This window comes from Pantherophis guttatus, chromosome 3, assembly GCF_059756535.1.
Source record: "Pantherophis guttatus breed Tessera chromosome 3, ASM5975653v1, whole genome shotgun sequence".
In the NCBI taxonomy this organism is placed as follows: Eukaryota; Metazoa; Chordata; class Lepidosauria; order Squamata; family Colubridae; genus Pantherophis; species Pantherophis guttatus.
Genome location: NC_142065.1, coordinates 192629468 through 192917825, shown reverse-complemented (window position 1 = coordinate 192917825; position 288358 = coordinate 192629468). Strand labels below are relative to the sequence as shown.

At 37.8% G+C, this 288358-nt stretch overlaps 1 protein-coding gene across 1 annotated transcript; it reads left to right on the top strand.

Annotated features, from left to right (window-relative positions):
* Positions 1-141608: 141608 nt before the first annotated feature.
* Positions 141609-287453, top strand: ANGPT1 (angiopoietin 1). Its single transcript, XM_034422183.3, has 9 exons — positions 141609-142419; positions 212571-212726; positions 218318-218439; positions 229159-229391; positions 238384-238511; positions 244566-244667; positions 259766-259935; positions 273641-273771; positions 284202-287453. Exons 1-9 carry the CDS (start codon positions 142123-142125, stop codon positions 284360-284362), a joined length of 1500 nt encoding a protein of 499 aa, XP_034278074.1. The 5' UTR covers positions 141609-142122; the 3' UTR covers positions 284363-287453.
* Positions 287454-288358: the final 905 nt, after the last annotated feature.

The following is a 288358-nucleotide window of genomic DNA, read 5'->3' as shown; positions in this document are numbered from 1 at the left end:
TCTGGATTGGATCTTTATACATTCACCTTTTTGTGTGTTCTAAAAATGTACCATAAACTATCAATCAAGAAAATGTTTCACCACCATGCAGAGAAAAGCAACAAAGATGATTAGGGAACTGGAGGCCATATGGGTAACAGTGACCAAGTTGGAAAGGACCTTGGAGGTCATCTAGTCCAATCCCCTGCTCATGCAGGAGTCCTGTACTAGGGATTCGAACCACTGAACTGCCGACCTATTTGATTGACAAGCTCAGTGTCTTAGCCACTGAACCACCTAGTCAGGCTAAAATATACAATGAATGATTGCTGGAATTGGGTATGTTTAGTTTAATAAAAAGAAGGATAGGGGTGACATGATAGCAGTGTTCCAATACCTTGGAAGGAGTTGCACAAAGAAGAAGTCAAGCTATTCTCCAAAGCACATGAGGGCAGGACCAGAAGCAACGGATGGAAACTAATCAAGGAGAGAAACAACTTAGAACTAAGGAGAAATTATTGACAGTTAGAACTATTAATCAGTGGGACTATTTGCCTCCAGAAGTTGTGGATGCTCCAACACTGAAAGTTTTTAAGAAGAGATTGGACAACAATTTGTCCGAAAAGGTGTAGGGTTTCCTGTCTAAGCAGAGGGTTGGACTAGAAGACCTCCAAGGTCCCTTCCAATTGTTATTTGATTCGATTTGATTTGATTTGATTTGATTTGATTTGATTTGATTCGATTCGATTCGATTCTACCCTACCCTACCCTACCCTACCCTACCCTACCCTACCCTACCCTACCCTACCCCACCCCACCCCACTCCACTCCACTCCATTCCATTATAAAACAAAGCAATGGATCATAGAAGAAAACAACTCAGAGTTCTCACTGGAGGTACAAATGATCAGGCTCAAATTACTTCAGACACATTATGGAAAGACCCAGCTATCTAAAAAGTAGGTTCTGATGCTGGGAAAAGTGGAAAGAAAAAGAAGAGAACAACCAGCAGCAATGAGCAATGGCGATGAGCGCATTGTTGGAAGACATGGAAGAGCAAGTTAAGAATAGATCATCAAGGAAAAAAATATGAAAATCTATGTAGTTGCTAAGAATTGAAAATGACGGTGCATCATCAATCAAAATATATAAAGTATGTATTAATATTTAAGATATTTAAGAGCTGAGGTGGCGCAATGGTTGGAGTGCAGTACTGCAGTTACTTCAGCTGACTGCTAGCTGCAGTTCAGCAGTTCGAATCTCACCAGGCTCAAGGTTGACTCAGCCTTCCATCCTTCCAAGGTGGGTAAAATGGGGACCCAGATTGTTGGGGGCAATAGGCTGACTCTGTAAACCACTTAGAGAAGATTGTAAAAGCACTGTGAAGCGGTGTTTAAGTCTAAGTGCTATTGCTATAACTTTTTGGGTGATATGACACACCAATTTTTGGAAAGTTTGATTGATTTCGGGTAATTTCTAGCTACCTTTAGGCAAAATTGGGACAAGTTACAGTACAACAGAGTTGAAAGGGACCTTGGAGGTCTTCTAGTCCAACCCTCTGATCAGGCAAGAGACCAAAATGGCTGCCCAATCTCTTCTTAATGACTATGATCCAGGGATAGACTGCATACATTCTTTGAGAAGATACCAAGCTACCTTGGCAACTTCAGTGAAAATAAATAGGAAGAAAATAATGCAAACAATTTTGCGAGGTCTCTTGGAAGAAAACAACAAGCCAATTCAGAGTATTAGTTTCTGGACTCTATACTGCCAGCAAATCTTGGAAATGATTATCCGTGGCAGTGTTTCTCAACATTGGCATGTTTAAAATACATGCTGGTTGGGGAATTCTGGGAGTTGAAGTCCAGGCATCTTAAATTTCCATGGTTTCAAGGTGGAATATTTTCCAGAAATACTAGGAATTGCACTGGTACAAAGCATATGTTCTTTCTGAGCCTTCCAGATCAGAATTGAAAATCTTAAACTGAGATGGACAAAAAGGCAAAAGGATATGTCAACTTCTTAAACTACAAAGGAAAAAGTCTATTTTGAAGCCACCTACAAAAACTGTTGCTATTTTTACAAGAGCAAAAAATATAATTTGTTGCTGTAGAAATAGCAGCCATTCCTGGGTTTTATCTGTAAGCTTGTTTTGCTTGCTGTTTTTTCTTGGGATTTTTCCCTCTTCTTAATTTGGTGGAATAAGATACCGGGCAGACATCACTTTTAATAAAAGTCTACAATGTGTTTGCATTCCTTAGATCTTCCTTCTTAATATAATATTGGCAGAGTCCTATCAAGACTCTGGGAATACATTGGCAAAGCGTCTGTTGGCATCAGCGTTAAAATAATATTGTTCAGAAAAGAGTTTTGTTTAGCAGGGGATTAACAGAGATTAACATAACTTTTTGCTGTAGTTTCTTCTCTTTTTGGCTACCAGTATTCTTTCTCCTCCTGTCCTCTTTAGACAGCAATGTATGTTATCAGAAATAAATTACATTGCATTCTATGGGGTATTCTCCCTGAGAAATGTTCCTAGAATTGAAGATTTTAAACCATATAAGTATGCTACAAAAATGTGTTACAACACTGCAATTTTTGTCTCTGCAAAAATTCTCCATGAGGCAATTCTCTGAAGTTAAACAAAGGCTATTCCTCAAGGATAAGGAGTCTAAGACTTTCCTGGAAATAGTTTAGCCCTTAAGGCCTTTAATACTGTGAAATTTGAAACGTAAAAAAAAAATAGCCCCACTTTCTTCACCATCAGTAACTGAGTAGACTCTAGTCTCAGATGCCAAGTTAAAAGACCTGAGACACAAGTGTTTGGGGGGGAAATTCAGATAACATATAAATTGATGAAAATATATCTGAAAATTATGACACTGACATTTTCTGTACCATCATTGCAGTGTTGGGTTTCAAATTTTTTTACTACCAGTTCTGTGGGTGTGGCTTGGTAGGTGTGGCATGGCTTGGTGGATGTAGCAGGGGGAAAATACTGTAAAATCTCCATTTCCTCCCAATCAGATGGGACTTGGGAGGCAGAGAATAAATGGGGGTGGGGCCTGTCAGAATTTTTACTACCGGTTCTCTGAACTACTCAAAATTTCCGCTACCGGTTCTCCAGAACTGGTCAGAACCTGCTGAAACCTTCTGCATCATTGTCAGCATCACCATTTTGGGGGGCCTGTTATTTTTTTTAACCTGTCATTTACTTCTTTCTCATGTATTTTAGCATATAGTATGTAGGCTAAAAGGTTTACCCTGCCTTTCAGAAGGACAAATTTTATGGATACCTTATTTTCCTATTGCAATCCAGTTCCAGAATTAAAGGTAGCAGATGGCCTCTGCAATTGTAGGATGTATTTCTATATTACAGAAACCATGTATGGTTGAAAAAGATGAAGGCAATCTGATATCTCATTCTGAGACTTCACTCAGAAGGAAAAGACCAACATAGTCTTCTAATATTTCTACAAGCAGGTGCACTTTCAGTGAGAAAGGTGGTTTGATGTCTTTGACGTTCCTGTTACAGAAATGTTTACTTATTTATTCATGCATATTATGAAACTATTGCAACATGAAGTAAAGATGAGTCAGGCATATCTCTGTATGCACAAGCAATTTAGTTCATTCATTCATTCATTCATTCATTCATTCATTCATTCATTCATTCACATTTCTACATCACCCATCTCTTTTAAGTGAGTCTGGGTGGCTTACAATAAAAGCTATTATATTCTTTTCCTGTAGGATGGAAGGATATTTTTTTCTCCCTCTCTCTAGAATTTACAGCATCTTTGGGAAGCACACAAAAATATTGCTTTTTTTTCAGGATTTCAGAGTCAGAAGGGAAGTCAAACGAGGATCATCTTCAAGTTGCTTTGTAACATTTAATATGTTATAAAAGCATATAAACATTTAAAATCAAGACAAACAGGAAATTTAAAATCAAAACGAACAAGGAAGGGCAAAATCATTTCCAAAAATATCCAATAATAATAAAGCTGAGGATACGGTAGTGCAGTGGTTTATTCACACCGGACCTGCCGGCCAGAAATAGTCTGCACTCCAGCAGTTTGAGCCTGGCTCTGTGAAATAGGGTGACCTCCCATAACTTGCTCCCAAGCTTCTGCCCATCTAGCAATTTGAAAGCATGCAATATCACAAATAGATAAATGGTTACTACTTGAGTGGAAAAAACCTAGCTGCATTTGTGTGTGCGGAGAGTGGAAACTTGTGCTGGACCTGGCTCAATGCAAGGCAATGCAACACAAGGCGAGGTGAGGTTTAGACTGGTGGAAGAGCCTGGAAGAGCTAGCAACATGCCAACTTCTGCCAACTTCAGAAAAAAGAAAGAGAGAGGTAAGCTGAGGTGGTAATGAACATATTGTGTGCTAGAAAGTATGGCTGGGCAAATCTTCATTTATTTGTCTTCAGATGAATAGATGACGGTATTTATTATTTATTTATTCAATTTATACACCACCCATCGCACTATCAAGTCACTCTGGGTTGTTTAAAAAACAGTACAAAACAATTAGAAGGTTTAAAACTTTAAAAACTTTGGACATTAAAATCCAAAACATTACAATTAACAACAAATAGGATAAAAAGTGCCAATATGTAAATAGGGTGGAGTGGGATCTTCTCCTAATCTACTAGCCACCTTCAGAGTGGAACCCTTCAGACCCCTGAGCCAGTTGGCAAAGCCAGATTTACAGGCCCTTTCAGAAGGCCAAGAGGGTGGAGCCAGATTTCACCTCAAGGGGCACAATATTCCAGAGGGTGGGAGCCATAGGAGAAAATTCCTTGACTGACAGGGTCTGCCGCATATCGGTTCTGTAGAGCAAGGGGGCGGCAACCAATGGTGGAATTAAGCCAGTTTGCACTGGTTCAGGTGAACCGGTTATTAAATTACCCACCCACCCCCGCTATCAAAGTAGATCCTGGGCGCTGCGCTGCAATGGAGAAATGGGAAATGGAGCCGCCGGCATGAGGGAAGGAGGAGACAGCTTTCCCTCTTTATTCTCCCTGCTCCTCCTCCTTCCCTCATGCCAGCGGCTCTATTTCCCATTTCTCCATTGCAGTGCAGCACCAGGCCCAAGATCCACTTTGGTAGCGGGGATGGGGTAATTTAACAACCGGTTCGCCCAGGGTCAGGTTGGCTGTCATGGGAGGCTTGTCCCACATGTGCAGCTGAGCTGGAGGAGGGGGATGGGCCATGCCTCCCACGACAGCCAACCTGACCCTGGGAGAACTGGTTGTTAAATTATTTGAATCCCACACTGAGGCCAGCCAATTCCACTGAGGTAAGATGATCCCTCAGATATCCCTATTGTGAACAGGCAATTTTCCTCAGCTCTATATGGCTTTCACATCATGAAAATAGTTACCACACACTTTCAGCGTCCCATTTTCCCATCCACTGGAAAAATTGTTTATCCTTGATGTAACAGATCTTCCTATATTGTCCTGTTGTAATGAGAAGTGGTTAAATGTTGCTCTGATACAGTCATGTTACTTAACCATGAGTCATTTGGTTGGCTGGCCAGTCTATTGCTTCAGCATCTGGTCCCTTCAATATAAAAGGTGTTTCCTCCCTACATTAATTCATATTTTTCCTCCCCAGTTGTTCTGTATGATATAAACTAATTTAAAATAAAGTACACAAAATTCACTGCAGGACAAGCCTGACAAGTTAAATTACAATAGAAGATTCCACTTGTGCCAAACTCTGTGTTCAGAGTTTGCCAAAATGTATTGCCAATACTTGGTCTTGTTAGAACTTAAATTAATGCCCAGTGGATCCACCTCTGACAGACTTAATTTTATTAATGCTCCAGATTGGTTCTTAGCTCTTCTTGTCTGCCAGGGAGAATTCATGGTTCACAGAGCAGAAAGTGGAACCGAAAGGAATATCTTCCATTATCTGTTATGATGTAACAGGATAAAAGAAGTGAAACGTAACAGCTGTATTTTTAGACTTCTTTTTTTGCAACATTTGCAAGGATTGGGAAAAATCATTTTGTTTCTCCTTCTTTATATAGTCATATTAAGAACCAACATCACAAGTCTTGGGGCCGTGGTGGCTCATGTGGTAAGATACTGGGCCTGCACATTGCGCACCACTGAGGTCGGCGGCTTGATTCCCGTGAGCAAATAAACCATGTAGGCCAGGGGTGAAATCCAGCAGGTTCTGACAGGTTCTAGAGAACTGGTAGCAGAAATTTTGAGTAGTTCAGAGAACCAGCAAATGCCACTTCTGGCTGGCCCCAGAGTGCGGAGGGAATGAAGATTTTTGCAGTATCCTTCCCCTACCATGCCCACCAAGCCACGCCCACCAAGCCACACCACGCCCACCAAGCCACGCCCACAGAACCGGTAGTAAAATAATTTGGATTTCACCACTGACGTAGGGACAAGAAAGGAGCCTGCCCCGATTGCCTACCGGCAACACTGCCCGAAAAAATTCCTTTCACAGAGGCAGCCAGCCACCTCGGTGATCCCTGGCTAACACATGCCATATGCTAAATAATTTTTTTTTAAAAAAAACTCAAGTCTTAAGCATGGTGAAAAGAAGAAACTTTTCTGTTCAGTCTTTCTGCTTCTATTACCTGCTTTGCCTCAAATTTCAAGCAAACCACTAAATTGCTACTGTCAGTTTGGCAAGTCCCTTCTATGTTACTTCTCTTGAATGAATGATTGATAGATTGATATTATGATTAGATATGTTGATCTGGATATTAATATTATTTTGAAGTTTAGAAGCTCATGATTATATTCACATAGCAATAACACTAAGGAGTTACATTGTTTTCCTGGTTTGTTTTTAATGTCCAATATTTTGTTGATATGCTGTTTACATAAGCAGTGATGACTAAATAAATAAACAAAAGGAGACTTTACTATCACTGGTAAAGTCTGCCAATTATGGAGAAGAATAACCATTTCTACCTTTCTTCCCTATATAACTTACATAATTTATACTTCACTATTGGGATTTCACCAGGGGTGAAATTCACTTACCTTCCCTACTGGTTCACAAATGCTCACTTGTGCCGTCATCCATGCATGCACAAAGCCTTCTGCGCTTGTGCAGAGGCTTAAAATCATCACAAAAGAGCGACATCATGAAGTCCGCATGGGTGGGCGGAGCCTCCTGCATGCCCCGCTACCAGATTGCTCAAACTGGATAGAACCGGCTGAATTTCACCCCTGGGTTTCACCTACCCTGAGACCAGTAATATTTCCCTTTTAAATCTCAGCTTGCAAAACACATGGGACATTATCAAAAGATCTTCACCAACAGAAGCAGGGTCCATCAATTTAATAACATATGAAAGCTATAATACAAAGAAGCATTGTCGTGGTGGCGCAGTGGTTAGAGCGCAGTACTGCAGGCTACTTCTGCTGACTGCCGGCTGCCTTGCAACTTGGCAGTTCAAATCTCACCAGGCTCAAGGTTAATTCAGCCTTCCATCCTTCCAAAGTGGGTAAAATGAGCACCCACATTGTTGGGGGCTATATGCTGACTCTGTAAACCGCTTAGAGAGAACTGTAAAAAGCATTGTGAAGCGGTATATAAATCTAAGTGCTATTGCTATTGCAATTTGAATTGATGGTACAAGAAGCTCAATTCAAAAGGCAAGAAATCTCTTTTTGTTTCTTATCTTCACTGTCAAGGAAGAAAAAAATTGACTTACAGGATGCCAGCCTGATAAGGCACTGATGTCTTTAGTTGATCAAACTTAAAAACAAAACAAAACCCACTACTGTGCCCTTAATTTTTGGGATAGGGGAAGAAAATGAGATGATCTGCTGAGTCCTTGTATCCCAAACAAGATACAGTATGCTCTAAGTGTTGAGCATATAGTGGTATGCTGAGCATTATTATTATTATGACTATTATTATTTAAGATAAACAAATCATAATACATTTTGAAAAGTTTATCATCATCTCTTTATTCGCATGGGCAAAAGTGAAGTAAAGACTTTCCTTGAGTTGAACACAACTGCTAGTCATTAGATGCACATGTCGTTTCCTTGGCAGCTTTACAGAAGGGGTTATTATTTTGTTTTTCCATTATGTTTTATACACCTTCCACTCCAGTCTATAAAATTAAGATTTGTTGATGGGCTCTCATCCAAATGAGTTGTTGCTTGGTTTTATTTTTTAAAGATCCGTCAAAGTCCTCTAAATGAGATCACCTTTCCTGCTTTGATGTCTTGTTTTGCAAGTCGTTAATGAGGTAATTATCTTTATATGGTATCATTTTCCCTTTGGGTCATATTAAAAGCTAAGATGTAGTAGTAACATTTGGAAGAGTTCTGGGGCTTACACCTTACACAAAGGTACAGATTGCAAACTTCTGCATCTAAGCTCTCTATCTTTTCACTAATAGGAAATTGATGCATGAGGAGTTTCCAGTGTTTCTTGATGTTAAGAAACGGAGCCAAAGACTTCTCAGTGAAGTACAGTCTGACTCCAGGCCAAACCCAGAATTGAAAAGATAAGATCAAAGCACCAAAAAGGGGACTAAATTTAAACCATTTTTTGCTAATCCCTTTGCATGCTTTAAGACTAAGGCAACCAATAAAAAGTCATTGGCGTGGAACAGCAAACATGTTCAATTCATGTAAACACATTACTGGCTTGGTTTCATTTGAAGGAATATCATTACAAAAGACACACAGTCTTGTACAAACAATAAACTCACTATAGAAGAGGAGCGCTTAGCCGCATACACTAGAATGAATAATACATAAAACAGTACATAATTCTCTTCCTGCTGTGCTCCGGAGGTGAACTTGCACCAAGAGTTAGGTATTGTTTCTTCCAGATTCAGATGAAAGACCTAAGCTGAATTGTTCCAATAAATGAGAGGGGGGGGGAGAGGGAGAGGGAGAGGGGGGTGAGTGAGAGGGAGAGAGAGAGGGGTGGGGGAGAGGGTCTTTATAAGTCTAAATACTAATGCCCTTAGGGATTTTGAGCTCAAAGCCAATGGATTATATGTAGCTCAGGATTGAATTGTGAAATCCTTAGTGCTCTCTGAGTTTGGTTGTTTGCTGGTCTATATGTCTCCTTCATAGCTTCTTAGTTGTCTCTTTTGAATGGTAATTATGGTTTAACCCTAGGTGTCTATTGATGGCTGAGTGCAAATCATTGGAACAATGATTACACAATGAAAAACTGGTCATTCAATCAAATTCCTGGCCACCTTACAATGAAATAAATGTAAAAATCCCACATTTCTCTTGTGTGAGAATTTTTAAAAACACTTTTCATTGGCCACTTGTTGTCATCTTCCAGCCAAATATATATATTGTCTTCATGAAGCCAAATCCAAGTTAGGACAACACTATAGCTAATGTATTGTGTTATCTGATTTTTTTTCTCCAAAAAAAGAAAAAGAAAAAGAAAGAAACATTATGATCAGGAACAATGAAAACAACTGTTGGCACTAGAAACAGAGACCAATACTTTACCATTATTCCTGATAGCAATGCTATGTTGGTTCAGGACTAAGTCAATGTACTCAAACTTATAAGCTTTTTGAAAAATTCTATATGCTTTTATTCATGTTTTATTAACAGTAATCTTTATACCATGCTGTATATTCAGCCAATTAGACGGTCCCAAGATTTTAAAGTAAAATAAAATGATTATACTATAAATGCATAAAATTAGGAGATGACATCTGTTGACTGGATTGGAACAAGCATGTTCAACATCTGAACAAGTGTTTTGTTCTGAATTAAAGAATGCTAGTGAAATAATCTTGTAAAATCAATGTTGCAGCGTATAGCATTTTAATGGCAAACATTTATTACAGAAGGAAAATAAAAGAGAACTAGGAATGGAAATCTTGGAGTGAGTGTTACTTGAGATAAGGCAGCTTCTATGACTTCAGCCAAATCTGTGCGAGATAGCAGAATTCACGCTCTAGATATGAGCCATGTGAAATTTCACATAAGCCTTAAATTAGCAAATTTAGTGATAAGTGTCTTTCCCAGAATTCATCCCTTGTATAATGGAAAAGCTCCCAGCTGATGGATAATTGTAATGTGGCATAGTACAATTGTTGTTAGTTCAATTACTAAGTAGGAAACAGCAAGGTTTTTTTAGATGCTGCGTAATCTATATCAGCATTCTTCACATTTGGCATCTCTACCCCCAGATGTTTTAGAAGTGCAAATCTGAAGAATTACCATCAGCCATGCAGACTGGAAATTCCTTGTATGACAGCTACAAAACATCTGGGATGCAGTAGGCTGAAGAAGCTAGATTGGCATGTTGGATATTGACAAGACCATGTACTTACTGTCTGTCTGTCTGTCTGTCTGTCTGCCTGCCTGCCTGCCTGCCTGCCTGCCTGCCTGCCTGCCTGCCTATCTATCTATCTATCTATCTATCTATCTATCTATCTATCTATCTATCTATCTATCTATCTATCTATCTTCCATCTGTCTGTCTGTCTATCTATATCTATCTATCTATCTATCTATCTATCTATCTATCTATCTATCTATCTATCATCTATCTATCTATCTTCCATCTGTCTGTCTATCTATATCTATCTATCTATCTATCTATCTATCTATCTATCTATCTATCTATCTATCTATCTATCTTCTGTCTGTCTATCTATCTATCTATCTATCTATCTATCTATCTATCTATCTATCTATCATCTTCCATCTGTCTGTCTATCTATATCTATCTATATCTATCTATCTATCTATCTATCTATCTATCTATCTATCTATCATCTATCTATCTATCTAGACTTCAGTACACACACACACACATACTGTACATATACACACACACAAATGCCTTTCATTTAAATGGCCTTTTAAATTTATTTTTTATTGGATTTGGTGTTCCGAAGACTCTGTGGCTGTTTCTAAGTTCTTTAAGTCCTTGAAATCAGCAATATATAACTTTTTGTATGTGTATAATGAATACAATCGATCAATATATGCATTGCTTGTTAAATTAAAGGGAGACCTTGCTCATAGGCACTCATGCCTTGGTCACCTCCTGTCTGGATTACTGCAGTGAGCTCTACATGGGGATATACTTGAAAACCATCTGGACACTTCAACAGGTCCAGAATGGGCAGTAAAGGGTGTCGGTAGGTTTGCCCATGTAACACCTCTGTTGCTACACTGGCTTCCAGTTTTTTTCCAGGTGCAATTCAAGGTGCTCTGTCATCACCTTTAAAGCTCTTTATGGCACAAGGTTGCTGTCCATGGCCATAAAGGACCATGTCCTTTCTCTAAGGACATCTATCTACAGTATCTGCCTTACCAGGTCAGATAGGGTAGGTATGTTCATAGCCCCTTCCCTTAAATATTATCATCTGATGGGAGCTAGGAAGTCTGTCTTTTCCATGGCAGTCCTGGCCCACTGGAACACTCTGCCCCCAGAATTCAGCAGTTTTCTATCCTTTCAGCCTTCCATGAGGCTTTGAAAACCTTATGGAAAACCTTCCCCACAAGCACTGGGAGAAGACTAGATGATTGCATATTAGAACCAACTTGGTGCCTACTTTGTTGTTTTTAATGTTTTAATTGATTCACTTTTATAGTTTTAATACAATTTTATATGTATTTTAATTTTGGATTGGGAGCTGCCCAGAATTAGTTGATAGATGGACAGCTAGATAAATGAAGTAAGTAAGTAAGTAAGTAAGTAAGTAAGTAAGTAAGTAAGTAAGTAAGTAAGTAAGTAAGTAATAAAATACAATGGGAAAATAGTTTCAGCATGTCTTCTAAAGATGTGCTTTGCAAAATAACAAAACTGCAGTAGGCATTAATAAGTGGCCATTAAAATGCCCCAAATTAAATATTCAAGGAAAGCGTTAGATTAAGAAAGTGAATATCTATATTAATCGATCAATCAAGCAAATCATTCTGGCTTCTATATATCAGATTTCTATAGTTTTCAAATTACAGTTAATTCAACAAAATATTGTTTTGTATTGACTGGAGACCAATGTATCTTTCTCAGAAGACTTTAGCAGCTTCAATTGGCTTTTGGAGGTGTGGTCCTCAAAATAAAATGTTAGTTCATAGCAGTGGTGAAATTCCATTTTTTTACTACCGGTTCTGTGGGCGTGGCTTGGTGGGCGTGGCATGGGTTGGTGGGCATGGCAAGGGAAGGATACTGCAAAATCTCCATTCCCACCCCACTCCAGGGGAAGAATACTGCAAAATCCCCATTCCCTCCCCATTCCTTGCGGAAGGATATTGCAAAATCTCCATTCCCACCCCACTCTGGGGCCAGCCAGAGGTGGCATTTGCCGGTTCTCCTTAACTACTCAAAATTTCCGCTACTGGTTCTCCAGAACCTGTCAGAACCTGCTAGATTTCACCCCTGGTTCATAATACATATTTATCTTGTTTAGACCATATTCTCAGTTATTCATTTTGATTTGGAAAACATGCTGGCTTTATAGTGGCTGATGAATAATATTTTTCAATATTAAATAATTGAACATTGAATAATACACTTACACTCTATAAACTAAGAGAAAGACAAAAGAAATGGGTAATTTTTAATAAATACAGTATTATTGATGAACCAAGGGTGGTAGAACCTCCATTCGCCTGCTTGTATAAATGATCTAAAGAATTAATCAATCTTTCTAAATTTAAGCTAGTATTTAACACTGAAAATTTCATTTGGAGGCATGTTTGGAAATCTGGAATATATATTCTACATCATGTGTGTAAATTCCAGGGGTGAAATCCAGCAGGTTCTGACAGGTTATAGAGAACCGGTAGCGGAAATTTTGAGTAGTTCAGAGAATCAGCAAATACGACCTCTGGCTGGTGGGAATGGAGATTTTGCAATATCCTTCCCCTGCCACACCCACCAAGCCATGCCCACAGAACCGGTTTTTGGATTTCACCACTGGTAAATTCCCATATTTTTCTTCATGCTAGTAAACTGACTTAAGCATGAGATAACAGAATTTTTTCCCTCTATTAAATACATTCAAATTCATCTGTGGGCTTTTTTTCTCCTAGCAATAACCAACTAATAAATAAAATGTGTACACACACACACACACACACATTATATATATATATATATATATATATATATATATATATATATATATATATATATATGTATGTATATATATGTATGTATATATATGTATATATATATGTATATATATATATATATATATATATATATATATATATATATGTATATATATATATGTATATATATATGTATATATATATATTTATATATATATTTATATATTTATATATATATATATAAATATATATAAATTTAATTAGATTCAGCCCTTTACCTCAACTCTTGTACTACAACACATTGCCTTCACTTGATGGAAAGCCTGACCCGCTTTGCATTCCAATCCAAAAAGCTTGGCAATGTAACAAGAGGGATTGTTTTTATTTAATTTATGATTTTACAGCTGGCTGTTTTTGATTTATGCTTGCTGAATTTTTACTCTTGTTTTTATCTTTATTATGAAAATGTTTGTATACAATTACTGTATGTTGGATGCTGTGGTGTGGTTTCTGGAAGTTTTTCAATGGGATCCCTATGTGTCAGGGTGTTGCAGCCATAGTAGATAGCCTGTAGTTAACAGTAGGTTGGACTAGATGATATCCAAAGTCTCTGCCAAGATCCAAGAAACTATCCAACATTTATCTTCCATGGTAATCCATGATGTAATAAAAGGAGAAATGTGGGAAAGCAACATTCTGTCGTACTCAGTAGTCAAAACAGATGTTAATCATGCCACTGGGATCTTTTGGATGATTCATTCCAAATTTGAGAGAAAAAATATCTATGATGTACTACCATAAAGTCTATGTCTACCAATAGAGTTGTGATAGAAAAGGATTCCACTGAGAAACACCCAGGAAGAATTAGATTTTGCTGCAGTTCAAAAGAGTAAGAAAACTAGATACCTGCTCTCAGCGTGAGAAGCAGATGCGCTGCGCAAAATCTGAAGTCTCATTCCAGGAAGGGATAGTGTGATACACACCACCTGCCTTGTCTCAAAAAGCATCTGAGGCTTCTGGAATGAATGAAAAAAAGGCAAACTGGGTCATAATTTGTTTGTAATGTTTGCCTTATTTATAACAACTCAAGCCTAATAAGAGGCTCACAGTTGCCAGCCCCCCCAAAAATAATAGGTTCTGTTGACCTTGTAAAATACCCTTCAAAACAGACTCTACAGCTTAAGTCAGTTCTAACTGACTTAAGTCAGTTCTTTCTCTCTCCTTCCTTCCTTCCTTCCTTCCTTCCTTCCTTCCTTCCTTCCTTCCTTCCTTCCTTCCTTCCATTGTGGGATTAAAATAAATTCAGTTCTGGTGCCCTAACAGTAGTAGGAAAAGGGTAGGGTGAAACATGTGAAGATGGCAGCTGTAACTGCACAATTGGAGCCCTGCCCATAAAAAAATTGCAACCACCATTTTTTTTTTTAAAAAAATCCCTCCATGGATATGCATATGTCCTGGGAATAATCATCAGAGAATCCATCATCCTGCCAGATGAATGTTAGTTGAATGTAGACCTGCAAGCAGTGGTGGGTTCCAACTGGTGTTACCACCGGCTCTCTTCGTGCACACGCTTTGTGTGCGATCGCCACGAGCATGCTCGCTTTACTCGCACATGGGCCGAACCTGCACTCTGCGCAAGCACATTAGGTTTCTGTCCAGCTGAGGTACGGCAATCCACTCTGCTGCGCCTATCAGCTTGGCTAAAAAATGAGAAATAAAGGTAGGAATAACGCGGGGGCAGGTGGGAGGGCCCAGCTCCCAATCAAAGAGACCGGTTTGGTGACGTCACATCATCACCACTACCGGCTTGCCCAAACCGGGCCGAACCAGAAGCAACTCACCACTGCCTGCAAGATAGCAATTGGAAATGGATGCTTTCCCCAAGTGCCATCTAGGGAGCCCATGTTATTTTGGAGAATGCCAGATGGAAGCCATTGGTGGGAAATTTTCCACCACCACTGAGCAGCTCACAAAGTCTCATGAGTATATTTTGTAACCTCTTGTATGCACACACAACACACACATAGATCTGCCTTCCTTACTGCCTGGAAATGCCCATCCAATACTGCCAGTGGTACTTGGGGCTGAGTGTCAGCGTTCCAGAAAAGACCCTAACTCCAAGTAAAGCAAGCATTTTTCAAAGTTCTATTTACTAGAATAGGTAAACTGGCACATCTGGGAAAACCCAAATCTGAGAGCTCCAGATTTTCCCTCAGTAAATCAAAAAACCCAGAACCATCCCCTCACTCCTCAGTCGATCACATGCTCCAATCAACCACCGTACCATCTCGAGACATCACTCTGACCACTCCTTCTCCAGATGCAGGATCGCCCTGAAGAATGCTATTAAGTCTACAGACAACCCCTCTAATAAATCCCCCCTCCTACTTTCCCACACATGAGAAGGTGGCAGCATGGAAGCTTCCGGCCTAATATGGCTTCCAAAGCTGACACTGAGGAAGCTCTGTCTAGTTGCCATTTAGGGAAACACTGATATTCCATTCCTTTATCCTGTTTGTCATTTTGTTACTACCTTCTTCGGTGCTTTTCCTTTCTGATAGTGAACTGGCTTTCCATCTCCTGCACCATTTCCTACTAGTATATTATATTCTGCCCCTTACCTTTCATTTCTCTCCATTAACATAAGATTGAGCCATATTTTGGGGAACGACAAGGACCACCAAGGCAGTTGGTCAGCAAGGGTTGACATGGTTCAGGACAAAGTTGGAAAAAAGCCTATGATTTACTGGATTTATTTATTTATTTTATCAAGCATGTATAAGAGAACAGATATAAGTATAAACATGATTATGAATACAGGAAATGAATACGGATAAATGGGGACAGTAGGACAGGGATGGTAGGCACGTTGGTGTGCTTATGCACACCCCTTACAGACCTCTTAGGAATCTTAGGTCAACAGTAGACCGTCTAAGGTTAAAGTTATGGAGGTTTTGGGATGAAACAGAGTCAGGTAGTGCATTCCAGGCATTGACCACTCTGTTGCTGAAGTTGTATTTTCTGCAATAGAGTTTGGAGTGGTTTACCTTAAGTTTGTATCTATTGTGTGCTCATGTATTGTTACGGTTGAAGCTGAAGTAGTCATTGACAGGTAGGACGTTGTAGCAGATAATTTTGTGTACTACATTTAGGTCAGACCGAAGGCGGCATAGTTCTATGTTGTCTAAGCCCAAAATTTCAAGCCTGGTGGCATAAGGTATTCTGTTGTGAGCAGAGGAGTGGAGGACTCTTCTCGTGAAATATCTCTGGAGTTGCTCAATTGTATTCATGTCCGATATGGAATGTGGGTTCCAGACAGATGAGCTGTATTCAAGAATTGGTCTAGCAAAGGTTTTGTATGCCCTAGTTTGCAGTACAATATTACCGGAGAAGAAGCTTCGCAAGATTAAGTTAACAACTCTTAATACTTTTTTGGCTATGCTGTTACAGTGACCTCTGGCACTTAGATCTGGATGATGATCTTTTCTACAATGTGAGAAGAAAAATGCTTTCTAAACATAGAACATTCAGGAAACCTGGATCTATTTTAAAAAATTCCAACTTGATATAATAAGAAAACACATCATTGTATTTTACACTTTTTCTTTCTAGTATAAAGATTTTGATGTAGAAGAGATAAGGGGACTTCCCCCCCTCAAATAGCAGGAAAAACAGAACAAAAAAGTGTTTATTTGAGATAATAATTTCCATGTCTGAGCAACACATAGCAAAATATTGCTAAGTGTTGACTCTTGTCATATTGACAACTGAAGGTTTATTCTATGACTGCTAATAATAATTTAAACATTTATATCGTGGCATTTTTTAGTAATAGACCTGTCAATTAATAGGATTCAATAGAAAACAGTACCACTGGTGTGGCATTCAGCCGCACGCATGTTTTCTTCAAAACCTATGTTTCCCCTTTACTGGGAAAGCAGATTTTTCAAATTAAATCTACAATGATATCAAGTCAGTACATGTAAGCTTACTCTATTGCTGGCTGTCCGACGTTTTCTGTCAACAAATAGGAAACTTTAGACTTTGAGCCTGTCAAAGCCTGTTCTTTGGGGAACAATAAATACACTTGGAAGGATACACGAAATCCCCATGGACAAACTGAGACAATGCTAGGAATGCTACCTCTCTCTTCTTAATAAAATAAAACCAATTTTCAAAATCAACTGGCAGTAGATTCCAAACTTGGATAAGTTTTGTTTGCAAATTGCGGATGTTTCATCACCCTCTCAAACCCACCAATTTTCTACAAAAATGAAGCAACAATTCTCTGAAAAAAAGAAATTGTAGCGTTTTATTAAACATAGCAAGTTTGGGACATGAGATATTCAGTAGAACGTTCCTTTCCCTGTTTTAAAAATGTAATCTCTTTGTAAATATCTGTCAGGGCATCAGTAAAAGGAATTTAAAATGGAGTCGTTTTCTAATACTGGTTTTATTGATTCTTTTTTCTTTCTCTTATCACTTTCCCTTTCTTCTTTTACGATTATGTGCATTTATTGTTGAAATATTATTGGAATTCTACAGAATTTTCTAGTTTTGTTTTTAAATGACATAAGCAAAGATGCAAGTAAACTGTCAATGTCACATATTTTAATGCCTCTCCTAAAAATCCCCTAAAAATACATTCCTAACTTTCTTTATTTAATCTTCCAAATCAAATTGCTAGATTCCAAAACAGCAGCATTTGAACGTTGCTCAGACTAGTTAACTTGAACAAATCAGATTTCAGCTACTGAATACATTTGCCAACCATACATTTCCTATACAAAGGAAAAAGAATGCTCTCCAATTCCTGACAAACCTCCATGTCAGACTGCCAGATAAATATTTACACTACACTCAAGAGTTAACTAAATGTATTTGACTTAAATCAAGAAAACTCTTTCCAGGCACAAGGGTCATGAAACATGCTATCAATATCCAGGACCAGCCTTCGGAATTGCATGGAAACTGAAGACCCACACAATTATACCATTCTGTTCAACCTCAGATCAACTTGTGTAAGCTTTGCATTGTATGAAGATCAGTGATGCTATCCAAGTGTTCAATACTCACTACAAAGAGATTAGTTTTGTGTCTATAAATTCTCTAGCTGGATATACAAAACTCGGAATGGCTAAGCAATTCTAGGGTTATGGCGATAAGCCTACTGACAAGGGAATCCTCATTTAATTATTGGGACTTAATAGTTAAATAAACTTGCCATGGAATTCATAGGGCCTATGATGGCTGGAGACTAACACGTGTCTCATATATGTGCACTCAGGGTCAGTAAGAGGCTTAAGCAGTGGTGGCATTCAAGTAATTTAACAACCAGTTCTCTGCCCTAATGATTTCTTTCAACAACCAGTTTGCCAAACTGCTCAAAAAATTAACAACCGGTTCTCCCGAAGTGGTGCGAACTGGCTGAATCCCACCACTAGGCTTAAGGTAGTAGTGCTAAAATGCACTATTAAAAGGCCTTAAATTCGGCAGAAATGGGAGCTTACAATGTAACACGTAAATTCTAATTCTAACTTCCTAATACTTCTGCGCAACTTCTTATCGGACAGAGCAAATGCTTCTTCCTCATGAGAAAGTTTTACTTAATATTTTGAATTGTAAGAGCCGAGCATGTGTGTCTTCCATTCAGAGAATTTTATAACTCAGTTAGCATGACAGAGGAGAACCTTCCAATGGTTAACACTTATTTTAATGTAGATTTAGAAGGGGTGGCAATAAAGGATTTCTTCTGTAGATTTTAATTAAAAAACAGTATTGGGAGGATGAAGATTACTTGGATGTAAAGTATCAAATATTCTAAGTGATTTCAGCATTATATCTTAAAACAAACTCAATGCACAAGACACTGCAATACATATGTAGGAAGTTAGCACCCACCTCTCTCCTAGAAGAATGAAATATTCTAGGAAATATTAAAAAGGCAGAATATTATACGTCCCTGGATGAGGAAAGGAGAAACATGCTCTTGGACAGCAGCCCCCACCTTTGTTAATAGCCCCAGAAAGACTGGGCTATCTTATCTACAAGACAAAAGACCTTCAGCTCCAGGGTGATAGGATTAGCCCTCACTCAAGGTCCAAACCAGGACAAAACCATTAAGCCATAACAGGAATTGCCCAACACCCTTTCAGAACACATGCCTCTTCATTACATCATCACCCAGCAAGATTCAACCAAGCCTGGGACACAGACAGCCTACAAGGTTAGCTGGACCGCCGCATAGCCCCCTGGGAGTCTGAAAACTGAAAAGGATACATTTCTTACAAGGCCCAAGAGAGGGTATAAATATATCTCGTTCTCCACTCCATGTGGTCTTCTACCCAGAATCACAGGTGCTTGGTGGTTCTGCTTCACCATTAAACCATCCTTCCAAGCAGCCTCCATGGTTCCAGTGTCTTTCTTCCCACTTGGAACTGAACTCAGATGGACATTTCTTCCAACACATATCCCTTCCAAAAAGTTACATAGTATATCTATGATAGGCATTCTTACTTGCAAAGTCCACTATTTGTACTGAAGAGGCATTCACTGTGGAAACAATACGTACAATTGTATGTGTGAAGGTTTCTTTACTATTCATTAATTAAAAAAAAAAACACCTTGTGAGAACATTTTTCACATGTTTTAACTAAGCTGAATAAGAAATGAAAGAAACCCTGAAGATCTTTTTCTGGCACCAATAAGGTACAGTAGTAGTCAAAATTGTGGAAACCTTTTGGGAAAAGTACATTTTTGAGGTTTGATGGCTAATAACACCACCTTTTTTTGGAGTTTCAAGATAATCATATTCCACTGCTGGAATGGCCTGGGAATAGCCCAGACCTTAACCAAATTGAAAATCTATGGAGCCGACTAAAGAAACTTGTGAGTCAGAAGCCATGAGCAATAAAACCCAATTAATAGAAGCAATCATTCAATCTTAGTTTCACATTATAACAGCTGCAGAACTAAAAGACTTGGTTCACTCCATGGGAAGACGTTGTAAGGCCATAATCCATGCTAAAGGTTACCCAACTAAGTATTAACTGATGTGATAATTTTTGTATATCTTGTTTTTTCTACGTGTTTCCCTTTTCTTCTTTATACTGTAACTGCTATTCTAATAGCAAATCCTTCATAAAATGTATTGCGTTACATTCTTGATTAAATTATCTTTCCATTGATATATAATTTTATGGTACTACTCCAAAAAAAGTGGTGTTATTAGCTAGTTTTAGAAAATACACTTTTCCCAAAAGGTTTCCACAATTTTGGCCGCTACCGTACCTTTAAGTTTTCTTGTCTTTCTATTACAGTTGTTTTGAGTATATATAGTAATAAGCCATTGATGGTTTTGGATATTCAGTTCTAATATATCTTCCACTTTCAACCCTGTCAAACTGGAGTCACACTCCTGGGTGATTCTATTTGTTTTCACACACACACACCCATACACACACACACACACACACACACACACACACAAATCTTCATTCCATCACAGTTCTATTTTTACTTGTAGTAGATGTGAACTGCTGGCAGAATGGAATGTGATAGTGTGAATTCCCAACACGGTCTCTTACAGGGAGATAATTGATGCAGCAGTAGCTTATCTCCTTGAAGTGTTTAACTGCAAAATGCAAGCTCCATTTTGTAGCAGCTTCATCTGGGTGGCCCAAACAGCTCGTTGAAAGCGTTAACAGCCAGATAGCAGCTCCTTTTGTAAAGCACAGAGACAAACCTGACGCAAATCCACAGCTTTATTATTTCAGTGAAGTTACAGAGCTATCGAGGAAATAGAACTAGAAGTTGACAATGTTTTGAACAGGGTTGACTTTTGGGAAGAAAAATGCAAGTTGGTAATAGAGAAAAAGACTCCAGTTAGAATAGGAACAATTTTGAAAGACAGAAAAAAAAAGCAAGGATAATGTAAATTATAGCTCCATCCTAGCCTTGTCTATTTAGAAGGCCTCCCCTGGGTTCAGCAAGGCTTCCCGTCAGATTTTTATCCTAGACCCAAGAATTTAAGAATAGCTCTTTCAGTTTTGAATTATTCCTGTGCATCCAAGATTTTGGAATATGCTTTTGTCTGGCTCCAGAAATGTTTATCAATTGCAAAGCTGAATGCATGCCTTTCATGGTAAAACCTGAATGAAATAAACTTTTTAATTTATTTTTGTCAAGTACATATTAGATAATACTGTATATACTGCTCAAAAAAATAAAGGGAACACAAGCAGAAGACATCCGAGATCTGAATGAATGAAATAGCCTTATTAAATACTTTGTTCTTTACCTACAGTAGTTTATACACTGTTCAAACAACTAAAGGGAACACAAAATTACTGTATGTAACGAACAAAGTATTTAATAAGGCTATTTCATTCATTCAGATCTCGGATATTTTCTGCTTGTGTTCCCTTTATTTTTTTGAGCAGTTTATGTAAGTATAAGCATGACTTGAATACATAAAATGAATACAATTAAAGGGAACCTTAGGACAGGGATGGTAGGCAGGCTGGTGCTCTTATGCATGCCCCTTACAGACCTCTTAGGAATGGGGTGAGGTCAACAGTAGACAGTTTTAGGTTAAAGTTTTGGGGGTTTTGAGATGAGACCACAGAGTCTGGTAGTGCATTCCAGGCATTAACAACTCTGTTACTGAAGTCATATTTTCTGCAATCGAGTTTGGAGTGGTTCACTTTAAGTTTGTATCTATTGTGTGCTTGTGTATTGTTGTGGTTGAAGCTGAAGTAGTCATTGATATAACTTATAAATTATATAAGTTATAATTATGACTTATAATCATTCAAGGAGTGGGCCATCGAAAGCTCTCCTCAAGAACACCTAAAGTTCACGGAACTGTCTCTGGAGCTATAATGGAGAAGCAACAGCTACGTCTTTTGTTGCACAAACCTAGTAGTATTATTAGACATCATGAATGACAAAAGAACTGGCAGCCCCACACTCTGCTATTTCTTGCTACAGCTGGATTTTGTATGGCTGTTAAGAATCATTCAGGTTTCTCTCCTACCCTCCACACCTTTTCAAATTCTCTGCTCCTGTCTTCATCCTTGGGAATCAGTTATGATTTTTAACAAGTCCATTCAGAATCTTTAGTGACAGCTGATCGAAGAAACAACCTTTGTTAGAAGCTTGTTATGTTAGACTATATGTTTGAGTCAGTTTTTTAACTCTTGGAAACTTGAAAATATTGTCAATGTTTTGCCATTGCCTCTTTTCTAGGCTTGAGAGAAAGTCATGGGTTCAAAATCATCCAGCTGCCTCAGTGCCTTAGCGGGACTAGAACTCACAGTCTTCTAGTTCTGAGCCTGGTGAATTAACCACTACATCAGTGATGAAATCCAATTTTTTTTACTACTCGTTCTGTGGGCGTGGCTTGGCGGGCATGGTGTGACTTGGTGGACGTGGCTTGATGGGCGTGGCAGGGGAAGAATACTGCAAAATCTCCATTCCCACCCCACTCCTGGAGGAAGGATATTGCAAAATCTCCATTCCCACCCCACTCTGGGGCCAGCCAGAGGTGGTATTTGCCGGTTCTCTGAACTGCTCAAAATTTCTGCTACCGGTTCTCCAGAACCTGTCAGAACCTGCTGGATTTCACCTCTGCACTACACCCAACTATCTATATTATTTTATCATGATCTAGTCATGGTTATTTAAAATTTCTTGTCATTTTAAGGTCTGCTTTGGTTTCTATGGTGAAGTGACTGTGCAATGTCACAGTGACTGTGTAATATATAACAATGTCACTTTTAGAAGAGCTAATTTTTACTTCTCCTGAATTCTAACAGTAGCAACAAAGCAATATAGGAGTGGAGACAGATGCATAATGGAAAAAAGATTTAGAACTGATTAATTTGGAGAGATGAGAGACAAGGTCCCTACTAGAGTTGTTATTCCAAATAGTTTACTTCTGAGATAAGTTCTTTTGATTTTGACGAAATTATCTTTTAGCTAACCATGCTTAGTGATTTCACCATTAGGCTATCTTAATTTCTAGTTTATGATAATGTGGTTTAATTTCCATTTGCTGAAAGGCACGTAAGTAAGAATGAAAGAAACATTGACACAAACAAACTTGAATAACAGCAATAATTCTTCTTAGTGGTTATAAAATAAAACTAATTTAATTTGCCCTGAAGAAACTGGCAACTTTCTTCCAGCACCTTATTTCCTTGCCCTGGGCTGCCATGTGTTTTTAGAACCTAGGGCAAACCTGTATAACATGGTGTTGACAGGAATTATGGCACACACATCTTTAGTGTAGGTTGCTACAACGCAAGTTATATTTATTATAACACGCTAGTTTTATGATACCAACTCTATGATATATTTCAACAGTCTTCTCAACTAGTCCCAAATTTGTATTTGGAACATCTTAGTGCTTTTAAGCCTTTACGCAATGTTGACAGAATGATAGATAGGTCTAAACCCCAGTGTGGCTTGTATAGAAATATTAGCAACTTTGTGGCCTTTGGGTGAACTTGGAGCCCCTCAGAATCCCACTGTTGACATTTAGCAGCAAACTACTGAATGAGTTCAACTAAGTACTAATAGGAGCACGACTTCATCCCAATTACATGGCAAATCGAAAACATGGCAACCATTCGTACATTATGCCTCTACAAGCTCAGAATGCTCATTTGCATTTTAGAAACTACCAAATGCAAAACAGGGCTGGAAATTCTGGCTTTGCCCTCCACTCCTTAATAATGTCAGTTTCTTTTACATGCCTGCACCCACAAGAAATCTTGGACAAGGAGAATATTATTTACAGAAATATTTAGCCCCTAATCCTATAAATATTCTTTTTTTTTTGGCTTATAGGAATTCAGAAGAGTAAAAATAACTTATTACCCTTTATGTACTTGTATTTTCCAGCCTCCCCCTCTTCCTCCTCCTCCTCCTCCTCCTCCTCCTCCTCCTCCTCCTCCTCCTCCTCCTCCTTCCTCTTCTTCTTCTTCTTTGCCTGTATTAACTATGAATCCATCCATCCATCCATCCATCCATCCATCCATCCATCCATCCATCCATCCATTGATTTAATTTGTATGGCTGACCATTTCAAGTTAATGATTCTGAGTTGCTAACAATGTTTTTTTTAAAAAAATATAACAAACAGAAAAACAAATAACTATACAGGTAAAACAGCAACCAGACTAAACAGACCCATCCATAGCAACTATATTATCTATGTGTGGTCTCAACCCCACCCAGACTTGTTGGCAGAGTTTACAAAAATCTACCGTATGATATTTGCTTATTAAATAAATGTATAGTAACCTTGGTAGTCACGTTTCAAATTTTGAGATATTGCTTGGATAATTCCTATTTCTTGGCTGGAATTTGAATTTCCCAAGAGCTCCAGTCAAAGACGTGATTCTTTTGTTTGTTCTTAGTAATGTGTTATTCTTTGATGAGTCAAATAATAACAGTCATAATAATACTTTTTCAAGCTACAGGTTTAAGTTGGCCTCTTGTCAGAACAGCTGTTGGCTTGAAGAATATGAGGAATATGCATAGTGCGGAAAGGCCCAAGAGTGACACTGGATTCTATTAAGCTGGAAATGGAGTGACTGATAGCAGTGTGAGAATTGAGATAGAGTATTCTAAGCAAGGAAGCAGAGGTGTTGGGGAATGTACTTGCAATAAGGGGACTGATTTCTTTTTTTGAACAGAAGAGAATACATGCTACATCCACCCACTCAAATTCTGGAGGTGTCCATATTCATCACTTTGTCACCATTAGATACGTGGGACTATCACACCTATCATTCCTATCCAGTTTGGCTACTGCGGTGATGGAGGTGGTATTCCAGTATCCCTAAAGTTTGCTAGGTTAGGAATATTGACAAATGTAATTTTTATTTATATGATTTTATATTATATATATATATAAATGTCTATTTGATTTATATTATAAAGAACCTAAACCTAACATCCTCTTCTGTGTTTTTTTTTTACAAGTAAGAAGTATATTTTCTTTTTTAATGGTGTTCTTTTAGTACCCTGAAACAGCTCTTATTTATTGTATTCAGCAGGGGTGGGTTGTACTTACCTTTACTACCGGTTCGCAACAGGATCACATGCGCAGAAGCTCCCTGATAACGTTGGGGTCAGTGGGCGGAGCCTCCTGCCAATTTTACTACCGGTTCCTGCAAACTGGGAGCAACCCACCACTGGTATATAGATACTCCTCGACTTACCACAACTGAGCCCAAAATTTCTGTTGCTAAAGTGAGATATTTGTTAAGTGAGTTTGCCCTGTTTTACAACCTGTCTTGCCACAGTTGTGAATCCCCGCAGCTGTTAAGTTACTAACATGGTTGCTAAGTGAATATGGCTTCCCGATTGACTTTGCTTGTCAGAAGGTTACAAAAGGTGATCGCATGACCCCCGGGACACTGCAAACATCATAAATATGAGTCAATTGCCAATATCTAAATTTTGATCACATAACCATTGAGATGCTTCAATGGTTCAGTGTAAAAAAACAGTCATAAGTTACTTCTTTTCAGTGCCATTGTTACTTTGAACGGTCACTAAATGAACTGTTGTAAGTTGAAGACTACCTGTATTAACAATAGTTACAGCATGAACTTTGTGGATAGAGAGTATATTGAATTGAATGCAGAAGTTTATTATTGTAATCATTATGATCATCAGAATCAGAATCATTCTGTGAATGAGATGGACATATTTGATGCATAAATATCCTCCTCCTCCTCCTCCTCCTCCTCCTCCTCCTCCTCCTCCTCCTCCTCCTCCTCCTCCTCCTCCTCCTCCTCTTCTTCTTCTTCTTCTTCTTCTTCTTCTTCTTCTTCTTCTTCTTCTTCTTCTTCTTCTTCTTCTTCTTCTTCTCCATCACCATCACCATCACCATCACCACCATCATCATCACCATCATGACGTTTTACAGGATTTAGTTGCCTTTTTACCCCATACTTTATTGCCTTCTTATCCCATTCTACTAACGGTAGAGCTTTGATTTACCAACTTTCTGAACAAAAAGAACTTTGGATGACCTCCTTTAAGGGTGGAGGCTGGGAAAACCTTCAGAGCGCTAGGAACTCTTAACTTTCAGATGATATGTTGAATATTCCCAGTGGAATGAGCTTCCTTGCCTTGCAGACGTTTCCGACATATAGAGAAAGGACCTTAAAGCTATATGGATCTGCAGAAACATATATTAGTTCCTGACAATTTAATAGAGGTAGCTGTTCTGAGAATAATAGAAGGTAAATAATGGCTCCATTAAAAAGTACTGCTGTCTTTACCACCGTGTTCCCTTTCTTCCCCATCTCTTTTTTAGCTTGGTGTGGTTATTTTCAGGCCGATGTTCTGATATATTGAGGGACGTCTTGTAATGGCGTAAAGCTGAAAGTAAAGAATGGCATTTAATAATATGTTAATATTAACTTGTACAACTGATTTGCTTGCAGTGTCAACCTATGATTATAAAGAATGAATTTCTTCTTTCAATTTGCGGTCCTAGTTGCCCTTTGGATTAAACTGGTTCAGCAAGTAAAAAAAAATGGAAATCCTTTCTTTTACTATGATTTTTTTTTGATACAAAGAATTAATTGCACTATATCTATATGTTTGTTGCTATTGAAATCCATCTGTGTTAATCTTTATATTGTATGTTATAGACTGATGACTTTTGATGGATGTATTTCAGGATTAGGCAACATGTTGTAGGCTATCCAGAATCACCTATGTGCTAGTTGGACAACCATATAAAGTAAACAAACAAACAAATAAATAAATGTGTTTAATCAATAAAATAAATGTGGGGCAGGTGAGCACATTGAGCATGTTATAAGTTCTTACAAAATGACTCTCAAATGCCAATTTCAAAGTCTCTGTTACTTAGGAGACAAGGTTGATTCCTACCACTACTTTTATAGTATGGTTTATAGCAGGGGTATCAAACTTGATTTCATCGAGGGCCGCATCAGGTTGTGTTTGACCTCGGGGGCTGGGGTGGGTGTGGCCAGGGTGGCCATGGCCATTTTGATGTCACTGGTGTTGGGGTATCTGTGGTGGCCCAAGTGCTATGCCAGCAAACATGGGCTCCAGAGATCCATTTTCAGCTGCGACGGCTTCCTGCCACCCTCTGCCAGCGAAAACGGGCTCCATAGCTCCATTTTCAGCTGCAATGGCCTCCTGCCACCCTCTGCCAGTGAAAACAGAGCTTGGTGGGGGGGGGGCACATGCTGGCAAGGGCACTGAGGCCCAGTCCTTTGCTGTTTCTAGGGTGGCCCAGCGGACCAATCTAAGCACCCCACGGGCTGGATCCTGCCCCTGGGGCCTTGAGTTTGACACCCCCCGTTTTATAGTTTGTTTTATTTCACAAAGATTTTCTTATGTTTTGCTTCTCCCAAGAAAATAAACAGAGCCTCAGCCACCTGTCATTTTTATTTTCTAAGAATTCCTTCAGAGCTAGGATGAGTCTGTTCAGAGGCATTCTTATAAATAAAGATAATGTTGGAGATTAGTGCTTTGCTTTGTAGAATACTACTTCTTGTTTATTTAAATGTAAAGATTAAGAGAGAGCAGAATGTTTGCTGCTCAACAAGTATGAGAGTAGAATGTTTGCTGCTCTCTTATTTATTCTTTATAAATAAATCTGGAGCTAGCCTCTTGATGGTTTAGAGCAGGGATGAAATCCAGCAGGTTTTGACAGGTTCTGGAGAACCGGTAGCAGAAATTTTGAGCAGTTCAGAGAACCAGTAGTGGAAATTTTGAGTACTTTGGAGAACCGGCAAATACCACCTCTGGGGTGGGAATGTAGATTTTGCAATATCCTTCCCCTGGAGTGGGGTGGGAATGGAGATTTTGCAGTATCCTTCCCCTGGAGTGTGGTGGGAATGGAGATTTTGCAGTATCCTTCCCCTGGAGTGGGGTGGGAATGGAGATTTTGCAGTATCCTTCCCCTGCCATGCCCTCCAAGCCACGCCCACCAAGCCACACCACACCATGCCCACCAAGCCACACCACACCCACCAAGCCACGCCCACAGAACTGGTAGTAAAAAAATTGGATTTCACCACTCGTTTGGAGGTTTGATGTGTTTTATTATAGAAGAAAAGAATTTGCTTTCAACTAGAACCTAGCTTCTGATGACTTTATGAATGTACTCACACAGTTTTCTTGTCATGATGTAGGGGTTGTCATTGTTTTGAGGGAAGAATCCATGATTTACACTCCATCAGCATTTCTCAGGTGGTCACCCAATCAAAATTTTCACCTATTTCACTTCTCTTTTGATAGCTGCCAAGATCTGCCATTTGTTGAGACCATCTTGCTTATTTTCCAAGAAAAAAAAGAGTATAAATATTAATGAATAAATGAATGATGTAGTTATTCTGGTATCTTAAAGCCACAACCTCAACCACAGCATACTCCATCACGTTCAAAGACCAACTCATTGATGGTCATTACCTAGGGGTATGGTCTTCGTGATATTCATGGTAAAGGTTGCTCATCTGAAGACTCTACATCGGTTTATTTCCACCCACATGAGATGACAATTTGGTCTCTATTTTGATAATCTTTAAAGGCACTGCTCTTTTTTTAAAAGTGATTTTAGTTGTTCAAAATAACATTTGGAGTTCTCCAGATTGTTTTCAATTGTTCCTGTTCTAAAGCTTATTGAGAAGCTGTTTTTAATTAGCCTGTTCAGCACTCTGTATTGTTTTTAACTGCTGTTAAAAACTGCTGTTTTTAACTGCTGTTAAAAACTGCTGTTTTTAACTGCTGTTGTCTCACTAGTTGAGTGATCAAATGCAGGAATGGACAATGTGCAATCGTCCATATGTTATTGAAATCCAATTCCTATCAAGCCTAGCCAGCACTGAAAATTGTAAGCAGTCACAACATCTGGAAGACTGCTAACTGACTACTGCCGATCACATATTTTAGTGTGAAATGAGCTTTCTGCATTACTTTAAGATCAATTAAAAGAGAGTCAGCCCTGAAAAATTGTGCTTTGCATGCAGATATTGAAACAATCACGCACCTAAATGAATGTGAGTCTCTAAAAATTGAATTCTATGTTGGATATGATTATTTTTCTTTTGAGAGCATTTTTTCGCCACAAAGTTGCTCTCATTCCTGTATTTTTTTTTTTATGACATCCCCGGTTCTTCTGGTGGATGGGGGTAAAATAATGGCCCTTATTTCTATGATATATCGGCATTTGAATTTTAGCAATGACCTACTGAATAGAATTGAAACCCAGCTATGTCCAGGACAAGAATCAAAACAGGGGGCTTCTTATAATATTGTACAGTTCTCCATATTTTGGGAGGTTCAACATAAATTAGGTTTTGCACATGATTCATTAGGCCCTGCAATTCTCCATAGGGGAAAAGAGCATACTTTATGAAAAGCGGCTCACATATTGTTTTAGCAGACTTAAGATTTGTACAGTCCGAGGATCATATGGGTTTTGGAGCAGTAGCAATTTTATAACATCAAAAATCTCAGAAATGTGGATTCAACCCTGGCTGATTTTTATGAGATTAATAGAAGCTCATAACTTTGTAATTCAACATCAAAAACATCATCAAAAAAGCACAACAAAGAATGTTCTTTCTGCACCAACTCAGAAAGCTCAAACTGCCTAAGGAGCTGCTGATACTATTCTACAGAGGAATTATTGAGTCTGTCATCTGCACCTCTATAACTGACTGGTTTGATTCTGTAACCCAACAAGACAGACACAGACTTCAGAGGATAATTAGAACTGCAGAAAAAACAATTGCTACCAACCTGCCTTCCACTGAGGACCTGTATACTGCACGAGTCAAAAAGAGGGCTGTGAAAATATTTACAGACTCCTCACATCCTGGACATAAACTGTTTCAACTCCTACCCTCAAAACGACGCTATAGAGCACTGCACAGCAGAACAACTAGACACAAGAACAGTTTTTCCCGAACGCCATCACTCTGCTAAACAAATAATTCCCTCTCGCTACTAAGTCTGCACTACTATTAATCTTGTCATCTTCTCATCGTTCTCATCACCCATCTCCTCCCACTTATGACTTTATTACTGCAACCTTGTTGCTGGTATCCTTACGATTTATATTGATATTGTTTCCTGATTGCTTATTTATACCCTATGACTATCATTAAGTGTTATACCTTATGATTCTTGATGAACGTATCTTTTCTTTTATGTACACTGAGAGCATATGCACCAAGACAAATTCCTTGTGTGTCCAATCACACTTGGCCAATAAAGAATTCTATTCTATTCTATAACTTTTTAAAATTGTGACAAAAAGATAGAAAAAAAAAGATCTGTCCTTAAGACTTTGTTCCCCAAATACGCGTAAAAATGATGCATTGTTTCCTACATCTAATATGGAAACTCATCATTGCTGAGTCATAGAAAAATGTTCCAATGGCAATTGTCCCAAGGTCCATGGTCATCCTAGGACAACCATGACCTGGATGACTGAGAATCTCCATAGACCTTCCAATGGCAAGAATCACTGGATTGTCTCCATTAGCTTGATTTCAGTGTTCAGAAGTGGTGCCAACTTTATTTAGGAATAACTATGTATGAGGCTTTTGAGAATTGTAACTGCTTTCCTCTCAATTCTGACTCACTGAAAGAAAATTACCTTGTAGGTACAGAAGTAATATCTAGTTTTTAGTATCTCTTTGGAAATCAGAGCAAATCCCATCTACTATCTAGAACTCAGGTGGTGCAGTAGTTAGATTGCAGTATTGCAGGCTAACTCTGCCTACTGCCAGCAGTTCGATCCCAACTGGCTCAAGGTTGACTCAGCCTTCCATCTTTCCAAGGTCAGTAAAATGAGGATCCAGATTGTTGGGGGCAATATGCTGATTCTGTAAAACACTATGAAGCAGTATATAAGTCTAAGTGCTGTTCCTATTACTATCTAGTCTGACTTTCTGTCTGCAATCTCAAATAAATCTCGGTTGTTCTTTTGTTTCTCTTTTTGTATACATAAAAAATTCGAAACGCCAAATTTGAGAATGTTTTCTAACACACTTTATTTTATTTTTTAAAATTTCTCAATTGGTTCTTTTATTCTGCCTTTATTACTGTATCAATAAATCAAGGTAGTGAACATACATAATACATATTCCCCCTCCTATTTTCCCCACAACAAAACACTATAAGATGGGTTGGGCTAGGAGAGTGATTGGCCCAAAGTCATCCAGCCAGCTTAAGGTGACACTTGAACTCACAGTCTCCTGGTTTCTAGACTAGCACCTCAACTACTACACCAAACTAGTTTAGTTTATGCTGAAATATCAGTATAAAATGTCAGAATATGGTGCATATTCTATAAATACTTGCATTTTTTCATTTGTAATTTTGTATATTTCAATTGGTTTTTACATTTTTATACATTAGGATTATGAATAAGGAAACTATACATATAGAGAAATAGTAATGTAGAGAGAGACAGAAAAAGACAGGGCAAACAGCATGGCAAAATGTCAAGAATTTTTGATTTGAAATGTTAACCAATAAATGATAAATGAAAAAAAAGTGGTATATATTTCTATTAAGAGGTGCACTAAATTTCTCTCCAGTTTTTAGCATTTCCTACAGCACTAGATGATCACTGTTATAAAAGTGCACATTGGAGACAATAGATGGCAGACTTCACCACTCAGAAACCTCAGTTGTAATACTCTAAGCTTCATTATTGTCTATATCCAATATAGATACGGCAAATTGCAGTGATATACTCTTACTACTACTCAGTTTCAAAGATAGATGATAGACAAATAGATGATAGAGACAAACAGACAGACAAACAGGCAGACAGAGATAGATAGATAGATAGATAGATAGATAGATAGATAGATAGATAGATAGATAATGGATGGACAGATGGATGCATATATAGATAGGTGATGGATGCATAGATAGATAGGTAATGGATGGATGGATGGATAGATAGATAGATAGATAGATAGATAGATAGATTCTAATTGTTACTTGCTGCAGTGGGATTTAGGCTAGGTGAAAAGTGAAGACAGAGCTTGGAATCCAGTCACATATGAAGCTGTCATTGGATAGACAGCTTGCCCTCAGTCTGAATGGCTGAAGAAAGAGAAGAGGTCACATTGCAATGTGGCTCTCAGGGATATTCCGAGCCTCCAAAATTTCCCTGATTAAAGACTTTCTAATAATGACATCAGTGGTGGGTTTCTACCGGTTTGCCCCACTTTGGACGAACCAGTAGTGGTGGCGGCGGGAGACCCACCAACCCGGACATCATCATGGACACTTTGCACATGCGCAGGCGCAGAAGCACCTCGCACGAGCAAAGCAAGCACGCACACACGCACGCTCACAGTTCCGAACCAGTAGCGAAGGTAAGTGGAACTCATTACTGGATGACATCCAAAATTGTTAGAATTATGGAGCTGATTCTACTGCCTACACGATTACATTGCCTATATTCTACACGATGGTATCTGGCTTCAGAGCAGAGCAAGCTATTATGTTTTTTTAGAAGATGAATTGTATGGTCAAAATAAAAACCTCACGATTTATGATTATTACATCTATTTGACTAATCCAGCCAATGGTTTCACTGAGGATGTTTTTCACTCCACTGTATCTCTAAGGCTAGTTTTTTGAGAAAGAGGCTGAACCATTGAAAAATGTATGTGCTTCAATTTACTCTATGTCCGTATATATGAATACATGTATATAAACAGTCACATTGTGCAAGAAGTAAGTTTGATCTCAGACTGTTTAAAGTTAAAATCTGTCACTTTGGCAAATGTCTATGGAGATGCTCAGTCATTCAGGTCATAGTTGTCCCAAAGGTGCTTTTTTTAAAATCAAGAGGCAACTGGACTTTCTAGTTTTTCTTTGAAGATGTTTCGCTTCTCATGAGAAGTGAAATGTCTTCAAACAAAAACCAGAAAGTTCAGTTGCCTCTTGAAAAAAAAAAAAGCACATTTGTATCTCTTTGTCATTTATTCTTCCTGCCTCAAACTCTGAAGACAGCATAAATTGCCCTGGTGCTACTCCCAGATGACATTTTCAGTTTATATAATGCTGTTGTTGTTAGTTGCGAAGTCATGTCCGACCCATTGCGACCCCATGGACAATGTTTCTCCAGGCCTTCCTGTCCTCTACAATCCCCTGGAGTCCATTTAAGCTCACGCCTACTGCTTCAGTGACTCCATCCAGCCACCTCATTCTCTGTTGTTCCCGTCTTCTTTTGCCCTCAATTGTTCCCAGCATTAGGCTCTTCTCCAGTGAGTCCTTCCTTCTCATTAGGTGGCCAAAATATTTGAGTTTCATCTTCAGGATCTGGCCTTCTAAAGAACAGTCAGGGTTGATCTCCTCTAGGACTGACTGGTTTATTTGCCTTGCAGTCCAAGGGACTCGCAGCAGTCTTCTCCAGCACCATAGTTCAAAGGCCTCAATTCTTTGGTGCTCAGCCTTCCTTATGGTCCAACTTTCACTTATATAATAGTAGGGAATAAATAGACTGAATAAATTCTCAGCAGACTTTTTATCGACCTCCAGGCTTAACTCAAGGAGCAAGATCTTCAGAACAGAGCTTGGCCAATGGGAGTTCTGGGAGTTGAAGTCCCTGCATCTTAAAGCTGCCAGGGTTGAGAAACACTACTTCGGAATGATGTCAGCTGTTCACTGCAATGTAAAGTTAACAGTGCTAGTCATGAGAGAAGCATCAACTAATGAGGTCAGCCAGAAAGAGGTAATGATGCATTGGAAGCAAAGATGTCTATATCTTATTGTATGGGCCAGCTTTGTGGTCATAGTATTTGAAGGTAGCCATACTTTTATAATTCAGGGCCTAATAGGGCATTCCTACATATGTGCAAGGGAAGCGGTGGCTCAGATGCTGAGCTTGTTGATCAGAAGGTTGGTAGTTCAGCGGTTCGAATTTCTAGTGCCATGTAATGGAGTGAGCTCCCGTTACTTGTCCCAGCTTCTCCCAACCTAGCAGTTTGAAAGCACATAAAAAATGCAAGTCGAAAAATTGGGACCACCTTTGGTCGGAAGGTAACAGTGGTCCATGCGCCATTGGCATTTAGTCATGCTGGCCACATGACCACAGAGATGTCTTCGGACAGTGCTGGCTCTTTGGCTTAGAAACGGAGATGAGCACCACCCCTAGCGAAACGACTAGCACGCATGTGTGGGGGAAACCTTTACCTTTACATATGTGCACTCAGAAGTAAGAGTCACTTACTTAGGCACTGACAGACTCAACACTAAGAAAATAACCAGTGGAACAGCTTGCCTTCAGAAGTTGTCACTGGAGGTTTTTAAGAAGAGACTGGACACCCACTTGTCTGAAATGTTTATAGGGTAGTGATGGCTAACCTTTTTGCCATCACGTGCCAAAAGTGGGGGAGGGAGGCGCGGTAGGGGTCGCGTACACGTGTGCCCACACCCATAATTCAATGTGCCCTGCCCTCCCACATGTGTGCATGTGACCCCCCCGCGCCCCCCTGCTTTTGGCAGGCAGTGGCACAGTGGGCCTGTAGGCCCATTTTTTGCCCTCCCCGGGCTCCAGAGACTTTCTTGGAGCCTGGGGAGGGCGAAAACAGCCTTCCCCAGCCCCTCCAGAGGCAGGAAATGGCCCGTTTGCCAATTTCCAGTGGCCCCAGAAGGCCTGAAAATCAGCTGGCCGGCTCATGCATGCGTGCCAGAGTTGAGCTAGGGCAATGCTCACGTGCCCACCGATATGGCTCAGAGTGCCACCTGTGGCACACGTGCCATAGGTTCACCATCATGGTTATAGGGTCTCCTGCTTGAGCAGGGGGTTGGACTAGAAGACCTCCAAGGTCCCTTCCAGCTCTATTCTGATTGAAAATGGGTACTATTTTCCTTTTAACTTTGTTGCTATTTTTAAAACCAAGCCTTTGGGTTGGGTTCCATTTATAGTGTAAAGTCCAATTCCGTTTCACTTGATTATTGCAACACCAAAAGAGAGGGATTGCTTCAAATCAAATGCCCATGATAAGGAACATCATGTCACTAAGTTACAGTGCCTGCAAGGCAAGACTTTGTTCTGCTTAACTTAATGCTTGATTGAGGGATAAAAATAGGAACGGAAAGTTTGTACTGAGCCTTTTTGAAAGATTTTTTTTCCCCCTAGCACAGTTACTTCTTTGAAAACAATAGAAAAACATCCCTGCCCCTATTTTATTGCTGCTGTTGCTATATGACTGCATAAGTGTAATATAAATAAAAGCACATCTAGAGTATCCCCAAAGCAAGATGAAAAGGTATGAAGAAGCTGCAGAGAAAACTAACTTAGACACAGAATGGAATGAAATAAATCTTTGCTTTAGCTCAAAAGGATCACGATAATCTCTTTCGTGCTAGAAGAGAGAATGGAGATTTTTCTTGGCCTGAAGCAGTGAATTTGGAAAAAGAGAGGGAAAAAATAGATAACTGACTACTATGGCATCCAACTTTGGTTCAAGCTATCAGACCATGGACTAGTACAGAGAAAATAGAAATAATTTCAATGACTCTATGTTTAGAGTATTCCCTGATAAAACCCTTAGGATTACCTCAGTTACACAAAAAACAAAAAGTAACTCTTTGTGGTTAGTAGAGAAAAATGATAACATTAATCCCTTCATCCTAATATAGGCCAAAATTTGATCTTGGATGGAAGGAAAATGAAAAGGAATTCATTTTCAAGAAAAAGGAAAGGCAAAAGAAAATTTGAAGAACAAATTCTTCATTTGTTGCCAAAGAAACTTCCACATCCTTCTCTCTTTGACTCTCAAGTCTTTTCATGTGAGTTTTTCATTTGCTTCTTTTATCCTCTTGGTTACGGATAAGGGAACTTTGCTTTTATATTTTGGTATTGTCATTGGCAATTATTTTTAGGTTTTTCAGAACCTAGTTTTCCACACACGCCATGCACAAATATATATTATGTTTGGGAAGACCCTAAGTATGATTATATATAACTGTTCACTGTGATGTTTCACATAAAACTCTTTCTTGGGCTAATTTTTGTTCGTTCTGCGATAAATGTAGACTTCGAACCTTCCATCTTTTTCTACCGTACTGTACTTCCTAATGAGATTCAGACTTTAGGGTTCACTGGTTAATACACTTTAAACCCTGGGACTTTCAAGACACAAAAGAACAACAGTTTGATGACTATAATACACTATAATGTAAAGTAAGAAGCAATGTGGATGTAAGAATTGATTTAAAAATGGGGAGGTGTGTCTCATGGATGTTGTTGGGATTTTCCATTTCCCCCCTCAGTGTTTTCTGAGAGATTAAGGAAGTATTGAGGCTATGTTAAAAGTTTTGTGTTATTTCCATTTGAAAATAGTTCATTGCACTGTCAAGTGGGGAGTTTTAAGTTCTTGTTCAGCAATCTTTAGACCAAACTGTTACAGACAAATAGGAGATAGGTGGAAGACTGCAATGTAGAATTCCATTAATATATATATATAATCCCTTATTTTTTCTATTGCCTTACAATTTCATCTTCATTTCATAGTTTTTATAGAGCAGTGTTGGCAAACCTTTTCAGCACTGGGTGCCGAAATGGGAGCGTGCCAGAGGTGGGTTTCAGCAGGTTCTGACCAGTTCTGGACAACAGGTAGCGGAAATTTTGAGTAGTTCGGAGAACCGGTAGTAAAAATTCTGACTGGCCCCGCCCCCCCATCTATTCTCGGCCTCCTAAATCCCAGCTGATCAGAAGGAAATGGGGATTTTGCAGTAACCTTCCCCTGGATTGGGGAGGGAATGGAGATTTTACAGTATACTTCCCTTGCCATGCCCAGTGAGCCATGCCACACCCACTAAGCCACACCGACAGAATCAGTAGTAAAAATTTTTTGAAACCCACCACTGGAGCGCGCATGTGCATGTGTGTGCCAGAAACCAGAAGAGCAGCTGCATGAGCGCCCCGGGTGGCTGCTCTTCCAATTTCTGGCATGGGTGTGTGCCCCAGCCACCTAGTCTTCCAGTTTCTAGTGCGTATGCACGTGCGAAGACCATCTGACCAGTGCGCATGCATGTGGTGGAAACCGGAAGAGCAGCCACCCAGGGTGCATGCTTCCAGTTTCTGGGTGGCTGCTCTTCCAGTTTCCGCACTCCCACACATGTGAAGACCAGCTGGACGGTGTGCTGGAATCCGGAAGAGCAATGGTTGATGGCTCACGTGCCTGGAGAGATGGCTCTGTGTGCCACTTCCGGCACATGTGCCATAGGTTCGCCATCACGGTTATAGAATATATATTGTGATAGTAGGTGGGAATGACCTTGGGGGATGGGGGAGGAGAAAGAGAGAAGAGAGAAGAGAGAAGAGAGAAGAGAGAAGAGAGAGAGAGAGAGAGAGAGAGAGAGAGAGGGAGAGAGAGAGAGAGATGCTGCCTAGGAAGTAGTCAGATAAGAGGTGGGAAGTCCATAGCAGCATAAGTTCAAAGAGAGAAACTCAGAAAGGATCTTCTCTGACTTATCAGGTTTTTAAACACTTTTTTTTTTTTTGCTGCTGCAGCAGCATGGAAGTAGTTTGCCTTAACCATGAATGATTTTTGATTTCTAAATCTTTTTTAAAAAAATTATTTATATTAAACAGTTTTTTTTAAAACAAACAAACAAACAAAAACAGATATTTACATCTTCTTCTTTTCAACATCTTCGCATCAGTAATCCATATTTATACATTTTCTTTCTTATCTTAATATATCTTTTATACATATATTTCTAGTACATCATATATATACCGTTATAATACATTCTCTTAATCTAAATATTTTATTTACATTTAACATAAACAGGTACCTGATTTCTTTTCCACAATTTATATCTTCTCATTTGTTTCAATATTTCTCCACCTAATTTAACCATTGTTTAGTTTTCTTTTGTCCACCCCTTTCCCCCCTTTCTCCTCCAACCATTTATACCATTTCTCCCAGACTAAGTAATATTCTGTTTCATCTTTTTCTTGTATCTCCTTTGTGAGCTTATCCATTTCCGCACACTCTATAATTTTTCTAATCACCTTGACTTCTGATGGTATGTCATTGTTTTTCCAGTTTTGGGCGAAAACTATTGGTGCTGCTGTAATTATATGAATAATTAAGTATCTCATTTCTTTTTCATATGACCCGATAATTATTCCCAGTAGGAAAGTTTCTGGCCTCATTTCTATTTGTTGATTTATAATTTCTTCTATTTATGCCTATTTATTGATTTCTAAATCTTTCACCTGGTAATTTTCTGAGTCCAAACAACTACTGTACCTATTGATACATCTATGGAGATTTTCAATCATCCAGATCATGGTTATCCCAAAGATGTTTTTCTGAAAGGTAATTGGACTTTCTTTTTTTTTCTTGAAAACGTTTCACTTCTCATCCAGAAAGTTTCTTCAGTTCTTCAGAACCAAAGCAAAACAAAACAACCCCCCCCAAAAAAAAACCAAAGAAAAAAAAAACCCACCCCAAACCAAGAAAGTCTAATTGTTTTTTGGACCACCTATCGGCACCAACTATTTCATTGTAGACCGCTTAAATATATTCAGCAAGAACAAAGATCTGAGTGTGAAGGAGACCAAATGAGTACCTTGAGAACTAAAGGTGGAAGTGTGTTTTTAAGAAGGATGGATATAATCACAAATTTATTTATTTATTTATTTATTTATTTATTTATTTATTTATTTATTTATTTATTTATTATTCAAACTTCTATACCGCCCTTCTCCTTTCGGACTCAGGGCGGTGAACAGCCAAAATAAAAACATTTATACATAACATTACAGTTAAAAATAGATTTAAAATAATTAAATAAATTTGGCCCGTAATTTAAAACTTGTCAATTTAAAATCCGTATCAAATTTTAAAACCTACCATAAAATCAAGACAGACCGGCTAACTGAAAAAAGTAAGTTTTTAGGGCCCGACGAAAAGTCCGGAGGTCGGAGATCATTCGTATCTCTGGGGGTAGATTGTTCCAAAGGGTAGGTGCCACCACAGAGAAGGCTCTCCTCCTGGGGGTTGCCAGCCGGCATTGTCTGGCCGACGGCACCCTGAGGAGGCCCTCTCTGTGGGAGCGAACCGGCCGGTGGGAGGCTATTGGTGGCAGAAGGCGGTCCTGTAAGTACCCCGGCCCTAAGCCATGGAGCGCTTTAAAGGTGATCACCAACACCTTGAAGCGCACCCGGAAATCCACTGGAAGCCAATGCAGCTCGTGCAGGAGAGGAGTCACATGGAAGCGCCCCGTCTCTCCCATAATCCCCCGCGCGGCCGCATTCTGCACCAGTTGGAGCCTCCGGGTGTACCCCAAGGGGAGCCCCATGTAGAGAGCGTTACAATAGTCCAGACGAGAGGTGACGAGTGTTTGAGTGACTGTGTGTAGGGAGTCCCGGTCCAGAAAGAGTGCAACTGGCATATCAGGCGAACCTGATAAAAAACACTCCTCGCCATGGCCGCCATATGCCCTTCTAAAGACAGCCGTGCATCCAGGAGGACACCCAAGTTGCGGGCCCTCTCCGTGGGGGCCAATGATTTGCCCCCAATAACCAGCGATGGCGTCAGCTGGCTATACTGGGACGCCGGCAGCCACAGCCACTCGGTCTTGGAAGGGTTGAGTCAAAGCCTGTTTCTCCCCATCGAGACCCACACGGCCTCCAGGCACTGGGACATCACTTCCAAGGCATCGTTGGGATGGTCTGGGGTGGAAATGTACAGCTGAGTATCATCAGCGTAGTGATGGAACTCCACCCCAAAACCACGGATGATTTCACCCAGCGGCTTCACATAAATGTTGAACAGGAGGGGTGAGAGGATCGACCCTTGTGGCACCCCACAAACAAGGCACCTTGGGGTTGACCGCTGCCCTCCTGTCAACACGGATTGCGACCGGTTGGAGAGATAGGAGGAGAACCACTACAAAGATTGTTGAAATGTTGTTGAAATGGGACAACTCTTCCTTTTAAAACAGTCCCAGTTTGGAAGTTGTGGGATTTTCCACCTTGGCTACAGAGGTGTGTTGCACAACTCTGTGTAGCTCCCTATAATCCAGAAATCTCTGAACATAAGATCACAACTGCCAGAATTCCTAACTGTGTTAGTATCTGTGGTCTCAACATATTTGAAAGTTGCTAGGTTGGGAGAAATTGGTTAATAGCAATAAATAACCACTTAACCAGAGAAACTTGACACTTATAGAATGGGAACAGATTATTAATGAGGACTGTTCTTCTTCCAGCAGTAGGGCACCCCAGCTGGTTCATGTTTGATTCATCTTTCTATACAATTAATCTCTTTTTGAGGTTAGCAGAAGACCCATTGGATTGGGTGAACATTCCTGAAAGCAATTGCTGACTTTTCTTGCTTGAGGTTGAACTGCTTTTCTGAAATAAATACATTATAAACTGTGACACTCCATATTAAATTGGGCTTGGGTTAGATATTTTCCCAAGACCTCCTAGAAATAAAAGTTTTAATGTCAGGGGATAGCTTATCATCAAACAGCTTCAAATATTGGAAATATATGGTACTTAATGACTGCATGCTTTGACATCTCACCATTACTATCTATCAGATGGCCTAGAAAAACTCTGGGATATTTTGCTGTGTAATGATCTATTCACCTCTAGAATAGAATAGAATGGAATGGAATGGAATGGAATGGAATGGAATGGAATAGAATAGAATAGAATAGAATAGAATAGAATAGAATAGAATAGAATAGAATAGAATAGAATAGAACAGAATTATTTATTGTGTGATTGGACACACAAGGAATTTGTCTTGGTGCATACATAAATTGGTGGGTACATAAAAGAAAAGATACTTTTGTTAAGAATCATAAGGTACAACACTTAATGATAGTCATAGGGTACAAATAAGCAATCAAATCATATTAGGAAACAGACAATATAAACCATAAGAATACCAGCAATAAGGTTACAGTCATACAGTCATAAGTGGGAGGAGGTGAGTGATGAGAAGATTAATAGTAATGCAGACTTAGTAAATAGCTTGACAGTGTTGAGGAAATTATTTGTTTAGCAGAGTGATGGCGTTCCAGAAAAAACTGTTCTTGTGTCTAGTTGTTCTGGTGTGCAGTGCTCTATAGCATCGTTTTGAGGGTAGGAGTTGAAACAGTTTATGTCCAGGATGCGAGAGGTCTGTAAATATCTTCACAGCCCTCTTTTTGACTCATGCAGTATACAGGTCCTCAATGGAAAGCAGGTTGGTAGCCATTGTTTTTTCTGCATTTCTAATTATCCTCCGAAGTCTGTGTCTGTTTTGTTGGGTTGCAGAACCAAACCAGACAGTTACAGAGGTGCAGATGACAGACTCAATAGTTCCTCTGTGGAACTCTATAAGCTGCAGTTACTTATAATAAATTCTGGAGAAGTCATTTCAGAATAGGGCCACTTTTTTAATTACTACAGTGTCTTAGAATTGAAATTTAAGGGTGAGGGAATTTTTTTTTCTAGCTTGGCCTGTGCCTTTGCTTTCCTGAAGCTATTTGATTTCTTCCAAACTGATAACTAAGGATGCCTTTTGAAGCACGTGGAAGACCTACTGTGGATTACCACATTTTGTGGTTTGTGAAGTATGTGGGAAAGTATGTTGTGAAAAGTACACTGTATGTCTTATAAAGATGGATCACGAAGGCATAGTCCTGCACACTGAAGGACTGATCAGATTTGAGGGCTGGGAAGATCTAACATCTGGTTTTAGGCAAGCTTTGCAGGACTCCCAAACTAGCCAAGAGATGAATGTAAAGCAATGATAAACATTTTGACAGATACAGAAGCTACAGGTAGTGCTTGCATACCATTATAACTTATCAAATCATAGCAGCTTCTTTGTTTGTATTATCTATTAGGAAGACTATGATATAGTCCAGTTCTCTAGAATTCAACCAGTTCTCCTTCCCCAAATTTGCTAATCGTGTTATTTTTAATACTTTTAATACCCCACTTTGTGGGGTAAAGAAATATTAATTCTGCACATGTTAACTTAATATTTTCATTGATATTTTTAAAAAGTTAAATAGTGCTTAAAATATTAAAGTCAATAAATGCAGGAAGCTCATATGTGCTAAAAGAGAAACCATTATCTACAGGCCTCATCCTATCAACTTCTGCTTCAAAGCATTGAGGACTGTAGCTTTGTTTGAACTATCTCTTTCTTTCCTTTTGTCTGTAAATTTAAGACATTATTTCAGAATCCTCAACAGCTACTATCGTTCTTGGTAGACATCTGTATTCTTTTGTGCATAGCCCATTGCACGCCCCCCCCTGCATTTAAGGATTGGCTAACGAGTGTCCTTGTAGATGTCCTTTCTCACCAGCTTGAGCTCATTAATCACATCTGATATCAAAATAAACAATCAATGTATTATGCTGGTGTTATGAAAACAGAATTACCGCACAAAGCCTTTTGATTTCTCCTCTCAGTCATTTTTTTTAGCAGCTCGTTCTTCAACTTTTCATAGAGGCTTCCTATTTTCCAGACCTTATTCATCGTCAGTTTCACACAGTTTCTCCTTTTCATGGGCTGCATTCCTGAAAGCTCCCTCACAGCCTCTATAAATCAAGGGTCGCACATGACATGCATTGTCCTAGTCACACTGAATTTCAGACCTGCATGAAGAATAATGAAGTTTACAAATGATGAGAATTGAACCAATAATGAATCTTACAAATGATGAGAATCTAACTTATCAGATCCATTATCTCCTTGGGAATGATGGAAACTAAAAAATGAAAACTATCTTCACTGAGTTTCATGTATGGAAGTTTTCATTTGCCTAAGAAGACTTACATTGGGATTTTGCTAATCCCTTTAGAAATGAAACCATCTCCTCCCGTTCTTTTAACTTGAAACTAATAATGGGATGAATCCACTATTACAGTTTTCATGTCTCAGAAAGTCTAAATTTCTGGAGTCTTCCTTTTAATTAGATGAAGCAGTTATTTCTCATCTGAGTTATCCTTTTCTCCTTTATTAAGAAAAACAAAACAAAAGAGAGATGGTTTACAATTGTAAAAACATAAAACTGGAAGGCACTGTTGAAGCAGGGAGTTGAATGAACTTTTATCCAAATTAAATCTGGGCACGTTATGAAGATAATTACCGTATTTTTCAGAGTATAAGACACACTTCCACCCCCCTAAAAGTGGGTGAAAATTTGGGTGCATCTTATACACCGAATGTAGTCCTGCCCACCCATTAGCCCCCACCCTTTGGCCTCTGCCTGCCAGCAATTTACCTCCTTGCAGCAAACAGCCCATTTCAGCTTCAGCACAGCCTGATTAGCACAAGCAGTTGATTGCCCATTGGATCGGCCTCCCGACCCTCAGCTGTTTCAGGCTACAGGGATTGCCATTGCCTATTGCCACGTTGGCCTCCGCTGTTTGCTGCAATGTCATATACTTTTCTTTGGGGGAATCATTATTTATCTATCTATCTATCTATCTATCTATCTATCTATCTATTTATTTATTTATTTATTTATTTATTTATTTATTGGTTCGATTTATATGCCACCCTTCTCCGGAGACTCAGGGTGGCTGAGCAATGTGTTAAGCAATAGCCTTCATACTTTTGTATATACCTGCTTAGTAAGGCTTTTGGCCCCCCCTAAGTGGTGTTCTTTTATATATATATATAAAGTCATAATGAAATAATAATATTCTTGGATATTCTGCAACCTAGTCTGAACCAACACAACTAGAGATAACAAATAAGCATGGATTCAATTAGACCCATCATAACAAAAATAGAACTTTTTCGGGTCTTCTACTTATGACCAGATGAAAAACCCTTCTACCTACAATGGATTCAGTAAGAACTGAACTTAAGGTGAATACTGAAGCAATTCTACATAGTGCAAGAATATAGAATTTTTCCTTTATCCATTCTATCCATTGGAAATTTCCTTATTGACTACCCTGCTGACATTATATCAAAAAGACTTACAGAGAAACAGGTAGTCCTAGTTTAGCAATTGTCTCAGTGACCGTTATGACAATTATGAAAAAGAGAGTATTCAACTACGATGCCTAGGGTAGGACAGGCTTCTAAACTAAAGTTCAATCATGTTGAACATATTTTTGTTTGGTCTTTGATAGTAAATAAAGACAATGTGTGTATCTTTGAAGTTGATGCTGCTTATAAGCATGTACCATCAACTTTTTTACCCAGGTATTTTAAGTTTATCATCCTGTCCACCATGCATACAATATTTACAAGAAAAGAGCTTTCCCTGTATAGATAAGCTATCCTCTAATCCCAGATGGTAAGATTCCATAAAACCACATCTGATAATAAAGCAAACAGAGTGATCAGATTTACCCTCTTCCATAGGTTGGCCAGGAAGAGCTTCTGAAACAAATTCCTGCAACAAGAAAACTATTATATTCTAGATAGATTGTGTCCCACATTCTTTTTTTTTTTTAACCATCAGAAGAAACCATATGTGTTGAGCCAATTCTCAAGATGACAGGCATAAAATAAAGCATTTGTGTATTTTAGCCTAAACCTTTTTACATTGTACATCATTCTGACTTTCTGCATCTCTTTTTGGTCACAATCACAATTCCATTCTGTAAGACTAGGAGGACAACTCTTTAAAAATGTTATTCAAGTTATATTTCTTCTGGCTGAGTTGAGTCTATATAGTAGTGGAAGTCAAAAGAGACTGGGGGGGGGGGGAGCTTGGGGCTAGAAGTGGGATGGGTCTTATTTGAATTACTGTATATCTGACTGCCATTTTACTCTTCCTGGCACTTTAATTTCTCTCTTCTGAATAGAGAGCAAAAACGTTTTCCAGTGTTGGGCTTAAAATTAAGTTGAGGATCACAAGAAATTAGCCTGAGGGCTACAAGAGGTTGAAGGGCTATAGATAGTTTCTTCTATAAAACACTAATTTCATCCTGATTGGTTATTTTTCATGAAATATAGTTTTTTAATTGTGTCTTTCCATGAGTTGCTGTTGAATTCCCTGCCGAGTGCTGCAGTCTCCCAAGAAGTAAGGACACACACAAATTATACAGGATCCTGGGATGTGTATATTCACCTTCATTCATGACACAAAAATTATGTGCGGTCTTCATTTGGAAATGAATTGACCTTTTCCTCCGATTAACACATGTCAAAAAAGAACTAACCACTGGCTTTTGTACATCTTATTGTAGCTCGTAACTTCAAAAACGGAACTAAGTTGCACATGCAATTAATTTGGGGGGGGGGGTTGTGGTGGTGATGAAATTGTGGCTTCAGAATGAAATGTGTGGAATAATTCTCAGTTCAAATGTTTAGAGAAATATGCCTGCGAATGGTGCACTTTTCGTGCTGTTTGAAAATAACCGTAGACTGATGTGGAGACAGGATTTATGAATGAACATGTGCAGAACAGAACTGGCTGAAACAGTTATTCCGTACAGTAAATCTTTATAAAATCCAAGAATGGAAAAGACAAAGCAGTCTAATGCTGCAAGGATAAGGATGTATTTGGCTTTACAGTCAGTCAGCTCCAAATCTACGGTATCCCAAAGACTCATGTTGTTAAGCAATCAAAAGATTTCCAGTTTATCCCTTAATCTTTTAATATTGTCTCAAAATTTAAACTTATTAAGCTTGAGGAAGTGATAACATACTGAAAGTCAAACACTTTTCAAACTAATTAGTTGATCAGATTGTGAAAGGTCTTATTCTTTCAAAGCCAACTTGCATTGGCCTATTGAAAGTTTAAAAAAAAAAAACTTTACAAGGTTCTCACTCATTACTTGCTGCTTAATACAGAGCATTGCCAAATTTATTTTAATTGTGCAATTCCCCTTTCCATACATTGTTGCTAGATCTTTTCCGACTCCCATCTTACTCTTACGTCCTCAGCTAGCTGCCCTTTCTGTAATTAATCACAGGGAACCGTATTCCCAGTCATTCCTCCTTGGGGGAATTCAAACGAGGTATTTTAATTGCTTTGCCAAAGAGAAGAAAGTCCTGTTTGAGTCCTTTTTCAAGCAAATTAGAAGATTTTCTTACATCCTTATGACTTGGAGTGCTGGGGATTGTGACCTACTATGAATGCCATTTTCTCAAACTATTGCATCAATCATGGAACAGAAAAATTTAGAACAAGATAACCTTCCCTATTATTATTTTGAGGCAAGCATGTCCTGTTTTTGCAGGGGAAAAGGAGTATTTATTCAATAGGAAGTAACAAAGACCCTAAAGGTAAAGCTAAAGGTTCCCCTCGCACATATGTGCTAGTCGTTCCCAACTCTAGGGGGCGGTGCTCATTTCTGTTTCAAACCCGAAGAGCCAGCGCTGTCCGAAGACATCTCCGTGGTCATTTGGCCGGCATGACTAAACGCCAAAGGCGCATGGAATGCTGTTACCTTCCCACTAAAGGTGGCCCCTATTTTTCTACTTGCATTTTTTATGTGCTTTTGAACTGCTAGGTTGGCAGAAGCTGGGACAAGTAATGGGAGCTCACCCCATTACGCGGCACTAGGGAACCGCTGAACTGCCAACCTTTTGATCGACAAGCTCAGCATCTTAGCCATTGAGCCACTGTGTCACTTAACAAAGACCCTAGTAATCACCATAATTGTGCATAAAAGGTCCTTTATTGCACCTATTTCCAATCACATAGATTCTTCATTTAAACGAGCATTTTCCTTCAACTGATAACAGAAATGGAATTCTCTGAAATGACTTCAGCTAATAGGGAGAAATAGATCAGGGTATACATTTTCTTCCGTAGTCAAACCTTCCTTCTGATGAGAGCTAGGATTTAGAGTTATTAGTGGTGGTGGGGATTCAATAAATTCGTGAAAAGCTCATACCATTGCTTTTTCTTAGCCATACAATGCCTGGGGTCTTAGAGGTCAAAAAAAGAGGTGGGCAAAGGTTGGTTACAGTCCAGAGACTGTGGATTATCCACCCGGGGCTACATCATTAGAACAGGAAGTGGAGAGCAGTGGGAATAGAGAGAACATAGTGATGGATTTGGGCTTCTCTGCACTTAGACTTTTAGCATGGTAAAGTATTCTCTGCAGCGCCAGTTTGTATTTGTGTATATATGGGGGTTTTCTTTTTAACTCAAGGTGAAATGATATAAACATAAGAGGATGCCTCTGGAGAACTGTCAAACTGACATTCGTTATCTGAATTCACTGTTATGGTTTCGCAATGCCCTTGTTATCCAGGGGTTCCCGCTTGGCAAATGAAATTACCCACGAGTTAGTTTAACTCAAAGAAAGTCTGACATATTAAATGCATTATAATGAAACCTGTGACTTGGCAATGCAAAACAATATGTTTGCTTTGTGCTTGAAATCTGGCACATTCCTACAATTAATAACATCTTAATTATTAACAAATGAATACAGAATAGTTGTGGAACTCGAACATCTTGTATGAATTAAATTTAAACTCATTGTTTAAGTAATAAAAATAAACATTGCAATTAAAAAGATTAAAAACTAATGCAAACTAAAAAAGAATAAAAAGGAAAAAATGGAAAGTGCAGAAAAGAAAAAAAAGTTTAAAAAATAAGAATATAGTAAAGTAAAAAAGAAATATATAAAGACATGACTTCCTCCTTCATCACAATAAGTTTAAACAATTTTTGTAATTTATCACCATCTCTTGATATACAATAAATAATCTCTTCTTCCCATACTTCATTTCTTATCTATAAATAAACTCTTAAAGTTTCATTGTTCAATTCTGATCAGAAAATGGCCTTTAAACGGTTACAAGAGATAACAAGATATCAACTTTGGTCAAATAAACCAACTTTATATTCCTTTTACCTTTAACATTCCTGAACTTTAATTCCTTCAAATAATCTCCTAGAATTTGATTTATTTTTATTTTTTCTTTGTCCCTTCGCACAAAATTCTTCCAATCTTTAATAAGATTTTTTTTGTAAATTCAATATAAAAAAGAAATTCAAGTCACTGTATTGAAATTTAATAAAGTTATATTAATTCCAAAATCTTATTTCAAATTTATCTGTGCTTTTAGTCCATTTGTAAATTTCCAAAAGCAATGTTCTAACCTCCCATTTGCTGTTATTTCCATTTTTTAAAGTCTTTAAACTTAAAAAAACTTAAACTTATTTTGTTAAGGAGTCAAGAAAACCTATCAAGTACTGTAATTCAAAGTACTAGTCCAAGTTTCAGTGCTTATTGAGCCAAAGATTCCTAATAACTGAAAAACAATTTACAATTTTATAAGTAATATCAATTTCTAAAAGGAGAAAAAGTAGTATTCTCTTTTAGTGGAATTTCTGTTTGCCATTTTTTCTACACACTTTCTGGACTATACCTTTATACTTCTCAGGAAATCTTAAGTTCACATCAATTTTCTTTTATTGCTTAATTGGTCTTGTGTTGATGACGATGTTCAGTTATCCAGGTAGAGTTGTCTGGAAGTTGAGTTAATTTGAAATGTTTTGCTGCTTTTTCAGAAGCTACCTGGACGAGCAGCAAAACATTTCAAGCCAAAAAAAGAAAAGAAGTCCAGTTGTCATGACTCAACTTCCACATTCTTTTTGGTCATCAACTGAAAAGCAGATATGGAATAAGACTTCGTTTGTTTGTTTTTAAGCAGAGTCTAGCTTTTCATGGTGACATTGTCCATAGCCACCATCTGATAGTTCACTTGGGTTTTGACCTAGGTAAGGCATTTTAGCATTACTGGGAGCCACCAGTGGGTGCTGTCCAAGGTCCTGTTCTTTGGGCTTTGGTAGGACCATGAATGTTCCTGGACCAACTAGAAGTAAGACTTTCTCTACTGCAACCCACTTTTAAATCATTCAGATAACTTACTCAAGAGTTTGGTGACTAAGATAATGTTCCTTTGATATTTTTGACTGGTAATGTTTCACCACACTGATGGTGCTGAAATTTAAATTTATGAACATGTTTTATGTGGCTTATGCATTTTATTGTGTGATGTTAATTTTAAAATGTCTTTAGATTGTTTATAGATAGGAATTACAGTGGTATTTAATGAATAGACATTTGATGAAAAACAGATGGCTATGTAAGAATTGATCAAAACTGTTACGGATAATTTTTGCAAGAATAGCATATGTAGTATATTGGTGGTTTTTTCCTGAATTCTGAAGACTTGTTCTAGCATATCCCATGGGGCTTCTAAAAAACAGTTTTATATTACATTACTTTATTTGCTAACATATGCAAAGATCATTCAGAGAAGTTAATAAGATGAGCTAAGAAAAATATGGCAAAACATTTCCTATTCAAGCCTGAAATTCCATTACGACCAGAGGAAAGACAACACTTTTAGGCAATGGACTAAGGGGAAAAAGATTAAAATATTCCATTAAAGTCATTTTGAAGTTAATATAAGACCAAATATAATTTAAATATGCCAATTGCACGATTTTTTCAGGAAAATTCCTAAAACTCTGGTATATACAATGTATTGAAATATATTCAGCTAATCAGATTTAAATTCCAAAGTGCATGAGCTGTTCCCTCAAGATGTTATTCCTAAATGTTCTCTTGAAATGTTGTTTACATTTTGTGAAAGAACATAAGATTGGACTTCAGCATACACATGTACACACACACACACACACACACACAAAATTATCATATGATTTTTTTTAAACTGAAGCAAAATTTCTGTCAAGGCTTGATTGAGCTAGGATAGAAAACTATCCATTAAAAAAAGAATGAGACATGGATTGAATCCTTCAGTGAGCAAACGCCAAGTTTGCCAAATGAGCAGAACAGAACATTGCTGGGAATGGAACTTTTGTGATTGCATTTCTATGATACATTCAGTTACAATTATGTGAGATCAATATCTGTGGAACAAAATTTCCCAACTAGATCATACAATTTCTTTCTGAGCCTTTTGGAACTCTTTGGAAATAGGACAATTTAGTTCCTGCTACCTTTTGCAATGAATTCCACTTGCTTTACACAAAGACAAGTGTCTTTGGATCACCTTGAAAAGATATCCTTGAAAATATGGGGGCCATGGTTGCCGAAGGTTAAAAAAAAAATTATCGGTCAGAATCATGTTCATCATTTATTGCTTTTCCACTGAAATGGCATGCAAGGCAAAAACAATAATAATTAGTAATAAAACGAGAAACCTTTAATGAACCACATAACATAACAACTGAGATAAAGAATAAAGAGTAATTTAACTTCTTGCAAACAAAATATAATTCAGCTTATTTAGCACCAGCTGTTCTATAGGTCTAGGTTGGTATATTTTACTGTTTGTGTGGCTTCCAAATCAGCCCGTGACAATTGTGGGAGAGGAAGGAGAGCTTTTCCTGAAGATGTTAAACCAGCTTTGATTTTAACTTTTATGGATAGGTTTTCCAGTCAGATGATAGAATTAACATTTTGGAGACCGTGGGATAAAAAAAAAAAAAAAACTTGCAACCATCTCCTGTAATAAAGAGTAGTGGCTTAGCAAAGTCTCTGTTTGTATGACATCGTTAAACAATGAATCAGTAAAATCTTAGACTGTCTTCTAAGCCCATGTAAAGTGACTCCACTGTATTCTGCTTTAAGGCATTACCTTAATCCAGACAATTAAGCAATGTAATTCAAGGATATTTACACCGAGATTAATACTAGTCCAACAATCAAGCAGTTAAACAATACTTCAATCAAGGAACTACCAACTCAGACAATCAAACAGTAAACAACAGTCTAATCAAGGAACCATCAAGAACACTCTTACCATATTGACAGGACAAGTCACTTGCATATAAACCAAGAGCAAACCCCACTCCCTTCTAACACTGATGATATTGCTTAGTTTGGTAATGAAACATTTGCAAGGAAACAACAACAAAGTTTAGAGAGCACCAAGGACCCAACAATTCAACCCTGAGCTACAAATATTCTCTTTGATTAGACTCTATTTGAAAGTTGCTCTTGATCTGGCAAATTGAATTAGTGTTCTTGATTACTTTAGATGAAGTACTGAAGTGAGCTGACCTGATCTTGTCAACCTACTTTGATCTGATAGAAAAGCAGAGAAGCCTTTTTAAAAAAAATATCTGGACATAGCAAGGAAACTGCTCTGATCCAGCAGTTTGGTGTGTGTGAGAGTATTGCTTCAATTTAAAAGGGGGAGTTTGCTTAAAAAGTTTCATTGAATCAAAGCATTTCTTCAAAGGTTTGCCCAGCTTACAATATTATGAATTGAGAACTGGACAATCCCCTTTAGACTGGATGGATCACAATAGCTGTGCTCTTTCTGCTTTGTAGCTGAATGATACTCTGCATTAACTAAGCAAGATTGGTGCAGAAAAGGTGACTGAACAGAGAATATTGGGTTGCATTATGTAGGCTAGATTGGCTCAAAATAATTAAGTGCTTTCTTCTTTTAGCACAGTCCCAACAGATAAGAATGCCTTTCAACTATAAGTTGTGCAATAGCGAGATGGGAGGCATATAAATTTACTAAATAAATCATACCAGAAAGTCAGAGATGTCCATGGTGAAAATGGTGACAAGTTTCTCATTGCTTAGTAATCTCAGATCCTGAAATGAAATTTGGATGGATTTCTGTATACAAGAAATGTGCTATGAGTACTCTTCATGTGGTTTTTTCTCCCAACTTAATACAAGGCTAGCAATAAGGAGGTAAGAGAGTGAGAATAAAAGAAAGTTCATTTTAATTATTTAAGCAGGGTTTTATAGGGGATGACCAGGCTGAGCCCAAGGGAGGGGTCAGACATGTCATAAATCACGAGTCCCTGTGCACCCACGAGAAATCTAAGTCCAGCCCAAATTGAATGCCTTCCTATTCTTGCTCATTTCCTTTGGCTCAGTTTAGCTCAGATTTTTGTAGAGAGTTTAAGCTTGCAATAAATCTTCAGACTCAATTGAACTGCCTGAATCTCCTGAATTCCCTAGCACTTGACAGTTTTGTATTTTTCCTCACATTTGAGGAAAAAAAACCCACTCATTTTTCTAAAACCATTATTCTAATTTAGATGTAGGATAACATTCTTTCAGGTACATCATTTCGAAAGGCCGTTTGAGTGCAAACTATTTCACTTCTCAATATGAAAGCAGGAAAGTATTTTGCCTGCAAATAATACCTGTTATGCTCACAATGCACACACACATAACTGAAAGTAGTGACATGACATTCCTGGAGAACTGAGGCCATGACATTTCTTATTGCCCTATCACAACAGTGGAAGCTTTCAACCAAATACTAGAAAAACACAACCTGAACTCTGAAGAAATGCGCTGGAGAGCCAAAACGGGCTCAACTTTCATGATGCCTGGAGTAAACAGTTCAGCTGAACTAAGGAAAAGAGTTGGATCTTCTTACTTCAAACCCTAAATCTGATAGCCTTTCACCTATGACATTAAAACAAACCCAAAAGGGAGAGGAGCGAAAGAGGAAGAAGAAAGGAAAAAAAAAATCATTTTCCTCTCTATACAAAAAAAAAAAAAAAAAGAGGGTACCTCAAATAACAGGAGAAATGCAATACCTTCCCCCAAATGGTATGCTTTTATAATTTCACGATCGACTCTCAAAACATTTGAAACACAACTATGAACTTTTTAACTACTAATGATCCTCTGTTGTACAGCAAAAGAAAACCAGGACCTGATTTATTCTTTGAGGCCTTTAATTTTTAATTGTCTTGCGACATTCTCTGCTGAAAGTACCCGATGTGAATTAATATTCAATGTTCACCAAACAATAATTGCATCAAATTGCTATAATCTAATTAGATGTTAATCCACGTCAGGTGGATTGCTCCAGGTTCCAAAAGCACGCAATTCTTTTTCGGAGTTCCAAAAAAGAGGGGGAAAAACATGTCTAGGGCAGGGGTGAAATCCAGCAGGTTCTGACAGGTCCTGGAGAACCGGTAGTGGAAAATTTGAACAGTTCGGAGAACTGGTAGTGGAAATTTTGAGTAGTTCAGAGAACTAGCAAATACCACCTCAGAGTGAGGTGGGAATGGAGATTTTGCAATATCCTTTCCCCAGGAGTGGGGAGGGAATGGGGATTTTGCAGTATCCTTCCCCTGCCATGCCCATCAAGCCACGCCCACCAAGCCACACCACGCCCACCAAGCTATGCCCACAGAACCGGTAGTAAAAAAAATTGAATTTCACCACTGGGCTAGATATAACCTCCTACCATCTATTGTCCCTTGTGTACCACAAGTCTTCCTTAGCAGGTTTGCAGTTATGGCAAGGCACATTTCCCAAGCATCTTCTCTCATATCCAGGAAAAAAGGACTGAGATTTCAGATCCCAAATGTAAAATATATCTATGAAGCTGTAGAGTTATTTTCCTGTAAAAAATACTATGGAGGTAGCCCTCGATTTACAATAGTTCATTTAGTGACTGTTCAAAGTTACAGCAGCGCTGAAAAAAAATGACTTATGACTGTTTTTCACACTTATGACCATTGCAGCACCCCCTTGGTCAGATGATCAAAATTCAGGTGCTTGGCAACTGGTTCATATTTATGATGGTTGCAATGTCCCAGGGTCATGTTATCCCCTTCTGTGACCTTCTGACAAGCAAAGTCAATGGGAAAGGTCATGAAATGGGGCAAACTCATTTAACGGCTGTCTTGCTTAGCAACAGAAAGTTTGGTTGTAAGCTGAGCACTACCTGAAGTCTTGGTTTTTTCCCCATAGGATTATGAACATCCAACACCACAATAGAAGAGAAGTCTGTTTTCAGGATTGAACCGTGGCATCTTTGGCTGTTTTCCTGCAGACATTTCATTACCCAACTAGATAACTTCATCTGTGTTAGAAACCCCACTATCTCTGGCACTGATGATGCTATCTAGGCAATGAAATGTCTGCAACAAAACAACTGAAGCTCAGAGAGAATCAAGGACTTCACACTTAATAATATGCTGTCACCATCATGTATTCTCCTCCAATGGGTAAGATTTGTTGATTATGGAATGGTAAAGAAAGCAGTGCGGGAATAATAGAAGTCAGGTCATTGTTGAATAAAATATCCTCATTTTGATTTCACTCATAAGGAGATGAACAGTGCTCTCAATTATTTTTTTTTTTTGACTTTGCTTAAACTAGCCCAGTTAAGATATGATTTCACTGGAACTTTCATTTTTATTTCCAGTCATGATGCACTGAGAATGAGCATTGAGTGAAATTCTCAGAAGTTTTATCAATATTTTACAGAGGCAGTAGTAGCTCTCAGGTCTTTTAGTCCTAAATGGAGAGAAGTTTGTTGTTGCTATATTCCAATCAGTAGATACCAGTTATTGAAATACTGTAATTCCCTGTTCAAGGCACTTATTAGTTTCCTGTTAGACCAGGGGTCGGTAACCTTAAACACTCAAAGAGCCGCAAAGGTCCGAACTGAAAGCCCCTGTTCAATTCTGGAGCCAACCAGAAGTCCGGTTCCCCCATCATAGTCTCCTCCTAGCATGGCGTCCTCTTTCCTCTGCCAACTGGAAGTCTGTTCCCCCACCATAGAGTCTCCTCCTAGTGCGGCATCCTTTTTCCTCTACCTGTCCTAACTGAAAGCCCTATCAATTGTGGAGCTGACCAGCAACAGGGAGCCGCAGCAGAGGGATGAAAGAGCCACATGAGGCTCCAGAGCCACAGGTTGCTGACCCCTATGCTAGATGTTTGTAGGTCTGTATGCACCACTGATTAGCAAGCCAAAATAGAAATAGCCAGAAACATTTGGAATAAGGTCTAGGGCCTATGGTCAACAGTCATATTTGGCCTGGCCCCATTCATAGCCAGTTGAGACAAGGACAATCCATGGGCATCTTGAAGTCAGACTATTATTTCATGATACTAAATTTGGTTTGCATTTAATTGAAACTCTGACATTTGGTTTTTAGTTTCATTTTGGATGTATCTCTCCATGATTTAAAGCTCATCAACCATAGTCTTGCTAAAACTGACATTTTAATTGCTGATCTGTTTGGCTGCCTATGGATGAGCCCTAACTGGAGGAATATGTTCTTCAAACTCATGAAAAAACCCTAGCTACGATTAAATAAATGCATGTCAGTTACTTACTAATTGTTTCCTGATTGCTTATTTGTACCCTATGGCTATCATTAAGTGTTGTACCTTATGATTCTTGACGAACGTATATTTTCTTTTATGTACACCGAGAGCGTATACACCAAGACAAATTCCTTGTGTGTCCAATCACACTTGGCCAATAAAAAATTCTATTCTATTCTATTCTATTCTATTCTATTCTATTCTATTCTATTCTATTCTACTCTATTCTATTCTATTCTATTCTATTCTATTCAAGTAATGTATCCCTCCACTTCAAATGCAGCACAACACTTGAAGAACATCAAATATCTTGTTGCAGTTGATATATATTTCATAGATATTCTCTCTCTAAAACATGTATATACATACATACAGATACACATACCTGCAATATTTGCTTACCTTTTACTGTACTCCTATTGGAAAGCAAAATAAGTCGTAAAATAAATCAGTCAGTCCTGAATCCTTCAAACTGAAACTTATACTTTAGGGGCTCTAATATTTCAAAAAGGTCCTGGAGCACAGTTTTGCATAGGTGTGCAAATTCCCCTTCTGTATATTAATTCACAATGGGCTTCTATAAAGGAAACGGAATTTAGTCCCATCATTCCTTGGGACATTTTATGGAGGTTGTGGAGTTAATCCTCTTAAATCCCACTGAAAATGTCTGGGTTATAAGCATCTGTCAAGACCATATAATGAGGAAATTTATATTGATTGATGACTCTCCAAAGGTTTGGGATTTGGGTGAGTTTTGAATAAGAATCTAAAAGTATAGATTCTTATCTCAGTACATAATATCTAAAGAGCTGTACTAGAAAACTTACAGGACTAGGCTTCTTCTGGGAAAATTCATAATTGTCAGGTCATACTGCAACCCTCTCCATTTCTCCCAAGTATTTTGGCTTCCAGTCCGTATTGCATCTGGAAAATAGGAGAGTAAATTGTTTATAATTTACTGGCTTTATAACAAAATCCATGCACCCTCATTTCCATACAAAGATAAAAAATATTGTTTCATCTACAGCATAAATAATGTTGAATCTGTTTTTATTCCTCCATTCCAAACTCTTGCATCTGGAAAATAGAAATTAAATGATTATGTTTATGGTATACAGAAAATATAAAGCAATTGATATAATATAGAAGGTCTGTTTTTCAAGGCTATAAATAAACATCTTAAAATATTGTTTATTCGTATTGCATTAGGCCTTCTAGAATGTTGCTTCCCTTATTGAGGCAGATTGTAGAAATAAATAAAGAAGCTGATATACCTATTTTCTTTTGTCTATGTGTGTTTTATTTATCTCCCTCCTGCATTATTTTTATAAATATCTTTTCCACCTTATTATAAATAAGGTGGAAAACATGCCTAGCACTCCTTCCTCCTCCTATTTTCCCCACAACAACAACCACCCTGTGAGGTGATTTGGCCCAACGTCACCCAACTGGCTTTCATTTCCAAGGGGGGACTAGAATTCACAGTCTGGTTCCTAGCATGCTGCCTTAATAACTAGACCAAAATGATATATTTGTTGCTTGTACTATGTTGGTGCTCCAGACATAGATTTATGAAATTTGCTGTCACAAAATATGTGTTTCATTACTGTCCAATTACAAAAACCCTAAGCCAGTGATGGCTAACCTTTGTGCCATCATGTGCCAAAAGCAGGGGTAGTGGGGGGGGCTTGCGCGCACGCATGCCCATACCCATAATTCAATGTACCCCGTCCCCCCATGCATGTGTGCGTGACACCCCACCCCGCTCCCCCACTTTTGGCATGTGATGGCACGGTGCCCTCCTCCTTATGCCCTCCTCAGACTCCAGAGCCTTTCTAGGAGCCTGGGGAGGGCGAAAACAGCCTTCCCCACTCCCCTGGAGGCCGTCCGGAGGCCCGGAAACAGCCTGTTTCCTGACTTCCGGTGGGTCTGGAAGGCCTGAAAATCAGTTGGCCAGCGTGCACATGCGTGCTAGACTGAAGTAGGGCAACGCTTTTGTGCCCACAGATATGGCTTCATGTGCCACCTGTGGCACCCTGCCATAGGTTCGCCATCACGGCCTTAAGCCGTTTACAGAATCACTAATACAAACTTAATAAAACTATTTTGAACCAAAAACCACATTTAAAGTACAATACATCTACTAGTTAAGGTGGAATGCAAGTATGCTCTTCTTCAAAAGCTTGTCTAATAAACCAAGTTTTAAATTTAGATAGTGAGCGTGGAACCATCTGGATCTTAGGAGGGAGCTAATTCCAAAGTTAATGATAGAAAAACATAGCTCACAGGTGCCAACCTCCTCACCCCCCATCTCCCACGTGCAATGCAGATGACTTTCACACTGACAACATTCTGGAGGGCTTGGAGATCTGGCACTTTCCCCAGTTTTTAGGCTGTGGATGGGGTGGATGGGGTGAGGTAGAGCCCTTTGTATGGTGTATGCATTTTGATGTTGACTGGATTTGCCATTATGTTCATTTTTAAAAAGTTGGATTGTATATTGATGTTTGTTTTTATTCTGTGAGCAACTTGAAGTCAATTGGAGTCAGGTTGTGTCCAGTTCAAATAAATAAGAAGAAGAACCAGGTCTCACAAGTCAACTCATGGGCTGGTACATTCTACACAAACTGCAGCTTCTGAGTATCTTCAAGAACCTCCCTGTGTAAACCAAATTGCAGTAAACCAATATAGAGGAAATGGGCATGTGTAATACACAGATCCTATTCCAAGAAAGGCAGTTGGTATACCAGATGCAGTTGGTCAAAGGCATTCCTGGGCATACCCTTCACCAGGTACCATATTTTTCGGAGTATAAGATGCTCCGATCTATAAGACGCACCTACCTTTTTGGGGGAGGAAAACAAGAAAAAAAAATCTGCCTCTGCCTCCCAGCAATTTGCCTCCTTGCAGCAAACAGCCTGCTTCAATTTCAGCTTCACCACAGCCTGATTAGCACAGGCTGATTAGTTGGTTGGATTGGCCTCCCAAAGATCAGCTGTTTCAGGCTGCAGGGATTGCCATAACCTATTGCCGCCTCCGCGCGCCCCATTTTCTGGGGGCCGGTGGGTGGGCGGGGCTACATTCGGTGTATAAGATGCACCCAAATTTTCACCCTCTTTTATGTGGGAAAAAAGTGCATCTTATACTCCAAAAAATATGGGCATATCTATGAGTCTAAGCGTGTTGAGCTCTTGATAGCTGACTCAACTGACAATAAGCTTTTTGCAGGGTTTTCTTTACAGGGATAACATTACAGAAATTTCAGCAACTGGATTACTTTTACTTGAGAACCTAATTTGTCTTTCAGTTCATTAAGGAGCTTTTCAGTTTCTTGGTAATGGCTTTTCTAGGAAATGAAAAGCTGACTTTACCGAAAATTAAGGAATTTGCTGGTGACTGTTGCTTTCCACACTCCCCCCACCCAACTATCTCTTGAATCTCTACCAGGCTGTGAACAGAATCATTATGAAAAGCTGTTCTGAGCTGTACTTTGATCCTTTTGGGAGACTGTTACTCCCTGCAGAACCAACCAAGGGATCACTAAATCATCATGCAGAGCTGGATGAACAGCTCTGCTGTCTTTTGGGGATTTAATTTCAACTTGTTTCATCCCATCCAATCTCACTCAGCTACAGAGCTCAGGTAAGGGCTGTCCTAGCAATCTATATTCAGCTTCAGATGAAGGATATAACTGGGTATCATTGATAATTGTCCACTCCCATGTCTTTACATAGAAATTAAATAACATGAAGTACAGACTCCTCTAAAACACTGAACAGAAGAAACCAGGGATTTCACTGCTTATTCCTCACCATTTTTGATTACCATTGGTCCCTCAGAAAGGGATATAGAATCATTCTAATAAGTGCTTCCAATTCTCAATGCTCATAGATGGTCCAAGAAGATGCTGTAGACCAGGGGTGTCAAACTCACGGCGTCATGTTTGTATCATGTGACATATTACAACTTTTTCCCCTTCGCTAAACCGGGGGTGGGCATGGCCAGTGTGTGATGCATCCAGCCTATGGGTCGTAAGTTTGACACCCCTGCTATATACAAAGATTTCAAAGCCCCTGGATGTTCTAAGGGCCAGAAGAGCCATGTTCCTATTGTCCAGGTCCTAGTGAAGAGAAGTCACAAGGGCTAATTGTGTTATTTCCATCCTGTGCCTGAATCTAAAATCTGCCTAGAAGGGATCTAGATACTGTAACATGCTTCCTCCAGAATAATTGTGGCTTGTGGTTGAAGTCCCACTGCCTTTTTAAAAGTCTTCTTTAAAAGGAAGGAATGGCATTTCTTAAACTGGAGGTTGATCTATCTTGCCTCAACATAAAGTCCTGGACAATATTCTATTGACAGAATATGATTCCACAATTGTCAGTTGTTTTTCCTCTATGTACTGTTAATGAGTTTTCTGAAGGCAGACTTGATCAATGTGGAAAACATGGTGGTGAAATCAGACAGACCTTTGATCTAACCCATTGGGGTCTTTCTATGTGTCTGGTGTAGTTTTTATTATTAGGCAATCATTACATTACAGTAATTTGAAATAATTACATAGCTTGCTATTGTCTTTGGAATTATAGAGATCAGAAGTTCCTTTGGCATCTATCATAACAAATCCTTTCTCATAAACTCTCAAAATCAGGAAAACAAAAACAAAAACAAATTATGGGCTATAGTTTACATCTCAGATTAAAAATCTACTATATTCAAAATATTTTCATTCCAAATTATGACATTTAGACAGGGGTGAAATCCAGCAGGTTCTGACAGGTTCTGGAGAACCGGTAGCGGAAATTTTGAGCAGTTCGGAGAACCGGTAGCGGAAATTTTGAGTAGTTCGGAGAACCAGCAAATACCACTTCTGGCTGGCCCCAGAGTGGGGTGAGAATGGAGATTTTGCAATATCCTTCTCCTGGTGTGGGGTGAGAATGGAGATTTTGTAGTATCCTTCCCCTGCCATGCCCACCAAGCCACGCCCACCAAGCCACACCACGCCCACCAAGCCACGCCCACAGGACTGGTAATAAAAAAAATTGGATTTCACCACTGCATTTAGATCGTTTAAATCAAAATGAACATCTCCATTTCTTCTTTGGGTGGGATTTTAATTTTAACAGAGTACCAAGAACAATGAAGCATTGAAGATAATTTCTCTTTCCCAACTTCCTCATCTCTAGACTATAGTCTTCCTTCTTTCCCATTTCTGTCAAATAATCTACAAACAATAATTCTGCACAAAACTTTGAATTAGCATTTTTGACTCCTAAAATTTGCTTCCCCACTCTTTCAAATTTCAACTTTCAACTTTCTTGCTCTTCTGCCTGGGTGATTTTTATGAGTTGATGTACCTGCTATAAAATATGTATCAACTACATATCCCATTCAAGAACTGTTAGTGGTTTTGTGTTTATTCTTCCCAAACCACTTCCTGTTCTGAAGTTTGCTGCACTTGGACAAACCAACAAAATGAAAGTTGTGAAAATGCATAAACTGCATTAATCTCAGATCTCAGGCTATAAGGTATCCTTCCTAAGGGAACATATGCAGTGCTTCATTGTTCTATGTTAAAGAGAAGCCCATTCAAAGGAAAACGCAGCTGACACAATGAAGCAAAAAGCAGATCTAAGATCTGAGAAAAGAGATTGCTTCCTATTCTAGTTGCTTTAAAGGAGAAGAGATTAAGAAGTATTTCTGGAATGGCTTACATATCTGGAATCAGGTGCCTTTTGCAAAAACATTTGTCATCCCACCCACAGAAATTACAGAAGGATTTATGAGTCTTACAGTGCAAAGAGCATCAAAGACAGCTGTGAGGCCTGATTCAAGCAAGACATTCTTCAGAGTATCATTCCATCTGTTGAAAGCTTTCTTGGCCAAGAACTCTCATCACCCCAAGGTGTTCTAAGAAAGAAACTCACTTTGACCTGGCAAACTATGATGAAACTTGTTAAGGATATTGTTGTTGTATTACCAACCAGCAGAGTGTAGAGCACAGAGAAATGTTGCTGAGAGCAATGAATAAGAGATGTGCAAACTGGTTTATCAAAAATTTACTTTATAGTGAAAAAACAATCTCATAGTCTTTAAATCAATCCAAGTCTTTGCCAGTTAAATCAGTCCAGTGATACAGAAACTCTTCTTACCACACAAGCAGTAGTTGGTTAGAATAACAAACTCACTCTGGTTCACAAACCACGATGGAAGCAGATCCATCCAATGATGATAGCACAATGGATAGCACACCTCACACAATGGTAGCTTATCATCAATTGAATAGGTTACAGTACCTTTCTTAAATACATTCACAACTAATTACAGCATGACTCAGCATTACAATGAATCAGCAGGAAAACTTTAAAGTCACACAATACATATTCATATTAAAGTTACAGAACACATATATCGCCTGGACAACTTGTTAGGCTCAAACCATATCCTAACAAAACTTGCGGACTCCGTATGCTCTTGGTTAAACCTGTTCAATAGTTCAGTGCAGTGGTGGAATTCAAAATTTTTGCTACTGGTTCTGTGGCCATGGCTTAGTGGCCGTGTGTGGCTTGGTGGGCGTGGCTTGGTGGGCATGGCAGGGGAAGGATACTGCAAAATATCCATACCCACTCCACTCCAGGGGAAGGATACTGCAAAATCCCCATTCCCACCTCACTGTAGGGGAAGGATACTGCAAAATCTCCATTCCCACCTCACTCCTGGGGGAAGGATACTGCAAAATCTCCATTCCCACCCCACTCTGGGGCCAGCCAGAGGTGTATTTGCCGGTTCTTCAAACTACTCAAAATTTCCGCTACCGGTTCTCCAGAACCTGTCAGAACCTGCTGGATTTCACCCCTGGTTCAATGGTTCTGCTGTTACTTCCCATTATGATTAGCTGGACAAATCAGTAAGTGCTACAATGAATGAATACACTTACCTATTGCTCTCCTCTCAGGTGGCCAAAAACAGAACAAATCAAATTATGGGCTATAGTTTGCACTTGACTGATTATCAGCGATAGCCAAAGGCAAAGCTACGGTTGAATTTAGACAGGAGGAAGCATTCCCATGACAGAGCAAAAGCTCTTTAGGATATGGGGACTCCTGAAATAACATTTCTCATGTAAGAGCAATTACTTATCAGGAACTTCCTGCTGCTGCCATATTGGCAGGATGAATTGTGCGGGCTACTTTGCACATCTGGAATCACCAACATTATTTTATTGCCTGATGGTGCTGGAACATGTGTTTTTGTTTTTTCTCTTTGAGGATGTTTCCAAGTCTGGCTGGAGAAAGGTCTAGGCAAAATGTGGATCCTTTTTCTAATCAGACCCTGATTGCAGAGGCATACAGATAGTCCTTGACTTATGATCACAACTGGGACTAAGCAAGCAATTTTTATGTGAGTCAAGCCCAATTTTACCATGGTTATTAAGTGAATCACTGTAATTGTTACATGAATGACATGGTCATTAAGTGGATTTGACTTCCTCCATTGACTTTCTTTGTCAGAAGCTGACTGAGAAGCTAACTAATGGTGATCATATGAGCCCAGGGTGCTGCAACCCGCGTAAATACTTTGCTAAGTATTTGCTAAGTGCCTAAATTTTGATCATGTAACTGGGATGCTGTGATAATTGTAAGTACCACGATTGTTGCAAATCATTTTTCAGTGTTGCTATAACTTTGAACTGTTTCTAAACAAATGATTTAGGTCAAGGACTACCTGTATGATTGGGCTACTCCTTCCATTGCTGTTAAAGCTTTTCCATAATGCTGTTGGCATTATGGGAAATTATGTGATACTGCTTTGCTACTGAGAAAGTGAGGTCATACAACTTTAGGTGACATTTATGGCTGCTTATTTTGTTTCTACTACTAGTAAAGAAATGAGTGAGAAGCCATCATTTTTATAATTATTCCTGAAGTGGTTTGTGTGTGTAAAAGGCAGCATTGATCGCTGATCATAACAGCACAAGAACAGACACTAAGCACCAGATCCATAGAAGCAGGAATTTACCACACTAGATAGAGTCCAAGGGGTAGATCAGTGTCTCTCAGCTGAAAGGTGTATGAACTTTAATTCCCAGAATTCTGCAGCTAGCCATTAAAGAGTTTCCACAGAAGATTGTGGAGAATAAATAATAGAGCTAAGAATCTGTGGGAGTTCCGGATCCAGAAGGGAAGGCAGACATTAGATAATCAACCAGACACTGTAGTAGTATACAAATTAATAGACAAAGACCAGAAGAGCTCGGGAAGCCAGGCAAGCGGGGTGAGGCAAGGCACCCCTTGACGTGAGTGATGTAGAGTTGGCATGCCCACTCACATGCCCACCCAGCCACGCCCACCAAGCCATGCCCACAGAACCGGTAGTAAAAAAAATTGAATCCCACCACTGTGGTACAGATAGTCCTTTACTTACAACAGTTCATTTTAGACCATTTGATGTTACAACAGCACTGAAAAAAGTATTTATGGCCATTTTTCATACTTACAATCATTGCAGCATCCTGCGGTCATGTGATCCAAATTCAAACATTTGGCAACTGACTCATATTTATGACGGTTGCAGTGTCCTTAAGTTATGTGGTCACCTTTTGTGAGTTTCTGACAAGTAAAGTCAATGGGGAAAGGTAGATTCACATAACAACCATGTTACTAGTTTAACCACTGCAGTGATTCACTTAACAACTATGGCAAGAAAGTGTCTCGCTTAGCAAGAGAGATTTTGGGCTCAATTGTGGTTGTAAATTGAGGACTACCTGTAAAAAAAAAGCTGGATGGGGGGGGGGGTTGAATTAAGGGACTGGAACTTGGGTAATAGTCCAAACATCTGAGATGTCAACATCAATTCTGCTCCTAGTTTGTAATTGTTTATTTGTTACTCTGCTGAGTCTCAATTATGAGAGATACACTGATTATTTGGATGAACTTTACTTATATAAATTCATACCACACAGAAGGATTATTCTGGAAATTAATTTTAGAGACCTTTAGCCTGTTTGATAAAAAAAAAAAACCAATAACTTTTAAAGAAGCAGATGTTCAATTTATGGATATAGGCAATGTTTTATCCAAGCAGAAGATCTGGGGTAACTAAAGGCTGTTTCAGATAAAGCACTTACTATAACTAAACCCTTCTTTAAAACAAGCTTGAGTCATACTGACTCAATTGTACAAAAGTCGTTTTTCATGGCCTTATTCCAGGATAAATTTTGGATTGTCAGTTTAGCCTGAAGCTCTGAAATTTCATATCAATCTTCCATGAAAGTGCTAACCACTTTTTCATGAAAGTGGAATTCAGAAGGACCAGTATTACACAGCAGAAAAAAGTACAGGTAGTTCTCCACATGACCACAATTGAACCCAAAATTTCTGTTGCTAAACAAGAATACGTCGCCACGATGTAAAAAAGAAGTGGAGACTCTAGAAAGAGTGCAGAGAAGAGCAACAAAGATGATTAGGGGACTGGAGGCTAAAACATATGAAGCACAGTTACAGGAACTGGGCATAGCTAGTCTGGTGAAGAGAAGGAACAGGGGAGACATAATAGCAGTATCCCAATATCTCAGAGGTTGCACAAAGAAGAGGGAGTCAAACTGTTCTCCAAAGCACCTGAGGACAGGACAAGAAGCAATGGGTGGAAACTAATCAAGGAGAGAAACAACTTAGAACTAAGGAGAAATTTCCTGACAGAACAATTAATCAGTGGAAAAACGTGCCTCCAGAAGCTGTGAATGCTCCAACACTGGAAGTTTTTAAGAAGAGGTTGGATAACCATTTGTCTGAAGTGGTGTAGGGTTTCCTGCCTAAGCAGGGAGTTGGACTAGAAGACCTCCAAGGTCCCTTCCAACTCTGTTATTCTATTCTAAGACAGTTGTTAAGTGAGTTTTGCCCCATTTTACAAACTTTCTTGCCACAGTTGCTAAGTGAACCATTGCAGTTGTTAAGTTAGTAATACGGTTGTACGTGAATCTGGCTTCCCCATTGACTTTGCTTGTCATAATGTTGCAAAAGATGATCACATGAATCTGGGACACTGCAACCATCATAAATACGAATCAGTTGCTAAATTTTGATAACGTGAGCATTGGGATGCTGCAATGGCCATAAGTGTGAAAAACGGTCATAAGTCACTTTTTTCAGTGCTGTTGTAAATTCAAAAGGTCACTAAACAAATGATTGTAAGTCAAGGACTATTTGTAATAAAGAAATGTAGACAAGAAAGTGTTCTTATCTATGATATGACAAAACATTCTTTCCTTATCAATAACTAATATAGAGATGACTATTGCTTTACTAACATTGGCAAAGTTGTGTATCCCATTTCAAATGGTGAGTTGCTGTGGCCTGTCAGTGGCCTGTGCAGCTAGTAGCTGATTCCGACAGTGAGGAGGCTGGTGTGGTGCTGCACCAGCAGCCTGTGCAGCTGGCACTCGAGTCAGACAATGAGGAGGCTGGAGAAGATATGGTGCCAGAGGTAGGGATTCAGCCAGGGCCTTCAGAACCTCCAGAAGCTCCCTTAAGTGAAGAGGAAGAAGAGGAGGAGCCTCTTCTCGATGTTTGACGTGCAGAGCTGCCAAAAGGCAGGAGTGGCTCCTCAGGAGGAGGTCTCCTCGAGAGTAAGGCTTGGGGCTAATTGGCCACTCCCCTAGCCTATTTAAGGAAGGACGACGACTGAGGCAATTTGCAGGAAACAACTTTGTTCACATTCCTTTGCGTCTTGATCTTGTTTCTCTTATCAATTTCCTGCAAATTGCTTCTGGGCATTCTGCCAACCACATTAAGATTATGGTTATTATTCTTTGGATTCTTGTCGGCTGTTAATGAAGTTAATTTAACAACCTTTGTTCGTAAAAGACTGATTTAAATTAGTAAACTAAGGTTTGTATGGACTTTGTGTGTGTTGTGTTCTTTGGGGTCCATAGCTGGGGCAGAACAGCAGTGAGTGCAAGGCACATATACCTCAAAGGGCTTAAATATTGAAAATCTCAACAAGAATCTCTGTATATAAAATATGTGGTGAGTTATTTAAATAGTAAGGGTTGTGTGTACAACTGTGTAGATTCAGTGGGATCTGCTGTTTCTTTCTTTGTTGCGGGTTCCTGCAGATGTTTTCTGCAGCTTCAGATGCCAGATAAATAGATTCCAGCCTCAGCAGGAATACATAGATTTAACAAATAAAGCAATTTGCCCGGCTGGGATAGTGACTTTGAAATTCAGAAGGGAGACAAGATTTCTATATTCTCATTTTGTCAAGAGAGAGGCAATTCATCTTTGTAAATGTCAAATTTGATTAAATGCATTAAAAATTGTTGAGGTCAGTGCAAAGATCAGCCCATTATAATTTTCTTAATGTTCATGATTTACAATTGCTTAGCAGCTTCATAATCTTGATTTTTTTTTTAAAAAAAGAATGATCTCAGAATTGCTGCAAAGCTCTTAGCCAGTTATCAATAAAAGTGTTGATGTTATTTTTTGCAAGTATTTTGGCGACAATAATGTACTGATTCTAGGCCTTTATATTAAATCAAATGCTTGTTCTCTCTTACTTGGTTACCTTATTAGTAATCATATTTCTTTTTCTTTAAATGTATTCATGGTGCTTAAATAATAAAAATATAGTTGTTGAATGATACTCTTTAAAACAAACCAATTAAGAAAGCTGTAAAAAAATGAAACTTTTAAGACTAAATGAAATATTAAATGGAATTGTTCATTCAGTGGTTACAAAATAAGAGAATAAGAACAATAAGAAATCATAATATTTGAAAGGCAAACACAGAGGATACTGTATATTAACTTAAGATCAATATTCTTTCAGAGTTGAGTTGATATCAAGTAACATTCTCAGGATGTCTCCTGCTAGGGGGGATACCATTGAAAAGCTCAGGTGTACAATTTCCACTCTTTTTGCTTGAAGTAGATTTTTAAAATGGAAAGATTGTACTAAAATTGACTTTTTATTTCTTAGAAAAAAAAACCCTTGTGAATTATGAGGTTAATTTATGGGATCTTATTAAATGTCAGCACCTGGCTGATCCTAACTGGGTTTGGAAACTAACAAGATTGAACCTGAGTAATTCTTGGATAGAGAACAATTAGGTTCTAGAATAGATTGGGAAATCACAATAATTCCTAGAATAACAATGGCAAATCACTTATGGGTAGCATCCTGCTACATCTTTTAATTACATACTCAGAGTTGCTCTGCAAATTAGCAATTTACTCAAGACTGAAGAGATAATTGCAGACAAGGAGAAGAATGTAAATCAAATCACAGTCTCTGAAAGAATAAAAGATTGCTTCAATGGTTTCACTTTCATCAGGAGCATGCAGAAGAATAGTCAAAATCCAGTCCAAAATTCAGAGAGCCAGTTCAGGTTTGTTAGTCAGTGGGTCAGAGTTTGATGAGCAGAATCCACAAGAACATCACTCCAGAGGTGGAGGTCAGACACTGTTCACTGTTTCCAGTGAAAGGATAAGGGTCAGGGCTGTTTCTTAAATCAGGCTGCAGTCAGTTGCCTTCAAATACAAAGACCTCTTACTCTGTTTGGCAAGTAGCCTCACTGAATATTGTTCTCGTCTCTTCATTCTACTTGCTGGGTATGAGGACTTGGAAATGACAGCCTAAAGCAGGGAGGTCAAACTTGTGGCCCGCAGGCCAGATGCGTCATCATGCGCTGACCACGCCCACACCCAGTTTAGTAAAAGAAAAAAGTCACAATGTGATGAACCGCAGGTTTGACACTCCTGGCCTAAAGTGTTGCTGCCAAATCACCTGCCTCTCCTTGAGGGCTAAGATGCTGAGCTTGTCGCTCAGAAAGGTTGGCAGTTCAGCGGTTCAAATCCCTAGTGTCGCGTAACGGCATGAGCAACCTAGCAGTTCGAAAGCACATAAAAAATGCAAGTAGAGAAATAGGGACGACCTTTGGTGGGAAGGTAAGAGTGTTTCATGTGCTTTTGGTGTTTAGTCATGCCAGCCACATGACCACAGAGACGTCTTCAGACAGCGCTGGCTCTTCAGCTTTGAAATGGAGATGAGCACCACCCCCTAGAGTCGGGAACAACTAGCACATATGTGTGAGGGGAACCTTTTTACCTTTTAAAGCTGCAGGAACAAGGCTTGGCTACTGCAGCCCGGACTATTCTGCATTTTTCACACAAGTGACATCTAGCCATAAATCTCTTTGTGCCTCTTTGGCCACAGGAATATTTGTGGAGAGTTGACTTAAAATATAATCAAGAAAAAAATAAGTGCTCGTACTTCGGAATACAACAGAAACAGAAGACAAGAAGAAAATAGGTTCCAATCAGGTTGGAAGTAGTAGTGAACCCTCATGGGCTGAGCAATAATAAACATATTATTTTGAATATCTGCCTAACCAAACTACAATTTGATGGCTCCATTTCCACTTTCTGTTTCTTGTCAGTATACTATGCCTCATATCCAAAGGGCAATGTACCGTACTTCATATATAGTCTTTCTTCATGCCATTCTTGTTTTTAATCCTTATGAAGGGTATCACTTTACCCAGCCCCTCGTCTCTAAGGTTTTGTGGAATAGTCTCTAGGGCTAACACAGCAATATTTCTCTGTAAGAAATGTTTATTACTGTTGTCATATAACATGTGCATGCCTGGTCCTGGTACTCCTGCTATTCTTTCCTTTTTTCACGGAAGGCTGCTTCTGTGAGTTGGTTCTGGCTTTATTGTTTACATGGACAAAACATGTGCCTGCTCTTTTTTTCCTTTCGTTAGTGAGTCCAATCGTGGAGCTTTTGGCAGGAAGAATTTTTCAGTCGTGTGGTTTTGCAGGTGCTGCATTGATAAATAACAGACAGTGAACACAATTCTAGTGTGACCTGTGATGTGGGATGAATAAACCCTCATGCATCGCCATTATCTTGCAGAACAGATTATGAAATTATTTGTGGGCTATTATTTGCTCCTTTTAAGATAAATATGATAGTCCTTGCATCTGAGATCAGTTTTGTTCAAGACAAATCATCAAACTGAAGGAAAATAATAATAATAATATGCCTTTACAAGAGGTCATTCTTCAAGAATTGCCCAAAATACCATTCCATTCCGATTTTTATACAAGGCTTTTTGGAAACACAAAAACAAGATCTCAGAAATGTATAATGTTATGCTTATTTTATATCTTGACAGTTACTTAGACACCATTCTTGTTTTTTACTGGATTTCTTCAACCTTACAACTTCACCCAGCCAATCAGAGACTGTCTTGTGAAAGTAACAAAGTCACCACATACTTAATCTTGTTCCATATCTGTACTGAGATTCTATCACTGAAGTCAAGCATAATGACAGCTCACGAGTGTCCTAAAAACCCCTTCCCCCACATAACAACAGTATTTTGATCTTTTGATCTAGAAACTTCTGTTATATTATTAATATTTTAGTTAAAGTGTACAGCTATGTTTTTCTCTCTTTTGCCTTCTGAAACTCATACTGAAAAATAGAATCTGTAAATAACCAACAAATGATTTGAGGGAAGACATCACAGGGCTCAGAAAACATAACTTTAAACTCTGTATAGAAGTATGAAAAATGGAAAGTACCAAATGACACATCAAGTACCAAATATTTCCTTTATCCCCATCTTGACATGCTCAGAATTTTATTATATTAGCGTAATCAGATTAGGTCCTGTAACTACATTAGTTTCCCTTTTTGATCCTGTTGAATGTTGACCACAATTTAGTGCTATTGACAGGGAAAGATTTCACAAAGATTCTTACATGTTTGTCTTTAGAATGCTTGCAAATGTCTATTCCTAAGGGGCATCCTGTCCTGTAGTTGTGAAATCAGATTAACGTTTTTGGAATGAAAGTTGTCTCAGAAATGTAGCAACAGATAAGTATCTTTCTTTTGTAACAGTCCCAAATCTTCATCATTTTTTTCAAATTTTGATAGTGCTCCTTAAGACATTTAATTCCCTTTTTATGATCCTGTCATCCCTTTATTCGAGGTAGAGTCAGGATGACTGGATGGAGCTGAACATTTACTGGCCAGATGCCCTTCCTGATGCCATGTGGAGTTTGCAGCAGATATTTTTTCTTTCTGCCTTAGGAGAGAAACATCTGCCACTACCTAGGATTGAACTCTCAACCTTCCAAGTGGGAGGGAAGTGTCTTCACCAATAGGCCACCACACCATTCCTGCTTAAGATATTTAAAGGTTATCTTTCTTTTCTTTTCTTTCTTTTCTTTTGTCTTTATTTGTCTCTTGTCTTGCCTTGCCTTGCCTTGCCTTGCCTTGCCTTCTCTTCTCTTCTCTTCTCTTCTCTTCTCTTCTCTTCTCTTCTCTTCTCTTCTCTTCTTTTGTCTTCTTTTATCTCTTGTCTTGCCTTGCCTTGCCTTGCCTTGCCTTGCCTTCTTTTCTTTTCTTTTCTTTTCTTTTCTTTTCTTTTCTTTTCTTTTCTTTTCTTTTCTTTTCTTTTCTTTTCAAATGCCCAGTGGAAATATTGCTGCAGCTTTCTGTAGAGTTCTTTCCAAAGGTAAGATAATGTTTCTATTTGCTCTCTCGTTTATAAATAATCTTTGCTAGAAATATGATTGCAGAACAACCTTAATAAGTATAGAAAAGTCTTATGTCTCTCCACCTTCGGAGCTAGGCTGAATGGAAATACAGAATTACATCATAATTCTAGAATTTCAGCAGATGACATAATGGAGACCTATCAAAAGACAGTTCATATTTTCTCCAAGAGACAAATATTTTTCTTTTCCTTTACTAAGGTTGGGGGAAAAATGGTGCAGGAATAGACCGATAGTATTTTTCTTTTCCCTGTTCCAATTTATAGTTCCCTCCAGTTGAATTTTAGGGACATTCAAGAATCAGGAGATTTGATCGCAGAGTTCTTTTTTAAAAAAATTGAGAATTTTATTAAATTTATCATAGTATAAAATTATCATAGTATAAAATACAAAATACGAAAATAAATATGATAGGAAAATTGGAAAGGGAAAGAGAAGAGAGGTGTAGGTACAGGGAAAAGAAAAAAAAAACATTGTCTTTCAAACTTTTTTCAGTGAAATAAAGTACAAAATGAAACTACAGCCTCAATTTTTTATTTTACCAACTTAACAAATACTAGCCATTTCCATAACAAAAAACTGTATTAATCAGCAATACCCAGCGTGAAAAGTTCTTTTTTTTTTCTGTCTCAAACACAAAGTCCAAAAGCAGTTTCCAAGTAGAAACAAAGTTGGCTATGTTCTTTTCTCTAATTAAAGCAGTCAATTTTGCCATTTCTGCTAGCTCCATCACTTTTCCCATCCATTCTTCTGTTGTGTGGATATTGATATATCTTTCGATTTCTGCGCACATAGAATTCTCACTGCAGATCAAAGTATACAAAAATAAACTTCAAAATCTTTTTCTCCCCAACTTCTTACCTAGTAATCCTAAAAGAAAAATGTCAGGTTTCAGTGTTACGTTAGTTGATCAGAAAGTTCTTACAGGGTAGCCTTATAAGACAGAAGCCAGAAAGTTGAAACTCTGCAAAATCAGACAGGTGAAGGACAACTTTTTGGCTCACCAAGCAGCTACTGAGACTCAGTCAAAATGACTACCTGGTGAGCTGAAACTATCCAAGCCAGCTTCACTGTCCCCTCCTACAGACTGTAAAATGTGTAAATCACGCCTCGACTTTAATTTACAATGTGACTACTATTTCATATGCTGTGTTTTAGAATGTTAGGCTATTTCTGAAGGGGTGCTAACTATACCTTGTCAGCAGCTGCTGTCATCCATGAACTCATGGTAAGAAACTTTAAATTTACAGAACCTTGGAGTATATGATCTTGAAACCCATGTTGACTGAATGGAACCACCATTTATATCGTGAATAACTGTGGCAATTGGTGTGAAAATATAAAGTAGGCATACGATAACATGTGTTAACTGCACCGTGTGTGCCGTTCCAAAATCTGTTGCGTCGTGAATTTCCCATTGTTTGATGAATCAACCTTTGATGCCAATTTGTTTTATTAACATTATGTGATAGGAACATTTTGCAGTGGGCTGAATAATTTACGATTTGTATTACTGGCTGAAAACCGTCAGGTTTCAGAAGCTGAACCAAGTCAGGTCTGTTTAATGCTTGGAGGGGATACTGCCTGGACTGTAAAACTGAATTGAGAAGGAAATATATATCACAAAATGCTGTTTTTAAGAAAACTGCTTAGTTAAGTCCTTTCAATCACAAATGTATGAAGCAGTAATGGGTTTCAATTTTTTTTACTACCAGTTCTGTGGGTGTGGCTTGGTGGGCGTGGCATGGCTTGCTGGGCATGGCAGGGGAAGGATACCATAAAATCTCCATTTCCTCCCCACTCCAGGGGAAGGTTACTGCAAAATCCCCTTTTCCTCCCGATCAGCTGGGACTCGGGAGGCAGAGAATAGATGGGGGCAGGGCTAGTCAGAGGTGGTATTTACCGGTTCTCCGAACTCCTCAAAATTTCCACTACCGGTTCTCCAGAACTGGTCAGAACCTGCTGAAACCCACCTCTGGTATGAAGGCTGGTAAATCCCATACTCGTAGAATACTGAACTGTGGTTTGCACAAAATAATATTTTCATGGTACAAAGAACTTTTCCATGAATGTTCCCAGTTTTGTTCATGATGAAATAGCAGACAACTATCAGGGGAGACAGATACATCACATCTTCTCTGTCCCAAGCAAAGAGGACTAGAAGCAATAGATGAATGAGTTGGGTGCAGATCAGTCAAAAAAAGGCTGTATATTGACCAGATGAACTTCATGAATTGGTGATTTCCAGATACAGGCACTAAATAAGTATTCTGCCTGGATGAAATTGGATTCTCATTGAAAAGGCAGCTTGAGAGCACTCTGAGATTCATTTTTGTGAATGGTTTGGGGTGAATTTGGCTTTGATTTATTATCTCTTTATGAGTATTCCTGGACAATGATGGCCAGACTCTAGTGATATTCTAAGTGAGCCAATTGGCTGTAGTGATTCAAGGCACCAGACTAGAAACTGAGGACCTGTGACTTCTAATCCTGCCTTAGCTATGAGGCTTGCTAAGTAACTTTGGGTCAATGGTTTTCTCTCAGTCCTAGGAAAAAGGCAATAGCAAACCACTTCTGAAAAGCCATGGATGGAAACTTATGAAGGGGAGAACCAACCTAGAACTAAGGAAGAGTTTCCTGATAGTTAGAACAATTAGTTAGTGGAACATCTTACCTCTAGAAGTTGTGGGTGCTGCAACACTGGAGATTTTCAAGAAGACACCGGGCAAGCATTTGTCTGAATTAGTGTAGGGTTTCCTGCCTAAGCAGGGGGTTGGACTAGAAGACCACAAGGGCCCTTCCAAATCTCTTATTCTGTTATAATGCATTGCTAAGAAAAGACATAGACTTGTCCAGGGAGTCATCAAAACAATGATTGATTCAAATGATGCATGTGTACACAACACACACACAAGATATCCTAACTGAATTATTCTCAGTCTCAGTTATTTAACTTACTGAGTTACCGCTTTGATTCATTATGGTTTTCATAAAGACGTCTGAATCTAGTACTATCAGTAGAAGGCTATTGATGGCTACTAATTGTGATGGATGCTTGTCCCTCCATACTCAGAGAAGATGTGGTTTAAATGCAAGCTTCTGGGGCCAAGGAAGTAGAAGGCTACTGTTTTTCTATCTGCATTTAGATTCAATGCATCTTGTTAACCACACTGTGGTCAAAATCCTAGACTAGTTGGGCCATAAGATCTAACCTGGACATTATGTACTTATAAATTATTAAATACACGTGGCATTGAGAATTAATGATTTTTTTTAAAAAAAGCAATGGCATTTAGTAAGGTCACAATGTTGTTTTAGTGAACTGCAATAAATTGATTCCTGCAAACATCATTGTAACATCTCATGGCAGCCCAGTGGCTCATTTTCTGATGAAATATAGTAAGAGTTGCAATGTATGGCTGTGAAAGTTGGACCATAAGTAAGGCTCAGCGCCAAAGAATGGACGCCTTTGAACTATGGTGCTGGAGAAGACTCCTGCGAGTCCCTTGGATTGAAAGGCAAACAAACAAGTCAGTCCTAGAGGAGATCAACCCTGACTGTTCCTTAGAAGGTCAGATCCTGAAGATGAAACTGAAATACTTTGGCCACAATGAAAAGGAAGGACTCACTGGAGAAGAGCCTAATGCTGGGAAAGATTAAGGGCATAAGAAGAAGGGGACGAAAGAGAATGAGGTGGCTGGATGGAGTCACTGAAGCAGTAGGCGTGAGCTTAAATGGACTCCAGAGGATGGTAGAGGACAGGAAGGCCTGGAGGAACGGTGTCCATAGGGTTGCAATGGGTCAGACATGACTTTGCAACTAACAGCAACAACAAAAAGAGAACATCATTTAAGGACTGATTGAAAAAGTCTGAAACTTGAGATGATTCATATTAATCCTGAATGAGAACTATTTCTTTGAAATAAACCTAAGGGGGAAAAATGCATTGCCTCCCCCGCCTTTCTCATTTGTGACATCATGTGACTTTTCAATATAATTGATTGCATTTATTGCAATAATTATTTACAGGCTGTATCAGAGTACACTAGCGAAGGGTTGTCATTTCATAAGTTGGGAAAATAACATACCACAGTTTATAGGAAGAGCTACAAATGTTCACGTGGGCAAAATTATGAATTGTTTTGTGGGCCACATGAAAGCAATAAAAAGCATATTAAAAAGAATGGCAATGTCCGTATTGCATTAATGGAAAACATTAAACTAAGCATTTTTTTGAGTACATACTTGGTGACACACAATCATATTTCTCTTGTTCTTAGGAAGTTTTGATTTGGAAGTTGTTGATGCTTCAGCTAGTGGTTTCCTGTTGTAATATAAAATATTTCTGTCTGGCCAAATATCTCCATTGTCTGAGTTTTCTTTATTTTTGTCACAACATGGTTACTCAAAATGAATAATTCCTACTACTTTTCTTCAGATGCTTCATCTTTATGGTTTATTCTTGAAAGTATAAGCAAAAGCTTACTGAAATTATCAAACAAATGAAAATTTTTCCTAGAGGGCTTCACAAAAAATAATTTCATAAGATATGCATTGTTATACCATTCCAACGATCATTTATACAAATCATTCTATGTCTCTTGCCATTCTGGATGTAACCCTATCAATCAGTGGTGAAATCCAATTTTTTTTTACTACCGGTTCTGTGGGTGTGGCTTGGTAGGTGTGGCAGGGGAAGAATATTGCAAAATCTCCATTCCCACCCGACTCCAGGAGAAGTACATTGCAAAATCTCCATTACCACCCCCCTCTGGGGCCAGCTAGAGGTGGTATTTGCCAGTTCTTCAAACTATTCAAAATTTCTGCTACCGGTTCTCCGAACTGCTCAAAATTTCCGCTACCGGTTCTCCAGAACCTGTCAGAACCTGCTGGATTTCACCCCTGCTATCAATCCTATCATCCTATAAAAAAGTATTTCAATAACCATTAATTGTTTGATATCCACCCACCCAACGTAAGAGATAGCTTCCCATCCTCTGAAGAGTCAAAACTTACTTTAAGTTAGAATAGAATAGAATAGAACAGAACAGAACAGAACAGAACAGAACAGAACAGAAAAGAAAAAGAAAAAGAAAAAGAAAAAGAAAAAGAACAGAACAGAACAAAATTCTTTATTGGCCAAGTGTGATTGGACACACAAGGAATTTGTCTTGGTGCATACGCTCTCAGTGTACATAAAAGAAAAGATACATTCATCAAGAATCATAAGGTACAATATTTAATGATTGTCATAGCGAACAGATAAGCTTTAGAAAAAGTAAAAAGTTTGGGAAGAAAATTTGTCTCATCCATCCGCAAGTCCACTTCTTTTATTCTCATTCATGCCAGAAGGAATTAATATATCTCCTTTTTGTTAATTTTGTTTGAATTGCTTTCTCAGCCTTTATGAATGGAGTGAGCTAACAGTGGAAAGTCTTCAGCAACCTTTCAGTCATAAAAATGATTGAATGAATCAATTATGATGGGTTGGAAATGCGTGGTAGAATAACCCACATGTGGCTCAAGCTGGAAGAGGAAAGTTCTGAGCAGCACAAAATCATAAGGAAGTAATGTTTCTTCTCTGGATAGACATTTAGAGGTATTTCATAACACACAAATAGGGTTTTGAAAGTCCAGATGGGTATCTCATTAATTTAACCACCAGCTATATGATGTATAGCTTCTCAGGATAGCAGAACAGTTTCCTTAAATTCTAAGTTTAGAGCAATATTAAGTTTTCTGTTCCTAGATGATATGTTTTGATGACTTTGAAACACTTTCTATGTGGATGGAAGTTGGGGACCGAGGGATTAGTGGTAGGTACAAGTAAACATAGGTGGACATTTTTCTTTTCCTAGGAATGTTTAAGGAATTTTAGGTTCTTGTTGTTGCTCATAAAAAAAAACCCCTCAATTGTTTCACAGTAGCTTAGTTCGATGGTTTCTGTGTTCAGAATGGCGGAAAACGACACACCATTTTGTAATAATTATGGTGAGACAGGATTCCCAGGGGTTTCAAATGGGCTATAGGATCTGCATGTGCCTTGGGGCCATAGCTTTCTGACTCCAATCTACTCTATCGTATCCTATGAATTTAGAATACTATCTTGCCCTTATTGATAGTCTTTTTTCTGATACCAATCTTTGATCAAGGCTATTAAGTAATTTATTATTTCAGGCATGAGAACCTGTAGTCATCCTAAACTTGGCCGATGACATTTCTTAGCTTCTCACACTTTCCTGATCCCGACTGAGATTACTGAGAGTTATAGTTCAGCAACATCTGGAAAGGGACAGGTTCCACATTTCTGAATTATTATTTGAGATTACTTTAAGCCCTTTTATTCTTTTGGGTCATTTCTCAGTTTTGCATTCATGAGGCATCCATATAATAACCTTGAAAATTTATGGTACTTAAGGAAAGTTGAGGGATTTGGAAAGTTTGCTCCTCCTGCTGGGTGCAAGAGTGGTTGAATGATTCCAGCTGTTGCCATTCAGGCAACTGTAGGATTCTTGGAAGACTCTCCTCAAACTGCTCTACTTGTAGCATGTTGCCAAACTGGCACTGTTGTCTTTGTGCTGAATGCCAGGCCCTAGTTATTTAGCTAAGACTATGTACTATATATAATTTTAAGCTGTTAGGAAGAATGTTTGTGGAAGATGTTACAGAGACCTACTACAAGCAGCATATGGAGTAGGCTTTTCATATCCGTTTTTGGACAAAATTTAAAATGCAAAATTTAAAGCATTTCTCCAATGAAGGTTTGTGAGAATTAGCTCTTTAATGAAAGTTTGTGTTAAGTATCTCTCTAGTGAAGACTTGAATAAGTTTCATAAAGCAACTGCTTTCTGCTATCATTTTCATATCACTTGTCTGGCATGTCCAGCCAAAAGAAGACACTTTTGCCCAGGTAGTTAAAGTCTCTTTTAATTCTTCCAATTCTTCCAGTAGGCTACTGGAAGTACCAGAAAAGGCTCTGATGTGAAACAAGTTGACTTGGTAAATCAAAATGTGTCAGCCCTGGAAGCAGTGATGGGTTGCCCCCAGTTCACATCGGTTCTATAGAACCGGTAGTAAAACCGGCGGGAAGCTCCGCCCACTGACTCCAACATCACCAAAACGCTTCTGCGCGCATGCGAGCAAAGCGCGCGCGCGCGCGCACGCAGCCCCACTACAAACCAGTAGTAAAGGTAAATAGAACCCACCCCTGCCTGGAAGCCTTCTTTTACTTTGGATCTTCAGGGCTGCCACATTTAGTGCTGTGGGAAACTGAGAAGTGGGATTGTATGGAGTTGGGGAGATATCTAGCCATAACAACATTCTTTTTTCTGAGAGTCAAGGACATTCTGCCCTACACCTGGAGTGGTATGACTGGGAGGCATCTCCAGTTGGGACAATGCATTGATTGGAGCATGTGATGGACATGTGTGTGCTGGGGCAGGGACTTGGACTTTCTTTTGGGTGGGGAAAACCTGGACGCTTTCAGATTCAGGTTTTCCCAGATGTGCCAATATGACATCTCTAATAAAATGAAACTTTGAGGAACTTCTACCCTTGGAGTCTTCTTTCATTGGGGGTGTTACTTGGAACCCTGACAAAATGTATTACACTTGGAGCTTAATGAACCTAATCACATTATGTTCATGATATGAAATACCTTGCAGCCTATGTGGTATTCTCAAACAAGAAAAAGATTTGTCCAAGTCTTGACAATACTGTGAAAAAAGAGATATCAAAACCACACCAAGGGAGATTCAGACTTATGTGAACAGCCTTACATTGCTACAAAGATGCAGGGCATATTAAGGTTAATGAACAGAAAAGAAATATGATCTCTCCCAGCAGAGGTGTCCATAGGAGAGAAAAGGAGGAATAAATGTTGAAAAAAGCATAATGTTATTGTGATATAAGCTCTGTATTTTCGTATGTTATTGTATCAAGAACACACAAGAAAAGAAGCACAGCTTGCACTATATTGTTGCAATGCTCATTTTGTCATTTTTTTCGTTGTTATGGAATTGTCAGATTCTGCAGATGTTTCCTAGAAACCTCAGTCTAAATATAAATGTTTTGATTATATTTTTTTGTACATTATAAATAAAAAAAAATACTTTGAAAAAAATTGTTGGACCAGAAACCTGATTCGTAAACTGAACATCTAAAAAGAGCCAGTTACATGGATCCCTCTTAGAACAATTAATGTTCTTATTTTTCTGACCCAATAAACAGGGTTTGAAAGTTATTCTCATTTACTTGTCCATATAGTCGATGAATCAACAGTTGTGATATGAACAAAAAGCTTGAAATGGCCATTATTATTTCCAGCCATTCTTCAAACTTAAATGGAAAGCAGAAGGGTTGACTAAAATCTTTGGTGAGCACAGAACCTTGTTATTGCTCATATCAGGAGATCTTTGGTCATGATACTACTTTAAAGGTTACTAGTTCAGAAAGATTCATGAGACAGAAGGTACTGCCTGAGATCACAGGAGGAAAGAAAGGAAGTTACCTTCCTCTCTTGCGTTCAGAATTTATGGGTGCTCCATCAGCCATTTCACAAGACTTTCCACAAGACTTTCACAAAGAGACTGGACAACTATTTGTCTGAAATGATATAGGGCCATGATGACGAACCTATGGCACACGTGCCAGAGGTGGCACGCAGTGCTCTCTCTGATGGCATGTGAGCCATCGCCTCAATTCTTCTCCGCTGCACATGCACGCATGCCTCCCGCCAGCCAGCTGGTCTTTGGGTCTCTGCCGCACACGTGTGGGGGTGGGTGGGGGTGGGGGTGGGGTGGAGCACGCATGCATGGAGGTGGGGGTCGCACGGGGTTGCATGCACATATTGTATGCAGGGGTCTCATGTGCGGGGGCAGGGCGCATGCACAGGGCCGTGCGTGCATTGCATTTTGGGAGTTTGGGCAGGCAGGCGCGCATGCATTTGTGTGCATGTGCACGTGCTTTGGGCACTCGGTCCAGAAAAGGTTAGCCATCACTGATGTAGGGTCTCCTGTTTGAGCAGGGGGTTGGACTAGAAGATCCCTGAGGTCCCTTCAACTCTATTATTCTATGTTCTGTCTTCCAGGGCTCTTGATGAAATCAGTTTAATCTGAATGTAACAGTTTTTACAGCCTATAGCAGTGTAGATCAACCGTGACAATTTTAAGATATGTGGACTTCATTTAGTGCTTGTCCAAGGGAACACAACAGTTGATAGTTCATTTCAGATACAATGCAGAGGGATGCTATTTATCTGAAAAGTCCTAAGTCACTTGGATCCAGAGCCCTGAGAATGCTACCTTTTCAAATATCATCCTACCTATTGTCTAAGATCTAGTGACACTGCAGCTTTCTCTGCTTTATCTGTGATGAAAACATGGTTTGCTGCAACAAACAACGTTTTCCTGTGACAACAATGGACTGTTATATTATATCATTAACTTCAGATTTCTGTTCTTCAACTATTTTCTTTTAATAATTAGCAAGATTTTGTGGTTGTTATTCTACCAGGATTATTATTCCCTGCTAGCAAGCTTTTTGTTCAGATGTTTGTTTTGTGTTTCTCCTTTGTATGTACTTGTTTGATAGGAAAGCTTTACAATAACATTGTGATTTGTAATTCTTACATGCCACCTTGAATGATGAATAGGATAGATAAGAAAGTAGGCATTCTTCCATAAATAGATAAATTATTAAATGAGGTTGACTTCTGAATAAATATGTATGCTGATGGGCTGAATGAGGTCTCCATCCAGAATGCTAATTTCATTGTGGGCAAATATATTTGTGCATAGTATATTGACAAGTTGCAAAAGCGTGCACTAGAATTACAATCTCATAGTTTTAGCAAGATCTGAAATACATGAGGAATTTATATTCAGATTCATCACCAAATAAGTCAATAGAATCTCCTGCATTTCCCCCCACTAAAATACATCCACAAATGTACACTTTCCACAGTAAATAAAATTAGGAGAACAAGAAAAAAAAAACTTTGAAGACAATCCAGTAATGGGTTTTGCTACTGTGTTTCCCTGAAAATAAGACCCTGTCTTATATTTTTTTGAACTCCGAAATAAGTGCTTGGTCTTATTTTAGGGGAGGTCTTATTATTTTGGGGTGCGTGGAGCAAGACGGGGCTCCTCTTGCCATCTTACCTGATTTCCAGCTCTGTCTCCCTAACCCTAACCAGAGGAAATGGCAGGGACTGGCTGTGCATGCATTTAAATATTTTCAGGGAGAGCTTATTTTCGGAGGGGGGGGGTATTTTAGTGCATGTGCTCAAAAGCCCGATTGGGCTTATTATCAGGGGATGTCTTATTTTAGGGGAAACAGGATATTATTGTCCAGTTGAATGAACTGGAAACATGGGTGATCAACTCTAGGCAAGAAAGAAATTCAGGAAGGAGATGAGACTGAAGGAAACATTACAGAATTGGGACTCAACCATTTTTAGCCTTGCTGATCTCTTCTGCACGAAGGTGATGTCAGACGATGAACCTTGAGGACTAGCAGAAGTAAAAACTGAAGGAAACCATATTTGATTTCTTCCAGGTAAAGACTAGACAGCTTTCTAGTCTTTACCTGGAAAGCTGTCTAGAAAGCAGAAGGAAGAGAAGGAAGAGAAGCAAAAAGGAAAATTAGATGTTTCCCTTATTTGTGCTTTGAATGGATTCACATTTATTCTAGGTTGGTTAGATGAGCAAGTTCTTTTGCTGTTAGATAGGCTTGAATTTGTAGAGAGAAGAGAACCTGTCTTTTCTACACATTGCTTTGAAGAGCTAATGTCTAGAAAGAATTCAAGGAGACATAATGATATAAAAGCATCAAATTGAGACAATCAGTCTCCTCCCCTTATGCTGAATGATGGGAGATAGTTAGGGCAGACCAAAGGAAATGAGTCACGCAGATGTTCATGCAAAGTATCTACAGCTGTAATAATGACCCACAAATTGAATGGATTTAATACATTCATACTTGATAAAACTATCAGTGGGCAGCACTATTGATGATAAGTTATGAAAGGTACCTCTGAATAATAGGTGTTGTGGGACAAAGGTGAGAGAGATCTACCGAATTTAAGAGATGTCTTGGGGCATCTCAGGCATAGCTGGTAGATCATTGGATGTGGATAAAGTAAATTTGTAGCAACTTCTACATTTGTCTAATGTAGCAGGTATATTCTTATGTTCTTAGATTTCAGTGAAAATTTTGTATTTGGAAACATTATTTGTTAGACTGCATGATAGTTCTACACATTTTTCATTTATGCTTTTTAATTTGGTATGTTTTTGCTTGTTTTTGTGCCTTTAAACAAATAGATTTATTTTTTTTAAGTGGAGTCATTGAGATATAATTTGGTAAAAAGGGAATGTAGTAATTCTCACATATTATAATATCACAGCCACCTGAACATGTACTATAAATATATGGAACAAAATGGATGTCAAAAAGGTACAGGTGAATGCAACACATCTGGCAAATACATTTTTACATTTATTTTTTACAGTCTCTGGGTCAGATATAAACACAATATCTAAGAATAGAAGTATTAAATCTTTCAATATATATGTGTAACAGAAAAACAATGACAGAAGAATCTAAAAATAATTAAGAACAACAATACTAAAATAAATAAAAAGAAAACATTATAAGAAATTCCAAATTTAGGTAACGATGCTGACTATTGTACAAATTGTACCATAAAATTGGATTACTTGGGAGGTTATTTTTAAGACTTTGTCTGAAAAAAGTAACATTAATTAAAAATCAGAATCCCTACCTGGACATTTCTTTAACACAGGATATACTGTATAGTATAAGGGTCTGTCTAGCATCCTTATATATGGGGAACAGTTGGTAAAGAGAAAAGCACTTAAGAATTAGCTTTATTTTGCATAGAACATAAACTATCAATAAATGATGAGAAAAGCAACATCTTACTTTTTGCCCAATATTATTTTAAAATTCACAAATGGCAAATAAATGGGATGCTAATGGAAAAGGTGCACACCTACCAATACTTTGGAGTGCAATTCCATGTGCTTCCTTACTTTGGAATGCTCGTTTTTCTTACTGAACAAGTGTGACACAGTTTAAGCCTATAGCAATTGTGAGATTTTATCATTCCAAGGTAGCCCATTATATTATTGCAGCCTGCAAAGTCTTCTAAACTAAGGTAGCCCCTCAGCTTCTTTATGGCTTCCAAATTGGCTCACTTGCAAAGCATAACATTACTGAAATAATCCAAAACAATTTTATCAGAGCCATATTGATAGTGTCAAAAATCGCATTTTATATGCTGAAGCATTTTCTTGGATGGTAGAGCATGATTTCTTCTTCTTACCCTCTGGTTAAAATTAATTCTTCTTCTTTTTTTTTTTAGGTTTGAGCCCATTAGTATTTAGAGATTTTTTAAAAAATCATCATGGATTTAAAAAGCCATAAATTAAATGCAATTGCTCAGTTTCTGTATGGAAAGCTTATGCTTGTTAGGTTCTGATAATACTAGAAAAAATAACTTTGAAATATATATCACCCAATAAGTGTAAGTAAGGTCTCACATCCCAATATTTATCAATTTCTTCCAAAAGGGTTCATTCCAGCATTTATCATCCCTTCCAAATCTGAAGTTTTGTAAAACTTTTAGCCAGGTTGGATGCTTTGTCTTCAGCAGTCCTTTTGGGATGTGTTAAGGATACTCCAATGCACGGTTATGTCCATGTGGCAATGAGTTAATAATAACACTAAGCCTTATGCTACCGTGTTTCCCTGAAAATAATACCCTGTCTTATATTTTTTTTTGAACCCTGAAATAAGCACTTGTCCTTATTGCCATCCGCTCAAAAGCCTGATTGGGCTTATTATCAGGGGATGTCTTATTTAGGGGGAAACAGGGTACCATTTGGCAAATTGAAGAAGTGATCTGTACCAGTGGTGAAATCCTTTGAGGTTTGCCACAGGTTTGCTGCGTATGCACAGTGCATGCCAAACGTGTGCTTCGTGTGGAAAAAGGAGGCTTAACAGGGTAAGTAGAACAGAGAGGGGGGGAACAGCTGTGCCACGCAATTTAAATTTGCTAGAAAGCAGGATTTCCTGCTTTCTAGCGAATATAAATCGTGTGGCACAGCTGATCGGCGGAAATATCGGCTTGGACGAATCTGTAGCATTTTTTACTACCGTTCACCCGAACTGGTAGCTTTTATTACTACCAGTTCGCCTGAATTGGTGCCATCTGTATCACCCCTGATCTGTATCATTAACTCTTAAAGCCAAGAAGAGATAGATAAACTGTAAATCCCAAAAGTGCTTTTTCAAGAGGCAACTGGAATTTCTTGTTTTTCTTTGAAGATATTTTCCTTCTCATCCAAGAAGCTTCTTCATCAATGAAAAGCCAGAGTTGAAGAAGCTTCTTGGATGAGAAGCAAAATGTCTTCAAATAAGGACAAGGAATTCCAGTTGCCTCTTGAAAAAGCACCTTTGGGACAACCAAGAGCTGGAGGACTGAGAATCTCCATAGACATAAACTGTAAGTGTTTAGCTCAAAAACACACAAGAGGACATCTATGGATGTCAAGAGTCCATCGTGGCTCCTGAACCATTGTCCATGCTTCTAATTAATAGTAATAAAAATGATAGTGATAATGATGTTGCTTAGGAGGTGATATGTAATATTTTCTGAGGTTTGGTGATCTCATGAGATAATTGGAGATGAGGTTCAAGGCACTGGGTAAGATATGATCTTGGGTCTATAACATTGTTGTCATTTTAGTTCATCAACACATGGAAGATCTTAGTCAAATTGAACAAGAAGAACATATAATACATTCCATAAAGGAGAAATGCATATCCTGAAGCTATTAGAAAATGTAATCTATTTTTCTCTGGTATGTTGTGCATTTTAAAATGCCAGTTTCTTTGTTTTTCTGGGTTGTTTTTTTTTTAACTGAATCCAAGGCTGTATAAACCTATCCGGAGACAACATTTAGAAGATGATCTTGTTGGTCCTAGTTGATTTAGAGTTTTGATCAGTGAAACTGGGTCCAGCTTTAGCTTAGTTGAAAAGAAGATACTTTAAACTTTGTTAAGCATTTATCAGTTGCAAGCCAGTAAGTAAGGATGATGAGTCAGGATGTCTGGAAGACAAAAAATAATTGTACTGGTACATTTATTTTCATGGGCATGTGCCCTGTACAATGACTTTTTGGCAGCCATGATGTCTCTGGATTGTGTTTCCACTGACTGATAATAACATTGGCCCACTGCAGTTTCAAGAGGCCTATGTCTAAGCGGATAATGGCTTTCCCACTCACCCCACACTTCACTGCTGCCAAGGAATGGCACAAACTCTCATGGCACGCACAGCCTTTAGAAGAGCTCTAGCGAGGGCACACCCATGTAGATATTCTACAAAGTCACTTCTTCTGCTTTTTGTTTTTGTAAACCTGCTTTTACATTTTCACAACCATTTTTGCTTAGACATCTGGTGAAATGCTCTTTCTAGGATGTTAAAGATTTTTTTTTTTTAAATTAGACTTACAGCACATTTATAATCACCACAGGTATTTGTGAATTTCCTGCTATTTGCGTGTGGTTTGGATGACTGAGTATTTCATTTAGGACACCCCCTCCTCCAAAGTGGAGAAATGTATTAGAGCAATAATGATAACTTTCACACTAATATTTGTTTAGAACTTTAACCATCTAACAAGTATCTTTTAGTCTCTTTCTCCCTTCCTCCGTCCCTTCCTCAATTTCTCTCTCTCTCTTTCACACACACACATACACAGCTCAAACACACAACCAATCATCACTACATTATTTGTTCTTTCAAAATCTGTAATATCCTTGGAATTTTCTACCCAAAATGTATTGTCTCTCAGTAGTACACCTGCTGTGCCTTAGTTATTGTAGAGAATATATTCAATATGACATGGATATTGCTGAAAGGAAACAAAATATGATGAATGTACGACTAAAAATACTTCACATGAAGGGGGAAAGGAAGCCTTGAATCAACTTTTGAAATCCCACTCTGGTTCTATATCAATGGCCAGGACAAATATTTTACATTTGCAATTGAGCCAAAGATCAGTTCTACCCTTGACTTTTGTGGCATTATTAATTTCCTATAAAAGTGTATGTATGGGACTCATTGGAAAAATGAGAAATGGGTAAATTTTAACCATTTTCATTGTCAAATGCTTGGCTTGGCTTTCTGCTCTTTTTTGGTCTTTCTTTATAATGTATAATGCGTTATAATGTGTTCTTTTCTTTTGGAAGACCACATGAAATACAGACTGTTATGAAGATCGCACATCATTAGAAAATAATATGCTAATGTGTAGGTGTACGCACATGTTGGGCAATTAAAATAAAATTATGTGACTCTGTGTGATATGGAACCTTGAAGAGAAATATCAAAGGCAGTAAATAGAAATCCAGATGACATAATATTTTTTTCCAAATTAGAATTCCTTGCTTGCCACTCTTGCTGGTTAATTCAACATCCTAAATTAAAATCTGTTTAGATGGTTGTTGTGGTCATAAAAAGCCTTTTCCATATTGCTATAGAATGAGAGAAACATTTTTCCAGGAGAATTCTGAGATAAAAATGGCAGCTTTTGGACAAAATTTACAGAGGTCTCCAAACTTGACAACTTTACGACTTGTGGACTTCAACTCCCAGAATTCTGGGCTGGTTGAAAAATTTTGGGAGTTGAAATCCACAAGTCATAAAGTGGCCAAATTTGGAGCCCTGGCCTAGATGAAGATGGATCAAGCATAGCTAGACCTAGAAACATATATTCCAGTCTTAGTTTTGGTTCTCAGCTTAGTTTTGACAATGTCTTCTGCCAAGAGTGGACAATATATTGCCCTGTTAAACTACAGCTCCCATTATGCGCCACCATTGTTTATGGCATCTTGAGCTGCAGTAAATATTTGGAAAGTCACAAAGTTCCAAGAGCTGCTTCAGACACTCTGCTCATAGGGCATGCAAAGAAGTCACTGCTATGTGTTTTTGTATTTTGAAACTTGTATTATTACATATTGAAACTTTAATATGAATCAGAACATTGATATTATCTCCTTTTCCTGCAAACTATGCACTACTGAAAAAGATGCAGAAAAATGTCAGCATCTTAAAGCACTGCCTGATTGCTTTTCTTAATCAATTGGCTACATTTTTCTTTTACAGAGAACATCTTTATATAATTCCACAGATGTTACCTTCTTCCTCAAACCTTCCACCCATTTTTAAAACTTTGTAAGCATTTGTCACATCCCACCAATTTGCTAACCCACTTGCACACATTTCTCTCTTTTAAATTATCCCTTTAAATATTCTTTCTTTTAACTCCTTCCAGCTTCTTATGTTTTTAATAATATGGTGTCCAGACTTGTATATAACATTTGTAATTCAGTCTTAGAAGAATGTAGATAAAACAGCCTGCTTCTTCCTAATTTAATACCTCACACATTTCCCATAACAGAAAGTCAAATATACAGTATATCTCTAACATTACAAACTTAGTAAACAAGACTGAAGAGTAGAAAAAATAGACGAATTCCCAAACTAGAGAAACAAACCAATAATGAAAGAAACATCTTCTTCCCAGTTATTATTGCACAGGTAGCTACACAGATATTTCCAATAATATACTTGGCAGTAACATGGAAGCAATTTGCCAGCTACAAGATGTTACTGGATAGTTTCATTTCATTTTTCACTTCCCAGCCATATAATATTTCTGAAGGTCTCCTATTTCAGTACTAATCAGATAAACCCTGTGTAGGTATTTCAAAATAGCCAAAATTGCCACTGGATTGCCACCTGCTACATAACTTGTACCAGAAAATTTGGCTTATGATGATCAACATCAATAATGTGAAAAGAAAATATTAAGGTTCTCCTCTTCAAAACCGGTTTACAGATGTGACTGAAAAGACACATGAACCAAAATAACATATCTCCCATGCTTTGTACTTGTCTGACATGATTGGAGAGAGTCAATGTACTTATGGTTAATTTAGTTGAGCAATACCACCTATTGAGATGCAGGAAACATGCCTATTTTGAAATGGTGTTTCCCCAAGATTCAGATAGCTTCCATCCTGATGATGGATACATAATAATAAGAGTTGGAAGGTACCTTGGAAGTCTTCTAGTCCAACACTCACTTCAAGCAGGAGACCTTAACCATTCCAGACAAATGGCTCTCTAATCTCTTCTTAAAAACCTTCAGAATGATTAAGCACTCACAACTTCCAGTGGTAAGTCATTCCACTTATTAATTGTTCTCATCAGGGAATTTCTCCTTAATTCTAGGTTAGATCACTATTTGATAATTTTTTGTCCATTACTTCTTATCATGTCCTCAGGTGGTATGGGGAATAGATTGACACCCTTACAGTATCTCTGGGACAGCCCCTCAAATATTGAAAGACTGCTAACAGGACATCCCTAGTCTTATTCTTTCATAGATTTCATAATCAGTTCCTACAATCGTTCTTCAAGCACTTTAGCTTGCACGTCTATAATCATTTTTATTGCTTTTCTTTGCACTCTTTCTAGACATCTTTTCTGTGTTGTGGTGAATAAAACTGAATTCAGCGTTCCAAGTCTGGTCTTATCAGTGCAGTAGAAAGTAATACCAACACTTCATGTGATTTTGGAACTATCCCATTGTTGAGGTTGCCTAGGACTGCATTGTTCTGGAAGTCTTTAAAAGCTTGACTAGAGTGTTTCTGGTACTCTGCTATGTTATCTATTTGGGCTTGTGTATCTGTTTACATGTATGGGATCCTTTTTTCCATGCTGTACCTTGTATTGTTTTCTATTTTTAGTATAAGTTTTTGAGCGTCACACACTAAATCTCATAAATAAGTATATGAATAGCACTTTTGAATATAGATCATAGATGATAAGAGTTGATAGAGATAGATGAAAGATAGAAGATAGATAGATAGATAGATAGATAGATAGATAGATAGATAGATAGATAGACAGACAGACAGACAGATAGATAGATAGATGGATGGATGATAGGTAGATATACAGGTAGGCAGGAAGGCAGGCAGGCAGGCAGGAAGGTAGACAAAGGAGGCATAGATTCAGCTAAGTAATGGGTAAAACAAATATTTTGTTGCTTACCATGTCCCAAAGAGATGATTAATGCTACTGAAGAACAATATAGAATTCCATCTCTTTGCTTTTAATGTGGAAAATTGAGCATATAATATGAATCTGTATGCAAGTTTCATATTGCTGTATCAGCACATGCCTGGTAGATCATCTGGCACACATATGTTGTTTGGCAAAAAAAAAAAAAGAGCTTTAAGACTGATTGCTTGGATAATAAAATTATTGTAAGCTTATTGGATATAGACAATTAAATTCATTTTAATTTTGCATATTATTGTTTTATTGTTTTGCACATTGACATTTTTATTGATTTGGTCTTTATGGAGAGGACTGAAAATTGGGGCAGGTTTTTTTTTTTTTCAAATAAAGAAGTTTAAAGGAATTTAACAAAAATAATACAGGCAAAAAAAATTCAGTTCCTTTTATTTTCAATTCTTTGTTTTCATGAGACAGGCAAGTCCAATTAGAAATGATTATATTGTTGATATGGGAAGCTTTGTCTATCAATAGCATTCAGCACAGAAGAATTTAACAGACTTTTTAAAACAGATTTCATATATTTTCAGCTTTAACAACTAAGATGGCTCATCTAACTGACTGCTGAAATTCTTTGTCTTTCAATTATTTTTGAAGCTAACATTTGTCTGGCTTGTCATCTACTGCATGCAATATGTCCCTTGACACTCATTGAAGAAAAAAAAAAATCTCTGACAAAGAACACTTTATGTAAGTTCACAACCAGAATATCTTTGCCAACACTTCAGAGCTATTTCGAGGTGATAGACTGTAATTATCTAACTCCGCCTAGATTTGATAACAGTGTATTAAACTAGAAAGGCCACGACTTAGCAACACCTGGCTTCTGGGAACATGATTAAGCCCATGCTGTTCTGGTTTTATACGCTGCAAAACGTTTGTGGGACACATCCACACTACACTGAGCTCCTCCAAACTGATAAACAGGAGTCCAACCCAAAGATAAAACAATTTACAATATTGTAGGTTTTTGCTCTCCCAGAAGAAGATACTCTGTCACCTATTACAGCGGAAACAAATTGCTTTAGAAACCGACATATATGTTTACAATATTGTAAATTGTTTTATCTTTGGGTTGGACTCCTGTTTATCAGTTTGGAGGAGCTCAGTGTAGTGTGGATGTGTCCCACAAATGTTTTGCAGCATATATGTAATATATGTTTACAGTTAGATACATAAGAAACCCATCATATATTTTCACTGGAGACGAACAGCACAGTCTGGTAACAGTAACAGAGTTGGAAGGGACCTTGGAGATCATCTACTCCAACCCCCTGATCATGCAGGAGATCTGTACTAGGGATTCGAACCGTGGAACTGCCGACCTTTCTGATCGACTATATATGCAGTCTTAGCCACTGAGCCACCTAGTCTGTCCAATGAGAGCATGAGCAGAACATGCAATTTGCCAGTTTTTTATCCACTGCTTAAAACCTTGCAGAATAACAAGAATGTATATGAGAAAGATGCTCTTTTAAAAAGCCCAATATGTTTAAGTGTACATTAGGATTGTTAGGATATGGTTTGAGCCTAACAAGTTGTCCAGGCAATATATGTGTCTGTGACTTTAATATGAATATGTATTGTGTGACTTTAAAGTTTTCCTGCTGATTCATTGTAATGCTGAGTTATGCTGTAATTAGTTGTGAACGTATTTAAGAAAGGTACTGTAACGTATTCAGTTGATGATAAGCTTCCATAGTGTGTGGAGTTGCTATCCATTGTGCTATCATCGTTGGATGGATCTGCTACCATCGTGGTTTGTGAACCAGGGTGAGTTTTTTATTCTAACCAACTACTGTTTGTGTGGTAAGAAGAGTTTCTGTATCACTGGACTGATTTAACTGGCAAAGACTTGGATTGATTTAAAGACTATGAGATTGTTTTTTCACTATAAAGTAAACTTTTGATAAACCAGTCTGCACATCTCTTACAACGTTTCTCTGTGCTCTACACTCTGCTGGTTAGTAACACAACAACAATATCCTTAACAAGGATCATTGTATTAAAAAATATATACTTTAGGAAACCAAGGTGGAGACCTATACCCTATGGGATTCTTGGCGCTCTCTGAGCTTGGTTGTTTTTTTGCAGACATTTCAATACCCAGCTAGGTGATATCTTCAGTGCTAGAAGGGAGTGGGGTTCACTCTCTGTTTGTATAGAAGTGGCTTGCCCTGACTGTGTTGGCGGTGTGTGTGGTTTTCTGCTTGATAGTTCCTTGATTCGAATGTTGTTTGCTCTTTGAGTTTGTAGATCCTTGAGGTGGTAGACCAATTCCCCTCCCATGATTTCTGTTATGATATAAATAGTTTATGCAAGAATGCAGAAAAAGAGTTAATCGGCAAAAGCAGCTTCAGATTTAAACTATGACAAAAGAAAAGAAAATGTAATTGAATCTGGTTTACTCCAAAGCTATTCCTTGTCCTACTGTCCCCATTTATTTGTATTCATTTCCTTCATTCATGTCCATCTTCATATTTATACCTGCTATCTTGTACATGTTTGACAAACTAATTAAACAAACAAACAAACAAACAAACAAACAAACAAACAAACAAACAAATAAAATATATCCTTGCAAGAAAGGATAGGATGAAAACTTAACTACAAATTACATTAATTAGGAAAACTGCCTATAACACCTCAAATATTAAAAGCAAGCATTGAGAATTAACTATGACTGGGATTGCTACATCTCATCCCCTTTTGGTTCTTACAATGATTACCGTGTTTCTCCAAAAATAAGACCCTGTCTTACATTTTTTTCAACTCTGAAATAAGTGCTTGGCCTTATTTTCAGGGAGGTCTTATTATTTTGGGTCACGTGGAGGAAACCAGAGGAAATGGTGGGGACTGGCTACGCATGCGTTTAAATATTTTCGGGGAGGGTTTATTTTCAGGGGGGGCTTATTTTAGTGCATGCACTCAAAAGCCCAATTGGGCTTATTATCAGGGGATGTCTTATTTTAGGGGAAACAGGGTAGTATATGACACTGTTTTAAATCATAACTAAAGACAGTCAAATACATGTTATAGAGTTCTTCAACAGATCTATTCTTGGGTTTCGTATTCAGATGGGACATTTTAAAAGGGAACTGTTATCAATTTGTCTTGTTTGGGCTGAGACTCACTTTGTCAGTTTATATTCAAAGCCTCACCAGGATTTGATACGGCGAAACGGCGATGGAATCATTGCATATTTTTAAAAGGGAGCTAATATTTGATGGTGAGGCGCATATTTTGAAAGATGAAACAGTCAGATCAAATAGCACCCAGTGGGATAGAATTTGGCTTTAAAAGCTGAAGATCTACTGCCAATCACAGTAAAAAAAGGGAAATACTATATTAGTGGACAAAAAGTCTGATCTGGTTCAAAGCAGGTTTCTGTGTTCTGCTGTGGCTGAGCCAGCAACATGTCCAAACAATTCAGGTTGATCAGCAAAAGGAGAAACAGAGAATCATATTATTTAATATGATTCAAGTCCAACTCCTTGTGTAGTGCAGAAACCCAGATTAAAGAACCTCAGACAGATATTTATCTCCTCTCTGCTTGAAAATGGGTCCTCCACCTCTCTCTTCATAATTTGTTCCACAGTTAAACTTTTCATTTTTGGAAGAGATAGGATTCTGCAAAAGCCCACAAGAAAATGGTTTTGGAGCTCAGAAGCATAACAATATCCTCCTAAGTAGGTAGATGCTGTAATCATTTCTAAAATTAGCTACCATCTCAAAAATAACACAACAGCATAAATCATCCCATTAAATTAACATTTTGCCAGTGAGAATTTGAGCACGCTGATTAACTACATAATTAAGAGGGTTGTTTTTTTTCTGGAAAAAGTCTAATGTTCTTAAACTTGGAGAACCAGCACTAGCATTTTTTCCCTATCACTGGGATATTTTTCCTTCTGTGCTACTGGTGCTTTCATGTAAAAAAACGAAACACCTCTGCTATGATCTTATATAGTATTATTTCATGTATCTCTTATGCATGGTATTTTAGGGATGCGGCCATGTTCTCCTTGTATAATTATCATCAAAATAATTATGGAATTGTTTCATTTGCGGTCTCTTTTTTTCTTGAGGTTTTTTCAGGGTACAAGTGCACACTGTGACATTAATTGATATTTCAGCTGCTTACTTTCCCATCTGATATTTGCTAAAGACATACCATAGTTTTGGTACTTTTTCAAGTCCAGCTGCCAAAAAGAGTGCAAAGCAATCAAATATTATTCTGCTGTCTTTATTTCTATTGCTTTTCTTTTATCTAACTGTATAACATTACTCTTTTGGCAACATTTGATTTGCAGTTTTGCCAGAACGCTTGTCAAAGAATAAAAATGCAGGCTAGTCTTTACCTGCTTCAGCATGATGGGCCTTGTGTGTTCTTTTCCCTTTATTTCTTAATATACTTTTTTTTCCAGTAAAAAAACATTAATGTCTTCATTGTATCTAAAAAAAAAAAATGCTCTGCATTTACAATATAAAGACTTTGAGGAGTGATATAGGCATCTGCCTGTCTTAAGATCTGGTTTGTCTCTACAGACTTTTTCAATCTGGTAGGAACAGAATCCTAAATCTCAGGATTAACATTCAAGGTTATGTAAATTAGGGAGTACCAATAGAAGAGGATACTGTACGTGTAGTTTAGGGTTGAACTGTGAGATCCATTGTACTCCCTGAGCCTGGTAGTTTTCTTGCAGACATTTCATTACAAAATAGAGGACATCATCAGTGCTAGCAAGAACTGATGATGTTACTTAGTTTGATAATTAAAGGTCTGCAAGAAAATACCAATCTCAGCACTAAGAATCCCAAAGTTAGTGAGTTATGGCTTCAATTAGGGACCCCCAACACAGAGCCTTTGTGGAAGGTTTCCTACAAACCTTAATGCTGGAGGAGCAAGAGAAGTTGGGACAGGAACTGGGTAGAGAGAGAGAGTGCTTTTTAGTTGAAATAGCCTTGATACTGATAAAATCACAATGCGAAATCTTGCTTGAGAGAATAGCCACTTCAACATTATGACTGACATGGAACTTTGGTTGCCCTTAAAATCCTTCATCCCAGAGGTGGAATGGAAAGCCAGTTTGGTGCAGTGGTTTTAAGGTATCAGGCTAGAATCGGGTAGACTCTGGGCTGTAGTCCTGCCTTAGATGTAAAGCAGATGACCTTGAACCAATCACTTTTTGTGCTCTCAGAAGCAAGCAATGAAAGACTATTTCTGAAAAACCTTGCCAGGAAAACTGCAGGGACTAGTCTAGGCAGTTGCCAGGAGTCAAAAACAGACTTGAAAGAGTATCCTACAAAAAGAAAATGGAATTGTGGGCGGATTTAGTACTCCCAGAACCTTAAATCCCAGGGAAGGAGTGATAGACATACTCATCTACGTAGTCTTCAGTTTCATGTCCTCTCATCATTTACCCGTTTTTGTTTATAGGGTTCTCACTTTTTCAGAGTCATTGCAGTTGTATACTATTTTATATTACCTTTTATCTGGAGACTATCAGATGCAGAAAGGCTGCTGTAATATCTCACTACAAACTTAGGTAAAAGGTAAAGGTTCCCCTCACACATACGTGCTAATCGTTCCCAACTCTAGAGGGCAATGCTCATCTCTGTTTCAAAGCCGAAGAGCCAGTGCTGTCCAAAGATGTCTCCCTGGTCATGTGGACAGCATGACTAAATGCCAAAGGCGCACAGAATGCTGTTACCTTCCCACCAAAGGTGGTCCCTATTTTTCTACTTTTATTTTTTACGTGCTTTCGAACTGCTAGGTTGGCAGAAGCTGTTACAAGTAAGGGAGCTCACCCCGTTAGTGATACTAGGGATTCGAATAGCTGAACTGCCAACCTTTCAATCGACAAGCTCAGCATCTTAGTCACTGAGCCATCGCGTCCCTACAAACTTACAAACTACAAACTTACAGGAGGTGTTTTCCATGGGAATATTGCTGAAAACAGCAATTTAGGATTCATGTGCTACAGGCAGAAATCAAATGAAAATATTTGGGGGGGAAGGCTCTCTCTTTGCAATAGGAAGTTCCACAGTCCTCATGAGAATATTTTCCCACAGGTAGCTGAAGTGTTATTATATACCAGGTCACATCTTTACCATTTCCAATATACAGACATGAAACTGTCCTTCGTTTGAAGTAGAACAGAACCTCCATCCAATATAAGGAGCTATTGAAGGAGGACTGAAAAATAAACATTAAATGCTGCACAATATTAAATCAGTGGGAGCTAAAGTCAGTTTGTGGTCCTTCAGCTTTTAAGGAGGCATGCAGGCAAATATCAATGTCTCCTGCTTATTCTGTCGTGAGATTGCCAGCATTTTTGGATAGTACCCAGAGACATGAGGTTGTATAAATCTGCCTCTTTGTTCCAAGTTGTGGTGGCGATAGGGAAACAGGGGTTATAAATAAAGCACTTTATTCTTGAGTAAGAATCTTTTACTATAGACAAAATTAGAATACAGTATATTCTCCATGGAAAATAGTTTAAAAGTACAGGGATTTTTTTTTTGTTTATATATTTTATCATGAACTGACATGCAAAAATTTAGGATGTCTCCCATTTTTGATTTAATGATGACTGGTTTTATTAAATGGCTCCATCCCATTCATTTTTCTTTGTTAGAATTGGGAGAAAGGCTTAGCTGATGAATGTGAATAGATTCAGTTTTCACAGCTGACATTTACATAGAACTAAGGTAGCCAGAGTTGTAGAAATTGGTTCAACAGAATTCCTTTGGTTATATGTGCCTTATCTATCTACTATCTACTGATTATAAAGAATGAATGGTGGTCCTAGAGAAAAATCTTTCAACATGGTAGCTAAGAGTCAAGACTGAGTTGAGGCACATAATCTATCAAAGCTAAATAGTATTACTGTCATCTGGTTATCCATATTAGATTTGTTTTTATAATAGCTGCAACAGAAAGGGAGTTCTAATCTGTTGCAATGTAACAGCCCCTTTGGGATGAGAAATTGTTTTTTGTCTGAATGAGCCTCCCCGAATTTCACCTTTTGCACCCTGGTGTCATACCAGCTAGGAAGAGTTGCAACTGTGCTTCCTTATGTTTGGAAAATTTCTATATACTATATTTCTGGGTTGTTGTTTTTTTGAAGTACTATATTAGATTATGCAACCAACACATCACATTTTCTAATCCTAATCCTGATCATTGGTATTTCTCATGGATGCACCCATCTTCCACAACATTGGCAAGTTGTTCAATTCAAAAGTTAAAAGCTATCAGCAGAGCTATAAATGTTACAGAAGATATTGTAGAGTATAATCCCTACATTTTCCAAATTTTGTACACTACAGATTTGTAAGAAAGATAACTCTTTTGTACAACCAGGAGTTGAAGTCTCTCCTTATGTGGAAATTAATGGATTGGGAAGGTCAACAACTTTGTTTCATGAAGGACTATTCATGAAGGTAAGTGGACTATTGGCATTCCAACAGGTTGAAGGATCTCAAAATCATTTATCTAATACAGAAAATGTATTTATAGAATAGAATAGAATAGAATAGAATAGAATAGAATAGAATAGAATAGAATAGAATAGAATTCTTTATTGGCCAAGTGTGACTGGACACATAAGGAACTTGTCTTGGTGCATATGCTTTCAGTGTACATAAAAGAAAAGATACGTTCATCAAGAATCATAAGGTACAACACTTAATGATAGTCATAGGGTACAAATAAGCAATCAAATCATATTAGGAAACAGTCAATATAAATCATAAGGATACCAGCAACAAGGTTACAATCATACAGTCATAAGTGGGAGGAGATGGGTGATAGGAACAATGAGAAGATTAATAGTAGTGCAGATTTAGTAAATAGTTTGACAGTGTTGAGGGAATTATTTGTTTAGCAGAGTGATGGTGTTTAGGGAAAAACTGTTCTTGTGTCTAGTTGTTCTGGTGTGCAATGCTCTATGAAAGAGTTGTTGCCATTTTAGCAGTTTGGAGAAGATTGTGTACTTTTCAAGACAGTGAACTAATTTTTGATATATCACTCTGAAGTATAATGTATCTTAAGTATGATGATAATAGATAGATAGATAGATAGATAGATAGATAGATAGATAGATAGATGATAGATGATAGATAGATAGATTATAGAGAGATAGAGAATGAGAAGTTGACTTCTACTAAATTATACTGTGATATAATGACATGATAAATATATTGCAATTAGCCTTTCTACAATGATCTAAGTGCTAAATATATTGGGGAAATCACTGTTTCCCATTATCTGGTAGTATTTGGATTATTATTGGCTATAAAATGGACAGTATCTTCAGATGTATAGCTTTACTTGGTTGTGTTTCAATTGATCTTTACAGATAACACATCGCTTCAATTATGGAACTAGCCCATGATGATAAATGGATTGAGATAAATGAGTCTTACATACAAAATATGAAATCTTAGTGTACTTCCTCCCCCCTCCCCCCAAAAAAAGACTTTGGAAACTATTATCAGACTACCAAGACAAGGTTCATTTATGGCTTGGTCCTTTGCTGGATTTTAATAGCATTCATTCATTCTCTCCCCATCTTGCTTCCTGCCTCTCTCTCTTTAACAAGCAAAGAGAATCACAAATATATCCTGTATCTAGCCATGCCACTTCTCCTTTTTACCTTCTAAGGAAAAAGAGTTTGAACAAGGGCAACAGATGAATACACAATTTTTTCGTAGGGACGTAGATTTAGGGAACCCTCCTAAAATGTAATTAGTCTGACAATGATTTCATTTTGAATGGACCATGGAAGGAGCTATTATCCCCAAGGGAGAAAAATGCAAAACATATGGCTTCCCTTAATTAAAAGCAAAGTTTGGTATACAAAGCAATACAAAGTGGTAGCTGTGCAAATTTTCAAAGTTGTTTATTTTATTTATTTATTTATTTATTGGCTTTGTCTACAAAACCACTCTAAGAAACAAGTTGCCCTAGTATGTCATCGCCAAACCCCAAATGCACATTAAAGAATAATAGGTGTTATATAATTTATATCCCAGTTTAATTAAATGAGCAAATTTTGCAATTTGGCCATAGTGCGCGCATTTAGTTTATTTCATATCAATGATAGGCAAATGTATCTAACTTAGTGCAGAATTAGCTTTGTATTTGTAAGTTTTCTTATAGATTAGCTAAAAAAAGCTAATCTGTTCTCTGAATGCCAGCTTCTGCATAGTAATAGTGGCCGGTTTTGAGTCCCATTCGATGAGAGTTTGAAAAGGAAGCTATGAAGCGTTCCTTTTCTCTTCACTGAAGGAGAACAAAAACATTCTGTTTTGATGCCATCAGCAGAAGAAGTGCAGCATTGCTGAAAGTGCTTGATTAATGATCCATTGGAGTGTTATTGAATTCGAGTGGTGGATTATAAGGATCTGTGGGGGATGCAGCACAGCCTTCTGGGAGTGTTGCTGTAGCCCTTTGGCCAAAAGAATGATATTAGAAGAATGAAAAGTTGGATCCTCAAGTGGCTGTCTAAAACAGTCCTTGGTTTTGTTTAGTCATTCTTCACTTGGCTCCAGAATATCTCAGAAGTTCCAATGTAGCCTTCAGATTTAGAAAGAGCTTAGGCAAAGCATCCTGAACAAGCAAGTAAGTTGCAGATTCTTCCTATAATGATTCTGTCTGTCTGTCTGTCTGCCTGTTTCTCTCTCTCTCTCTCTCTCTCTCTTTCTATTATCTATCTATCTATCTATCTATCTATCTATCATCATCATCTATATCTATCTATTTAATCTATCTATCTTTCTATCATCTATCTATCTATCTATCTATCTATCTATCTATCTATCTATCTATCTATCATTCCTCAATATTCCTCAGGGATAATCCTATACAGAGTGCATTGTTTTTGAGATTCCTCAGTTCATTCTACTACATAGATTGACTTAATACACCTGAAAAGAAGGAAGGTTAAAAAAAACTGAAATAAGTTTTAGAAAACTTTAAAGAGATACTAGATCCCCAATGCTTTAGAACAGAATTCTGCGCTCATCTTCAGTCATCAAGCACATTCTCCTATCGCTGTTTAAATAAGAGCTGTCCAATAACAGTAACAAGAAGGAAGGCACAGTAGAATGTGTCAACGTATATCAAAAGTTGAACCAATAGAATACCAGTTCTTTTGCTGTAAGTATTTTTTGGGGGGACAAATGTAGTGACCTTAACATTTATTAAACTTTTAATGCATTGTCACATTGTCTGAAACTGAGGTTGTCATCAGTGGATCATGGACTACAAAAAATATTCAATGGTGTTAGAGAAAATATACAGTAAAAAGTATGAACCGAATTGAACTTGACTCTGGGTGATAAATGGATGTATCATTGGATGTATATTTTTCTTGGCAAGAGTAGGGATATCAATTCTTTATTTTTGTCAAGGATCAGCATAAAAACAAGAACAAAAACAAAGCAAAACAAAAACAATATAACAATAGGACCATACAGAAAATGTCAGTTTGATTACTTTCTATGAATGGATGTGCCATACTATGGCTACTAAATTAAAGGGTCTATAAAGTAAGGGAATAATAACCTAAAAGCTGAGAATAAAATCATACCCTGTTTCCCCCAAAATAAGACATCCCCTGATAATAAGCCCAATCGGGCTTTTGAGCGCATGCCAGTAAGGCCAAGTACTTATTTCAGGGTTCAAAAAAAATATAAGACAGGGTCTTATTTTTGGGGAAACATGGTAGTATTGTTTAAAACAAAAACATAAATCAGAGATAAATTCCAGGTGTCTGAAAAAAGTAACACTTGGAAAATGTCAGCTCCTACCAAATTTAAAAACTTTATGGCAGAATGTAGCAAGATCCAAGACAGTAGAGTCTAAATAGGATGAGAGGAAAATATTCTTAAAATATTTGTAAAAATTCATAAAAAGAATCTGTATGCATGAGGTATTTTGCTTTAGAAATGTAAATTGCGGAATCATGATAGAAAGTGCAGTATATTAACACGTAACTAGTAGGACTATTCACACAAGGACTAATTCAAGTAGCACTGGATTTTTTTATACCTGCATTCTAGTACAATGGATAGCAGAACATTAAACTGAATGTTTATATTTTGTTAACTTCAGTTTGCAACTTAAATATACTCCATATCTGAATGAAGAGGATTAATTACTTAAGAAAACATCTTTGAGATTGGCCTAATTGTTGCTCTGGGTCCAGTATATGCTGTGACAATACCTGTTTTGGCCTGTTCATACTTAGGAATAGGGACACTTCCTTGGAGAATCCATCAGAGCTGGTTAAGTTTAAGTTTCCACATGAAAACTGCTTCTGAATTTCATGCTTGGTGTCGAAAAGAATGTAACTCTGATTTTGGGGTTTACAGATTAGACTGATAGATCTTTATAGAAACAACTTGTTCATACTATTATGGAAAAGTAAAAAGCTGCGATTTGATGTTAAGGCCTTATTTTACTGTAACAGAGAGAGTCGGAAGTCAATGCTTCTTTTCTTTCTCCCTTATCTTTCTTCACTTCACTTCCTCCTTTCCACTTTCCCCTCACTGTTTTTCTATTTACTTTTGTATTTTGTATTTTATAATAAAGGTAAAGGATAAAGGTTCCCTTTGCACATATGTGCTAGTCGTTCCCGACTCTAGGGGGGCCGTGCTCATCTCCATTTCAAAACCGAAGAGCCAGAGCTGTCTGAAGATTTCTCCATGGTCATGTGGCCGGCATGACTAAATGCCAAAGGTGCACCGAATGCTGTTACTTTCCCACCAAAGGTGGTCCCTATTTTTCTACTTGCATTTTTTACGTGCTTTCGAATGGCTAGGTTGGCAGAAGCTGGGACAAGTAAAGGGAGCTCACCCCATTATGTGGCACTAGGGATTCGAACCGCTGAACTGCATCTTAGCCACTGAGTCACCATGTCCCCGATTTTATAATACTCTATAACAATTTTTTAGAATGTAAAAAAAAAAGAGAGAATCCATCAAAGCTCAGCTTCTCAAGTAGCTATCCTTAGACTTCTCTATCTAGAATGAAAGCTATTTGCTAGGGTGATGTGAGTCAAGCTTAAGGGAAGACATTTTAATTTTATGCAGAAGGTAAAAAAGGTTAGACAATTTTTTTTAAAAAAATTACATTTTTTTAAAATATTTTTTTTTAAAAAAATCTTAATTGGATCACCCTCATGTGGAGGATGACACTTTAGACACACCATAGAACCTGAAAGATTCTTCAGAGCAGTGGTGAAATCTGAACCGGTTTACTACCGGCGCGCATGCATACTGCACACCAAATGTGAGGTGCACGCATGCATGCCAAAAGGAGGCATGGGATAAGTAGAACAGCGTGCGGGGGTGGGGTGATCAGCTGTGGTGCGCAATCATTTTTTTTACTTTTAAAAGCATTTTTTTACAAGCTATTCAGCTGAATAGGTCGTAAAAAATGCTTTTAAAGTTAAAAAAAGGCTCTGACGATCGCACGGCTCAGCTGTGATCGTCAGAGCTTCTTTTTTTACCTTTTAAAAGCATTTTTTATAAGAAGCAGCAAGCGGACGACCAGGCGATTGGGTGGGCATGGGTGGGGGGGCCAGGGATTTTTGCTACCGGTTCTCCGAACCACCCGCCGCCATCGGATCAGCCGATCCGGTCCGAACAGGGAGCATTTCACCCCTGCTTCAGAGACATTTAGGACTGAAATGTTTCTAATTCAGGGAGCCCAGCTTTGTACCAGGAGCTAATAGCATACCATGGTGGACAATAACTTTAAAGCAACATCTTTAAAAATCTGTTTTGTCTCTGTAAAGTTTTTAATGTTCACATTTCTATCACCAGGAATAGGAACATAATGCTCAAATGGATTGGCAGAATAATATGTGATAGACTTCTCCTAGGTGTTTAAAAATGTGTGTGATCTTGAATGCCACGTTCTGGGAAAATGAAACCGTATTCCAATTTCCTATGTTCTAAATTGTATTGATCATATGTATAAATGTAAAATCCAAAACGGACCTGAATTGCAACTTAATCCAAGGCTGTCAAACTCAAGGCCCGCAGGCTGGATGCATGCTGGCCACGCCCACGGCCAGTTTAGTGAAGGGAGAAAAAAGTTGCGATGTGTCACGTGATGCCACCATGATGACACGAGTTTGACACCTCTGATCTAATCCATTCCTGTCTGATGCAGGAATTAATTGGATGATGAATAAAATCTATTCATCATCCAATTCATCGTTCATAGGAAGTCCAGGGATTTGTATGTTTGTTTTTTCCCAGATAAGGTGGGTAGATATATTTTGCTAACGTATGTTAAGTCTATTCTAAGATTTCCATCACAGTTTTATTGTGTTTTTCTGTCTCTAAATGGAAAGTAACAATACCACAGATTATCAACAGTTAAAATCATATTTGAAACACAAAAAAAAGAGGTCCTGAGGGTTAAAACTAAATGTTAGAAAAATAAAATGCATCTATATTTAGAATAGTATTATTTAAAGGTGTGGAAAATTGCTGTGGCTGAAACATTAACATAACAATGGACATAACAACTCCTACAAATATTTGTAAATTTATTCAAATCTGCTCACAAATGCCTAGCTAAATTACTGTTTGTATGAATAGATGATTACATTCATTTTTAGGAACAACTGTTGTAATATTGAATATGGATGTAATATTAATTATATTACACACAAATATACACACAAACCCATCTCCCTCACTCCCATTTTTGAGTGTTTATTGCTATTTTAAATTGTTTTGTTTTGTTTTTCTCCTGGTGCTTTGTCTGGATTTCACATTTCCAGAATCACCATTTTCATTTAAGGAATTTTCTGGATATTATGTGGATATTGTGGAGACTATTATGAAGATTCATTCAGAAATTTAGCTCTTAAACTGCAAATGATCAGAATGGTCCTCCATGATTATTCTATGCTTATGGATTTTTACAAAAGCATTTATAAAGAGCTAAATCCAAAATTAAATTACTAAATATTAGGTAAGAAAATAAATTAGGAAAAGCATATATTCTTTTGCCATTTTTTAAAAAGTATATGTTAAGGGTACCCTTCGCCATCTAAAAAATAATTCATATAGAAGTGGCAGCAGGAGGTGGCTAAAACATCTACAGAAATATTACTTCAGTTAAATGCATAAAAATATTTCGTTTTGTCTGTGGACTGCTAAAATAAAAGATAGACAGATAATCTCTATATGCTGCCAGTTACCAAAGCTGAACGACATGAAGTTTTAGTTCAACCGCAAATTGTGGCTTCCGTAAATTTAAAAATGGTGACCAAAGAGTTCTCTTTCCAAATCTTTTGAGTCTGGAATAACAAATCCTCCTCTTTACTGAAATATCTAAGAAATATCCGATCTTGAAATATGAAATAGAACTATATGCAATGAATTTAATTGGTGAAATAAACTCCAAATGGGAAGGTAAGCACATTTTAAAAACAAACTTAGCTCATGAATGTGTAAATGTCTAATTAAGCTATTGGCATGTTTATTGATAGAAAGATGAGATGACTTTGTTCTAATTGGAGGGTCCTGCCATTTCTAAACACATTCCTTCCCTAGTGATGTATCAGGCCCAATTTATCTCATTGTCAGGCCTGGAAGCCATCTTTTGTATTAAGCCTTCAGATCCGCCATATTTACTACTGTGGGAAACTGGGAGGGGGAATTGTATGGAGTATGGGTTATAATCATAATAACATTCCTTTCTCAAGAAGTCAAGGACAACTTGCCCTACACCTGGGAGCCTGGACCTGGGAGGTATCTCCATTTGGGATGATGTCTGATTGGACCATGTGATTGTGATGGACTTGTGGATGTTGGGCAGGAACTTGAACTTTTCTTTGGGTGGGGAAAACCTGGAAACTTTCAGATTCGGGTTTTCCCAGATGTGCCAATACAAGACATCACATGATTGGATGTGAAGTTATGGATGTTTTTTTATGATGGTCAATAAGCAATGAATTCATGTTTGCCTAATAGATATTTATGCTGGAAACCAAAAGTAGATGATGGAAATCAGAAAAAAAACATTGCAAATTTTAGTCACGACTGTGGGATTCTGCAATGATTGTAAAGATGAATCTGTTGTCAGACATCCAAAATGTGATCAGATGACCATGTGTGTGCAGCTGTCATAACTCTAAAAATGGGTTGTACAGGTAAGTAGCTCTGAGGGGGTCTGTCATAACTTTGAACTGTCATTAAGTGACTGGTCCAAGTCACGGATTACCTGTAAGTCTTTTGCTGATGTCAATAGAAATAACCTTTGTATGTTGGCTCAAGACTCAATCTTCTAATTCAGTGATGGCAAACCTTTTAGAGACCGAGTGCCCAAACTGCAACCGAAAACCCACTTATTTATCGCAAAGTGATATGGCAGTACTGAGGTTTTACTATCTAAAATAGTAAAAGGACCCAGTTTGTGGGGGCAATAAGCTGACTTTGTATAAAAAAGAACACCGCTTAGGGGGGGCTGAAAGCCCTACTAAGCAGGTATATACAAAAGTATGAAGGCTATTGCTTAATGCATTGTAAGCCACCCTGAGTATCCAGAAAAGGGTGGCATATAAATCGAACCAATAAATAAATAAATAATAAATAAAATAATGATAAACAAGGCAGAGTTCAGCTAATTGTTCTAAGAAAAATGTTATAAATACACTTTTATGCCCATTTTTTTTCCTGCTTTTGAAATATTACGGTGATGGCTAGTCTCCTTTATAGTTTTTAAGGATTCCATGTATACAATCCTACAACATTCTGCACAGCAAAAGTTATATGGCATAGTTAACAGAGAAAGCAATGAGTCTTGTACTAAGTTGGAAAGTTGCTTAAAATCAGCAATTAGTAATGAGGTTCTATCTCCTTGTAACCTCATAGATAGTGTTTTGATTAATGGTTCATATTGGTCAAGGTTAAACAAGCAAATGCTTCTGAAGAGATTAGCTCAAACTGAATATTTACTCAGTGAGATGTAGATAGATCACCCACTCCCTATAATTAAGAATTATACCATCATCAATTCCATAAGGTGTCATAGAGTTCTTTCAGCTTGAGATGTGTGTTACTGACATTGTGCCACTTTTATTTTTCAGTAGTTAAATCTGCATAAATCCAAGATTAAAAAGAACATTGGCTTCAGGTCCAGATTTTAGCTTTGATAACTACAGTCCCAGGTCTTGATTTTGTGGGTCTTGGTACCATGAAATGGCGTTCCTTATATTCCCTCTTCACTTGATCAGAAGCAGTTTACAGTAACCTTGTAACATGCATTGCCAGCTCTACTACTGGATAAAATTAATGAGTTCCCGCTGTGTTTGGCCTGAGTATAGTTTTTGATTGATACACTCACCTTGGATATATATAGTCCCCAATTTACCTACTTCTGTCTGGGTCACAGTTCACTCTTCATAAATCTTTATAGCATTCTTTGTTTCCAACTTTGTGATTTAATCAGAGCTCCAAGACGAGGTTTTTTTCCCCTGTTCTCATTGAAATAACCTTGTTGCTTTTTATGACTAAATACATTTCTTCCTGATGTAGGCAATAATAAAACAAACAAACTTAAATGTTTTCAAGTAGTTAGAACTCTAAATAGGCAATGCCTCAAGAGAACACCAAATGTTACAAAGTTTTAGCATATTTGCTTGAACTTTCACAAGATTTCAAACCAAAAATTCGTGAACTGTTAGCATCCCCCCCCCAGTTTAATGTTAGAATACCACAGAGCCACCATCTTAGCACAGTTGATCCCCCTTTAACTCGTTGGTTCTTAAAAGATTCCTGTGATAATATAATTCGTATATATAGCAAAGTGTTGAGATTTGCTGTTCTAAAGTTGTGTCAGTCTTGCCAAATAAAACATCACACATCTTTTCAGCACAATTAGCTGCTTTCCTTGTTTATAATTCGGTAATGTAAAAACTAATGAGCCTCAAAATATAAATCAGGAGGCTATTGCAGATCTTTTTTTTTTTAAAGAAAGGTATTTCATTGATAGGGAAAGACTACCTATTCATCTGTGAGGGAGATGGGCTATTCAAGAATTGTGAAAAATAAAATAAATAAATCCTCTCTTGGATATAGCAATTTGCTCTTAAGCATTTTTTATAGTGACATTTTCAGATAAATAGAATAGCTGTAATAATATCACTGATTTCATATTTTTTTTTTAAAAAAATAAACCAAATGAATTAGTGCCTTGGGCATCTGTAGTTGGTGTAGAAGTTCATCTTCTCCCAGAAATTACAGTCAGTTAATGATGGCAAAAGTTTTTAGTTATTAATCGAACCCAACAACCCCCAAAAGTGTGTGGATTATGGGTGCATACTGTTCTTTTCAGCTAACTTATCCCACATGAACAAAAAGAAGAGAATGGAATTCCACTGCCTAAACATCTTTATGTATCATTAAACTCTGAATGGGATTCATACATCTAAGCAGCATAATTTTCATCCTCTTGTTTTAAAATATTTACTGACACGAGTGAGATATATGGGCATGCAACTGATGCGTAGCTAGCCTCTATAATCAGATTCCAGATTCTTACTGTTTTGTATGAGTACATAAGAATTTAATACAAAAATATATTGAATCAATCTTTGAAATTACCAAAACATAGCCAACTCTTATGTGATTTTAGCATTTTTGTACAATACAACACAATGAAATATTCTTTATTGGCCAAGTGTGATTGGACGCACAAGGAATTTGTCTCCAATGCCTAAGCTCTCAGTGTACATACAAACAACAAAAAACAAAGTAATAATAAGGTAAAGGTAAATGTTCCCCTCGCACATATGTGCTAGTCGTTCCTGACGCTAGGGGGCGGTGCTCATCTCCGTTTCAAAGCCAAAGAGCCAGTGCTGTCCGAAGACGTCTCCGTGGTCATGTGGCCGGCATGACTAAATGCCAAAGGCACACGGAACGCTGTTACCTTCCCACCAAAGGTGGTTCCTATTTTTCTACTTGCATTTTTTACATGCTTTTGAACTGCTAGGTTGGCAGAAGCTGGGACAAGTAATGGGAGCTCACCCTGTTACACAGCACTAGGGATTCGAACCGCTGAACAGCCAAACTTTCGATCGACAAGCTCAGCATCTTAGCCACTGAGCCACCGCATCCCTTCAAAATAATAATAGTAGAAAGTAATAGGAAAGATGAGAAGGATACTAGTAATACAGCCCTACTATGTGGGTAAATATCCTTAGCCATAAAACACTGCTGTGTTCAACAGACTGATGGCACGTGGGAAAAAAACTGTCTTTGTGTCTAGTTGTTTTGGAATGCAATGCCCTACAGAGGCCTCCAGGGGGAAGGAGTTGAAACAGTTTATATATGGGATGTGTAGATATTTTTTCAGCCTTCTTTCTGGTTAATGCAATATACAGTGGAAGGCAGGCTGGATGCAATTATATGAGATAACTCAAGATTTTTCAGTAAATCTCACGAGATTTCAGTGTTCATGTAGGACAGCGGTCTCCAATCCTTCCGGCTCAGTGGACTGGCACTTTGTTGGCAGTGTTGGCAGTCGGAGGGGTGGAGGGAGAGAGAAAGGGAATGGATTCGCTTACATATGCATGCTGCTTTCAGAAATACAGCTTCACATGTAGGTGCTCACCCACCATTTCTACGGCCCAATTCCAAACAGGCTGCGGCCCAGCACTAGGCCATGGACTTGATGTTGGGGACACCTGATGTAGGAGGTACTGCATTTAGCAATGAGAATGCAGGAACTTCACAGTACTTGACAATCTTATGTGGTTTGGGGCATTTTAAGAGGGACATGAATCCACATCAAGTCATCTGAATGGAACCAGTAAATGTTATTAATCAGTGCATGACATCATTAATGGGACTAATGTGAGGCAATGATATTTGGAAGAGGATTACATCTTTAAAAACTACATTTTTTTGCATATGGGCTACTGGTGGTAACCTAATATTTATATTTTGCATTTGTGTTTTTCATTGTGGCAAAGCATCTTTGGCTTAAGATATATTTTGCAATCAGTACAATCATATGGTACATAATTTTGGCATCTTTCCTCCTTCCAGATGGCACAGATGAATAAATATTGCGACATTTTCCTTTAAAACAGATTTGATTGTGGTTCTCTTATTTTTCCTCTTTGTTACATGTACATTTTAAAAGTCATGTCCTAAAAACAAAATACGGCTCCATATATATATGTATAATAACTGTTTTACAATTGCTAATTTAGCCAAAATGAAAACAATAGGAAAATCTTTGTAGGAATAGATGCTGGATTCTAAGCATACTAAGGCTACTAGTAGGTACAAACAATGATATCAAGATGTAATTGGAGTGAACAAGAACAAATTATTCAGCCATTGAGGTGAATGGAGAGATTTATAGGTAATCCTTGACCTTCGACTAAAGTTGTGATGGACTCAAAAAAGCTACTTATGGCCCACATTCAAAGTTTTAATGCTTCTCTTCTCGTGGTCATGTGACTGCATTTTGGGAGCTTGGCAACTGGCCCACATTTCTTACTCGTTGCAGCCTCCAATGGTCATATGACTGCAATTTGCAACATTTTTGTTAGAAACTGGTGCTCACGTCCACTTTCTGGCAAAAAAAAAAGTTCCATAACTAACCATGAGTTTGCTTAATGACTGTTGTATTTGTTTTATGACCGCAACATTTGTTTTACAACAATAAACACTGCAAACAAGTTCATAAAATTGGGCATCATCTTGTGATGAGCCACTTAACAACCATCATGACTTACAACCAAAATGGTATGCTCAATTTTGGTCCTAAATCAAGGACTACCTGTCAGGGGTATAAAAGGTGCTTGACCCAGAAGCTTTGAATTAGTTCTTAGATGCTATGAACAGGTTCTGTCTATATAGGAAGAATCATATAGTAACTGCATATTTCAAAAGATTAAGTTGAAACTTCAGCCATTGGTTTATCTCAGTGGTTCTCAATCTCAGTGGTCTGCGGACCCCTGGGAGGGCTGAAATGTCATCATAGGGGGTCCACAAAGGCTTGAGGGAATATTATGATTTAAATCATGTTAAGTCTTGACCATGGTCCGTGACCACAAAAGGTATTTATAGTGAAGGAAAGGTTGGGAACCACTGGTTTATCTCAAACGATCTAAGTCCCAGAGCTCACTGTAACAGCATTGCTGAAAACGCATTAAGAATTGTTAACCTAATCTTGAGAAGCTTCTTCTCTGGTAAATTGTACTGCTAACTAGGGCATACAAAACCTTTGCTAGACCAATTCTTGAATACAGCTCATCCACCTAGAATCCACACTGTATATCGGACACTAACAGATTGAGCGGGTCCAGAGGTATTTCATGAGAAGAGTCCTCCACTCCTCTACTCACAATAGAATCCCTTATGCCACCAGACTTGAAATTCTGGGCTTGGACAATCTGGAACTGCACTGCCTGATGTCCAATCTAAGCATAGTACATAAAATTATTTGCTACAATGTCTTACCTGTCGATGACTTCTTCAGCTTGAACCACAATAATACACAGGCAAACAATCGGTACAAACTCAAGGTAAACCGCTCCAAACTCGATTGCAGAAAATGCAACTTCAGTAACAGAGTGGTCAGTGCCTGGAATGCTCTACCCAACTCCATTGTTACAGCTTCAAACCCTCAGAGCTTCAACCTCAAACTGTCTACCAAAGACCTCACCCCATTCCTAAGAGGTCCATAAAGGGGGCGTACATAAGTGCACCAGTGCCTACCTTCCCTGTCCTACTGTTCCCATTTATCTGTACTTACTTCCTTTGTTTATGTTTATGTTTATACCTATACCTGCTATCTTGTACATGTTTGACAAACAAATATAAATAAATAAAGACTCCTGGCTCCCCCAAGACCCTCTCAGGTATCCATGAAATCCAAATCCAATATTTTCCAGCTATTGAAAATATTTGGAAAAAAAATTAAAATAATGTCAGACTTTTCATCATTTTTATTTGTTAATAAATGTATTCATTTATTCAAATATAGGTTTCAATGTAAAATATTTATCTTAATACTTAATGACTAATGAGTTTAATATTGATATTTGTGGAGCAGAACTGGGGCGATGGCTCGCGTGCCATCAGAGAGGGCGCTGTGTGCCACCTCTGGCATACGTACCATAGATTCGTCATCATGGACTTAGACTGTTCAGCCTTACCTCTCTGTGGTTTAGATAGGAGCCTTTTCAGTCCTATATATATATATGTTGCCTATTGGCTGTGAAGTAACAGCTCGGCTGGCGGGAAAAATGAGCGTGCGTGATTGGCCACCCGTTTGACAGCTGCTGTATAAATAGCAGTCGTGACAGAAATTGTTGCCTCGTTTGTTCGTTCCTACTGTAATGGGTGTTCGCTGTTGTTATGGCCTAAGGTCTTGCCTAATAAAGGGAATTGTTATTTAACGCCATCTCGCCTCTTCTCACCTCGCTTCAAACTAAGCAATATTCTTATATATGCTGGGCAGTGTTGCAATTTTCTATATGCAAAACGCACATTTGATAATTGAACTTGTCCATAAAGAGGGAGAGAAAATAATGAATTGAAAACATTTTTGTGGGTGGAAAGGAATTGGGCCTTCTCAGTGCTTCTATTTGTTCTCTAAATATTACATCATGTTTAGTTTAGTTTTAGCTATTTTATTGTATTTATTCTGTGCTCTGTCCTTTATTTTGTCTCCTGCCCTTTTTGGGGACAGTGGCAGTTCTTTGTTGAAATTGCTTTAACTCTTCCTGAGCTGCCAACTGGAACAGGCTTGACCAAAGCATAAATAACACTGCCATCCCATTGCATACTTTCCTGGGAGTAAACCCCACTAAACAAAATATAAATGATTTCTAAGTAAACAGACATAGATCATGTGGTAAAACATAAATATATGTTAGATCATTCCCTCATTAATTTTGGATTCTCAATACCAGGAAATGGATAACTGGCTATCTTATGGCTTTGTTGAACCTTTGATTTCATTTTAAAAATTCTTTGAAAAGGATTAGTTCAGAACTGTATCAAGATTATTTTGTTCCATTAGCTGTAGCTATATGGCTAATGAAAAGAGAGAGAGAGAGAGAGAGAGAATATGAGAAGAGAAAAGAAAAGAAAAGAAAAGGAGAGAGAGAGGGAAATATCAGAAAGTGACAGAATCTGAAACAGAAAAGAGATATATCCAAAAGGAATACGTAGGATCTTTAACATAAAAATTATTCTCCCCCATACTGTAAATAGATGATCTGTGATTCTGTGAATCCCACAATCTTCCTTTCCTTTTTCCTTGCAATTCAGAGCTTCCTCTGTCCATATCATAAAACACCAGGGATGGTTTCTCACTATTTTTTAATTAGAATTTGAGCCCTCAGTAAAATTGCATAGATAGACACACAAGTCACACACAGACACACTGTCATGTACATCTACATGTTTAGACTAAACTTATCTCAAAATGCTAAAGAAAACTTACAGATTGTACATGCGCACTAATACACAAACACATTTTGATGTGTAGATATGCAAGATATGCAAACAAAATGCCTAAATAATCCCCAAGATGGGGCTTCCAATTAAATGAAGTAATGAGACATGATTTTGCCAGTGGACCTTTTGGATCCCAGGGTAATATGGAGCCCATCCAGTGATTGCTTTGATTGTTGTCACGGAGTTGGGGTGGAGGTTGGCTTTTGTATTGGGCTTTTATTTCTGTAAATTGCCCAGAATCTCATAAATGAGTTAGACAGCCATATAAATGTTCTTTAAAAATAAAAAATCAAATCAAATCAAAAATAATAAATATGGAGTCTATCATATTATTGAGGAGAAAAATATATCTTTCCATCTGTGTAGTGTATATGTTTTCCAATTATTAGAGTATTCTGGTACCATATTTCTATGGTCCTCCTATTACTCTTTCCAAGACCACTAGATACTTCTTCAAGTTCATCTTGATGGTCCAGAACCATCCCTCCGGACTAACTCTTTCCAAGACCTTTTCTCACATGCTTTATTGTGACACATCCTTTCATGATCTGATCACATATTCTACTCAACCACCGGCAGCTCTTTTCTCTCTGCTTTTCGTGTGACATTTATATAGGATTCCTAAGACCATACTCCATCTTGAGTGTCCTTCCTTAACCACCAGAAATAGATGCGTGCCTCATTTTGTTGCAGTTCCAGAAAGAGGCTAAAATTTTTATTTCAACTTGCTTTTGGTTCTAACTGTCTGATTGTGGACACATCTTTTAGATTTGGGTTCTAACTTTGCTTTATTATTGTTATTTTTGTGATGATGATGATGATGATGATGATGATGATGATGATGATGATGGTGATGATGATAATGATAATGATAATGATAATGATAATGATAATAATGATGATTGGCTTATGGTTTGTTGATATTACACAGAGTCTAGAGTTGTTTGGAGTCAGAGCTGGTTAAAAATACCACAAAATAAGTAAACATAAATAATTAAAAATCACTTTAAAAGTCACTTTTACTGTGTCTGGATATAAATGTAATAAAGAATCAAAGATGAAATTAATAATAATCTAAGAAAACTAAAGAGTTTTATAGAACAACAGTGTTGAGTGGAATAAATAGGATAGTGTTGGAATCAAAAGCAGATCATCCTTCCGAGGTGGGTAAAATGAGGACCCAGATTGTTAGGGGGCAATATGCTATTTAGTATACTGTCTTTGGTGTAAGCTGCCCAGAGTCCTCGGAGAGTGGGTGGCATAGAAATATGACAAATAAATAAATAAATAAATAAATAAATAAATAAATAAATAAATAAATAAATAAATCATTCTATCATTCTATCTATAAATCAAATTAATAAAAAATATTTTGTGCTGGCAGTTTAAATTGTTCCTGCATAGTTAACAGTGGAAATACCTTTTTTTTTCTCTTCTATACATGAGTCCCACATTAATAAAAGTACTTGAGTGTGTCAGGCCATACTAACTACAGTAGCCAACCAGCTTGTAATAGGACCATGGGGATGCTCTTAACATTTTCAAAAGCATTAAAATATGCCCTAAGTAACAATGAAACAGCTCTGTTTTCAACCAATAAAAATTCTGTTAGTTTAGATCAGAATCTGTGCTCAAAAACCACCACCTAGGGCTTCTTAATTCATAAAAAAAATGTTTTGGTCATTTAAATAAAAGCTTTAAAAGCTTCCCAACTAATACAAGAACAAAAAAGCTACCCTTTTCAACATCCCTTTCAATTAAAACCTCTCCCAGCCCGAAGTCATGCAGATAAGTACAAATTATATTGCTTCCCTTCCTGTGCATTTTCCTTTGTTTACACGCATAAAAATACCCCTTTAATCATTTTGTAGGCACTCCCACCATATTCACTTAGTAGGATTAAGCAATATCTTTGGCATTCTTTGTTGTTTTGCTTCATTTCTGTTTTTACAGTCTACCTTGTCAGGCAATAAGTCTAACAAATGCACTGTTACAATGATTTTACTTGGGCGCAGGAGAAAAACGATTGACAAAAAGGATGTTAATACTGCTTAAATATGAGGCTTCCATTAAGATTACAACAAAATCTAAGAGCACACAAACAGCTCACATACACATTAAGCCTCCACAAGCTACTTTAAATCAATTATGGAGGCTGGCATTCAACATCTATTACATTATTAGCACACTTGTGGTTTGAATCCCTAGTGCTGCATAACGGGGTGAGCTCCCGTTACTTGTTCCAGATTCTGCCAACCTAGCAGTTCGAAAGCACGTAAAAAATTCAAGTAGAAAAATAGGGACCACCTTTGCTGGGAAGGTAACAATGTTCTGTGCGCCTTTGGTGTTTAGACATGCCGGCCACATGACCACAGAGACGTCTTCGGACAGCGCTGGCTCTTTGGCTTTGAAACGGAGATGAGCACTGCTCCCTAGAGTCAGGAACGACTAGCACATATATGCGAGGGGAACCTTTACCTTTATCTTTTTATATGAAGCACTGTTGTAGTTACACAAACACTTTTATATTGTCTGTCTGGAAGGGGAGTGTGTGAAAGCCACATATCCACCTATATGAACTTCCCTGTTGGGATTCCCCTACAGGAAAGAATAAAAACCAAACTAATCAGTATATAACCTAGTTAGCTATGTCTTTGGCCTTGGGCCTAAATGCATTTTCATTTCACCATTTTATTCCCACATTACTCTAAATCAATAGCAGAAGAAACATAACTTGCTTGAGGAAAAAAAAAAACTGGAAAAGCAAGCAAACAAACAATTGCAATCCAGAAAACACTTGTTCTATCATAGCATGTGACACAATCAGGAAGTTTCAGGTTAAGGCCATTCAAGGTAAGACAAAAGCCAAAAACTTTTGTTCCAAGCAAAGAATAAAACAGCACATTTTGTTTTGTGTTTGGAACAGTTGAAATGCCTGTTTTTGAGCAAAAACAAAAGAGATTGATTTTGAATTATTTTTCACATCCATTGTATTTTTGCCTAAAAGCACCCTCTTTAGTGTATTTGTGTAATTCCATGATGATTTTCAACTACAGGTAATTCTTGTTTAATAATGCTATTTGGGATCAGAGACTTCATTGTTAAGTTATGCAGTCATAAGTTGAAAAACACAGGACTATGCTGCTTAGTGATAGCAGTTCCAACAGTCCAAGTTGCTATTGTTAAGTGATGACATCGACTTTGCTTGTGGGAAGCCAGCAGGTATGGTTGCAAATTGCAATTAAGCAACTGTGGGATGTTGCAATGTCATCACTGTTTTCTGGGCACCAAGTATCCGGATCATGAACTCATGACTGCAACAATCACAAGTATGAGGTCTGATCATAAGTACCCATTCATTGGGTTCCATCATGGTTTTGAATGGTAATGACTGTGACAGGGACCACCTGTAAAATATTTTGAATAATTAGCTGAACCTACAAACTTCTTTTTGAAAGACCCTCATATGTTGTTGAATAGATGCACAATAATATTGTTTTTTTTTTTAAAAAAAAAATTAATGATAGTTTTAACATACACATACACATTCCAAATAGTTTTCGGTTCACAATTCTTTTGAATTGTGAAGGAGCATTTCTTTTACTTATTCTACATCTCCCATATTCTTCAATATATAATTTAGGGCAACCTAAGAGCTATTTCTAGATAGCTATTATAATTTTACTAGTTTGTAAAAAACATTTTAAATCCTTTCATGGTAAAGGATTTCTAAAGCACTTAGTCCTGTCAGTTTATTTCAAGATGTCAACAGACATTTTAATTTAAATGCCACATTATTTTTTTAGTATAAGATACTTCATGCCTCAAATCAGATCAAATCAAATCATTATATGTCAACATATGTCAAACAGGTTTTTTAAAAATAACAATTTAATCCTATTTAATCAATCTAAGACATATATATACAAGAGGCGACTGGACTTTCTGGTTTTTCTTTGAAGATGTTTTGCTTCTCATCCAAAAAGCTTCTTCAGTCCAGTTGCCTTTTGAAAAAGCACCTTTGGGACAACCATGTCCTGGATGACTGAGAATCTCCATAGATGACATATATTTTACTTTCCACACTCCAAATTCTCTAACAAAGGGATTATTTTGCTATTTTCAAATTTAGAGTTTCTCACAATGTAAGATTAAAATCAAAATTAGCATGCTAATACTCACTGTACCTCTCTAATATAGTAATGCAATGATGGCAAGGGGAACATCCGTATTTCCCAAGATGGGTTCAAACATTCTGCAATTTATTAGAAATACAAGATATGACAACCTTTACTATGGTTGGTGACAGGTATCAAAGAGGGAGGGAGAAGAAAGATACACAGAAAGAAAATGCAGCAAATATCCAGGCACATATAGATATGTGTAAGTAACATATCTATATGTTGTAAATAAATGTAAGTAATTATAAAATAACATAAAAATTATAGATATAAAACCTATTGAGTTGATCTACAGTGAGCAAAGATCATCTGAAATGTCTTTCCTCTCCCTGTCCTAAACCGCTTGAGAAGTCTCACATTTCTGAAATAAATTTGCTGCAAGAAATAGTTCTGCAGATGGATTCTCTGCTTTACAGTTCCTCAAAAATATGTTTTCTCTGCAAAATAAGCTTCTTGGTGCTTTAGCATTTCTTTCAGATTTGCTCCACCAAGCTTCTCCAGTTTACTTTGTGGTTGGAGATTGTGATTGCCTACAGAGGTGGCAGGCAGCCGGTTCAGACCAGTTCTGGCAAACCGGTATCTCCAACGATCAGTTGGCCCAGCCCACCTGCCCCCACCCTATTCTGTCCTTTATTTCCTGCTTTCTAGCTCATCTCAATCATGCGGCACAGCTGATCTCCCCCCCTCGCTATTCTACTTACCGTTGCTGACTTGGAAGATAAGCAGCTGAGATTCTAAATGCTCCATTTTCAGCGCAAAGCGCGCCCTCACCGGACCGGTTTTTAAACGGGCAGCATCCCACCACTGATTGCCTACTGTACTCTGCTACCTGTCTTTCCATCACTCTGAGCCTCCTTGGCAGCCCCACTTCCCAATTAAAAAACAACAACAAAACCCTTGGGTGAGGAGTTCCTTCCTAGAAAGAAGGTGGCAGATCACTCAAGAGATGACTATATAAATCTGACTTTTGGCTTTTCTGATTAGACAAATTTATTGTTAGAGAAATGGCTAGTACATATTAAGTATGCAAAGGAAAAAGTGAGCACTAGCACTAGTACTTAGATTTATATGCCACTTCATAATGCTTGATAGCCCTCTCTTTACAGAGCCAGCATATTGCCCCCAACAATCTGGGTCCTCATTTTACCCTCCTCGGAAGGCTGGAAGGCTGAGTCAACCTTGAAATGGTCAGGTTCAAACTCCTGTTCAGAGTGAGTTAGCCTGTGATACTGAATTCTAACCACTGTGCCACTATGAATCATTACAGTTGAGGCTGTAATGTTATAATTTTCATTGTACAGTACCAAAAAGAGTGGGAAGTTAATGGTTTTCTTTCTTTTTTCCTCTTTATCATACACTTCCGTCCCCTCCTTCTCTTTCCCCACTTCCCTTCTATCCCCATTCCCATTTGTATTTTACATTTTGATAAGTTTAAGAAAAAAGATTTTTTTTAAAAAAAAAGAGAGATAATTATATATATGAAAAGCAGGTTAAGCCAGTTTGGTGTAGTGTTTAAGGTGCAGGCCTAGAAACTGGGAGACCATGAGTTCTAGTTCTTCCTTAAGCAGGAAGGCCAGTTGTGTGACCTTGGCCCAGTCACTCTCTTTCAGCCCAGTTCATCTTACAGAGTTGTTATTGTGGGGAAAATAGACCCAGGAAGGAGCATTATGTATGTTCACAGCCTTGAGTTACCATCTAGAGTTAAAAGGGAAGGATAAAAACCTTAGAAATAAAAAAGATAAATCAATATCTACACATAACTCTTGACCACCTTGTAACAAAACAGGTACAAGAATATTCCTCTCTATCTGCCAAGGGAGATTCTCAGTCATCCAGGTCATGGTTCTCCCAAAGGTGCTGTTTTCAAAAGAGTGACCTTTGTCTTTTGAATGCAGATGGACCATTGAATCTTGTCCTGGTGTCTTTGTTCTCCTATGTTGTGCGATGCATTCGTGAAATGGTTGTTTGTTTCTCCAACATACAGATCTGCACATATCTCACTGCATTTGCACTGTGTATATTATGTCTTTTGTTCCAAGAAGGTTCCACACCCATTTGCGCTATCTGGGTGATTCTGAAGGCAATGCTAAACCTCCAAGTGGCCTCAACCACTCTCAGAGAGAGTGCTAATGACCAGATGACTGCAAGGAATAATAATCCTTCCATTCTCCACAGTCAGGACCGAAGAAGCTTCTTGGATGAGAAGTGAAACGTCTTCAAGAGAAAAAAAGAAAGAAGTCCAGTTGCTTTTTGAAAAAGCACCTTTGGGATTTCTCTCTACGCATGAGATGTTCACCAATATTCTGTTCTTGTTTCAAGTCAAAACTCTATTTCAATAAACAGAACAGCTAAGAACAATGCAGCAGAATATTTCTGCAGGATACTGTTAAACATACTTCCAGCAACTTTATTTATTTATTTAAATTTATACGCTACCCCTCATACTTTTAAATGAGGTTGCTACAAGAGAAACAATGTATTTCATGAGTGCTGAACCTAGAAAAGTCCACTTAGCATCCACATTATAGTCATCACTTAAAAAAAAAATCCTTTGAAGTAAACTTTCAAAGCTAGGTGGTTTTTTTCCCCATTCCATGAAATTGAATGAAAACAATGGGGGGGGGGGACCCTGAAGCGAAACTTTCAGCATTTCATTGTAGAGTTAGATAGGATGGAGGGAAAAGCTGGTTATTCTTTTTTGTAGATTTCCGGACAATGACAGCAGGGCCTGTTTAATATAGATTTCAGAGTGAGTTCCCCAGCCAATTTTTGCAATCAAGGCTACAGCATATTTGCCATGGGGAACAGATTTTCTAAAATACTGTGTTTCCCAGCTGGATGCTTCTGTAGCTCCTATAAACACTAGCTGAGCAATTTCATATGCTTCAACAAAGGCTGAGCCAAAGTCATTCTGCTACCACCCAGTTTTCCCAATTTATTTATTTCCTTCTTCGGGGATTTTTCTTAATTCACTCATCTCCGATAATAGCCATGGATTGCTGCTGGTCTCAATCACGAAACAGGTCCAATTCTACATGGCTTTTTTGAGTTTGACGTGTTCAGCTAGGTGTGACTACTACCTATTACATTTTTAAAATTTTTGGGAAAGTGCTTTGCAGTAGAGGGGTTACTGATAATCTGCTGATAGTCACATAAACTCCTAGGGTAGCTATAAAGAAGTGGTTGTTTTAATGTTTTCCATGCATACATTTTTACCTGAACACAAATTTAGCTTTTAAGTAATCAAAGGAGAACCAGCAAAGGAGTAATCTATGATGCAGAGTTCTCCAGTCTGGAAACTTCTAGTTGTTTTGGGAGCCTACTTACAACAGGGGTGGGGAACGATGGCTCTTTTATGACTTGTGGACTTCAACTCCCAGAATTCCTGAGCCAGTCATGCTGGCTCAGGAATTCTGGGAATGAAGTCCACAAGGCATAAATTAACCATCATTCCCAACTCCTGATCTACAAGATATGCGGTTGGAAAATACTTAGATTCAACATAAAACAGGTCAGCAACATTTTGAGATAAATCGTTCAATTTTGCAATTGTGTGCAATTCCACTGGGATAAAAATAAATTAAAAAGATTATTCACTAAATATTAAAGATGCCTGCTATTTTATATGAGAATTTCCAACTTGCCTGATTGAAAAATACTGAAATGTAGTTTTTAAAAAAACTACATTTAATTTAGAATTTCAGGGATGTCATGGCAATTATGGACATCATATGTCCAATCCCTGATTTGCCATAAATAACTCTTCAGCAATAGGTAGGGTGGGAAAAAATAAAATAAATTTCCCATACATAAATGTTTTCTATGATATGTATAAACACACATGCTCCCTTCCTAGATACAGGAATTAATTAATGCTTTTTCTAGAGCTTCTAAATATTTTAGAGCACAAAGCAACAAACGAAAAATAATTTGTTTAAAAAGATGAGAAACACATGTGAGGGTTTCACAAGAATATAAAATGAAACAGGTTTTAAGAAACCTTCCTTAAACTTATTATAAACCTGAATGAGAAATATAAACTTGCATATTATCAAAATCCATAGTGATATTTATTGAAAGAAACTCTTTTAACATTCTGTTTTGTATATTATTTGATTTTGATTACGAGCAATCAAGAAAATTCACTTTCCCTACAGTACCTTTTAATTTGTTTATTCCTGTTTATTTATATTGTGTACATTTCATGTATTATTGATTGCCAAGAAGTTGAAACAGGTGATCACAAAAATAATTTGAATACACGGATAAATAAATATTTTAAAACGGATAAATTTTCATCCAAAAATCTTCTAATGATATCCTTTTGGGTTCAAATAATACTTGATTAGAGATATGCCAACACTTCCTTTTGGTTTCCATTTGGAGGAAAAAAAATGGAATCAGAGACTGTCTTCCTGAATAAATACACTATAAATCATGGGAAGTAGAAACTGCAGTTCTTCAAACATTTGTTTTGTTCTTCTATTCACTCTGGCCAAGAAGTTTTCCTATCCAACATTGTTTGCCTAATTTCTTTTTCAAATAATGGGCAGACAGGAATTTGAATATATAATTTCACAGCATAGGCAAATTTTTGGAGAGCATATTCACTCTCATATAGGTTTCCTGTTTGTTTATAAATACCCCTAATACTTGTTTTTTTAAGACACCTTTTACCAAAATTTGTGCTTTCTCTTTGCATCTTTCTCCAATGTGGCTTTATTGAATTTCTGTAGCATAGGTTTTGTTTAATTTAATTTTCCTTTAAAATATCTATTTTATAACTTTCCCAAGCCTCAGTGTTTCTTAACAGAATATGTCAGATAGAAATAAAGTACAGCCATGGCTGCCATCTGTATATTGGCTGGGTTTACTTTGGCAGATCATGGAAAAGGGATTTAAAAGCAATTCATTGTGGCTTTCTTTGACATTCTTAGAGGGAAACACCAGTTTCCCAACTTAAATTGATTAACAGTGAATGATGCCATGCTTTGTGTATGATAGTCATCTTACCATGGGGATGATGATTTAAAGAATGGAAGAGTGAGACTTCCAATTCTGCTATTCTACTATTACCAACTACTTATCCTACACTGATCTTTGTCATATTCTAAAACTGAAACATATTGTTAAATACTTTGGAAATCAGGATACTTTGCTATGATTTAACCCAATTGAAATCAAAAGACTAAACCAGATTAAATTTAAAGCAACCTGGCTCAACCAGTTTACCGATTAAGGTTTGTTTTATTAGGATTTGGAGATTTATACCTCTATCCCAGGCCCCTTGAGTGATGCCATGGATGTCCTATCCCAGTGTCTAGGGCAGGGGTGAAATCTACTTACCTTCCAAACCAGTTTAGAAGTGCATGTGCCATGCCCACATGCTTTCTTTGCTCGCTCGCGTGGACACGGGTGTCACATGCACGCTTGGACCCTTTGCACATGCGCAAACCCTTCTACACATGTGCAGAGGGTAAAAAACAGGTTACTTCCGGGTTAAAACCAGGAAATAACAATGACTGGGCAGGTGGGTGGAGCCTCATGCCACCATCGTTACCGATTCTCCGAACCATGGCCGCCATTGCTACCGGTTTGACCGAAGTGGTCCAAACTGGGAGCATTTCACCCTTGGTCTAAGGGCTGTTGGGGAATGGATTGGGTGAAACAGACTCCAATTCAACACTTGCAAGGTGTAGTTGCTGTGAGTATTTGGACCCCTAAGCGGTGGTGGGTTGCTCCCAGTTCGGACCAGTTCACAAGAACCGGTAGTAAAACCGGTGGGAGGCCCCGCCCACCACCCCGGATGTCATCATCGGTGATCTGCGCATGCGTACACGCGATCCCATTGCGAACCGGTAGTAAAGGTAAGTAGAACCCACCCTTGCCCCTAGGAAACAAGGATTTTCCATCTTTGGTTCTGAATGGGGTGGCACTGCCCCAGACAGACCTGGTATGTAATCTGGGAGTCCTTAAGAAGTAGGTTGCAACTGTGGCCAGGAGAGCCTTTGTTTGCACATGTTCAAGTAGTATGCTAGTTGCATCCATACCTGGGCTGAGAGACCTGCTCACAGTAACTCATGCCCTTGTAATCTCCAGATTAGACTATTGTAACTCTACGTGGGGCTGCCTTGAAAGACGATTCACCAACTTTAACTAATGCAGAATGCAGCCATAACTAGTGCCAGATATAAGGTACACATAACACTACTCCTGCATGAGCTGCAGTGGTTACCAGTGTGTTTCTGGATGCAATTCAAGGTGCTGGTGCTTACCTATAAAGCCCTCCACAGCTTGGGGCCAGGAATTGCCTCCCCCTCCCAGAATTTCTACCCTTCCAATTTGTCTGTGAAGATTCTCAGTCAACCAGGTCATCGTTGCTCCAAAGGTACTTTTTCAAGAGGCAACTGCACTTTTGGTTTTTCTTTGAAGATGTTTCCAGGGCTGAAGAAGCTTATTGAATGAGAAATGAAATGTCTTCAAAGAAAAATCAGAAAGTCAGTTGCCTCTTGAAAAAGTACCTTTGGGATACCCTTCCCGTTAGATCAAATAGGATGGGTGTGTTGTAGATTCCATCAGCCAAAGAATGTTGGCTTTTTAATTGTAATATATGTTTTTCAATTGAGAGCTGCCCAGAAATGAAACAAACAAACAAACGTTTATTATTACATAGAGTATGGTAGGGTATGAATACATATATAACAGCTGCTTTTGTTAAATAACCTACAACTTCTCTCCAAGATCTTTTGGTGAGTACTTGTGGCTATTATTTTTACAGTAAAAAAATTGCAACAGTATATTAATTAAATCTATTTGTGTAAAATGTATAGGGATAGAATCAGAACAAGAGACTGGGTAGAATAATTCGGAATGGCTTTTCTCAGATGAAAGTGGTTAACTGGTTTAATATATTTTCTTTTTAAGCACCTGAAATGGAACTCCAGGAACATTGCATTGAAACTGAATACACAAGTAATGGGACTAGATAAATATAATTCTGTAGGACTAACTGATTCAGATGGCAGAAGATGTAACTTTATACACTGGGAAAAGGGGGGAAATATAACATATAATCCATCTGTCATGCCTGAATTTTCATATATTGTGGGTCTTTCTTAAGAGTAAGGAATAAAAGAATATTTGTACTATTTTTTCTTTAGAAAGGATATCAGATTTTTTCCCCTATTGTGTTGTTGTTATCTAATAGAATTCTGACCAAAAAAAAAATCAACATTGGCAGTGCTTGAAGAGGGCAGTAGTTCTTCTAGATTTCTGTTTTTCCAACTAATTCTCAAGATTCTTAAATATAGTTTTATTAATACTTTCTATTTCTACAGCTGTCCATTCATACAAGAGGTTGGATCAGTGGTGAAATCCAAATTTTTTACTACTGGTTCTGTGGGCATGGCTTGGTGGGTATGGTGGGTGTGGCTTGGTGGGTGTGGCAGGGGAAGGATACTGCAAAATCCCCATTCCCACCCCACTCCTGGGGGAAGGATATTGCAAAATCCCCATTCCCACCCCACTCTGGGGCCAGCCAGAGGTGGTATTTGCCAGTTCTCCAAACTACTCAAATTTTCTGCTACCGATTCTCCAAAGTGCTCAAAATTTCTGCTACCGATTCTCCAGAACCTGTCAGAACCTGCTGGATTTCACCCCTGCGTTGGATGTCGTATAAGGGTTAAAAACAGCAATATACAGTTTAAAACAACAAGTAAAATGGACATATTGGGGAATAAAGCTAGACCAATGTATAATAGACATTAATAACCTGGCCTACAGCTTGCAGAAAGAGATGGTTTCTCAGGGCTTCCTTGAAGGACAGCAGGGTTGCTCCTATGTGGATTGCAGGAAGGCAGTTGCAGCCAGAGAGAAGGCACTTGAAAATGTCATTAGACTTTCTCTTGGTGTTTTAGCTTGCTTGCTTGTTGGAAGTGAAATAGAATACTGTTGCTGTTGGCCTCATATATCCTCCCATTGCTCTAAAAATGTATTCCTTTTTCCAACACCAGAGATTACCTTACTAACTTTGGCTGATCCTTAATTAGTGCAGCTGATTGGATCAGGTTAGTTCTTAGATAGAACACCATCAGCAAATTCCAGTATGACAAACTAGTTGGAAAGTCAACAAAATATCCCATCAGAAGGAAATACAAAATCACATCAACAGTGCTGCTGGAAAAAAAAAAACTACGTGAAGGTATCAATGAAATCTCAATGAAAGGTTAAGTTTGTCCTTAAAAAAGACACATATAGTTCTTTGCCAGGTTAAAGTGTTAGAAATGGTACAGTGTTAAACTGATTTCTATGTAAGGAGGAACTGAAATCCAGAGAGAAAATGTGCATAACAGATGTTTCAATATATAAAGCCACTTACTTATTGGTAAATGACTAAGAGAATAAACAAGGGTATGAGTAACTATGCAGCTAATATGGTGGCAAATTTCATGGTTCCGTTTTTTCATGGTTTCTATTTCCTCCATTTGAAAACCTTCGGAATGAATTCTCTACTACTAAAATAAAACAAACAAAAAAGAACTTATCATTGTAAAACAAATGATTGAAACAATATTATTAATTACTATGAATCTCTGAGAGTTTGATCGATTCATGGCAACAGGTACAGAGATGGATAGATAAGTAACAGTGGATAATACACAAATTAGATTGCAAATTGTTAGATTATTAAAAGATTAGATTATTACAAACCAAATATTTGAAATTCAGCTCTTAAATCCAGTTCTTAAATCAGAGTTTTACTGAAGAAAGATAGAGCATATTACAAGGGGAAAAATCATCTGGGACATAATTTTAAAAAATGAGTATCTTCAAGAGCAAATAAAAATCATAAAAGCAAGAAGGAAGAAAAGGCAGGCAGGCAGGCAGGCAGGAAGGATATCAATGGACTTGGAAATATAAGATACCACAATTATTTGGCCTATTTATTGGAGACCATTACATGGGAATTTTGTTTAATTACAAGCAGGTGAAGGTTGAAGATTATGATCTTTGTTAAGGTTAAATGAGGTTACTTTGTTAACCTTATTTAAGATAGTAACATTATAACTGCAAGCCTAGTTAATTCCGGGCAATTTCCATGAAGACAACTAGGGAACAACAATCTTTTTTAGCAATATGTGACTTTGCATTGTCCAGGCAGCTTTTTTCAAGGCAAAATTTCAGGATTGTGGCAGAATTTGTGCTAACATAAATGTGACCTATGCCTACGCTTTCATGGTCTCGGTGTAGGAACTCAAAAAACATGCAGTCCCAAATATGCAGCACTAAATTACACTGCCTTCAGCACTTTAAAACTGGAGTCCTTTTTAGGTGGGTAGGCAGAAATCCATGGTTTTATTTAGCATTTTATTTAGCATATTATCTCAAGCTAGCTATAGTTAAAATTAATCTGCTGTGATGCCAATTGAAGCTGCCATAGGGACAGATTTGTCAATAATGGTATTTGCAGGGAGAACAATAGTGAGGGAAATCAAAACATCAGCAACCTGAGATATTGTGTTGCAAGCCTCACACCTTTTCTATATGTGTTATGATGTCACATGTGTGCTCCAAAGAGTTTGTCCTTCTCTAATGCATCATTCTAATAAAAGCAGCGAGTTCCAACGGACACATAGAACAGAGAATAATAGAGTTGGAAGGGATCTTGGAAGTCTTCTAGGCCAACGCCTTGCTCGAGCAGGAGGCCCTATACCATTTTAGACAAATGGTTGTCCAGTCTCTTTTTGAAAGCCTCCAGTGATAGACCACCCACAACTTCTGAAGGCAAGCCATTCCATTGGTTGATTGGTCTCAGTGTTAGGAAATTTCTCCTTAGTTCTCTCCTTGGTTGGTTTCCAACCATTGTTTCTTGTTTCCCAATTGTTGTATTTGTAATTTGTATTTGTAATTTGACATTGTAATTGTTGTAACAATTTGGAAACTGATTAGTTATATTGAAGACAAACCCTGGAAACTAAAATTATAACCTGAATGTACACATCAAAAATGTTCTTATTAACAAGCATCAGCTAAAGTTATTTGAAGATAGAATCCACTGGAGAATTGCATGTCTTTCAGTTTCCAACCTGCCAAATTCAGTATTAGCTTAGAACAAGAGTGGACATTTTAGAATTCAACAAAGAGTGGACACTTTAGATTCCAACAAAGCTCCAACTCCAATCTCAATTACAATATTTTATGCTTCCAAAGTCTTAGTGAAAATTGAAGGAACTGTAAGTGAGAAATGTCAGAAGAGGAGAATTGTAAAAGTCATGGTGGCACAATGGATAGAATGCAGTTGTGTAAGCTAATTCAGCTCGCTGCCAAGATTTAACATCCTTCCAAGGTTGGTAAATGAGGATCTAGATTGTTGGGTGCAATATAATGAACCCTATCACTCTGCTAAACAAATAATTCCCCCAACACTGTCAAACTATTTACTAAGTCTGTACTACTATTAATCTTCTCATCTTCTCATCGTTCCCATCACCCATCTCCTCCCACTTATGAGTGTATGACTGTAACCTTGTTGCTGGTATCCCTACGATTTATATTGATATTGTTTCCTGATTGCTTATTTGTAACCTATGACTATCATTAAGTGTTGTATCTTATGATTCTTGATGAATGTATCTTTTATTTTATGTACACTGAGAGCATATGCACCAAGACAAATTCCTTGTGTGTCCAATCACACTTGGCCAATAAAGAATTCTATTCTGTTCTGTTCTGTTCTGTTCTGTTCTGTTCTGTTCCGTTCCGTTCCGTTCCGTTCCGTTCCGTTCCATTCCATTCCATTCCATTCCATTTCACTTCACTCCATATTTTCTATTCTATTCTATTCTATTCTATTCTATTCTATTCTATTCTATTCTATTCTATTCTATTCTATTCTATTCTATTCTATTCTATATGCTGATTCTGTAAACCACTTAGAGAGTGCTCAAAACCACTATGAAGCAGTATGTAAGTCTAATTGCTATTGATATAACACACAATGTTATGAAATAAGCGCTCTAGAAAGATATGCAGTTTGCCAGATTAAACCAGTGGTGGCTGGGAAATTCTGGGAGTTGAAGTCTACACATCTTAAAGTTGTCGTTGTTGAAAAACACTGGATTAAACTGATCCATGAATACCTTTATGAATATATACATACTATTACTGCAATCTATTCCTATTTTAATACCAGTTTCTCATTGTCAGCAGATTGAGAGTGGTGATGAATTCCTTCCATCACTTTTATTTTAGCTGTGTGCCTTGGAATCTTTTGCCTATTTTTCCTAAACATAAAGATGCTTGGAATGTAGTTCTGGGACATCTCAGAAGGTGGCAGCATCTATCTGACCTTATCTGGGTTCATTAGCTAGAGTTAAGCCAGGACTGAATTTGGAGGGAATCCTTCCAGTGGATACCAGAAGTATAAACTGGTGCAGTGATGGGTTTCAAATATTTTTTTTTACTATCGGTTCAGTGGGTGTGGCTTGGTGGGTATGGCATGGCTTGGAGGGCATGGCAGGGGAAGGATACTGTAAAATCTCCATTCCCACCCCACTCCAAGGGAAGGATGCTGTAAAATCTCCATTCCCACCCCACTCCAGGGGAAGGTTACTGCAAAATCCCCATTTTCTTCTGATCAGCTGGGACTTGGGAGGCAGAGAATAGATGGGGGGGTGGGGCCAGTCAGAATTTTTACTACCGGTTCTCCGAACTACTCAAAATTTCTGCTACCGGTTCTCCAGAACTGGTCAGAACCTGCTGAAACTCACCTCTGGACTGGGGTATGCAACAAAAAGAAAAGCCTGAACTTCATGGAGGAAAGCAATGGGAAAACCACAATAGTGCTGCTGTCAAAAAAATTATGTGGATGTTGTCATGAAACCTCTACAGTTTGAACTCAGTTCAAAGAAGACATCATTTTATACAGTGGTGGGTTGCAACCAGTTTAACAACCAGTTCGGTGAGTGTGTGCTTTGCATGCGCAAGCGCCTAACACACTTGCACACAGCATTCAAAATACAGCAATTTGAAGCTCAGCTGCTTACCTTCTAAGGCAGCCACGGTAAGTAGAACAGCGGAGGCGTGGAAATCAGCTGTGCCACGCGAATCAGCTGAGCCAGAAAGAAGGAAATATAGGGGAGGATAGGGCAGGGCTGGGTGAGTGGGGCCAGCTGATTATCGGAACTACTGATTCACCCAAACCAGTCCGAACCGGCAGCAGCCCACCACTAATTTTATACAAGCATCATATAGAACTTGGAATAATACATTTGAAAAGGTCCTTGGAGGTCTTCTAATCCAACCTGCTCCTGCTCAAGCTGGAGACTTTATGCCATTCTGGACAAATGGCTGTCCAGCCTCTTCTTGAAAACCTCCAACTCTGCGAGGGAAGCTGTTCCAATGTTTAATTGTTCTCGCTGTCAGGAAATTCCTCCTTAGTTCCAGGTTGGAACTCTCTCTGATAAGCTTCCTCTCGACAGAGGATCAGGGAGAACTGACTCATAGAACATAGAATAATAGGGTTGGGAGGGACCTTGAAGGACTTCTATCTAACATCCTGCCTCAAGCAGGAGGCCCTATACCAGTGATGGCAAACCTTTCTGGCACCAAGTGCCCAAACCGGAACGTGCATGCGCTGGAGTGCCAGAAACCTGAAGACCAGCTGGCCAGTGTGCACGTGCTTGCCGGCCACCTGGTCTTCGGGTTTCTGATGCTCTAGCATGCACGAAGACCAACTGGCCAGCACGCATGCACGTGCTGAAAACCCAAAGACCAGGTGGTCGGTGTGCGCATGTACACTGGCCAGCTGGTCTTCAGGTTTCTGGCGCTCTGGCATGCATGAAAACCAGCTGGCTGGCGTGCATGCACATGCCAGAAACCCAAAGACCAGCTGGCTGGCGCACATGCACATGCCAGAAACCCAAAGACTAGGGTTTCCGGTGCTCCTGTGTGCACGTGAAGAACAGCTGTCTGGCGTGCGTGTTTGCACTGGAAACCAGAAGAGCAGCTGCCGACAGCAGACGTGCCCACAGAGAGGGCTCCACTTCTGGCACACGGGCCATAGGTTCACCATCACGGCCCTATACCATTCCGGACAAATGGCTGTCCATCCATTAAATGATGCTTTTGAATTGTAGTATTTTTTTTAACAGCAAAATTTATTGATTATGCATGTGCCAACTTACATAAATATTTGCTGCTAAATGATATCATGATTGTAAGACCCTTCCTCAACCCAAAACAAATAGGCAATGTTACATTTTTTGCCAATCAACAATGATTATAAACTGCTTGCTAACAAATTCCCATACTCTACTTCAGTCGGGCAATAGTATAGACACCATGAAGCTCATTTGGAGCAAGAGGCAAAAATGTGTTTTCAGTCTATTGTCATAAATTGAGAGTTTGGGACCACAAAAATGATAAAACTTGGATATATGAATTGTTGAATCTTGAAACCTTTTAATAACATTGATTCCCAACAATAAATGAACTTCAAGGCTCTTCGAAAACCATGTATTCCTCTTCAAATCACCTATAATTTTGCAAGATCACCAATGTGGGAATTTTTCTCTCAGTTCTCCAAAGATCCCAAGAAACATCATACTAAAATATTGCAAGATCTTGCACAAGATCTTGTCATTCATTTGACAGGTCTCTGAGATTTGGCTATTCTATAAACTGCTCCATTTTTTTAAAAAAAAAACCATTTGCCAATGTTTTTAAGTCAATTTCTTGTGGCTGCTATTAGTTTCTCTTCTGATGACAATTTCTCTAACACCTATATGGGTCTGTGATTTATAGAAACAAATATAGATGTTTAAGTCTAAATATATATTTTTATCTATTAATGCCTTCGCTTTAGCCAAGTGCTGAAAGTTTCATTTTTCCATTACATCTATATTCCCAGTGCATCAAAGCATGCAACTAAAGGCTAAGTGTAAAAATAAATAGAAAAATGGTGGCAAGCCAAGTAGTATATATAAAAAAGTGATCTTTCCTTAATAAGCCTCCTTGCTTAAATAAGACATAGTTGTAATACTTGAATCTGAATTTTGTCTGCCTTTTTGTCCTTTCTCTCTGTGTCTGCATGGTTGCTTACTTATCTTCTAATCCTGTGTAGCTGCCTTCTGTCTGAGGGTGCTCTTTCCACAATCCAAAATAATTAGCAGTTGAAACAAGAATAGAAGGAAAAGGGAAGCTTGGGGCAAAAGCGAGAGCCACATGCTTTGAAGTCAGATTGAATGTGATCTCCATAGTCCATATTCAAGTAAAGATTCTATTAAATTCTTCTTAGGTATTCAAATCAGAATGCATTGTGGTGGTGGTGAATTTCCCCCCAGATTATATAAAACTCTCTGTATAAAATTAAATTTGGATGAATCTATCAAGTTGGACTTTGCTTAGTTGCTCATTTTTTTCCAACCTTGAATTCATTTCTCTTGGCATAAAATTCTGGATAAATTTTTAAGGAATGTCTCCTATGTGATTTGCGAGTAATTCTTGCTCTAATTTCCTAAAGTTGTGCACAAAAGAGATAGAATCAAACTTTTAAAAAAAACTAAGATGAATAAAACAAAACTGGCTCAGCAGATTGATAGCATTGTGATTAACACCAGCTGTCTGCAATTACTGTAAGTTCGAATCTCACCAGGCTCAAGGTTGACTCAGCCTTCCATCCTTTCTAAGGTAAGTAAATTGAGGACCCAGTGTGTGGGGGCAATAAGCTGACTTTGTATAAATATACAAAAGTATGAAGGCTATTGCTTAACACATTGTAAGCCACCCTGAGTCTCCGGAGAAGGGCGGCATATAAATCAAATTAAAAAAAAAAGAAAAGAAAACTATGCAGTTGTTAAGCAAATTCATTGGAAAGGCAGTCTAGATGTTTTATGTATCACAATAAAGTAGGGCCGTTGTACAGTAACAATCAGAAAGCTGCCAAAATCAAAGCATGGCTGTAGTAAATTTCCAATAAAAAACAATAAGAATATATAAGTGCCTTCTCATTCAAAATTTTATCTCTGTGTTCCAGTGCCCTATATTGAGAAAATATGGTTTCTTATCTAAGACAGAACTATCAGATGTTGACTTCTAGTAATAAAGGAACTGAAGTCATTTTTCCTATTAAGTGTTCCCTTACTCTCCAGCTCTGGTCTTAGTCAGATAGCACACTTAGGAAGAACCTGAGAGTACAACATAAATTTGCTGAATAGTTCTATACATACTAAACCCCCATAAACAGATATGTAATACAGGTCACTTTGTTAAAACTATACTGATCCAGAGCAGGATGATATTCATGTTCTCTTCTTACAATTATAGGAAGAAGACATTCAGGCAATGTTCATTTGAATCACTCTACTTCTGTCAGAGTGTCAAAGGGTGCTTATTGTATATATCTAGCAATAATCTTATTAAAATTACATTTCTCCAACAACATATCTCTATAGAACATGAATAGATGAAGACTTACTACCCCAGGTTCATGTGATGATGTTCACAATTAAAAACAATAATCTATGTCAGTGATGGCTAACCTTTTTGTCATCGCGTGCCAAAAGCAGGTGGAGCACAGGAGGGTCACCCACACACGTGTCCACACCCTTAATTCAATGCACCCTGCCCCCATGCATGCAAACGTGGCCCCCCTGCGCTCCCCCTGCTTTTGGCACGCGATGACACTGTGGGCCCAGTAGGCCCTTTTTTTGCCCTCCCCAGGCTCCAGAGGCTTTTTTGGAGCCTGGGGAGGGCGAAAATGGCCTCTCCCCCCAGAGGCCCTCCGGAGGCCAGAAACAGACCATTTGCCGACTTCCAGCCTCCGGAGGCCTCTGGGGGTGGGGAAGACCCTTTTTGCCCTCCCCAGGCTCCTAGAAAGCCTCTAGAGCCTGGGGAGAGTGAAAAAAAGGCCTCCTCGCCCAGGCCCTCCGGAGGCTGGAAATAACTGTTTTCCAACTTCTGATGGGCCCAAAAGGCCCGAAAATCAGCTGGCTGGTGCTGAGCTACAGCAATGCTTGCGTGCCCACCGATATGGCTCCTTGTGCCACTTGTGTGCCACATGTGTCATAGGTTCGCCATCATGGATCTATGTGATTAGACTTGAAATCTTATCCTTCTGATAAACATAATCTATTGATCTCAATGGATACTGGAAAGTTCTGACTTTTCCACCGTGGAAACTTCTAGCATTCTATGAGAAAGAGGAAATACAGAAATACAGATATATTCTAAAGGAGCAAATTATGACAAAGATGAATATAGAATGAAAATAAATATTGAATAGAAGATAAAATTACATTCAGACAGATAGAATATGGCATATTTGATAAAATCCAAGTAGCATTAAAATGGAAACCTAAAAGATTGGAAGAGATGGAAAAGAATGGTGTATCATCAGCTGTAAGTATTGGTAATGTCTGAAATAAAAAAAACATCTTTGGTAAGATATTAAACTTGATTACAGAAATTCTACCCAATAGTGATAAATACAATTTATCCCATCTTTGTAAATCCTGTTTAATATCCCTCCAAAGAGGGACATAATTATTTTGAAACAGTTTTATATTTGTATTTGTTAATATAACCCCTAAGTATTTCACTTTTTTCTCAACCCTAAAACCCGACTTTTTATTCAATATATCACTACGCTGTGAAGACAAATTTTTGATCAGCATTGTTTTTTTCTGTTTACAGTATTTATTTTGAAACCTGCCAAAACCCCAAACTCATTCAGTTTCCTCATCAAGTATTCTACATTATTTTCAGGTCCCGTAAAAATATAACCAGATCATCAGCAAAGGCCCTCAATTTATAAATTTCTTTCTTAATATTTATATCCCTTATTTTATCATCTTGTCTAATATTTTTTATTCTTTTTCTCTTAACTTTCCTTACTTTCTTTCCCCTTTCCCACCCCATTGCTTTTCTATTTAGTTTCCATTTAGTATTTTATAATACTTTATAACTCAATAAAAATATTAAACAATCGAAAAGAATGGTGTATCAAATCTGCCCTCTAAACTCAGGGATGGATAAGGCCAACTGATGCTCTGAGCACAGGTTATCAATAGCGACCCTCATCTCATCCATTGCTTGACTTAAGACCCAATAAATCCTGAAAACTAAAGTTGAATATGGCACAGCAGTGAAGTGGTAAAGGCATGAGAGCTATGGGAAAGAAAATTCTGTTGGATCCCCACTTCCCTTGATACCTTAATCTTATTTTGCTTCATGGTTAATCTGGGTCTGTGAAAAGTCAATCATAGTATAAGCAACACAGGAATATGAGTGGGTTTATCATGAAGCTTGCACATTTTAATTCTCAGTTCTGTAAACTTTACAGCATCTAGCAAAGACTTTAAGATGGATTAAGGAACCTAATAAAAACAAAATCACAGAAATACATCAAACTGAACATCAACTGCAGAATATGTACTGTTTCAAATGGTAAGGCCAAAGTTAGGACAACCAAATGAACAGAGATCAGAAACAGGATCATAACTCTGATTTCTAAAAGGCAGTAATTTTCAGGAGGACATGGCTAGTAGTTTCTGTTTTATGTAATCCCACTAGGAGAGGCATCAAATCAAGGAAGAATTTGTCAGATATTTCTGTGCTGAAAGCTTTTCTGAAACCATTTCTTTCCTTCCAAAAGAAGCTGCTGCTTATTCAACTTCCTCCTATTGTGCTTGACAATTTATTTCCAATGTCTTTTGGCGTTGCATAGGGCCACCAGATCTGTAAATCAAAAGTGTAGTTACAAAAGAGATACAGTACGTAGATCTCTGATTCATCTCTGTTTTTATTTTGTGGTATGCTTGAATCAGTCTTGTCTTCTGGCAACTATCAGGGTGAGTTGTCCCAAAGGTGGTTTTTCAAGCGGCAATTGGACTTCCTTGTTTTTCATTGAAGACATTTCGCTTTTCATCCAAGGAGCTTCTTCAGCTCTAACTGGATGGTGGGGAATGGAAGTTAGAACTGAAGAAGCTGCTTGGATGATAAGAGAAACATCTTCAAAGAAAAACAAGAAAGTCCAGTTGCCTCTTGAAAATGCAATTGAAATTAAATATAAAGAAGACCAAACTAATGACAATAGGTAGAACTACCAGCCTTAGAATTGACAATGAAGTCCTCGTTGGAGTGGTAAATGGCTTCTTCTTTTAAGGATCAATCATCAACAGTAACAGTCAAGTAATCTGCTGCAAGGCTGATTAGAATAATTATGAAGGCTTTGGAAAAGATATTCAGATGCCATGTTGTGTCTATACCACAAAGATCAAATTAGTTCAAGTAATGGTATTCCCATTACTGATACTCTAGGAAACAAAAGTTGGACTTTAAAGCATCAGGATTGGAAGAGTACTTGTGAACTTTGGTTTAGAGAAGACCTGAGGATGCTGTGGACAACCAAGAAAACAAACAAATACACCCTCAAATCAACTTAGAGTTGGTCAGGAACGCTAATGACCAAGGAACAAATGACCAAGGAACAAATGACCAAGCTCAAATTATCAGCCATGGTGGCACAGTGGTTAGAATGAAGCATTGCAGGCTATTTCAGCTGACTGCTTCTTCAGCTCTAACTGGATGGTGGGGAATGGAAGTTAGAACTGAAGAAGCTGCTTGGATGATAAGAGAAACATCTTCAAAGAAAAACAAGTAAAATGGTAAAATGAGAACCCAGATTGTTGTTGGGGGCAATATGCTGACTCTGTAAACTGCTTAGAGAGGGATGTGAAGCACTGTAAAGCGGTATATAAATCTAAGTGCTATTGTTGTTGCTATCATACTTTGGACACATTATGCAAATACCTAGCTACCTAAAAAAAGTCTCTAGTGCTGGCAAAGGTGGAAAGAAAGAGAAAAAGAGGATGACTAGCAACAAAGTGGATAGACTTAAGTTACGTGGTAAATGGTAGATGGCCAGAAGACCTGAAAGACCAGATGGAGGCAGATTCATTTGGAGAAAATCTATCTATGGAGTCATTAACAGTTGACAATCACCTGATGTCATCTAATCATCAGTAGGAGCTCAGATTTTTCCAGCCCAACTATGGGAGCCTTTTTGATTTGGCTCTACTTCAAGGGGGGGTTGGTCTTGACTCAAAATTATACAGGGCAATTGGATTATTTCTTTGGTTTCCATTTGTTTGGAAATGAAAAATTGCATGCCTTGCTCCATTGCATCAATGTCACAAAGTGACATTATTCTTAACACAATGTAGGGTCTTCTGGTTTAATTTGGGAGAAATAATTTTAAAAGAGCATTGTCTGGATCCAGCAAATAACCAGAGGACTTTCCTGCTGCACACATTCTTCACATATAAGAGTTTCTATGTTATAATTTATTTAGTCCCTGAAGAAAGCTATTCCAAGACCTGCAGCTGAGGAAATCTATCATGGGAAAGCAAGAAACTCTGAGTTACTTGTCCATAAAGGGAATGAGAAGTCATTTCATCAAGATGCAGTAAATACAATCTTATCATTACCTCCAAGACATGCTGCCTGCAGCTCTTGGCACAAGCAAGTCCAATCTCTTCCACCCTTAAATCCCCAATTAGCAATCTTCCCTGCATTTCTGGAAAGGTGTGGCATTCAGGAGAATACTGTATGTTCAGAAAACTTTGGAGTAAATGGCCACCCAAACAGATTGAGTAGATCCTCGGTCACAATCTCATTAATCAGACCTGATTAGTCCCTCCAGACATTGCAAGAGAATACATTTACTCCACTTTACATGATCAAATTTCATTGCTACAAAAAAGAAAAGTGAGGAAAGACAGTTATTAGCTAAGACAGATGCAGGGTAGTTTGCTGATTGGTTTGGTACCAGCAAAGAAGTTACATTTTTCTCCTCATGCAATCTTCTATGCAATATTATTTATTTTTATTTGCTTTAAAAATGTGCACATCATCCTTCAAAGTAACATTTTCCCAGGCAGTTTATAACACATGTAAATCACAATAATTACCACACACATTTTGAGTAATATCTCAGATAGGCAATAAAATAAAGATAATCATTAAAATATGCAATGAAGGAGACAAAACAACAGCCAGAGAATTTTAAATGCTGCAATGAAGCATATAAATTCAACATTAACAGATTAATATGACTTGGAAGAATAATATTATCTTTGGTGCCCCAAAGTCAATAAAGTTGATACCTACTTAAATCCCCCTTCAGGTATTCTGAATTGTGTCTTTGAATAAGTGTAGAGGTACCTGAGAGAAGAAACTATAACACATCTGAGTAAAGTTACAAACCTGTGCAATGAGGAAATCATAGAGATAGGAACAACTAGAAACCTATTCAGTGGAAGAGGCATAAATAATTATTTTTCAGATCGTTTCATCAAATCTCAGAAGCTTTAAGCTGAATTCAAATAGAATAGAATAGAATAGATTTTTTTATTGGCCAAGTGTGATTGGACACACAAGGAATTTGTCTTTGGTGCATATGCTCTCAGTGTACATAAAAAGACGAGATGGGTTGAGAAAATCCATCCAATTTTTCGTTAGGGTTAGGGTTAACCTGGATGACTGAGAATCTCTACAGACCTGTTGCCTGTTGAAGAGGAACAGGGACCGAAAGTGCTTAGCCCCAAAATCCTGTCAAAGGCAGCGCTGAACATACGTTCAAAGGTGCCAGAAGAAGAATAGAATAGAATAGAATAGAATAGAATAGAATAGAATAGAATAGAATAGAATAGAATAGAATAGAATTCTTTATTTGCCAAGTGTGATTGGACACACAAGGAATTTGTTTTGGTGCGTATGCTCTCAGTGTACATAAAGGAAACATTCATCAAGAATCATAAGGTACAACACTTAATGATAGTCATAGGGTACAAATAAGCAATCAGGAAACAATATCAATATAAATCATAAGGATACAAGCCACAAAGTTACAGTCATACAGTCATAAGTGGAAGGAGATGGGTGGTGGGAACGATTCAAAATTCAAAACAATAAGCAATTAAAAAAATTAGGTACTTGTACAAGATCTCACAAAATAAACTGAGCAAGGTGGTGAGATCTGGAGCAACTTTTGCTTGACTTGAACCTCTGCACCATGATGAGATTGTCCAATGGCACCCAAGAACACAAGATTAGATGTCAAACCCTAGAATAAAAGTTTACTCAACATAATTTTATAAAAGGGGTGATGTCAGCTGGTGTGGAACTGTGTCTAGGAGACCTAAATGTTGTGGGTGAAAAAACTTTTTAAGCCAGAATTTCCTTTCCTTTTTTTTTTTTAAAAAAATAGTTGTTTTTGCTTATTTTTTATGAAACTAGAAAAGATATATATTGGTTATGTACCATTTATGTAATAGTTACAGTAGAAAAGCAGAAAGCAAAATTAAATAACGACATCCTTGATTGTTTACACAGTTCTACTGAAAATGTATACCAGTTCAGAGGCTGCATCAGCCACACTCCTTGGGAAGATTTGGGATTTTCCAATGTATAGTTTGAAAGCTGCTAAAAAATACACAAGCACGGAAAACTCTCTGATTGATAGTTGATCTAGTTGTGCAAAACAACTTTGCTATTTTGTAACATTGAAATAATGTTGAAGATTCCTCTATGCAAGTGAGAAATGTGTGCTTAGTCAATTTGTGGAGAATACAGAATAACAGAGTTAGAAGGGACCTTGTAGGTTATCGAGTCCAACCCCTGCTCAAGCAAGAGACCCTATACCATTTCTGACAAGTGGCTGCCCAGTCCCTTCTTGAAAGCCTCCAGTGATGAAGCACCCACAACTTCTGAAGGCAAGCTGCTCCAATGGTTAATTGTTGAATCTCTCCTTGATAAATTTCCATCCATTGTTCCTTGTCTGGCCTTTGGAGGGGGGGAGGGTTTGGAAAATAGATTGTCCCTCATCCTGGGAACCTTCTCATATGTTTCTACCCATCTACTTATTTATTTTTTTATTTTATTTTATTTAATTTATATACCACCCTTCTCCCGAAGGACTCAGGGCGGTGAACAGCCATAATAAAAACAATGTACAAAAATACAATTTAAGAGCAGATTAAAATAATTAAATCATAGGCCGAATTTAAAACTCTCATTTTAAAACCAATTTTAAAACCCCATTAAAACCAAATTAAAATCATTTATCCCATCAGAGCGGCTTGCTGGAATAACAGGGTCTTCACTGCACGACGGAAGGCGCGGGGGTCAGGGATCCTTCGTATGTCCGGGGGTAATGTATTCCAGAGGGCAGGGGCCCCCGCAGAGAAGGCTCTCCCCCTGGGGGTCACCAGTCTACATTGTTTGGCTGACGGCACCCTGAGGAGGCCCTCTCTGCATGAGCGTACCGGTCGGTGGGAGGCAATCTGTGGCAGAATGCGGTCTTGTAGATAGCCAGGTCCTAAGACATGGAGCGCTTTAAAGATGGTAACCAACACCTTGAAGCGCACCCGGAAGACCACCGGGAGCCAGTGCAGCTCGCACAAGAGTGGTGTTACATGGGAGCTACGGGTTGCCCCCATTACTACTTGCGCGGCCGCATTCTGGACCAATTGGAGCCTCCGGGTGCTCCTCAAGGGGAGCCCCATGTAGAGAGCATTACAATAGTCCAGACGGGAAATGACGAGTGCATGAGTGACTGTGCGCAAGGCATCCCGATCCAGAAAGGGGCGCAACTGGGAAATCAGGCGAACCTGATAAAAAGCTCCCCTGGCCACGGCCGTCATATGATCATCCAAAGACAGCCGTGAGTCCAGGAGGATGCCCAAGTTGCAAGCCCTCTCTGAGGGGGGCAAGATCTCATCCCCAATAGTCAGAGATGGTATAAGCTGGCTATATCGGGACGCTGGGAACCACAGCCACTCAGTCTTGGAGGGGTTGAGTCTGAGCCTGTTCCTCCCCATCCAGATCTGCACGGCCTCCAGGCAACGGGACATCATGTCAAGGGCATCATTGGGGTGGCCTGGGGTTGAAATGTACAACTGCATGTCATCGGCATACAGTTGACACTTCACCCCAAAGCCACGGATGATCTCGCACAGCGGCTTCACATAAATGTTAAACAGGAGGGGCGAGAGAACCGATCCCTGCGGCACCCCACAAGTGAGGAACCTCGAGGTCGACCTCTGCCCTCCCATCAACACAGACTGCATACGGTCAGAGAGGAAGGAGGAGAACCACCATAAAACGGTGCCCCCCACTCTCAAACCCTCTAGCCGAAGCAGCTATATATATGCATGGAAATCTTGACTATATATGCATGGAAATCTATTCACATAATTAGCTACACCGCTAACCCAGTGGCATAAAGAACCATACATTAATACTGTTTTTTTCATGCTTGAACAACTCCTTGAAATCAGCTGATTGAAAGCATATTTTAATCAAGCATATAAATAGAAGAGAACAGAACAGAGCTGAAAGGGACCTTGGAGGTCTTCTAGTCCAGTCCCCTGCTCAAGCAGGAGACCCTATACCATTTCAGACAAGTGGTGTCCAGTCTCGTCTTAAAAAGCTCCAGTGATGAAAGGCCCACGATTTCTGAAGGCAAGCTGTTCCATTGGTTAATTGTTCTCACTGTTAGAAAGTTTCTCCTTAATTTCAGGTTGCTTCTCTCCTTGATTAGTTTCCAACCAGGAATATTCATTCCATTCTCCCAGTATTGGAATATTGGGGGGAGTGGGGGAGGGGAATGAAATCTCTGTCCATATCATACTCCATTTTTCTCTCCCAAGAAGCACTTATTCCCCATAGTTATGTCATGAAACATACCCACATGTTCTGCCACACTGCTTTAATATACACAACTTTAATGCTGACATGAAAAGAACTTCTGTAGAAGGTGCCCCAAAGGTGTTTTTCAAGAGGCAATTGGACTTTCTTGGGTTTTTTTAAAGAATAGAATAGAATTCTTTCTTGGCCAAATGTGATTGGACACACAAGAAATTTGTCTTTGGTGCATGTTTTTTCTTTGAAGACTGAAGAAGCTTCTTGGATGAGAAGCAAAATGTCCAAAGGGGGGAAAAAAAAACAAGAAAGTCCAATTGCCTCTTGAAAAAGCATCTTTGAGATAACTATGAACTGGATGACTGAGAATCTCTATAGACATTCTGTAGAAGTTACTACTGGACATGACACCATGAAATTGGCTACATGATACTGGGATACTGATAAAAAGAAAGAAGTACTGGTGGCAGAAACATCATACCCTAATTCAAACCATAGGTTGGTAGCATTAGTTGTACACTCTACTGACAGCCAATGTGTTGTTGTGGTGAAGTTTTCTTTGCACTGGGAAGATCCAGATGTTTCTACCTCATCATGAAGTTCACTATGGGGTTTTGAGATGGTTATTGTCTCTCAGCCCAATGACTTACACAGGTTGTTCTAAGGGATAAAATTGGGAGATGCTTTCTACTCTGCCTTGGGGTCCCAACCTAGATATATAGAGAATAAATAAATCAAGGTATCAGACTATCCACATTCATAGTTTATAGCATTGTCCAGCCATCACAGTGTTAATATAATACTTTAGAAGCTGAAGTTATAGTATATTGTCACAGCAATGGTGGGATAATTCTTTAAATTGATGGGGTGGGAAACTCAGTATCTCTTGCTCGTAATCCTGTGCAATGCAGGAGATACTTGATTGCAAGTGGAATGAGGGGTCTGTCATTGTGGCTTTAGGCATCTCTCCTGTTTAAAAAGACACATACAAAAGAGTACGCAAGGGGAAATTGCTATCCCCAAAGCTTGAAGTATAGCTGTACTATTTATGCAGGTCCATAAAGTTCATGTTATCAATGTCTCAGTATTTGAAACCCAACAAGACAGACTCAGACTTCAGAGGAAAATTAGAACTGCAGAAAAAACAATTACTACCAACCTGCCTTCCATTGAGGACCTGTATACTGCGCAAGTCAAAAAGAGAGTTGTGAAAATATTTACAGACCCCTCACATCCTTGACATAAAGTGTCTCAAAATGAAGCTATAGAGCACTGCACACCAGAACAACTAGACACAAGAACAGTTTTTTCCCGAACACCATCACTCTGCTAAATAAATAATTCCCTCAATACTGTCAAACTAGTTACTAAGTCTGCATTACTATTAATCTTCTTATCATTCCTATCATACAGTCAAGGGACTGTATGACTGTAACCTTGTTGCTGGTATCCTTAAGATTTATATTCACTGTTTTCTAATAGGATTTGATTGCTTATTTGTTCCCTATGACTATCATTAAGTGTTGTACATTATGATTCTTGACGAATGTATCTTTTATTTTATGTACACCGAGAGAATATGCACCAAGCATAGTCTCAATAGGGACCTTGTATATTAAGAGTTATAAACTGCTATTATGTTTCCCAGTTTAAAATCTCCCATGTGCTGTGATATATAAATTCCTTGTGTGTCCAGTCACACTTGGCCAATAAAGAATTCTATTCTATTCTATTCTATTCTATTCTATTCTATTCTATTCTATTCTATTCTATTCTATTCTATTCTATTCTATTCTATTCTATTCTATTCTATGGAGGAAAAAAATCTCATCACTTGCATTTCCCACATTATCTATGCAAGCACGTTTTTAGTCTAGCAACATGCAAAGACATTACCTTGCAATGACTTTTTCCTAAGAATTGTTTCAACACCTTAGATGACCCATCTCTGATATAGCAAAGTTCCTGTGCCTTAAGTAAGAGAAAGAATCTTGCTGCACTGGCAATCTCACCCTTTTTTCCTTCATTTCTCAGTTCCTTGCCCAATTTAGCATTTCCGAAGAGAGTCACACACAGTCTCCTAACCCTTCCAGGATAGCAGCAGATATTTTCCATGTGCAGTGGTCTGTATGTTAATGTTTACTGGGGAGGGATTACAACAAGCTTGGTCCCTCTAAGTACATTTTAATAGTTCAGTCTCCAAGTAGGAAGTCTATTAAGGTGGACTGTCGGACTTGTTCAGCTTAGGCAAACGGTCTCAGTCAGCTTGTGTGCAGGAGGAGCTAAGCAGGCGTACATGTTGGAGGGCATGTTTCGAGCCAGCGTGTAAGATGATCCCTCTTTGCCAAATGCATCAGGCATCCCTGACACACTCACACACACATTCCTGTCAAGTCATCTTGTGAAAGGCTGCCAGCTTCCAACTTGGCTTGAATGTACAACCTTAATAAAACACGCTGAGGTCTCCGACAAAATAGCAGTTCAGCGGCAGCTAGAGTAGAAGAAAGACTCGGGGAGGCTATGCCTGGGCAGCTGAGTCCAGGAGACTGCATGCTGAAGTATAACAGAGAGGAAACGATAAATCTCTGCTACTATGCAATAAATTGCTCCTGCTTTAGCTAAGGAAGCATTGAGATTTAGATATAATCTTTTTTCTTTTTTTAAAGGAAAGCTCACTATTATTTTCTGAACCTTCTTCCCTTTTTCCTTATCTTTTTTATCCCCTAAAGAAATCCTTAAAGGCAAAGCAAACATTAAACAGAGGGAGGGGGAGGGAAAGGAAGGCAAAGGAGAGAAGAGGAGGTTTGGATCAAGGTGTCAAGAGCAGGACAGAAGAGGGCTAGTAACATGATCATTTTTGTTTGGTTTGTGTTCCTTGCTTCTCTTCTGAAGCACATCAACTGCACTAGTCCACGCCGGGCTCCGGAGTCCAATGGACGAAGGTATAATCGGATTCAGCATGGCCAGTGCACCTACACGTTCATACTTCCTGAACAGGATGGAAACTGTCGTGAAAGCTCTTCTGACCAATACAACACCAATGCGCTGCAAAGGGATGCCCCTCACATGGAGACAGATTTCCCCTCCCAGAAACTGCAGCGGCTGGAGCATGTCATGGAAAATTACACTCAGTGGCTACAAAAGGTAAGTTCTTCCATTTGGAGCTGCTCAAACACCTGTATTGATTCCTGCATGATGCATTCCGATGGAGATGTTACGTTTGCTGCCCTCATCAACTAGGAACACTCTGAAATTCAGTGAGAATAACTGGCAACAAAAGTTTGATGACTGATTGGCAGATGTTGGCTTGTTGGTTTTAAACTGATTTAAAGAAATCCAGGGGCATTCAGCCGAGGCAGCTAATGATCAATGGCCAGGTGAATAGCTTGATGTGCTGACTGTTAAAAGTAACATGTACATTCTACAAGGTGTTTTGGGAATGATTTCCATGTTATTTGAAATACCTGTGGTCAGTATTTTTTGTCTGTAGGCTCTTATTATAAAGATAATTTTTTAAAAAAAATATATTAAAAACAAAGCTACTTTCACGGGACAACAAACACCAAAGGTTAGCAGAAGCCATTATCACTGAAACAACCTTTGACACTGTGCTAGTTCAGAAATGAATGGTTGTAAGTAAAATTAACTGTTTAGTGCATTGCAGCACAGAGATAAACCGTAGGACTCCTCTTATAATTTTTGGATTCATTCAAGCAAAAACTTGCTGCATGTTAGCAATGTTAGATGTGTGCTTCAGTGGAAATGCTTGGCTGAAAGGAAACACTGTGCCTATCTACTATGTGTAGAAATATAGTAAAAACAGGAGCATTAAAAAAAAAAACCCAACTCAGGAGAACTGATAATTAATTCTAATTTTAAGAGCTGCTCATATTTTGAATCAGGCTTGTGGTGGCCCCTTCCTAAGTGGTTTGCAATCACTTTGGCAGTTCTAAGAAACTACATGAACATTGAGAGGCTTCCTCGGTGTTGTGCGTTCCACACACTCTTCATTAATTATCCCACTCCCCAAAGTGGTGCATCATGTGTTCTCTGAAACTTGAAATGAATGTTAAAAAAAATAAGCATGTGCAGCACTATATGTTCAGGATGCTTTCTCAGAAATGGGCTCCAAATGAGTTTTATAGGACTTACTCCTAGGATTTCATTCTTAGAAGGCAAACATGTAACTATTTACTTAATCTATCATAGAATACTAGCGTTGGAAGTGGGTTGGAAGCCATCCAGTCCAGGCCCACAGCTCATAGAAGGACCTCCCTGAAAAGAAGGCTCTCTAGTTCTGTTTGAAAGCCTCCAGCTGCCCAGGCAGTCTGGGTCCCCCTGTAAAATTTCTCGTTCCAAACTTTTAATCAAAATGTAGTCCTACCGATTTGCATTTGCTTCTTCTTGTTCCGCCGAGGGAAGTCACAGAGAGGAAGCCCCATTTCTCCTTTTTTTTTTTTTAATTTTGATTTATATGCCGCCTTTCTCCGGAGACTCAGGGCAGCTTACAATGTGCTCAGCAATAGCCTTCATCCTTTTGTATATTTATACAAAGTCAGCTTATTGCCCCCACAAACTGGGTCCTCAATTTACCTACCTTAGAAAGGATGGAAGGCTGAGTCAACCTTGAGCCTTGGCGAGATTTGAACCTGCAGTAATTGCAGGCAGCTGGTCTTAATAACCAGCTTAATAACAGGGTGCCTTAGACCACTGTACTACCAAGGCTCTTTTGCCGGTCAAACTTTCAAGCATTTGAAAAATGACAACATGTACTTTTGAGTCACATCAAGATAGGCTTGCCAAATATATATATATATTTGAAAGGGTGTCGGGTGGCCCTGGTTCATTTCCACATAGAGGTAGCAATTGGAAGAATTGCTCTGGTAGAAACCTCAAGTGTCTCATGCTTTGATGAGATGGGTTCTCCTAGGATGGACCGCATTCCCTCTCTCTCTTCATAAGAGGGAATTAGTCCCACAGAAGTTAACGAGAGTGACTCCTAATTCAACATGTATGGGATGCATCTTGAAACTGCACATCCAACTTTAGCAAGAGGAGGTTTTCATGCAAAGGGTGAGACCTTGAAATATGATGCAGTCTACTCCTTCATTCATTCACTGGCAGCTGTTTGCATAAACTTTTCTGCAAGGCAGAAGATTCTCCTTTTCCTTTCCTTTTTTTCCTTCTGAAAAGAACTGCCTTGCAAAATCACATCTAGGAAATGGTTTGTGTTCTACAGTTGACCACTAGGGACTGAACTAAGCTCACTCTTTTGCCTCTGAACTTTGCAAACAGAAAAATAAGTCTTCGGAGAGCAGTGGAATCCTTTGATTTGCAGCTGACCATCAGTTTTAAAAGAAAATAGGTGACGAAGAGGCACTTAACAGCAAAACCGTATCTCAAAGACTTGCATTCTTCAGTGGCTCTCCAAATTTAGAAAGTGGAGGAAAGGTTTCCCTTGAGTTGCCTTAAAAATGTTTAGCAGGTGGATAAACATCACATATCTTTCTGCAGTGTTATTCCATAGAATAAAGCATGAGTCATTCCTATCGGACTCTCTGAGTACTTTTTATAACAGTTTCTGCATAGTCCAGGGAAGATAAAATTTTGATGCCCAGGGTCTGACTTAACATTTTACAGATGTGATAGCTGCAGGGATTGGGAAATTAAGATATTTCTGATTGTTTTCCTTGGTTTGGGAGTTTAAATGGGGATGGACAGGGGTGAAATCCAGCAGATACTGACATGTTCTGGAGAACTGGTAGCAAAAATTTTGAGCAGTTCAAAGAACTGATAGCAGAAATTTTGAGTAGTTCGGAGAACCAGCAAATATCACTTCTGGCTGGCCCCAGAGTGGGGTGGGAATGGAGATTTTGCAGTATCCTTCCTCTGCCATACCCACCAAGCCATACCACGCCCACCAAGCCACGCCCACAGAACCGGTAGTAAAAAAATTTGGATTTCACCACTGGGAGGGGGTGTTCCTTTTATTTCAAATTAAGTTAAATCTCTTTTTGGCCATATACTCTGAGTTGGCATGAATGAAATCTTTCGGAAACTATGAAAATTGTTTGGGTGTTGCAGGTATCTCTGTGGCCTTCAGCTGTCAAATCTTGGTTTTTTTAGTTCATTTGGTTCATTGTTGCTGTCAATACAGTAATTTTAATAGCAAAGAATGTGTAATTGAAAATAAGAAACACATTGAAGTTCAGATTTATATTCCTGAATGACTTTTTAAAGCTGTCATTTCTAGTAATGTTTGAAAACACATTGCTGCAGATGAGTAAATTAGAAACACTGCAGCTACTGTGGCTGTGATCCAAGACATCATTTGATATATATCACACACATATGCAGCATTGTCCAGTACTTGCGTCTATCTGTGTTTTTGAGCTGTCGCTGTAATATATCACATTCATTAAAACTGTTTAGTATTAGAACATGAGATAAATATACAAACATACACGGACACACAAAACACAATCTTTACACTTTGGAAAGGGACTGAAACTGAAATACATTTAACTGGCAAACTGACATTGTAAGGGTCTTAGTTTAATCTAGAAGAAATGTATCTTAATCTTTTTTATTTTTAAAAGTTCCTATATTGGAAAAAGACAAATAAATATTTGAAAACTCTTCTTACACTGAATTGTCAATTCAAATCAAACTGAAAATTCCCGTGTCTGACTGTAAACAATTATGTATTAGTATTTATCCAATGAAATTTGCATATCCCATTATCAATGTTGATATGATTTGGCTGGAAGACCATTCAGTTTAGCAACAATCGACTCCTTTTGCCAAAACTACTACAAGATTCTTGGTAAACTTATTTACAGCTTTTCTTCAAAGTATTTATTTTAACAAGGATAACTTCCTTCACTGTTTAACCCTGGGTTTCATATCTGCCATGTTTGTTCTAACAGCATTAAACAGACCACATACTGGTTTTTTTTTTTAATTCCTTGCAATAACTGGCTGTTGTGCAGAATTGAAATGCTTAGGTTGTAATTTCAGTGTTTAAACTTTGTCAAAGAAGAACTGTCTGAAAATTTTTAGCTTGGCAATATTTCAGCATTTTTTTTTCCCATGCTGAACTAACCCAAATGTATGGTACCAATAGAACCACAAATAGCTTCACAACTGTGCAGATGTTTGTATGGTATCCATTTATCCTTTTCCTATCCTGGTGTCTTCCAGATGTGACAAATTTCAATTCCCATATGTCCTCTGCTGGATGGGATTTATAGGAGCTGAAATCCAACATATTTGGAAAGATCTGATTTGGCAGATGGTGTTTTAGATAGTGCATATAAAACCTAGATATTGATTGACTTATGCTAAAATGAAAAGTGGATAGTTTAAAATAAGGAAATGAGGAATATAAAAATCATAATTCTCTACAATTAGATAAGATACATAATTTCCTATGGAAGTTTTGGACTGCTTTCATATCGCCTGATTAATGTCTGTGTTGATTATAGCGAATGGGAGATGTGATCCAAAACATCTGGAGGGCAACAGGTTGTCTACCTCCCATCTGCACAAACCAGCAGTGGCTCTTCAGGGTTGCAGGCAGGAGTATTTCCCAGCACTATTTGAAGATGTTATATATTATTATTATTGAACTCTGACCCTTGGTTAATTTTTCTCCCCTCATTTTAAATTTGGTGACATCCCTGTGCAAAAGTACAAAAAACATATACACATAGTATCATATTCACTTGTGAATCTGCCCTTACATTGATTTTTTTTTTACTGAATTTGTTTCGGATGTTTAATAAGGAAGATGGTAGGTCAGTGCTGTTATGATTGTGGAGGAAAACACACTCCCATGTGAGTAATAGAATATAACTGACCTAACCTAGTCAGTTAAAGGTCTAGTGGTCCCATATATACTTAGCTTTAGCTTAGTTTTGTTTTCATATTCTTAGACTATGTGAAACTCATCGTAGAGCTAGTTTATAGCTCATTATAGTGCCGTGATGGCGAACCTATGGCACGGGTGCCCCAGGTGGCACATGGAGCCATATCAGTGGGCATGCAAACATTGCCATAGCTCAGCTCCAGCACGCATGCGTGCGCTGGCCAGATGATTTTTGGGCCTTCTGGTCCCATCGGAAGTTGGGAAATGGGCTGTGTCCAGCTTCCGGGGGGGTGGGGAAGGTCGTTTTTGCCCTTCCCAGGCTCCTAGAAAGCCTCTGGAGCCTGGGGAGGGTGAAAAACAGGCCTACCGGGCCCACCAGGCCATCATGTGTTAAAAGCGGGGGGGAGGGCATGCCCGCATGCACAGGGCACATTGAATTATGGGTGTGGGCATGCATGTGGGCGACCTCCCCGTGCTCCCCCCGCTTTTGGCACCTGATGGCAAAAAGGTTAGCCATCACTGTTATAGTGTATGGACACATAATTGGGTTCAGACTTTTAAGGCATTTAACCATGTTATGCAAAATGACAATGCTTTGTGACATGTATTGTGTGAACACAAAATTGGGTTTAGACTTTTAAGACATTTAACCATGTTATGCAAAGTTACAACATACTTTGTGACAACATGAATCCTGTGCAATCTAGTCTTTCTTTCACTGCCCAACCACTTATTTCCTATAGTACCACTCTGCCCTTAGAAGATCAGTACAGACATCTGAAGGAAATCATAATTTTTTCTTACATGTGGACATCCTTTTCTCACCACCCCTGACTATTTATCTTGCCTGTCTGTCTGTCCCTTTCATATGCTACTTTCAACTAAAGAGTTCAGGTTGCCATACAGTGAATCCCCTATTTTATCCTTTACATACCCCATTCCCACAACACATTAGTGGGTCAGTCTGTGGTAGGGACTTCAAAAATTGATTACTGACCCAATTACTTAAAGGAGTTAGATTTAGCTTAAGATGGGCCCAATCTTGGATAAACTAATCACCTCATAATTCCAACAATTCTCTCATTTTGCTTGAGAGTCCTCCAGGACAAAGAGCTGGAGAGAAAGAGTGGCAGCAAAGTCTCCATTACAGGAAAGTGGTTAAGGCTTGGGGACATGGAACACCCTTTGCACTGACCTACTACAGTGCCTATTTCAGTCTGACTGGCCAATGGGGAAGAGGATTATAATGTTCCCAAGTATTCCCAGGATGTTCCTGGTGTTCTAAGGTGCCAGCACAGTCCATAGAATGGTAACGTGAAGGACATAACAAAACATATTCATAATGCACATTGTAAAAGCAAATGTTTTGTTTTTGATCATGGGGCATGACACTGTGGCCTTCATTTTGTCATGTTGATGCTTATCCCTATGGATACTAGTCATTTCCCAGAATAAACTCTTCCTATTTTTTTAAGGCACTGGAGAACAATATTTTCTAATGATAAATATTTTACAGGCTTCATTTAATTTCTAATGATGCAGAGCATATTGTGAATCAGCCTCTTCACCTCCCACCCTATGAACTCCTGCCTTTCCTTCACTCTTCCTTTATTTTTATTTTTTTTGGTGACATGGTGGGCCAACCATGCATTTCTTAGTGTTCTTGGCACTGCCACAATGTGGACTTCTTAAGAAAAAGAAAAATTTGCTGCTATGTAGGGAAAGAAGTTAAAGTGGAAAGTTACGGTATGTTGTGTTTAGAGGGCAGTACTAGGAATCTCTAAGGATTATATTCCAAGTCAGGAAACTATGAAATTTAGCAATATCATTAATCTAACGTTAGTTTGTGGACAATAATTATGAATACAGCTAAAAGAACTGAACAAAGGTTGAATGAGTTAATATTTCACATAATAGATATACAATGGAGCTAACATTCCCATATGAATTATGTAAAGCTACTAGCTACAGAAATTTTCAGTAAACATCCCAGCCTAGTTCATCCATTCCTCTTAATTTTCTGTCAATGTGGCTTGATTAGCTGAGCCCCAGTTCAGATATGAAATCAGCATTATAACCTTTACATTCTTCTCTAATCCCAACCAAACAAATCTTCTCCAGCAATATCATTACTTTAAGATTTTGAGAGCTTTTTCCACCATGCTGTCTCTGTTACATCTCTGGTGGTATTAGCCTTTCTTCAGTATGACTGCTTTATCACCTGATTTTACTTCACATGCAACTCTACCGGAATAAGCATTTGCCATCCTGCTCTAGAATCAGAATGATTGTGTGTTCTAAAACAAGGTATCCTGAGCATCAAAAATTATTTGATTTAATAGGAAGGTAAGTAATAGGTTATTTTCCTAAATGATAGGTAATTCTTTCAAAAGTAATAGGAGCCTTAAGATAACCTTTACAAGGTTATTTTGTCTGGTGAGGCAATAGACTCTTTTTGGTATTTTTAAAAATAATGTCATTTGTTCCAAATGTGTGAGTAGAACAGCTGATACTTCAAATATAATGAGCAGTATCGTCCTTAAACACACACACACATTCATTCACTCTCACACACTTTATGCCATGTGTTATTTGTGTCTGTTACATTGCTGAGAAGAGCCTCTGTGTTTCTCAACCTTGGTAGCTTGAAGATGGGTGGACTTCAACTCCCAGCACTGCTGGCTGGGGGATTCTGGGAGTTGAAGTCCACCCATCTTCAAGCTTCCAAGGTTGAGAAACACTGCTCTATGCGTTACACACTGTACTACAATAACATAAAGAAGCTATGGCCAGCCCAGATCAACCTCTGATTAAAAATTTGAAAGATTGTGTAGGTCAGACAACTTTAATATTTTAATTCTAATTTTATATGGTGATATTATACTGTACACCATCCAGAATCCGTCCCTGAGGGAGATGAGCGGTCTAGAAACATGAAATGTAAACAAACAAACAAATTGGAAAGCTTGAATCTAGTTCAAGGTTCCACAACTACAAAAGAAAGGAAGATTGACTTGTTTTGTTAATTATATTTATGTGGCTGCCCATCTCGCCCTGGTGGCTCTGCACAGTTAACAACAGTTAAAAACACAACCAAGTGGAAATAAAATACATCTAGCCAGGGTTAAATAGCAATCAAACCACAATTAATATAATCATCCCTCAAGCTGAACCTGACAAGTCTGGGAACATAGCCATGTCTTCAGCCATGTTGGGGAAGGCCAATAGGATTGTAGCCAATCTCAACTACTGGAGGGGATGGTGTTCCACAGGGGAACTGCTATAAGAGAAAAGGTCTCTTCCAGGCTCCCATCAGATGATCTTCTTGAAATTGACAGGGCCTGTGACATGCTTTTTCTGCAGAATCTAATAAGTTGGAAGAGGAAGTCTGCAAATAACCTGGCTTTATTCCATAATGGACTTTATAGGCAACTTTAATTAAAGGGAACAATTAACAATTAAAGGGAACATTAGGAGAGGGATGGTAGGCACGCTGGTGCTCTTATCCACATCCCTTACAGACCTCTTAGGAATGGGGTGAGGTCAACAGTAGACAGTCTAAGGTTAAAGTTATGGGGGTTTAGGGATGAAACCATAGAGTCAGGTAGTGCATTCCAGGCATTGACCACTCTGTTGCTGAAGTCATATTTTCTGCAATCAAGTTTGGAGCAGTTTACCTTAAGTTTGTATCTATTGTGTGCTCGTGTATTGTTGTGGTTGAAGCTGAAGTAATCATTGACATTGTAGCAGATGATTTTATGAGGTATACTTAGATCATACTGAAGGCGGCGTAGTTCTAAATTTTCTAAGACCAAAATTTCAAGTCTGCTGGCATAAGGTATTTTGTTGCGAGTGGAGGACTCTTCTTGTGAAATATTTCTGGACATGTTCAATTGTATTAATGTCAGATATGCAGTGTGGGTTCCAGACAGATGAGCTGTATTCGAGAATTGATCTAGTAAATGTTTTGTATGCTCTGGTTAGTAGTGTAATATTTGCATAATAATTGCATTTGGAAGCATATTGGTAGCCCATGCAAGTTGCTAATGTGCACACAGCAAGAGTGCTCACTACTGCATTTTTAAGCAGTTGTAACTTGCTAATTCTCTTTAAAGGTAGCTCCACGTTGGATACATTGTAGTAGTACACTCAGGAGGTGACTAAAGTATGAGTGACTGTCAGCAGAATCTCCAAAGAGCTGCCATCTGTTCCTCAGATAGGAGCCATGAATCCAGAAGGACCCCAGATTTAGTTCTATATCCTGTACAAAAGAAAGAGTCACCAGAACCAGGGATTGAAACCTAGATCTACTAGGGCTGAGCTGAAGCAGGTTCTCCTCATTCAAATCCTCCAGACACAAAGGAGAGGAACTTTGGTAGGGAAGTTGCTATGCAGTAGGGAGGTTGATACAATAGCAATGGTTCCTATTGATTCCTACAACCAAATTTAACAGTGTCTTGCATTTATTTATCTATGGAGCAGTGTCTCTAATATAGCCATAGCTACTGCTGCATGGGAGCTTTTGCTGATGCCACATCAAAAACCCTCTTTGAAATGGGTTACACTTTTTTGGCACCCAAGAAAATTTCAGTGAAACACACTTGGTCAGCCTTCTCATCCGTGATAAGATGAGGCTGACCTGGCATTCACATCAGCAGCCAAAAACAGGGGCCACTGAAGGGCTAGTGAGTGAGAAATATGGTTGAGTAGAGAAAATAAATGGCGACATGGAGCTAATTAGATGATATCAGGCCGAGAGTCCAAGAGCAGACCCACACCTGATCCATGATAAGACGCCCACTTGATATGACCCACACCTGACCCATCACAAGACCCTCTCCTGACATGAGCCTCACCTGAAGTGACCTTCCCATCACAAGACACAGTGACCACATATAAGAAGCCCTTATAAACAGAAAAACACGGACATTCCCTAAATTTTGCTGAAGATGTTACCTAGCCTGATAATGAAACATTTGGAAACCAACCCACAAGCTCAGAGAATGAACTTCCACCCTCATCCTACACCTGAGTTACAGATATTCAACACTATTGCAAATCAAGATGGCCAAATGTGTGTGATTTGGGGGGGGGAAGCAAAAGAAGTACAGTAATCTCAGTTTATGTATTTATTTACCCAATTTATATAACCTCTCTTCTCACAAAACAAATGACTTGGGCAGCATCCAGTAAGCAACATAGATAGACATCAGGCAGAGTGATAGACAGTAAGGTAAATTCTCAACTGTCCATCTACATTCTAGTGGCCACATGTGGCCACTAGGTCATAATTGTTAAAGAGTTTGGGTCATTCGTTTTGGCCCTCCACTACTGATCAATTCTTTAGACTTTCTTGATTTAGTTCTAGGAATAAAGGCATATATCAATTTTGGTTACTTTCATAATCTGATCATAAACTTTTGATTTAGTCTTCTTCATATCAGTTTCAGTGTTTTGTTTGTTTGTTTAAAGGCAAAATTGGACACTGGCAGTGCGATGAATGTTTGTGCTTTATTCTCTGAGTCAGTTTGCATAGTATATTTTTCTTTTTGCAAGCAAGGCTTTCTAAAAAGCATTTTTACAAAATACTTTGATGTGTTATTTTTATGGCCATTTCTTTTTTCGCACAAATCCTTGCGTGCTACAAGTGTCCATGTGAATGATAACTGGAGCAAGTAAACTTTAAGAAAAACTAAATGTGAGGATATGCGTAATTATGACTTTTCCTCTCGTTCCTATTCTGTTTTCATGAGTGTACAGGAATATTTTACCCTACTGAAAGTATTGACCTATTTTCTCTATTACTAGATCTTTTGATTTATATTATCACTCCTAGATCTCTAATAAAGTCCTTCAATGTCAGTGGCTGGTGCTTAGTTTGAATTGAAGATGTTAGGAGTGGAACGGGATGTTTCTATACAAAAAGCACAAACTGTTCCACTGAGCTTTAAAAACAAGCAAAGCAAAGCATTATTGTCTTCTGGCTTAGAAAAAAAAAATTCCCCATGGTGCGACTGTCATTATGAAGGGGTAAGGAATTAAATTTCCCCCTAATGCCTTGGAATACTTGGCCAAGAAGAAAGTCAGGCTGTCAATGATTGCAATGACAGAATAAGCATTCCCCCACCCACCCCAAATCAATGAAGTTGGTCTTCCAAAATAAAATAGCTGGCTGCTTTTAACATTAAATGTTTTTTATTTCCATTCATGTGGTTGAAAGTTGTTAAAGGCTTTATTTCTTCGAATACCAGGAACCCACAGAGATAATTCAAAATGCCCACAATGATTCTTGGGGCGCCCAACATGGAAACTGTTGGTAAAGACCAACAGATTTGGCAGCAATTGAAACACATGGATGTATACGCAAGTGGTTATACGAAAAGGCTTTTTCATAAACAAAAAGCAAATCTCAAATGCTTTTAAATCCACAGTGTTCTTTAGTCTTTCCAAGTGTTTGCTAGGACTTGAAGAAGATCCATGTCATAACAGACCATCCACTTTTTCCTTTCTCGGTGCTTTGCTTGTACTGTATGTCTTTCTAGTGGCCCGTTACTGGCCTCAGAGACGTCTTTTGAACACCTCTATTAACATAAGGGACATGGTAGCTCAGTGGCTAAGATGCTGAGCTTGCCGATCGAAAGATCAGCAGTTCAGCGGTTTGAATCCTTAGAGCCACGTAATGGGGTGAGCTCCCATTACTTGTCCCAGCTTCTGCCAGCCTAGCAGTTCGAAAGCATGTAAAAATGCAAGTATATATAATATACTAATATAATATAATATAACGGAGTGAGTTAACGAGGCTAATTGAAGTGTGAGGGGGCGAAACTGTCAGGCAACGGAGCTGAGGCGATTTTGAGGAAGTGCAACGGAGAGGTGTGGATTGGAAATAAAACACATAGTTATAGATTTACCAGACAGAAATTGGGAAATAGACAAAGATTATTCATTTGGGGAAAGAAATACAGATCCAAGTGTTAGACTTATTTTAAAAAAAAAGAAGCTGGTGCGGAGACAATAAAGAAGAGACGAAGAAGAAACAGTATCTAGTTTCCGGAGTGACTGTGAGGGATTTAAAAACTTTGTAACGGTGGCAGAGCTTCAGTGAACAGATACTGTAACTATATTAGAGTATTAACTTGCAAATAAATAAAAAACATTGAGGCTCTGGAAGAGGTGTTTAAAATATTTTCAGAAGGCAAATTGAAGGACTTTGGAAACAATTACAAACTAGACAACTGAAAAGACACAAAACCAAGTGAGGATTGCAAAGACTTCAATTCTGGAACCTAATACAACGAAAGAAATTTATTTTATTGTTTGAAAGACTTAATTTATTTGAATTATTTTAATTGAATTATTTTAATAATATTTTAAGTACTTTTAAGTACTTTTATCTATTTGTTTGTTTATTTATGTAATACTTAATGTTTTAATATAGAATATAGTATATAATATTATAGCCCAAATAGCATAAGGTTTAGGATTACTTAAGTTTAAATGTTAAATATATACTTTTTAATATATTCTGGAACCTAATATAACGAAAGAAATTTATTTTATTGTTTGAAAGACTTAATTTATTTGAATTATTTTAATTGAATTATTTTAATAATATTTTAAGTACTTTTAAGTACTTTTATCTATTTATTTGTTTATTTATGTAATACTTAATGTTTTAATATAGAATATAGTATATAATATTATAGCCCAAATAGCATAAGGTTTAGGATCACTTAAGTTTAAATGTTAAATATATACTTTTTAATATATTCTGGAACCTAATATAACGAAAGAAATTTATTTTATTGTTTGAGAGACTTAATTTATTTGAATTATTTTAATTGAATTATTTTAATAATATTTTAAATACTTTTAAGTACTTTTATCTATTTATTTGTTTATTTATGTAATACTTAATGTTTTAATATAGAATATAGTATATAATATTATAGCCCAAATAGCATAAGGTTTAGGATTACTTAAGCTTAAATGTTAAATATATACTTTCTAATATAAGTAAGAAAAGTTGGAATATATAAGTTTTGAATAGATATAATAATATAACACATAGCATATCTGTTTTTTCTTATTTCTGTTTTATCTTGTTTTTCTATTCTAATAGTTTTTTTATGTGACACAATTTAATATTAATTTAAAAATTGATATGGTGTTAAAAGAATGAATTGAAAATTGATTATTAATATTGATATATATTGATTTAAATAAGAATAAATTTATTAAAATTGATAAAATTTATTAGAGATATAACTAAGGATTTAATAGAACTTATTAGAATTAATAATATATTTAAATAGAATATTTAGTTTAGAAACTGAAATATGACTTGCTGAGATATCATATTTTATCCCTGCTCCTTATTTAAATTTAATTAATCCCTCATATAATGATATTATAGTTTGAAATTTGACTGTATTTGAAAACTAAACAAGTGATATTGGCTTCTGTAATTATCAGAAGGAAAATCTTACTATATGCTATAGACAGTGCGTGAAAATTTGGGAATTATTAAATTAGAAAATTAAGACGACAACTACTGGCTTATTAATAATGACAAAACCAGGTAAAAAGGCAATAGCCAACCAAGCAATGTCTATTACGTCATCAACACAACAGAAAACAATAGACACAATGTTACTTTCAGAAAAAGAGAAATCTCCTCAATCAATTAACATCAAAAACATTCACTCAGTATTATCAATGATACAAGAGACTATGAACAAAACACAGGAATCAATTGCTGATAACCATCAAGAAAGTAGGAAAAACCATGAGGATTTGAAAATGGACATAGGTGAAATTAAAGATAATCTTAAAAAAATGGATAATAAGATAGAGAAAATTCAACAAAATATTGCTAAAAATGAACAAAGGATCCAAAATATTGAAGATAAGATGGGCAAAGTAGAAAAAAAGATAGAAGAGTCAGAATGTGCTCAAACAACAATAAACAAAGAACTGGAAGATTCAATTTCATTTTTAGAAATGGAAAAGGCGTTATTTTACCTAAGATTTCAAAATATAGTGGAAAACAGAGAGGAAGATTTGAGAGATGTAATGGTGGGAATTCTGGCTGAAGCAACGTTAAAGAATAAAGAAGAAATTAATAAGGAAATTGATGAAATTTATAGAGTATTCACAAATTACGCCCGAAGAAACAGGTTACCAAAAGAGGTTCATATTAGATTTGTAAGGAAGTTGGTAAAAGAGGAAATATACAAAAAAATGAGAGAAAAACCAATTATATATAAGGGAAAAGAAATAATTACATTAAAACAAATACCAAGAAGAATAAGAGAAACAAGGAAAAATTATAACTTTCTGACAACAGAATTACACAAACATAAAATAATGTTCCGGTGGTTAACGCCAGAGGGACTGCTTGTTTCATGGCAAGATAAAAAATATAAACTTGATACACTAGAGAAAGCACAGCAATTTTTTGATAGCAACTTTTTTCCTGAGGAAGAACAAGAATCTGAACCACAGCAAGAAATTGCAAATCAGGAGAACAAACCGAGAAAAATACAGCAAGAAGAAAGAAAAAGAGGGGAGAAAGAAAGAATGGAAAGAGAAGGAGCAAGGGATAAAATACAAATTACAGGAAAAAAAAGACACTAGGAAAATAAGAACATCAAGAAAATAGAAATTTGAAATGGAGAAAGATTTAAAATTGATATCGATTAACATAAATGGACTAAACATTCCATCAAAGAGATCACGTACTTTTAGAAATTTACAAAAATTGAAGATAGATATTATAACATTACAAGAAGTTCATATTAAAAAACAACAACGCAGTTTATTAGAGAACAAAAGATTAGGAAAACTTTATACGGCACTAACAGAACAAAAAAAGAGAGGTATAGCAATGTACATCCGGAATCATATACAATCAAAGCAATTATTTGCAGATGAGGAGGGTAGGATGCTGATGGTTGAAATTGAAACAGAAAAGAAGAAGATATTACTAGTATCACTTTATGCACCAAATGGAACCCAAATTGATTATTTTAAAAAGATGCACAACAAAATTAAGGAATTGGAATACCAAAACATATGCATAATTGGAGATTTTAATGCAATTGTAAACATAGAGAAGGACTATAGGAGTTGTAAACATAATAAATCCAGGAAAAAAACACTTCCAGAAACATTTTATGATATAGTAGAAGAATTTCAATTACAAGATGCTTGGAGGGAACTCAATTATGATAAACAACAATACACATTCTATTCAAATCCACATCAATCGTGGTCCAGAATTGACATGGCTTGGATGACAGCAGAGCTTATAGCAGACATTAAACAAATAGAAATTACAACAAACACATGGGCTGATCATAGCCCCATTGAAATAACATGGAAGGGACACCAAAAGCGTAAAAGATGGATGATGGATAGAGATATTATAAATGACAAACAATATGTGGATATGATCCAAAAAGAATTGAAAATATTTCTACAAATTAATGTGAAAGAGCACACCAGTCTACAAAATCTATGGGACACAACCAAGGCATATATCAGAGGCTTAACAATTGCCTATACTGCACAAAAAAATAAAAACAAACAACAAATAAAACAAAATTTACAGACAATATTACATCAATATGAATTAGATCTACAGAAACAGCCATATAATCAAGAAATTAAGGAGAAAATAAATTTAACAAGGCATAAATTAAATTTGATCACAACAACAGAAATAGCAAGAAAAATAAAAATCGCTAAACAAAACCAATTTGAACATGCAAACAAAACTGGACGGTGGTTAGCATATAAATTGAAAATAGAAAAACAGAGGAATATTATAATACAGTTAAAAGATGTAGATGGTTGTTTATACCAGAATATTGAAGACAAAAAACGAATTGCAAAGGAATTTTTCAAAAACTTATACGCAAAGGAAGAGATTAGAGAAGAAAATATCATAGAATATTTAAATAAAATAAAGATTCAAGAATTAGAAGAAGAACATATAGAATTATTGAACAGACCAATCTCAATGTTAGAATTAATAGAAGCGAGAAAGAAACAAAAAAATAACAAGACACCGGGAACAGACGGTATACCGGCAGAGTTTTATAAGACATTCCAACAACCATTAGATGATATATTAATACAAGTTTTCAATGATGCATTAATGGAAGCTGAAATTCCGAAGTCATGGAATGAAACAATAATCACATTAATACCAAAACAAGATTCGGATCCCACGGAAATTAAAAATTATAGACCAATTTCTCTTCTCAATGTAGATTATAAACTATTCACATCAATTATAACACAGAGATTGAAAAACCTAGTCAAATACTATATACATCCTGATCAAAATGGTTTTATTCCGGGAAGACAAATTCATAACAATACAAGAACAATTATTGACACTCTGGAATTCTATGAGCAAAGATCGGAAAACCAGTTAGCTTTAATTTTCCTAGATGCGCAAAAAGCATTTGATAATCTCAACTGGACATTTCTATTAGCACAATTAGAAAAAATGAAATTTGGAGAAAGATTTATAAAAATGATTAAAAAGATATACAACACCCAAACAGCAAAAATACAAATTAATGGCGATACAACTGAACAATTTGATATAAAGAAAGGAGTGAGACAAGGATGCCCATTATCTCCTATATTGTTTATATTAACATTGGAAATATTACTAGAAGAAATCAGGAAAGATACAGAAATAACTGGACTAAAAATAAAAAATCAAGAATATAAACTGCAAGCCTTTGCAGATGATATAGTATTCATTTTAGATAAACCCATACAATCTGGACCAAAATTAATGATAAAAGTACAACAATATGGAGAAGTAGCGGGATTGAAAATTAATAAACAAAAAACTAAAATTATAACAAAGAATCTTAACAAGTATCAAAAAGAAGAATTGGAAAATATATTAGGGATACAAATAGCAAAGAAAGTTAAATACTTAGGAATATGGATTACAAACAAAATATCAACTTTGAAGGAAGACAATTATATTAAATTAGCTAAACAAATAGAAAAGGATTTGGAAAAATGGGCAAAACTCCAATTGTCTCTTTTAGGCAAAATTGCTACCATTAAAATGAATATTCTGCCAAGAGTGTTATACTTATTTAGGGTAATACCAGTAAACCCAGGAAGAACATATTTTAAAGATTTAGACAGAATGATATTAAAATTTATTTGGCAGGGGAAAAAAGCAAGAATCAAATTAAAACATCTACAAGACAAAAGAGAGAGAGGGGGAATGGGACTCCCTGATTGGCAGAGTTATTACAAAGCCTCAGCGTTAATATGGATAAAAGATTGGATCGAACTCAAAAACATAAGAACATTAATATTGGAAGGTTTTGACTTAACAAGAGGTTGGCATGCATATCTTTGGGGAGAGAAAATTACAAAACAAGAACAATTTCGCAAACATATTGTAAGAGATAATTTGCTTAAAATATGGAATGAAATCAGAAAATATCACTATGATAGGATTCCTAGGTGGACTTCCATAATGGAAGCACATATTTATCCAAATACAATAGATACAAATAAATTAAAAACATATAAGGACATCTTAAATGAAGAAGGAAAACTAAAAACAAGAGAAGAATTGAGAATGCAAAATGTGGAAATAGAGTGGTGGTCATATTTGCAATTAAAATCCAGATATAAGTCTGATATGGAAAAAACTGGAATTCAAATGGAACCAAATCAGTTGGATAAAATTTTATTAGGCCCCAATGAGAAATTAATAACCAAAATTTATAATTTTCTATTGGAATATAAACTAGCAGAGGAAGTAGTTAAAGAGAATATGATCACATGGGCGACGAATTTTGGGTATGCAATAGAATTAAATAAGTGGGAAAATTTGTGGAAAAATATTAATAAATTAACATTATCTGTACCATACAAAGAAAATGCTTATAAATTGTTCTATAGATGGCATCTACCACCGGCGCGAATTTCTAAAATGTTTCCTGGCACATCTCCACTCTGTTGGAAATGTAAAGCGCATAAAGGGACATATTATCATATATGGTGGTCATGTTCCAAAGCTAAAAAATTCTGGAACAATATAAAAATGCAACTAGAACAAATAATAACTCAAAAGGTGCCATTAAAGCCAGAAACTTATTTATTAGGAATACCTACAAGCAAATATGAAAAAGAAATAATATATTTAATAACACACATTTTGACTGCAGCAAGAATTATATACGCACAAAATTGGAAACAAGAAGAGGTCCCGACTCAAGAGAAATTAATATCCAAAATTATGGAATGCGCTGAGATGGATAAACTTACCAAGGAGATCCAAGGAAAAGAAGAATCTGAATATTATCTAGTCTGGCAAAAATGGTATAAATGGTTAGAGGGAAGTGGAAAAAGAAGAGAAGAAGAAAGAAAGAAAAATTGAATAAAAGAAAAGATATCAATAGAGTAAAATAAAGTTTTAAATCAAATGAAATTTAAGAAAGAGACACGAGATATCAATAAAATAATATCATTATATAAGGTGAGAGAAATATTGTATATTGAAGAATATAGGATATTGATATTGTAACAATTCAGATATTATAGGTAGATGTTATAAAGATGATGTTTGTTGTAAATTGTTTTACTTGCATTTATAAATGTATTATGTGGTTTCTTAAATTAATAAAAATTAAATTAAAAAAAAAAAATGCAAGTAGAAAAATAGGGACCACCTTTGGTGGGAAGGTAACAGCATTCTGTGCGCCTTTGGCATTTAGTCATGCTGGCCACATGACCATGGAGATGTCTTCGGACAGTGCTGGCTCTTCGGCTTTGAAACGGAGATGAGCACTGCCCCCTAGAGTCAGGAACGACTAGCACATATGTGCGAGGGGAACCTTTACCTTTACCTATTAACATAGGGTCATCTGTATTTAAATTATTATGGACAAAAACCTGCTTGAGTCCGCAGTTTTAGATCCATACAAATCAGGAAACAGATTTAACAATATTTTAATCTAAGAAAATCTGCAGTTTATTTAGAATATGTCATCACTGTAAACATAGCAAGATGCCAAACAACAAAGAGTAGCTGGCTGGCATGAGTTTGTTTTTTTAGCAGTTGGAAAAAAATGGGTAAATGTATCATTTGGTTTTTGTTTAGAAATCAGCTGCAGTTGTATATGCATTTAGATTCTTGAAAGTCCCACTGGAATTAAGAGCATTGGAACACCTAACTTTTGGCTTCTTCTGGACCCAATGCTTGTAGCACACATGGAATTCTGTACAGCCAACTATTTTTTGTTCTCCACAACAAAAATACTTCTTTAAAAATTTCCATATTGTCTCTCCAATCTTAAGGAAATAGGGCAATCTGCCTCATTCAGAGGTCCATGGGGGCCAGATCAAGTTATGGATTATAATCTATAGCAACAACATATGTGTGTTACAAAAAATATTGCGACCAAGAGAATCCATATTTGCTCCAGATCCATTATGATGATTGATAATAATTGGTTGTCTGTTTTTACTATAATTAAGATTTCAAAATAGTTTTTGTTCATTTTTCTGTTAATAAACCTGTTTGTGGGGTCCTTGGTTCTCCCTGAGTTCAGTTGTTTTATTGCAGACATTTCATTACTTAGCATTGATGATGTTATCTATTTGGGTAATAAAATGTCTGCAAGACAATAACCACAGGGGTGAAATCCAGCAGGTTCTGACAGATTCTGGAGAATCGGTAATGGAAATTTTGAGCAGCTCGGAGAAGCAGTTGCGGAAATTTTGAGTAGTTTGGAGAACCGGCAAATACCACCTCTGGCTGGCCCCAGAGTGGAATGGGAATGGAGATTTTGCAATATCTTCCTCCAGGAGTGGGGAGGGAATGGGGATTTTGCAGTATCCTTCCCCTGCCACACCCACCAAGCCATGCCCAACAAGCCACCCCATGCCCAACAAGCCATGCCCAAGAACCGATAGTAAAAAAATTTGGATTTCACCACTGAATAACCAAGCTTTGAAAGTATCAAGGACCTCCACAGTTCAACCCTGAGTTACAAGTACTTTTTTCTACTGAAATCTATTGGCATTTTGCAGGCTATAAATTCAAAATTTTGCATTTCAGTTTCCAATTGAAATAAATATGTTAAACTATAAACCATGAATGTAAAAAATAAACTTTTTTTTCTGGAGAACATATTCAAATATGAAGCTACTGGGAAAGTGATCCTTTGAAATAGATTATATTCAGAATTAGAAAATATTGGGCTAATCAAAAATAAGTGACAAACTGATACACAACTAAAATTGAATCATATTTCAGTCTGATTAGATTATCAAAAAAAATGGAAGGATAAAATATTTTAAATTGCAGCTTCTAAGAGAAATGCAAAATTAATATTTCAATTTAAAAAGTATAGCCTTTCCTATGTTTTCCCATGACTTATATTTCCTCTTTGGCTTTTCCTTCCTTGATGTTTTTCATCTTAGGAAGGACATATAAATCTTTCAAAACTCCAACAGTTATACAGGAGTGGTTTTAAAGAGATACATTAAGAAGAATAAATAAACTATAACCAGCAATGTATGTTCTTAAAGATGTTTAAATTATTACATATTGATATCTTGCTAGGATTTCCATATCATATAAGATACTAGCTGGACGCCCGTGCTTTGCTACGAAACTATGTAATCGAGCATGATAAATGAACATTTAAACTCTGAAACTTAATATAGAATGTGTAACTCCGTAGCATCAGGGCGTGTTAATATAAGGCAACTGGGAGTTGGAACAGAGGGGGAGGGGAAGTAGAATGTCCCAGCTCGCATGCCGGTTGAGTCACGTGCTGGCCATGCCCATGCCCAGTTTAGTGAAGGGATAGCATCAGACCATGTTAATATAAGGCAACTGGCAGTTGGAACAGAGTTCCTTTCAGGTGAGGAGGAGGAGTAGAACGTCTAACTCGGTAGCATCAGAGCATAATACTGTACATGAAATACTAATGATCTGATGGTCATTTTGAAAAATCCTTTCTTAGTGAGCACCTAGAAGCCAAGAGGAACATACATGCCAAATTTCAAGTTTGTAGGCTTTACCATTCTGGAGATTTTGTGATGAGTGAGTGGTATTTGGCTTTTTTATATATAGAGATGATGGCAATCAGCATTGAGAAGTCATTTCTCACTAAAAATCTGTTCTTGAAACAACTAACAAGCAGGGCTGTCTTTTGTTTTGAGATTTTAAGAAGCTTATAAACATCTGTCCTTTGAAATATTTGATCTTTTTGGAAAATATTTTGTGCAGCTGTAAAAGTTCCAGGGATGTCTGCTCAAGCTATATTCCAAACAACATTCTATATTCTAAATAACTTTTCAGGTATCATCCTTCCAAGCCACAGAGAGAGAATTGGCCCCTTCAGTTGCCTTAAAATGTGTATTCAGAGTTGTCAGCCAATAGGAGACAATTATCTTCCTAATGATATATGCCAGGATTACATGGACAGCCTTGCTCAGGTCAAATCTAAGAAGCAGCTGTTTGAAGGATCATTTCTTACTATGCTGGTAAAAAAATTAAGAATGATCCTTTCAAGGGCAGATTTTAATGGGACGCAATATTGCAGAGGACATAAACTTTGCCTTAAAACAAACAAAGACAGTTTTTGTTTTAATCCTGATTAGTTTGGATTCTGGGTGGGTAAAAGAAAGCCATTGTTGCTAAAACATAGATTCCATCCTATAAAAAGCTGATACTTTACACAAAGATATTTTGGCACAAAGAACAAGACTAGTTTCACAACCATATCCTCTTGCTAATTTTATGGTCTGTATGGCTGCTGTAATCTAGATTTTGAAGTAGTGGCCACGAACATCATATACATACAGTATTAGTTTTGGGGAAAGTTGTTGAAAGAACAGTTTTTTTTCTAACTTGTAATTATGTCCTTTATATAATAACACATAACTATATAATAATAATAGTAATAACAACCTATATTTTTCATCATTAATAATATTATCAATAGCTCCTGTATATTTGATTATAGCCTTTAAGAAAATACATTCAGATCTTCATTTGAAGAAATAAATAAGTATATTTACAGAAGCCATTTGAATGTATCGATGTTCTTCCTAAACAGACAGAAATAACTTTTTGATTTGTGGGTAGGGATTAACATGCTGCCTAGGTCAGTGTCCCTGACTTTTGCAGCTTGGTGGCTTGGTGGGGGGGAAAGTAGGGGAACCGGGCCATGCGAGCAGTGGGCTGGTGCACACTCACATGTGTACACAGCTTGATTTGCTCAGTGTTGAGTTGTGTGCATGTGTGCACGCATGCTGACTTACAGCTCACACGGCCAGGTTCCAAATAGGCCATGGACTAATAGTGGGCCATGGCCTGGGGGATGGGGACCATTGGCCTAGATGGAAACTTGGTGAGAAGGAATTTCCACTAGTAATATTATCCTTTTAAAAGTATCTTAAGTGGTGCGCATTATGGTAAGCCTTTTTCCAGGATGATGAGGGGTGGGAACTTAGCATTACAGCTTTTGATCCTATATAGCAACTAAAAAAAAAAAAAAAAGTCAAAGAAAATACATTGAAGATTTCTCTGATATACATTAAGTAAAAAGGTAAAGGTTCCCCTCGCACATATGTGCTAGTCGTTCCCAACTCTAAGGGACGGTGCTCATTTCTGTTTCAAAGCCAAAGAACCAGCACTGTCCGAAGACATCTCTGTGGTCATGTGGCCGGCATGACTAAACACCAAAGGTGCATGGAACGCTGTTACCTTCCCACCAAAGGTGGTCCCTATTTTTCTACTTGCATTTTTACATGCTTTCAAACTGCTAGGTTGGGAGAAGCTGGGACAAGTAACGGGCGCTCACCCCATTATGTGGCAGTAGGGATTCGAACCGCTGAACTGCGACCTTTCGATCAACAAGCTCAGGGTCTTAGCCACTGAGCCATTGCATTCCATATATACTATAAGTAGAAAGTGAATTACTTCACACCGGTTATCAATAATTATTACCTTTGCATATCATAGAACTTTTGTGAGTGGATCTGCATTATTTCATGAAAATTGATTGTGAAAGGCTGAAATGTTTTTCCTCCCCCAATTCTCACATAGAGTGCAATAAAAAGATTGTGTTCAAAATATACAAATTGTTAACATATGACCCACCAGAGTCTGCTGGACTCCCATGTTCTATCAGTTCCAGACAGCTTTGTCACTGGTAAAGAAGGATAGAGTTGTAGACCAAAACTCTCAGAGAGGTCACGGCTCCCTTCCTCTGAAGAAAATTACATGAATTTGAGTAAAACCTCTTTACATTCTTGGTTCCCTAAGCAATACATTAATTTGATAGGATATTAAAAACTATCTGTAAACTGACCCTATTTTTATTCACAGTTAATTATAGGCTGAATTCTCTCAGCTTTGGAAATGCCTGGGTGGTTTTAAGTCTTGTCATATAACTCACTCCTGCTTTGGGAAGATCTCAGCAAATCTAGCACAATTCCTATTTTTGAGAGTTTTGGTGTGTGTGTGTGTTTGTGTGTGTGTGTGTGTTTATACTTAAGCATTTATACTTTAGTATGTAATGAACACTGCACAATAAATCAAAATAACTTTATCTGTTTTGTATGAAGCTTCGTTGACTTTAATTAGATTATTCCACCTCATAAAGCATGTTTCTTTTCCTAAACTTTGGGATTTAGATAAGAGGGACACAACAAGAGTTTAACTTGAACTAGTTCTGTCCAGTTAAAAATCCATTCACCTCATCATCCCTTGGGTACCTCAAGATTTTATTACAATGTGTTAGAGCCAGATCTAAAGATATTTAGAATTTGCCACGGAAGACAAATACCTTTAGACCATTTGTTTAACCTCCTGACCTATACACAAACTAGAATGATATTTTAGAATTTTGCAACTCAGTTATCTTAACATCAAAATGAAAATTCATATCTTAAGGAGAAGCATTCATGTAATATAAATAACATTAGGAAAAGAATGCAGGCCAAAAATGCAAACCAAGAAAAGTTTATAGAAAAATGCATGTATTATGAAAATATACATGGCAATATTCCTATAAAATTGTTTTGTAGAACCATTCTTAGGTTGCATTTGCCATCAAGTATGGAAACCATTTAAGATGAACTCATGATCAGGAAACTAAGAAACTGAGTGAAACAAACACTATCAGATTTGCTTATCTAGGCTTAGAATAAATTCATTAAAATTAAAGGAAGGTAAATTAATTATGATATTTTGACCTCTTGATTCTAGTGAATCTATTTTAAAATATCACAAAGTCTGGATATTGTTTAGTAACATGAACTGAAAGAAGCAAATCCTTGACTAAGTTTCTTTGCTTCAGTGAAGAATCAAATGAAGCATCATCTCAAAGTTTCTTTTGAAGTAATGTGGCCGATTCAGTTCTAAAGTGCACCTCCATGAAAATTTCTTCCTAATCTGGCAAGTTTTGGAAGAATATCAGGAGAAGTTAGGAGACACCACAGATCACCCCACTGAGACAGCTGTCCCTTAATATTTTGCTTATTACTTCACCTACTTGTAAACATTAGCACCTCCTCAATCTGGGACAATTGAGTCTCAGCCGAGGTTGGATTGCAAAACTGTGTAAGTGTGTAAAATAGTAGAAGAGATATCAATAGGATGAACTCCAGAAGTCATGAAAGCCAAGTCTCAGTTATTTCCTCAAACAAAGTCAGTTTTAAGCATGGTGGGACGTAATATTTCCAAATAATCACAGGCTAACAGGTTGCCTGCCCTTGTATTTAGTTCAAGCAGTCAGCACCTTGGTCAGCGCAATATGGATGTCTCAGGAAGATTTGGTTAGCCAGCAGGATATGGGTTAAGTAACCCATCATTGGAACACTCATCCTTCACTAGTCTACTATTTCAGTTTTCTGCATGTTGTTATGCTGTTCAGCTTCTGCTTCTGATTTGTTTTCTGTTTTCTGCTAACTGCTTTCATAATATGTTTGTTGTTCTCAATAGTACTTTAATTTTCCCTGCTCCCTTCTATGACTTGCCCTCCCCCAATAATATATGTTTGGAAAAGTTGGAGAATTCTATAGTGCACATTTGGTAGGTGCATATAGGATAGATAGTGGAAGACAATCAAGAAAAGTCCCGTGGCCCAGACAAAATTGCATAGCTGGGTGTAGCTTTTCATTTTAATTTATTGTAGGTTTTTGCGATATTCCCCAGGATCCTATTGAAGGTTTAGATAGATATATCTCCAAGATGAATACACAGACAAAGGGAATTTCCTTAAAATTGAATGAATAACTTTCTCAGCTTGCTTGGACAAGTTTAGGGACTACTGGTAGGTTCCTTCAGCTATATCATTTGTTGATTTAGAATCTTTATAGCTGACACTTACTATCATGTGAACTGTGACAAATATCTCTGCTCCCTCCTCTCCCTTTCATTAAACAGGCAGAATTCAAGTAGGAAATGTCAATTTTACCTGCCCAAACCAGGCATGGAATATAATTCTCTAATGTTGGAGGTCTAGAGATTCTTAAGGAATATCTGCAGTAAAAAAAAGGGCTAGCGTCAAAATATAATTTAACAAAATAGGATCTAAAGCCAGCAGTCTATTTTGAAGAGTTTGTTGCTTTTGTGAAGAAAGAAACATTTTTAAAAATCTGATACAGGAATTGATTTAAGGGTGGGGGTTTTTTTTTAGTTGCTTGTTGTATTTTTATATTTTGTATAAAATACAAAATTCCTATGTACTGTATGCCTACATGAATCTTTCCTAAGGATGTTCTCCAAGAACTTATTAAGACTACAGTGAAAGCCATGCTGGAACAACGCAATGGTCATTTTAGTCTAGGTTCGTATTTCCAACAACAATAACCTAAAGGTAAAGGTAAATATTCCCCTCGCACATATGTGCTAGTCGTTCCCGACTCTAGGGGGCAGTGCTCATCTCCGTTTCAAAGCCGAAGAGCCAGCGCTGTCCGAAGACATCTCCATGGTCATGTGGCCGGCATGACTAAACACCAAAGGCACACAGAACACTGTTACCTTCCCACCAAAGGTGGTCCCTATTTTTTCTACTTGCATTTTTTACGTGCTTTCGAACTGCTAGGTTGGCAGAAGCTGGGACAAATAACAGGAGCTCATCCCATTACGAAGAAGACTTAGTGACAGAAGAGCAGTGTTGTTCCTCCATCTGACATTTAGTGATGTAGTATCTCTGAGCCATTATACCCATGAAAATAATAGCTTGGATATGCAATCTTCATGAGTTTGTATTATTCTTTATTCTTATTAGGAACATTTCTTAATGATGAGAGAATAAAATTGGGTATGATCCTACCTTATATAGAATACCCAGCTGTGATGTGTTCTAAAATAAAAATTGGTGATTCATTTTTAAATTGATTTTAGTTACTTGCTGCAAACATATTCAGCATTTTATCTGAGAGCTCATGGACATGAGCAAATCCACTACTTTTAGTTCCACAATAACAACCTTGTGGGCCAGAATGGTTTAAAAGAGTGACTTGTTCAGACGTGTTCAATGAGCTCCATAGTCAAATGAAGGACTAAAACTTAGATCTTCTCAATCCAAGTCCAACATATTTGTTATTCTATTACACTCTTGATTTTGCCCACGAACATAGGTGAAGGGAGCATAAATCCTAATTTCAGTATTTTTTATTCACAAGAATATAATCATGGTTTGCTTTAACATTTTAACTGTAACTATTGCGCTATTATTGTTAATGAATTGGTCATTCAATTCAAAGATATCCCACTTCATAGACATGTTACATCGTTTACTGCTATTAATTTGTCCAGTAAGGAATTGATGTTTCCATTCCTTGAAAAGCAAGTATATATTATAATAAATGGAGGGGGGGAATGCAAGTTATCAAGTTGGGGTGGGAATTGTGGGAACAGAATAAAATTCCAACAGTAAACTGAGCCTCAACCCTGTGGAATTGGCTTTACAAAATTAATGGTTGAATTCACATCACATGCAAGATAATCCTGTAGGTATAGAAAACCTACTTAGAGTTAGAAAGCTGTGACGCATGAAACTCCAGAGTATATGTAACTTAACTTCAGGTAACTATATTTCAAGTTGGACATCATTTTTATGAAAGAGAAAAAAAAATAAAATGTGTTAAAAATAGGCTATATTACTTATAACTTTATCACTTGAGGGTCTTTAATTTTCCAATACCAGGCACCACACTCTTCCTGTGGTGGATCACGTGCGGCTAGTTGTATTTTGAGAAGACCTGAAATGCACTTTGCTTAAAATAGTAAACCAAATAAAAAAATACACTATTTTAGTGTAGGAAAGTGGTTTGCCTTTCTGTTTGATTTTTTCCACACCTGGGAAAAATTATGATGAGAAACAGGTGGTCCTTATTGCTACCTTGAAGAAGCAAAGAAGAAAGAAAGAAAAGCAGAGTTAATAAAACCCCAGGAGAGAAACTCAAACTATTGCTTTGTTTATACCAACTTCCATTTACCAAGTGCTAAACAAATCCCCAAATCCCAGATAAATGTAAAAAAAAAGTCCACAATGTAAAAGTTTAGGACTACCAGAGATTTAAAAACAAAAACAAAGGTGTATTTTATGGTAGTCAACATTTAAATTCACAACATTTAAATTCAATCTGTCTGAGACAAATATTTTCTGAATTTATCCAGGAAGCATATTAAGAAGTTCAGTAACTTCTATCTTTAGATGAAATAATAAACTGCAAGATTACAGGAGTAGATGTGTTATATGTATTTAAAAAAAGGAACTTTGCCCTCTTTCCATTCATTAAATTCACTTTGGAGGAATACTTCCTTCTAGAACTGATTGGAATCAACTTTTTTAATAGCCATATTAGGAAAATTTAAAAGACAGAAGAAGAATATGTTTTGTCACTTAAATTGCCATCTCAGAATCAATGGATGAAGAAAAAAAACTTTCCTGGAAATTAATATCTAAAAAATAGAGGATTAAAAGTATGTCTCCATTGTTCACTGTGTTCATATTAATGGTCCTAAAATACAAGACCATTTCATCTGTACCATATTCCTAATGAATCCTACTTCTAAACATATGTATGTATGTGTCTAGAACTTGTATCAGTGATTTGTGGTTTACGAGTCATCTTTCTATATCCACATTCTTCAATGCAGGATAGATCATTCTTTGTCCATTAATACTATTTTTAGCAAAAAAAAATTATTGTAACCAGAATATGCAGGCAGGAGAAGTTTTATGTTTGATCATGTAGTTATCTTCCTTGGATAGACACATCTGGGATAAGAATAAAGCAACTCCCAATCACAGGTTTTGTACATATGTATGTAGGTGTGTTTCTGCATGTAAGAACAAGACTTTGAGAACATATGTATGCGGGTTCTGAATGTATGTATAGTATACCCACATGTACTCCTTCTCTCATTAGCTATACAGGAAGGCAAAGAAATTCTAGGTGCTCACTGGTCTTCCATAATTATTGAAATGTTCTAGAATAATCTATGTTCATTCTAGATTTTGTCCAGTGGCAAACTTCTGAAGAACTGTGGTCCTTAGGAATGTTGTGAGGATTTTTATGTTGATTTTTATGGGGGCAGTCTTTATTTATGTTCTTGTAACTTGGTAATGCTTGTTATTGAGTGGAAGTGCTGACCCCTGGATGGAAGTTTGCTTAGGCAAGGATACTTTTAGTTGTATATATTATTTATATATGGTTGTATGTAGAATATATAATTTCTACATAATTGAAGCAGAAAAGGAAATATGCATATTGCAACAGCATCTATAATATGCTATAATCTTCAGCAAGTTTTTCAAGATGTCTAAAAAATAATGATACAAAGTCAAGTAATCCCTATTGTTAATTCAGTTCTTTCTAGCTTGACTGACAAACACACTGAAATCATAGATTGCTATTTTCTGGAATCTTTTAAGTAGATATGCCCAAAACGGAGTCCTTTCTTTATGTAAGAAATACGATTTGCTGAATAAAGCTATTGTGTGTTGTGCAATTTCCCCAAAACTCAAATATGATCTAGATGGATGCAAATTTGCGGCTATATTTTAGATTTTTTAAAAAAATTCACAGTACTTCAGAGTGAGATCAGAAAGCAAAGCCATTGATCTCTTCTCTTCTCTTCTCTTCTCTTCTCTTCTCTTCTCTTCTCTTCTCTTCTCTTCTCTTCTCTTCTCTTCTTTCCCTCCCCTAAAATAGAATGAAAAGATACATATCAGGCAATATGTATCTAGAGGTTGCAAACCATGTCACTTCACCACAAGAACACTGCTTTGGGATCTTGCTGAATGCCAAATTTGCCTGTTTCCAAGATTACAACTTTTAACTGTTGAATATTCCATTACCTCTTTGTCATAGATATAGCTGAAATATCAACAGTTTTAGAGGGAGCCCCGTGCCAAACTAGACATAACACAGGAAAGCTGTGATTAGGATCTCCCACTGTTTTTGTTAATTAGTCATCCTGTGGGAAGCTTTTGAAACCATAGGGATCTGGAAGGAGGGAGGTAACCCTTTCCTTGCTCTTATCTCTGGTGTCTTTCTCATTCCCCTTCTCCCTTTAAACTTCCAAAGAGTAATTTGGTGAGTCATATAGGGCAGAATCAGTTTTAAAAATCTGAATTGAGGAATCATTTTCCTTATCTCAGAATAAGTTTTATGAAGGAGCAAAACAAATCTGGCTTATATTTAGCTTGTTTGATTTCTCAAAGGCAAGTTACATTGGAAGGAAACTCTAGAAATGAACCATGTTTTGCTTACGAGAGAGTTCACATATTTTAGGATGAGCTTGACATGATGTCCCTGCACATATTACAAAGAAACATATAAATCACATTACCATCTCTGTATGAGCCTAAACCCCGTTTCAGTGTGAAAACTCTTGCATGTATAGAAGGGAAAAAATCAGACAAATAAATTATGTTTCATGCTAACTGAATTACTGATGAATGTGTATGAGTGTTACCAAATTGCAGGTTCTTGTATGCCACAAGGAGAATGTGATCAAATCAATGACTCAAAAGCAGTGGTATTAATTGTGAAATAATTTTTTTTTTAATTTTTATTTTAAATGTAAATGAAATCAAACTTTAGTCTGTCAACTAATATGTGGAGAGTACTTCCTGGTTTGCAATATAAAGCCCAGGTTGGGCTGGGCATTGGCTGCAAATAAGTGTTCATCCCTGGAAAATAGGAACTAATCTTAATGCTCTGCTATTGGAGGGTAAAGACCAGGGGTGAAATCCAGCAGGTTCTGACAGGTTCTGGAGAACCAGTAGCAGAAATTTTGAGCAGTTCAGAGAACCAGTAGCAGAAATTTTGAGCAGTTCAGAGAACCAGTAGCAGAAATTTTGAGTAGTTTGGAGAACTGGCAAGCACCACCTCTGGCTGGCCCCAGGAGTGGGAAGGGAATGGGATTTTGCAGTATCTGTCCCTGGAATGGGGTGGGAAAGGAAATTTTGCAGTATTCTTCCCTTGTCACGGCCACCAAGCCACGGCCACAGAACTGGTAGTAAAAAAATTTGGATTTCACCACTGGTAAAGACAGACCATAAGATAGTTGGGGTACAGATGCTTTTCCAGCAGAAGGTCTTAACTTCAATACCTGGTTCCTCTAAATCAAATATTTAGAAGTGCTGGAGACCTTTCATTAGAATCGCCCAATCATTGCAGGCTAATATTACATCCATCGTGACTTGGGTGATGTTATGAAGATAAAATGTTAATGGGGAAATGGCTCAAGTCAGAATAAGGCCTCCAAACTGTCCAAAGCTGGATGAACAAATACAGGTAGTCCTTGACTTACAAAGTTCTTTTAATGACTGTTCAAAGTTACAACAGCATTGAAAAAAATGACATGACTATTTTTCACATTTATGACCATTGCGGCATCTCCATGGTCATGTGATTTACATTCAGATGTCTGACAACTTGTTCATATTTGTCATGGTTGCATTGTCCCAGGGGGGATCATGTGATTCCCTTTTTGTGTGACTTTCCGACAGACAAAGTCAATGAGGAAGCCGGGTTCACTTAACAACCATGTTACTAATTTAACAATTCCAGCGATTCACTTAACAAATGTGGCAAGAAAATGGAGCAAAACTCACTTAACAAATTTCTCACTTAGCAACATAAATGTTGGGCTCAATTGTGGTCGTATGTCAAGGACTACCTGTACACTAGCCTGATATAAAACAAAACTTACAGTTCTACAGATCTGGTTGTATTGTGTGAAATAAACGTGTGAAATAAATATTGATTACAATGAGAACAATGGGAGAATCCACTAATACAGGTGAAGGGAAGCAAGGGAAAAATTTACTTCAGCGCATTGAATACCAGAGCTCGATTTAGAGGCACATTGGGTAGTAATATGACTTCATAATAATTTATAGACAGCCTTAGGGACAATAAATCATTTTTAACTTGTGACTTAGCAAGCCATGCTGACATCAGGCACAATTCAGCAACATTTCGTAGTTTTCTAGATATGTTCACCTTTGCTGTGATACCCATCTAGCTTGAATTCCACCTTTCTGAAGAATTTTTATTTCTTCATTAATTTTAGAATTAATGAGTAATTCTGCCCTGCAGGCAACTAGCACTTTACAGTTTTAATGCTTCTCTCCCCTAGGATCCATTGAGGGAACAAATTGCTCAGTTCAACCACATAAGTGTTCCATTGCATCATATTTACAACAGTTTGTGGAGTTCTCAGCACCTCTCAAATTATTTCACCTCCATTCCCTCTTGCTGATACTTCCAACATTCACTCTACACTTTGTAAACATATCTAAGGAGATAGACTTACAGTAGCTACAAAGAGGCTCCAGGAAGTTCTTGTAAAATGTTGACCTCTCTGGGCACTACTATAAATTTTCAGAGTTTTCAATGCTGTTTGATTTTGCCAGCATTCTTTGGACAGAATGGTGATGGTAGAGGTATCTTCTGGCAGCCATCGACAGCACTTTAGGGAATTGTGGTTTGCTACCCTAAACTCTAAAGTCAATAAAAATATAATAGGGAAAGTAATAGGAGGAAATTGTTGAACCACCAAGAAACAGATCTGGTGTCCAAAAGCAGATAATTATGCCATTTGAGTCAAAGAAGAAAACTTCATCTTGGAGCCCAGAAGTGTAAACCAAGAAGCAGAAGGTCACACTGGAAATAATCCAAAGGAGAACATAAACTCAACAAGCTAATCAGGTAGATGAAATATGGGCCAATCTTTAACATGCACTAAGTCAGCGGGGACCAAAACAAACAAAACAGCACACAAAATGAACAAATATTCCAAAAGTTTTACTTTAAAAGATGTTCCAGGTGGTACATATAAAATAGCCGCAGATGAATAGTCTGCTTGGCTGAAGAAATAAAACAGAAATAGGGGAACAGATCACGATTTTTATTTTATTATTAAAGGATGTCAATTGGTTGAAGCTTTTTTTCCTCCAAAACAAAGCATTTAGGCAGTTATTTGGTTTTAATCTGAAAAATTAAATGTAGAGGCTAGCTACATTTTGCCATTACAGATTCTTTCCCTGACTTGGGTAATGTCTTTTCCGGTATAAATTAAATTTCAAAATTCCTCATTGATTTGGGAGGCACAGGGGATTTTATTTATTTATCAGATTTAGACAGATATATCCTATCTAATAAAAAATGAGAAGCAAAAAATGAAAATGCAAGAAAAGAATTATATGTCGGAACACTGCCATTCTGGAAGGGAGAGGGGAGGCATCAAAAATAGTTTATGTGCTTTCGCTTTGCTGTACTGCTTGGGAGTTTGGGGGAGGAGAGGTTCACACCAGGGATGAAATCCAGCAGGTTCTGACAGGTTCAGAGAACCGGCAAATACCACCTCTGGCTGGCCCCAGAGTGGGGTGGGAATGGAGATTTTGCAATATCCTTTCCCCAGGAGTGGGGTGGGAATGGGGATTTTACACTATCCTTCCCCTGCCATGCCCACCAAGCCACGGCCACAGAACCGGTAGTAAAAAATGCTCTTCTAAAGACAGCTGTGAATCCAGGAGGACGCCCAAGTTGCGAGCCCTCTCCGTGGGGGCCAGCAATTCGCCCCCAATAGTCAGTGATGGCACCAACTGACTATATTGGGACATCGGAAACCACAGCCACTCGGTCTTGGATGGGTTGAGCCTGGGCCTGTTTCTCCCCATCCAGATCCGCACGGCCTCCAGGCACCAGGACATCACTTCAAGGGCATCGTTGGGGTGGTCCGGGGTGGTTCAGGGTGGTCCGGGGTAATATATCTTGTAATAGACATGTTAATAGAAATTATCCTTCTATATGAACATTTTTGTTTCTAAATAATCATTTTCCCATAAGGGAAAATGTACTTTTTAGGATTTAACAATCTTTCTTTTAAAACAACAATCTTTCAACACTTGCTCATTAAAATCTTAATGAATTTAAAGGAGATTCATGGATTTTCTGTGGGAAAATCCTTCCTATAATTGCATTTTTATGATCTTTGTCTGAACATTGATCATAATTCCGTTTCACATTTTCTTCATCAAGCACAGAAAACATTCCATAGATCAGATATATTCGACTTTAATATCTGTAAATATGCATCCATGATTATATTTTATTGATACCAAATTATTAGTGTAGACATGTTAACTGAGAAAATGACTTTTGGGACAGATCCAGCATTATTTTCAGGCTTTTTTTGTCTCCTTCAGCCAAGCCATCATGGTGCCTCTTGAACAGAGCAGAAAATCTTTTATGATCTTTGTCTAGGTTTTTGTCAGAAAAAGCCAAGAACATGTTTCATTAGCAAATGACCATTTTTGTTATAAACATCACAAAGAGGACTGGAAGTATGGCTTTAACTAAGCATGTAGAAAAGGTATTATCTGTTTAGCTTAATCAGATACCCTTTTAAAAATGTAAATAGAGATTGCAGTGCATGGCTATATAGTAAATAAATAATCAATCAATCCTGAATTGGAAATGTTCGAAGTGAGGCTTGAAGTACTCTTCATACTCTCTGAATTTGTTTCATTTTCTTTTTCTTTTTAAGTAAAATAAATGGAAAATTTGCATATATATATAAAGCAGTAATTTACAAAATTATATCTAGACAATAACTTAGCACCCCATGTAGTTACTAACTGAAAAATGACAGTTCTGGAAAGCTAAAATGAAATGTTCTACTGAAAATATTCCAGATCCCAGAAAAAGAAATCTAAAGGTAAGGATCCAGACTAGAGCATATAGTTGTGAAAACTTTATCCATTTGCTTTCTGGGAAATCAGTATTTTTTTAATATTAGTATTCTTAATAGACTTAATAGACTTAATATTCCTATTGTAGCAGTTGTGGTGTCCAAGGAGGGAGTGGTTAAATCAGCAAGATGGCTGATGAAATGTCACAGTGCAAGTCTCTCTTCTTTTGCATATGTTTTGAGGTCACACATATTTCAAAAGGGTAGATCTTGCACTGTGACATTGTGACACTTCACCGCCTTCTAGCTGACTTGAATCACTGCCACAGATATTCTGACTTAGCAGAGATTTTGTGAATAAACCAATCCCACAGGCAATCATTTTGTGAAAAGGCCCTTGTCCTCCCAGAGGTTCAGCGGTTCAATAAAATTTCCTGACCGGTTGCAGATCTCTTCCACTGGAATTGTCTGCCATATTAAGTCACGTGACAACAGTACAGGTTGTCCTTGTCTTACAATCATTCACTTAGCAACAGTTCAAAGTTCTAATGAAACTGATAAAGGTGATTTATGACCAATCCTTGCAATAAGCTATTATGACCATTGCGACATCCTTACCATTATATGATCAAAATTCAAGTGCTGGGCAATCAGTATGTATTTATGCAGCGTTTATCAGTCCAAGTAGTAAATTCAAATAGAATATAATCTCTCCAAGGGGATAGCATTTGTTTGATAATACAGGTGGTCGTCGAGTTATGAACACAACTGGGCCCAGTGAAACATTTGTTAAATGAGTTTGCCCCATTTTACAACTTTTCTTGCCGCAGTTGTGAAATGAACCATTGCATTTGTTAAGTTAATAACATGGTTGTTAAGGGAATCTGGCTTCCCCGTTGACTTGGCTTGTCAGAAGGTCGCAAAAGAGAGTTGCATGACCCCAGGACATTGCAATGGTCATAAATATGAACTAGTTGCCAAGCATCTGAATATTGATCATGTGACCATGGGGATTTTGCAACGGTTGCAAGTGTGAAAAATTGTCACAAGTTACTTTTTTCAGTGCTGTTATAACTTTGAATGCCCATTAAATGAACTGTTGTAAGTCTAGGACGGGGGTCTGCAACCTTAAACACTCAAAGAGCCATTTGGACCCATTTCCCAAAGAAAAGAAAACACCGGGAGCCACAAAACCCTTCCCATGCCTGACTATTTCCTGAATGGCCACAAAACTAGCATATGTAGTTGAATTAAACGTTCTGTTTTCTTCTGAAGCTTTTTTTCCCCTTAGATTTATCCATGGTTGGCCTACCAGGAGTCGAAAAGCTCAATAAATTGCGTGCAGGCGGGTGTCGCACATTGGCAGTTGTGACGCATATTTTGAGTGACAGGGAGCCGCAGCAGACGGGTGAAAGAGCCACATGCGGCTCTAGACCCCTGGTCTAGGACTATCTGTATATCAGGTAGCTTGAACTAATAGATAAGAAAAAGAAATAGCAAATTGGGTGGAATCAGGCCATGGCTGATTAACATAGCCCTAATTCCAGATATTTCTGCCCAATTTGCTTTCTGAGACAAGCACATAACAGAGTAACAAATACATAAACAAGACAGAGATTCCAACCTCCAATAATAAGAAACCTTTCTATTGCCTCTAGCATTTCAGCACAGATTGTTTTTTTCTTTTTCTTTTTTAAAAGGGAGATAAAAGATTTTCTGCCTTCTGCCAACTTCCATCACCCTTTGTTTCCCGTTTGTGATGACTGGCCGTCTCTGTGTTCCATCAATGAAAGATGCTTCACAGCACAGCACTTATTTTTCAGTGATAGTCTTCAGCGTGTTTTAATAGACTCTGGTTAAGTAAACATCCTCCCCCAAAGCAGCAAATGTACAGTCTGAAGTATAAATAGTGCTACTGTGCCAAGTTCCATAATTGCTTGCACATTTAGCACTTTACCCATGTCTTCGGCATGGCCCATCAAAACCAGATTCACATACTTACTGTAATTGTCTTGAAACCAAAACTTCTCAAACAATGCCATACTGTTTACATATTTGGGATATTTTCCCCCTAATTATATAAATCCAGCATGTTTTGAAGCTTACATCTCTGTGAATTAGTGAACACACTTGCCCCAATATTAGCAATAAAACGTTAATCCATCCTAGACTTTTATTAAACTCATTTAAAGAGAGTTAATGAATGCAGACACTTGGTGTCCTTTGAAATGCCTTATCTCATAGATCTTCCCACCTGGACTGAGTTTCCATTTCAGACATTATGTCAGCTGACTCATCCATTGGTCTCTCTTCCATTCCTTTCTCAGACTCCCAACAATCTCTCAGACTACTTTAGGCACTAAATTCTGCAGATGTTTCCAACCTCAAAATAGCGGAGAAACATGTTTTTGGCTTTCATACCTAGTACTGCCTCAAAGACCAAAGAAGTGTGTTTTGTAGAAAAGAGATTGTGTTAAATACAATGCACATTTTTAAAATAATGCAAAAAACAAACAAATAACAAGATAGAATAACTTGGTCCTATTTATTTCATGTTGTTATGTCTACCTGCAAACCCACAATCAACCACAAGATGGCCGGAAAGAGATTCTGTAGGTAATGTTCTTGCTGTCCGCTAGTGGTAGGCAAAAGGTTTGCAATAAAGATGTATTTGTTTTAGTATTTCATGCAGGTCATTTTATATTTTCATTCTTTGGCATCCAGAAAAGGAAGCGGTTCTTACGTTAGTGACATCTATCAAAAAGCACCATAAGGTAAAAGACTCTAATAAGACCAAAGATATTAGATTCTATTTATTTATTTATTTATTTATTTATTATATTTCTATACCGCCTTTCTCCCGTAGGACTCAAGGCGGTATACAGTCAAGAAAAATATAGACACACAAACATCATAAAATTGCTATAGAGTGGTAGGAGATAATCTCTTCAGTTGATATAATAGTATCAGTTAGATAACACTTGTAACTTGCTATTTCCAGCAAGTAGTTGAAATTACATTCAAACAATTTCCAGAAATAGCACAACAAATGGGAAGAGCAGAAATTGCACTACAAATCCAATGGAATGTGTACTGTGTTTTCCCGAAAATAAGACCCTGTTTTATATTTTTTTGAACCCCGAAATAAGTGCTCGGCCTTATTTTCGGGAATGTCTTATTATTTTGGGGCGCGTGGAGCAAGATGGGGCTCCTCTTGCCGTCTTACCTGATTTGCAGCTTTGTCTCCCTAACCCTAACTAGAGGAAATGGCGGGGACTGGCTGTGCATCCGTTTAAATATTTTTTGGGGGGGGGGGCTTATTTTATTGCATACGCTCAAAAGCTCGATTGAGCTTATTATCAGGGGATGTCTTATTTTAGGGGAAACAGGGTAGATTCAACTTAATTTTGGACAAAAAAAAATAATTTTAGACCTTGCTCTCTCACCTGTAGATCTGCCTCCAAATTGTAACATTTACTCATAGACCCTAAACTGATTCCACTCTGATACAGTTAGATCCTTTGTTTGAGTTAGTTTCTTTTTCCAGGCAAGTATTTTCTGTTTTGATATATTCATGTATCCTTTACTTTCATTTTGTCCCTGTTTGGATTTGTAAATATTACTTAGCATAAATAAGAATATGAACTATTATTTGTGTTCAGATATGCCCGCCATAACTGGGCTATAAAAATGCAGATAGCAACAGTGCTTAGACTTATATACCGCTCCATAGTTCTTTACAGCATTCTCTGAGTGATTTACAATGTCAACATATCGCCCCCAACAATTTGAGTCCTCATTTTACCAACCTTAGAAGGTTGGAAGGCTGAGTAAATTTTGAGCCCCATCAGGATCAAACTTCAGACTGTGGGTAGAGTTAACCTGTAATACTTCATTCTAATCACTGCATCACCAGGGTTCTTGATTTCTGAAGAAAGTAACTTGTAAGAGTTTTCTATATTTATTTGATGCATCTTGTGTTTTGGACTTTTGCAACAACATGTGTTCTTTTTTTAGTATTGTCTCTTACTATCTTCTTCATCCAACTGATTTTCTCAGTGATTCTCACAACTTCTTTAGTTCGTACACTTTGTCCTTTTTAAAGCAACAATTCTCCTTAAAAATACAGCTATTAAAAAAAAAACCTGTTCATGTTTCTACTGCTCAAAAAATATATTTAGCAAGCAATCCATCAATTAAATTCCAATCTTAGCCCTGATAGCAAGCATGTTTATTTTTTAACCGAAAAAACACTTTTTCCTATAAAATCCTACTCCTTATTTCAATGCTATAGTCTCGTTTATAATTCAAAGTATAGCCCAGATATTTATATTGCGGTTTCTGCATTTATTTTCCTAATGGTAAAACATCCAGTTGATATATTTGGTAGATATTACAATTCTGGAGATTTTTTTTTCTTGCTGTAATCATGGCAATTTAGGTACTCGAAAAATGCAAATAACAAGAAATAAATGTTTTATAGGGAGCAAAATATAAATATGTTTTCAAATCTTTTTGTGGATTCATTGTACTTCAAACTTACCTGCAATCTACTTTGTTGTTGTTAGTTGCGAATTCATGTCCGACCCATTGTGACCCCATGGGCAATGTTCCTCCAGGCCTTCCTGTCCTCTACCATCCTCTGAAGTCCATTTAAGCTCACGCCGACTGCTTCAGTGACTCCATCCAACCACCTTATTCTCTGTCATCCCCTTCTTCTTTTGTCCTCAATCTTTCCCACCATTAGGCTCTTCTCCAGTAAATCCTTCCTTCTCATTAGGTGGCCAAAGTATTTGAGTTTCATCTTCAGGATCTGGCCTTCTAAAGAGCAGTCAGGGATGATGTCTAGGACTGACTGGTTTGATCGCCTTGCAGTCCAAGGGACTCGCAAGAGTCTTCTCCAGCACCAGAGTTCAAAGGCCTCAATTCTTTGGCGCTCAGCTTTTCTTATGGTCCAAATTTCACAGCCATACATTGCAACTGGGAAAACCATAGCCTTGACTATACGCACTTTTGTTGGCAGGGTGATGTTTCTGCTTTTTAGATGCCTAGATTTACCATAGCTTTCCTCCCCAGGAGCAAGCGTCTTTTAATTTCTTTTAATCTGCTACATATGTAAATAAATGAGTTATTTGTGTGTCCACATATCAAATCTATCTCAGGCTTTTAGAGTCTCATGGTGAACATGGGCTGAACTTGCCACTGCGTTGTGATCTAACTCCATCAAAAGAATTCTCCTTTTATGGAATCCTTCTTTCTAACTTCCATTCAGTCATCCATGCTGCTTTTCTGAAACCGGGTAGTTTTTATTTTTCTATTCAGACATAAATTTGGGGCTCAATAGGCCCAATAGCCTCATGTGGCTAATTTGCTGCTAGTTTTTATGAAAATGTCTCATAGGACTTTTAGTAAAAGCTCACTCTTTGCTCAAAGAATGGTTCCTGGCCCTTAAGTTGGCTTTTGGTCATCTGAAGTGCTCTCCAAACCCAGCTCAACAGAAATTTAACTATATTTTGCCTCTCTGGAACAATAATAAAGACTAGCATTAGTTCTTTTCCATAATTGGCTTTTTGTGGAAATCAGTGCAGACATGTTATGAGCATTTGAGATTAGGATGAAGTACAGAATGAGTCTAGACTAAAATTAATTAAGACTCTGTAAAACATAATAGAACAGCAGTCCACGAAAATTTCCTTTTTGTGACTTCCTTATTTTTTTCCGAATGCTTGTTCTAAAAGATGCCCTGTATGGAACTCATTAAAATGTTACAAGTGGAATAAGTCCCTCTGCCAAAGGAAGGGGGGAGAGAGGGAGGGAGGGGGGAGATTTGAAAACTATTACAATTATAATGTTGACCAACTATTTCTCAGTGCAATGCTGCACTGTTGCAATGATACTTTAACTATATACTTACTGCATATATATGCATGCAGATAAAGTATTATAATCTGTTACCCATACATATCATAAACTTTCAGATTAGATGGTGTTTCCTCACATTTGAATGGCCTTTTGGGCACCAGGGACCAGTTCTCTCAAAAGAGGTTTTTCTGCAGACGGAAGGGGGCACGGTTTCGTTTGCTTCCTGCATCCCGCACATGGGACTTCCCTTGTTTGGGTGGCCTGGTTTCTGGCATGCTGTGGATTGATGCCAGTCCATGGACCAGGGGTTAGAACCCCTGCCTTAATGGCATGCTTTTATTGGAGCATCTATTTAGTTATTGTTGGAAACAAAGACTGGACAAAATGGCTAGCTTTGATGGGGCTTAACTATACAATAATCAAAATAATAACTTGAGTGTACTTTCTAAACTCTTTATTTCTTGTTTGTCATGAATATTTTTCCAAACAGGCTGAAAGAAATTACACAAATATCAAACCATAAAAAAAAAAAAAACCACAGATAAAGAAGGCTATAAAATGTATAAAAGGTAGATGTGACTCAGAGGAGCATCAAATGCTTCTCCTTCATTACCTGACAATTAGAGTAAAACTGTAGCCTAGTATCGAAGAATATGATCGACAAACTTATTGTATTCTCAGACTACATTTTATTAAATGGGAACAAATGATGTGGCTAGTGGTTTGCTTTTTTTCTGCAACTGGAAAACTACATGAGACAAGAACTTTGAAAGAACATTGGCCTTTCCTCCATTTTACCCAATGGATCACAGAAGCAGACCAAATAAAGCAATCATGGATTAGAATAACAGAGTTGGAATGGACCTTGGAGGTCTTCTAGTCCAACCCCCTGCTTAGCCCTGCTACACCACTTCAGACTAATGGTTATCCAACATTTTCTTTAAATGGAGCATTCACAACTTCTGCAGGCAAGTTGTTCTAACTGTCAGGAAATTTCTCCTTAGTTCTAAGTTGCTTCTCTCCTTGAGTTTCCACCCATTGCTTCTATCCAGGTGCTTTGGAGAATAGCTTGACTCCCTCTTCTTTGTGGCAACCCCTGAGATATTGGACCACTTCCCTAGTCCTTCTTTTCATTAAACTAGACATACCCAGACATACCTAGTTCCTGCAACCGTTCTTCATATGTTTTAGCTTCCAGTCCCCTTATCATTTTTGTTGCTCTTCTCTGCACTCTTTCTAGAATCTCCACATCTTTTTTACATTGTGGTGACCAAAACTGAATGCAGTATTCCAAGTGTGGCCTTACCAAGGCATTATAAAGTGGTATTAACACTTCACGTGATCTTGATTCTATCCTTCTGTTTATGCAACCAAGAACTATGTTGGCTTTTTTTGGCAGCTGCTGCACACTCCTAGCTCATATTTAAATGGTTGTCCACTAGGACTCCAAGATCCCTCTCACAGTTACTACTAGTGAGCAAGGTACCAAATATACTGTACCTATGCAGTTTGTTTTTCTTGCCTAAATGTAGAAGCTTACTTTTTTCACCATTGAATTTCACTTTGTTAGATAGTGCCCAATATTCAAGTCTGTCAAGATCCTTCTGTATCTTAAGCCTATCTACTGGACTGTTGGCTATTCCTGCCAGCTTGGTGTCATCACCACTTGGCACCACTTGGTGTCAAATTTGATGAGTTCCCCATCTATCCCCTCGTCCAAGTCATTGATGAAGATGTTGAAGAGTACTGGGCCTAAAACAGAGCTTGGGGTACTCCACTGCATACTTCTCTCCATATAGATGCAGTTCCATTGAGAACTACACATTGAGTGCGGTTGGTCAACCAGTTACAAATCCATCTGGTGGTGATGCTGTCTAACCCACATTTTTCTACTTTATCTAGTAGTAGGTTATGGTCTACTTTATCAAATGCCTTACTGAAGTCCAAGTAAATTATGGATGATAACCAATGGAGGCAATTCATAAAGGTTAACTTTCATTTGTGGTCTGAACCCAACGTTTTTGTACAAACCCCCAAACCTGACCTAATTTCCAAAAACACAATCCAACAAACTATGGATGAGTGTGTCATTGGAATACAACATGTGTTAGTAAATCTCCTTCTAGGCTCAGGAGACATACCAGAATGAAAATAAATAAACAACATCCCTAAACATACAAGAATAACACAGCAGGATTTAAAAAGGCAACTTTTCTTATTTTGGGCCTCTGGATTGAAGGAAGATTGGAAAATAAAACATAAACTTTCAGATTAGATAGTGCTTCCTCCCATATGAATGGCCAACTGGAGAGATTCAGAAAACACCCAGATAGAGTACAAAGTTGATAGTTACCTAGCAATTAGTTTTTAAAGGCATGATGGGGATAAATCTAATTATGAAGATTGGTGTATATTGATAGTGATAGTCCCTTGAAGGTCTTTACATGCAAAAGTTTCACACATGGTATACCTGGTTCCATGATCAGTCCAGGAAGTGCTCCCAAAGAACAATGACCTATGCCGATCCCACTACACTGCTGTGAATATGCTGTGAAAAGAAATTAAGAGCTCAGAACTCTGAGCCCATTTTTAAAAGTGCATTTTTTTTTTCTGGGAAAAGACAGCTGCTAGCCAAACTTTATTCCTGCCAAGGCCAGCAATCACCCCACCATGGAAATCCTGGAGACAAATGCCAAGCCTGCTCCCAGAAGAATCCATTATGAATTGTGAAAACCTCTTTTTTTTTTAGGGAGTGTATAGAGGATAGTATATATAATATGTAAAGGCAGTCACTGCTCCATGTTAGCTGTTCCAAAAATCCCAAGGACTATGTGATGAGGACTTTCACAAAGCATGAATCAGGCAAAAACAATTGACCTACGCTTTAGGAGTTTTAAAATGATTTTTATTTTGTTGCTTTTTGAATATGGCTCTTTCTGTATTGTTTGTTGTTTCTAAATTAAAAAGAGGAAATCGATACTTGCAGAAACCTTCTTTTTAGAAACTTAAAATCCTGTTTCACACTTCTCTCCGAGGCTGCACTTCAGTTTTATTTCGGTTTTGCCTGGATGGAAGCCTTTTTTATTCTGATCCCGGATGAAATGAATCCAAGGGGGTGCCTCATTAACAAAACAAGTCAAGAGGATTTTTCCCCCTCTACCCCTTCCCCTGTTTATATTATGCACAATACTGACAGACCCTTTTCTCATCCACGAGCCGTCATCTCTTGGTTTCTCAGCTGGTTGACAGGCAGGCCTTGTTTGAAATCAATTGCCAACCCTTTTTACCCAAGGACCAGCTTTTATCCTTGCTGGAAAATGGTGAATCAATGTGAGACTCGGCTGGAACGCTGCTTTGTCAATCTCATCTGACTTCTTAGTCCCTAGAAAAGCCAAAGAGAAATTTTTATTAGCTGGTGTGAGCTTTTATTTTGGTTTGAGGGCTCCTCTTGTCTTTCTTTTAAACTACTTACTTTTCTTACTTGGTTGGCGGCTGTCCATGCAAACAGTAACCAATACTACCCCACTGTTATTTTGACAAGTCCTGGGGCAGCAGGATCTCTTTTTCTTCTCATTCTTCATTACCAGCTGTTGGAAGAAATGTCCATCTGGGTTCAGTTCCAAGTGGGTAAAAAGACACTGGAAACATGGAGACTGCTTGGAAAGATGGTTTAATGGTGGACAAAAAAGGTGATCACATGCTTCAAGAGGTTGGGTGAAGAAAAAGTGAAAAGGGCCGAGATGCTGAGAGTCCCTTAGTTTTATACCCTCTCTTGGGTCCCACCTTAGTGTTTCCTGTTCCTGTATAAGAAATGTATCCTGATTGGCTGTCAGACTCCCAAGGGGCGGGGGTCTTAGCTAACTTTGTAGGTTGTCTCCCAAACTTGCTTGAGTCTGGCTCAGACCTTAATGGCCCATTGGCAAAGGTGGGGGGAATGAGTGAACTGGTTCCGGCATTGATGGCCCATTGACAAAGGTGGGGGGACAGGGAGCTGCAGGGAGCTGCTTTGTCTTTAAAACACGTTTTTCCATTTCTCATCCAAGGAAATATAATATTCTGCCTTTTTAATATTTCCCAAAAGATTTCATTCTTCTGGGAGCGGGATGGGTTTTAACTTCCTACACAGCAAAGTAACTCTCAGCTTCCCCCAATAAAATAAAAGGCTGCTGTGTTTACATTTCTGTATCATCTAGATCGGGTATCATGGCAGGATGGTACTTTGAAGAATGCCAAAGGCGAAAAGTAGGCAAGGTGACATTAGTGTTTTGCTCTATTGGAAACTGGGAGGGGAAAAAAATCCTATGGAAAAGATTAAGTCCTTTCAGGAACAATAAAGCATGCTGTACACAGGATGCATTTCTCTCTTCAACACACTCAATTTGAATCAGAATGGCAGGGTCTCAAAAGTTTTCAAAGGACTATGTAGCCTCCTTTATAAAAGGCACAATACCACAGCGTAGGTTGCAGGGATTTAGTGTCAACAGAGTTGCCCAAACCTTTGTACTAAAAGGATGACTTGGAAATGTACAAAAAGTTTGTGCTAATGAAATATTTTAAAATGGCCTTTCAGTACAATGGCTTTAAGCCTTGGCAGGGAAAATGTTCTCCTAAATTGGGGCGTAATTTATCTTGCAGGATTGACAAATAAACATTGTTATTGTCCCAAGACCTCCAGATCTTCTTTTTAGATTATCCTCTTGAGTAATGTAAGCGCATTTATTGTTGTGTAGTGGTGGTGACGAGCAATTAATCAACATTGATTGATGTTGTTACTTAATCCTAATCATATTTACATCAAGGGGAATCTCACTGTTGTCTAAAGAAACATCATCTTTATAAATGCAGATGATTTACTTGTAATTTTATTTACCTGTTACTTTATGTTAGTCTACTAGATTTGTTTAACCACATGAAATTATTTGGAGTGCTTCCAGACCTTCTTTCTTTCCTTCCTTCCTTCCTTCCTTCCTTCCTTCCTTCCTTCCTTCCTTCCTTCCTTCCTTCCTTAATTGGTTCGTAGTACAAAGTTGTATGATAGAAGTTTCTAGTTTTTCTAATAGCACAGCTGGCATTAGTCAGCCATGAATGGTGAAGATGGACTATCTGGGAATTATAAAATACTCCTTGAATGAACTGTTCTACCCATGATGTCATTCCATGCAACCTGGCATCTTGCTATTTGATGTTTTTAACACAAGCTCAAGGACTCTTTTAATGGCTGGGCAGTGGTGGGATTCTACTGGTTCGGACCAGTTCGGGAGAACTGTTTGCTCCGACTTTCAGCCATGAGCGAACTGGTTCTCTCTTTCTTTGAAGTGAGCCCTACCCACCCACCCACCCTGCATTATACTTACCTATATTTCTGCTTCTGAAGCCTGGCTGATCAGGGTGGCAGAGTGGATTGCCACTCCTCAGCTGTTTTTCTTGCTCACAGCAACACAGAAGTTCAATTTTCTTCAAAGTGTGCACATGCACACAGTGAACCTGTTGTTAAACCGGTAGGATCCCACCACTGTGGCTGGGTAACTTTCTACTGAGATCTCAAGGTAGTGTCAGAAATTATAGATATAGGAAATTAAATTTTATGCATGGCATTTGAAAGTATCCCCCCATCATGTTTAATATATTATGCTCCTTGGTAAGCATAGATAGAATTGTAGTCTAATATAACTCTTTCTTTGATGACCGATGATTGACATCCTGGTCATAATAAGCATATGACCTCTGAAACACAACTTCAGCAATATAGTAACATATTATTGTGTAAGAATTGCTTAAGCCTATTCACTTTCCTAATTCAATGATGACATGTCAACATTCGGAAGAGTGAGAATGTCAATGTGCAATAAAACAAAGCATGTTCCACTGTGATTGAGAAATGAGAAGTTTTGGCCTCTTGTTGGTTTAATTTTAGTACAGTACAGCAAATCCCTGTGTTTAGATATCTTCCTTTCAGCTTTTCAGATATTATACACATCAGAATTCATATAGCGGTCCGGGGGGATTACGAATCTTATTCAAAATAAGAAAAAGGAAAAAAAAAACAATTGGCTCACTCTAGCTTATGCAGGAACTTTTACTTTATCTCTGCTGTTTATGTTCTCAGCATGGTATGTAGGGATCACTATTATTTGAGGTATCGGTGGATGGTATTTATATCCATTGGAGTAAGGTGAAAACCCTGACATTTTTCATGGAAATCAGCAGCAACCTTTGCTCAATTTTACATTTGCTAAATGTTTTTATTTCTTAAATATTCGTCCAACTTTTTTTAGAAGTTCACGAAAGCCAAGAATGGAATTTCTTCCTAATGGATCCTTGAATTCAGCAAAAACTTTTCAGATGAGTTGCGCTGCTGCCTTGTCTCTTAAAACAGAGACTCATTTACTCAACAATAGGCCCTGAATAGGAATAGTGTATTAAGGACTGTTTCTCCATCTTCCAATTTTCCTGATGGTCACAATGGACTCATAATGTACAGATCTGATTCAAACTCCTTCTTCTGATTTATCTCCGCAAGTAATTTGTGAAGTAAGGGGAACTATGAAGCAGTGAATCACTCAGATCACCCCCTTGAGTTTTCTTGGCTGTGTGTGGACTTAAAGCTGGATTTCCTGCTCCTAGTCCCATGCCTTTACAATGATACATGGATTAATTATGTCTCTCATATCCCACCCAAACTCTATTTTGAAAAGACATCTCTTTTAAAAAGGTGCATTGTTTAAGAATTCTGTACACTAAAAAGAAATAGAGGATGGTGTTGGAAGTAGAAAATATAGTTAAAAGACTGTAGAGATTCTTGGTCATCGAGGTCATGGTTGTCCCAAAGGTGCTTTTTTAGGGAGCAACTGGACTTTCTTGTTTTTTCTTTTTTTCTTTGAGAACGTTTCACTTTTCATCCAAGAAGCTTCTTCAGCTCTTACCAGATAGTGGGGAATGGAATGATTTATATTCCTTGCAGACGGCTGGTCATATGCATCCATTTAGAGGGTCATATAGTTAAAAGAGCGAGAGGGCTGGATTTGATTAGTATCTGGATGGGAAACTACAGGTAGCCCTCACCTAACAGTAGTAATTTAGATCAGCAACTCAGTCACTAAGTGATGCAATTGTAAAGGCAGTTGTGGCATTCCAATTGCTGTTGTTAGGCAAATCCTGCACAGTTGCAGTATCTCTGCCATGATGGCACAGTAGTTATAATGCAGTATTGCAGGCTACTTCTGCTGACTGCTGGCCAGGGGTGAAATCCAGCAGGTTCTGACAGGTTCTGGAGAACCGGTAGCGGAAATTTTGAGCAGTTTGGAGAACTGGCAAATACCACCTCTGGCTGGCCCCAGAGTGGGATGGAAATGGAGATTTTGCACTACCCTTCCCCTGGAATGGGGTGAGAATGGAGATTTTGCAGTATCCTTTTCCTGCCATGCCCACTAAGCCACACCACACCCACCAAGCTACACCCACGGAACCGGTAGTAAAAAAAATTGGATTTCACCACTGCTGCCGGCTGACTGCAATTCAATCTCACCAGGCTCAATGTTGACGCAGCCTTCCATCCTTCCGAGGTTGGTAAAATGAGGACCCAGATTGATGGGAACAATACTGTATACTGACTCTGTAAACCGCTTAGATAGGGTTGTAAAGCCCTATGAAGCGGTATATAAGTCTAAGTGCTATTGCTATCCCATGGTCACATGATGACCATTTACAACTTCCTGCCAGCTTCCTCATTGACTTCAATTTTTGGAAACTGGTTTCAAAGGTTGCAAATGACAATTACCGTATTTTTCAGAGTATAAGACGCACCTTAGTTTTGGGGGAAGAAAATAAGAAAAAAGCTGATTGGCAGGTAGATCGGCCTCCTGGAATACCCCCAATCAGCTATTTCCAGAGGTGAATTTTAGCAACAGATTTGTTGGTTGTGAGCTCTGAACCTTGCTTTTTTTTTTGCTTTTTTTTTTCTGCCTCTGAAACTTCTGAAACTCAGTTTCAGAAAAAAACTTTTTTTCCTGCCTCTGAAAGCCTTCGAAACAGAGCTTCAAAAAAAAAAAAAAGCCTCTGAAACTCTGTTTGGGGGCTTCTTTTCTGAAGCTTTGTTTCTGATGCTTTTTTCAGCCTCTGAAACGTCCGTTTGAGAAGCTGGGCGGGGCTACATTTGGAGTATAAGACACACCCATATTTTCACCCTTTTTTGGGAGGGGGAAAGGTGCGTCTTATACTCCGAAAAATACAGCATGTGACTGTGGGACATTGCATTTGTTAAGTGAGTTTTCCCCCAATTTACGACTTTTCTTGCCACATTTTAAGGGAATCACTGCAGTTGTTAAATTAGTAACACGGTTATTAAGTGAATCTGGCTTTCCCCCGTGACTTTGCTTGTCAGAAGATGGAAAAAGGACCCTGGGCAGTGGTGGGATTTAGCCAGTTCGCACCACTTCGGGAGAACCGGTTGTTAACTTTCTGAACAGTTTGGTGAACTGGTTGCTGGAAGAAATCATTAGGGCAGAGAACCAGCTGTTAAATTATTTGAATCCCACCACTGACCCTGGAACACTGCAACGGTCATAATATGAGTCAGTTGCCAAGCATCCAAATGTAAATCATGTGACCATAGGGATGCTGCAATGGTCATAAGTGTGAAAAATGGTCTTAAGTCACTTTTTTCAGTGTCATTGTAATTTTGAACGGTAGTTTAAATGAACTGTTATAAGTCAAGGGCTATCTGTATCTGATTATTGTGGTGAGATTACTATATGCACAAAGATAGAAAGATTTGATTCTTCCCTGTAGAGAGGAAAGGTTGCTCAAAGGTTGACAAATTTGGCTGAAATGGATAAATGGGCTTATTTGATTAGAAGAAAAGTTGTAATCTGCATTTATTGGTGACTGAAAGCCTCTTTCAGATGTTTCAGTGTAAAAATGAAAAAAAAATGAGCTTCTTGTGATTTATGGTTTTGTTGATTATGCATAAAAGGTTAATAAGATGTAACTTTAGAGGGAAGGGTGTATTGTACTTATAACCAGTGGTGGGATTCAGCCAGTTCGCACCACTTCGGGAGAACCAGTTGTTAACTTTCTGAGCAGTTTGGTGAATTGGTTGTTGGAAGAAATCATTAGGGCAGAAAACTGGTTGTTAAATTACTTGAATCCCACCACTGCTTATAACTGCTTTGAAAGATATCAGAAGCCACTTTGAAGGATATCAGAAGCGGGTAGTGACGGGAGCAGCATGGCGCTCCCATGTAACACCGCTCCTGCGTGAGCTGCACTGGCTCCCAGTGGTCTTCCGGGTGCGCTTCAAGGTGTTGGTCATCACCTTTAAAGCGCTCCATGGCATAGGGCCTAGCTATCTTCGAGACCGCCTGCTGCTACCGACGACCTCCCATCGACCCGTGCGCTCCCACAGAGAGGGCCTCTTCGGGGTGCCATCAGCCTAACAATGTAGGCTGGTGACCCCCAGGGGGAGGGCCTTCTCTGTGGGGGCACCTACCCTCTGGAATCAGTTGCCCCCAGAGATAAGGAGAATCCAAGACCTCAGTGCCTTCCGCCGTGCCCTTAAAACCCATTTTTTCCAGCAAGCCGGGCTGGCTTAAGAAGAAATTTTTAAATGTTTTAATTGGTTGTGATTTTTAATTTTGGGGCCAAATTTATATATATATTAATTGTTTTTTAATATTTGTATTGCATGTTTTTAATTCTGGCTGTACACCGCCCTGAGTCCTCAGGGAGAAGGGCGGTATAGAGATTGGAAATAAAATAAAAAATAAATAAATAAAATTGCCCTGGGAATTTTTTTAAAAAACTGGAGAACAATGTGATTGTGTAATGGAGACATCAAGAGTTGAGATAAACCTGAGGAAGATTTTACTTTGTATGTCTTAGAATGACCACATTTGCTTGATTGAGGTGCAATATGCAATAAAATAGAGAAATAACCAATTTACGTTAAAGTCTCTTTCCCTTTCTTTCTTTCTTTCTCTCTTTCTCTCTTTCTCTTTCTTTCTTTCTCTCTCTCTCTTTTCCTTCCTTCCTTCCTTCCTTCCTTCCTTCCTTCCTTCCTTCCTTCCTTCCTTCCTTCCTTCCTTTCTTGTTTCCTCTCTTGCTCTGTCACTACCATAAAAGCAAATGATGTTATTTAGCCCTCAGATACAAAGGCATTATAGAAAGCATGTTTCGAGTTAACTCAAATTATATACTAAACAACCACAAACGACAACCGATAAGCTCTTAACACTGTGCTTCCTCTTGGATGCAGCAAATGCGAACTGTACTATTAGTCATGTAAATAAGGAGTGTGGTAGAGTCATAATGAAGCTAGATAGCCACGTGGCTGTCTGTTTTTATTATCGTAATTAGAAAATGCGTGAGTGATGCATCCCAGCCGTTCAGACATTATGAAGCCGGTCCAACAGACTGTGCAAACATACAATGCTCAGAGTTGTTTTACTTTTAATTAGCTTGTGTACTGTAAAAACAAAACTTTTTAAATGACATCTGTATCTTATGCAGCATAGTCCCATGCTATTAAAAGCCTTTTTCTCCCTTCTGTTTCTGGTAGCCTTTCAATAGCACATATCGTTTGAAAGCCAAATATAGTAGAATATAGGTTATTTTCTGTTGATCGATGAAAGATGCTATACTTTCTATTGATTGAACCTTTCATGATTAGGGCTCCAGGTGACAATAGCCATTTCTTACTTCCTTATTGCTAACAGTGGATTCAGGACCACTGTGAGAAATAGAGCTGTAGAATGCAATTCATTTGGGCATAGGCTGCATTTAGAGATCTGGTTTAGGCATGCTCAATAGAATGCTTGGCATTTCCCTTGTAAGGTTGACTTTTTAGAAAGACTAACTTGGAAGATACACAAGTATTGCATAATTAAGAGAGAAAAAAAACCCCACAAGTAGTATTTGGTGTGTGGAAATATTCCTGTAGTTGGAGTAATGAAAACATCAATTCAAATCTCACAGGAAGAAAAGAGCTGTGTAATAAGTTATGGTTAGAATTATTATTATTTTTTTCCTGAACTGGATATACAACATGCATCTTCCATCTATAGAAAGGCCTGGGAGTTTAGACAATGAAAGCTGTATGCTGCTGTTCTGTCATTTCTCACCAAAATGACCAAAATACTGTTTAAAAAGTGGGGAATGTAATGCTAAATTTTAATTTAACTCTCAGCATTGCTGACCGGCACCAGTACACAGCATATCAGGAACAGGGCCGTACAAATGACTGAAGCTCCATCTGTGCATGCATGGGATGCAGGCCATGCGAGAAATCACGCCCCCCCTCCGGTCCACGGGAAAACCTCTCTCTCCAGGGAACCGGTCCCTGGAGAGAGGTTGGGGGCGGTTGGGGGCCGCTGGCTTAGATAACATACTAATATATTATGTACAGAACAAAACAGAATTTTGGTGATAGTTATGTTAAAATAGGAAATTTGGGGATTTGGGGAAATTTTGGGAAATCAGTATCTTCTACTGAGGACTACCAATGGCTGTTTAAAAATCTGTAATCAAGGTAAATCCTCCACTTTGCAATTGCTGTTCAATGGTCTTTACAATCAGTAAATTCTTGTTAATTTAACTGTGGATTAAAATTGAATTAAAACCTAATACATTGTCAATGAAATATTTTTGTGTTGTGTTTTACTTGTTGACTTTTAAAGCAGCTGACATTTCCAATCCAATATGAGTTTTTTTACTTATTTTTATAGTTTCAAGATAACAAGATAAGATATTCCAAGATACCTTATAAATAATTACTACATGCCATCAATAAAAGTTCCATCGACTCTACGTTGCCAAATCTTATTTGTGTATATCAATACAAATGATAACTAAGCATCATAATCCCGTAACTTTAACATTCCATTTAAATGTTCTTTTCATTGGGAAGAACAGTCAATGGATTTATAAGTTGAAAGGAGCTATTAAGTTTTACAGATCCCAAGAGTCTTTCCATTTGTCAAGAACGGGTCTAAAAAGAAATTTTAGGATTGAATTTCTTACAAAGAATAAGGATGCTGATGGAAAGGCATTTATCGGCCTTTTGTGTGAAACACAACATTCTTTCTGAGGCCATACTCATTATTCAACACATTCTGTTAGAAAACTAAGCCTTGAAAATACAAGCTGCTGGTTTGGAAACCATCAGTAGGATATTTTTCTAATGGATTTCAGATTGTCTGCTGTACAATTTATTATTATCAGTCTATCCAGATATTACTTGTAGGCCAGTGTGAAGCAGCATTGCTTCACTTCATTGAGCTATCTCTACTCCAGGCACAGGAATGGTTCCTTTAATGGTGGCTGCATCACACTGTAGAGACAAAGTTCTATTGACCGTTATTTCCAATTGAAGAGTCAACAGTAGTCATCTTTTTATATAAGTCATCTTTCTTGCTAGTGCTGCTGGAAGTGTTTTTTGTGCATATGTGCCCAATTGCAAAATACCATTGAATAACATAATACAGGTAGTACTTTCAACAGTTCATTGAGTGACTGTTCAAAGTTACAATGGCATTGAAAAATGTGACTTATGACCATTTTTCACAGTTACAACCTTTGCAGCAACCCCATGATCATGAGGTCAAAATTCAGATGCATGGCAACTGGTTCATATTTATGACTGTTGCTGTGTCCCACAGTCAATGGGGAAGGCAGACTCACTTAACAAACAGGTCATTAGTTTATCAGCTGCAGGGATTCACTTAACAATTATGTCAAGAAAGCTTGTAAAATGGGACAAAAGTCACTTAACTTAATGTCTCACTCAACAACAGAAGTTTTGGACTCAATTGTGGTCTTAAGACGAGGACTACCTGTATGCAAAAGATCGCCAAATAACCAGATTCAGTTGAGTGAGGTTTCCACAAAGTATTAGATTATACTTACAATTGTAAGTATTACGGATAGTCCTTGATTTACAACAGTTACTTTAATGAGTGTTTCAAGTTACAACGGCACTGAAAACAGTGATTTATGATCATTTTTCATATTTATGACCATTGAAGCATCCTGATGGCCATGCGATGCTTGAAACTGACTCATATTTATGCTGATCATGTGATCACCTTTTGAGACCTTCTGACAAACAAAGTCAATGGGGAAGTCAGATTCACTTAACAACTGTGCTGCTAACTTAACAACTGCACTTAACAACGGTGGCAAGAAAGATCGTAAAATGGGGCAAATTCACTTAATCACTGTCTCATTTAGCAATAGAAATTTTGGGCTCCATTGTGGTCATAAGTCGAGGACTACTTGTAGAAATATTTTAAGAAACTCATACTTCAGCATCTCTTTTTTACTAGTGACTGCAGCCTAGAAATTAGATAAAAACTTATCTAATAAGTCTAAACTTATCTATAAGTCTAAACTGTATAATAGGGCCATCCCCTCACCAATACATTAAATACTATCAAGTGACATTCTGTTTCAGAAGCTGGAAGAATGGAGAGAAGTTGATGTTTATTCCATATTGAAAAGCTGTCAGGATTATTAGCATTCCTGCTGCTTTTCCTTTTATTGTCTTGCTTAAAATGGCTCTTGACTATGGCAATAGGGCCAATAGCAGACAGATGCTTCTTCACTGAATATGGTCAAATCAAGACTGAAAAATCACCAGTCATGAGTGCTTCGATGAGAATTCCTGTTCTGGATAATGTGATGGATCTCTAAGGTCCAAATTACATTTTACAACCCTGTAATTTTAATATGAAATGATAGCAAAGAAGACAAGATGGCCATCAATTGATATATCTGTCCCTTCACTTGATAGAAAATCTTGGGGGCAGTGCTCCGTAGGGGGAAGATCCCCAGTTTAATGAAGCTGAGCTTAAAGGAAATAGTTCAAGGAATCTTCAAGACATTATTTATATTATTCTTCCCATGTCACAGAATGAGTTGAATGATAAAGGCTTGCCTGAGATTTTAAATAAAAAAGAAACAATAAGAAATGCCAATCATATTAACATTTTCCAAGCTGGAAAGGCCCCAGTTCATTACATATTTTCTTTCCATCCTCTTCTTCTCCAAATCTAGTATTAAAGCATGGGGACTAGCCAAAAACATTAGATATATATGTGGTTATTTCTTGCAGTCCTGGAATAATCTCATCCAAATTCTCTGCATTTGGTAAATCAAGGGTATCCTTGAATTTAATCATACTTGATGTTCGCTGAAGATGAATTTCATTTTGGTTTTATTATTTATTTTTTTGTTATATTATAATGAAAATCAAACTCATCATCCTCTTAAAGAATGACTTTAATGTCATTTTTGGACCATATGGATTTTCCTATCCCCTTAAAATATGTGACTATATGAGAATATGTGAAAAAAATGTGATATTTTATTCAATTAAATAAGAACAGCACTGAGATACAGGCTGCTAGGCTATAATTGCAAAGCTTTCTTCTATTGATATTGAACTGGCATGAGGGAGTGCAAATTGCCCATTTAAGTAGTCTTAGTGGTCTCTCAACCTTATGCACACCAATAAAGCCCTAACAGCCAACTCAGGTCAACAAACAACATGTATCAGGAATCAGTCTTACATAACTATGCTGATATCCCCCACCACCATCACTGTTCAATTTCATGAAAAAAATTGCTTTGGAAATTTCTTCAAAGATGATAATTTCAGGAATATTTTCAAGTGTGGAATGTGATATTCTTGTACAATCATGGCTACAATGGCACAACTAAGTGTGTATGAATCATCTTTGTTTTACAATAATGTCTCCAGGGGTCTGCAACCTCCCTGGTTTTCCATGCTTCAATTACAATCCAATAGAAGACATAAAAATAAAATGCCCCATAGATTGTATATGTGTACTTCTGTATGTGTGCTTTCAGTGAAGTAGAAGAAATTAGGGAGGCTGTAGAATTATAGAATGTAATACCATCTAACACCTGGTACCAAGTTTGCTCTTTATTATTATTATTATTTTACAAAAATCTGCACTCTGACGACTTTTATTATAATTACTCTTATGTTGATTTGATCAGTTTTCATCTACTGCTCTTATCCTTTTTGAAGCACTTCTACAAACTTGTAGCTATATTTTAGCCAGGAACTTAAACTTGCTACAAGCATTATAAGTCATGATTGCAATTTTCTGTCCATTTTTGGGATGTCTCTTTGTCAAATCCAAATCTTTACAAACATATGTTTTGCAGAACACTGAAGAGTTCTCTCTCTCTCTTCTCTCTCTCTCTCTCTCTCTCTCTCTCTCTCTCTCTCTCTCTCTCTCTCTCTCTCTGAATTATAACAGTAAAAATGAATACAATTTATAAAAAGAGAAGAGAATGGAAAGATGGAATAAAAAGTGCAGGAAAAAAGAAAGAGAATATAATAAAGTTAAAGAAAAGAATTACATAAAGAAGTGACTTTCAATCTTTATCACAACTATAAACAAATAACTCTTCACTCCCTATAAGGTTACAGATATCTCTTCATCCCATATCCTATCCCTTGACTAGAAACAAATCCATAAAACATCAACTTTTCAATTCTGGTATCAGCAAAAATTACATAAAGGGTTGCCAAAACATTGTAAAAAAAAGTTTCATTTTAACCTTGATCAAATAAATCAACTTTATATTCCTTCCTTTTTTCCTAACAATCTTTAATTCAATCAAATATTGTCATAAGGTTTGATTTCTCTTCTTTTCTACTTTATACCATTGCTGAGAGTTCTTCAATGTTTTTAAAACCTCTTGTGTAGATCCAGTAGAGAAACATTTTTCAGCTTATTCTCTTGTTTTATCATTTATATAGGTTAACAGTATATTGCTGAACTGAGAACTGATGTCATTGGTTGATATGAAAATGCAAAGAATAATTAGGGAGTTGAAGGGCCAGGAAATATAGATGCCCTGAATAGCATCTGTAGGAAAAAGGGGAGAGCAACATAAAGCTTCATTGGACAAATAGAAATGCACTCAGTTACTAATGGTTATAGCCTTCAGTTTTATAGTGCATCACATGAAAAAGAATATTCTGGGATCATTTATCTTCATGGGTATTCATAAATGTAATGCATGGATTTTAGTAATATGATCCAGTGCAGCTAAAAAAAATATATATTTCCACTGTATCTGTCTCTCTCATCATCTCTAGTTCAGGATGTGATGGAAATATTTTATGCATCCTAACCTCTTGCAGCTCTTCACATGTGTTTCTTTCAACTGGAGATTCACCCAAGGAAGATAGCTTGTTTCAGATATAAAGAGAAACTCCAAGTTTTCTTTTTTTTATATCTAACTAAATGGGTGGGATTTTTTTTTTCTCAAAGGAAACAAGATTTAACTCCACTCCACTCCCAACATACATTTTATACTTGGATTTAAGAGTTGTTGGCTTTAGAAGAAATGCAATATTCTAGGAAAGTTTGCTGTAAACTTTCGGACATGCTAAGAAAGTTTTCAATAAAATAAATAAATAAAACCTGTTTCCAGATATAGCATGCAAAGCTATGCAGGGTAGGAATTGCCTAATATCTGGTTAGGAGTCAAATGTCTGTCTGCTACAAGAAGAATTATTGACATCTCCTTGGGGGCAGGAAACAGTTTGTCACTGACCTCCCTGTTTCATCCTTATACAGGGTCACTGGTTGCTTTCCAGCAGATAAATCTTTATGTGTCCTAACCTAAATCTGCCCTTAACAACTTCTTCTCACTGGGAAGATTTTAAAGAAAAACTTGAAGAGCAAAAGCATATTCCAGATGTCACTTATTGTGTCTTATGCATATGCCCCAACCTTGAACTTGGAAATTGAAATCTTTGATGGGAAAGGGGCAGCATTCAACAGACTTTCAAACCACCTTTTGAGGATAGCCTGCCAATGTTTGGGCTGCTTTCATCAAATAGTATCGCTATCGCTGATTCAGTGGACTGAATCACAAACACATATTATAAAATCTGCTGCTGATATATCTTTTCAGGGCTGGGATTATTTTAAGCCACATATTATGCATGCATGTTGTAACAGGCTAATGTTTGATTTCTGCAAACTAGTAGTGTTGGCTGCTATTAAAGAAATCTCTGGCTGTTTGATTTTTCACAAATTGAAGTTCTTTACCTTTTAAGAAACCAAAAGCAAAACAAATGAACAGTCTCATTATCTTGCTGTATTGGACTTTTCCTATACTTCTAATTAAAGTATAATGTATTTGTGATGCTCCTCCGACCAAAAGCTTTTAATTGGCAGAATAATATTCATTGGCATCCTTCAGTCTCAAAAGACTATGATATCATGCTCTGGAAAGAGGTCCTAAAACAGCATCCAGTGTGACTAAAAAGGCCAATTTGAGAGTGGCAATCCCTTCCACACTGAGGGCAGATACATTCTGTCCCCTGCCCAGCCCCCAGATTTTGCTGATTCCGGGACTGCCTCTTTGCCTCAGCCTGCTGAACAAGTGTCTCTTTGAATTGGAGAAGGCCATGCTGCATTTTTAGCCTCGGAGGCTGAACATTGGGAGGTCAAGGTTTCCCGGTTTTTAATGTCCATGCCCAGGGCCTTTAGATCCCTCTTGCAGATATCCTTATATCACAGCTGTGGTCTCCCTCTGAGGCGCTTTCCCTGCACTAATTCTCTATACAGGAGATCTTTCGGAATCTGACCATCAGCCATTCTCACGACATGCCCAAGCCAGTGTAGACATCATTGTTTCAATAGTGTATACATGCTGGAAATTCCAGCATGTTCCAAGACTGCGCTATTTGTAACTTTGTCCTGCCAGGTGATGCCAAGAATAATATTAGAATTATTATTATCCACTATCTAGGCTTGGATTTATCATAGAATAGAAATGAACTGCAGGAAGTTCCAGGAAAATAAAGCCAAGTACAAATATATTTTTTTATATATCACAGAAGAGAAACTAAACATAAATAGCAGCAAACAACAATGAATGCAGAGGTGTCTTAAAATTGAATGCATGGATGTAACTTTTTGTTTGCTTGACTAACCAAGTTACACCAGCAAAAATCCTTCAGTTTCTTCATTTCAACTTACAACATGATGTCTAAGTGCCATTAGAAAGGTTAATGAGTTTTATTGCCAAATTTAATTTATAAATATAGTTGAATTGTATGGCTCAAGAAATTGAAATGAAGCAGGAGACCTACTTATTAAATTTTGCCATTCCAGTGATTTCTTCATAGCTAACACAGTCTTCAAACAAACAAAACATCACCTCTTCGCCAGACATCACCAGACAGAGTTCATGGAAATCAAATTGACTCTATTATTAGTTAAAGTTATACCATCAAAGACATGCAGATGGTGGAGCAGATCATGAACTATTCATATGCAAGTTCCAAGTTAAGCTAAAGATAAAGAAGAAAGCCAACCAATCTGCACAATATGATCGCAATATGATTTCAAGGAGAACCTCAGACATTGCTTTGAAGTTCTGAACCTCATTGATTGAGAATCAGAGGAACCGTGAAATGAACTTAAAGAAGTTGTTAGGGATGAATGTGATAAAGAGGCTGCCAAGGATGAAGGAAAAGAAGAAAGCAAACTGTATGTCAGAACAAACTGTGGAAATTGCCAAGAAGATAAGAGAAGCCACAGCCCAGTTTTTTCTTTAAAAAAAAAAGTCTCAGAAAGAACTTAACAAATTTTTTTCAGAGAACTGTTAGAAGAGAAAAGAAGCAGTATGACAACATCTGTAAAAGCTACAGAACTCATGAAATACCCACTGTAGTATGATAAGTAAAAAAAGACGAATCAGTAAAGCTTCTCACCAAGCTACACCAGCAACTCTGAAAAATAACACAGTGGCTAACAGATAGGAAGAGGTCAATCTATGTTCCAAGAGACTTAACAGAGTGTGCAAACTATTATCCTTAATTTCACATACTAGAAAATAGCTTTAATTTCACATGCTAGAAAAATAACATCGAAGGAATACCCAATGCAGAATAGTTACATGAAAAAGAAGTGTAAAGCCAGCTTTAGAAAAACCCATGGAACATGAAACATTATTTCTGATGTAATTTATATAATTGTCCCAAAGCTGCTTTTTCAAGAGGCAACTGGACTTTCTGGTTTTTCTTTGAAGACGTTTCGCTTCTCATCCAAGAAGCTTCTTCAGCTCTCAGAAAAGGACGTTGTCAAAGAAAAACCAGAAAGTCCAGTTGCCTCTTGAAAAAGCACCTTCGGGACAACCATGATCTGGATGACTGAGAATTTATATAATTGTGAAAGCCAAAGAATACCCCAGAAAAGTCTGTTTGATGCTTCATTGATTGTGGAAAGTCCTTTGATTGTGTTGATAATGTCAAGCTTTGGAAAGTGTTTGGAAAAATTGGGAATCACAGAACATCTCATTGCCCTCATGAGATACTGGTCAGAAAATCACACTGCAAATAGAATATGGTGAAACAGACTGGCTCTAGGTTGGTAAAGAGTGGGACAAGGTTGTATATGCTCCCCTTATCTATTCAACATATCTCCTGAATATATATTAAGGGAAGTTGGAATGGAAGAAGATTATTGGCTTTAAAATTAGAATGAGAAACATCAATTATGTGCAGTGCGTTGATGATACTACCTTCATGGGTAAAAGTAATACGATGCACAAAATGTAATTTTAATATAATAGGCACAAACCAATTTGTTATTTTGTAGAATTAGGCTTACATCGAAACATTTTAAAAGCAACTTTTAATTGCATGACATTACGCTTTCTAAATTCTAAATAAATGCTTCAATAAATGCTATTGTTCACAATAAAAACAAAATACTGTTTTTTCTTTCTTTCTTTCTTTCTTTCTTTCTTTCTTTCTTTCTTTCTTTCTTTCTTTCTTTTTGGTTAGTTTGCTGACTTTTCATCTTGGTTAAAGGAAGATTAAACTTTTTCATCAAACATTTTTGTAACAAATGCTTGAAAAAATTTTTATGTATGAAGTATTATGAAAATATTTCATTAAAAACAACATTGAGGATGAATCCCTATAAAGATTAATGGAAGTATGCAGAGTTATGAGAATGGGAAGAAAAAGTATTGCAGTTTCCATTAAGCTTTTGTTGTTTTTATGGTACTGTGGGAAGCTGCAATTATTCCTTTACTGCCGTGCTTATTTTTGGAGTTGTACGGGTCACTGTACCTCTAAAATTATAAAGCCCTTCCAGCCATGATGTACCAATATATAATTTTTTAAAAATTCTTGTGGAGAAACTAAGGTAAATATTATCATCTGTATGGGACATTCATCACCAAACCACTTGGGCTATGCAGTTGTATTGTAAAAACTGAAGATCATAAATGCCTGATCTTTATAGGACACAACTGACTGCAGCTGTCCAATATTATTTAAGAGAAACCTTAACCAAAATGAGCGGTGACATCTAAATCTAACTCCAGAATTGTCTAAAATAGTTATCCTCTAAATTTTAATTGTTGATAGCATCCAATACCTCTGAAGGCCTTGAAATAATTTATTATTGGACTGGTGTAACTGAGTAGTAAATGTTGAGTAATGTTGCATTTCAATGGAGAAATCTTAAATTAATAACCGCTCAGCATACCTGCTATTTATTATGTCTTTATTATTTATTACAATGACTAATAGCTGCCTTTCAAGATAATAGTCATCCCAACTTGGCTTACAAGTGAAACAATTATAAAATAAAATAAAACAATAAATATTATTTTAAAAGGAGGAGAATACTAAACCTCTAGAAATTTCTCACAGGGCAGTTGGTGTAATGGCCCTATTGTGTGACACAGGGATTGGGGAAGAGAAGGAAGAGAACAAGGCTTCAAGAGCAGTTGTCTACCTACCTCACCTCTGATGTTGGGGAAAGAATAATCGTGGTTGATCCAGAATTAATCACATTTTGAGTTCACAAACTGTTATCATAAAACCTTTATTTTATTATATTTTATTTTCATTTTATGCATTAGATCAATCGTGATATAGAGCTGTCCAGTTGACATGTCTCAATGTGGGGTACACAATAAAAACAAGAGACAAGGCATTCTAAAGGGAAGAGAAAGTGACTGTATATGTTGATCATGACTAGTGCCTTAACTGATTTCAATGGGTTATTTTAAATATTCTCATCTTGTCACTTGTTGCATTAAAAAAAATCCTGCTTTGGCTCACAACTAAATCATCATTGGTAAAAGAAAAATAGTCATTTTAGATCTCTCTCCCTGCCCCACTCTGTTACAAACTATGGAACAAGGCAAACAGTGATATCTTGTATAAGTTGAATATCTTGTATAAGTTAAATGTCATTGTGCTATTTAACACAATGCTATTATAATTGATCAGGTAATGCACACGGGGCTGCAAAACAGCTGAGCAGATACAGATTAAATAACAGATTAACAGAGTTGGAAGGAACCTTATAGGTCATCTAGTCCAACCCTCTGCTCAAGCAGAAGACCCTATACCATTTCTGACAAATGGCAGTCCAATCTTTTCTTGAAAGTCTCAATTGATGAAGTTCCCACAACTTCCAAAGGCAAGCTGTTCCATTGGTTGATTGTTCACTGTCAGAAAGTTCCTCCTCATTTCTAGGTTGAATCTCTCCTTGGTCAGTTTCCATCCATTATTCCTTGTCTGGCCTTCAGGTGCTTTGGAAAATAGCTTGACCCCCTCCTCTCTGTGGCAGCCCCTCAAATATTGGAACACTACTATCATGTCTCCCCTGGTCCTGCTCTTCGCTAGACTAACTATGCCCAGTTCTTGCAACCATTCATCATATGTTGCCTCCGGTCCCCTAATCATCTTGGTTGCTCTTCTCTGTACTCTTTCTAGAGTCTCAACATCTTTTTTATAGCGTGGTGACCAAAATATGACTAATCATATTGCATTTTTTAAATTTAAAATTAGAACCAGGCTGAGAAATGTTTCTGTATTTTCATATAAATTGGTGAACGAATGTGGTATTATTTGCTTATATTCCGTTACAAGTTGTTCAAACTTTAGAATTTGGTAGAGTCTTCTGTCCAGTACTTTAGACTCTTTGGTTTTGTGCTTTTCAATTAAATCCCATGAAGAATCTTTTATCCCCCCCCCGAAAAAATGATGCTATTTATGCCACTGATAGACAATCATATTGGAGACAAGGAGATTAAGCAAAGTGACTCGCTCATTTTCTCTCTCCCAAACTTCACAACCAAATCGAAGCTTCCCATAGCTAGTTTAATTCACCTGACTCTGGGCTGTGAATATGAATGTAAAACAAGGAAACAGACTTCATCTTCATTTTCTCCTTCATTAAACAACAAAGAGTAAGGAAAAGAAACGTCTCTTTAGAATTTGAAGAGATACTGCAAGTTCAAGTAAATCCTGTCTGATACAGAGCAACGTTCTAGCTTCATCATTCAGTATAAAACATACTTACTAATTATGATGCAATAAAGAAAATAAAAGTATTTAGTTTGTCATGGTTCCAAGAATTCAGCAGCTGAACTAATGCACTTATCTCCACTGGCAAATCTCACTTTTTCCCCCCTATTTGATTGGTCAAATGTAATTTTCTAGAAAAGCAGTGTTGCCTTATGGTGAATCTTATTGAGCACAAGTATACGTGAACCATGGCAAGTTGTTTGAATAAGAAACATCTCAGTTGGAAATCATATAGTCCAACCCAGCTGTGTTTATTTCAACGCTTGCATATTCAAATAAACACTGTTTATTTGTGTGTATGATCCATATACATATGTGAACATTCAAATAAATGCTCTCAGAAGTTTATTGAAAATATGTCAGAGGTAAAAACGGAGCATGTGCGGTTGACTCTAGCTCTAAGCAATTTTGCTGGTTAAATCAGATGCTAATGTTAAATAATCCATCTTGGATGGATGCGATTTTTTTAAAAAGCAGATTAGATTGATTCAGCCAATGATTCAGCCTTTGTAAAATACAAGCGGATTTAATATAGGAGAACATACTCTTGGACTTGAGTATGAGAAAGAGATTCAGCCATGAAACTTGCTGGGTGGCATTGGATCCTTGGTCTAACCATCATATGCAGGACTTCTAAATTATATTGTATAACTAAGGTTCTCAGGGTTGTGTTTTGCTGACCACTTGGAAAAAAATTGATGGGTCTTGGCAGATCCTTCAAGAAATTTGGGTTTCATTTTGCTTTTCTCCAAATCAATGCATGAAGAAGCAATAAAGTTAAATGCTACAATGTTTTGCGGAACAGGTTATGTGAAAGTAAATTATGAAATTGCCATTATTTGTATTTGTGTTTGTACTTGTGTAGGCAGTCGTATGAAAACCATAAGATTTTATGCCAAGCAGTGGTGAAATCCATTTTTTTTACTATCGGTTCTGTGGGCGTGGCTTGGTGGACATGGTGTGGCTTGGTGGGTGTGGCTTGGTGGGCGTGGCAGGGGAAAGATACTGCAAAATCTCCATTCCCACCCCACTCCAGGAGAAGGATATTGCAAAATCTCCATTCCCACCCCACTCTGGGGCCAGCCAGAGGTGGTATTTGCCGGTTCTCTGATCTACTCAAAATTTCTGCTGTCGGTTCTCCAAACTGCTCAAAATCTCTGCTATGGGTTCTCCTGTCAAAACCTGCTGGATTTCACCCCTGATGCCAAGGCTTGCTTACATGCCCAACATTATGGCAAAGCAACCTTGATCTATGCTATTGGAAATAGTTGATAGATGATAGACAGATAGACATATAGAAAGATGGCTAGATAGATCGATAGATTGATAGACAGACAGGCAGGCATATACTGATAGATAGATTAGATAGATGATAGATGATAGATAGATAGATAGATAGATAGATAGATAGATAGATAGATAGATGATAAGTATATATATATATATATATATAGAGAGAGAGAGAGAGACAGAGAGAGAGAGACAGACAGACAGATTTTCTCCCTCTCTCTCTCTCTATATATATATATAGATAGATAGATAGATAGATAGATAGATAGATATAGATATAGATATAGATATAGATGATATAGATATAGATATAGATGATATAGATATAGATATAGATATAGATGATATAGATATAGATATAGATATATAGATATATAGATATATATAGATATAATTTATATGCCGCCCTTTTTTGATTTTGATTTATATGCTGCCCTTCTCTGGAGACTCAGGGCGGCTTACAAGGCGTTAAGCAATAGCCTTCATACTTTTGTATATTTTATACGAAGTCAGCTTATTGCCCCCACAAACCAGGTCCTCATTTTACCTACCTTAGAAAGGATGGAAGGCTGAGTCAACCTTGAGCCTGATGAGAATTGAAACTCGCAGTAATTGCAGGCAGCTGGAAGCTAAATACTACCTTTAACAGTAGCATTAATCTGCTGCGCCACTCAGGCTCCCATATATAACTCTATGGTACTATGGTACTTTGGTTAATAATGCTAGATCTTCAGATATACAAGCTACCTTAATGCTTTGAAAATAAGCTCCATTTTTATAATGGAGAAGGAATAAGACTGTTTAAAATCAAATTTAAAAAAGTAGCTTAACAAGAAGAGACATAAGACTTGCTTGTTGTTGCCATTCTTCAGAGGGTCATTTAAGCCACCAAACCTTATTCTCTGGGAGTCAGGATTTGGGCTCAGAGTTTCAATCCTAGCCACAGCACCCTGAGCATGAATGATTTCTACAAACGTGGTATGGTTTTAGGGCTATCCCCTGTAATAGTTCTTGCTTGCTTTACACTTCACCTCTTCCTGCATTCAGGAATGATGAAGCTATTTTGAGTGTTCATCTTACCTTGAGAATGTAATTTTTTTTTTCCCATGAAGGGGAAGCTGATCATTCTGAGAGAAAGCAACTCTTAATTTATTTATAGCCACATGCCAAGAGCCAGCAACATGCATATGTCTCATGTTTCTGTTTGCATTTTTATTCATGAGTATTTGGGTGGCTTCTATAAAGTTTTTTTAGTAAACACTGAAAGCATTAGTCAATTGCTCCTAATGTGCAATCTCATCGAATGTTTATTAAATAATAATATTGAGCTCTGTGACAGTTTTATTTCTGAGAATGCTGGGGCTTTATTGCAGGGCTGCTGAGTAATACCACATTGTGGAAAACACAGGATTGACAGTAAAGAACGATTAGAAAAAGCAGATGTCACTGAATTCTACTCTAGGGGAAAAACTTGCCAAAGTTATTGCTAACTTTGTAATTTTAATAGTAATATTTCAAAAGTTGGATCACGGTGAATTGCTTAATGAAAGAAACAGTATTAAATGATTTTCTTTTCCTGCAGAATTGACAAGCTTAATATTCAAACATATCCATTGAAAATCCCAAGCTTAAAAATACGACTAAGCAATCTACAACTCACAATAACTTCTCTTTCTCCTTCTTTCTCCTTCTCCTTCTCCTTCTTCTCCTTCTCCTTCTCTCTCCTTCTGCTTCTTTTACTTGCAAATCTTTTTGTCCTCAGGATTTCCTAAGTATGTAACTTCTGTCATCTGCAGAAGTAAGTAGATAAAAGATAAAATGGAGAATCAGAATAAATCCAATACTGCTTTTCTGCATTCTCTCGCAGTCCCTAAAACAAGGCATATCCGGCTCTTATCGTATTCTTCTTTTGCTGAAATAGTATATGCTTCATTGTAAATTATGACATTTGATATTAACGATTTTAAATCCCAGGCTGATATGGTATTTATTCTCAGCCCCAGTGAGATTAAAACCAAAATCTTACATTTCATTGCTTCAACTCCTAGTGAATCACATCCTGTATAGTTTCATTTGTGACTGGCAATTCCGGAGAAATATTATCACAACAGCAAAAACAGCTCCTTCATCTGCAAACACTCCAGTGATCATGGCGCCTAGTTGGCAGCATTTGTTTATGGAGGAGTTTCAGGCCATTTTATGCCTTTGTCTGTGCATGTGTCTCCATGAGTATATGAGTGTGTGCACACACACAAACATGCCTTTAAGTCAGTTTTGACTCCTGGCAACATCTTGGATGAATCTACAATTTTCTTGGCAAGATTTCAGAAGTGGCTTGCCATTGCCTCCTCCCTAGGGCTGAGCGGAAGTGACTGGCCCAAGGTCACCCATATGGCTCTGTGCCTAATGCAGAACTAGAACTCACAATTTCCCAGTTAAGTGAATCTGGTTTCCCCATTGATTTTGCTTGTCAGAAGGTCACAAAAGGTGATCACATGAGCCCAGGACACTGCAAGTGTCATAAATGTGAGTCAGTTGCCCAGCATCTGAATTTTGATCATGTGACCATGGGGATGCCATGATGGTCATAAGTGTGAAAAGTGGTCATAAGTCACTTTTTTGTAACTTTGAACAGTCACTAAATGAAGTGTTGAAAATTGAGAATTATTTTTATTGATTATCTGCAAGATGGTAACAAGAATAGCTTTTATGTAACTGATGTTTTTACAAGGGGAATCAAACTTTGTTTCTGAATACTAAAATCATACAGGTGTATAAAAGACTATATCACACTACTGACCAGACTCTTTCATACTAAACACTTCACATCCTGGATTTAAACTGTTTCAACTCCTACCCTCAAGACGACTCTATAGAGCATTGCCACCAGAACAACTAGACACAAGATCAGTTTTTTCCCAAACGCCATCACTTTGCTAAACAAATAATTCCCTCAACACTGTCAAACTAGTTACTAAGTCTGCACTACTATTAATCTTCTCATCTTCTCATTGTTCCCATCACCCATCTGCTCCCACTTATGACTGTATGACTGTAATTTTGTTGCTGATATCCTTACGATTTATATTCATAAGGATATTGTTTCTTGATTGCTTATTTGTTCCCTATGACTAGCATTAAGTGTTGTACCTTATGATTCTTGATGAACGTATCTTTTATTTTATGTACACTGAGAGCATGTGCACCAAGACAAATTCCTTGTGTGTCCAATCACACTTGGCCAATAAAAATTCTATTCTATTCTATTAACAATTGTGAAATAATACAATATAGAAAATCTGTATCCTTGAAGCGATTTCCCAAGTACAATTTGTGTATAATTTATAGTGTTTCTTACACATGTTTTATATTCTGGTATTGAGTAGAGATCACACTGTTTGCTTCCCTGTTCTTAGATATTTTGTCAGAGAACTAATGTGATGCAACTAAAGGTGTGGCCTAATTAAATCTTGACATACAATAAATTTAGTTGTTTTCATTTTTGAAATTGCTGTTTTTTGTCTTCTGAATTCTCTTATGTGTGGGGAAATCAGGTTTAAAACTTTACAAATCAATACATCTTCCTGGATCAGTTTTAATCAATTACTTTCTGTCATGCTAAGGTCTAGGCTATCTCACGAGATTGTAAACAAGATAACATGGGAGGAACCATATACATTACTCCAATGGTAGGATTCAAGTAATTTAACAACCGGTTCTCTGCCCTAATGATTTCTTCCAATAACCAGTTTGCCAAACTGCTCAGAAAATTAACAACTGGTTATCCCAAAGTGGTGCGAACTGGCTGAATCCCACTACTGCATTACTCCTTGGAGCAAAATATAATAGTGTCTGGAAAATATGTTCTAAATAATCTTACATTTCTAATTTATTTATTTATGAACTGGATTTATAAGGTTGTTCAACAGTAAGAATGCGACTCTGGGTGGTGTACAGCATGAAAATAAACAGTAAATCAAAAACAAACAACCTCCCCCCCCAAAAAAAATCCATATACGGGTATGGCTTAACAATTGTGTTGGAAAGATCCATTTGCCAATAATGGATCACTATCCATTATGACAATAATAAACAGTAATAAAAGGTTCATTTTCCAACCAATGGGATCATTTATGACAACAACGTAAGCCTTCAGTGTGAAACTGAATAAGGTCTGGTCAGTTTCAGGTAGCATTTGTGAGCTGGCTAGAGGGTTCTAATCAATTAAGTAAGGTCATGCAATTATCTTGCAATTTATCTTGCAATTAGTACTTTCTAGGGATCTTGATGATGATGTTTATATGTTAACACCTTGGACACCTAGAAAACACATTGTTCAACATAGAAATGGAATATGTGATATTAAACAATAAAAAATATTTAACGCCCCCCAAAAAGTACTTTCTAGGGATCTGCTGTGCTACAAAAAAAAATGTTGAGGAAGAAATGGATTGTTTAAGCAGTCTTCTCCCTGTAAGGGGCAAAAAAGAAAGAAAACAAACAGGTCAGGCACAGGACTGTATGGGAACACTTTCTCTGGATGAGACAATAGCAACTGCTGGTCTTTGCAGCATCTCTCTTTTTCTTAAGCACATGGTTTGCTTAGTTGACTGTTGCTTAGAGAGAATTTCGCTGGAATCATCTGCATTCATTCAATGAAGTCTACCTGTAACACTGAACTCCGTAAAAAAATAAATTTTTAATCCAAAATATAAAATGAAAACCATCACACATTGAACTAAGCCATAAAGGGATTTAATTGGGTTTAGCCAGAAGGTTCTGTCAGGTTCTGAAGAACTGGTAGCAGAAATTTTGAGCAGTTCAGAGAACCGATAGTGGAAAATTCTCTCTTACTTCATTTTCCTCATCTGATAACGTTCATAGGAAGCGCTGAGGTTTTTAATGGAAAAGAAAATGAAATTGAAACCAGATATATCATATCTTATGGACATGTTTCAAAACCATTGAATGAAACCACTAATAAGTCAGTCCTAACCTCTCCCCTCTACCTCAGCCAAGTCTATCTTCTGAGAATAAGTAAAAGGATGCTCAAGCTTTAGATGGAAACAATAAAAATGCTTTTCAACAGAGATAGAACTAAGACCAGAAATCTTCCTACTAGGCATAGTGAATGGACACTATGAAAAAGAAACAACATATTTAATTATATATATGATAACAGCAGCACGAATACTATATGCACAACACTGGAAGAGTAGTGATATACCAACACCAGATAAAGTAATCAATAAAACTATGGAATGTGCAGAATTAGATAGACTCACAAAGGAATTACAAAATAGGGAAGAACATGACTTTTACTTAGTATGGGAAAAGTGGTATAATTGCTTGAAAGATAGGAAAGAGATGAAGCAATAGGAAGTAAACAAAATGACCAAATATAGTATGATGGAAACAAAGAACAGACATAGGTCAACAAAGATCTATAGTAGATAGACAAAAGGGAATGACAAAATAAGGAAGAGTCAAAATACAAAGAGAAATGTATATTACAGTTGCGACAAACTGGACATGTATTGAAATGGGTGTTTATATGTTTTTATGTTTTGTATGTTTCATTGTTCTGTTTAGTTTGTACTTATAAATAAAAATTGAAACAAAAAAGAAATGCTTTTCAACAGAACTGCTTTTTGTAGCAGGAAAATCAATTGATATATTATGGAGCATTAATTCCTTAATTCGCCATTAATATCCCACTTTTAAAAAGTTATTTCAAGTAAGTTCAGCTGTAACTAATTTTTATAAAGAAATTATATTGGAGGAGGAGGAAGAGGAAGAAGAGGAGGAAAAGAATATCCACACAATCAAATAGCCCAAAATAAAAATATGGAGACACACACAGATATTAATCATAAAAAGTCTTGTAGAATAAAAACAATATAGACTTAAAACCTTAGCTCACTTTTTCAGGCACATTGCTTCCTGAAGAAATAGAAGAAGATATAGAGGAGATAATTTGGCTGATAGTTTCATCTTCCTTGCATCAGAAGAAAAGCCTGCTAGAAAACCCTACATTGCAACACAGTACTGACTGATTGGATTCTTTTGGATTCTTTTACTGGCCCAGTTGTGTGACTGTCAGTTTTCTGAGAATTTACAGCCAATTGCTTGGCCAACCCCTTGCCACCTCTGCACAGCCAGTCCTACAAAGAAGGAAGCCACAAGTGAAATCTGCTTTGACTTTACACTCTCTGGCAAAGAAGAGCAACAAAGATGATTATGAGGCCAGAGGCCAAGACAGTTGCAGGAATTGGGTATATCTAGTCTAGTGAAAAAAAGGATTAGGGTCAGGGGTGCTATTCAGCAGGTTCTGACAGGTTCTGGAGAACCGGTAGTGGAAATTTTGAGTAGTTCAGATAACTGGCAAATACCACCTCTGGCTGGCCCCAGAGTGTGGTGGGAATGGAGATTTTGCAATATCCTTCCCCTACCATGCCCACCAAGCCACGCCCACAGAACCAGTAGTAAAAAAAAAATTGGATTTCACCACTAGTTTAGCATATTGTGGGAACTCACTCAGCCATTGTGGTTTACTCAGCAAACATTGTTTAAATGAATCATGGCTTGAACCAAAACATTAAACAACACACTTTTCCATGGCCTTTTTTCTTTCTCTTGTTCTTTAGCTTGAGAACTACATTGTGGAAAACATGAAGTCAGAAATGGCCCAGCTGCAGCAAAACGCTGTCCAAAATCACACAGCCACCATGCTGGAAATAGGAACCAGCCTTCTCAGCCAGACAGCAGAACAGACAAGAAAGCTCACAGATGTTGAAACACAAGTAAGTAGTCACAATTCCTTTCACTAGAACATTTTGACTATGGTAAAATAATTTCCATTCCCTTTTCCTGAATAATCCTTTTTGTGACTGAAGTAGCCACAAGGAGGTGATCAGTTTGACTGTGAGCTACATGTATATTCTCTTATATAGGAAGGTAGTCAATTTTGGATTAAAACAAAAACTTTTTGAGCATTTACTGAAAAATAGTAATGTCAGAGTATTTATTTATTTATTTATTTATTTATTTAATTAATTAATTAATTAGTGTATGGCAAAATACATGGATTTATAGTTGTTCAAATGTTAATGTCAGAGTAAATAAAGTCCTAATGATTGTCCATATTTGATCTACCTAAGGCATTGACTCTATCCTAGCTGGGTAGATCTCCTTACTTTATATTTTTATAAGATTTCTGAGTCATCCTTGCAACTAATTCCATGGGTATATTCATTACATTGACCGGTGTTCAATATCTGGCCTGTATTTGCTTGAAGTCAACTGAGACGTTATTCTCACTGACGTTATCAACCTACTGATCAAAATTCTTTCCATTTTTTTTATGTGCTAGAAAAGCTAGCATTGACAGGAAAGTGCTAGAATCCTCCCTCGTAAGGATGAGGGGCTTTCTGTGGGTTCACTTACCTTCGCTACTGGTTCGCAAATGTGAGCGTATGCGCCACCTCCGCGCATGCGCAGAGCATCAAAAATGGGACATGATGACGTCCAGGCCAGTGGGCAGAAAACTGGTTTGTTTTCAGTCTGTTTTCAATTGGTCCATAATTCTGCTTTAACAGGAAAATGTCAAAAACTAATAGGCAAGTGGGTGGTGGAGAAGATATGTCTTACTTTCCAATGAATCATCTTTTTTAAAGGGCTTACTATGTTTTTAAGATAAGGAGCCATCAGAAGTGAACTTATAAATCAGATGGAAAGAAAGGACAGCACAAACAAAAAAAAATATACAGTATTCATAGATGTAGCACTACAATTTAAGGATGCAGAGGCTTTCCTCTGGATGCTGCTAAAGCAGGGACCAAAGTCTTGATGAACCAGCATTGTGATCACATCAAAATTGCCTATTTATTTATTTATTTATTTATTTATTTATTTATTTATTCATTCATTCATTCATTCATTCATTCATTCATTCATTCATTCATTCAATTTGTATGCGGCCCCTCTCCGAAGACTCAAGGCGGTTTTTGGCTATCATTTCTTAATAAAATATAAATGTGCACCAGAAACATCCCGCATGTGCAAAAATACTTACGAAGTCATAAATTCAAGCAAATTAAGATTATTTTGAAGCAGTTTTTGTTACGTTTTACAAATTCTGTGCTACTGCAGTGTGATAACAATACAAAAAAATGGAAGAAAAAATGAAAGCTGAAGCAAAGATATAAGACCAGTCCAGAGACACTGACGTCCAGGAATACTAAGGATAAATCACATGGAGGCTACCTAATTGAAGGTCATCTAAATCCTATATTCCAATATAGCCATTAGTCATCACCTACCGTGTTTCCCCGAAAATAAGACCATGTCTTATATTTTTTTGATTCCTGAAATAAGCGCTTGGCCTTATTGCCATCCGCTCAAAAGCCCGATTGTCTTATTTTGGGGGAAACAGGGTATATGTGGGTTGGCTGTAATATCAAAGAAGATAGCTCAACTTTGCTGCTTTTTCAGACTGTAATTGATTCACTGCTACATAAAAGGCTAGGAAGTCCAGACAACATCTGGTTAATTCCAGGGTGTGCTGGGAACCCATCAGAAACAGGACTAGTGTCAAAAGGGAAGAGACAGATAATTACTTAGTATCAGCATTTCAAATCCTGAAACAGTCCATTGGTCCAAACTCATTGGACATCCTTTCATTATTGTTTGTCCTTTGATTTTATCTATCAGTTCACAATTCATAATTCCTTACCCTTCTTTTCTCTTCTCTTTTATTTACAGTTTTGAGCACATGTTATCTAACAGTTGTTGTATTTTAGACTGCCTGTTTTAAACAAATACATTCATATCTGTGATCATTACATGGGCAATTACACATACCGAGTGTGTCAGATGGATACACACACAATCATTCTTCAACCTTGACCTATACATGAAATATCCTTTCCATAATTATTACTTAAAAGTATATCAACATATGGAATAACCAAGATCAGTTACACAAGGGGGAAAAAATCAGTCTAGCTAGAGATAGTGTACACATGGTGATGACAAGCCTTGTTTAAGCTCTCAGATTCTTTTGTTTTCCAGAGAAGGTCTAATAAAAAAGTTCATATGAAATAGACTTAACTTATAGGTAATGGGATATTAAAGCAGGAAATCTTTGGAACAAAAAACTTGCATTTTTGTATTTATAACCTAATGAAGAATAGAGACTACACATTATAGGTTTACACTGTATTAAAAGGAATCAAGCATATCGAAACCATTGTGGGTTGAGTCTATTCTATGTTTTAGATTAATTGACGGGGTATAGTTGCTAGTTTTCCTTTTGCAATCCCACAGGCTCAGTACGCATTGGGAAAGCAGAATTTTAGTTTAATGGCTTTCTACAGCACTTTCTCACCATTTGAAGAAAACATTGGACATGTTCAAGACATAAAACATAGATATTGCTCTCTTTAAGGTTCTTTTTTAAAGTAACACATGAAGACTAAATTGTGCAAGAGATAAAAACAAAATCATACTAGTGCTCCAATTTTTCATCTCAATGTTTTGTGTTGTGTGACAGGGTCTGAGAGTGAAGTGTAAAAAAAGGCTCAATCTGGGTTGAGGGCAAATCATAAATTGCAAAGATTGCTTGGAGGTGGGAAATACTTATAATGAAATCTACCATGGATTGCCTCTGTGACTGTGTAGGACAGACAGGGAAGAAGCTAACCATCAAATTGCAAGAACACAAGTGAGTGGTCAGACAAGGAGATCCAAACTCATTGGTAGCCTCACATTGCAATGAACAAGGAGATACATTCAATTTTGCAGCTACTAAGATTCCTGGCAAAGAGATGGGGAAGAAATAGAGGTAGTGACAGATTTTATTTTCCTGGGCTCCAAGATCACCGCAGATGGAGACTGCAGCCAAGAAATTAAAAGACGCTTGCTCCTGGGGAGGAAAGCTATGGCAAAGCTAGACAGCATACTAAAAAGCAGAGACATCACCCTGCCAACAAAAGTGTTTATAGTCAAGGTTATGTTTTTTTCAGTTGCAATGTATGGCTGTGAAAGTTGGACCATAAGAAAGGCTGAGCGCCAAAGAATTGAGGCCTTTGAACTCTGGTGCTGGAGAAGACTCCTGCGAGTCCCTTGGATTGCAAGGCAATCAAACCAGTCAGTCTTAGAGGAGATCAACCCTGACTGCTCTTTAGAAGGCCAGATCCTGAAGATGAAACTCAAATACTCGGGCCACCTAATGAGAAGGAAGGACTCACTGGAGAAGAGCCTAATGCTGGGAACGATTGAGGGCAAAAGAAGAAGGGGAAAACAGAGAATGAGGTGGCTGGATGGAGTCACTGAAGCAGTCGGCGTGAGCTTAAATGGACTCCAAAAGATGGTAGAGGACAGGAAGGCCTGGAGGAATGTTGTCCATGGGGTTGCGATGGGTTGGACATGACTTCGCAACTAACAACAACAAAGATTGTTGGCAATGCAGGCACAAAGATAGCCAGGGAAATGATTGAAACCTGTGAAATGGGCCCCTTGTCAATCAACAAGAATGCTGATTTACCATCAGTTTATCAGGTACTTAGGAGCCAAGGACATGGCAGCACAAGGAAACAACAGCCAATGACTTAATAGCCATCAGCACCTCAATCAACCAATAATAAACCACAATAAACCAGTCACCACATAAATATCATGCATAGAATATCCAAAAGAGGGTATACCCTCTGCTAGAGAGAAGTTCCTTGAGGATGAATTCCAGCACAAGTCTGAAAGCTCAGAAGACTAAACCTCTGGTCCCAGTGATCGACCCAGATTGAATCCTGCAAGATTATCTTGGGACATGTACTGTATATTTGCCTTCATTCGTGTATTAAAAGCTTTCCTGTGCAAATTGGACACGGTTGCAGGTTACATATTAAGCAATTTATGTTATAAGCAAAGACAAATATATCTTAGCACATTATATGGTCCAAGATAAAAAAGCTAGGACAAGCTAAAAATGAGGAAATAAAGTGTAAGGTATATTCATACAATTTAAATCACTATATAGTATAGCCTTCATTTCTTAAAAAAAACTAATATTGACTTACTTTGCTTCTGCTTTTCATTCATGTGTAGGTTGTGTAGGTACACTACGTGGCAGGGGTGGGTTCTACTTACCTTTAGTACCGGTTCACAATGGGGCCACTCGCGTGCATGCCCAGAAGTTTCTTGGGTTGTTGGAAAAGAGTGTTTGCTATGACCATCGTATTATTTTGACAGAATTCTATCAGCCTGTGCCCTGCTTCATTTTGTACTCCAAGGCCAAACTTGCCTGCTATTCTAGTTATCTTTTGGCTTCCTACTTCAGCATTCCAATCCCCCATAATGATGAGGACATCGTTTTTTGGTGTTAATTCTATAAAGTGCTGTAGGGCTTCATAGAACCAGTCAGTTTCACCCTCTTCAGCACCAGTGGTTGGGGCATAGACTTAGATTATTGTGATGTTGAATGGTTTGCCTTAGATTTGAACTGAGATCATTCTGTCATTTTGGGGATTGTATCCCAGTATTGCTTTTCCTACTTTTATTGACTATGAAAACTACTCCATTTCTTCTGAGGGATTCTTGCCCACAGTAGTATACCTGATGGCCATCTGAATTAAATTCACCCATTCCTGTCCATTTTAGTTTGCTGATTCCTAAGATGTCGATGTTCAGTCTTGTTATCTCTTGTTTGACCACGTCCAGCTTGCCTTGATTCACGGATCTTACATTCCAGGTTCCTGTAGAGAAAAAATCTTTACAGCATCAGACTTTCCTTGCACCAGCAGATGCATCCACAGCTGAGTGTCCTTTCGGCTTTGGCCCAGTCGCTTCACTCTTTCTGGCGCTACTAGTACTAGCCCTCTGCTCTTCCCCAGTAGCATACTGGACACCTTCCGACCTGAGGGGCTCATCTTCCAGCATCATAACTTTTTGCCTTTTGGTACTGTTCATGGGGTTTTCATGGCAAAGATACTGGAGTGGGTGCCATTTTCTTCTCCAGTGGATCACGTTTTGTCAGAACTATCTGCTATCACCTGCTTGTCTTGGATGTCCCTGCATGGCATAGCTCATAACTTCATTGAGCTACACAAGTCCCTTCACCATGACAAGGCAGTAATCCACGAAGGGGAAACGAATACTAGAAATCCTGTATTACTTTCTGCTGTTACTAAATAAGATATATCAATTAGGTATCTATATAAGGTGCATTGCATATTTTGATCAAGATGATAGTTATGAATCAGATTGCTTTTGATCTGGGTCTATCTTTAGTGAGGTCATTTTAACATTAATCTTCTTGTTCATACCTGTACCAATAAAGATTCATTGTGCAGCCTTAATTTATTGCAAGGTGTTTTTTTTGGTTGTTTGCCTTCTTCAGGTTCTTAATCAAACATCCCGGCTTGAAATCCAACTGCTGGAAAATTCCTTATCTACTTACAAGCTGGAGAAACAATTGCTCCAACAGACACATGAAATCTTGAAAATCCACGAGAAAAACAGGCGAGTATAAAACGAATGGTATGATCTTTCAACGTTTCATTCTTATAGTCTTCACTACAATCTCCAAAATGAGATTGTAGAACATGCTGGTTTTTCTCCAAAAATTTCTCCCATTATTTACATTATACTAGAACAAGTCAATCCAAATATTTCTGGAGTGCTTTGTGCATCTGCAGGGGTATCTCATCCAGAACAAGTAGTGTTATGGACATGTTCTACTTTGGACTACCACCAAAAGTTAAGAACGAAGAGAACATTTCCATGACCTTATAATTTTCTTTTTCTTTGGAATCTCTCTATTTGGAGAAGCATTTGGCTATGTTAATTGTCATCTAGGAGCCATCGCCAGAAAGCCATTTTGCATCCACTGAATGGCATTCTGAAAACTATTCAAAACCTGCTTGTTCTCCCAGGCTTTGAGATAGGATGATTGTTGGGTCCCTATGGCTTCTTTTAACTGTAGGATGCCCAGAGTCATTAAGGAGGTGGGCACCCTCCAAACTGAATGAATGAAGAATGAATGAATGAAATTTATCATGAGAAATGATGCAGTCCAGACAAAACTGTATTACTGTACTTTAATATGAGGTAGGGATACATATATATTCAAAAGGGCACTTTGTTTCTATCATGATTTGAACCGTCTCCAAAAAGGGTCAAAGTGTCCCATTTCTAAATTGGGTGTGTGACTTTAGGTAAGCAGAGCAAAATTCTGTGGTTATTTTGCAAAATAACTACAGAATTTTGCTCTGCTTACCTAAAGTAGATACACACACAGAACATGCACGGCTGCCTTGTGGAGGTGGGTTGACTTGCTCCAAGCAATATTTTCCATACCGAAACAGAATACGGTATCTCTGAAAAGTGAAGCATTTGGGTGGTGATTGTGTAATTCCCACAGTTTGTGTGAACATATAGAATGTTCTCCAGTAGCTGGAGCTACAAAAAAACCTTGGCTATGCAGGGAAAACCTGGCTAGAAGAAAAACACACATAAACCCTACGAAGAAGTAAGAAAATTGATACTGTGCCTTTACAGGGAGGATATGGGTGTGGCCTACTGATGACAGCTAACGAGCTAGAAATGGATCTATTTAGGTCTCCCACCTAGCAGTTAGAGCTTGCTAGGGTTAGAAAGGAAAAAAGCCCAGAACCGAGTAGATGTGATTCTACTGAGCTGGAGCTACAAAAAAACCTTGGCTACGTAGGGAAAACCTGGCTAGAAGAAAAACACACATAAACCCTACGAAGAAGTAAGAAAATTGATATATGTATATATATATGTATATATATATATATATATATATATATATATATATATATATATGTATGTATGTATGTATGTATGTATGTATATATGTATGTATGTATGTATGTATGTATGTATGTATGTATATGTATATGTATATATATATATATATATATATATATATATATATATATATATATATATATATATAATACATCCTTGTAAACTGCAAGTTGAAATCACTTAATTGATAATTCTAGATTAATATGGAGATTGCAAGAGAAATATGCTTCTATTTGTTACAGATCATGATTTTTAAATTCTTTGCAGCCCCTTATCTAAGAATGGCCATAGGAAGCATCCACAGTTTCTTTTGTATAACTAAATGCTGTGTTTGTGTGTGATCAGGGTGGTGTGAGCATATGACTTATCTCTATATTTGTGATACAGTTTATATGTACACTATGTGGAGAGTTTACTCAGGTGAGTGCTTGTATGTTGTATGTTGTCTGTTATATGTATGTATGTGTTTCTGCTAGCTCAAAGGGCACCTGGGGATATGTAGAGTTTAAGGTATTGAACTAGAACCAAGGAAGTCCAAGTTTAATCCTCCCTCAGACATGGAAACTAACTGAGTAATCTTTATGAAATTTAAACTCTCAGCCCAATATATTGACTAGGCTACACCATGGTGTATGTCAGAGTTCTGGGGAGAGATTGCAGGAGAAAATATCTGTATTCTGCATAGAAGTGCTGGAGGCTGGATATGTACATTTTAGGATAAAATCAGCTTTGTAATGTGTATTTTGTAATTACCATCATCATTTATAAACACCAAAATGCATGTATTTATATATACAGTAGTGGCCAAAATTATGGAAACCTTTTGGGAAAAGTGTATTTTCTAAAACTAGCTAATAACACCACTTTCTTTTGCAATAGTATCATAAAATTATATATCAATGGAAAGATAATTTAATCAAGAATGTAATGCAATAACTTTTATGAAGGATTTGCTATTAGAATAGCAGTTACAGTATAAAGAAGAAAAGTGAAACATGTAGAAAAAATGAGATATACAAAAATGATCACATCAGTTAATACTTAGTTGGGTAACCTTTAGCATGAATTATGGCCTTACAACGAATCAAGTCTTTTAGTTCTGCAGCTGTTATAATGTGAAACCAAGATTGAATGATTGCTTCTATTAACTGGGTTTTATTGCTGGGTTACTTCTGACTAACAAATTTCTTTAGTCGGCTCCATAAATTTTCAATTGGGTTAAGGTCTGGGCTATTCCCAGGTCATTCCAGCAGTGGAATATGATTATCTTGAAACTAAAAAAAGAAAAAAAGAAAAAAAAAGTGGTGTTATTAGCCATCAAATCTCAAAAATACACTTTTCCCAAAAGGTTTCCACAATTTTGGCCACTACTGTAAGTATGACCATTTCTTTCTTTTAAATATATATTTTATTTGAATTCTCCCTCCCTCATGGAGATGAGAATGGATTGGACCTACATATAACTCATCTGAAGTTGCCCTGACACTTTTCATATATCGGTTGCTGGCACAAGTCACAATTCAGAAGGTTTCCCCACTTCCCTCAGATTATTTTGGCCCTTTCCTTTTTCTGTCCTTCTCCAGTGAAAGGCAGTTGGCAAGCCCCTGTGCCATATCATGAAGATCTTTTGAAACTTATCTGAACTTAAAAAGTGAATTGCTTCATTCCACTGAGAATACTGTCGAATAGTCCTGAGGTACAAATGGATAGAGGGAGCTAACTTCTCAGTTTCTGGTCTTGTGGTTTCATGCATTTCAATAATTGAAAGGAGGAAAGACCTATCTTTGCAGAATGGTAATGAATATTAAGATAAACAACCAATGATTATAGTGTCCATACATTCCTGAAAAATGACAGGGTTAACTTGTGAGCTAGTAGTCTCCTGCTGTTTTGGATTATCTCTCCCACAGTTCTCAGTCACTGGCCATGTCATCTGAGGCTTAAGATGGTTGTAGGACATTTGTGTCTCCTGGGTAGGGCATGTTGTTAGTGTTGTGACCCAGGTCCAAGTAGGTATTATCAGACACAATCAGTTCGAAAACAAACAGACTTTATTAGAACAGCTGAGAATTAACTCATTCTCGCATAGTTCAAACTAATTCAAAACAAATTCTTTACAACACAATTCTTCAGCCTTATCACCAACCTTGGTCTAATTAGGCAACCTGCCAAAGGCTTTTCTTGGCAAAAGTTCAGAAGCAGAAGACACCAACAAGAAATAAAAGCAGCAAGACAAGAAATAAATCTATCAATGTTGTTTTCCGACAAAGAGCCCAAGAGCCGTTGCTGGTCTTTTAAACCCTATGGGAGGGGCCAATCATCTCTTGGCCTTATTCATGGGGCGTCCTTTTTGCTTTAACTGCTCTTGCCTTCTGGCAGCTCTTTTCATGCGTGCACTAGGAACAGGCTCCTCCTGTTCCTCTGACTCTCTGTTGTCAGCCTCTGGAGGCTCCAGAGTCCGCACATCACTCCCAGATGGCCCTGGCCCCATCTCTGCCTCTGATGCAGAGCCCTTATCCGGGCCTTCCCCAGCCTTCAGGACTGGCCTATGTTCTTCCTCAGCCTCCTTATTGTCTGACTCCGCGGCCAGCTCTGCAGGCTGCTGGCGGACCACAACAGTTAGTATCGCAAAACATTTAGCCAATGGAGAGATATCTAAGTAGCTTCGGCTAACATGGCCAAGATCCGACCAACTCAACCCTGTATATTGCCCCATTCCCTATTATCTGTGTATTTTTTTTTCTTTTGATGTATCCTTTTTAATTAGAATGGTTGAAAATTCTAATTTTTCAACCATTTTTCTTCCTATTTTTGAAGTGGTAATCCTTCAAAAGCCATAGTGTAAAACTTACAATATAGTTTAAAGTTTCCAAAAAGATGAAAATCTCAGTCTGGACTTCCTCTTTTTTTGCCTCACATTTTGAAACACTAGAGATCATCAAGATCATCACCATTTTTTTAAAAAAACTAAAATCTGATTTGGAAAGGTTATGCTTCATATAATTAGGATGAAAAAATGCTCAAGATAAAGGAAAAAAATGGTATTAAAAATTGGCAGAAGACATTTGAAACATGTAAGTATAATGTTCTGCCTCCTTCCTTAACATTTTTCATTTTAAAATATTGTGGAAAGTAGGAGGCATTATATGCTGGATGCTGTTTAAAAAGTAGACATCACTACCATTCACAAACTCTGCCATACTTCTTATATCAATACACAGTACATTGTAAAAAAAGACATTCTGTTGGAAAACTCCACAATGAATAAAATGCCATTTTTAAATAACTTAAATAACTGATTCGAACAACTTCCCACTATATCTTGTTCAGCTTTGTTTTAGCATGTGGTATGAACATATGCTAAATTGGCCCGTTAGACTTATAAGCTTCTGCTGTGCAGCCAGATTTGTATTTATCATAAAATATCTAGCCACTATTTGGACCTTTAAACCTGATCTTACAATTATGAAGGGAATGTAATGGAACAGAATGGAACAGAATGATGTCTTTGATCTTATTCATATAGCTAGTCAGTCCAGGATATTCATTGTTGAACAATCTAAGTTTAAGGATAAACCTATTGTCATATGACTGAATAAGGAGATATAAAAGTAATGATTTCATAGCTACTGTTAGGTATTACACCATGGTCTGGAGAACTACACTGGTGTCTGACGTGTGCATCTCTCTTTCAGTTTCTATGTGGTTTTCATTTTTCCAATAACATAGGAATCTATATTTCTGTAGAAAGCAGAATATTAAATATTAAATCTGTAAGATAAAGACACATTATAACTGTACAAAAGGGAGATCTAACCCCTTTCCCCTCATTATTACTATATCTTGGTGCTATATGAAGTTGACAGCTGTTAGTATATTCCTTTAGTAAGACCTTACAATCTGTATCCATTGAAGTGTTCAAAGTATTTTTTTAGAATCATTGTACCGTGTTTTCCCGAAAATAAGACCCTGTCTTATATTTTTTTTGAACCCTGAAATAAGTGCTTGGCCTTATTGCCATGCGCTCAAAAGCCCAATTGGGCTTACTATCAGGGGATGTCTTATTTTGGGGGAAACTGGGTGATATTTTTTTAAAAAAATTATCTCCAATATCGTTAGCAGATTTGTTGATTCAATGCTCTCTTTTGCTCTCTCTCTCTCTATACACACCTATAAGCTATAATACATGACACCAAAGGTCTATGATAGTAAATGAACAAACAACATGTGGATGTTATTATATCCCCAGACTCAGTTAAATGACCCATGTTTAAGGCATTTTGCCACAGAACTGTTCTCCAAAAGAAAAACAATAAGAGGACCCTTGAGATGTGTGTGAATAACACACATCTCAAGGCTCCTCTTATTGTTTTGTGGAGAATGAGGGGATCTAAAATTAAATCTTAAATAACACATAGATCTCTGGCTGGTTAGTGCATGGATATAACATTATTTTTGGCACACAGAAGCAAAAGAGTAGTCAGCAGATGAGAGATACTTACAACTTCCTAACCAGAACCAGGAAGATTTTACTACTTAAATCTCCAACCAGGGCCAAATGGAAAGTTGGCATGGGGAAGGTTTTTATGATCCCAAGTTTTTATACAGCTATTGGGCAACTGCTGGAAATGCATCCCCACAACCAATAGTGAAATCCTGGAGCCATATTATGAAGGCTCTTTTGTTCTCTGTCACCTCTGTGATGATGAGATCAGGTGACTAGAAATAGAGCTGATGCTTACTGGACTTAAGCCCAAATGCAAGATGAATCTCATAGCACTCATCTTAAAAGTACTATTCATAGAGCTATATTCTTCTCCAACTTATATGTTAAATCTGTACTGGACAAGAATTCCCAGTTTACTCATGGAGTGTATGAACTTTCCTTCCTAGTCTCCCAGCTGCAATTCCTTTTCCATTACTTGACTCCATAATGGTTCTCTTAACCACAGGAAGAAGGAAGACCTGACCTTTTAAACTTTTATTCAGTGAACAGGCAAGCAGGGCAGAAAAGAAACATGGATTTATACAGGAAAATGTATTTTTTGAGAGGAAGAAACATCTTTATTTTTATTTTATTTATTTATTTATTTATTTATTTATTTATTTATTTATTTATTTATTTGTCAAGCATGTATTAGATAACAGATACAAGTATAAACATGGTTATGATTACATGAAATGGATACGAATAAAAGGGGACATTAGGACAGGGACCGTAGGCACGTTGGTGCGCTTATGCACTCCCCTTACAGACCTCTTAGGAATGGGATGAGGTCAACAGTAGACAGTTTAAGGTTAAAGTTTTGGGGGTTTGGGGAAGAAACCACAGTGTCAGGTAGTGCATTCCAGGCATTGACCACTCTGTTACTGAAGTCGTATTTTCTGCAACCGAGTTTGGAGCGGTTTACCTTAAGTTTGTATCTATTGTGTGCTCATGTATTGTTGTGGTTGAAGCTGAAGTAGTCATTGACAGGTAGGACATTGTAGCAGATAATTTTGTGTACTACGCTTAGGTCAGACAGAAGCTGGCATACTTCTAAGTTGTCTAAGCCCAAAATTTCATGGCATAAGGTATTCTGTTGTGAGCAGAAGAGTGGAGGACTCTTCTTGTGAAATATCTCTGGACTCTCTCAATTGTATTAATGTCCAATATGCAGTGTGGGTTCCAGACAGATGAGCTGTATTCGAGAATTGGTCTAGCAAGTGTTTTGTATGAAGTTTCAGCTCCTAATTTGTAACTCAGCTGTATACTAACTAAAGTCTTGTCTCTCACCAATGTCCCAGGTTCCCTACCTTACCTGACATCAGTAGAAAAAAACAGACATTGCTCAAAGAGATATTTACTGGCTCTTGCTCCTTCTTGTCTCCCTTGCAAACTGCCAGACAAACATAAAGAATAAAGTATATGATAAATTAAAATGTTCAGTAAGCAAACAAAATCCCATAAAGAAGTTCAGGCATGAGTCATGGCTGACTGAAGATGTTTCCATGAAATATCAGACTGGTCCTATGAATTTCTCTGGAGAAAGAGAGATTGAAAGATCATCCACAAATTCTCTAAAAGTAGCTACTTGCAAGGAGACCATGGTGCCTTGCAAGGGTTGAGTAGATGACAACTTTACTCTCAACAGTGATGGACCAAAACTAGGGAAACTCATTTTGTAATCATTATTTTTGAATGATCAATTTAACCACTTAGTGGATATTAGAGACGTTCAAACAGCAAGCTTGATTTGATGCCTGGTGAGTTTTACCTTCTTGGGATTTAAGAAACCTCAAATAAAGTCTCAAAAATTTACAATTTAAATTTAATTACACAAGCAAGCATCCCATTCAAGGATAACAATGAAGAAGGGAGTGGATGTGGAGAAAAAGAAAATACTATGTTTCATCTTATATGTATAATAAAATAATATTCATTTTTGTGCATATTTTTCCCCACTGTTATTTATTAGATTTATATGTAATATTTCTCAAAACATGTGAACTTACTGCTAACAAAGAGCTGAAAACGATAAATCAGATTAAATCTTTCAGCATTCTATATCAAAGCGAAAGAAGGCAAAAGAATAAAATAAAACAAAATACAATAAATTGTAAAATTGAATTATACGAAGGACTACTTTGAGTTTTATTTTTAAAGGAAGTTCCTTTTTGGAAAATACATAAGCTAGCTTCATGGAAAGAATGCTGGCTGGGTGAAATATGATGTGGGTGTCACTTCTAATTTTCTCTTTGGAAGAACCTTTGTATATTTTACTTTGATTACCTCTTTCAAATCATTTTTCATTTCCATAGTCTCTGAAGACATTATGTACCTTATATAACCTTGCATTTGGAGAGCATGGAGGATGCTATCATTCTTCTGACATTATACAGAGAAACTAAATCGCTTTAGTGAAAGCAGTTTTTCTTAAGTTAAAATACCTTCAACCCCTAATACAGTGATGGCTAACCTTTTTGCCGTTGCGTGCCAAAAGCAGGGGGAGCATGGGGGGTCACGCGCACATGTGCCCACACCCATAATTCAATGTGCCCCACCCCCCACACATATGTGCATTACCCCTCCCACACTCCTCACGCTTTTGCCACGCGATGGCACGTGGGCCTGGTAGGCCTGTTTTTCACCCTCCCCAGGCTCCACAGGCTTTCTAGGAGCCTGGGGAGGGCAAAAACGGCCTCCCCCCAGAGGCCCTTTGGAGGCCAGAAACGGTCCGTTTGCCGACTTCTGGTGGGACCAGAAAGCCCAAAAGTCAGCTGACTGGTACGTGTATGCGCACTGGAGCTGAACTTGGGCAATGCTCACGTGCCCACCAATATGGCTCCGTGTGCCACTTGTGGCATGTGTGCCATAGGTTCGCCATCACGGCTCTAATACATATATGTGTATAGATAAAGAGAAAATATTCTCTAAAGGACTTGGCTATAGTCCTCATATATGAAGAGAAATGAAATCTTATATCATATGACCATATTTTCCATAGATTCCATAGAATTTGCGGTTTCATTTATAAATTGTCCTCTTAATAAAATGTGTTGTGCTTTGTTTTGTTTATGCTTTTAATTTTCCATGTGGTTATTGCCATTCTAGTCATCTTTATTCTCTGCCTGGATATTAGTTTTCAGTTGGGAAGTAATCCATATTGCACTGTTAAGTGTCAGGTTATAGCCAAAGCAGAACAGCCGAATGGAGCAGACAGTGGAGAATATCCAGAAATAGGTCTGGAGAGTGTTTGTTCACTGGATTTTTGGATGCTAGGGGTACCAGTGGGGAGGAGGCAGGTAAGAGGCAAGCCACTTTGTGTGTGTGTGTGTGTGTGTGATGCCTTGATATTTTTTGAACCCCCTGCCGACATTCTAACTTCAAATATTTTTCATTTGAAATTCCGTCCGTTTTTTTTTTTAAATGAGGCTCATACAAAAGTTTAATAAGTTTGGTTTGAGATACTTTAGTTTTTTTTAAAAAAAATACTAATCTGAGATATTATCATCCTACCTGTCAACGACTACTTCAGCTTCAACCACAATAATACACGGGCAAACAATAGATACAAACTCAAGGTAAACCGCTCTAAACTCGATTGTAGAAAATATGACTTCAGCAACAGAGTGGTCAACGCCTGGAATGCTCTACCCGACTCCATTGTTACAACCTCAAACCCCCACAGCTTCAACCTTAAACTGTCTACCGTGGACCTCATCCCATTCCTAAGAGGTCCGTAAAGGGGGCGTGCATAAGCGCACCAGCGTGCCTACCCTCTCTGTCCCACTGTCCCATTTATTTGTACTCATTACCTGTGCTCATATCCAGGTTTATACTTATACCTATTATCTCATACATGTTTGACAAACTAAATAAATAAATAAAATAAAATAAATAAATATCAAGTGGAATAAAACCATGAACAGGGTAACCAAAGTATATACGGATTGTTTCCTCCCCTCTTCTGTCAAAGCACTATAAACCTGGAATTGTCCACTGAAGGTGGTAGGGTACAGATTTAGAACCAAAGAAAGAAAAAACTTTAACTTTTATTAGACTTCTATACCGCCCTTCTCCCGAAGGACTCAGGGCGGTGTACAGCCATATTAAAACACATAAAATTTACAAAATTTAAAAACCATTAAAATCAAATATACAAAAATTTGGCCCACAAATTAAAAACTAATATACACCCATTAAAATTCAGAGAAGAAGAGACAAGAATGAAAACAAGTAGGGATCTGTGTTGCTATATTTGTAAATGTTTTGGATTGAAGTATCCTAGAGTTACCTCTGTTACTACAACTCTAGTAGCAGCTCCAGTACCTGCCAAAGCTATATTTTCTAAAATATAGGGGGAAAGGTTATTTTTAAATACCAGGTGTTTCCATTTGTGAACAGCTTAAAGTTGTTTCTCTGCTGTTGCTGAGTTTTGATTATTATTATGACTATGTATAGATGTATATGCCTTACAATTCCCAGTTACTTGGGGGAACTTTATCCCTTTAAGTTATATAGCATCTTTTATTTTGTTGAGGGTTTGTTTTATCTTTGAGCAATATTTGTGAGTGAATCATGATCTACATACACATAATTAAATAATTTTCTGCAGTGTGTTTCTTTCTCTTTCTCTCTCTCTCTCTCACACACGTGTGTGTGTGTGTTTTGTGTGTGGGAATAAGAATAGGTCTTTTGCAAAGCCAGATTTTTGAAGACGGGTGATAGGTCAGAATCAGCTGTATTTAACCAGTTTCCTAGGTTGAGAATATGTTTGGGTGGCAAACAGTTCAGGAAAGCTAGGTCCGACACAAAGAGATCTTGATCCATTCCACATGCATGATCTGCACTCTTCTCCAACTCCTGCAACCTATTCATACATGCTAAAACAAACATGTGACACTGAAATGTGTTTGTTTCCCCAGTCTATTGGAACACAAGATTCTTGAAATGGAAGAAAGGCATAAAGAGGAACTAGATACGTTAAAAGAGGAAAAAGGGAACCTGCAAGTTTTGGTGTCTCGTCAAAGCTACATTATCCAAGAACTTGAGAGGCAACTAACTAAAGCAACAACCAATAACAGCATTATGCAGAAGCAACAACTTGAACTCATGGACACAGTCCATAGCCTGGTCAGCATTTGTTCTAAAGATGGAGGTAAGATGGTATTAGTTTGAAAAATAAACAGGAATAGATTGGTTGAATGTCTTTAGTGCAATGGATGACTTTATTCATTCCAGTAAATAATTTCCCAAACTAGTTAGTTGAAAAAAAAGGAACAAAAACATGCCTTCTTCAGTATTTCCATTACTAATACCAATGGTCTGTGAGGATTGATATTGATGATTGTAGACCAGCAACATTGGAAGTAGGTATATAAGTTCCCCTTGAAAGTCTAAGAGCTAAAACATTTTATTTGTTTTCCTTAAGCATATAAAATCCTTTGATTTGACTACATTAAAGTGGTGCATTTTGGGGTGGAAGGAGAACAAGCCATTGCTAACGTGTTAATCAGGAACTAGTCTGTTAGTGTGAAATTAGAACATTGGATGTCGGGTTCCAAAACCAAGGAAGATATTGAGGTCTTCTTAAGCAGGTTTCTTTATTGTTCCTCATCTATAGAGAAAATTACCAAATTAAAGCAGACTAAAAAAGGTAAATGTAAAGGTTCCCCTCGCACATATCTGCTAATCGTTTTGACTCTAGGGGGCAATGCTCATCTCCATTTCAAAGCCGAAGAGCCAGCGCTGTCCAAAGACGTCTCTGTGGTCATGTGGCTGGCATGACTAAATGCCAACGGCGCACGGAACACTGTTATCTTCCCACCAAAGGTGGTCCCTATTTTTCTACTTGCATTTTTTACATGCTTTCGAACTGCTAGGTTGGCAGAAGCTGTGACAAGTAACGGGAGCTCACCCCGTTACGCAGCACTAGGGATTCGAGCTGCTGAACTGCCGACCTTTCGATTGACAAGCTCAGCATCTTAGCCACTGAGCCACTGCATCCCTTAAAGCAGACTAGTTTGCACCAAAAATATATACTATGAGAACTGTTAGAGAGGAGCAATCTTCTCCCTCTTTCTCTCACATAAACTATCTAAATTTGGTGGTTTCTTGCTGCTCTGGAATGTACTACCTTCCCTCCTGAGAACCCAGACAACTTTCTATCATATTGGATGAGGCTTGCTGGTTCTTGAGAAATTGTCTGTGAATGCTGATCATTTTCAGAGGATTTTTATATACGCCAAGCTTGGGTTGAACATTGAAGTTTGACTCTTGCCGTTTTACAGATTGTACAGATCAATTGGTCTTTAGTCTTTTGCTCATCTATATTCTTATTCTGGCAGTCATTTTGGCAAATCGATCCTGACTACTCAGACCAGTGTGGGCAACCAATGGATGTCCTGATGTTGTTGAAAGAAAAATGGCAGCAACTGTAGCTAACCTGGCTAACAGAGGTGGTATTCAGCTGGTTCGGATAGGTTCAGGCGAACTGGTAGCACCTCTGCCCTGGTGCTATGCTGTCCTATTTAGGTACATTTTTGAGACTGGACGCATGCACAGAAGGTGCATGCATGGCGAACTGGTGGTAACAAATATGAAACCAACTGCTGCTGGCCAATACTGAAGTGCCTCCATTTCCTAGCCTGATAAAAATACGGATCTCTTTTATTCAAGTACTGCACTCCTCCTGAGTCAATTGGGCCGAGTCTGTTGGTATCTCCCAGGCCTAGCTTCCACTTTTTGTTCTGCATTGTATTTTTAAACTGTGGTTAAGTTGAATTTTATCTAATTAGAATTTTAAAATAATATATTCTATAAACTTGATTATTCAACATTATTGTAATGGATGAAGGAGGCCTATACCATTCTGAAGTTGAGAAAATATCGGTCTTATCTTAATTTTCTTCAAAAGTATTTGAGGTGAGCCAGCAGTAATCTTATTTGTCTATATCTCATCACAAGTCTGTTTGATCAATGGTCAGAATAATAAAAGAAAAAGTGCATTATGGCAAGGTCGCATAGATTTTTTAAACTGTGAGTGAAAGTCTAATAGAATACTGTAAAACAAAATTCACCATGGGCATAAATATTTATTCTTTGTTACACAAATCTAAATTTGTAGTAATATATTTAGATACTTTAATAGCAACGACACTAAATTTAGCTTCATTAAATGTGATATTAGGCTTATGGTCTAACAAGAGAAAAGCAAGATAAACTTATCTGATTTTCGTATCTTGTATTACAAGGGAGAGATGAGAGATTACTTTGATAATACGAGCAGTGCACAAAATATGTTGGGTGGTTTTTTTTTTATCAAGTTTGAATTGTGGTGATAGATTTTTCTGAAAAAAGGAATTTTAGCTAATCTACCACTGAGAACTGCTGTAGGTAAAAGATCATGTCTGGTTCTAAAAAAGGATTGCTGCTGAGTAGGGGATATAAGTGTGGTTGAAAATCTACATGATTTCCATCTAGGGTATTTTAAATGAGCTTTGATAGTTGTAAACTAAATTCATTCTATTGTTTAGTATTAAATAATCTGGCTTTGTCCATTTGACAGGTTATTTTATATTCTAAAGACAATAGCAGGCTAAGAGAGAGGCTGAAAAGGGCACAGTTTTTGAGGACTAATAGATACCAAGACCTTTGAAAGTGATTTGTCAACATTAAAAGGATCTATCCTGCTGGGGGAAAATAGCATTTGAGCCAAAAATTAAATACGAGCAGCCATGCCTTTACCTCTACTTTCAGTTATTTTTCTTACCTGAGGAATGCATTTCATACACATTTTCATCCATGGAAAATTGATTGCATAAACCTAGAGTGGACCGTTTCTGGAGATTCATAATCAGAGAATTGGCCTAAGTGTCTTCCATAAAACATCTGGATTATAAACTTTGCCTCAAATAACTGAAATGCAGTAAGAATATGTTCCTGGCCTTGAAAGGACATGAAGGAAACACTAGGTAGCTCCTGAGCTCTTCAGGGCTAATTGTTTCATGTAATCTATATGATTTTTCCCAAAAACAATAGCAGGTAGGACCAGCGCTAAATATTTCAAACTCTTAAATTGTTCTATTTCACTTCTGAAATAGTCTGCTTCAGGAGTGAAATGCTCCCAGTTCGGACCGGATCGCCCAATCTGGTAGCGATGGCGGCGGATGGTTCAGAGAACCGGTAGCAAAAACCTCATGCCCAGCTGAGCCGCACAATCATCAGAGGCTTTTTTTATTATTTTCAAAAGCATTTTTTCTACAACCTCTTCCGATGAAAAAATGCTTTAGTTAAAAAAAAAAGCCTCTGATGATCGCGCAGCTCAGCTGGGATCGTCAGAGGCTTTTCAAAGCATTTTTTTCTGCAACTTCTTGGCCGAAGAGGTGGTAAAAAAAATGCTTTGAAAAGTCTCTGACGATCCCAGCTGAGTTGCCTGATCGGCAGAGGCATTTCAAAGCTGGTCTGCTTATGTTTTTTAGGCTTTTTAGCAAAGAAAATGAAGTAGTTTCATTCAATACTAATTAATTGGGTTTTTTAAAAAATAAATGCTGAGGTTGCTCTAAGTCTACTGATATCTCCTTTTGGTGTGCATGTAGTGCTTTTAGACTATATAAGATATGTGACCCATCTCTGAAGTCTGAAGTCCACAAATAAAGACACAGAGTCAAATTTTCTAAGAGCCATTGTTATGTTGATCTGTTTTATATTCCGAGTCATGCTCATTAGCTTCCATTGGTGGATGACAAGTTTTGAAATACTATTGGAAATAAATATCATATGACTAGATCTATATCCCTTATTCTTTGAAGACCCAGAATGTTCCTTCTATACTGTTACTGTATACCAGTATTTAGGTTTTTTGTTGACTTTAATTTGGGATTTCAGACAATCGGGAAACATATATCATTCAATAATAAATATGTTATCATCAGGTAGACAAAAGCATTTAACAATAATGCAATGGAGAATTGGAATCCTCATATTATAATTTTGAACAAGGGTGCTCCTGTTGATCATATTTAGCCAATCCACAATAGCCAATCCACATTTTATAACATGAATATAATTCAGTTCTTACTATATAGCACTGACTTGAGAAAAAACCTTTATAAATAACTTCACTGAATTTAAATTATCTAATAGACATTTAGTGCAGTGGTGGGTTTCAAATTTTTTACTACCGGTTCTGTGGGTGTGGCTTAGTGGGTGTGGCATGGCTTGGTGGGGAAGGTTACTATAAAATCTCCACTTCCTCCCAATCAGCTGGGACTTGGGAGGCAGAGAATAGATGGGGGCGGGGCCAGTCAGAATTTTTACTACCAGTTCTTCGAACAACTCAAAATTTCTGCTACCAGTTCTCCAGAACTGGTCAGAACCTGCTGAAACTCACCTCCGATTTAGTGAATATAAATGGGTGTATTCAGTGGTGGGATTCAAGTAATTTAACAACCAGTTCTCTGCCCTAATGATTTTTCCAACAACCAGTTTGCCAAACTGCTCAGAAAGTTAACAACCTGTTCTCCCGAAGTGGTGTGAACTGGCTGAATCCCACCACAGGGTGTATTACAGAGTAACACTAGACAAGATATATATGCAGAATGTTTTACAATGCAGAAAGGTTATCATGCAGTTTGTGGTAAGATCATATATTTTTTAACTAATTTATCAAATATTTTTCAATCCTTATTCTTATTTCAATTTATTTCAGTTTACTTTTCTGTTATCGTTTCTTGAATAAACTGTATCAAGTAATATATTTTCCCCAATTTTCATAAGTAATCCCCAATTTTCAGTTGGATAAACATTACCAATTCTTTAACGTAATATACTCAATAATCTTTGCAGGATTTTATTTCAGTGACCGCTAATATAACATCAATGTCTTGTCTCTTTAACTCGAATAGCTATCACAATTTTAGTGACAGCTGAATATTGTATTTGATATGCTATACCACATTGTTATATATACAACTTAGATGTAGGAGAAGGAGAGGCAGAGCCTTGGAGTAGACTTAAGAGAGGAATCAAACAGGAATCATTACAATTCCACAAGCAGTCCAAGTCCAGTTGCTCTTGAATTCTGTTAACACTTAAAAGTAAAGGTAAAAGTTCCCCTTGCACATATGTGCTAATCGTTCCCGATTCTAGGTGGTGGTGCTCATCTCCGTTTCAAAGCCGAAGAGCCAGCGCTGTCCGAAAACATCTCCTTGGTCATGTGGCAGGCATGACTAAACACCAAAGGCGCACGGAACACTGTTACCTTCCCACCAAAGGTGGTCTCTATTTTTCTACTTGCATTTTTTACGTGCTTTCGAACTGCTAGGTTGGCAGAAGCTGGGACAAGTAACGGGAACTCACCCTGTTACGCGGCACTAGGGATTCAAACCACTGAACTGCCGACCTTTCGATCGACAAGCTCAGCATCTTAGCCACTGAGCCACTGTGTCCCTTTCTGTTAACTCTGACCTAGTGCCAATTTAGTGCTGACTATTAGTTGAATAGATTCTTGTGTATAGGAATAAGCAAAAAATCAGTTTAACTGGAACTTAACACAAGGTCCTGATTTCTCCCACCTGACATTAGAAAACTTCATTCCAAGACGTTTCTTAGAATTTAATTGATGAGGTGATTCTAAGGAATAATTATAATAATCAGACTTGATCAGCTACATCACCAACCTATCTTCAATAAAAAATGGGAATCATCTGCAAAGTAATTAGTAGAATGGTTACTGAGATTATTCAAAAACACAAAGAGGCCAATTTATAAATAATTATTCAATTTCCAAATTGATTATCTTCTTCAGGTTAATTAACTTTCATTCAGCATTTAACAATCCCTATACAATAGTTTTGTTGACTTGGTGGCTTTCCAAATATGTTTAGACTCCAGCTTCCAAAATTACCAGCCAATTTCTCCAACTAAGAATGCTATTGTTCTAGTAAAAATGCATCTGATATTACACTGGAGAGAGCTGATATACTTATGCCTGTCTTTGTTTTCATAGCTCTTCTGATACCTTGTTTTAAAGACTCCAAATCATTATGAAATTAAATGGCTATGGAACAATTTTGGGCAAAGCATTATGCTGATTGTTATATTACTTTGAGTGTGTAGTTGGAATTTTCTATTTGATTATGGTCTACTAGGAAAACCAATATGTCCTAGGAACACCTTTTGAACCAGAATCATCTGTAGTGGAAGAAATTGAAATAGGGACCTGTCATTTTGTTTGAAGACTTTATGTCACTCTTGAAAAGCCAGAAGTTCCCAGCTGTGTGAAAAGCTTTTTGTGAAAACAAACTCAAAGCAAAATGCAAATGTTGTGTGCAATGGAGGCTAGGAAGGTGACTCTTCTGAGATGATTTATGCAGAAAATCTAAAGAAGTCACTAAGAACTATGCAGCCATTTCTTCTATTCAACCAGTAGTCCATCTAGCCCAGTAGATGCCTACAAGGAGGTATTTCCAGGCTTCAGAAAACTTTACCTTAGAGGCAGTTGTAAAATCCATTTTTTTTACTACCGGTTCTGTGGGCGTGGCTTGGTGGGCACGGTGTAGCTTGATGGGTGTGGCTTGGTGGGCATGGCAGGGGAAGGATACTGCAAAATCTCCATTCCCACCCCACTCCTGGGGAAGGATACTGCAAAATCTCCATTCCCACCCCACTCCAGGGGAAGGATACTGTAAAATCTCCATTCCCTCCCCACTCCTGGGGGAACGATATTGTAAAATATCCATTCCCAGCCCACTCTGGGGCCAGACAGAGGTGGTATTTGCAAGTTCTCCGAACTACTCAAAATTTCTGCTACCGGTTCTCCAGAACCTGTCAGAACCTGCTGGATTTCATCCCTGCTCAGAACCAGCTATGTTGGCTGGAGAATTCTTGGAGTTGAAATCCACAAGTCTTAAAGCTCCCAAGTTTGAAGACCTCTGCTTTACCTAGAGAGCCCTAGGCCTGAACTTAGGACCATAAGATTACAAAGCACATGCTTTCTCACTGAGATATGTTTTTCCTTCCTGAATGTCCAATTAATGACTACAGTTTTTTTCTCTCTCCACGAAAGGATATTCAGCATGGAGTCTAAGCTAAAGCTGCCTGTTGACCAGCAGACTTTTTCTTGGGAAATGCCTGCTGATGGGGGTGGCTGGTTAGGGCCCAGCTGTGGAGCATTTGGCAAGCGGCATTGTAGTTCAATCCAGGTGCAGTGGACTCTTGGCATAGGAAGCCCTTTGACTTGGTTGGAAAAAAAAAGAAGAAATGGCTCCATCCTGGAGTAATTACAGGTTGGCATTTTGCCAGCAAAGCAAACATCGTCCTTTGTTCACATGCTCATAGACCCAGAGTGTGAAGTGGAGAGAAAGAAAAAGCATCCGATTCCTTAAAGAACATCAATCGCTTGCAGCTCAGTTTCACGCCAGGTTTAAGGGAAGAAAAGGCACCTGTAAGAAAGCTTTTGTTCCACCACACCATGCTGAGAAACTCATTTGATATCAACACAAAAGGAACAGTGAGACCCTCATCAATCCTCCCCCACCCCCATGTAACTTTTCTTCATGGGGCTGTTGTTTAAAAATATCTAAAGAGGTAAGATTTGAGCAGATAAATGCTTTTTCAGCCCAGAGAAATATTAACTGTAAAAAAATTAACTGTAAAAATTTTGTGTGGGAAAAGAAATTGGCCAAAAGTCATACAAAAGAAGGCAGCTATTGTATGGGACTGGAGTATTCTTTCCTCAGGCTGCAGTCCCAGGTACATTCCATATTACCTGGCAGCATGAGAGAACATAGTGAATACTGGGTGATGGGTTTTAGCTTCTGGGAATGTATTATTTTATTTTTATTTGTTCAACTTGTATGCCGCCTTTCTCCGAAGACTCAAGATGGCTTACAATGCATTTTTAAAAACCATAAATAAAAACATTAAAAATTAAAACATTAAAAACAATTAAAACCCATTAACACCATTCATGGCCGGATCTCGCCAGATCGCAACAGTGACATCAACGGCCCCAGCCTGCCAGAAAAGCCAGGTCTTCACCGCTTTTTGGAAGGCCAATAGGGTGGGGATGGTCCGGATCTCAGGAGGTAACTGGTTCCAAAGAGCTGGGGCAGCCACAGAGAAGGCCCTCCCCCGCGACCCGCCAGCCGGCACTGTTTAGCTGACGGGACCCAGAGGATACCAACTCTGTAGGATCTTACCGGTCACTGGGAGCTATGCGGTAGAAGGCTTGTGTTGAAGGGGAAGGAAATTGCAAAATCTCCATTCCCACCCCACTCTGGGGCCAGCCAGAGGTGATATTTGCCAGTTCTCTGAACTACTCAAAATTTCCGCTACCAGTTCTCCAGAACTTGTCAGAACCTGCTGAATTTCACCTCTGTAATAAACTATAAAAAGCATTTTAGTAGAAAGTTGATTCAATTAAGTTGATTCATAATCAGTTAGAAGAAGGATATAATTGAATAAATACAAGGAGTTATGAGTTATACGAATTTCATCATTAGTATATATGTTTACTTAGAAGTAAGTTCACTGAATTAATTGCGATTCATTTTCAAGGTGTAGCTTTTTTGCCCATATCCCTCATGTGATGATTAGTCCAGTATCCTCAGCCTGAGATGATAGGGTCCACAGGTGACCTCCCACAAGTTTGGAAGTAGCCCCAGGGTTTTCTCCAAAGGTTGACTCCAACTTCTGCCACTGTAACATGCAATTTAATAGAAAATAGAAAATAGAAAATGTGAAGTGCATGTTAAATCATCAGATAAATTGTGTTCAGTATGCAGCTCATTAACTTTGAAGTATGGCCTCTAGTATTTCACTTGAAGGCCTCAAACCGTTCTCAGCTTAAAAAGCTTGTACACTCCAACTTTAGTTTAAGTTTAACTATAGCTTTAAGACAATTAACAGGCGAGTCACATTTTTGAGTTGCTCCCATTTCCATGCCTGTCATGTAGAAATGGAACGGAGACGCTTCTGTTCAGACTATGCTATTGATTTCTGCATCAAGTTGCTGTTGATGTCTAGAAGACTGCCAGGAAAAGTAAACTGGCTAACCTTGTCACTGGAAGAAATGCCACAATTGGTTGAAGATTTGCTGTGGGTTATTACTGCAGATGTCAATATCATATTCATTTTCTGTTTTGCAGTTTTGCTAAAGAATGCAAAAAAGGAAGAAGAGAAGCCATTCAGAGACTGCGCAGATGCATACCAAGCTGGTTTTAATAAAAGCGGTGTCTACACAATTTATGTTACTAACATATCAGAACCTAAAAAGGTAAAGAAAAGTATGTGTTTCTTTTTAAACATTTAATCCATTCAAATATATGTTGTGCAAAAGTCAGGCAACTAGAATTGGCCTTTGGTAAATATCACTCTGCTTTTCATTCCTGCTGCTGCAAGAAATACACAGAAATGACTTTCTCTGTAATTCCTTTTTTGCACCATGTCTTGGAAAACCTGGAAAAATTGCAGGGGTAGAATAGGTGGGTGGAACTGTATGGATCTTGTATCTCTCATGGAAAAAGACTTGAAGACAGTGGTGAAACCCTGCTGGTTCTGTCCGGCTTGTGTGAACTGGTAGTGGCGGTGGTGTATGGTTCAGTGAACCGGTAGTGGCGGCAGTGAAAGGCTCCACCCACCCGCCCAGACATCGTTACTTCCTGGTTTTAACCAAGAAGTAACCCATTTTTGACCCTTTGCGCATGAACAGAAGGCTTTGCACATGCACAGAGGGTCAAAAATTGGATATGATGATGGTGCACACGTAGTGCGCGCACTTCCGAACTGGTAGGGAAGGTAAGTAGATTTCACCCCTGCTTGAAGATGATTCAAAAGTCACATGTGTGGTTACTGCAGTATAGAAAAATTCAGACCACCATCAGCCTTTTTGCGGCACCTAAAAGTGGAAGACTAAGATCTGCATTTGGGAGTTTAAGAATCAAGACTTAAGAGTTAAGCTACAAAGTCCCAAAGATCCTAAAGGCACCTATTTTTTTTTTCTTAAACTCCCAGAATGTCATATGAGTTACAGAAGTACAGAGAGGCTGGGTTAAGAAAATTTAGCTTTTCACTCTGTCTCAAGTCTTTAGGATAAATTTGGCCTTGTATTCCATCTATTCATCTTTTTGGCGGCAAAGAATTCTCAAGTACATTTATGATAAGCTTTTTTACAACCTTGTTTATGTTAATCAAATGCTATATTGGAGGTGGAAAAAAAACTCCATGTTCAGGTTTTGCTATAAGGCTCTGCACATTAGAGTTCAGTTATGTACTTTGTTTCCTATACAGAAGAGTTTTCTATGTTAGAAAAAGCAAACAAACCATAAAGTGGACTAAAAGAAACTCTCTGGAGACTAAGATAAAGAATGATTTCTTCCAGACTTATTATTCTTTACTACTCCAGCAATCCAACCAAGAGTCATTGGACTGGAGTCTTACCATGATGTTAAGTGAAGCGTGTAGAGCAACCACTCATATAAAAACACTAAAACATTCAGTATAATTTGATCTTCAATAACACAAGAAGTTCTCTCTTTTAAAGGCCTCGTGCAAACTTCTCTATCAATTCAGGAAGTCACGATACATCAGAACCCCTTGGGTAGTAAAGGTTCAAGTTGTTCTCAGTGGGGCTTCCACTTCTTCACAAATGAAACTTCCAAGTCTTAGGTGAAGATGAGCAACCCATCTTATTACTATTCAATAAAACTTCCTTTTTCAGGTTTCTGGGCAGGGGTGTCAAACTTGTGGCGTCACGTTGTCATAATGTGATGTATCCAGTGGTGGGTTACTACCGGTTTGTCCCGGATTGGGTGAACTGGTAGCGGTGGTGGTGGTAGGCTCTGCCCACCTGCCCAGATGTCTCTGCGCATGCGCAGAAGCTTACGCATGCACGCATCCACGAGCAAACTGGTAGCGAACGAAATTGAAACCCACTACTGGACGTATCGCTACTTTCCCCCCTTCGCTAAACCGGGGGTGGGCAAGGCCAGCGTGTGATGCATCCGGCCCATGGGCCACGAGTTTGATACCCCTGTTTCTGGACAAATGTGGGTTTGTTTGTTTTTTGAAGGGGCACCTGAAACCTCACTTTTAGGGAATCAACTTCTTAATGCAGCTGCAACCTTTTCCCCTTCAAGTTGGCAGAGAAGTTTGAAAACAAGAGGAGCTGCTTTCATGAAAACCTGCTTCTTTTGAACATGCAGGCAGCTGTGATGCATAAACGAAAGGAGCAAGTTTCCATCCACCATCTTACCAATTTTGATCCCACCCTGTATATGTTCCTGGTCCTGTGACCTTCCTCCCACAGTGCCTGAAGTCCTTCCTCCACATCATTTTATAAGCATGCCCAGTTTAAAGAGTCAACCCATTGTCAAAACAGAAAAGCAGAACAATGTGAAATTCTGCCTGTTTCCTTATGTGTCTCGATGTGTGTGTTCAGATTTCAACCTCAAAACATGCTAAAAGGTGTTTAATGGCTGACTGCCTTGACCTTGTCTGGGACGGGAGCCAGTTAAGGACATTTGTTGGCTTGAATGATGGAAAGCTAATGTTTTTAATCGCCCTGCCACTCCTGTTACTGTGGCAGGTGTTGCTATCCAATCCATTGCTATGGAGATGAGCAGACCACACAATGAATAATTTAGTGGTGTAAATCTCACTGTCATTGTGCATTTTTCTTTCTTTCTTTGTAATACCTTTAGTACTCAAAATGCAAAAACTTTAAACTTATGTAGGAAAGGATTTTTTTTAAAATGTTAGTTCTGTACACCTTCTATTCTACTTTCCCATCCCAGTTTGTCATAAAAAAGACAAGTACGCAAAATGCAATGCATATTTCCCTTCTTGCATCATTGAAACATATACTTTTTACACAGAGTATAAAGATTTAATATTTGAAAAAAAAACATGTTTAAAAGACCGACCTTTGTGTTCTGTTGAAGCTTGATAATGCTTGAAAATTACTTGAAAATTGCCTGCTATAAATCCAAGACCAATGAAGCCCCAGGCAGTAGATAAATGTTTGAACTCAAATGCCATAATGGAAGGAAGCCCTGAGCCAAACTGTTTCTCCCCTTGGATTTTTGTCCTTTCTTTCTGAAATAAAGTTCACAGTTTTGGAGCACTGTTCAAAAGACAATCAGCAGTCTTTGGCTGTATGTGCAAGTATCAAAAACACACAATAGAATCAAAGTCATGTAATGGAAACAACCAAGCAACCGTGGTATGAACCATTCATCTTCAGGCAAAAGGCATCGGATGGATTCAGCAAAAGATATAATAGCTTGGTTTGAAGAAAACCATTCAAAGGAACTGGGTAATGGCAACACTTACACTAACAGCAAATGCATAAATTTGGTTCCTTTTTATGATCCTGCATGAGAATAGATAATACTGACTTTTAATGACTTGATATGAGCTTTTAAACCTATTGTTAGTCCAACAACAGAGTATAGTCACAGTCTTTTCTTACATGATCACAATGAGAGTGCTCTGGCACACCTCCGGCTCGATTATAAGCATTCAAATACATGCATTTGAAAGGAGCATTTACAATTTAACCGAACCATTTATTTGGAAAATACACAGCAGAAATTGAAGCTTCATAAAATAGCAGGAGGTTGGAGGTGTTGGCCATGGTAGTGATGGTACTTTATACATATTTTTATAGATTAATCAATGTACTCTAATGAATGCAACTTGGTCAGTTTTATATTTCGGAAGACCTATTGAATAAGGAATCACCATGAAGCAAACACTGTTGCCAAACCCGGTATTTTATAACTTAATAATCATCTTCTAAGGCAATCACACGGTAGAATGCTCTTATAATAAAACAATTGTGAAGGAAACAAAACATATATAACATAGCTAGAACCTTGCAATTAAGGAAGGGTCACAGAGCACCAATTAAAATGGGGAAAAAAATATGCCACAAATAAAACATAGAAGGGACATATCAAATCCATGCGATTTAATACGTTAGAGACAATCAAATTAGGTTACTATACAAAACACAAAGCACATTTATCTTTTTTTTTTCCTGTGCATGTTAAGCAGTTAAGTATTTTTGGTTATTTGCAAGGTTTTTGTGACACCACAGTGACAAGACTTTATATGGCTTCTAGAGATCACAAAGTATCATTAAAATAAAAAGATAAAGTAAATAAATAGTAATAAACCTGGCTAGTAATACATGGCAACAGCACCTTCCCCATGAATTATAATCCAAAAACTATCCAAAAGGATTGTTTCCTGAATGCTAACAGAGAAATGGACATACTTACATCAGTGGAACAAACGGAGCCAAAGAAGGTGAATTTTGGGGCCTTCCTCTGCCTTAGCTTCACGAGGAACAAGGATACACAATGTGGCTTCACACTGGAATGTATAGGATGGGTAGATCATACCTAGAACAAGATGTCTCAAAGATAGACTAGGATTCAAGCCATGAAGGACTTTACAATTAATAACCAGACCTTGGAAATGTATTCAAAACATATGGATAATGACTGCAGAAATACAAGAACAAATGTGACTGCTGAATTGACTAACTTGTCAGCAGATAGGCCATAGTATTCTGTATTAAATGAAGTTCTGAATATTCAAAGGCAGCCTCAGGTAGAGCACCATCAGAAATCCACCTTGAAATGGTAAGGATGTTTTGACCCAGCTCCCAAAACATGACAAACCCTCTGAAGTTAATTCAAAGATTCCTTTAATTAGGAGTGTCGGCAGCCCCAGAAAAAAGTTTCTCTCTCACCACAGGCAAACAAGTCCGTCCGTCCATCCGAAAGATGAATAGTTGTCTGCCACATCTATTCATATCTGCCCCCTGCCTTTTATCCCCAGAGCTAGTGTGGGACTTTGCTAGCAGCAGTGGCTCTTTCTTCCCCAAGATCAGCCCACAGATTTCCACACCTCTCCTCTCCTATGCTTTTGCACAACTGTGCATCAATCACTGGACCCAGCTGTTCCTCTTCTTCCTCATCAGCCACCTCCAGACCTGGGGGCTGTTGATTCTCCATCTGAGGGTTGACGGATAGCTCAGGCTCTGCCTCTCTCTCTCTCTCTCTCTCTCTCTCTCTCTCTCTCTCTCTCTCTCTCTCTCTCTCTCTCTCTCTCTCTCTCTCTCTCTCTCTCTCTCTCTCTCTCTGGCAGCTCCACTCCCTCTTCCACCTCAGAGCTCTCAGGTTGCCTTGATGCTGACCCTGACTCCCATGCTACCTCCTCCTCTGATGGAGGGGCCGGCAGCCAACAGGACACAACAAAGGCATTGAGAGAGTATCATTAGAGCATCTACCTAGTATTGTACATCAGTTACAGCTGGTCAATGTTTTCTATGATCCCTAGTTTTGGGGAAATAATTTCAGGATCCACTTTTTTGCCCTTCTATTTAACAACTACATGAGCCAACTATGTGAGGTTTGTAATCAAATATCATCTATTAGCAGATGATCCATTATCCATCAGGTATCATCCATATGCAGCTAATACCCAATATTATATCTTGACCCCAAACCAACCAGGGTTTAAGCTACTGAGGTTTTGTCCAAGTATCTGAAGACTGTGGGACCCTGAATTGGGAGAAAGAATTTCAAGCTCAGCTTTGACCAGGCCAAGTGATTTTGGGACTATGGACTTTTTTTTCCAGGATCAGAGTTTCTTATTTTCAGTTATGAATGAGGTTGCAGTTCTGCTTTTGGAGCTGGTGCACAATTTGGGAGTCTTCCTGGACCTTCAGTTCCTGCAAGTTCATGAAGCAAGTTACAGCTATGGCTAAGAAGGCATTGCAATGAATGCATCTTGCATAAAGATCTTCTTAGCCCTTACTTGAACCAGGGAACCCTTCAGACAGTCTCTCATTTAGTCACCTATAAAAGGGACTGGTGCAATTCACTGCCCTGGAAAATAATTCAGAATGCAGTGGCAGAGGAATTCCCCTCCCCAGCTCCAAATCAAAACAGTGACATGTTGATTTTATGAGCGCTGGTGGAAATCTGACTTTGGTGTTCATTGAAGTTAGATGCGATAGATTTTAAAATATTTAAATGGTTCAAGAATTAGCCTATGAATTTCATTACTGCATAAAGTTTGATGGCCTATAATAAAAACTAAGTGCATTATTCTGTTTTATCAAAAGATATAAGCTTGATGTCCAACTCTTTTTTTTAGTTGTGAACTGGGGGACAGGAGTTATACATTAGCATATTATTTATCTTAATAGTAACTGTTTCTAAGAAATGGCTATTATTGACAGGAGGAAAGTGAGCAGGCTGGCTCAAGACAAGTTAGCAGAGAGATGTTTATCCATTTATGTTCTTATGTCTAGGTTTTTTGCAATATGGAGACTGCAGGAGGAGGCTGGACAGTAATACAGCACCGAGAAGATGGGAGCCTAGATTTCCAAAAAAGTTGGAAAGAGTACAAAATGGTAAGATGGAGACATTGTTTTATCATTATTCTTAATTTGAAGCAAAGCTGAACACTGTGTCAATAGCTTGTGCTGGGAACATGGCCATTAAACAATAAACCAGAAGTAACCATGCGGTTCAAGCTTATTATAGCCATCAAGACTCCTTTCTTGATTTGTTTTAATATGAATCATACTTCAGAAAGTTGCTTCATTTAGAAACTTTCTTCCATTCTTCCCCTGTGGATTTAGAGATGTATCTATTGCCTTTGTCCATGGTTTCCATTCTTCTTTTCCAGAGCATGTGTCACACTGAGTAATAACAAAAATGTTAACATTGGTTGAGATCCAAATTCCCCTATGAGAAAATAGAAAGCCCTTCCACCCAGGAATTGCAGGCCTTTGTGCTTCACAGGAAGCCATCTACAGATCTCTTTGTCTCTGTGAGGAATTTTCAGAGGATGTGGGGAAAGACAATCATTTCCTTAAAATTTGTTATGAATAACTGAAATAAACTTCCATGCTATTTTGAATCCGGATGAATTGTGAAGTGATGACTGTACTTTGTGCACAGCTAAAATCGAATAGAGTTAGGACTAAAGGTAAATTAAATAAATTTATGTAAGATAAGGGCAAACTGGAATCCTCTGGGGGATACTATATTTATCTTAGTAATAGTAGTCAGGTAGAGCTGATACATATCTTCTGGAGATGCTATATGACTGTCACAGCCCAAGTGGAGTTCTGAAATTATTTAGGTTTAGGGCAAGGTTTAGGTTTAAAAAAAAAAAAGAAGAGTTGAGATTCAAACTAGCACCTTGGACAGTTCCAAATGGAACTCAAGGTGGAAACTCATAGGTAGGTCATAGCTGGCTTAACTGCAGATGTAAGCTTATTAGAGTTAATGTTTAACCATGGCTACTATTCCATTTTAGCTGGAAGTTGAAGGGATCTATTTTAGCAATCAATATCTCCAACAACATTGGAGGTATTTCTGCCATCAATTCTGCACTGAAATTCTCTGACACTCTTTAGCACCAATTTTTTTATGTAATCTCTTAGATCTCTTGTGGTATTTCTAGAAAATCTCTCCAGCAATATAAGAAGGAAATTATTGACCAGATGTAGTAAAAATAATCTTGTTTCTGCTTTATTTATTGCTTTATCATAGCTCCAGCTGTTCTTTGAAATCTGAATCCCAGCATAACATTAAAAAGCAATTTGTAGCTCTTAGGCTTTAAAAAAAAGTTCTATTCTGAAGATGGCAGCTGAAACATCTTAAATTCAGGTGATGGTGACCCAATAGACTTGTTATATCACCGTTTTATGTGAATTTGGGTTGGTGTTTGGGGTATTTCCATATCATCTTTCATTATTCTGAACCTATGGTTTGATCTATAGATATAATGAATAATATTATTTCTTTGTGTAACATGGGACAATATTTCATCTCTACTCTTGGGTCCAGATCAATGTAATGCAAAAATAGTGACCCTCAATTTCCCAGAGAGGTTGTTCCAGCAAATGAAGAGGGTATACCATGAAAGTTCACCATATCTCATCATAATCTTCAAGCTAAGAAGAGCTATGATGAGACAGAGCTATACTGTTGTCCTTGGGATCATTAGACTCACTGTCCCAGCTTAGGAGCTCCACTTCTGAGTGCTACCACCTGTCTTTACTTTCCACATTATCTTGAGTTGTTCCTTAATAGTATCAGACCGTGGTACTTCTCCACATTCTCATACTCCCCTTTTCGTGATGTTGTTGTTACTGTTACATCTATCATCCCCACTGTCTTCTGATCTTTGTCTACTATGACAATATCTGATTGATAGGCCAGTATCTGTCTGTCCATCTGAATCTGGAGTTGCATAGGATCTTAGCCCTGTTATTGCTCTCGTATCTGGACTTGGGAGTGTATAGCCCATAAACTATGCAAATGTTCCTGAACACAATGCCAGCTACTTGGTTGTACTGTTTAGTATATTCTGTTTCTGTCTGTATCTTATACCCTGCCAGTATGTGTTGGATTGTCTTCCTCTTTTCTATGTTAAATTGAGGGGTAACTAGCTATTCCCCAATTAGTGTGGATGCAGGTCTTCTGTTCATACATAATATCTCATTAGCATTCTAATCACTATGATATTCAGTCCTCTAGACATATCAAAAATCTGTCTGACAAATTTTGTGAGGTCTGGTCCTGTGAGGCACAGATATTGAACATCCAATCCAAGAAATAAATATGTAGGTAGTGCTCAATTTAGGACCAGAATTGAGCCCAGAATTATGGTTGTAAATTATTCTGGCCATTAAGCAGGTGTTCATGTAACCAACCTGACTATAATAATTTTTGTGGTTGTTGATAAGTGAATGCCATGATCATTAAGCAAACTATCTACAATGAAAGGGTTGTTTTTTTTTGTTTTTTTTTTGGCTGGGAACTGGTAAATGCAAGTCAATTGCCAAAACATTATTGTTTTAACATTTGGGGGGCTCGTACCTTGGAATCTGGGTCATAAGTACCTTTTGTGGAGGGTCTGTTGTTACTTTGGATGATCTTGTAAGTCAAGAACTACCTGTATGCATGTCACAGCAGGTGGAAGCCAGTCTTGCTTCATCCTAGAAAGTCTAAGCAGATTGGAGTGATCAGTATTTGGACATGAGACCACCAGGAAAATGGTCTCAGCTGGATAGATTAAAGCATAAAAAAACAAAATCCCTGCACATCAATGGCAAACTGCTTTCATATTGCTGCCAAGACAATGATATGGATATGTCTCTGTAATTGCCTATAGCTGAGCTCAAATCAAGTCAGTCTCTGTGTTTAACATCATCATGTAAGCTGAGATGCCTTCTGAAATCCTTCCCATATGTACATTTGATTGAAGTATCCTAGTATTTCCATAGCTGCATCAGAATCAACAACAGTTGAGAGCAGCTGCTAACCTGGGACTCTTATCTCTAATATGAACAAAGTAACTGGTCTCATTATATAGTAGCTAGGGTCACCTGTTCATCTATGTCACGATCAGAATTCAAGCAGGAATCCAATCACAAATAGGATGGGACACCAAGAGAAAATCTTACCGTTTGTTTACCGTTTATTAATCCAATTTATATAGCTGCCCATCTCACCCAGGGCAACTCTGGGTGGTGCACAATTATAGATAAAATGTGAGAATATAAAAATAGCAAATGCAAATAGAAAAGACCATAATAATATCCTTATTATGGATAAGGGTCCAACAAACAATATCCTCCACTTGTTTGTTGGACCCGTGCCCCTCCTGGCTGGTTTCAGCCAGCAGGGAGATGACACAAGGCTGGCTCCAGGCTTTAATTAATGCATCCTTGAGGGAGGGGTCCTTCCTGCAACCATTAAAGGAAGCGATTGTAAGGCCCTTCTCAAGAAGCCTTCCCTGGACCCAGCAGAATTAAAAAACTTTTGGCCAGTCTCCAACCTACCTTTTGTGGGAAAGGTTGTAGAGAAAGTGGTGGCACTTCAGCTCCTGCGTTCATTGGATGAAATGGATTATCTGGACCCTTTTCAGTCTGGCTTCAGGCCTGGCTACAGAATGGAAACTGCCTTGGTCACACTGATGGATGATTTCTGGCGAGCCCGAGATGGGGGTCATTCCTCTATTTTGATGCTACTTGACCTCTCAGCAGCTTTTGATACCATTGACCATGGTATCCTTCTGAGATGACTTTTAGTTGGGAGTTGGGAGTGGGAGGCACCGTGTTGCAATGGTTCTCCTCCTATCTCTCTGGTCAGTCACAGTCGGTGTTGGTAGGAGGACAGAGGTTGACCCCTAGGCCCCTCATTTGTGGGGTGCCTCAGGGCTCGGTCCTCTCTCCCCTCCTATTTAACATCTACATGCAACCGCTGGGTGAAATCATCCGATGATACGGGGTGGGATATCAGCAATATGCTTATGATACCCAGCTGTATATCTCCACCCCCCATCAGTTTAGTGAGGTGGTGGATGTGATGTGCCGGTGCCTGGAGGCTGTGAGGGCCTGGATGGGAGTCAACAGGCTCAGACTTAACCCAGACAAGACCGAATGGCTGTGGGTATTGCCTCCTAAAGACTATGTCGATTGTCCATCCTTGGTCCTGGGGGGGGGGGAGAAAGTGTCCCCCTCAGAATGGGCTCGCAATCTGGGTGTCATCCTAGACTCACAGATAAGATTGGAACAACATCTGACAGCTGTGGCTAGGGGGACCTTTGCACAGGTTCGTCTGGTGCACCAATTGCGACCCTACTTGGATCAGGAGGCTCTCCTCACAGTCACTTATGCCCTTGTCACCTCACAGTTGGATTATTACAATGCACTCTACATGGGGCTACCCTTGAACAGTCTTCGGAGACTACAGTTGGTCCAGAATGTAGCTGCGCGAGCTATTGTGGGTGCACCTAGATACTGTACACCCACATTACACCAATTCTCTGTGAGCTGCACTGGCTCCCTATCAATCTCCGGATGCAATTCAAGGTGTTGGTTATTACCTTTAAAGCCCTGACTCAGGGCCAGGCTATCTTTGAGACCGCCTTCTACCGCATAGCTCCCAGCGACTAGTAAGATCCCACAGAGTTGGTCTCCTCTGGGTCCCATCAGCTAAACAATGTTGGTTGGCAGGCCCGCGGGGGAGGGCCTTCTCTGTGGCTGCCCCGGCTCTCTGGAACCAATTACCTCCTGAGGTCTGGACCGCCCCCACCCCATTGGCCTTCCAGAAAGCGGTGAAGACCTGGCTTTTCTGGCAGGCCTGGGGCCGTTGATCTCGTTACGGCGATCTTGCGAGACCCAGCCATGAAATGGAGTGTATGGGTTTTTAATGTTTTCTTTTAAATATTTTTTACAGGATATTGTTTGCATTGGTTTTTTTGCTGTAAGCCACCCAGAGTCCCTAGGGAGTTGGGCGGCATAGAAATGCGACTAATAAATAATTTTTTTAAAAAATGGAAATCAAATTATTGAAGGAAATACAAATGGCTTGCTCAACAATGGAGGCATCTAGATAGGCCCCAAGTTCCATAATTTACACTGGAATTTTTAAAAAAATATACTCCAGAAAAATCAGTAGCAAACTGTTCCTGTATTGTCTTTTTTTCTTTGTGTCTCTATGTCTCTGTCTACTTGTCTTCCTGTTTATCTATCATCCATCCATCTATCTATCTATCTATCTATCTATCTATCTATCTATCTATCTATCTATCATCTCTCTCTCCCCCCTCCCTCTCATTTATATTGCCACCCATCTCACATGAATTGGGTAGTGTACAACAATTAAATCAACAAATACATTAAAAATAATTTAAAACAGTCACTATTAATAGCATTAGCACTTAGACTCATATACCGCTTCATAGTGCTTTACAGTCCTCTCTAAGCAGTTTATAGCATCAGTGTATTGCCCTAAACAATCTGACTCTTCCTTTACTGACTTCAGAAGGATGGAAGGCTGAATCTATTTACTGAGCCAGTGAGGAATTGGTATTATTTAGTTGGCTTTACCTTCATCATTCTCAATTCCCCATTTGTTATATGAGGGGAGAAGAACCATGCACAACTATAAAAATTACAGTTTTCATCTAGTTCATGCGGTGACCTGACTCGCTGCAGGGCAGCCTTCAGAGGGCTCGATCTAAAAGCTCTTCACGCTGGGATTATTGGAGACAGAGCAGTACGGTGGTGATATAGCTGCCACAGTCAAATACAATTTAAACAAAAATTCAAGAAATCCAGAAATAGATTGCGCTATGCAAAACACATGTCTGTCTTCAGCTAGGACTGAGACAAAAGCTGGAGACCATTGGTGTAGGCGTGTCCTCGCAGCTTTGACAGTCTCAGTCCTATTGGCTAGCAGATGAGGGCAACCCATTCCTGGATGCTGCCTCCACTGCAATGGAGAATGAAAAATTTCAGAAGTAGAAAGCTGGATAAAGTATTCCCACTATTGGCACTCAAAGCTGGAAGATGTTACTTTCCTTCCTGAATTAACTTAATTGTGAGGCTTTTAGACACTGAGTTTTCATTTAAGGAATGCAGAATTAATTATTTGGGTTTTGTGATCTTTTGTGGAGTTTCATGTAACTAACAAAGAATTATTGCAACACCCAGAAATAAACCATGTCTCAGAACATATAAAATGATAATTTAATCTGTTTAAGAAAGCACTTACGAGATCGCCTTCTGCCACTGATAGCCTCCCACCGGCCAATACGCTCCCACAGACAGGGACTCCTCAGGGTGCCGTCAGCCAAACAATGTTGACTGGAGACCCCCAGGGGGAGAGCCTTCTCTGTGGGGGCACCTGCCCTCTGGAATGAATTGCCCCCAGAGATATGTATGATCCCCGACCTACGTACCTTTCACCATGCCCTTAAGACTTTACTATTCCAAGATGCTGGGCTGGCTTAAATAATGAATTTTAATGGGTGTTTTAGTTTTTTAATATAAGGGCCAAATTATTTAATATGTTTTAAACTGTTTTTAAATTTTATGAAGATATGTTGTTTTATTGTGGCTGTGCACCGCCCTGAGTCCCTCGGGAGAAGGGCGGTATAAAAATTTAAATAATAAATAAATAAAAAATCTTTAGTTTTATTTGATGCATTTTATTTATTTAGTATTTTAGCCATTAGTATTATTTAATATGAGAACCAACCAGAGGTGGGTTTCAGCAGGTTCTGACCAGTTCTGGAGAACCAGTAGTGGAAATTTTGAGTAGTTCGGAGAACCGATAAATACCACCTCTGAGTGACCCTGCCCCCATCTATTCTTTGCCTCCCAAGTCCTAGCTGATCAGGAGGAAATGGGAATTTTGCAGTAACCTTCTCCTGGAGTGGGGCAGGAATGGAGATTTTACAATATCCTTCCGCTGCCACATCCACCAAGCTATGCCCACCAAGCCATGCCACACCCACCAAGCCACACCCACAGAACCAGTAGTAAAAAAATTTAAAACCCATCACTGGAACCAACCTCCTTGTCAGTCTTAGCTTCTCTTAGTCTTAACTTAGTTGCACTCTGCTACCCATATGCTTTCAGAGAGAAAACTTCAGCTTGCAAAATCCCATTTTCACTCACTGTGATTACCCACTCTTACCTGCTTTTACATTTTTGTGTCCATCAATTTATCAGGAAACTGAAAGGTTTTTTTCAACCATCCTATTTGAAATACTCACGTAGACACGGTTAGCATGAGAGCAGTATATGGAGATGTAGGTTTATCTTTCACTCTATGGAAAGCTAGAAAGAATGAACACTGGATGGAACCAAAGGAGGAGTTGACACCTAGGTCTGATGAAAGCTGGGAAGTATGGAAATTGTTGAATAGACTGCAGATGGGTACAACAAGATCCAGAGACACTCTGAACAAATGGGGCTATCCAGTGGCTTCTGCTCTTTGCGATTGTGGTGACATGCAGACAACAACATGTGTATACCTTCCCTTTATGTCCTGATCAGTATATACCGGTACTTGAGGACTTCATGGTAGCGCAACAGAACACAATTGATGTTGATATTTTCTGGGCAAGGTCAATAATCATCTCCAGTCCCAGGGATATTAGTGAAAGACAGACAGGAGAAATAGTAATAGTAATAGTAATAGTAATAGTAATAGTAATAGTGATCAACTGTTTGGAGAGACTAACAATATTCATCAGCCACAAAGCATCCATTTCCTCAATGTTCAGAACTGGAATGAATGGCCTTCATTCAATGGCCTCAGCAACAGCTGAGGTTTCTAAGATCAGAAACCATAATTCAGAGGTAGGGTGAGAATAGCTGTCACTCTGTCTTTTTTTCCCCAGTTTCCCCAGTTTTGTCCCACTTTTTCAATTTGTGATTTTTTAAAATGACATGAAAGAGAGGAGAGGGATCTTCTCAATAATTGTAATTTTCCATGCAATTTGCCCAGCATGTATAGTCCCAGCAAAGAGTTGTCTGTGTTACATTGCATATATTTGGTGTCATTTCCCCCAGCATGGGATTTTTCTGGCTGCTGTTCCCTCTTAAAGAGATGTTCATAGGATATCATCAAAAAAGTCAAGATGGAGGTCTCGGTGTTATATTTGAAGCTCTGACGGTTTTTAGATGTGTCTCACACACACACAATGAAATTTAAAAAGAGGCAGGCAGAACTTTGATTGGATATTGTGACCATTACCTTAATATTTTGGAAGTCATAGGTAAAGGTTAATATCAAATATCAGATTAATAGAGTTCGAAGGGCCTTTGCAGGTCCATCGAGCCCAAGCAGGAGACCTTACATCTGCCTCTACCTAGGATCAAACTCACAACCTCCTGATTGTGAGGCAACCGAGTCTTGTCAGTAAAGGTTCTCCTGCACTATGCTAGTCATTTCCAGCTCTAGGGGCGGTGCTCATTTCCGTTTCTAAGCTGAAAAGCCAGCACTATCCGAAGACATCTCCATGGTCATATGGCTGGCATGACTAAATGCCGAAGGCGCACATCACCTTCCCACCAAAGTGGTCCCTATTTTTCTACTTGCATTTTTCACGTGCTTTCGAACTGCTAGGTTGGGGCAATTAATGGGAGCTCACTTCATTACACGGCACTAGGGATTTGAACCGCTGAACTGCCGACCTTCTGATTGACAAGCTCTGTGTCATAGCCACTGAGCCACCATGTCCCTTGGACAATCATACACACATTCAATTATTTTCTTCTCATATAATGTGCTTTTTCTTTTGTTAGTTTGCATGCTCTACTGTACCACATACGTTTTTCAGGAGCAAATTGCATCTTAAAAGCTACAGATAAATGGCATTCATTTCTTTATTCTTTATTTTATTTCTGTGTAAGTTTGTATAACTTTTAAGTTTAATGCAAAGCTGCATTAAAATGCATACTGAACAAATCCTTTTCAGAAAGGATTTATCACAAATTTATCAGAGTGCTTACATTTCTGATAAGTTTACATTTATCAGAAATGTAAGCACTCTAGTTCCTTTCTGCCTATCTCTTACAGGGAACCTAAAGTCACCATGTACATTTGTGTTTAATTACTTTATAGTTTGCTTTCTGCTACTGCATTTATAGTTAAATACCCTTCCTTAGCCTGAGCTTGTTCTGCTTAGAGCACATAGTCCTATCTAGAATCATATTCTCCCTCTGTAAATGTTGCTGGATAACATCTGTTTTGGGAATTGCGTTGACATGTGGTTATATATCTTTTGATTGCCTGCCCTTCGGCATTTTAACTGGACCACAGAAATGTGTTTTAAATCGCCCCACATGATGGCCTGCCCTAATCAGAAAGGAGAAAAGAATTGTACTCTGCAAAAAAAAAAAAAAAAAAAAGTTAGCTGATTAATATAGTTATCCCTTTGCCATTACATTTGATACAAACTTTGTTGGATTACTGATGAAATGCAGGGATCAGCTTACTACATTTAACTAGATCCAGGTTACAAGGCACCCCAAATCAGCCTCAAATCTTTATATTCGTGTAAAGAACAAGAACAAATTTGTAGGTGTGTGTCATTCTTTATTACTGATGCAGATATTATACTGCCAGAAAAGCTGAGACGTCTAAGAATTTGATGGTTTATGAGGCATTTATCACTGTATTTAAATTCTATCGGACAATAATCCTGTTTCCAAGGATATCTGCAAGAGGGGTGAAGTAGGGCTGTCAAAAAATCAAAATGGTACCTTTAATAATGTTGCCAAAGCCCCGCCCCCTTTTCTTTATAAAATTATAATTTTTGTTCAAACTTTTAAAGATGACTTTTAAAAAATGACTGCAAACTAATAAGGACGAAAAATGAAAAATGAATCAGTTAAAAACAAAAAGTATAAGAAAAATTTGAAGAAAAATAGAAAAGAAAGAAAAAAAATATGTTCTTCATAGCAGTTGTTACCTACAAATATATGTTGTCTCTTTTTCTAAAGTTACATCATATTACTCTTCTTTCTGTAGTCTATTCTGTCTAATCATCACAAGTTCCCTTTTTTATGTTTATGCAAAAAGTCCAAAAGAGGCTTCCTCTTATCAATAAATGTAAGTAAAGCTCCACCCCTTTTTTACATGACACAAAAGAGGTGTGGATTTTCTGGATTATCGTAGCTGCCATCTTGAAATTTTTATTCTTACTTCCCACAAGGTAGATTGGATTGAAAGAGAGAGAATTATGGGCCCAAAGCTGGGGTGGGTTCTAAATTTTTTTACTACTGGTTCTGTGGGCGTGGCTTATTTTGTGGGCGTGGCTTGATGGTCATGTGACAATTCTTTAGGATTTAGCAGAGGTACTGGTCTACCAGGCTTTTAACTGCTTGCAGAGCTGTACTGATCTACCCATTTATTTTTGCAGCCACTGGTCTACCCATTTATTTTTGCAGCCACTGGTCTACCACCAAACTGCCTTTTACCACTGATCAGCTGTAGGGCGGCCCTTTGAAGCCCCGTGGCAAGAGTTTAAACAGTTTTTTTCCTTATAGCCCATCAGCTGGGACTCAGGAAGCAGCAATAGATTGGGGATGGGGCCAAATAAAAGGTAAGAATAATGCAGGAGGGGCAGAACCGGTACGGTGACATCATATCGTCACCGCTACCAGCTCGGCGGAACCGGGCAGAACCGGGAGTAACCCACCACTGGCCCAAAGTGAGCTCCAGGGTCAAGTGGGAAATTAGGCCTCCAAACTCCTTATACAGCACCCTGAAATTTACATCTCCTATTTAATATATAACAGAAGAAAAAAGTTACTGAATACATAGGAAGTTATGTTAATGTCAAATAACAGAATATAATATTAATTAAATACGTATGAGTTCAAATTGAGTTTGGGCTCTTGGCTTGTTTGTTTTGTCTGTGTCTTATCTACTTGTTTATCTTGGACCTGCTTACTTTGGGGAGTGTTGCTTTCAAAATGATAAATGTTGCCAAATCTCTGGATTATATGAATCCTTCTGCTTTTGACTGCTGAAAAAGAACAGAGCAGAATAACAGAATTGGAAGGCACCTTGGAGGTATACTAGGCCAACCCACTGCTCAAGCAGAAGATCCTATACCATTTTAGACAAATGGCTGTCCAGTTTCATCTTGAAAGTCTCCAGTGATGGAGCACCCACCACTTCTGAAATCAAGCTGTTCTGGTTGTTTTCAAAGTCAGCCAATTTCTCCTTAGTTCTAGGTTGTTTCTCTCTTTTTCTCCCATTACTTCTTCTCTTGCCTTCTGGTGCTTTGGAAAAGAAGTTGACCCCCACTTCTTTGTGGCAGCCCCTCAAATACTGGAATCCTGCTATCATGTCACCCCTAATCAGTGGTGGAATTCAAATTTTTTTACTACTGGTTCTGTGGGTGTGGTTTGGTGGGCCTGGCAGGAGAAAGATACTGCAAAATCTCCATGCCCACCAGTGGCGGGTTGCCCCTGGTTCGCACCGGTTCTATAGAACTGGTACTAAAACCGGCGGGAGGCTCTGCCCACCAACCCTGACATCATCAGAATGCTTCTGTGCATGTGCAGAAGCTTCTGCGTGTGCGAAGCGAGCTCGTATGCACAAAGCGAGCTCACGTGCGTGGGCCCATTGCGAACCAGTAGTAAAGGTAAGTAGAACCCACCCCTGATTCCCACCCCACTCCAGAGGAAGGATACTGCAAAATCTCCATTCCCACCCCACTCCAGGGGAAGGATACAGCAAAATCTCCATTCCCACCCTACTACTGGGAGAAGGATATTGCAAAATCTCCATTCCCACCCGGAATATTTGCCGGTTCTCCAAACTACTCAAAATTTCCGCTACCGGTTCTCCAAAACCTGTCAGAACCTGCTGAATAGCATCCCTGCCCCTAATCCTTTTTTTCACTAGACTAGATATACCCAATTCCTGCAACTGTCTTGGCCTCTGGCCTCATAATCATCTTTGTTGCTCTTCTTTGCCAGAATGTGTAAAGTCAAAGTAGATTTCACTTGTGGCTTCCTTCTTTGTAGGACTGGCTGTACAGAGGTGGCAAGGGGTTGGCCAAGCAATTAGCTGTAAGTTCTTGGAAAACTGACAGTCACACAACTGGGCCAATAAAAGAATCCAAAAATCAGTCAGTGCTATGTTGCAATGTAGGGTTTTCTAGCAAGCTTTTCTTCTGATGCAAGGAAGATGAAACTATCAGCCAAATTATCTCCTCTATCTCTTCTTCTATTTCTTCAGGAAGCAATGTGCCTGAAAAAGTGAGCTAAGGTTTTAAGTCTATATTGTTTTTATTCTACAAGACTTTTTATAATTAATATCTGTGTGTGTCTCCATATTTTTATTTTGGGCTATTTGATTGTGTGGATATTCTCCTCCTCCTCCTCCTCTATAATTTCTTTATAAAAATTAGTTACAGCTGGACTTGCTTGAAATAACCTTTTAAAAGTGGGATATTAATGGCGAATTAAGGAATTAAGGTGTCAGCGTTCCAGAAAAAACCCAACTCCAAGTAAAGACTCTGAAGCAAGCATTTTTCAAAGTTCTATTTACTAGAATAGGTAAACTGGCACATCTGGGAAAACCCAAATCTGAGAGGTCCGGGTTTTCCCTCAGTAAGTCAAAAACCCCAAAACCATCCCCTCACTCCTCAGTAGATCTATCGTTTCTATCATTTCCATCTAAAGCTCGAGCATCCTCTTACTTATTCTCAGAAGATAGACTTGGCTGAGGTAGTGGGGAGAGGCTAGGACTGACTTATTAGTGGTTTCATTCAAAGGTTTTTGAAACATGTCCATAAGATATGCTATATCTGGTTTCAATTTCATTTTCTTTTCCATTAAAAACCTCAGCGCTTCCTATGAACATTATCAGATGAGGAAAATGAAGTAAGAGAGAAAATTGTTTAATGATACTGGAGGACTGTGGTTCAAATAGGAAACCCTTATATATTTTGCCAGATTTAATAAAACAAGTTTATACCCTTCATAGAATTTTCCTTCCATTGTTAACATCAACTCTGCAAAATGTTAATGTTGACACTGCTGAAATAATGCTGGATTTTTTTCTAATTCATGACCCATGCCCCTAGTTTCCTTGCTGTTTGGGTTATTTTGATTCTGATTTTGTTAACAAGGAGATGCTTGATCGGCCCTAAATAATTCCTGCAAAGCAGCTGAATCAAAGAATAGCTTTTCAGTCTACTATCTGGTCCTTATTCCCTTTAGGTTGGAAGTTCTATTAAAACAATCGTGTTTATGAGATATTGTCAGATTTTGTACTAGCAAGACAAGTTTTTTTCTTCTTTATACGGTATATGAATATTAAATTTTCCTACACACTAATTCCTAAAAGCACATCCAATGAGATTTCTAGTATCTTTAAGACTTTTAGTATCTTTACCAGCTTTACAAGGTACAAGATATAAGTTGAAATGAAGGACGATATCGTTTACCATTGTATCCTACGTGTTCTTAAAGTCTTTAGAACTTTAGGGAACATTCTTTTTAATTAGCCCTTAATGGTACCATCATTTCCAACCATTGCTGGAAGACGAGGAATACCTGAGTCAAATCGTAAAGAAAACTCCTTGCCAGGTTTTATATTTTTCCTGAAAATCAGTGGAAGCTTAGATATTTCCAATTCAGGAATAAACTGTTCAGAAGAAACTAGTACTCAACAGAGCAATATTGCATTTTTCATTTGATAAAATGAAATTTGCTTATAAAACAGAAAAGAAAGAGAAAATCTCATGAAATGGCTGAGAAATTAATCCAAATATTCCAGTATTTGTAATCTTTTAAATCTTTTGAATATGTTGGAAAATATCAATTATCAGTTACATAGGAATATATATTTTATTTATGTATTTATTTATACATAATTTATATAGCTGCCCATTTCACAGAAGTGATTCTAGGTGGCATACAATAAAACATTATTTTAAAGCATTCATATTTAAAGATTATTTTCTTTTTAAGTCTCAGCCTATTAAATGAGTTAAACAGGACAATGCTTCTCTCATATTCCTAGGTATTGCTATCATTTATTTTTACATTTTTAAATAACATCCAGACCAAGGAGATAAGCTGCAAATTGCTCCTATTAAAATCAATGAGACATGTTAATTGTAATTGATTTCATCATTAATTTCTTAGGGACTAAAGCTAGAAAATGCACCCTGTATTACATGTATGATACATATCATATCATACGTATCATGTATCATATCCTTTATGATATCCTTTAATAATTGGGCAACAAATATATCTTTGAGAAAACATTTCAAAAGAAGATTAGTTAGGAAAAAGAATGTCTCCATCAGTAGCCCTTCTGCCTTGTTATTCATAGCAATTACTTACAAGGTCTGTATCTAACCAAGAGAGCAAAGAAAAACATAGTCATTGTCCTGATTTTCATGAAATGATTGAAACAGAATTGGTGTATATTATAAATCAATAATTAAAGACATCAAGAACATTGTGCACATTTGTCAAGAATTATTACATACTCATGAAAGTTGATTTTCTCAAAAGTGACAGTTACCATTGGTCTCTGTCCTGGCATTCTCAATTACTTTTCTGTGGCTGGAATGATGCAAGTTGTAATACATACAATAAGAACTACTGTATTTTTCGGAATATAAGACGCACCGGAGTATAAGACGCAGCTTAGTTTTTTGGGAGGAAAATAGGGGGGGGAAAATCTGCCTACCAGGTATTCATCTGGTTAGCATCCTTAGTCTGGTCAGCTTCTGCACATTAGTTTGCTGGTTTTTATCCCCTGCTTGGGGATAAAACTGATCTTTGAAGAGAGAAGCAATGAGAAGAGCAGGCAAACCACAGAGATCGCTTCACTCGCTAGCGCCTCATTAGGGCTGAAAAAAAGCTTCACAGCTGAGAGTCGGAGGGAGGCAGGCAAAGCAGGGAAGTGGAGATTGCGTCACTTGCTAGCACCTTGTTAGGGCTGAAAAAAAGCTTTGGAAAAGCTACATTCGGAGTATAAGATACACCCAAATTTTCAGACTCTTTTAGGAGGGAAAAAAGTGCATCTTATACTCTGAAAAATACGGTAAGCAGATTGAGGACATTTATTGTTGAATGAAAATTTCTGTGGTGTATGTTGCACAAATAAAAGCAAGAATGATGAAACTCACTTCTTCATTTGTTTTTTCCCGTAGGGTTTTGGTAGTCCCTCTGGTGAATATTGGCTGGGAAATGAATTCATCTTTGCAATAACCACCAGTCAAAAACATTACTCTCTAAGAATCGAACTAATGGATTGGGAAGGAAGCCGAGCTTATTCACAATATGATAGATTTTACATAGGAAATGAAAAACAGAATTACAGGTGAGTACAGATGTGACTTTACTTTTATGAGTGCCTTTTTAAATATGCATGCAACTGATCAGTTGGAAACCTACTGGAATCTCGAAAATAAAAGAATATTGAATGTTGGAGTATGAGATCATATATGAATCTCCCTAGCTTAATTCAGACTATTTAGTTTATTCTGATTGTCTTCATGTACATCTGGGTAGATAAATGAGATGCTCTTATAGACCTATTGGAAGCATATATCCATTTGCACACATTCCTTTAACAGCATATTCCCATTTTATGGCTGTAGCTTTCTAATTATATTTCTTACAGTTCAATTTGAATCATTTTTACTTTGCAATCAGTAAATGTTCAGTGTCCTATTTCTTAGACTACTGAGCATAAAATACACTTGTAATATTTTATTTGAATTAATTAAGAAATATGCAGGAAATCTTATACCATTTCAGACAAATGGTTGTCCAATCTTTTTAAAAAAAGTTCAGTATTGGACCACCCACAACTTCTGGAGGCAAGTCGTTCTACTGACTAATTGTTCTAATTTCCCAGAAATAAAGTTGAAGATCTTTAATATTATACTCCCTTCTTAACTTGAGGTATTCAATTCTTCTTGGGTTGATCTTAACTTTAATTTCTCAGTGTGTATTTAACTTTCTATTTGTCCAGTGTTTCTTCTCTCTCTCTTTTCTATCCTCCAACCTATCCTTTTCTCTTTTTCCATTGGTATTTGAAACAATTATTGCCAAAAGGCTAGCTAGTGAAATACATTTGTCAATGCTCCTGGCATCATCTTCTCGGTTATACAGCAATGGTTACTAATTAAAGGTGTAGGGGAGATGTGGATAGAGTTGGAGATAGCTGTTGTGATTCCAAAAACACCAAGAGCAGCACAAAATATACAGATTTGGCTTACAGTTGGGCTAAACTAGCTATTTGAACTTGGCTCAAAGTAATGCACGTTTTGCAAACACCAGGAAAATACTGTTGGGGGTTTTTGATCATGAAGAAACCTCTGCGCGTATTACATAAAACTCTGGAGACAAACATTTTCCCAAGATGGAAATAACAGATTGAGAGCATAAATAAAGGTTAAGTTATTATTTTTCATTTAAAAGATAGTGATCTAATAAAGATAGTCAGAGTTCTCAGTTCTTACTCTAGCCAAGTTCAGGATCTTATTGGACCACAGAGTTTAATAGTTCCTCATATTCTGGTTTATGTTTCTTTTCAGCCCAGTTATTATTTAATATAATTTCAAAGTTATGGATGACTTTCTCTCAGTGATAGGTGTGCCTCAAACAAAGATAGAAGTACTGCAGCCCTCAAGAGCAGACAAGATTGCTGTTCTTGTTACATTTTGTCATGATTAGGAGGAGGCAGGTCCAACGAAAGATTTATTCACAGCTTAACACTTAAACACATTATCTTACATAGAGAAGATTTCAAGTTCTATCACTGCCATCTTGAGTTCGAATACACAAGTCTTTGTGCATAGTAAGTGCAATTTACTATGGTTCCAATCCACACATACCTATCACACTAATTCAGGGTAAGCAACATTATGAATAATACAAAAAAAAGAAAGTAAAAACTAGTGGGTTAAAGTAATTAATACACAAGATAAAAATAAATGTCCCAAAGGTGCTTTTTCAAAAACTGGTAGTAAAACAGGCGGGAGGCCCCGCCCACCACCCCGGATGTTGCATGCATAGAAGCAAGGCGCGTGAGAGAGCAAAGCGAGCACTCGCGCGCAATCCCGTTGCAAAGGTGGTAAAGGTAAGTAGAACCCACCCCTGATCCATACATCTTGTTGTATCTCACTATCCTTAAGATTTATATTGACTGTTTCCCTATGATTATCATTAAGTGTTGTATCTTATGATTCTTGACGAATGTATCTTTTCTTTTATGTACACTGAGAGCATATGCACCAAGACAAATTCCTTGTGTGTCCAATCACACTTGGCCAATAAAAAAATCTATTCTATTCTATTCTATTCTATTCTATTCTATTCTATTCTATTCTATTCTATTCTATTCTATTCTATTATCTAGCATTCATTACAAATTATTTCAGTTATTTCAGTCAGAACTGAAGAAGCTTTTTGAATGAGATGCAAAATGTTTTCAAGGAAAAAAACAAAAAAGTCCAGTTGCCTTTTGAAAAAAAGCGTCCTTGGGACAACCAAAGTCTAGTTTTATTCCAAGCAAATACACACCATTCCCTGCAAGTGAAAATCTCTAATCTAAAGACTACCTTACAAGCCAACAAATCAGTTTAGCGTATATGTGTTCAGAATACACACATAATCAGGATGCAATCCTATCCATGTATTTATATATTCAAGTATGTACATAGCAGGAAGAGAAAAAGAGAGAGAGGAAATGCTTATGAATAATGACAACCTTTAGCAAGATGCAAGTTGATTTGCCCTGGGAAACTGACTTTTAGCCAGATAACTCTTTTCATTTTATTAATACACTAATGGTGGTTTTCAAGACACTACTAAAGGAAATGGTTACAGGCATACGAATAAGACTTCAATCCCTTTGCCAAGCACAAATGCTGTTGAAGAACTAAGGATAGAATTCCAATCCCATAGATGTTATTGCCTTAGATTTTACCAATGTTCGTTTCTCCTCTTTGCGTTCCATCAGTTTTCAGCTGTTTTATTCTGAATATCTCTCAGGAGGAATGGCCTATTTATGTGCAGTCACCCATCCAAATGAATGCGTTTTCCATGATGATGAAATGATTAATTACAACAATGATTCTGCATCTAATTTTCTGTTTTTTTAAAAGAAAAAGGCACAGCAAATGTAATTCAAACACCACCATTTCCATCAGGAACAAAAATAGCCAACCGAGCAACTGGTTTCCAAGTTGGTTTGGGCATTTGTTCAAAGAATACTAAAATAGAAAGATGAAAACAAAACAAAACAAAATAGGGTTGTGGGAGATATATCTTGAGTGCCTTTTTTTTTTTGTACTGGAGTCTCTTCACTGGATAAAAAATACCCCTCCAACATTTCATTACAATCACTGATGTAAGAATTCAGAGTCTCCAAACTAATCCACTGCATCTGAAAAAATATGGAAAATCATCTTTCATACTGTTCTTTAACACCCCATAGAAAGTTTGGACTCAGCCTGGATCAATCCCAACTGGTGACTTCAGAAGTGTTCTGTTTATTCTCTGTGGTGTTTGTATTTCTTTCTCTCTACTACGTTTTATTAGTCTAAGAATCTCTGATTTGGTACAGTAATGCTGAACACATGTACATTAAGAAATATCCTCACTTTTCAAAACCATACAATTATGTATGTTTTGGGGGGTTTTTTTGTCCTGGGAAGTCAAGATCCCAACTAAAGTATACAGAGTATCCAAGAGCTCACCAAAATGTTTGATAATATATGGCATTTGCTCAATTACATGGGGTGGATATTTGTATTGGATGGAGATAGTCTTTTACATTTCTTTCTGCTCAGGAAATATAGAGTATGATATGTCTTTGAATCTATACAAGTGAAGGCATTTGTGGTTTAAAGATTGATACAGTTTTAGATCATAGACAAATATACATTTGTTATTCCATTGGCCAGAATGAATCCTCAGATAGACTTATCAGGAAATCGAGGAAGTGGGAGGGAAGGATTTGTACAGACAAATTTGTTTCAGGAATGACTTGAGTTTAATTTTGATTTTTCTGATATGCTTGCCTCAGAATAGTTTGGCCAGAACAGTTCTTCACATTAGAGATGTCTCTGGCTTATTTGCCCCAGCTAAAATATAAAGTTCTCCATTGATTCTCCAAGCAAAAAGCATATGGATCACTCGTAAAATAGAGTGGTTGAGAAAAATATATAGGAAAGTGGCCAGAAAGAAGCAGTTCAGCCTATCCCAAAGGTGAAAGTCTGTAGAGATTCTCAATCATCCAGGTCACGGTTATCCCAAAGGTGCGTTTTCTGGAGGGAGCTGGACTTCCTTGTTTTTTCTTTGAAGATGTTTCACTTTTCATCCAAGAAGCTTCTTCAACTCTGACAAGCTAGTGGGGAATGTAAGGATTTATATTCATTGATTTCTAGCTATACAATTTGGGGTGAAAACCTTTTGAATGGGGTGGGAGTAGGAATGGATTTCCAGAGAAAAAAAATGCAGACTACAGGAACCAGGAACACTATTCAGGTGACCCTGAGGAGACAGATAAACCTCCAAGTGCTTCAACAACCCTCTAAAAGGATGCGGATGACCAGCTGTCTGCAAGGAATATAAATCCTTCCATTTCCCACTATCCTGTCAGAACCGAAGAAGTTTCTTGGATGAGAAGCGAAATGTCTTCAAAGAAAAAACAAGAAAATTTAGCTGCCTCCAGAAAAAGTATCTGAGTATCCCAAAGGTGCTTTTTTTTTCCCAAGAAGCAACTGGACTTTCTGGTTTTTCTTTGAAGACATTTCGCTTCTCATCCAAGAAGCTTCTTCAGCTGAATGGATGAGAAGCAAAAAAAAAAAAAACCCAGCAAGTCCAGTTGCCTCTTGAAAAAGTACCTTTGGGACAACCACGACCAGAATGACTAAGAATCTCCATAGACAGTTCAGCCTATGTGAAGCAGCTGCAGTGAGATTGCATCATAATGCTGCAGTACTATTTTCATCACTTCGACTAGAATGGTTGATCCTGAGGATGCCTTTGCTTTACGAATATTATGCAGCAATTTTGAAATGAATATACCTGATTATATTGATACTTTGTTTAGTCCAGTACTGTTCAGTCTGCTTGAGAATGCCTTCTGCCTGGGATTTTTTGGGGTTTGTGGAAAAGATGGGAGTTTTGTAGGCTATTGATCTGGCACTACCGATATCAGTATGGAGAGCTGATTAGCCTCTGCTGCCTGCTGCTTAAGATGTCTGGTTATTGAGGTTGACATGGTTACTTGATTGGTAACCCTGTCTCCTTTGACAAGGAGAAAAACTTTCATTCTGTTTATAGGGCTAGAGGCAAAGAAATCTCTGGACTGCATCTATCTATGAAGCTTTAAGGTTCCTTGCTCAGGTTGTCTGAGTTACATTTTCCTCTGTATGCATTTGTTTTGAAATCACATTTCTTATGCTGAAACAAGTTGATTCATTAAAGCAGTATATCTCCTTTGGAAGAAGATTCATCCCGTTTTAAGAGATGCTTTTGGGAGAGGCAATTGGAATTTAAGCGACCCAGATTAGATCCTGCAACATTATCCTGGGACATATATGCTTGCCTCAGTCAGAATTTAACCAACTCATATATTTTCAACAGAATAGCCAAATGAGGCTGTTGTGTTCTGAGATCAGAAGAAAATGATGCTTCATGCCCAGGCCTTGTGATAGAAATAGAAATAGAATAACAGAGTTGGAAGGGACCTTGGAGGTCTTCTAGTCCAACCCCCTGCCCAGGCAGGAAACCCTACACCACTTCAGACAAATGGTTATCCAACCTCTTCTTAGAAACTTCCAGTGTTGGAGCATTCACAACTTCTGTAGGCAAGTTGTTCCACTGATTGTTCTAACTGTCAAGAAATTTGTTCTTAGTTTTAAGTTGCTTCTCTCCTTGATTAGTTTCCACGCATTGCTTCTTCTCCTGCCCTCAGGTGCTTTGGAGAATAGCTTGATTCCCTCTTCTTTGTGGCAGCCCCTGAGATATCGGAACACTGCTATCATGTCTCTCCTAGTCCTTCTTTTCAGTAAACTAGACATACCCAGTTCCTGCAACCATTCTTCATATGTTTTAGCCTCCAGTCCCCTAATCATCTTTGTTGCTCTTCTCTGCATTCTTTCTACAGTCTCATGATTAAGAGAAATCCACAAACTGGACTGAGTCAAAGCATTATTTATTCCCTTTTCCAAAAAAAAAAAATTAAAAAAAAATCTCATCCTTAAAATTAACAGCAGCAACAATTCCTGCCTGCCTGTTTCTTAATTCTGTTGCAATTGATAGAACCGTAGTTCTGAACTGCAGGTTTTTATAGGTTTATTTCCCTGATTTCTTAAGGGAAGAAATAGCATTCTGGACTCAGGCTAAGCCCTTCTGACCCGGTCAGTGTGGCACCATCTAAGAGCCTAGAGTATAAATAGATGACAGTGAGTGAACCTTTCACTCATATCTGGCTCTGTCGGCCACAACTGACGCCATGGGAGCAGAAATATGTTTAACAGGCTGTTTGTGTTTTTTAACTGGGGTCTTAGTGTCACATAATTCATCCTGGCACTTTTTTCTTTTTTTTTTAAACCACAATGTCCTTAGAAAGCAGAAGGATTCCAAGGCAATATTTATTTGTTTCAAATAGCTATAAACATTTCCAGGAACAGTACATGTCTTGATTGTCCTGCCCTGATTAACTAAATCTTAGAAGTTCACTGCTGGTTAAGGAAATACGATCCTGGATTGAAAACAATGATAATTCCTTACATTTTTAAAAATCATATATGAATATCCTATAGCATGGTTAGGGTAACCAGATGTGTACCTTACATGTTTTGATGATCTTTGATCGTGTAAATTATGGTTTGCACAAATTGTGGCTTGATTCTGAAGCTAGAGCTGGATTCACACAACTTCTGTTTTTCACATGAACAAACATTGATTTATAAATAATCATGGATGGATACATATATAGATGGCATAGGGTCTGATTACTTGAGGGGCTGTTTGCAAAACATCTGGGTTCGTGTGTCCTGAATTCCTTAAATTAAATAAAATGATCTCTTATGACCTCATAGGTGACTGTTTCTGTAGCAATGTCTGCCCTCTGGAACAAGCTCCCCCCTCTCCCCCAGACCAAGATGACCTTCACCAGTGGTGGGATTCAAAGAATTTTACTACCGGTTCTGTGGGCACGGCTTGTTGGGCATGGCATGGCTTGTTGGGTGTGGCTTGGTGGGCGTGGCAGGGGAAGGATACTGTAAAATCTCCATTCCCTCTCCACTCCAGGGGAAGGTTACTGCAAAATCCCCATTTCCTCCCGATCAGCTGGGATTCGTGAGACAGAGAATAGATGGGGGCAGGGCCAATCAGAGGTGGTATTTACCAGTTCTCTGAACTACTCAAAATTTCCACTACCAGTTCTTCAGAACTGGTCAGAACATGCTGTATACCATCTCTGGCCTTCACTCTGCTGTTGTTTAATTGAAAAGTCCTCTCATTATATTAATATGTCCTGGGAAAATGTCTTTGCTTCAGAGTTGAAAAGAATATGTACTGCATAATTGTTAAATGTTTGATGATAAAATATGCATCAACATCTAATGAAGCTTATTCCATCTCTGAATAAAAAAAAGGAATGAAAACTGATAGAAAAGAATATTTGTAGCCAGGGTTGAACTGTGGGGTCCTTGGTTGCTCTCTGAGCTTGGTAGTTTTCTTGCAGATGTTTCATTACCAAACTAGGTAATGTTTACTGTTTAGTTGGACAGTGTGTATTTTTCCAAAATGTAACACTGTAAATATCTTAATTTGCCTTGCAGGGCAATGTGTCATACATAAGTAAGCCATTCCTTTGTGAATTTAGTTAGGTTTCCATTATGCAGTGAAAGATGATGAGTTTGTCAGCTGGAAAGCTGATAACCTGGGTTCGAGACCAAGTTCTGCACAGCAGGATGAATTCCATTACTTGCCCCAACTCCTCTCCACCTAGTAATTCGAAAGCATGCAAATGGGAGTAGATAAATAGGTACCACTATATGCTGATAATTTGGCCATTGCTGCATGTTCTCCAATTTTGCTCTCTCTAAAGCAGGGGTGTCAAACTCAATTTCATTGAGGGCCGCATCAGGGTTGTGTTTGACTTCAGGGGGGGCGTGGGCATGGTAGGCATGGCCAGCTTGATGTAACTCGTGTTGGGAGTGCTTGTGATGGCCTAGTACTCTGCCAGTGAAAATGGGCTCCCAAGCTCCATTTTTGGCTGTGATGGCTTCCTGCAACCCTCTGCCCAGCAAAAACGGAGCTCAGGAGGGTTTCACTGGCCAGTCCTTTGCTGTTTCCAGGGCAGCCCCATGGCCAGATCTAAGCACCCTGCAAGCTGGATCTGGCCCTTGAGTTTGACATCCCTGTTCTAAAGGAAGGACACAATTATTTTTGCCATTAAGGCATGGGTGAAATCCAGCAGATTCTGACAGGTTCTGGAGGACCAGTAGTGGAAATTTTGAGCAGTTCAGAGAACCGGTAGCAGAAATTTTGAGTAGTTTGGAGAACCGGCAAATACCACCTCTGGTTGGCCCCAGAGTGGGGTGGGAATGGAGATTATGCAATATCCTTCCCCTAGAGTAGGGTGGGAATGGAGATTTTGGAGTTTCCTTCCCCTGTCAGGCCCACCAAGCCACGCCCACCAAGCCACACCATGCCCACCAAGCCACAGCCACAGAACCGGTAGTAAAAAAATTGGATTTCACCACTGCATTAAGGGTCTATTTGGATTTCCTTATTTTATGTATTCACAGTTTACGTTCACCATTTCTGATAGCATATTTCAGATTGTCACGATGGAGTACATGACAGCTAATTTTTTAAAAAATCTAATCTACTAATTAGATCACATATACCATTGCATAAAGTAGGCAATGAAAATGTCAAAGGAGAACAAACAATAGTCCTGCTTTTCCTTTTGGGATGTTGGCACATACATATGCTAAGCCAGTTCTTGAAATAGATGCTGTCAAATCTTGAAATGCACAAGTAGCAAGCAACATGTTTTGTTTGTTTGTCATTTCACATTAAACTCATTTACTTCTTTCTTATACTTCATTCTGCCTGCTGGCAGCCATAATCTCAAAACGTTCCATCTGTGCTGCAGCCAATTTCTAAAGCATAATTTGAAAGAGGTTATTAAACCATTAACACTAGAGAAATCAAAACCAAAATGTGTGATGGTCCAGAGAGAACTTATTGTTAAAGCACATGATCTTCTTAGCATGGAAAATCTTGATAATATAAACAGGTATAAGAGAGGGTCACAATTTCTTTTAGCAATGCTTTTAAAACCCCATCTACCTATCTTGGTTGTATGTATAAAATATTAACGTATTGATCAGGTTTTAGTTATTTTTTAATAATAAAAGGGCTTAATGCACAGTTCATAAAATATTGCAGGCAATTGTTAAATGGAAGGCAAATATAATATTTTGGTAAATAATATTAGGGATGTGTGAATCTTAATATAGACAATTTGACTCCAAAGAATTGGGACTGATTTATCTCATAAACAAAATATTTGAATCGGTTTAATGCAAGGTATCAAATTGAGTCATGTGCTTTTTGGAAACATTCAAAGCCAATTCAGAGACTCACATGGACTTCGTAGATTTTGCAGAGCCTTCTAATATGTAATCTCAGATATAACATAGTCCATTTTAGAAACACACAGAGGTAGACTTATTTATGTGTAACATTAGCAGAATTGCAAAGAGAATTCTCATCTAGTTGCTAACGTATGTTCCATTCTCTGATAAAATCTAAGGGTTTGACTTCCATTTAAAGTTCAAAAATCCTCTGACCTTTTTCTCACCCAAAACTGATGTGGGGGTTTTGATTCTCAATGGTTCAATGGAATACAACATCATGAAAATAGAAGCCCCCTACTCAGTCACTTAAGGTCTTCACCCCAATAGATGTGTTTCAGAGTAGGTTTTCAAAACCTGTTGCATATGTAGTTGGGATTTTTTTCCCTCCCATTTTAAGCTGTAGCAGAAGAGAAGAATTGGCTTACTACTGTATGTATTAGTCTGCATATATTGCATCAGTGAGGATAGCATTTTAGTTTGTACTGTGCAAGACATAGAGATTCATACATGTTCTGAATACAAGTAAGAGAACAAAGATTAAATATGCGTTTTACATTTACTTCTAGTAAAAATGTAGCGGCTATAGCTATTTATACAAAATCATATTCATGATCTAGTTCAGCTTTGGTCCTGCTGACTGTATCAAACCTTCAGGGTCTCAACCAATGCTTTATTCCATCCCTTGTTTTTATTTTCAAGAAATCTTGATCATTTGTCACGGAATGTATTTTGTATTGTATCTCAGCATTCTTCATTACTCTCATTATTTTGGTTAGAAGAAGCCTAAAATGTGATGTTGGAGAGAACATTGATGTTGTATGAAATGGAGACAGAAGGGATTAGGTTGACAGAAGAATATTAGTTCACACACTAGGTGTAGGAGATGACCAGACTAAGCCCAAGTGAGGAGTCAAATGCAGCCTCAGTCATGAGTCCCTTCTCACCCACAAGAATCTAAGTCCAGGCTACCTTAAATTCCTTTGACTCTTACCTACCCCCAATTTGTTTTGGCCATTAGTAGTTCAGTTTCTTGCAGAGAGCTGAAGCTCACAAAAAAAAAAAAAAAAACCTTTGTACGCATTTGAACTGCCTGGATTTTCTAATTTCCCTGGGGCTTGACACTAACATTTGTTTTGTGCAAACAGAGTTTGTGAGAATATGAAACAATATAGAAAAAGGGATGTAAGTATACAATATGCATAGGAATATATTCCAAAAGTAGAAAGTAAAATAGATGAACTTTATGGGAATTTGCATGAACCACTATGTAGTCAAAAAGGGCTGAAGCATTTTTTAAAAAAAGTCCAGGTAACAAGATAACATGGATATGCAAATGCCTGCTTGATTCATTGGCATATAAGAAGGAGGAGGAATAAATAGTACAATCAGCCTTGCACAATTTTGTTATTACAGCCAAACTCAATAGAAGTTTTTTTAGCCCTCCTGTGGAGATGATTTCCTCATCTGCTCTAGATAGTGGAGCTGACACCAAGCAAAAATTCATCATTTTTAGTGGATTTTACATCCGAATTTTTGAACTTTGGTGTTGGAGAAGACTCCTGAGAATACCATGGGCAACCAAGAAAGCAAATAAATGGAACATTGAACAAATAAACTCAGAGTTCTCAGTCAAGGCACAATTTATCCTACTTTAGACACATTATGCAAAGACTTAGTGTCAGAGAAGCCTATAATGCTGGGAAAGAAAGAAAGAAAGAAAGAAAGAAAGAAAGAAAGAAAGAAAGAAAGAAAGAAAGAAAGAAAGAAAGAAAGAAAGAAAGAAAGCTTTTCATTAAGAAAGAGAAATACAATAGCCAACATTTGTAGTAACTGCAGCATAAATCTCACATATTGGTATAGTCTTCTCCTTTCAGAATTTGTATTATGAGGCTTTTCAAAGATTACTGTATTTTTCGGAGTATAAGATGTACCCCGCTGAGGGGGTTTCAGAGGCTGAAAAAACAGCCTCTGAAATGGAGGTTTCAGAGGCTGGGGGGAAAAAAAAGCAAAGCGAAGAGCTCACAACCAACGAACCTGTTGCTAAAGTTCACCTCTCGGAACAGCTGATTGGGGGTATTCTGGGAGGCCGATCTACCCGCCAATCAGCTTTTTCATATTTTCCTCCCCAAAAACTAAGGTGCGTCTTATACTCTGGTGCATCTTATAGTCCGAAAAATACGGTATATTACCTAAAAATAGGATGTGCAGCAGCATCTTTCCAAACATCTTTTGAAGTTGGTTTATTATTTTTTTTTAAAAAGAGCACCAATGTCAACATTGCAATATAAATACAAGATTGAGTATTTCAGGCCGTTTGCACCCAGTTTTCTATCTTTCCAAGAAATGATCTAAACTTTGTGTCCTTTGCATAAACATCAGATACTTGGCCTGCTGACATTACACAAAGAATGCAAACTCAGTTGTATGATAATGATATCAACTTACATGAGCTACTGAGCTACTCCCACAAACACTGATTACCCTACATTTCTGATGATCCTTATCATTATGACCATTCTCACCAATTTGGTTCTAACAATTGCCAAATTATTCAAGGAAGTTTCACATATCTCAATTTAAAATGTATATTAAAAAAACCCCCACCTACTAGCCTTTTATCTAATATCTTCATAGTGGCATATTCTATTCAAATTTGATTAACTGATGTCAAAAAGTCAGGTTCCATTCTTTTATGCTGACATCGGCTTCTGTAAGTCTAGCATGGGTGATGTACTGATGATCTGTGACAGTTTAAAATAAGCTTGGAGATACCATATCTCAAAGTCATTTTTCTCTCAGCACTATTCCATAGGCATTTATTTTCCTCTTTGGGTGGGTAGGGGGGAAACCAAGATAATTTACCAAAATGAGCCATCAATGTCCAAACCACTAAATCTAGAAAGCTTTAATCTCAATTTAGTTTGTTTATATTTAATTTAAAATGCATAAAGACAGGCAAAAAGCTTTAAAATATATTGCTTCCAAGCCTCATTTGTATATTGCCTTAGAAAACAGTATCTAATTGGCACTGCTAACTGTGCCTTATAAAGATGTTTTCATAACCAGTGTTTTTTCCAAGATATTTTATCTTTAGCCTACATTTGGAATTGCATTTATCACACAATTAGCTGATTGGCCACATTTTTTCTAACACACACACACACACACACACACACACACACCAGAAACAATGTTTAGCTCTTTAAAAAGACACATGTCAAAATATCATGGATCACGCCCTTAAGCATAAATAGGCAATATGTAACTTTCACTGCCATCTGACATATTTATCTGAAATGGGAATTCTCTAAATAATCTTCTTCTAGAGTAAATTGAGTAGAGGACTGAGATCTCACAATTTTTCAACAGAATCTACTGGAAAACGCTATTATAAAAAGCTATCCTGGAATTGCCATAGAATTAGACATTCTGATCTAATAGGATATCTTGAATGAAAGCAAAAGAACAATGCACCACAGCTGCTTCTTTATTGCTATATAAAGATGAAGTGGCTGGGCAGCTAGAGTTTGAGTGCAAATTTCAAGAAGGAAAGAAAAGGTGAACTGGAGATTGTTCATCTATATTCTATATGGGACAGGATGCAAGTATCTGTTGTTGCATGTTAGAAAACTCCTTTTCTCTGGGAAGCTGATCCAAGATATTTTCACTTAAGGTAAAGGTAAAGGTTCCCTTCGCACATATGTGTCAGTTGTTCCCAACTCTAGGGGGCAGTGTTCATCTCAGTTTCAAACCAAAGAGCAAGCGCTGTCCAAAGACGTCTCCGTGGTCATGTGGCTGGCATGACTAAACGCCAAAGACGCATGGAATGCTGTTACCTTCCCACCAAAGGTGGTCCTATTTTTTCTACTTACATTTTTTACGTGCTTTCGAACTGCTAGGTTGGCAGAAGCTGGGACAAGTAACAGGAGCTCACCCCCATTATGCGGCACTAGGGATTCGAACCCTGAATTGCCTACCTTTCAACTGACAAGCTTAGCATCTTAGCCACTGAGCCACCACATCCCTTTATTTTCAGTTACCTGGTAGAAAAAAGATTCCAACATCCAGTCTTGTTGATGTGGAGCACCATTTTTGAGGTTCTGTATATGTTGCTCTGTGTCTTCTTCTTACTCTTTTTAATGAATCTGCATTGTTCATATACTTCAACTAGCATAATTATTAATAAATCAGTTGTTGAGGTCTTGGCCTCAGTGCTAATTTCATCTGAGGGAAAGGAATCAGAGAAATAAATTCTTAGCAACATGCCAGAGAATCACTTTTCTGGTTCTCGGATTTCAGAAATTTCCTAGGTCTGTTTTCTTGAAGACCCAAGTTAAGGGCAAATTTTAAAGAACTGTACTTGATAATATCTCCCCTCTCTTAACACCTTCTCTTTTTCTCTCTCAGGCTGTATCTCAAGGGTCATTCTGGAACAGCAGGAAAACAAAGCAGCCTGATATTACATGGTGCTGACTTTAGTACCAAAGATGCTGACAATGACAATTGTATGTGCAAATGTGCTCTTATGCTAACAGGAGGTAAGCATCCAGTTACAGAATCATACATAATGTTTGGATGAAATGACAGAGAGGAAGAGAACATGATTACACTATTTCTGAATGACTTTTTTCATTCTTATTTTTTCAAGGGATTTCAGTAAAGTTTGAATATGGAAAACTTGTACCAGTGGTGGGTTTCAAATTTTTTTACTACTGGTTCTGTGAGCATGGCTTGGTGGGCGTGGCAGGGGAAGGATTGTAAAATCTCCATTCCCTCCCCACTCCAGGGGAAGGATACTGTAAAATCTCCATTTACTCCCGATCAGCTGGGACTTGTGAGGCAGAGAATAGATGGGGGCTTGGCCAGTCAGAATTTTTACTACCGGTTCTCCGAACTACTCAAAATTTCCACTACCGGTTCTCCAGAACTGGTCAGAACCTGCTGAAACCCACCTCTGGCTTGTACCCTTGGCTTTCTTTACTCCATAACTAAAAGCACACACTTAAGAAAGAGACAAGGGATCAAATGAAATAATAAGCATGATGAACTCATCTCTTTGGGCTTTTTCAGACTAGAAAGTCTGATCACCCGGGAAAATTCAGAATGATGAAAATTTATGCAACAGATAACACCAACATCAGTAGTTGTATACTTCACACCTCCCAGTGAAAAAGCTGAAAAACATACAAGGCAGCAAAAAGAAATTCTCAGTTACACTATGCTGAGAATAAGATTTTTAAAAATCCAAAAACTTCCTATTTTCAAGGCAAGATAGCTGTTGATAAATTGCAAAGCAAATGTTGTAATAGCATTAGTTTATCTTTTGGATCCCAAATGTGTAAATGTTCCTGGTTGGGTATTAATTGAGTTTGGTTGGGTTGTAAAAACTCTGAATAGATTAGTATTATGTTTATGTTTTTACCATATGCATCTTCCTACAAGATAGAAATTTAAACATTTCTCAATAATCAGACTTAGAAAGATGTATTGAAATAGCTTGGTCCCAAAACCAGTTGTGAATATAACTTAATAAAACAATTCATCTTAGAAATAATTGTATTCTGGACAGTAAAGTTCCTTATCAGACTTTCTGTTGGTCTTGGCGATCCATGTAGACAGCTCATTCATTATAAATTATATAAAATATACATGAGTTCTGTAGCTATCTTTGATAGACTGGGTGGAATTCTGTAGTTTCTCTGAGAAATGAAGAATATATGTGGCAAATAACAGCATATATGAACTGAGCTGCTGACTAAAATAATCAGGGTTAACAACAATACATATGCATTTCTTGTTTAATTTGACATAAAGCAGTTTCTTGTAGGGAAATTAAATCTTGTTTTGACTAGCATCTCATTTCATATGAAGTTCTGTCAGGGATAGAACTTCAAAGTGTTGTGTATTTCTCTCTCTTTCTGTGTGTGTGTGAGAGAGAGAGGGGGGGAGAGAGGGAGGGAGGGAGAGGGAGAGAGGGAGAGAATAACACATGAATCCAGTAGATACATCTTTTTCAGAAGTTTCTTGTAGGGAAATTAAATCTTATTTTGACTAACATCTTATTTCATATGAAGTTCTGTCAAGGATAGAACTTCAAAGCTTTGTGTATTTCTGTGTGTGTGTGTGTGTGAGAGAGAGAGAGAGAGAGAGAGAGAGGGAGACGGAGAGAGGGAGAGAAGAGGGGAGTATAATAACACATGAATCCAGTAGACACATCTTTTTCAGAAGTAAGTTACAGATCTTTATTGGGAAATGTTTTCCATTTACTGTATATAGACAAATATTCCCAGAATCCTTTGTGGGCACCTATTATACTTACATTTGAATAGAATTAATGAACAACAAGTTATTGAAGATCTGGGAAAAGATTCATATACATAAATAGACATCCTATTACTTATTTCCTTGAGTACATAAGCATTTATGCAATCATTTCTTGTGATGTTCATAAAGCATTTATGCAATCATTTCTTGTGATGTTCTGTACAGCACACCTGGAACAAAGATATTAAATCTACCACCCTCTACCACCCTAGCAACATTTTTATGCTTCTTTTTCACTAGTATATAAAATTACAATATACTCCTTGTTTAATAAGAATCAATGCCATCTATCATGGCCTTTGGAAATATTTTTCTAATTTTCATATAATACATTACTTTTTTTTTCTTCTTCAAGCAAGTAGATCAGATGCATATACTTGCTTTCAATTTAACCTAGCATAAATCCAAAGTATTTGATTGGATCTTATTTTTAGCTGTAGCAGTATTGGTACAACCTGAAATCAAGTTAGTTGTTTTTTCCTACTTATGAGTAACTAAACTACTATAGTTTATGGTATGAACAAATAAATACTAAAATCACTTTAGTGCTTGTGCTTGTAAACTAATGAAACCAAAACAGGAAATTTGTTAGTTGAATTGCTGTTACAAGTATATCCAATCAATTTCAAGACTTCATTTATTTATAGCAGGAAATTACATTATAAGATAAAATTATATTGTAAGTCAGGAGTGAAGCTATATACAGTCAGCAGTAATTACTAATTATAATTGTTAATTAGCTATATCTTGTTTGTGGCCATTAAATTTGTAAATTTTTGTCATGGTGTATTACTACCCTGTTCTATAAATAGGACTGAAGGAGAAAAAAAGTGTATTATTTGTATTACCTGTATTATCTGTCTTCAGTCATTGTTTATCATATAGTTAGGTATGTATTTCTTTATTTATTCATCAAATATATATGGCCATCAACCTCAGGGAGTCATACAAACAAAAATATAAAACAATAACAATATATAAAAAACAGACATTATTAAACAGACATTATTAAAAATCATAAAAGTTAGAAGAGTTTAGAAGTTAACAGCAACATGGAGTCATCTCAGGATCTCACAGTTCCCCTGGGACCTCCAAGCCTGATGACATAACAGGTCTTGAGGTACTTCCAGAAAATAAACAGGGAAAGAGCTAACCTCCATATAATAAAATAATAATATAATAGTGTAACATAGTGTAGCGTAGCATAGCATAAGGTAAAGTTAAAGGTTCCCCTCGCACATATGTGCTAGTTGTTCCTGACTTTAGGGGATGGTGCTCATTTCTGTTTCAAAGCCGAAGAGCCAGCGCTGTCCGAAGAAAATCTCTGTGGTCATGTAGCTGGCATGACTAAATACCAAAGGTGCATGGAACGCTGTTACTTTCCCACCAAAGGTGGTCCCTGTTTTTCTACGTGCTTTTGAACTGCTAGATTGGCAGAAGTTGGGACAAGTAAAAGGCGCTCACTCTGTTATGTGGCACTAGGGATTCGAACCACTGAACTGCCGACTTTCTGATCAACAAGCTCAGCGTCTTAGCCACTGAGCCACCATGTCCCTATAGTGTAGCATAGCATAGCATAGCATAGCATAGCATAGCATAGCATAGCATAGCATAGCATAGCATAGCATAATATAATAATAAATATATGCAATATACCAATTTCTTAGCACCAAAAAATCTAATACTGTGTGGACTTCTACTCTAAGCCAAATCAGGAATAAATTAGCTACTTAGCGCTGGTTCTAATTTTTGTCCACATTTTCCCTTAATCTTTTCCCTTGTTCACATAAGGGAAAAAACTCTGCATCTTCCCAGGAAAGTTACAATCTGAATGGGTGCTGCATTAGATTAAGATAGTATCTGATGGGATTAATCTGTGATGACTGATTCAAGCAAGCAGGTCATTACTTGTTACTGTTGACAAGAGAAAAACATTCATGTGTGTGAACTGGATCACTCAGATCAGAGATAATAAATGGCCTCTCAGATCTGACAAAAGGGAACCTACTTAATCAAAGTAGCCAGTCATGAGCTCTAAAATCTACAGTCTAGTAGATTATTCCTACAGGCATAATTTAGGTAGACTGTCATCCCATCCTGTGTTGGAATTCCTAGAGTTTAATTTGACTGGTTAAGAAAAATCCCACAAAATATTTCATGGTATGACTGATCCTGTAAAGTGGATTAGTAATAGATGCTACCTTCTAATCCATACTTTTGGCAGTGTAAATGGTTCCAAGAGCTGCTTGTGTTGACTTAACTCTGAAAAAGAAACAAACAAACAACAAACAAGAAAGAGGATTAGTTTCTTCTTTCTTGTTAAGCTTTGTCTTAAATTTCTACAAGATTATGTTCTTGTTTCAGTTTACCATCAGTTAATCTGCTTTTTTTGTTGGTTATTAGCCCCTAAAGTACAATTTTGTAACAAAATAAAGGTCAACTGATCAACATAGCAAAATGCAAGAATATATCTGGCACCAATTCTTCCCAAAAAGTTTGTTATGAAGTGTTACTTCAGGGGTGGAATTTTATAAATATGCAAAATATGCAAAACGGTGGTGAAATAATAATCCAGTGGATTTAAGCAGAAGATTATAACTCCCAAAGTTATGGGTTAATTATTGTTATTAATACTCCCGGTGTATAAAAACAATGGCTCTTTTCTTTCTGATACTGAAGAAGCCAAAAATATAAAAGCCATAGCAGAAATGAATTCAAGGCTTCTTCAATGAATTCGTCCATCATCTCCAAAGATTAGATAGGAAATTCAGAATTTAAGGTTTATATTTTAATCAGAAAAATAACAGTATCTAAGCATTTTAGTTTGGGGGGAAAATTGTTATTTGATAGAGCCAAAAAAATCTGATACTCTGACAGTATTCTGCTAATGATGTGCAAGGAACTTGATTATTATTTACCTGCTCTGCACTTAATTATATCCTGGTTTATGCAGTAACCTGGCATTAAAATTTAACAAAATCAGCACCTAACATCCTTCTCCTTTAAGGGGTAAGAAAATAAAATAATTCAACTTTAACGTCACCAAAAAATGAACCCTAAAATTTGGTCTCATAAATAGGATTTTTGATAGAATAGCAATAGCACTTAAACTTATATACCACTTCACAGTGCTTTATAGCCCTCTCTAAGCGGTTTACAAACTCAGTATACTGCCCCCAACAATCTGGGCCCTCCTTTACTGACCTTGAAAGGATGGAAGGCTGAGTCAACCTTGAGCCAGTCAGGATTGAATTCCTGGCAGTGAGATGAATTAGCCTGCAATACTGCATTTAACCACTCTGCCACTCTACGGTTCAAATGATTAAAATCATGTTGTCATACAGTAAGTTACTTTTCACTCAACGATTTCTGTCTCAATAGATCCATCAAACCAGATTTTGAAACATTTGAATTGAGAAGACAAAAAGAAGTCCATAGCCATGCTCTTTCTCTATTTTTTTAAAAAAAATCCAGACAAATTTCAGGTGCCAAATAATTGTGGAGGAATGGAATGGAAGTTGATTGTGTTTGTAGGCTACGCCTTAAACCTAAAATGCAAAGCTGATTTTATCTGCTTAGTGTAGTTATTAAACTACACCACCACCAAAACTGAAATTCAAAATTAATCTGGAAATTTTCAAAAGGAAATAATATAATACAATATTTATATTTATAAACCAATATAAATATAATATTTATCATCAGAGTTTCATACATCAATAATTTACTGAGAAGAAAGAATGGAGAAAATGGGAATAATGATGAAGTCGGGGAGGAAACTACATTTGTGAGCTTTAGTTCAATAAATTTCTATTATACATTCTTAATGACTATTGCAATGCCTACCTCAAAGTGGTATGGTTAGAGGTAAAAGAGGAAAGAAGAAAGGAAGAATGAATGAACAGAAAGAGAAATTGGGTGGGGGGGGGAGAGAAAAGAGTAAGACTGAATTGCATGCCTTAACTTCAAAGAGGTTATCAGTGGACATGTATAGTAAATAATGAATATGAAAACTTCTTGCAGGCAGTCTTCGGCATTGAACCATTGGTTTAGCGACAATTCAAAGATGCAATGGCATTGTAAAAAGAGATAGCTGTCACAGCATCCCCACAGTCACATGATCAAATTTTGGTTGCAGTGTCCCAGGGTCATGTGACCGCCATTTGCCACCATCCCAGCTAGCTTTTGACAAGCAAAGTCAATGAGGGAAGCTGGGTTCACTAACAACTGCAGTGATTTGCTGAACAATAATGGCAATAAAGGTCACAAAATCAGGTGTGACTTAACGACTTTGCTTACCAACAGAAATTCTGGTCCCAATTGTGATTGTAAGTTGAGGACTACCTGTATAATAGGGGGGATTTAAATGCTGGCATTTAAGGAAAAGGAGGGTCATTCCATTGTTAATTTGTGAGTTCAAAATGGTTTGACTTTATTTTTTATTTCCTATAATTGCATCAATTCACCAGTATAAAGTATTGGACAGAATCGAATAGTTTTATGTAAAAACCATAGGGCTTCTCCCCATCTCCCAGCATTAGAAGTGAAACAGTAAAGCTTAGAGAGCTAGAAACATTAAAAATGAAAACCAATACTTATGATTTTACCAAGCATGCATGTTCCCATAAGGTTCTGCCTTGCCCATTTGAGAATCTAACTAAGCTCTGCTGGTAAAACGATACACTGATTCTCTACAATCTAATTAAGACTGGTTTCGATTGTTTGAGTTCATTTCTCTTCAGTGCCATCTACAATGGAGGAGAATCTGGAAATGTTTGTTTCTCAGTGATTTATTTGGCCATGTTTACCTCTCAAAAGTTTGGCTACAAATATTTAAACAACAACAACAAAAAAAAACCTGCTGAGGACAGAATTTGAGCTCAGATGTCTGTATATTTTTAAGAAATAAATGGTGCGTCTTTCCAATTCCTTCCATGCTGACGAGCAATCATGCTTTCAAATTTGGGAGAGGAGGACACTTTTTAAGGCAATAATCCATGCAATTCGTCAGTACAGATCAGGTTTTTTGCATCTTGGTTCCTTTACCATAATTTAATAAAGGTGAACTAGAAGGCCATTTCTCTTCCCTTCACCTTAAGGAAGTGTCCTATATACATCATGACTTGTAGTATAATGTGGATTACATCATTTTGACAAAAACACCAGATAACAGGATAACAGAGTTGGAAGGGACCTTGGAAGTCTCTGGTCCAACCTCCTACTCAAGCAGGAAACCCTGTACCATTTCAGACAAATGGTTTCCAATCTTTTCTTAAGAACCTCTACTGTTGCAGCACCCACAACTTCTGGAGGCAACTCATTCCACTGATTCATTGTTCTAATTGTTCCTAATGGCAGGAAATTTCTTCTTAGTTCTAGGTTGGTTTTCTCCTTGATTAGTGTTGTGGCTCCGTTACCTGAGCCTGTGTCATCGGCAGGAGAGGACTCTGAGAGTGAAGGAGAAGAGTTGGCAAGGCCTCCCTCTCCAGGACCCTCCTCTTTGGCAATGCCGAAGGGCAAGAGATAGGGCCGGGGCCAAGCACATCCACGCAGCCACAGATGGACAGTGATGAGGGTAATGAGTCTTGGCTCGATCTACGCCAGTGTCACAGAGATAAGTGCGCGCAACAGAAGAAAAGGCATGCCCGAGATTAGGCTGAGTCACTGGACCACACCCCACAGGATATAAAAGGGAGCGTGGTGGCCAGTCAAATCTTGTGATGAACAAAGCTGAAAGCTTCCACGCCATTCTGCATTGCCAGACTTTTGCTATAGACTTTGCTGGATTATCTCTGGACTTGATTAACTCCGTAATTATTGAGCTGTTTCTTTTGATGTATCAGAAGTGGGGAGAAGTTATCTCTCCTCTTCGTAAATAATAAACTCTTGGCAGGCAGCCACTAGGTTGTTGCCAAGTTCCGTTATCATAAGGAAAAGGATTTTGCCGGCTGGTTTGGTCTTTAACTCTTGAACGTCTGTTGGTATGTGTGCGTGTGGTTGGGGACAGAACAATTAGTTTCCATCCATCGCTTCTCGTCCTGTCTTACAGTGTTTTGGAGAAAAGGTTAACTAACCCCCTCTTCTTTGTGGCAGCCCCTGAGATATTGGAACACTGCTATCATGTCACCCTTTCTTTTCATTAAAGTAAACATATCCAATTCCTGCAACCGTTCTTCATATGTCTTAGCATTCAGTCCTCTAATCATCTTTGTTGCTCTTCTCTGCACTCTTTCTAGAGTCTCAACATCTTTTAATTTATGGCAACCACAACTGGATGCAATATTCCAAGTGTGGTTTTATCAAGGCATTATAAAGTGGTATTAACACTTCACATGATCTTGATTTTATCCCTCTATTAATGCAGCCTAGGACTGTGTTGTCTTTTTTGGCAGCTGCAGCACACTGTTAGCTATTATTTAAGTGATTGTCCACTAGGAGACCAGATCCTTAAATATCTTTGTGTCCTATGTTCTAAACTGAATTATCTGGAATTATTTCTACTAGAAATGCCAAGGATTGAAATTGGATATATATTTTTTGCATATACTCTTAGAAAATTCACTGTTGATTGAAAAACCCTGGAAATCAGTTTAACAGATGTTGCTCATAGTTTTAATATTTAACACAAACAAGAAAAATGTTCAATTAAATTACCCAATGGGCTATAGCTTGTTCTAGCACCAACATCTCATTAAAAATCTGTCCATGCAAAAATGCCTATGAGTGAGGTGTGGTAACAGAGAGATATCAACTATTTTGTTTTGGGTCTGCAGGGAAGAAAATAAATAGAAATAATATTAGTTGTTTTGAAAAGCAAAGAGTAAAATAACAAGAACTGATATGATAGAATGTAACATGCTGCAAAGCAACCACCTAAGCTGGAAACCTTAAAATGTCCAAAATCTTATCTTTAAACACTTATTTGGGAACTGTAAATATGTTTATTCATTGCATAAGCTTGCATGGTGATAATGTTGAAACCATTCAAGGCTTTGCTATACTATAGCAATTAGCTCACAATTAGTTGAATATGAAGAGTGGTGTACCTAAAAACATAGACTCTTACTATCTGAAAATCATATTTCCATATTAATTAAGAAAACTGGGATTAATCTTGAATAACACTAGATGATAAAATTTGTAAGGCCAGGTTAAAATTAGGGCCCACTGGAATAGTGAGTAGTCCACTTTCTCAACATTCAGTTATTCATAATATTACTTTAGCATTTGTAATAAAGTAAAATATAATATTACATATAAAGATAGAATGTGATTTTCTTATTTGCTATTACAAAATATGATGAAAAGCAGATTTGAAGATCCACAGCTATAGTTTATGGCAATATATTTGTATGCAATTTTTATGCTGAAATTTGAAATGGCCACAAATGCTATAAAAATTAGTTGTTCAATAAAAGGGAAGCAAGATAATATATCTGATAATATATAAATTCTGCTGGGGTTAAATTTGTTTTGTTTTGTGTTCCAATAGATGCTTAATCAGGTAAAAACCAGGAAGAACTCAATATGTCTCATATTGATCTTTATATAAATCCACAAAGATCATTAGAACAAGAAGGGTTATATTTACCTGAATTAATTGAATAATTAAATAATTGACTTTTCAGAAAGCAAAAGAAAAAAAAACACTGCTTTAAACATTTAAATTGTACTGCTCTAAGCATTTGCTCTATTCTACACATACACAGAATTCTTAAATTAAGAGTAAGGAGAATGAACCTTAAGTTCAACTAGTTTGTCTTTCATTCAAACATAGTGGCTCTGTTCTCACAACAAGCTTAATTGGGTCAATTGTATGTTTAGTGTGAGAACTTCAAAATAGCATCACTAGATCAGGCTTGTCAAACTGATGGCCCACGAGCTGAATGGGTCACACACGGGACATGCCCACCCTAGCTCTGCAAAGGCAAAAAACGTTGTGATATGTCACAATATGTCACGTGATACAATCAAGTTTGACACCTGTGACTTAGATCAATGAAATTCCAACTTGAATTTAATTCAGAATATTTCCTGCTAGATCTGGGGTTAAATTCACTGTATCTAGTCAATAAACTCTTTTCTTCCCATCCAATCTGGATGGCCCAATCTTTCTTAATGGGCACCAGGGCCTGGTGGCTCAGCAGACTGATAGCATTGTGATTAACACCAGCTGTCTGCAATTACTGTAAGTTCGAATCTCACCAGGCTCAAGGTTGACTCAGCCTTCCATCCTTTCTAAGGTAGGTAAATTGAGGATCCAGTTTGTGGGGGCAATAAACTGACTTTGTATAAATATACAAAAGTATGAAGGCCATTGCTTAACGCATTGTAAGCCGCCCTGAGTCTCCAGAGAAGGGTGGCATATAAATAAAATTAAAATAATAATAATAAAATAAAATATCTGCTGGGGGGGTCTATTAAAAAAGACTGAGCTTGCTTTCTGTCTTTAAGAGCATGTTTCTTCATTTCTCCCTTTTGGGGAAATATAATATTCTGCCTTTTTAATATTTCCCAAAATATTTCATTCTTTGGGTGGGGGGCTTGGCTTTCCACAATACATTTACTCATCAGCTTCATATTGCAAACCAAAGAATCTATGGTTCAATAGTTAATGAGTCTGTTTTGTTCCCAATGTTTCCAGGTTGGTGGTTTGATGCCTGTGGTCCTTCCAATCTCAATGGGATGTTTTATTCAGCTGGACAACACCATGGAAAAATAAATGGGATCAAATGGCATTACTTCAAAGGTCCAAGTTATTCATTACGTTCCACAACTATGATGATCCGTCCCTTGGACTTTTAAAGAGGCAATAAGATAGTGGGCATCTGAAGGACACCTTATGTCATCTTTAGGAGCAGAAGGTGGAAACTCCCTGAAAATACTGAATTCCAACATCTTAGCTGTCTTCAGATCTTATTTCACTGGCTGCAGTAAACAAACACAAGTTGCTGTCCAACCCGGGGACAGGTTAAACTGTGGATTATGAATAATATAAAATAGCTTTTGTGGCTATTTAGTGGACAACTTTAAGGTTCGGTTGCCACAAATAAACTGGTATCTTTTAACCAAAGCCTCTTTTTGTTTTGCTTTGATCAAGAGGTTTTTTTTTTTTAAATATAGGACATGCAAACCAAGTGCCCTTTTGGAAAACAGAAATAGAATCTAATGGATGGCAGAAGATGTTTGTCTGTCAGGAAAATGGTATCGACTCAATGCACAACTGCTATTTATTTGTAGCCCCTTAAAATGCAACTATGGCCTTACAACCTGGCATCAGAAAATGTGATTGAGATGGAAAACTTATCTTTAATACCAGAACAATATGGTATATATGAGTTATTTCTCATTAAACCTATTTCAGATATTCAGATGGAATATCCTTCAAAGAAACAACGAATCGAGTTGGACAGAAAAATAAGAGCAATATGGCGAGAATGGTCAATTGACTTGCATGGCTAAGCTAGGATTTGGCAATTCAGATAATTGGATTCTTCTAAATAATTCAACTATGTTTGACAGCATGGAAAAGGAATTATGGATTTTTCTTTCTGACTGCTACAGCTTTACTTTGCTTTATATGACATTTCAGTATGAATGTCGACCGAAAAACAAAGAAAAAGAAAAAGCACAGCTCTTTTTTAAAAATGCAAGCTCAAAGTTATTTGTACATAGATTTATGACATGGATACACAAATACAGAAAATATGCAAATATCATAACCATGTATTAACTGGATTTACTTTATCAGTCTTGCTGGTTTGCATGTAAATGTTACTAGTAAATTGCTAAGACTTTCACATCTGTTATTCAACCTTCATTTGACAGAGTTCAGCAGAAAACTATGAGTTATTTCCTATCCTTTATTTACACCTTTGGACAGCGGGTTGGAAATTAAGAAATACAAGAGAAGAAAGAGATCACAGATATGGATTGCAAATGCCGTGAATGGAAAGCAATTATAATTGAGTGGATTAATTTAAATGGGAAAACAAAATATTATTTAAAATGAGTAGGACTAACATGTAGTTCCCTAGATCATTATCTAGATGGTACACATAATCCTGAATTCAGAGATTTCTAAAATTGTGGGTTATTGTGTTTTCTACTTGTTTCCAATACATCTATATCCAATGTATATAGATTCTATATACTCTAACACTCTAATGAGTGTTGAAACCTAGTTCAGATATTTTGCCAAGTGACAAGGTCTTTCATTGATATTTCATCTAACATTAGACACAACACCATATTAGAGGAACATTGGCAGTTGAATCAAACCATTGACTCATCCTATTTTTATGGTTTCAGAAAAGCATTTTGCAGTAAGCTAGGGTCCATCATTTCTATGTATGCTGATCATTTACTTATAAACATGATATTACTTATTTTTATCTGTATCCCATTTTTCCCTTGGGAAGATTATATTAATTTGTTGATTCAGCAATATATACATATGTGCCTTTAAATATTCCCTCAAGATAAAGAGGCTTATGATAAGCAAAATACAGGATGATAATTTAGAACTTTTATGCATTTGGTCTTTTCACTGAAATTAAATGGGAAATTTTGCACCCGGAATTCTTAAGGGAATACAGGGAACTAGTGGACATTCATATACATACCACTTGGCCACTGTGTAATAAATAAGAGCAGAACTGTCAAAGTTCACCCATGAGGAATTAAAAAAAAAATCTGTGAAAAAGAATTCTGAACCACCAAAGCAAAGGAGAACTGGTTTAAAAAAATACAGGAGTTTATTTATTAATTATGCAGATAATTAATTCATGCAGATTCATGTGAAATGGAGAGACACTATGGTTCAGTGGCAGACTATATTGACACGTTCTAAATGTTGTCCTTGTATCTCAAGAGCCGTGGTGGCGCAGTGGTTTGAGTGCAGTATTGCAGGCCAATTCTGCCCACTGTCAGCAGTTCAGTCCTGACTGGTTAAAGGTTGACTCAGACTTCCATCCTTCCAAGATCTGTAAAATGAAGACCCAGATTGTTGGCAGCAATATGCTGACTCTGTAAACCACTTAGAGAGGTCTGTAAAGCTCTATAAAGTGGTATATAAATCTAAGTGCAATTGCTATTGCTATATCCAAAAATTTATAAAACAATTTAAATGATACAAGTGCCTACCTGAGCTACCCTATTATCACAGTTAATAATCCTGGACTAGATACAGAAACTGTATGATCTGATAATTCATCTTTTTATGCTCCTATCTTTCTGAGATATAGAATGAGCTTCTCATTTTTCTCAAGCCAGTAATTATTCTCTTTCTGTTATTATGTACATGACTGATGGCTCTGAAATTAAAACATCATTGGGTTTAACCAATGCCTGAGCTTTTTTTAATTATTTTTAATTAATAATTTCTGTTGTATATAATACAATGGTCTCAGCTTCCTCTTAATCCAGGGAAATAATATTTCTTCCATGTATGGGAACAAAACAAGCATTCGTTTTAAAAACAAAACATGAAAAAACAAGGATGTACCACGGTGTTCTTTGTAATTGTGACAGTTTTCAAGTTAAGTTGTGTATTTATGTATTTGTTTGTATTTACAGTACATATTCCTGCCTAAGGGGTTAATTTGATGTTTTCTTCTGGTTAACTTTCCTAACTGTTCTTTATTCAGTGGTCCCTGCCAACTGTTGCTTTTTCTTTTATTTCAGCTATCTTCATTTATGTCCAAAGATTGTGGTGCTTCTTGTGAGTGGCATTTTTCACCAAATCCAGACTGCTACTGTGCGGACTCCATGGCAAAGGGGGAGGATTTTTTAAAAAATCAAAGCTACTAGCATATTTACTGTTTATTTATCTCTGTTTGAAGAAATGGGGGACATGATTTCTTATCCTTTATAATAAAATGTTTAAAACACGCTAGATGGTTCCATATTTTGACTTGTTTGGGAAATGCATTCTTGTGGCAGACCTGCCCTTGAAATTCAACATTTTAAAAAAGAAAGCTGAAGAATATTTCAAATCACAGGCAGAGTGTGCATGAAAGGCTGTACTCTTTACAAGAGGGTGCAATGGCTCAGTGGTTAGAGATGGTGAGCTTGTCAGTGGAAAGCTGACAGCCCAGGTTCGAGACCCGAGTGCTGCGTAACAGGGTAAGCTCCCATCCTTGCCCAGCTCCTGTCCACCTAGCAGTTCAAAAGCATGCAAATCAGTGGTGGTATTCAGCTGGTTCTATCTGGCTAGGGCGAACTGGTAGCAGTGGCTGCGAGAGGCTCCGCCCACCCACCCAGATGTCATCACATCCCATTTTTTACACTCTGCGCATGTGCAGAAGGACCTGCGCCAGGTAAGTGGGTTCTACTTACCTCCGTTACTGGTTCGCAACGGGAGTGCGGGAAGCTTCTGTGCATGCATAGATCGTTCATGATGATGTCCGGGCGGGTGGGTAGAGCCTCCCGCCACCATTACTACCAAACCAGGAGCAACCTACCACTGACCTGCGTGCTCACATTTGCGAACCGGTAGCGAAGGTAAGTGAATACCACCCCTGATGCAAATGAGAGCAGATAAATAGTTACCACTTATGTAGGAAGGTAACAGTGTTCTGTGAGCCTCACTATATAGTCAGGCTGGCCACATGACCATGGAATAAAAATCTTCAGACAATGCTGGTTCCGTCAGCTAAGAAATGAAGATGAGTACTGCCCCCTATTGTTGGAAACAACCAGGCAGGGGAAACCTTTAAAAACTTTACACAAAAGAAAGTGTTTTCTTTTTCAATAATATACCTTTTCTCCTTTTTCTTTTTTTTTTTCTTTTGATGTTCC

Coding starts and splice junctions, on each gene's coding strand:
- ANGPT1 (XM_034422183.3), top strand. CDS start 142,123: ATGATCATTTTTGTTTGGTTTGTGTTCCTTGCTTCTCTTCTGAAGCAC. Junction 212,727..218,317: donor TCACAGATGTTGAAACACAA/GTAAGTAGTCAC, acceptor TGCCTTCTTCAG/GTTCTTAATCAAACATCCCG. Junction 273,772..284,201: donor TGCTCTTATGCTAACAGGAG/GTAAGCATCCAG, acceptor CAATGTTTCCAG/GTTGGTGGTTTGATGCCTGT.